Raw genomic sequence first — 288358 nt, 5'->3', positions numbered from 1 at the left:
GCAAAATTGCCGTGCCAAGTTGGCCTCTTTTCCCTAGCCATGACCGCATCCATATTCTCCTCTTTTTCTTCATCCTCTTTTTTTATCGCACAGTAAAACCACAATTGCCAAAATGCGATTCATCTTGCTCTATTTGTTTGCCACTAGCGCATGCTGATGACTTTACATTCGTCGTAGCCTACGATTCAATAGGTGTCATCATTGTACAGTCTGCATGCATGTCGTACTCAAGTTTATTCGATCCATGTCGTACAGTGTGATTTGTAATGATCTTATAGGATTGCCGAAATCACAAAGTCTGTAGCAGGCATAAGGCTCTGACAGTCAAACAGACTAGCAGTGTTTCTCAACACAACAAACTACTGCCAGATAGTCATCTGACATCATGTGTGAGCATTTTTTATGAATCCGTGTGGCTGTAATATCTTTAACTTGGTTGTTTATCTCAATGGACTGTGCAGGAGCTGTTGTGCTGTTTCCAGCATGGAGAAACAGGAAGCTGAACTGTGTTTTGGAGGGAATTTGGTTTCTCCACAATCCTGAGCTTTTCGACAAGGGATTTGACTCTAGATAAAATGGGGAAAGGAAAGTTTGTGGCATACGATTATAGGACTGTATTAATGAGCAAAACAGAGAGGTTTTAGATTGTTGATGGCAGGGTTTGCGTGATCATTCCCATGTTGTTGTTGTTATAATGATTCGTTAAAAGTTGTTAGTGGTTGTTACTTGAAGTTGTTAGTGGTGTTTGCTAAGACAAATATCACTGTTTCTATTTCTCATACAAACACAATTATTAGACTTTGAAGTGTGAACAGTTTGTGCTACAGACATGAACATTAAAGGGTTAGTTCACCCCAAAATGAAAATGCTGTCAGTAATTACTCTCCCTCATGTTGTTTAACTCCGTAAGACTTTCGTTCATCTTCGGGACACAAATTAAGATATTTTTGATTAAATCTGAGAGCTGGATCACTCCTCCATAGGCTTCTAAGGGATCGAAACTGGCCGGCCCAAAAGTTATGAAAGACATCGTTAAAATAGTCCGAGTGACTACAGTGGCTCAACCTTAAAGAGCATATTGCAGGTTAAAAAAAAATCTAAATTAATATATAACCTTGTATGAAAATACCATATGAAAAGGTAATGCAGGATTTAAAATGTTTTAAAACGACATAAGGGCACAAATTTAGTAGATAAAGTGAGCGTTTCTTTGACTGCTCGTAAAAAACGTTTTTTTTCAGCATCGCGTCATTTTACGTCACCAGAGGGAGGGAGCCTCAGCAGCCAGATAGGTTTGTATTCAGTACAAGCGGGTAAATTTGCTTTTTTATACTCAGAATGACAATTTGGAATGTAAAGAACAACATATTATACAGTTATTTGTTTTATTAGGAAAATACCATATACATAAAAAGAATTGGGCTTTTTTTCACGTTTTATAAATGACTTCACATTATATGTACATCTTTTGGTTTCAAAACTTTTTTTGTATTTTTTATTTCCTGGCAGCTAATGTTAATGTGATATTGTGAATATGTACATGTTCTTGTGGCATCGAATTTAAAAAAAAAGTCAGTAAGAGCGGTCGTGAATCAGTGTTTTCGGTAGTTTTTGTATTTTAAAGGTGCTCTAAGCGATGTCATGTGTTTTTTAGGCCAAAACATTTTTTGTCACATACAGCAAACATCTCCTCACTATCCGCTGGCTGCCTGTCCCCTGAACACACTGTAAAGAAACGCGATCTCTGTAGACAGCCCATGCTTCACAAACAGCACCAAAAACAAACTGCAGCGACCCGCTCCCCAAAACATAACAAACTGTTCCAGCCAATGACCGACAAGAAGGGTTTGGGGGTGTGGTTTGGGGGGTTAGTGTGCGGATGAGGAGGAGGGAGGGTCTAGCTAGCCTCCGTTTTGTTTGACAATAGTTCGAACGTCAACAAGAAGTGACGTCACCCAGGATCGCTTAGAGAACCTTTAATTTATCATCGTCATCATGGTAAATTATTGTGTTTGTGGAGGTTGCAAAAACTCCGGCCTGTCAGGACATCGAGTCAGGTTTCCTAACAAGAAAAGGGACGGTGCTGTCTATCGTGCCTGTGTGCGGTGTGTGCAGCTGTAGAGACAGGATTTCTCTTCCGCATCGGCTTCGAAAAACGCAATCGTGTGTAGCGTACACCAGATCTGAGGAACAAAAACGTGTATATCAGGAATAAAAATATCTATCTGTCTCTCGATGAGAAACCGCTAAGTTATATCACGTAACGTGAGTCTGGACGGATATTAATGAGCATGACATACGCGCCTGATCAATATGGTTTATTCTGTTATTGGTAAATTCCAATACTCCTAGATGACCAATAATAGCTTTGCTATTAACTGATATACGATGGTAATAATCGATATACACCTCACATTTTACCAAACAGAATGAACGATGCACTATTAACTATTACACTATTAATTAAAACTCACAGTGAACAGCATAATATAAAAACACATGCCTTACCTTTTTGTTGGAGTGCAGTTTTTATTGCAGTGGTATAATGTTTTGCCAACAGCACTACAGTCCTCATTTTTTATTGCTGCTTCCATTCTCCTGTCCTGATTGCTATTATTTAATTTCTTCGTTAAAAAAACATCCAGGGAAGATTGAATAGGCCTGTTCTTTTAACGTTTACTCAGTATCTGACAGCTAGGCTAATCAAAAATACGCGCGATTAAGTGATGCAATAAACTGCGGCTGCGCACACTCACTCCACACAAGTTTTTTTATAATATACTTTTGCAATAATGTGTGTCTCCTCTGACCGTTGTTCTGTCTAACATTAATCCTGGCCTGTCCCTGCTCTCTCGGCAGCATAGCAGGCTCATAATTGTAAGGCTGTCGTCCGTGGTCTGTCATACGAGTAAGTCCGAAATGTCATTGCGATCCATTGTTTTCCTGTTGTTTGAATGGTTTGAATCGACCGCTCTCCCGCCCGTTACGTCACGCCCCTCACGCCCATTTTCAGATGCGGAAGTAAAATTCTCTCACAAAAATGACTCCAGAAGCCAATGTAACGTATTTATAAGTATATTTTAACGAAAATCTAATTACTACATTGTTTTTCTATACATTGACTCGTTGGGTCCTCTAACCTGCAATATGCCCTTTAAGTTTATCAAGCGACGAGAATACTTTTTGTGTGGAAAAACAACAAACAAAAATAACGACTTTATTCAACTATTCATTTCCTTCTCTGTGGGCCGTGAGATTTCACGTAGTGTAACAGCGCAGCGCTTCTGTGTTGTACGTCACACGCAGGCTCACTATTGGCCGACGCTGGTCATGTGTGTGATGCTTGTGAAATGAATAGTTGAATAAAGTCGTTTTTTTTGTGTGTTTTTTCGCACAGAAAGTATTCTCGTCGCTTGATAAACTTAAGGTTGAGCCACTGTAGTCACTCGGACTATTTTAACGATGTCTTTCATAACTTTTCTGGGCCGGCCAGTTTCGATCCCTTTGAAGCCTATGGAGTAGTGATCCAGCTCTCAGATTTAATCAAAAATATCTTCATTTGTGTTCCAAAGATGAACGAAAGTCTTACGGGGTTGAATAACATGAGGGAGAGTAATTACTGACAGCATTTTCATTATGGGGTGAACTAACCCTTTAATGCGATGTCAAGATCACCGTAAAAAAAAAATCAGTTATGTCAGGATCATGAGAAAAATTGAGCCAAAATCAGGAGAATATTAAGAAAATTATTAATGCATGGACTCTTAGGGTTTCTGTAACAATCCTAATCTTACATAAAACTTTAACACTATCCGTCCTTGCAAGAACTTCCTTCGGGCATTCTCTTTGTCTGTTCTCTCTCTCTCTCTCTCTCTCTCTCTCTCTCTCTCTCTCTCTCTCTCTCTCTCTCTCTCTCTCTCTCTCTCTCTCTCTCTCTCTCTCTCTCTCTCTCTCTCTCTCTCTCTCTCAGAGTCTCTCTGCTCTCTGGCTGGCTTCACAGCCTTGAGCACTTCTGTTGTTCCAGAGATCAGAGATGTTTGAATGAAGATGCTCAGCTTTCTAAAACCAACAACCCCCGGTGGACATATTAGATCCACAGCCGTGGCCTGCTGGTTTTGTCTCAGAAGTTAATTTGGCATTGGAATAAAGAGAAGAATCTTTGTCTGTGTATCCTGTTTGTTTCTTGGTGCAATTACCATGATGATGACGATGCAAATTTAGACCTGATGTGTGTGCGACATATACACGCCTTAGTCATGGTAGACACCATATTTAAGTAAATGCAAATGAAAAAGAGGCTGTAAGGGATGTAGAGTCTGGTCAATGGGTTGTACTTGTACCTGTGATTCATGTCAAATTAAATAAGCTGTCTACACTGTCTAACTACTCCTTGTCTCTCTTCCCCCTTCTTTTTCTTTTATTGTCTGCAGGCCTGCGCTCACCGCTGGAAGAATGTATACTATGAATCGGAGTATATTCTTCCCCACGGATACTGCTCCATCATCCCAGCCACTCTGCAGGGCAAATCACAGCCTCTCATACCGTGTTATGAAGGTATCGACTCGCTCTACTTTAACTCCCTCAATAGTCATTCTTGATGTGTTATTTTTAATATTTGTATATACTACTATAGTATTTAATGTTTTGAATTAGATTTTTTTATATTTTCAGTTTTCATTTAAATTTTCGTTTTAAAGTTCAAGTAATTTTATGTGCTTTTGCTAGTTTTATTTAGCCTGGGAAAACCCAGACAACTTCCGGCAAATTTAGATTTGCACTGAAAGTTAGTCTGGCAAAGAGCTCATTCAAGTCCATTTCCAATCCGCCGAAATCGAGGCACCAATCATACCCCTTTTCCACCAACGCATTTTAAGAGCCGGTTCGGAGCCGGTGCCTGCGCGCGAACCGGTTCTTTGTGTTTCGACAGCCAAAGAACCGGTTCTCGGCCAGGAAAACTGGTTCCAAAGCGGCACCAACTCTTTGCTGGACTAGAACCGTTCTTTTACCACGTCATGCTTACGTCGGGGGCTGGGGGCGGGTTTAGATAACATATTTTCTGACATAATATAGGATCGCAAAGCCAGGAGAAACATTTGCAGAAACACGATGTAGTCCGCCATTGTAATTGTTATGCTTGAAGTTGGCGCAAGCGTTTCTAGTTTTTTTTTATCAATTTTTTTTATTGAAAACGTTATGTAAACAAAGGAGAAAACAGTCACAATATAGAACAAATAAATGGAAAGAAAAAAAAAATACACAAGACAGGAGTACATAACTAATCAGAAAAGATTACATATCAAAGGAAAAGATTAAAAGACTTACATATTTCAATTGTTTTTAAAGCCTTCTTGGTTCACGAGTTAGAGATAATCCCAAAGTAATGTTGTACTTGCAAGCGTTTCTAGCTAAGATGTATGGCAACGTACACAGTGACGTAACGACGTCGTTTGCTGGGCGCTCTAGTCAGTGGAAAAACAAACAGGTTCTGAGAAGGTTCGCAAGTTGAACCAACTCCGAACCAACTTTGAACCAGCACCAGTTCCGAACCAGTTCGTTTTTGGTGGAAAAGGGGTATCAGAAACGTTGGGGCGGGCTTTACACGATGACGACAGCGCTGGGATTTTGAAGCAGATTTTGTAGCCTACATTACAAAGATGGATGCCGCCGTCGAACATCACTCGTTCCAATCAGCTATCGCGTCTGTTTTAAGCCATTTGAACATTTCCTTTTTGTTAAAAACCGAGCAAAGAACAACACTCGGAGATGTTTCTCCGCCGCTCTGCATACGTCATCTCCTTCATCGCTCTGATTGGGTTTAGGTCTATCCGCGACGTCCGTTGGTGACGCCCCTCTGGAAATGATTTGTCTATGACGCTTTGCCAGACCATAACTCAGTTACAACTGAGAATGGTCTGGTTTTAACCAGGCTAAGTTTTATTAGTTGTTGTTGTTGTTGTTTTTAATATTTCTATTTAGCCTTAATTTATTTTTATTTCGCATTTAGTTTTAGTAATTTTGTTATGTGCTTTTGTCAGTTTTATTTTTTAATGTATCTATTTAACTTTTTATATAATATTTTTCTTTATTTCATTTTTAGTAATTTTAGTACTTAAACTTGTCTAAAATCTAATATTTAATTTAATTTATTTATTATATTTAGCTTTATTTTATTTAACCAAAATAATTATTTTTGTTTTAGTTAACAGTAGCTCTGGTCTTTAAAATGTACAAGCGATTTGAAAGTTTAATTGAGTGTATCAGTTGTAACGAGATCATTGATTGTTATTGTCCTGTAATTCAGCAATGAGAGTATGTGTTAGTGGTAATTGCTAAAGCAAACGTTGCTATTACGAATAATACTTAAGCCAACCTCTAACCCCAAGTATTACCATAATTGCACCACAGTTCAATTAATGTAGAAGCAGGTCGTCTGAATGAGCGTGAACTTTGAAACCGCTGTTTCTCAGTGTGGTCAGAGCCGCTTCTAGAGGCGCCATAACGGACTAAAGTGAAGTGAACCACGCGAGAGAAACTGATCTAGCTTATACATATCAGCTGAAATTGTTCAGTTGTGGTATGGTGATGCATTGCAATGTGTATGAATCTTGGATATGTATGACAATGTATATTGTATCGTGAGGTAGTTGGTGCTAACCAGCCCTATTGTAGGAGAAGTTCTTCATCAAATCCAGCAAACACAAAACTGAAAGCAGGCTAAAGCAATGATGGCCAAGTCTGAGCCTTGAACTCTCAGAACAAGTTGGAAAGATGACACTGTTTATTGTGGCACACGTTCTCAACGGGCTTCACAATGAGTTATGGCGCCCTGAACTTCCTCCAAAACCTCAGAGTGATGTTGTATGGCATCAGACATCCAGAATCAAAAAGAAGCAGCAGAAGAGCACAGCACCTGGGAATCTGGAGGACACATTCAGGGTTATGCAGATTAAATATTTGACTTTTTACTAGTGCTGTCAAATTGATTCATCGCGATTAATCGCATCTAACAAAAGTTTTTGTTTACATATATATATTATATATATGTCTGTGTGAGTGTGTGTGTGCATATACTGTATACACACACACACACATATATACACACACATTTATTATGAAAACAAAAACTTTTATGTTAGATGTGATTAATCGATTTGTCAGCACTAATTTCTACACATCAAGCTGAGTTATGGTTTAGACTTTATTCAGCAAACATTATGGCCAGGATGCATGTACAAAAAACCATGATGTCACCATGTTACCAAATCCAAAAAATATAATACCATGATACTATTTTTGATACTTTTTTATGTGTACCCATGAGAGATCACAATATGTGCTTGTTAAAGAAATGTTTAGGTTTCATCACTTTATCAGATTTACCTGAATTTGGGGCATTATATTAACTACTACAAAAAATAGATTTAACTTTCTCATTTTATTTTTTTATTTTAATACTTTTCTTTTTACATATTTTTAACAAAAACAAAATTCAAAGTTACTTTCATTAAAACACTTTTGCTTCATGTCAGTATTCCTTCTGCATTTCACCCAAAAGTGTTTAGTCTTTTTTATTTTCTTTCTTTCTACATACTGAGAAACGAGTCAACATTTTTTTCTGTGTTAATCGGCAGCATGCCACAGATGCACAGAAATGCACTTGTATTAAACCAAGAACGTTTCTTTAAGGGTGCCAATCAACAGCTGTCAATATCAAAATCCACTTGCACTCACTGTTTATCACTCGCCCCATCGCATATTATACATTTGACAGATGTTATTGTAGTATATTAAATTCAGCGCCTCCCGTCAGCATTGAATTTCATCATCCCAGTAGGATTCATCGTATTTTACAAGATGTTTTGATTTGCTGCGGAAAGAGCGAGGGAGGGTGCAGGAATTCTTGATCTGAATTTGTTTCCGTGTTCGGCTCCTGACTTATTTATTTCCTTCCATATCTTATCCCGACTCCAATGAGTTAGTATTGGGGGCCTTTTATGTGTGTGCAGTGCATTATGGGGAGATCCAAGCCCAATATTTTCTGTAACCGGAGAGCACAGCAATCCCCCCCGTTCTCGAAGCCCTCCAGAGTGTGAGCTGTTGTTGAACGCGGTGCTGTTAGGTCGTTCTCAGTCTGTCTCTCGGCCCCCAGATTCCTCTTGGATGGAGTTGGGACTTTGACTAACTCCATATGGAATGTCGGAAGAACTCCAGTAAATGCTGGCTCAGACTTACAGCGAAATCATTTGTGGTCTGATGTTTTTTTTCTTCCTCTGTCTCTCTCCCCCTACTCACTCTCACAGACCATAAGAAGACCTATGGGGAAGAACATGGCTCGTGCCAAGCCGGGATCGCAGGCGTTTTCACTGAGGTCAGTAGAAGTACGAGCTTATTATGTGTTTTCACGTGTGTGGCGCTCAGATTACATGATTACATGTATGAACACAGACATATAACAGAGTGTGATTGGTATATTCATTCTCCATGGTTCACCCAAAGATGTCTCATTATTTACTCACCTTCATGTCGTTCCAAACCTGTGATGTTTTTTTCTTCCTTGGAACACAAATGAAGATGTTAAGCAGAATCCCCAATCTGTTTTTGTCATATGTGGCTATCAAGACCAATAAAAGTAGTCTGTACACTTTGATGTGCATCTGAATATTTGTAATTGAATTAGGGCTGTCAGTTAAACGCGTTATTAACGGCGTAAACGCAAACCCATTTTAACGGTGTTAATTTTTTTTATCGCGCGATTAACGGTCTTTTTGGCCTAGCACACTTTGTAGTTTTTTCACATGCTTTTGCAACAGGACGCGGCATGTGCGGCGCTGCGCTATGAAACCCATTTATTTCAATGGCTTGCGCCACGTGAGGACGTTTTGTTGCCTCGTCGACCAAAGCGCAAGCGGATCTAGCTAGACCGGAAACAAAACAACAGGCACGCCGCACACACTTGTTGCGAGTCGGCCAAATAGTTGGTTAACGTTACGTTTTGAGTGGATGACGAGCGCGAGACGCCGAAATGGATGCCAATAAGATTCTGAATGGAAAGATAACTTTTAAAAAGTTGCCAAATGGTTCCATTGACAAGACCAAATTGATCTGTGTTTTGTCGTTGTGAACTGAGCTATCATCATCACAGCACGTTCAGTCTGAAATACCACTTGATGGCCAAGCACACACACACACACACACAGCTGATGCGAATTCTCCGCCCCCTCGTCAATATCAGGACCTCGTCAGTATTTCTTTCACCCTTTTATAGATGGACAGTGTTACATTGTGTGAGAGATTATTTGCTCCAAGTGAGAATGTTAGTGTGAAATAAAAATGCGAACACAGTATATGCCAATGTTGTTTTCAATATAAAAACATTTGCACAAAGCAAGCCGATCCACTTTCCCATGTTGATAAGAGCATTAAAATGAGAAAAAATAATGGGACAAAAAGAAATCAAGAGACATTTAGAATAGATAAAAATGTGCGATTAATCGCGAGTTAACTATGACATTAATGTGATTAATCGCGATTAAATATTTTAATCGTTTGACAGCACTAATTTGAATATGTGCATATGTGAATGATAGTCTTGTAGGATGGGAATCAGGGTTAACTATAGCCATTACATGACTTCAGAAGTCGTAAAATTGAATGCACAAGTCATATGCACAGTCTACTTTATTTTGCAGTTATGGTCCGATTTTGTCCTTTTTGGAGCTTGTGAGCTTCTAGTCACAATATGCTTTTATTGAATGGGGGGAAAGAGCAGTGAGAAGATCCCTGCAAGCATCTGAACAGAATTCAAACTTTTTGTGTGCGATACACACGTTTGCATGAAGGCTGCGAGTTGTTTGTCCACTTGCTCTTCATTTTTGCACATTGACCGTTTCAGTGTTTTGTATGAAGTGCAGCCAACCTGTTAACGTGCAGTCCAGGCTATGGAAACAATGTTTGGATCAGATACGAGAACACAGGCTGACAGATGTGATGCCCAACGGTTCATCAATATCATCACTCACTCTCTGACCCTTTTCACTTTGTTTTTCTTAAAAGAGAACGAAATATGACTGGATTCAACTAAACTCCCTAGTGGTTCTGATTACTGAGGTGTTATTCATTTATCAGACTGTGTGTTTTAAGAGATGGCTGAGAAATGGTAGATTTTGGAACAGAGCTTGTTGACTATATACTTTAAAAGCTGACCAGATCAGTGTTGGACATTCACAGAGAGGAATCCAAAAGGCTTGACCAATAGGAGAATGGCATCTGCATCGGCTGCTTTGTAGTTTGGGTGGTAATGGCTCTTTATCATTTGGAAGAATGTGACCATCTAGACCTTAAGTGGCTAAAACAGATGTCTAAAAACTCCTTGATTGAATGCTGTCGGCTCAGCTGGAGGTGGTGTTTTTACATGTTTGGCAGGAATGACCCAGTCAAACAGCATTTGTGTGTTTTTTAGCAGTCATGCGTTGTGAAATGGAAAAAGCAGTGGAGAGCATCCATTTGTGGCTTGATGAAACTCAAAACAACTGCGTAAAAGAGCTTAATTCTTCTGTCATTCGAAGCATATTCCATGTGCCCAAGCTTTTATATTTGTATCCTCAGAGATAATGGGTGTCGGAAAAAGGATTCAGAGCTAAACATTAATGCTAAATTGTGCGTTTTTTGAAATGTATATGTCGATTAGAGCACAACCGGTACCACCAACCTTTTCAGTGGCTTTGGTTCCACGTTCCAAGTATTTTTCCATTTCATTTTCTTCATAGAGTTATTTCAAGGGTTCTAAGCATTGCCAATTAAACAGTGTAAATCTAAATATTCTATAAATCTATATTGTATTATATTAATATATTGCAATAAATAAATACAAATATTGAGATTAAAAACAAAAAAACTTCTGTATTTTATTAATGTCAGGAATTTTACCTAGTATATGTCATTGCTTAACAACCTTACATTGATCTTTCACAAAAAAATACATTTATGGAGAAACCGAATGAGATGTTTGCTTCTTACCCTACAGTCATGTACAGTAAATAAAGCAATGTCTTATTTGGAGTGTGACAATGTGGAGCAATTAAAACAGTTCAGAGGCTTGAGTTCTCCTCCAGTTTAAAGTCCATTGAGTGATCAAAGCGAAGAACAGCAGCTGCCATTTCAGCTCACGGCTGGGTTACCAGCAGATAATACAACATGGTTTGTGGCTTTCGGTTGACCAAAGCCACACCAACAGCTCTGTGTTTTTCTCCTATAATTTGAAATGTAACTTTTTTTCAGCTGTAAGGAAATGTGCTGAAGCCTTAAAAATGTTCTGTTTTTTTTAATGGATCTCCATTGCTTTTGATATTGTTTTCTAGGAACTGGTTATCATGGGTGCACCTGGTTCTTACTACTGGACCGGAACAGTCAAAGTGTTTAACATGACCTCAAATACTCACTACAACCTTAATCAAGACGACCTGAACCCTCATAGATACAGCTACCTTGGTAATTCCTGCTTATTTGGATGTTAATAACTACTTCAATATTGCATGCTGTAGTCAGTCTTCACAGATTTGTGTTTTTTAGGGTATGCTGTGACTGCTGGTCACTTTTCCTCTCCAAATACCATAGATGTGGCAGCTGGTGCACCTCAAGACAGTGGTGGTGGAAAAGTGGGTGGTTTTCACTTAGTTTCTTGCAGTGTTCAGAAATTGCATCAATGCTTCCAGGTTCTGTTTACATTACACCAACTTTGACATTATAAAACCACATTGTCATCCATATTTTAGGTTTACGTCTTCAGAATTGAGGGAACATCTCTTGTGAAGATCTTTCAAGCTTCAGGGAAAATGGTGGGTATAATGTTCAGGTTTGCTAATTTATTCCAAATGTAAGATGTTTATTTAATCACTCATAGCTATTTAAAGGAATAGTTCTCTTTTCTGTGCAACACAGAAATACATGTTTTGAAGAATTTGTACGTGTTGATCAGGGGCTGTGGAGATCCTAAAAGGACAAAAAGCATAATTAAAAGCGTCATAAAAATCCAATTAACCCTTTAAATGCCTAGTGTATCATATTTGATATGCAGATTTCTTATGCCTCTAAATTGTCAATATGATCAAAGTTTTGGTTAAAATCAAATCTACTACATGCCTTCAGCCCTCTGATTGATAGTTTATACTTTTTAGCAAGTAAAAGGCCTTTTAGTATCTAACTGATTTGTATAAAGTAAACATAACTTTTATATTGTTTGTAATATTTTAAGATGGACACTTATTGGACCGAAGCAACTTAGGTTTACTTAATTATCCTCACATTATTTGTTTTTTAGAAAAATCTTGTTAAAATGTGAATATTATATGAAACATAATGCATCATTGTATTGCATTTCATTATGTTTTTCCCCCCACAATAAAAACTACAGAGATTTGATCATAAAACTAAGCATTTAAATATCATCTTACTGAGACATTATTGGGAGATATAGAGTGGCCACTGATATTTATATGCAATTTATGTAAGTAGTTGCTATACCGTTATAAAGATCTCATTTATTTACTTTACAAGCTATCATAATAAATTGTTGTTGGCCATATATACAGTATATATATATATATATATATATATATATATATATATATTATCAACTGCATCAAATTGCATAGTTTTGATGCACAGCCTGTAAATGAAATTGAGTTGTTTTTTCCTCCTTGAGTAAGAGATTATAAGTTGTTAGTTGAAAAACAGCTCTCAGATCTCATGTGTATTCATGTACAGTATGTTCAAATATAGGTCAGCGTAGCTTGACTTTCTTCCAAAAGGGAACAGTATGAGGTAATGCATCTTATGGAGGTGTATGTGCCCTGTGCATGGCGTTGTAACCTGACCCGTTTGCTCTTGGCTCGGCTTGGTTTCAGATGGGCTCTTACTTTGGCTCCTCATTGTGTGCAGTTGACCTAAACACGGACGGACTGTCGGACTTGCTGGTGGGAGCACCCATGCACAGCACAATCCGGGATGAAGGACAAGTTTCTGTTTACCTCAGCAGTGGTAATGTGAGTTCACCATGCCTTACACACAGTATGTGTTACTTATTAATGATAGCAATATTTGTCATAAACTACACTTAAATGCCTTTAAAGTTGGTGAACTAATGCCTTAAAGCTGAATTGTGACCAGGCTTTAATTTTAAGGTAAATATCTTCATGCAACTTTACAAATGTTTTGAACATAAGCAACATTTTTTGTTCCTGTTTGTTCAGGGAGTAATGGAGGAGGTTGCGATATTGAACGGTGACAATGCATACAACGCTCATTTTGGAGAGTGTATCACGTCTCTTGGGGACATTGATGACGATGGCTACCAAGGTCAGTGTCCAAAGTCAGCTTGAGCTCAAAGTGATCACACATCAGAGCAGTGCATGAGCAACTAATACTGAAGTCCTTCAACATAAAGGAATATTCTGAAAGTTTGGAGTCTTTCAGATTATTTCTCTGAAATAAATGAATACTTTTATTCAGCAAGGATGCATTAAATTGATAAAAAATTGACAGTAAAGACATTTATAATGTTACAAAAAAATGTCTATTTCAAATAAATAGTGCTAATTTGAACTTTTAAAATGTAAAGAATCCTAAAAAAAAGTGTATCATAGTTTTTTAACATTGATGATAATAAAAAAATGTTTCTTGAGCACTAAATCCTCATATTTGAATGATTTCTGAAGGATCATGTGACACTGAAGACTGGAGTAATGATGCTGAAAATTCAGCTTTGATCACAGGAATAAATTACATTTTACAATATTTCACAATATTAATGTTTTTGCTGTATTTTTGATCAAATAAATGCAGCCTTGGTGAGCATATGAGACTTCTTTTAAAAACATAAATAAAATGGTAGTGAACGGTAGTTTATGTTTTAAATATGCAGTTATCACACAAGGAATTGTAAGTGTGTTACTGTACACATATGTTTAACCTGGTATAAATTCAAAATGATCACATAAGCAAATTTAGCAAAACTCATATTTCCACTGTATTGGAGACAGACAGACATTGTTTGTCAAGTAACTGGAAAAGATATGTTGATGTGAAGCAGATTCAAACCTCAGATATCTCCTCTGTGACTAGTGTTCTCACTCTTGATTTTCCTGGCACCCCACAATCCAGTCGGAGGCTTTTCTTGGCATCTGGTTTCGCTCTTTACCTGATGCATTGTTTGATTGTAGCTCTATTTTCTACATGTCGCCTTTTTAGTTTGTAGTTTTAGTATGGACTTTCCTCATAAGTGTTACTGAAAGTGTTTAGGGAGACTGACCATCACATAATAAAAGACCAAACACAAATCCATTCATGTGGTAAGAAATTAGAGCTATGAAGCTAATTCAAATGGCCTGAGGAATATCTGAGAAGTGGAGACAGATGTGTCAGATTAAACAGGAAGTGAATCTTTCCGTTGTGGGACAGCGAGGGGGTTGGCAGCACTTTAAAACAAGAATCTGATTTAAACAATCAAGCATCTTAGTAAAAATGTACGTGTGTATCAAGAAGCATCTGTGATTAACTCTTTGAGGGGTCAGTGTTGTAGTAAATTGTCTTTTAGGAGGCTGTAACCATAAAGAGATTACATGAGGTTAACCTGTTTCTATTTGACCTGCCTCTTATTGGGTATAAATTTACATCAGCATGTGAAAAACAGGGGGGTCTGTTCCCTAATAAAGATTTCTATTGCAAATAAATCCTGCTCTTTTGAACTTTTTTATTCGTCAAAGAATCCTGAAAAAATCCTTCAAGGTTTCCACAAAAACATTAAGAATCACAACTACTAATAAGAATAAACAGGAATGTTTCCTGAGCATCAAATCATCATATTAGACTGATTTCTGAAGGATCATGTGACACTGAAGACTGGAGTTATGATGCTGAAAATTCAGCTTTGCATCACATGAATACATTACATTTTAAAATATAGTTTTCGCATAGAAAACTTAAATTTGAATAATATTTTACTGTATTTTTGTGTTCTAATAAATGCAGCCTTAGGGAATATAAGAGAAACATTAAATAATCTTACCAACCCTGAACGCTAATTATTTAAAGGTTTTGAATGTAAATAAGCCAGTAAATTGTCTCAGTCTCAAGTGGCAAAAATATCTCACCCTATAAATATAGATATTAATGGTTGGTGCTTCATATTTAGTGTTTGCAGGAATTTCTATAATTATTTGCATTATACAAATGTTTTTTATTGTTTCAGAATTTCGTCATATACGAAACCGATCCGGAATCACAAATCCGATGAACTATATGCAAACAGATGCCATGAAAACTGTCAACCTTAAAGCAAAGCACTTATATAAATGTTAAAGTTTTCAAAGCTCAGCACATTTCGAATATGTGTTAGTGAAATGTGTACGGCTGCTGTTCATGCACAAGGCTTTTTTATGACACCGTTTCAACCCCCCTGAAGTTTCACAGACCTTTACAGGCTCTCAAAAACACGTAAGTGTCCATTAAGTGACTTAGCAGAGCGTCTTTCTATCAGAGATGAGCTTAAAGCAAACAGTCATTTATTGGGGTCTCGACACACACAAATCCACTTCTAGCGTTTCTATTCCAGTCGTAGGTCTCTGGCAGTCTCCCTGAAGCCGGCTGCAAACTATGCAGTTTTTTCTAACATTTACGATTGTTGCTCGTCAGACTGTCCGTAATGACCCCAGGAAGATCTTGAGTAAAAGCCAAGGCAGACTCGAGATATTAAGTCAGACTGTCTATCTCAGCTAAGACTTTGGTCACGATTTGCCGATCAAATCATGTGCCATGTTCTTCCATCCATTAATGAGACGAAAGAAATGTTTTAAAAATTTAGATGATAATCGTGGTAAATATCATACAGTGTGCGTCCGGCTTTACTCTCTGTTTCTCCCTTGTTTCCATCTTTCTCCTTGACTTGTTTGCTGGTCTGTTGTGCTGTAGATGTTGCGATTGGAGCTCCTGAAGAGGATGACTACGGAGGAGCTGTTTACATCTACCATGGTGATGCCACAGGAATAGTTAACAAGTACTCAATGGTAATCAACCATTATTTTGCTGAAGTGATTTGCTCAACTGTTTTTATTACTCATTGAAAATTAGTATCAAATTTGTTTTTTGTAATATATTACTTTATATGTATTTTATTAAAAAATTTATTTTGTCAGCTTTCAACAGTATACGGTAGAGTCAACCATTAGTTTAGTTTTTTTCTGTTTATTTATGATGCTATTGAGTTTGATTGGTGACTGTTTTAAAATGAGTTTGATGGATTGATTTAGTTGGCAATGGGTCACTTGTTTTATTGAGAAACCTAATAGCTCATGCAGTTTAACAGTTTGATTGATGGGTAAGCAGTAGGGTCAGATTATATCTATCGGCTGATTTTGTGGGAAAATGCCTTAAATGGAGCTGAGAGTGCTAGACGGATATTGGTAGCTAAAAGAATAATCAAATTAGCTCAAATATTTAATAAATGAACACGCAAGGGAAAGGAAATGTGTAGAACTGCGTGGCATTTTGAAATCTCTAGATGTTTTATTACTGTTTTTTTTTCTTTTCTGTGTGCTCGTGTTAATTCAGATGTTATGAAACGTCTCTGATTGGTTGATGTGATTTTCTCTCTCACCTTGATCGTATGCAGAGATTGTCTGGGCGAAGCATCAACCCCACCCTCCAAATGTTCGGCCAGTCAATTTCCGGCAATGTGGACATGGATGGAAACGGATATCCAGGTTTGGCTTTACTTTAGAAACTTGGCTATAGTTCTGCTCGAATGAACATTGAGAATGTTCCGAATTAACTAGATCAAAACCAACCGCATTCAGTGAGAAACCATGACTGGTGCCAGACCACTTACATTGGCCTTTTGCGATCTCTGCGTAAAGATGGGAAACATGTAAAAATTTTAACGACCTTCAGTTCGTTTATTCCATTCTGGAAACCTCTAGGTATTAAACTTCACTGTGTAACTCATGACATGGATGATTCGTCAAATTATGTGATTTGTCCAAAGCGATTGGGCTTATGATGTGAAAGCTGCTGTAAAAATGGCCAAAAGATGCTACTCATCTTTTTTTTTTTTTGCATCCACAGAAGAAACTGGTCCAAGACAGGATTAATTATATGATGGAGAATGTTCCATGCTTGACTAATCCGAGGAATGTAGATTAAGTGGTGTTTGCTTAATTTTCTCAGCCGCTTTTTGACACGTTGTGTCTGCTCATGCCGAGCTCGTAGTGCTGTGGCCAGCAAGCATTTTGTTTACAGCATTCCACAGCGGACACTGATTAAACAGAGACGAAAGAGAATATCAACAGAGAAGACTTCATCTTCTAAGTGATTTAAACAATTAAAAAAAAAAAAGTGTTAAAAAATCACTTATTGTATATACTGGATAGCAGTTAGCATGTACAATAATTGTGCTGTTTTGCATTAGAGTTTACTAATTAGTGGTGACCAATCATAACCTCGTAATAAAAATGATTTTATTACTGTATATTTATAGTATTTATTCATATTTTGCTTTTTTTATATATATATATATATATATATATATATTTTTTTTTTTATCTTAGCTTAAGTTTTAAGAATGTTCTCATGTGCTTTTGTCATTTTTATTAGTTTTTATGTTTTTTTATTTCTATATTACTCCTCTTTTTTTATATATTTTTTGTTTTAGTATTTCAATTAGTACTGCAACTTTTCTATTTTTAAGTTTTTCATCTAATATTTATATTTCATTTTATCTCAGCAATTACGTCAATTAATTATTAGTTTTAAGCTCTGAATGTTATCTTATGATAACATCTTATCATTCCTGACCTTCCAGATAAACGTTTTTGTTTGTTTGTTTTCATCCATATCAGATGTGACGATAGGGGCGTTCATGGCTGACAGTGTGGTTTTGTTAAGGTAAGTTGTGCACTTCTGATCCAAGAAAAGCTTAATTACATCAATTCCTAGTTAGTGTTCTCTTATAATCATCCCATCCATTCTGGTGTAGCTTTGACCTTTCTTTGCTGTTGCATGTGACAGGTCCAGGCCGGTGATCTCTGTGGACGTCTCCATCTTTTTGCCTGTCTCAATAAACATCACAGTACCGCAGTGTCACGAGGGCCCACAGCATCTCAACTGCTTCAATGTCACCATATGCATGAGCTTTCGAGGAAAACATGTACCTGGCCACATAGGTGACTCACTATAGATTCGGTTTTGGGAGGGTTTTTGGTTCAGTGTTTTGGGGTTTTTACTTTATTTTATTGCATTGCATTTTATTGCATTGCAATGCATTTTAGATCATTTTAATTTATTGCATTGCATTGCATTTTTTATTATTTTATATTTATTTTATTATTTTATTGTTATTATTTTATTTTATTTTACTCACTAAACCCATAACTACATACTCTTGTTAAACAGTAATTCACTATGAATCACTTTTGGCTCCCGCATAATGTTACCGATATTATATATAGTTTTAAAATTGCTCAGGAAAAAAGGCTTTTTTCCCCCATTAAAACTAGTTGTTTTGTTTCTGATATTTAGTTTTTGTTACTTGACTCAATTAGCCTGACTGCATGAGAATGACCTCTTGCTAAACCGCTGGGTGTGGCCACTGCTTGCTGAGTGGGTGTGGCCTAATGGGAGATGGAGTATATAAAGGGAGTGTTACATAATGGGACATTTCAGGGCAGTACAGAGCACTAGTGTTAGCTCCACATGGCACTCGCATTGGGAAGTGCACCTTGTGTCTGGGGAACGCCCTGGTTCTGTAGGCCGGAGTCAGTGAGCTCATAGTGCGCTCACAGCTGGATGTGTTCAATGAACAATCCCCTACATTGGTCCAGGAGCCCCTTCCTGCTCATAGACGTTCATTAGAGTAACACCCTGTGAGACTAGCAGAGAAATAATAGCTCTTACTCACCGTCAGGATTGGAACAAGGGTCCTGCAATTAAACATTTGACCTCATCACAAAAACTGTCAAGATATTCATCAAGTTCCTACAGTCACACTCATGGCAGTGGAAAAGAAAGCAGCTATTTCTGGGGTCCTGTCCAATAGTTCTGTGTTTTTGATCAATTTCTGGGTTTTGGAAAAGCCTGTAGGTGTAGATGGATGAATCTCACCAAGAGATGTCTGGATCATATTTCATCCGAAAACAAAAAGAAAAATGTAATATTATTTTTCATAAAGAACCTGAAACATACTTTAAGAGCAAGCCCAAACTTAATTTTTTTGACGTTGTATTGATGAGAATTCTGGACATTTCCTCTTTAATGGAAAACATCTCATTATTGTAATGTGAATTTTTGTTATATTGTTTGAATTGTATAGTATAATTTTAAGTACACATCATAATGTATCTGTTAAATGTGTTAAAAAATCACAATATAACAGTAATGATAATGATATTTTATTTGCATTATATTGATGAAAGTTTTGGGGGCAATGTACTTGTTTTTCATTAAATATTTATTTATTCATTCATTTAAGTTTGTATTTAATTTAATTTTTGATTGATTCATCAGTACAGTTTGAACCATATTTTTTCTTCATGTCCTTGCTGTTTTCTCAGACTTCCACATATGAAACATTTAACTCTTGGACGTGGCCCAAGAAATGTTCTTGTACTGTTCTCTCTCATTTCCACAACTTTGACAGTGGGAACTTGACGTCTTACTTGACTTTGTTTTTAAATCTAGAATCGCCCTGGAATGCTTCTGATAGTGAGTGTTTAGACACAGAGCATGTTTGAGAGATGTTTACACATTGTTGTCTTACAGAAATATGGGTGTCTATTTTTCTCCTCAGAGTTGCTGTACAATCTAACAGCGGATGCAGATAAGAGACACAAAGCTCTGCCGGCCCGGGTGTATTTTGGAAACGGTGTTGAGCAGACCGGTGCTGTAAGTCAGCGTTTCAGCCTGGAAATCAACCGACAGCAGTGCCATCAGTACACGTCCTTTGTAAGGGTGAGTTTACTCAAAGATATCCCAGCGTACCTCATGTTCCACAGGTTCACACTCCAGGGATTTGTCAATATGAAATCAAAAATTACCCATTTTACTTCCGTAATGGACATTCCTGGTCTTATTGTGCATTCATCCATGTTATCCCAACAAATAAAATTTGTCATTGTAATCTTTCGTCAAAGCATTTAAATACCACCTTACTAAAACTAATACTGAATAATATCAATTATGATATGTAACGCTCACTCATGAAGTCTCAGCCTACTTTCTTTCTCATAAAATGTGCCGTTTCATCAGGAAATGCATGACATTACGAGAGTAAAATGGGTTGTGAGTGCCATCTCATTTTGACTACATGTGTCTTGTTGCCTTGGCTTTTGGCTTGCTTAGTTGGGGACATTTTATATTTAACTATATTATTAATCTGCCTTACTTAAGGTGGACGATGACGCAATTTTCTTCTAGAAACAAACAAGCTTTGATACAATCTGTATTGTAAAAAGCGCACTATAGAGAAAGGTGACTTGTAGTCCGGATGTATCATTACCGCAGATTTCATGCTGGTCCATGTGATGTTGTTTGCACTTGTCCTCGACTGACCCGGTGTCTTTTCTCTCCCATGACCTGTGCTGTAAACAGCCCTGTGCTGGAGGTCAAACCATGTTGTGCTGAACTTTATTTCACTCTATCAACATGCACCAAATATGTCCAAATGCAGTTTTCTGTAACTGCTTTGAAAAAGTAGCTTTTATTGGTTTTTATTTGTTGCTGGTTGGCGAATAAAACAAGCTATGAATTTGAAAACGGTGTGATTTCACACCTGCACATTAAATAAATAGTTAGTATGGCAATTTTGACTGTCAAGCTCGTTAAAAACTCAAAAGTGCACACAAGCTAAATTACTTGTGTGCTGTATTCTGAAGCTATATGATAGATTTGTCTGAGGAAATTACCAAATTGTGTTGCCATTTACTGCAATCTTGCCTTCAAAGGACTATCCATGTGTTTGGTGCCGAGCTCTGATTAAATCATGTAGGAGCTTGTGTGGTTTGAGTCAAAGTAGAATTTCACTAAGTGACCTATAATAAAGTCTCACTATCAAATGAGATGCCCACCATCAGGTGACAAACAACTACCTTTGAAATGCAGCGTACTTAATGAGAGACCTTGTTTTGTGAGTCGGCCGAGAGACAGTGGTCATTGTGAGCACACAGTTAGCCTCTTGTTGTCTAACAGGCTGCTATCACAGCGTCAGTATCCTCAGGGCGTCCCGGCTCTGACGAGAAGGCCCACACAGAGCCTGTAAACTTCACTGGCTCTGCTTTATGAGTCACTGCAGGCCACTTCTCCATAGGGGATCTTCTTACAGGAAGGGTTTGCCCCATACCATGCTCCTGTTTTTGCTTTACACGAAACAGCGCATGATACAAATATGCTTTAACCAACAACATTAAGCCTGTGACAATAGAGTTTGCTGACCTAGTCTTAAGCACATTCACACATGGTTTTCCTTTTGCAGCTGTAAGACTGGTAAGGGTCATTCTACAAAATGTGGCTTTTGTGTTCTTTCATAATGACTTTTAACAACTTAACTCAACAAATGTGGTATGTATGAAGAAAGATTTTTAAAAAAGTTAAATATATTTAGTTAGTTTTGTGAGTAGGGGACCATTTTAAAGGGATAGTTCACCCAAAAATTTAAATTATCCCATAATTTACTCACCCTCAAACCACCCTAGGTGTAAATGACTTTCTTCTTTCAGCCGAACATAATCAGAGTTATATAAAAAAAATGTCCTGGCTATCCCAAGCTTTATAGTGGAAGTGGATAGTAAATTTTTTTAAGCCCCCCAAAAAAGCGCCTCCATCCATCCATCATAAAAGTAAAAGCAAGGTACCATTCACTCCCAATATAAAGCTTGGAATAGACAGGATATTTGTAATATAACTCTGATTGTGTTTGGCTGAAAAAAGAAAGTCATATACACCTTGGCTTGAGGCGGGTGAGTTAATCATGGGATAATTTACATTTTTGGGTAAACTAACTCTTTAAATTGTGAACCTTGTTCCCATGATTTTGCAGAGCAAGCTATTGAGTATTGGAAACTGTATTTATGGCATTAAATACAGCATTAAATTCCCTAAGAAGCATGGAGTATCATACCTTGAGCAAAGGCTTTACATATCACAATTTTGAAATCGAATGGCTCCTTTTTTATACAATGACCCTTAAATGTCTGCTAACTAATACACATGAATACAGCTTTACTGTAGCGAAGGGGAGACGTAAGGCATCTTAATATTTCATCTTGTTTGTAGACACTGCAGATTTGTTGCTGCATCTGTCATTGTGTTTGTACTTTCAATCAAACATTGTACAATCTCTTCTCAAGGCCTAAAACAACCATAGAGAGCTGCTGTATATTGCACATTTTTCACTGATGCTCTAATGAGTCAGCGTGGTTTATTTTATGTTTTAAATGTTTTGGAGAAACTCTTTTGGACTAGGGAAACACAGATAGAGGAATATGTGTTTTAACGGCTGGTTAATGAGTGAGAGTTGTAATGTAATGCCTTCTAAAGTTGTCCTTGTGTTCTGGGTGGGCAGATCATCATGCCATCTCACTGGGTGATCCTTAATGGATCAAGCAGCTTAAACACACTTCATCTACAGTAAAGAGACTCATTTGTCTTGAAGGCCACACTTGTCTCGGTAGATTTGACGTGGATCCTGTCTGTCAGTGGAGAAACTTCTGTATCTCACTTAATTTACAGTCTGAATGTCCAACAAAGAAGGCTTTTCGGGTGTTTCCATCCATGTACATGATATTTAGTCGTTCCATGTGGAGAAAACTGTTATCTCCTCCGTTATCTTTTGGTATTTGCTGGTGCTTTCTAAGGCCTTACTACTTCTCCTCATGTTAGACTTTGGTGTGTATCTCATCCCACAGCACTTTGACATCATGACGGCGAGTTTTGCATGGGCAAACACCACTCACGTTTTCTTCAGAACGTGTAAACCTAATCTAATTTAGAATTTTCTCTATAATTACAGTATGAATTTGTATTATATTCCAAAGTACATAGTATACATATCAAGAGTATAATCATAGCAAACACTTTCAACTTGGTCTGAAGTAAATTGACCTTGTTAGCACAGCTTTGAATTAACCTGTCAGCCTTATGTAAGTGAGACATACTTTTATTGCACTGTATTCTTTGTGCATTTGTGAGAAGTGTTTGCATTAGCAGAGCTGTTTGTGTAAGAAAAGTATCTGTGCCTATGACGTGTTTTAGGATTGTTTAAACTGGTCATGCCAGGCACGGCTTTAGCGGAGTTGTATTATGGATCATGTCAGGCAGTTTTTATGTGCACTGGGTGGTATAGTAGAGCAAAGGAGTTACGCAGTTCAAAAGTTAGAGGTCTGTAAGATTGTTTTGAGTTTATACTCACCAGAGCAGAATTTGTTAGATGTAAATACAGTCATTTTTTTAAATATATATATTATTACAATTTAAAATAACTGTTTTCTACATGAATATATTTTAAAATGTAATTTATTCCTGTGATCAAAGCTGAATTTTCAGCGTCATAACTCCAGTCTTCAGTGATCCTTCAGAAATCATTTGAATATGCTGATTTGCTGCTCAAGACATTTCGTATTATTATCAAAGTTAAAAACAGTTTGTGCGGCTTCATATTTTTGTGGAAACTGTGATGCATTTTTTTCAGGATTCTGATGAATAGAAAGTTCAAAAGAACAGCATTTATTTGAAATAGAAATCCTGTAGCATTATAAATGTCTTTACTGTCACTTTTTTTCCCTTGATCAATTTAATGCATCCTGGCTGGATAGTGAAAAATATTAATTTCTTTAAAATATTACTTTACTATAAATAGTCAATCCAACATGATGCAGATAAAAATGCACTGATTCACTCTCTAATGGATTCTCACAATTATAAGCCTCGTATCGGTTTGTCAAACAACACTCAAATATGTTCCAAAACATGAGTGTGTTTATTCAGTCGGCGAGTTTAAAGCAGCACAAATCCCCCGTCATCAAGCGTGATTTGGCTGCTGTCCCGAGGGCCAGGTCTGCACGGCTCTCCTCTCATTTATCCGGGTGTTAGTGTCTCCCCGCAAGAAGCCAGGACCCCCACTCTCTAGCTGAGGTATGCTAATGGAAACCAGCTGGCTCTCCGCCGGGATCTCTGGAGGGAACCTTCACTAACTCTCACACGGTGAAAGCACTGTGAGTAACGTCACAGCGGTCCGGGGAGATGTTGTTTTGTCAACTGGAGCTCTTGTTCTGCCCCCCCGGTGACATTGAGCTGGTTTCAGTCTGTGAATGCATTCAGACTCACTATATATTGCAGGAGAACATTTGGACGAACCTTCATCTTGATTTTAAGGGATATCTGCATATTGTTTTTCTTTGTTAACCTTGGTTTCTGAGCAAAGTAAATACCTGCTGATTTAGGTTAGTTGAGGCCAATGAATGTGATATTTGCATTGGCTGATCTTACTTTGTTTTTTGCTTTTTTGTTCTCGCAAGTTTTTTGAAATCGACCTTGAAATTGGATTTCGCGTTTTATTGACTTTTAAATCTTTATTGAATTCTTATTCGTTGCCACATGACCGGGCCATTAGGATTCGGTTGCGAGAATACCTCTGACAGAGATATAAAGTGTCCAATCACAGTCTGCTTTGTTTTTATGTGCTGTTTAGAGGAGTGTTCATTTAAAAAACTTGAATATTTTCTTTAAATATTATTTTAATCTTTTCTTAATTTAGCATAACTATGAATATTAATGTTTGCCAGTGAACAGTGTCTGTTAAAAGCATTTAAATGCACATGATGTAACTGCATGCATGCATATTCATATACTTTATGTATGTTAATATACAGTATATATGATCTTTAGCATAACTGATATACTGTGAATATTGTGAATATGTTTTGCAGTAGTATAAAAACTGGTATAAATAATTATCCTAATATATTTTATTATATATTATAATGTTTACATTATGTTCAAGACTAGCTTCATTGTGGCCAAGTAGATACATATGTTGAACTCTAGTAATATAATTTTGTTTATCTTTATTCTATTAGTTCCCCAAACAGGAACAGGCTACACCATTTCCTGTTTAGTAATGTGCATCGCAGTGCAATCCAGAATTAGTTGTGATTTAATTAGATGAAATTTGACCTGCAGGACGTACGTTTAATTGAACATATTGTGCTTTTCCAAAGGTTGCTGTGGTTGGTTTGACACAAGCATTCCTGTGCACACTGAGGTTAGACAAACTTTGTAAAACCCCTGCATGTAGCCAAAAGAAACAAGCATCTACACGGGCTTCTCAAAATTCTAGTAAATAGTCTAGTTATAATTTCCCTCCGCTATAATAGGAGGCATTACGTAACGGATTCATGTTGATCATTTTAAACATGTTTTTATTGGCACAGTTTATGGAATATCATACCAGACTGCCAGATGTTCTTTGCTTGGTTATTTTTAGCCAGATAAACTGCATATGTGGTGCACTAGCACCTAAGAGCAAGCGAGCAAACATTTTTTTTTTATGTTTTTTGATCATGGTGGATGAACTTTTAGAGTTGAGTGGAAGATTCGGCTGGTTGCTCGTCTTACCATTGCCACCCTCATGCTTACCGTTCACTTCATCATCTCATGTCATTTTCACAATCCAATGTTTTTTTTCTTGGCACTCCATGCACAATGGGTCGAAAAACTGCTTGGGTGGATTTTCCATATTGCATATAGGGATCAGGGCAGGTTTAAATGTCCATGCTGAAGGATGAGGCATTAGAGGAATCAACACTCAAATGAGCAGAACCAGATGCGGGGGACAAACCTATTTCCTGTGTTATTATGGCAGCCACACACACTGTTTTCTCTAGTAGAAAGGAAATGACAATAGTATTTTCTGGACTGTTAGACTAGATGTGGTTCACCCTGGATCCCATTAAAATAAATAGGCCTGAATTACTCAATATATATTGTCAGATGATTGTCAGGGGTACCTCATATTGATTCAGTTTATTCCTCAGCAAATCTATATAAATAGCTTACCATAATTTATCACATATGCATTTACATTCCATCATAGATATCACTCGTTCAGCGATAGGTCCCACATGAGATAGGCTTGGGATTTGTAGCACACGCTCTATGGAGAAGCTAAAGGCTGTCAGATTCCTTTAGCTGTCTGGTTGTTGTATTGTATGTCACTCATAGTTCTCTTTACCATGTTTACATAAATGCCTCAAATCCTGCACAGGCTTTACTGATGTATGTGGCCTCTGTGGCAATGTAAGGAGCGCACTGAAGGAGCAAGTGAGGACAGCTCATTTTAAAGTGTTACTCTCATGCTCAATATACAACTGACACAGTTAAGCTCACAACACTCATCAGTTTATACTGTACTGGCATGGTGATCCAACTTAAAGTAAGTTACATATACAGGTACTGCTTGTAAAGTTGTGGCATAAGCTCCTTTCAAAAACCTAGCTGTCTACTGTCTAATAAGCATGTTGCTATGATAAATATGTGAAATAAACAGCACACACTCACACGTTTTAATTAAAATGATCTGTTTTATCTTTCAGTGTCGAATGCAATATTCACTACCATTCAAATGTTTGGGGTCATTATGATTTTTTTATGTTTTTGAAAAAGAAGTCTCTTAATCTTAGCAAGGCTAAGATCAAAAATACAGTAAAAACAGCAGTCTTGTAAAATATTATTTACAATTTAAAAAAAAAACATATTTTAATATGTAATTTATTCCTGCGATCCAAAGCTGAATTTCCGGCATCATTACTCTTCAGTCTTCAGTGTCACATGATCCTTCAGAAATCATTCTAATATCAATGATGAAAACAGTTGTGCTGTGTAATTTTGTGGAAACCATTCTAAAAAAAATCAAGATTCTTTAAAAGTTGAAAAGAAAATATTTTATAACATTAAACGTCACTTTTGATCAATTTACTGCATGCTTGCTGATTAAAATTTTTTGGAATGCTTTTTGTTCTTTTATTTATTTATAACATTTCTCTAGACTATTTCAGTTATTTTGGGTTTTTTTCCCCCTAATCTAATTTGTCTAGTAATGCTGAGTAAATTGGGCCTAAATTAGTTATCTTTGAAGGCAGCAGTTTTCGAACCCTGTCCAAAAGCATGTCTGAAATGCCCTAAAGTGCTGTCTAGCTATAGGCTGCTCACTAGGTTTTGGCACAGAGCTAAGTGTCACACAACACTGATACTATTTCTCATACTGTGTCAGATCCTGCTGTGCTGATTTGATGGTATTCATAGTACTGACCCAGTGAGAGGACTAGGCCGTTTGCCACACTACTGGCTTTGTGTTGCCACATATAACAGTCCCGCATAACGCTGCAATTCCTCCAATGCCATTCCACGGGCTTCATTTACGCCCAGCCAAGAAAGCTGATACAATGAATCCACACGGCAGGAAGGTAATCATATCCAGCTGTCTCCCAATAAACACGCTCACGACTCCAGCATCTATTTATAAAACATGGTGACGGAAAAATATTAAAATGCAAGAAACCCACAATACCGACAATAAATGTAGTGGAAAGAACTCTGAAACATGTCGAAATGGGAGAAAACTTCATATGAAGTAAGCGTCTATTTAGTTGCTTGCTGAATTCAGGGAAAGTAGACAGCATGATGCTGGAGAGTTGTGTTGTGCAGCTGAATGAATGTTTAAACACCAGTGATCTTCCTTTACTCTATGGACCTACTGCACATTTTGATGTGAAATTTGAATTTCAGATTTCACAAGTGATTTTCATTGGTAAAATTCAACATCAGGTCCCCTGACAATCATCATATATATTGTATAATATGACATAATTAGATCTAATAACTATATATGCCTTAATTCTTCATAGCATAGATTCAACAAGTTGCTGGAAACAATCCTCAGAGATTTTGGTCTATATTGACATGAAAGCATCACACAGTTGCTGCAGATTCATCGACTGCACATCCATGATGTGAATCTCCCGAATCCCAAATCTGCTCTACTGGACTGAGATCTGGTGACTGTGGAGCCGTTTGAGTTTAGTGACTCACTGTCATGATCAAGAAACCAGTCTGAGATGATTTGAGCTTTGAGACGGCATGTTATCCTGCTGGAAGGATCCATCAGAAGATGATACACTGTGGTCATAAAGAGATGGACATGGTCAGCAACAATACTCATGTATACTGTGGCATTTAAATAATGCTCAATTGGTACTAATAGCCCCAAAGTGTGCCAAGAAACTATATAACACACCATTACACCACCAGCAGCCTGAACTGTTGATATAAGGCAGGATGGATCCATGCTTTTCACTCTTTACACCAAATTCTGACCCGACCATCTGAATGTTGCAGCAGAAATCGAGACTCATCAAACCCGGCAACGTTTCTCCAATCTTCTATTGTCCAGCTTTGGTGAGTTCGTGTGAATTGTAGCCTCAGTTTGCTGTTGTTATCTGACAGAGTGACACCGGTGTGTGTCTTCTGCTGCTGTAGATCTTCTGCTTCAATGTTTGGCATGTTGAGTGTTCAGAGAAGCTCTTCTGCAGACCTCGGTTGTATCGAGTGCTTATTTGAGTTACTGTTGCCTTTCTATCAGCCGAACCAGTCTGGTCATTCTCCTCTGACCTCCGGCATCAACAAGGCATTTTCACTCACTGGATATTTCTATTTTTCAGACCATTCTCTGTAAACCCTAGAGATGGTTGTGTGTAAAAAATCCCAGTAGATCAGGGGTTTCTGACCATGTCTAGAGTTGCTGCCATGTGATTGGCTGATTAGATATTTGCCCTAACAGCAAGTAGTTGAACAGTTTTACCTGTAAGTGGTGAGTATATATGTGTATATGCTGAGTGTATATGTGCACCAAGAAAACATGTTTCAAGCAACATTTCCATTGTGAGATTTGGCTTGTATAAATGTGCATTTTGTCAACCACACATTGTTCTGTTAAATTTGTTTTTCTGTTCCCTAAACCAGGACTTTAGAGGGTTTTATTTATATGGTCTGATGACATGCTGTTATGTGTGGTGTTTAACACCTGACTTCTCTCTAGTGAATGTTAAACAACAGCCACACTAGTGACTCGGTCAACCTCATCCACACCCTGGTTGTTGTTGGAATCGTATCTGTTTTCCTATTGGAGCGCGGTGGTGGACTTCCTTCGGTGTGTGGGGCTCAAACATATCAAGTATAGCAGTTTATTTTACAAGGGCTGAAGCGTCTCTCGGCCCACGCGCAGTAGATTTAAAGATTGTATCCAGGCTGCACCGATTAGAACAATAGACCCAGAATAACTGCACGGTAAAAGTGGACCAGTTTTATGAGCCCTGATCTCATCAGACAGAGGAAGCATCTGTCGCTGCCGTTCTGACCGTTCAGGATGAACTGACGTTCACAGAGTTGCTTCAGCAGGATCATACAGAGAGATAAAACTAATACAATCTCTGGTGTTGAACAGAAAACAGGCAGTTTAATCATGAACATTCACTGGACATCTGAAATTATGCATTGATATTTCAGCCAAATAGGAGAGTCAGCCGTTCATTTTTCTCACAATGTTGTATAGAAATGCAAAATAATTTCCTAGATGATCACTACTTGCTTTTTCATTTTTGTAGTTGCATAATGTGTAGTTCTGCATGTTATTTTTTAAAGATAGGATATAGGGTTTAATTATAAATTGAATATAAATGACAGCTGGAAGTCCATCCCTCACCAAAAGGAAGTCCTGTAACCTTTTTTGTTGTAGTTATTCCTGTGATTTTCTTAATAAAACAGAGAGCAAACATCGATTCTCCGGCAAAAGACGAAGCATACATTATTTTTAGGCTCCTGTCAGTTTTGATAAATGCATTGTTTATAACTTCTGCCATTAAGTCATATAGATATGATCTAATGCCTCTCAATGACCGAATGCTAGAAAAACAGGAGGTCATAACGCAAAAAAAAGATTTTTTGTTGTTGCATTTTTGTCTTGTTTTCCAGTACAAATATCTAAACCTCCTTAAATCAAGATACACTTACCAGAGAAGCAAAATGACATAAGATAACAAGTGTTTTTTTTCTTCTAAAAAATTTATCAAAGCTAGTGACTTTACGTAGCCTGGATTCCAGCCGAATTTAGCCCAGCCCACAACATTTGAGGATGGGTAGTTCGGTCTGGACTTGATCCGTTGAGAAGCAAGTATGCCCGAACCAAAGCTGTTCGGACCAATCAAATTGTCAGGGCGGGCTTTATACGATGATGGACAGATGATCAACCGTAACGTAATCATCCACGTCACCAAAGAGCGCTTGGGTTGAATTCGTTTACAACAAAGATGCTGCGCTGGAGAATTTAGATGTGTATATCCATCCATCGTGTCAGTTATAGAAGATGTAGACAGCGCATCCATTTTAAAAGAGGAACAGAGAACCGCGATCAAGGCATTTGTCGATCGGAAAGATGTTTCTGCCGTCCTTCCTACAGGATTCGGTCGATCCAATTGAGTGCAGAGGCATTTTTTTTCCTGGTTCGGTTGAAACACGGCCCATAATCACAGCCCAATGGAGCCGCATCAGACTCACATGCTGACTAGAGTCTGAGTATGACGACATCAGGCTAGACTTTACGCTTAAAACAATAAAAAATATCTGACAATGGGTCAGAAAAATAAACTTTTCGCTTTAAATTAAGTTTATTTTTCTGACCCCGCTTGCAGATATGCTTTCTTTTTTTACGCATAAACTCATAAACTAAGCATTATTTTGATCATTCTTTCAGTAAACAAGAGTAGTTTTTTGCTTCTCGAGTAATTTAAGTGATTTAAGAAGTTGTCCTGGAAAACAAGACAAAATGCTGAGTAAGACAATAATTTTTGCAGTGCAGCTTCTTAAAATACTTGATTTTTATACTTTGTCTCATTTTGTACAAGATCTGTGTTCTTGAACTGGTATTTAGGGAATAACTTTGTGATGGAAGCCATATTTCCCAGCCAGCATCCCTAACTCACATTACAACTCCATAAAAGGAACTAATCCCAATCCTCTCTTCATGACTTGTGCTTCCCGGGTGCGTATAGCGCTGGGGGGACCTTCACAGGAGTGCTCAGTTTTCAGCCAGATAAGGGGGACTGTGAGCCGGAGCAGAGAGCGGGCCGGATGATTGAAGGAGGAATGGCTTGGAATTCTGGGAATGAGTATCAGGAGTAAAGGATTTTGTTGGCTCTCCCTACACTTACCCTTGACATGACCCACCTGCTCACTAAGTGAGTTAAACTTAAGGGCATATCAGTTATTCCAGGCATTTATGTTGACGGATAACAGCAGAGAGCACGTATAAAGCTATGGAAATATTACTGTACATGTCAAGGCCAAAGGGATTGAGTTGTTGCTCTTCCAAATGAAAAGACACTGCTGGATGTCCTTCTAAATACCAGTGTATTTTTGCACAGTGGAAAGATTTCCAGGCAGTTTAATTTTTGGTGAAGTGTTAAGAGAGTGTGTGTATCTTGGCCTGATGTCTCCGTAAGCATTTGATGAATGCTTTGTTCTCACTCTAATAACAAGTCTTTTTTTTTGTTCTTTGCACAAAACCTGTCAAGAGTATGTCACTTCAACACAAAATCAAGATAAAAAATGGAAATATATTTTGCAAAAAGAAAATGAAGCATATTTTTCAGATGTGTTTTTTTATATTGTGAAATTTTACTCATCAAATTTTCAAAGTATTGTTTTTTTGAGTTTAATCTTTTATAATTCCTATTTTATTTCAATTGCCGTAGAAATATAGGCTGTGCAACTCTATTTATTTATTTATTCAATTGACATTTAATCACATATGTTAATATGTATTGAGAAAATCCCCCAAAAGAAGATAATTCAAAGACATTACTTTTATTGTGGTAGATGAAGACACTGAATAGACCAAACATGTCTTTAGATGTCACTAAATTGTTTTTGTTTTTTTATATAATTAAGTCAGTAGCTGACCAATCATGCTAAATCATGTTGACATCCATAAAAATCTGGTCCAAAAACAGGCTTTATTTATGCATTTGGCAGATGATTTATCCAAAGCGACTTACATTGCATTCAAGGTAAACATTTGATCAGTCCTTGCTCTTTCTAGGTATCGACCCCATGACCTTGACGTTGCTAGCGCTGTGCGCAACTGTTATATGCAAAATGTCCCGTCCCCCCGTTTTAAATTGAGGTCAAATGTTCCTGACAGGTTTCGTGAGATTCACCCCTTAATTTGTTGGTAGATGTTCCTTAGTGCTGGATGAACAATGATTTTTTTCATTGTTCAGAGAGAAAATGTTTTCCATGTGCCCATTTACGCCACGGGAGCATGGCACCTCCATTCCAGCTTTATAAATCCCAGCTGTGTTTTCAACTGAGGGTCACATGCTAAATACCTTTAACATTATGTACACCAGCCCAGGGCCGGACTGGGACCAAAATTCGGCCCTGGCATTTGTGGTTTTCACCGGCCCAACTAATTGATGACGTTAAAAAACGTCCCCAGAATCTGAACATTTTTCCCACTGAGACACACCATTCAAGGCAGCAATTTAGGCGCGTTTCCATTACAGATTTGCGCAAAACTTTTGCGATTTTTTCTAAATGTCGATAAAAAACTATTGCGAAATGACGGCGTTTCCATTAACTGATGTTATGCGATACAACGTCCTTTTTTTTCTCTCGCGATAAGTCATTTAAACATCATGGCAACGGGTCTATCAGCCACCACCACACTAGACATTATTATTATTATTAATGGAATGAGACGTGGTGTGTTATCCAAGCATTAATGGCAGGGAAAGACGCATACTGCTAAGGAGTTTCTGGGTGTTTCTCTCTCATTTCTGCCCCGAGGTCTTGATTGTGGCATTTCTTTGAGGTTTAGAATCCAGTATTCCTGAAGCCTAATAATTGTTTATTTTATGAATTTAATAAAGAACTTTGTCCAAACGGTCAGTGTACATTTGTGTCCATTCGTTTTTCCTTTTTAAACCCGTATTGCAAAACGAAAAATGAACGGTGATTTTTTTTATTTAAAATGCAAAGTTAACCAGCAATTTTTTTTTAAATTTGAACTGTACACAAATGCTGTGCAAAAATAATAATATATCGACTAAATTTCAGATGTTTCTTTGACTTTTTGCCCCTTTATTAAACATTTAAAATATTCACAACTTAATACGAAAAAAATGTAGATTTTAATGGTTTTCTAAGGGCAAATTAGAACCTGGAAATTATATTTTTCCCGCAGTGCTGAATGAGAAGAGCCATATTTATGTCTCTGGAACCACAAGGTGATTTAGGTGAGTTATAGGCTAATGATAATAAATCTGTCTGAAAAATAACGAGGCATTTTAATTGTTTATTAATAAACTATTGTTTTCTAAATCAGTGTCGGCTAAAAACATATCTCCATCTCCGCTGAGGCGCGCCGCGCGAATGCACCTTTAGAGAGAAATACACCTTTCATAAGGATTACATCATCAGAATGTATTAGCTTTCGATTCGAATTTGTTCGTTTTAAAGTGGACACTTCAAGCTTTAGCCTAGGCTATACTTTGTTTCAGTTCTCGCGCTCCAGTTCACGGAGATCATGAAAGCACGCATGATTGTTTTATTTTATTTTACAAAAGCACAACGTTTTCTTGTTATTGTGAGTTTACACAAATAAAATCATAGTGGCGAATAATGTATTATTATTTTCTGTATGACCAGAAATTATAGAGTAGGCCTATTTTAAGTTGTTTCTACTGTTGATAGGAAAAAGCAAGTGTTCGCGGCCGCGCCTCCGTGCCATGCGCGCTCAGCAAACACTTGGATATGCGTCAAAATCTTGTGTTTATTTGTGATAATCTTAGCCCTGTATTATTATTGTCTAACCATTATGAATGACATTTGACTTTGTTCCTTTTTTTGGATAAAAGCGTCTTCTAAATATGGAGCCTAATAACTGTTATAATAATGATGATATTTATTAGCCTATTATTTGCGTATATCACGGACCCCAAACACACCGCGTCTTCAGGTGACTGTAAATGCGCAAAAACTGTTTCCATTGCAGTTTTGCGAAATATTCCTTTTTCGAATTGCCTGAAAAACCACCTCATACGAGCGTAAAAACTTTTTTGCGATAAAGGTGCAGCAACGTGGTCAGCTCGGCCCAAAACAATAGAAAATCACACCGGCCCTTCTGGCATGTGCCAGAATTGCCAGATGGCCAATCCGGGCCTGCACCAGCCCATAAAAGTTCACTGTAATTGATTTTTACAAGGACATTGTTCCAGTATTTCATTCTCTTATGTGTCATTGAGTATTATATAATTTCTTTCATACTGTACATTTGCTTCATTTTTCTGCAGTATTTATATACTGAGAATTTTTGTATGCACGGAATATGCAAGGTCATGTGACAACTATGTAGCATACAACTTTTTGAAGCATGTATTGGTGCATATGTAGCACAGTGTGCAGTTTATACAGTGTATATTCCACTACATAGCTAGTGTGTTATCAATTATCTAGAAGTGGGTGTTGTGTGTGCTGTATAGCATACAGTAAGGGGAAAGCAGTTAGTGTGGAGGGGTTCTGCATACTAACCACAGATGGAATAAGTTACCAGCCAGCTGAAGTGATGGGCGTCCCATATGCTCTCACTCCAGTGTGTGTTAACCATCGTCATTCTCATGGGAAAATTTCAGCAGTTCTCAGGGGGGTTAATAGGGAGGCTTGGAAACTATTTGTCCCTGTGATAACTCCTGCAGTTTGGGCAAACAAGCCGAATCTGTATCTGCCTTGACATCGCAACATTTCAAGAGGAAAGCTTTGTTTTGAAACCTAGTGAGCTGCCTAACTAGACACCACATGAAGGCATCAACATCACTCTCCCAACTTTGTTCCAAGTTTGCTCCAAAAGGTATGGAGTGTAATTATGGTGTTTTCTTAGGGCCCTACCTTGTTTGGTCCGGACTTTCGGATTTTTCAGTTTGGTCCGAATCAAAATTACAGGTGTGAAACCTCCCCCGCACCACGGTCCGGACCAAACAGATGAAATTTGGTCCGACGAAAAGAGGTAGTCTCGGTCCGGATCAAACTGAACAAAGTTTCTAGTGTGAAAGCATTTCTGTATGGTTCAGACTTTCAGACCTTTTACAGTAAGTTCTGGTGGTTCCCGCATAGCCGAAAAAAACAGAAGGTGGCAGGAAAAATGAGCCGTGGCACATGGGGAGAGGAGGAGACGAGGTTTTTAATTGAAGTATGGTCTGATGACATAATAAGAAGTCAACTTGCAGTCTTCTCCTCCTTTCCTGCCGGCGACGATAAAATGTTCGCACGACGAGGACGTTCATTTGGCGAATTTGAACTAGCCTTGTGTACAGTTGGTGCTGCAGGTAATTATGCCATAAAAATAACAATATAGTTGCAACGATATGCGTCTGTTCATTCATGTTGTCAAAGTTACCCGCCGAATTGACAACACGCTGACGTCAGACGCGCGTACATTTACAAACCAATCAATGTCAAGATGCAGCCCACACAGATGATGACGACAGGAAGCAAGTGTGTCACGTAAAGTTCTTTAGTGCGCTCGCAGAATTGCAGTGTGAAACCAAACCAAAACTTTCTGAAAGTATAAAATGTATCAAAGCGTGAACTTTGGTTCGGACCTTGGTGCGGACTTTCAGGTGTGAAAACGCCCTAAGACTTCTAATCCCAGAATGCGTTGCAACAACAAACCAAAATTGTGTTATGCATTTTATGTGTATGCTTATTATATATTTAGTTAGGATGCTAGTTAGCAAAAGCTGCTTACACTAGGTTTGGAACACAGCAAAACAATTTCAGCAATCAGACACATATTGCGAAACGGGGCGACCTTTCTCTTTTAAGAGACCGGAAACTCTTGTTCACTACCATTTGGTATAAAGAGTCGTTTATGGGTAAAGGTTGAAGTGGAAGATATAGGTCATTTTTAGATGCAACTTAATAAATGCTCAGAAGAGATGCTACATTGCTGGTGTGAAATTTTGATAATAACCATATTAATCAATAACACTGCGACCATCTATGCTTATTTATATATCTAGAAGCATTGTTCTCACTATCAGAACAGACCTGTGACCCATTTATGGGTTGTTGTGACACACCAGTTGTGAACCAGTGAACTGAACCTCATCATGTCTCTCCCCACTCAGTATAATTATGATCTGTTTGACATCAGAAGGCCTTCTTTTCTTTGGCTCATTTTGCAGCTGTTGGAGAGCTGCTAGTTTGATTTGTTTATGAAATAAGGCATTTCTGTACATGGACTAACACTTCAGGAATGAGTGTCTGTGATTTATCATCAGTCTTAGTTGAGCTCGTGGACTTTGGAGAGAGATCTGAGAAATATCTTTGCTCGGTTCATGTCCGTCTCATCAAATGCAGATTCACCTGCTCAGCTCCAGAAAACTTGTTCTGGCGATATTTAATTAATCTTTCATGTTAATTTGTAGTTTTCCACAGACTTAGTGATCTATCCTGAACTATGCAACCGAAGGTGGAACACAATTGGCGTTGTAAACATCTAAATCTGTTTGATCTGACGCTCTAATAAGTTAATCTCATTAGCTAACACATGCAGCACATAAACATGGTTATTTCAGTTGTGTACTTCGTCACAGTTATTCATTTTCATGCCTTGATGCCTTGGTTTTTAATTGGTTCCATATGGGATGTTGTTGTCTTGAACAATGTCCGTCAGGGACTTTATTACTATGTGATTTGACGTTGTTGTACTATAGCTCACCTTGTTGAAGTATCCAAAGGGAGGATCATGTTCAGATGGGTCCTGTGAGCATGAATGAAATACTATATGAGGGCTTTTATACAGGAAGTACCTCAGGTTTCACTCATTCATCACTTGCAAGAAATAAAATGGCTGTGGAAAATTTAGGTTACATGATGACCTTGGGTTTTAGCATAAATGGCAGAATTGGTAAATAAAAATAATGCTAACTTTTTTTTAGTTTACATTCTATTGTGCCTCTGTTATATTTTCAATGATGATCTAATCAGTCTATTTTTCTCTTGTGTAGGTGTTTCCTCTCCAATGTGTAAATAATGATTGCAAGAAAATAAATAAATAATTGATCACAAATTTTATTTTATTTTTTAATATTAGTTGTGTGCATGCGCAAAACTATCATGTTACTATGGTGTTGTTACAGAGTTACTATGTTCTCAGTGGTTTTTAATGCATTATTGTGTGATTGCTTTGTCTGTTGACCAAATAATGTGGGATAGATTGCATGCTGAAGTTTAATAGTTTTTCAAATATGAGCAATAGAAATAGTGATGTTTTTTTATACATCTTCAGAATTGAAGTGCATGTATTGCTGAAGTTTATATTTTTAGCATACATGTCATGCACGCATCTGGCCATAAAAGGGAATCCTAGAGCAGAGCGTAAATTAATAGCAGGAACTGTGAGTTTAGCTTCGAGGGTCTTGATCTCGATAAAGCCCCGGTTTGTGCACTGTGTGCATGTATTTAATAACTCTTGGAGCGATCTGGGGGAAGCCACGTGAGCGCGGGCAGCTCAGATCCCATCAGCCAATCACGATCGCCGCTGCTCAGATGACATCATCCCTTCTGTCTTCCCTGAAGAACAGAAAGAAGTTGAGTTCAGCCGCCCTGCTTATCTTGAAGATAAACTGACAAGTTTTATGTATCAAAGCCTCTGGTTCTGCAAATCTTCTCATGTTGGCACATAACTGAAGAACTTAAGCCATTAAATACAAATTTCATTCTTAAGAGCATTGCATGATATCAGCCTCCCGGTTTCTGCCCACAGATTTGAAGTGTGTCAAAGCTTGTCAGGAAAAAAAGGATTTTACAGAAAACCTGAAAAAATGGAAAACAATCTTTAAAGGGGTGGTATAATGCCCCTTTTTACAATATGTAAAATAAGTCTCTGTTGTCCCCAGAGTGTGTGTGTGACGTTTTAGCTCAAAATACCCCACAGATCATTTTTTACAGCATGTTAAAGTTGTCCCTTTTTGGGGGTCAGAAAAAAGGCGTCGTTTCGTGTGTGTCCCTTTAAATGCAAATGAGCTGCTGCTCCCGGCACAGAGGGAGCTGTTGTAAGATGCCTACCGAGTGCATGATATTGCATTTGTGTTGCGTACTGTATTGCATGTGAAAAGACGGATGCGACAGCTTGAGCTTGGACTCACAAATGTGCTCTTCTACAACAACTCAACATGGACTGCGTGTTCCCGGGGGCGGGGTTTATGTAAATTTTAGGGTTGGTGATGTCACTAACCTGGGAGGAATGTCGTGTAGTCCCTACCAGCCGTTTATAAAATGATTCCTTTAAAAGCAAATATCTTCCTTTGCTTTGAACTTTGAGCGTTGTAACTTTGCAGATGTTGTTTATGCCCAAACAGCAACATTACACACTAACTAAAGTTAGAAAAGTGAAATCATAATCAACCACCCCTTTAAAACAAGAACTTTACTTTAGAAGTAAAACTGCTTAATCAACAGTGAAAGTGAAGGCATTTATAATCTTATTTTGTATGCATTTTATTTAGAACAAGACTAAGATTGACCACTTATAATGACATTCAACCCTTTTTTGCTGATGATCATCAAGATGTCTGTGTGAAACTCTAAACAAGCTCTTCACAAGCTCTGATCATTCAATCAGCTCTATTTTTCACCACTGTCTCCATGTTTAAAAGCGTGAGGTCAGACTCAATGATCCTCAGATGAGAGATTATATCTCTGGTGAGTTTGGGAATGGACGGCATCCAACCCTGCATACAGTAAATTAGACACTGTATTTCCTGCACCCGCGACTATAGAGGTTTTTAATCATACTTTCCTACAAGGGTGCTGAATGACAGCGTCAGATTACGTTCAATAACACACAACCTACAAACACAGTCTCTTCGAGTCCACCATGCTTGTTTGGTGAGACCTTGGCACTTTACCATGTTTTAGACACTGTTATGACGATCATTATGTGCTATGGTATGTATCAAATGGTTGAATATAACCAATGTATATCACAACACCACTAATTACTAGCAGCTCCCCCAAATAATTACCCATTATGCACATGATGTTTATTACATTGGTGCTTGGTTTGGCAAGATGACAGCACGTACAGATGCAGCAGCCAATTATTCATCATTCATACTAGTTTTCAGTTGTGTTGAATGATTACTAATATAAATGCACAGTAACATGAACACTTTAGCCTAAAATGTGACCATTGCTTCTGAAAGTTTCGTTTTATTACTGTCGTTAAAAAAGGCTATTATGACTGTGGGAAGCCATTCTGTAGTGCCGTCTCTTTCCGTGAAAGCCTTTACTGTGCCAAATGGAAACAATGTAAGGAAACAGATGACACTTCAGCCGTTCGTCTTGTACAATGAAGCCCTGTGGCGACTGACTGACCTGCTTGGCTCAAGTCTGTCAGTGTGTGTGAGCGGCATGTAAGGAACAGTTGTTTGGGTTCCTTCAGATACCACCCACCCAATTAAAAGCATGAGGTCGGTCCTGAGGCCTGCTTTCTTCTGCTCTATAAATACATACAGTTTATGATGGAGTTTGGGGGGCTGGGAAAGGAGGAAGCAGAAGGCAAAAGGGAACATTAATAATGATGATAAAAGCCTAGGCCAAGGTTCAGATTTGACCTCTAATACTTCCTAATGTGCAGGAGGTGCTTGTTCCTGTTGTGTCTCCTGTGTGTGGAACATTTTTCAAAACAGCCCTTAAGCAGCCTACAAGTGTGAAAATTTTCATTTGAGTTAGATGCACATGAATTGCAATAACGACAGAGATGCAAATATATATTATATATTCGTTGCATATATATGTAAATTTTATTTATTAGGATAAACCCCTTGAGATGCATCATCTCGTTTTCAAGGGGGTCCTAAAATACATCACAGCCATCACAAGAGAACAATAATACAATAAACAAAAGTACAATTATACATATTTGACAAACAAATACATATAGAACCACAGACACAAATCCACACAAATAAAAATAAAAAAATAAAAAATAATAATAATAATAATATTAACCGAAATATACAGAACTTTACAACCACTAGATCAATTTTTGGTAGAAATACATTTAGAGTTGAATGTATATAGTATATATAGGGATAGGTAATTGGATCACAATTAATTTAAATATGAAAGAAAAAATAAATAAAATAAAAATTCACATTGTGTCAGCATCATATATTACAAAAGCAGTCAATCACAAAGTAAGAAGACAAAGTATACTTAAACATCCCAAATGAAGTGATGGATCTAATATCGGAAGGTACGTTATTCCAATCTAAAGTGGCTTTAAACATAAAAGCTCTTTTGCCAACTGTCTTCTTGGCTCGGGGGACAGAGAAATAAAGCTGAACAGAGTGCCTCAAATGATAATATATAATATTATAGTTATATATTAACTAAATGTTTGTCTACTTGGACAAATGGACCAACCTGAAACAAGCCATTTATTCATTTATTGTTACACTCTATTTCAATGGTCCACTTTAGACATTCTTCTAACTATAAGTAACTTTGCAACTACATGGCAGTCATTCGAGTATTAGTAGACTGTAGTCAACTGTTAGTAGACTGTTATGTTAGGGTTAGTAGAATAAGTTGACGTAGTTGCTTATAGTTAGTGTTAGCAGATATTAAGCAGACAGTCTACGAATACTCCGATGACTGGGCTTCTGGGAGCTGAACTATTGCCCACAAGCATCACTAAAATCAGGGATCAATCCAAGTGAGGTTATCAGTCCAAATAAGTTGGACAGTTTGAAAATAAAGTACTCCACTTACACTAGACATCGCTATTGGACTGGTGATTATATTTTACTCTGGCATGTTTATTGTCGTAAATTAAGTTGGTACACACGTTTGTATTGGAGAACAAGAGGTCATTCATACTCTCAATTCACATGTGTCCCAATGAAAGCGGCACATAGCCTGTTCCTGAAGCCTGAACGCCTGATCTTTACTGCTCCCCTGAGTGGGGGTCATTGGTCGGACAGGTCATAAGGACCATTTGAGACATACTGCTTTAATCCCATCTGGGACCTGAGGAGAGTACACAACACTGAGCTTTATGTTGTCCCTTTTACGACTTGAGCGTATTACTGTAACAAAACCCTCTCTCTCTGGACGCCAAAGGGCACATGAGAAGCCCTCGGCTGATGAGTGCGGAGGCTTTCACCAGGAGCGGTGATTAATGCTTAATCTAGGGTTTATCACACAAGCTTTGATTCTACAGATAATTTGGTTAATACACCTAAAGCACAAAGCAGGTTTTTTTTTTTTTTTTTTTTTTTTTTTTTGTGAGTAACAGCATCTCTTACTTTAGTTTTTGATATATACTTATTCTATTAGCTTTTATTTTTGTATTTTTAATTTTAATAACACCTTTAGTAAGGTCCGTAGCATGAGATTTATGATGATTATTATTGCTTATATCAAAGAAAGGTAAAAAAGCCAAAATGTTCTTAAAGGACCAGTTCACCCAAAAATTATATTTCTGTTATCAATTACTCCTTATGTCATTCCAAACTTGTATGACTTTTTTTTCTTTTGTGGAAAACCAATGAAGATATTATACATGGAAACACTGTAAAAAAAAAGAACGAATTAATAAATTAAAACTAATATATTAATTTTTGTAAGTTTAAAATAAAACAAATTTTTCAAGAAAATATTATTTCAGTCTTTCTACTTCAAAAGTTCATGTTTAATTAAATGTTTCTTGCTATTTCTTGATAATTAATTTGTGAAATTTACTAGTTTTTTCTGAGTCAAAATGGTTTCTACACCAAATATTTTTTTAGTTTTAGTGTATTTGTTTTTTGATTTTTTTAAAAACTTTTTATCTGTCACTGTTTTTATCTCCTTTTTTCTCTTGGATGGAACAGCCTGAAAAACTTGACTTGCATTCATTCATTAATATATTTATTTCCAATTTTAAGCTACAAAATAATATATGACACATTTTTGGTGTGTGTTTTATTGGTAAATTCTTAAATGTTATTGAAATGAAAGCTTGGCAAACATACAGAATGTCATGCAGGCTTGAAATGGGTGAGTGAATGATCACAGAGTTTCATATTTGTGTGAACTATTCCTTTAATTCAAACATTGTCTTAATTCTGTCATCTATTATGAACACATACGCCCCATTTGATGGTGTAAATAAGTCTAGTGGAGGCTAAAACCTGTCCGGTCAGCCGACACTCCTCTCTTTCCTGCAGTAACTCTATCAGCATGTGAAGGTGCGGGTCGGCTGGACACCAGGACAGGATGTGCATTATCTATTTTATCATGATGTGTTAAAACATCGGCCTGATTCAGCGCCGCTGAGGAAGAGGATGGGTGGGTGGACAAACAGAAAGCATGTGATAAAACTCTCGGGACGAAAGAAAGAGAAGGGGTGCTCACTAGGCACAGTTTGCTCTTCTATCGTGTTGGTACAGATGAAAGCCAATGCGGTGCCAATGATGTTTAATAGTCAGGGGATGGGAGAGAAGAGGGCACAGGAGAGGTCTACTTTTCCCATGTCCCTCCCTCTTTAGTGTCCTCTAACAGGGATGTCGAGGTTTGATCCTGTTCAGTCTTTCGTTCGACTGTTTCCAAGTCGTGTGCCAAAGGAAACACTCCCACTCCTGCGGCTCATATTGCCAAAATAAGGGAAGATGAAGTGTGTCGAGGCAGGGCAGTGCCAGCTTTTTCCAAATGTTCATCCGATAGCTTTTGGTGGCTCTTTAAAGGCACTCGGTTCACTTGATCGAGCCAACAAGAGCTTTGCAAAGAGCTTCGGCTATAAAGCTTTTCACCACAAATACGTTTTTAGCCCATGCAAAGCCAGTTACACGGCCACCGATTGGGTGAGCTACTTGTCATATGGGCCATTCATCTAAACTTGTATTAGTCTGTGCTTTTATTTTGAAACATTAGTGGATGTGATAAACTGTCGGGAAAGGAAAAGTGTGATTTTTGTTTCAGTTTTAGGAATTGCAAAAATTACTCTTTTCTTTTTTCTTAAACAGGTGTTTTTAAAGCAGCACAGACTCACAGTGTTTGTGGCACATTTCAGGGTTAACTAAAGCTAAAACCATAAAATCATTTTGATAACTTATTTTACTTCAGCTACTTAACAAGGATACAGGGTTTTATTTTAAGTACAAAAATAAAAAATATATAGACATTTTAAAAAGCAATAAAACTAATAAAAAAGAAATAGAATGAAATATGAATAACTGAATTTATTTGCTCACATTTGAGCTTTTAAAGATTTAAAGTTTTTCTTATTATTGTTTATATGTAATATTTTCCCATTTTTGTGCTTTTCAACAGAGAGAAGTGAAGGATGTGTTCGCCGCCATCGTGTTTGAGGCAGCATACAGTTTAGGAAAGCACGTCGTGGATGGATATCAGGACCGTGACCTTCCCTCTCTGACTCCTATTCTACGCTGGAAAAAAGGAGAGAAGATCGCCGCTAAGAACGAGGTTTGTATTCGTCAGCTTTCAAACAATTTTAAACAGGATAGCATTGGAAAAGAAGATAAACTTTAGTAATTAATGTCGGCGCGGATAGCCTCGCGGATAGCCAACTGCACCTTCGGCGACCCGAGTTTGATTGAAAAACTGCCGTATAGATATGTTTTATATTATCTCATAATTTGGTCTATTATGATCTGCTGTCACTTTAAGATTTGACACACGGATCCATTATACGGCTCAAGGTCCTTTGCCGATCCTCTTTCCCTCTCTCCGCCTCATGCTTTCCAGTCTGATCTGTAATGTCCTATCTACGGAAGTGTAGAATTACGAGATAATTTTTCATGAAAAAAAAGTTTTTGCTCTGTTTTTCTGAATTAACGAGTTAATTATCTCAGAATTATGAGATCATTTTTTCTTGAAAAACATTTTTTTCACTCTGTTTTTATGAATTAATTAGTTACTCATAATTTTGAGATAATTAAGTCATTAATTCAGAAAAACAGAGCAAAAACTTTTTTTCATAAAAAATTATCTCGTAATTCTGAGATAATTAACTCGTTAATTCAGAAAAAACAGAGTAGATTTTTTTTCCTCAAGTGAATGCAATACGCTTCCGTACCTATCCAATAAATTTCAATTACATTTTTTTTTTAAATAAAGGCATGAAAATCCAAAAATAACTTGCCTAACTTAACCTAACTAACTAAAAAAGAAAAAACTTTAGGAATGAATCATGAGACCATAATGCACAAATATATATTTAATGCATTATTATTCTTTTTTTAAAATTAAATTTAGTATTATTATTTTAACTCTTTCCCCGCCATTAATGCTATTATGCATCTTCTGAAAGAGTACTGGATCTCCTGATCAAAACACAGACGAAGAAGAAGCAGAAACATGCGATTGAAGCATTGCTTACGCACATGTAAAATAACTCAATCGTCAAACATTTAAACAGAATATAAATCAAAACTGCCTAACGTTACTGATTGAAATGTCGGCCCAGGACGAGGTACAGGACTGTGAAGCTTTAGGGAATTTGATGGACTCGATCTACTCCATCTGTGTTTTGATCATCGTTCTGAATCTGATCCGGGCATGCATGGTCTTTGACAAAAACACATTTTTCTCAGCTTTTTGCTCAAAATGTTGCTTTTTTTATGAAACTCACGCACAGTCAAGTGTTGATAAAGAAAGAATACACCAAGCTAGAATAAACTGTTATATATTGCATGTCCAGATATTCAAACAACAAAATATTCTGGGGGCCATGTCAGTTTTGTGAAAATTATCAAAAATGCTGGCGGTGGCTGGCAACTTTTAAAAAAAACGCTGGTGGGTAAAAAGATTAATAGTTTAGTGCAGTACAGTACAGTAGTAAAAACTACTAAAGTTTTTAATACAAGTAAAGAAAATGAATAATCTAAGAAACTTTAAGCATGTTAATTTTCCATTTTAATCAGATTTTCTGTCCTAATTAGCCAAGACAATTTCTGGTTGCTTTTTTGAACATGATCTTCCACAAGCACTGATAAATCACGCACAAAAAGACTACACGTGTGTTAAGAAAGTAAAATATCACATCAAATCAAATATGTTCTGATTTCCTGTGATTCTGAATGTTTATACAAAATAAATTACTTGATACTGGAAACATATCACATCTGGTTAGAACACTTATAAAACCTTATATATTGCTCGTTTTAACATTTTAACATCTTTACAATGGTTTTATACAGTAGATTTTTCTAATTTACTCTGAGACTCTGTTCCTCATCTCGTACTCATTTGCCGTTGGCTTCACCCAGCAGCTCAGAATGCCAGAAATTACAATGTATATGAATGTGGTTTTAGTTAGGCCTCAATAATGGCTGTTGACTCTTTGTGAATGGAATGTGGAAGATTGATGAATTTATTTGCCAACAGTCCACTTCATAACCAACCCTCCTGTTAGTCGACATGCTTTTCCCTCTGAGCTTGAGGAAACACGGCGCTGGCATCGTTCAGCGCGGCAGGAATCCATTATGATGGAATCTGAGGCCATTAGTAACTGTGTCCACCAGTTTGTCTGTAGCGCTAAAGCAAAGGTGTTGATGTCAAAATCTGTCCAACACGAACACACGGCACTTTCTTCTTCATTACGCTTGAAACCGCTACTCATGCTAAAGCTTTTCAGGCCATCGTGAAGTCTTGCACAACAGCACCCTCTAGTATTTGCTTCCCATCTCAGGTTATAATAACAGTTAAGTTGTGTAAACATCCTGTGCTCTGTTTGACTCTTCACAGACGTGGTTTGAGAAGAACTGTCTGTCAGACGACTGTGCCGCTGACCTGAGGCTTCATGGGAAACTGCTGCTTTCTGGGTAAAGCCCCTGGTTTTCTCCTCTCCAGGTTCTGCGCAGCGGCTCGTTTCAGTTTATTTACGTCATTAGGGTTGAGTCGCTGTGGGTGTGGACACACGCTTGGCTCTCCCCGGCCCATGGCGTCATTCATTAGACCGTCTTAAGGAAGTCCTAGTCTGGTTCTGAATGATCTGGACCTGGTTTCTCTGTAGTTTCCTTAAACGCTGAACCCTCACTGTTTAAAGAGCAGATGGTGATTCACTACTTACTGTATATACTAGAGCTAGTAATTGAAAACATATTTTACTGTAATGACTACAAAGCAGGCATTCATGTTCTATGCTCTATGTATCAGATATATATTTGTATAAGGAAAATTAAGTCTATTTTAGGACCTATTTTAATTTTTTTTTTACATTTCAATATTTTCATTATTCAAAGACTTTCAAATATTTTACATTTTTTATTGTTTGTGCACTATAAAAACAGATTTTGTTGGTTTAACTTTTAAAAAAGTAAGTTTTTAAGTAAATTTTTTTGTTATTTAAACCATCAAAATATAGAAATACAGTGATATATATGACCCAGAAATATTTTAACAGGTTTCCTGAGATTTTCCTTGTCCCACTTGTTTTCTCTTTTGTTTCTCTCATTTCTCAGGCGTTACATCAGTTCTCATCTGGCTCTCGGTGGAGTGAAAAATGTGTCATTAAATTTAACCATCTCTAATGCTGGAGATGACGCCTATGACACCAACATCTACTTGAACTTCTCCAGAGAGGTTCACTACATCAACTTCTTACAACGAGTAAGTCTGATATATTACAATTAGTTTCTCTAAACCAGACTTTTGACTGATGACTTGCAGTCTTGTCCAGTTTGCTGCTTATTCTTACCAAGAACTGACTGACATGTGAAGTGACACACTATTGTTAACATGACATACAGGCAGGGCTTGGCATTAACAGCAGTGGAGTGTAACGCAGTCACACCTATTAGTCACTTCGGCAGGTTTAAATTTATACATAATATAGCCTATACATTTTTCAATTGTAGTCTTTTAAAAAGGCATCTGAAATAATAAACTAAGTGCGGTGTAGTGTTGTCAAAAATATAGATTTTTTGATACTGAAATATCTGAAAAGCTTCCAATAGTCATTTTCCACAGAATAGATACATGATACCAGCAGCTCTTACTCTCTCTCTCATTTCTCCGACAGTGATTGGCACAAACCCGCCTCTCCTCACTCATTCGATTTTGCTCCGGATGAATATTGTTGGTTTTACAGGGCTTGAATTTTGCTGTGGGATTGTGCATAATTTTACTCATTAGCAAGTTTTGTACTCACACCCAAAGTGCAGCACATAAAGCCGCCTCTCAGAACTAAATTTAGTTATTTTTCGCTGCTTATTGCGCTTAAACAGTCAAATACACACATATTAATGTCAAAATGCCGATCTTGGCGAGTATTCATGTAAACACAGTCAGTTATGTCTTAAGTGAACATAAACAGTTGAGAAAGAAAACACATGTGTAACAGTATAATGGATCCGTGCGTCTGGTCTTAAAGTGACAGCAGCCTAATAAACCTGCTGCCAAATTATGAGATCATATTAAAAATATCAAATGGCAGTTGAGTGGCTAGTAACTTTGGAAAACCACTAGCCAGAGTGGCTGGTTAGCAAAAAAGTTACTGTCAAGCCCTGCTTCAAACTAAATTCCCCAATGTTTTTCAAAGATTGATTGCTAAGAACTTTGCAAACTTGCAAATCCAGTAAGTAGTTCTTCAGGACCAGTACCTTCAGATGCGTTCATTATAGCAGCCTGATAAACACCAATTTGTTTCCCAGTGGAGTTATAAAAACCTACTGAACATTGTGTAAAGCCAGCCAGTTAGACTGAAGTTTGAAGTTTGCAGAGCTCTTGCCACTCTTGTTTGTAATACGCACCAGGCGGCTCATGGGTGTGCCATAAACTAGGTGCCAAATACTGACAAATAGGTTCAATGGAAAATGTGACAAGTTTGAATCTTCTTTATAAGGAAATGTGGTCATCATATCCATGATTTAAAGGGACATAATGGAAAAAATAGTGTAGATTATGTCGAGATATGCGTTCAGTCAGCAGAGGAAGTTGTGGAAACAGGAGGAAGTGCACAGTTACTGATGAGAGCACTTGCAGCTGGTCAGTGTATCGTTATCTCAGGCTTCTAGAACACGTCTCACACTGAAATCCCTGTTACAGCTCCCTCAAGGTCTGTTTCCTCTGCTGAAAAGCTTTCTGTGGTTATCAGTGGCATAAGCGAGAACATTTCCTCCTTTAGTTTGACAATAATGGAGCAACTCTTTAAGATTGCTAAACGGACCTCTGTGATCAACTCAACCTTCTCAAGAGGGAAACGAAGCAGCAGAATTGCGCACTTTAATGGTTGTTCTCAAATTTTAAGGGATAATATCAGAGACTATTTATTTATTTTCTAAAAGGACTTTGATAATATCTATATTTGGACATGTGTTTCCTAATTGTGACCTTTTCTAGATTTACTGATTTTTTTAACAACTTTACTGATTTTAGAAAAAAAAAGCAGATGCAGCAAGAATGGACTATCAATAACTGCGATAGAAATACTACTTCTTAAAAGGATAGTTCACCCCAAAATAATTTTTTGCCATTATTTACTCGTTCCAAACCAGTATGATTTTCTTAAAAATAAAAATGTAAATAAATAAATTTAGTTACACTATATTTTAAGGTGACGCAGTGTACTTACTATAGGGTTTGGTTTAGGATTAGTTACTTGTAATTATGCATAATTTACAGTTATTACTATAGTAAGTACATGTAGTAACGTGTAACTACATCACCTTAAAATTAATTTCCATAAATCTACATAAAAAATAATGCTGCTCTTTTCCAAAAACAATAGCATATAACATATTCCCTGTTTATTTGCCATTTTTTAAGTTTGATGTTATCCGTCTTCTTTCACTTTCAATGCATGGAAAAGGGCAGCATGAACAAAACATCTAATTTTATGTTCCACAGAAGATAAAAAGTCATACTGGTTTGGAAAGGTGAATAAATTATGACATCATTTTTATTTGCAGGTGAAGAATTCCAAATAATTTATGTTTGGTCTAGACTTAATGGATTTAGTAATTTGACCATCATTTGTTTGCTTCTCCTTCTGCGTTCCAAAATCCTTCTAAATTAATTTGTTTGTTTTTGAAGTGCTCAGATTTCACTCTATATATCCTCGTGTTTTGACACAGATGGAGCGCTTAGGCTTAACATTGTTTTACAGTCTTAAATTTCATTTTGATCATTTTTTGCGGTGCTACCTCCCTCTTCTGAGAGTAATTGGTCATGACTGTTGAATAGGATGCATGCAGGGGTCGAGGTGGAAGTGTTTGTGAGAAGACAGTGGCTGTACTTTGCTTGCTGTTCTAGTACTGTACGCTCAGCAGGACCTGTCTAATTACCAACGCCGCGTGTAGTCGTCTGTGTTGATGTGACCCGTCTTCACTCGGTGGAGTTCAGGCCAGAACGTCTCCCTCAGGCCAGTTCAGCTTTCCATCATGCCGAGTGTGAACTTGCGCTCGCCTCTTGTTTTATAGTAGGTCCTGTTGGCCCTGTGTTTGTCTTGCAACCTAAACCATCTGCAGCAGTGAATTGGTTTCAGAAGCTCCATCGCCTCATTCAGGTGGCCCCGGGGCCCCTCTTGTGAAGAAACACACTTACTGTAATTAGATAAAGCGTGGATTGTCCTTTTATTAGATTGAGGCAGGTGAAGCGAAGACCTTCAAATTGGTGTCTCGGAAACAATACGATTTATTTTAGAGTTACTGAAGCGAGAGATAGAGAAACAGTCTGGCTGGATATGAAGTTTATTTTAGAGAGACTCAGCCAATACATACATCATTTGAGATTTGTTAATGTTTCAGTTTAATAACACAGACCAGAGAGTAGTGACTTAATAAAAACACCTCTTTCCTTCCTGTACGCCATTGGTGGAATACAATTACTGAAACAGTAGTGACAAAACACTGGACAGATTTAGAGAAGTGGCATTAAAGTGGCATTTCTTTGAAAAAAAAAAAGGATATAGTACAAGCACACAAAAAAATAAAATATAATTTCAATCCAAAAAATGTATCAAAATGATAAAACAATAGATACAATTTTGAAAATGAGACTGTGCCACTTTGTGCTTGTAAAACACTTGTGGAGCATGTTCATGTACACTATTGTTAAAAAGTTGGGGTTAGTAAGATTTTATTAAGAAATGAATACTTTTATTCAGCGAGGATACATTCAATTAATCAAAATTGAGAGTAAAGACATTAATAATGTTACAGAGATTTCTATTTCAAATAATTGCTGTTATTTTGAACTTTCTATCCATCAAAGAATCCTGAAAAAAAAGTATCACGGTTTCCATAAAAGTATTAAGCAGCAGCACAAATGTTTTCAATATTGATACTAATGATAAATATTTCTTGAGCAGCAAATCATCATATTAGAATGATTTCTGAAGGATCATGTGACACTGAAGACTGGAGTAATGATGCTGAAAATTCAGCTTTGATCACAGGAATATATTAGCATACATTTTAATATATATAAAATGAAGCGTAGCGTCAGTTCTGGAAGGTCACGTTAGTCAAGCTCGTATCAGTGACCCTCAGCTGATCCACGTCTACCTATAGGAATACGACGCCTATCACTGTACATTAGGGGTGGAACGGTACACGGTTCATACCTCGGTTCAGACATCACGGTTCGGTACGATTTCGGTACAATGGAGGGAAAAGCAAAACAAAAATGCAGAAGGCATTGCATTTTTTAAATAAGTTTTATTATATAAAGGCATAGAACCAGTTTATTTGTAGTGCACTGACAATAGTTTTATATAATTAGTTTATTAAATTAAATTAATGAAAAGACAAAAAGACCTTGCGATATGTTTGGTAATTGTACCTGAATTAATTTAAAATTAATTTGCTATATTTCAGATCAATATATTTGTTTTCCTTAATTTTAATTAACATTATTAATTAACAATGTAACATTATTCTCATCTGAATTTTAAATAATTGATTTCTGTTAAAATAATACTACCATTAAAAACACATTCGATTTTCTTTTTTCATCAATGTAGAATGTGTAAGATTAGTGCTCCGAGGACAAGAAATGAAAACCAATGCAATATGACGAATGTCCAAAAGATGGGACCCACAGACTGTTTTGAAATGGAGTCGGATAAATATGTTTTTCTTTTAAAACAGTGTGTGTGTGTGTGTGTGTGTGTGTGTGTGTGTGTGTGTGTGTGTGAGAGTGATTTTGGTTGAGTGACAGTTGTAGGTTACAGTTTGACAAGAGTTTACAGTGTGCACAATGTTGTGTTTTATTGCGAGTGTACACAAATATAAGTAAACACTTTGCAGGTTTAATGATCTGTATGAACAAAATTACGGAGTATGTTTTTTATGTTTCCACTGTTCGGTCGCGCGCCTCTCTCTCTCTCTCTCTCTCTCTCTCTCTCTCTCTCTCTCTCTCTCTCTCTCTCTCTGTCTCACACACACACACACACACAGTTCGATCTCGCCTCTCTCTCTCGCGCGCGCACACACACACACACACACACACACACACACACACACAGACACAGTCCAGCATTGCAATCTTGACATCGCAGCCTTCATTATGCGATCACACCAAACGCGAATAAAGCGTCAAATTCGCGTCTAGTTCGACGCTAGTCCAAAGCGAATATGACGCGCGTATAAAGCCAACGTTTGAAGTGAACGCGCGTTCAGAGCTAAGCCGATGGTACAGATTATGTGTCCCTAAAGAACCCGCGTAATCTAACGGTAGTTCCGCATTACATTAATTAATTTGCACGCGAGTTTTATTTATTTGTATACCGTGTATTCTCCGTGTAAATTCGTGCACCGAACCGTGACACCCGTACCGTTTCGGTTCAATACGAATACATGTACCGTTCCACCCCTACTGTACATATACTGTATATGCTCCTTCAGTATTATCAGCAGCTCTCGGGTTTCTCAGGAGCTCATTACCCTCCTCCATCCCCAGCTCCTCCTCTTCTCCAGTCAGGATTTGACATCCATAACTATGTTTTCAGTGGTGTATAAAGAACTTACTTAATAAACCGTAATGTTTTTATTACCTTAGAATGAGACATTTATATCTACATAACCGCGGGCAACCCCTTCTATGAAGGTCGACATATTGTGACGTCATGTTTCTACCGTTGCCGACAGCGAACACACAGTGACGCGTTTCCTCACTACTTTGAAAGAGAATCCGCAGAAAGCTAGAAGCTAGCCATAAACACCGTGAGTAGTAACTTTCCCCTTGTCAGTGGTGTAAAATATGTAGTTGGATTGTTTCATGTAACTTAGTTCTTCTCCCTCGCTGTGTTATGGCTTTGCTATGTGGGGATAAATGTGCTGGTTACGTTCGTGAGACAGCTGATTAGTACTCTTGACCGTAAAACAGTATGTTACAGGAATCACCAACCCGTCGATCGCGGTCGACAAGTCGATCTTGGAAGCATTTGAAGTCGATCGCGAAGAGTTTTCAAAATCAGAGAAAAAAAGCCTATTGTGTGTAGTAAATGGTGTCTAGGGGATGCGGAGGCGCGTGCGCATTACAATCATGTCATTTCTGCCGCTCGCACCTTTGGGCTCATGCGGACGCGTCGAGTTTGAAAAAGGCTTTACGCTTTAACCAGCTCAGCCACAGTAACAGCTCATATTAGCCAGCTAAACTTTTACTACCCTGTTAGAAAAAATATATAGTTGCATAGTTTCATGTGGTTCTTCTCCCTCGCTGTATTATGGGTTTGCTATGTGGGGAGAAATGTGCTGGTTACGTTTGTGAGACAATCAGCTGATTACTATTATTATATTATATGTTAAGACCCTTGATCCTCACTTGACTATGGCTTTGTAAACTTTATCCATGATGTGGTTTATAATGGACTGTGATACAGAAACAGTGACAATATTACACACTCTTGGCTTACTCTGGCTATTCTCTGCTGTCTCCAGACGACGATATGTTTGTCCCGTTTGAGCCACCGTAGCTTCTTCGAAAGGGAGGGGTGAGCAGTGGGCGGAGCCATTAGTGCAACTCGCAACCGAACCGCTAGATGTCGCTAAAAAATACACACTGCACCTTTAATGATATCTGCAATACATTCATGTTGGTTCTGTTGTGTTTACCCTAAGGCGGGTTATTGCTGCTCTCCTGCTCTTATCCATGCTAGGCTGACTGGATGCACAGGGAGTTCTCGCCCAGAACGGAAACATACCGCCAATCCAAACTGTATGCTAATTGTCAATCGTATTTGACGATAGTGGTCCTGACAGAACTGTTATTTTTACATTATATTTCTGTTTTTGCTGTATTTTTGATCAAATAAATATCAGTGAGCATAAATCTTACAGACCTCGACAATCACTGCATGAGAATCTACTGAAATAAAGCCAGAGATAAACTTGCAAAATAAAGTAATAGGATAAAACGACAAACATTTTCTGTCACATGATCCGCAGGGCCCTGCTCACTCCTACTCACAGATGGCTGATGGGTAAACATGTGCACTTATCTGCTGCCCGCTCTTCTCCGTTGGAGAACTAACTGTTTGTTTGGCGACGCTTCACAGTTTAGGAAATAGAGGTTCTTTTTGAACTCGAGTTGTCCTGGGGTTTTCCTGTTAGTGCTTTAGAGGACGTTGTGTCAGAGAGTTGCTTATTTAAGTCCACTTGATGAAGACAAAGGGTACGTCTCCTCATTGACCAGACTGCCGAAAAAGTGCTGAGCAAGAGGTAGACGACTGTATAAATAATGTTGAACTATTCTTGCCACATATCGTACGTGAGGGATCTTATACCACTTATGTTCAAGGGACATATTATGTAAATAAAAACGGGGACATAACATTATCCATCTATATATAACATTGTAGCATTTTGAGTCTGATATATTAAAGGGTTAGTTCACCCCAAAATGAAAACTTTGTCAGTAATTACTCTCCCTCATGTTGTTCCAACCCCGTAAGACTTTCGTTCATCTTCGGAACACAAATTAAGATATTTTTGATTAAATCTGAGAGCTGGATCACTCCTCCATAGGCTTCTTAAGGGATCGAAACTGGCCGGCCCAAAAGTTATGAAAGACATCGTTAAAATAGTCCGAGTGACTACAGTGGCTCAACCTTAAGTTTATCAAGAGACGAGAATACTTTTTGTGCGCAAAAAACAAACAAAAATAACGACTTTATTCAATTATTCATTTCCTTCTCTGTGGGCCTCGAGATTTCACGTAGTGTAACAGCGCAGCGCTTCTGTGGCCAACGCTGGTCATGTGTGTGATGCGTGTGACGTACAACCAGAAGCGCTACGCTGTTACACTACGTGAAATCTCGAGGCCAACAGAGAAGGAAATGAGAGAGTGATCCAGCTCTCAGATTTAATCAAAAAAATCTTAATTTGTGTTCTGAAGATGAACGAAAGTCTTACGGGGTTGGAACAACATGAGGGAGAGTAATTACTGACAGAGTTTTCATTTTGGGGTGAACTATCCCTTTAATGTAATCAGGTGTTTGTTAAGGTCACCTTTAAATCTGGCTTAGATGTCTAACAATTCCAATAGGTTTTGATAAACTGTAAACATGATCATTTTGGGGCACAAATGGAGACTGTGTACATAATATTTGTATGGAAATATGGAAAATTCAGTTGTTTTCTTCAAATCTACCGTTCAAAATGTTGGGGTCCGTAAAACTTAGTAATATTTTTGAAAGAAGTCTCTTCTGCTCACCAAGGCTGCATTTATTCAATCAAAAATACTGTAAAAACAGTAATATTGTGAAATATTATTGCAATTTAAAAAAGCTTTTTTTTATTTGAATATATTTGAAAGTGTAATTTATTCCGGTGATCAAAGCTGAATTTTCAGCTTCATTACTCCAGTCTTCAGTGTCACAAGATCCTTCAGAAATCATTCAAGAAACATTTCTCATTATTATCAATGTTGAAAACAGTTGTGCCGCTTAATATTTTTGTGGAATCTGTTATTCACTTTTTTCAAGATTCTTTAATTAAATGAAAGTTCAAAAGAATAAAAATTTATTTGAAATATAAATATTTTGTACATTATAAATGTCTTTTCTGTCATTTTTGATCAATTTAATGCATTCTTGCTGAATAAAAGTATTAATTTATTTTTTTCATTTTTTTATTGTATGATTCCCAAATTTTGAACGGTACTGTACATCAGAATGCATCAGACACATTTGAATATCTGTGCCTAATAATATTTTTGGAAACTAGAGTAGCCGAACTACAGGCAAAAAATGTAAAAATCTGGTGCGGATATGGACCACAGACCGCAAATTGAGCACAACTGAATGCTCTTGAACTCAGAAATGATTAACAGGCCACATTTAGTCCGCAGGCCGCCAGTTGAGGTGCCCTGCTGTACATTAGCAATACTCAAATCTGCATGTGGAAACCTGGGTGTTCGTGTAAACGCTCCAAACCAGTGCAAAACGTGAGGCCAAAGCCTCAAGCTCTTCCCCAGAGAGCTGCCAAGTGCATAAAAAATGAGTTTTGCAAACAGTCCTAGGCTCTCCTGCACCCCCCTCATCTACTTTTGACTATTTATTGATGTATTTTCTCCGGCAGCAGTTCTTGTTATTGCTGCAACCTCGCTAAGAATAGCTCCAGTATAAACTCAAGAATGGGGAACACGTGCAAGACCTCGCGTGGAACTGAAGATCCCCGAGTTAAGCGCTCGTCCTCTGCAGCGTGAGGCCGTCTGGTTGATCAGTGGCCCTGATGGATTCCTGTGTTTTACCTTCTCATCTCTGTGAAATGACAGCTTTGTGAACTCTCGCTGTGGGAACGCTCACCCCTCACAGAGTCCAATCTCAGCTGTTTACACAAACCAGCCGGCGCTGCTCTGCTGTGTTTAGAAGAAGCTCTCAACTCTCACTGGCGATTGTCCCTGTTACTGTTCTCCTAGTGTACAACGCATGAGAGTACAGTTATTTATGGGTTAGTCAAGTCAAGTTAAAAAAATGTTTTATATAGCCCTGCCTTTAAACAATACAGATTGTAAATCTTCACGTTAGTAATCAGGAAAACGACAGTATTAAATGAAAAATTCATCAGTCGTGAAACCAAATCAAATTCAGCCATAAAGCAGCTCCACAGAAGACAACTGTCATTATTATTAAGTTCAATTCAGTGATGATTTAATTCAGTTCAACCACAGTGTTAATGTTGCAAAGTTCATCAGTTATGAAATGAACACATTTTTTATCTGTGGACCAGCTCTGCAGAACACAATAGTGTCATTATTCAGCTCAAGTCAGTTCAGTGTCAATTCATTTCAGTTCAATAAGTCGATGTTGCAAAGTTAGTATTATTATTGAGCTCAGTTCAGTTCACATTTTGTTCTCTTCCGATAGTCACTGCAGTTAAATCACTGATATTACTGAAGAATAATTCTTTTAAACCCCAAAAAGTTAGTGCATAACATTTTTTCCTAGTGTTTTATATTCTCTTTTTTGTATCTTAAGTTAACCATGTATATGTTATACCAAGACTGACTTCAAACTTTTGCCGAATGCCTTGTGCACAATATTTTCATTTTCATTTCATTTCATTTATTCGGTTTGGTCATTTACAGATCATTCAATCAATCAAATCATTCGAAACATAAACACTATAGATGACCAGGTGCAGGCAGAAGCTAAAGCTTATTGTGCCTGCCCTTAACTTTAGAATCATAAATGCAACTCATTAATGACATCATCTGTTTCATAAAATTAACATTAACACATTAGTGGACCATTGTCCACACCAGAAGCAAGCCTATTTAATTAATTTTCATTCTATTGAATATTATTGAATATCCTTGTGTTGTTGTAAAATGTTCCTTTCACAACACTCTTCCAGTGTTCACATTTGCAAGACACATTTCGACTGGTTGTAGATCCTGCAACAAATGTTAAACTTGTTAAATCTAGCCGACCAGTCGAGATGTGTGTGCATTAGGGCTGTTTTCGACTAAGGATTTTCATAGTCGAATCTGATTCGTTAGATTTTGCCGTAGTCGACTGATAGTCGAACCTTTTTTTTTTTTTTTTTTTTTTTTTTAGCAGCTAGATGTTCGGTTGAATAACTGTTCGTTTGTTATAGGACAACTCGCTCTACGTTTATTTAAAATGAAAAGCAAGACAACTAGAAGTGAATGTGCTTTCCATTAAATGAATCCTTAACAAAAAAAAATCAGACCTCTCCGAATCGAATCGTCGAATCCTCGACTATTAGAAGTCAGCCCTAGTGTGCATGCTCGAAATTGCAAGAGCTAAACATAAAAAATAAAAAATTTGGTTACACTTTATTTTAAGGTGTCATTGTTACAATGTAATTATACATTTAAGTACTGAGTAATAATAATTAACAACATGTACTTATAGGGTTAGGGTAGGATTAGGTTTGGTTGAGGGTTAGTTGCATGTAATTATGCATAGTTTACTGTTATTACTATGGTAAGTACATGTAACATATGTAACAAGGACACTGTAAAATAAAGTGTTACCAAAAATTTTCCTCCAACTGTCTTTGTGCAGAACTAAATTCTAGATCTAAACATAATTGTAATGCATATTGAATCCAGCTTGCAAGAGTTTATTTTGATCAATGGTAAACCATTTGTATGCCTTCTGAACGTTTGCCTGGGAATCAGTGATTTCTTGGGGTTTTTTTTATGTTTTTTAAGGCATGCTTTGTAGGAAGGCACTGCGGTTGCTGAAACCTTCTGCTGGGGTCCGTACCAATTAGTACAGCTTTTGAAGAGTTTGACTGGTTATTCTCACTGTCGTTTGCTGTTTTCTCTGTCTGTTTCGGCTCCAGGAAGAGAAGGGCATTTCCTGTATGCTGGTAGAGCTGGACTTCCTCAAGTGCAGCGTTGGATTTCCTTTCATGAGGGCACAAACCAAGGTAGTATGACAGGAGCGTCAGCTTAACAGCTTAATGGTTTACTTAGTGATCTTGTTAATTATAGTGCAATTCCATTTAACCTTTTAGTTTTAAACTTTTTTTTTTCCAGTACCATCTATCTGTGCTTTTTGACACGAGTCATCTATCTGGTGAAAATGAGACGCTGCTGTTTTTAGTACACACTAGAAGGTGAGCTTTGAACAGATTTAATGAACTTCCCCTCTTTAAATCTGTATGCTTTATTTCTATGATTAAAATACACATGGTTCACATCATCAGTCCACATTAGTAAATGTCATGATGCAACTAGATAGACATTAGACATTTGGACTTTTCACTATTTGGCTCATTTGTGAGAAATTAAGTGGTTTTGCTTGATATTGAAGTCGTGTGATATGAATCTAATGCTGGCCAGATGTGTTTTCTTTGCTCAGAGATGTGCATTACACACCAGGGGCTCTATCTTGCACCCGGCACAAATGACTTTGTACACTGACGCATGTATCATTCCTATTTTGCACCCGCGCAAAGCGGGCTTTTCCCTCCACAGACGCACGTCAGTAAACTAGGAAATGAACTTGCGCTCCCTGGGCGGGTCGGCGCAAAAAGGAGGCGTGTTTCGGCGCAAACATTCCCTAGTGCTATTTTGCAGTTCCAGAAAACAATTCCGCCACTGACCAGAAAAAACCTAGTCTAAAGTCAGTGGCGCGTTGTTCATAATGCTATTTTAAGCGCGCATGCTTGGCCATATTGTAGCGGGTGCACAACGCGCATACACTTTGATTCTCTCATCAACACAGATGCAGCAGTTTTTATTTTTGCAAATCATACATTATAACAAGGAAAAATATTAACACATGAGGGAAATCATTGTGGTGTCCATGAAGATGGAAAAAATGAAGGCCTAAATCTAGCTTACACATTTACCCAAATTTTTCAGGCTAATTGTAGACCTGTTTGCCCAATAGTGGAAAGACACATATGTATGAGGACATCTGACAAATTAGTTTGTCCGTCAAGAACCAGGAAAAAAAAAATCTCCCATCCCCATACAACGTCACTTCTCCTCGGCTGTGAACCGCTCCTGGCGCGCGCCTGGTAAATCTGCCGTTATTATAGCAATCCGCCATGCAACATGCGCACCTGCTCTTAAAGGGTATGTTGGATGACGCTCTGATTGGTTTATTTCCCATTACGCCCAAACCACACCTATGAATAATGAAGCTGTTTCAGCCCAACCCCTTTTAAACTTGCGTCGGGCGCAAGAGTCATTTATCCCGCCGGTAAAATAGCAACAGCGCCCAAGACCCGCCCACAAAGTTACTTGCGCTTCGTGCTTGATACTTGCGTTTCAGATCATTAAAATAGGGCCCTAAGTGGAAAAGACTAGCACTCTGTGAGGCAAATAAAACTCTCATAATGCATATTTTGCGATCTCACAGTGGAAACGATCAATTACACTGTATATATAACCATGCTGAAAACTTACAGCATGTCAGTACCAATACTACAGTTTAACGTTTGGAATCTGTAAGATTTTTTTATGTTTTTGACAGAAGCAAAATACAGTAAAATAATAAATTTCTTAATATTTTAAAAGTATTTTTGAATATATGTTCAAATCTATTTTATTCCTGTGATCAAAGCTGAATTTTCAGCATCATTACTCCAGTCTTCATTGTCACATGATTCTTCAGAAATCACTCTAATATGATCCTCAAGAAACATTTCTTATTATGATCAATATTGAAAATAGTTGTGTTGCGTCATATTTTCTTTTGGAAACATTTTTCCAGGATTCGTAGATGAATAGAAAGTTGAAAAGAACAGCATTTATTTGAAAAATAAACCTTTTGTAACATTATAAATGTCTTTACTGTCACTTGTGATCAATTTAATGCATCCTTGTTGAATAAAAGAAAAACATCTTACCCCAAACTAAATTACTGTATATATGAGCAATATCACACTATATATATCAGCACGGCTGTGATTCGTTCAATGAAGTAATTCAGCATTCCTTCATTTCTCGTTCTAAAGTGACACATTTGTATTAGTAACAGAGGCTTGGGCTTTTAATCTGTGTATTTTAATAATTCAAATGTAACGGTCTTTGTTCAATATTATTGTTCTTTCTTTCTTAGTGCCAATCCAGAACATAATAGCACACTTCATGATAACACACTGGAGTTGTCCATACCGCTGGTACATGAGGTGGACACAGCAATCACTGGGTAAGATTTACACTTCAAGAGCTTAAAGGAAAAGTTAACTTGCTTATTTATTCACCCTTGTGTTGTTCAAAACCTGTATGACTCTCTTTCCTCTGTGGATTGTCAAACAAAACCTAAAATACCTCAAATTTAGTCTATAAGACTAAATATTGTACACCATATTCTGAAGCTAAATGATAACTCTGAAGAACTGCCCAAAATATACGCACTTTCATTGAATGCATAAGACCAGATTGAGATTTCTTCACAACATCCCCTTTGGTGTTTTGTGGGGAAAAAATCAATTCATACAGGCTTTTAATTTGAGAGTAAGTACATGATATAAGAGTTTTCTTTTCATTGTTTTTGGTAGTCTATTCTTGTAACAGCTTTGTAGTCCATCACACTGCCAGACATCTGAGAACACCAGAGACATATGTGGTCCGCTCAGTGTTTAGTTCTTATGTGCACATTTCTTTTTTGGCTCCTGTTTCTTTGCACTGCTGGAGTATTTCAAAGTTAAAGGCTCACAGACACTTGTTTCACAGAGATGAATGATGCTTAAATACACAACATGTTCCTCGGCAAGATGTACAGCCTGATAATGTGAACGTCCTCCCTGTAATGTTTTAGATGAGCGCGCCAGAGACTACACTTTAATATATAAACACGAACTCCAGAAGTTCGACGTAAAGCCAGATCAAAGTCTGTTTTATGTCATTTAGCAGGTTAACTTCATATGTATTAGAAGGTTTCTGTAATCAGTTTATGAATATAAAGATTGTATTTAGTACATATAGACAAACCTATGCAATACTCTTTTGGCATGGAGTATTTTCCAGGTGTTTGAACTATAAAAGCTGCAATGTTTTACTAAAATGAAGTCATTGTGACAGCAGCACACTTACATTATATTATAGATCAAAGCTACAATCCAATGAATCACATTAAAGGGCTCCTATTATGCTTTTTTGCATGTTCATCTTTCTTTAGTGTGTAATGTTGCTGTTTGAGCATGAAAAAGGTTTCCTCCAACGGGAGTTCTTCTCTATATCAGTGTCAGTGTTTCTGAACTCCCTGAAACGCCTCCATTGTAGTCTTGAGTTTCTTCCGGGAACGAATTCCTCATTTAAATAATTAATACGCCGAATAAAGGGGCGGGGCCTGGTTGAGTTAGTTAGTAGTGTGTTGAAACTGGCGGTTATGGTAAGGGTCGGGACATTTCCCAAACATGCTCAACAAGTGCTTGACCAATCACAACACACTGCTCCAGCTAACCAATCAGAGCACAGTGTGCTTTTCAGAAGGAGGAGCTTCATAGAGACAGGAATTAAACAGAGCGTTACTGACAGACTGGGAAGAGAGGAGCCGCAACAATGTACAATATGTGAAAAATAATGTGTTTTGAACATTCATGCATGAAAACCTATTCTAGTAGAGCCCAAAAACAAAATCAAGACTTTGTGCATAATATTATAGCACAATGAAGTTTTGCCATATAACTTTTGTGTCTGTTTCTGCAGTGTGGTCAACCCTACGTCTTTTGTGTATGGAAACTCAGTCGACCGATCACGCTTCCTTCGGCTGGAAGACATGGAGTGCAGCTTTCAGCCTCTCAACTTCACCTTTCAGGTATCCCATGTGTTCATAAGCTGTTCAGATGTGAAGTTTTTCTGTACATTTAATTGTAGACTCTGACTTTAATGAACAGTAAACCCTGATCAGGACCCTGAACCAGCAGGCTGTCGTGTACTCTGAAGGGGTTTATTTTATGATAATGACTGGTTAACTGTATGCTATCACACTTAGATGATTACTTCCCAAATAAATAAAGATATGAAATATTGTTTTGTGTTTAAATCAAAGCACTAGAGTTATCAGGGGATCGATTGCCTTATAAAATGGTTAATTATACCCCCTCTCCTCCCCTTTTTTCCCTTTTTTTAATCTCAGTCTGTTTAGTTATTGATAATATCTGTTGCTCCCCTTCCCTGTTTGTTTGTTTGTTTGTTTGAATGGATGTTATATTGTTATATCCTAAAGACAATAAAAAACCCTTTCACGGATTGTGATGATGCTTTTCCACAGTTTTTAACATTGCAAATCTAGAAAAGATTTTTATATTTTCATTTATTAAAAAACAATTTCATTTTCAGCTGTGCAGCAGCTCTATAGAAGTCAATAGTGTCATTATTCAGCTTAATTTACTTCAATGTGATTCAGTTTTATAGTTATATTGAGGGTAACATTAAACATACATGATACTGAGTTTTGTGGCAAAACTTACCTGTCCAGTAAACATCAATTAAAACTCAAATGAAAAGCAGAAAAAAGCACAACAAAACAAATTTCTTTGGTCTTTTTCGGTGCTAAATGAGTGTTTCTAATACAGCTGCTGAGAGAGTGATGGCAATTTTGACGTCTTTCTCTCTTCTGACCAACATAATCAATCTCTCAATATGTTTTCCTCTTTTGGAAAGTCATAGCAGCGCTATCATGATTTTTTTCTTTTGCCATTGGGTCAAATGTAGCTTCTGTTCAAGTTTACCCAACTATAACAACTTCCGCTTCTGAAAACCCTGGAAATGTGAAAAGGGTCCAATTAGTATATTCAAAATAATGTGACTTTAAAAATGTCCAGAACCAAGCTGCATTATAATGTGCTTTAAATGAATATGAAGTTTACTGTTTGCTGTGATTAATTGGCAGTTAGTTGTTGTGCTAAGCATAGATCCCAGTTTAAATCTGTTTCCCATGTGCTGTTTGTGTAGGTGATAAACAATGGGCCCAGCAGACTTCCAGGCTCCACGATGGACATCAGGATACCCAACCGCCTGGCTGGGAACGGACCAGATATGTTCCATATCATTGACACACAAGTGAGTTCCTGCCACTGATGCTGTTGTTTATTTAGCCAGACTTCATTCTCAGTACCTTCTCATCTAAATGTCATTTGTTAGTGCTGTAAGCTGTTCCTAGGTATTTTGTGTCACACCACGGCATTGTTGATTTTTGATTGGCTGACAAAGTCTCATAGGGTTTGAATAATTTCTATGTCGCTTCACTCATTCATTCATTATTTCTTTATTTCTTTCATGTGGAGCAGCTTTTATTTCAAACAAAAATTAACGCAAATTGCATCATATCTGCATTGCCACCTTTGATTTACAATAATTTCATGACCCCATCATCAATTATTCCTTACATAATAAATTTGCCACGTTATTTCTGAATCGGTTACAGACACTTTTGAAATGATTTCGCAGTCTTGATGAGGGTTAATTGGCAGCGTAAGAACGGACTTTTAGATAGCGTTTAAGGGACAAAACAAAAATGTCTTGATATAAACGTACGTGGCAATCATGGTACAACTCATCCTGGATTGTTGCATTATGCCTATATTACATGCATTACATTTTCAATAATACAACAGTCCATTGTCAATTTTGCCTTACTTATATTACGTGTAAAACATTGTTTCTACATAAGGTTAAGTATGAGATTACATGTACTTTATTTACCTTATAAAGTACTTCATAAATGCCACAATTGTTGCATGTTTAGATTTTTCAGCTAAATATACAGAGCTAGGCTTTTTCTATATTGTATCTTTAGAAATTAGGGCGGCGTGTTGATTATGTTCTTTTCGCATACAGCGCGGAGTTTAGAGAGGTCAACATACTCAGGCTTATAGTTAATTCAGAGGTGATAGACAAGGTTTACTGAGCTGCCATGGATAGTGCCTAAGTTAGACTCACAACAAGCTTCATATCGAGGGTAGAAATTCAAGACCAGCACCACATTCAAATGTTGATTTAACCCTTACAGCGGCCATATTACTAGATCAGGCAGGGGATCAACCTGTTGACTGTGAATGGGAGGACAGGGGAGGTTTGTATCCCACCCTGTACGCCCCATATGGAATCACTTACGAGGGATTAGACGGCTTGCACGAAAGGGTGGAATGGGACACTTGGGGAAAAGCTTCTGTTCACCCTGACTAACCTGTAGCACAGTGGCAAAGCCGGGTAACCCGACTCACAGAGGAGTGGATGTTCCCAGGCGCCCACATGGACCGCACAAACACTCGGCCTAATTAAAAATGCACACGTGGAGGAATTCCACTGCTCACATGGCTGGAAACATATGGGGCGTTTTTACATAAACATTTTGGGCTGGTCCCTCGATGCTGAGGAGATGTTTTAAATTAGTGAGGGTTACGTGACATTGCTTTTTTCCAAAACCTAGAGCTGATAGTCGTCTTCTACCTTCCAAAGCCACAAACATACTTCAACCCTGCTTTTGTGTTCGGGTCAATTTAACCCGCATTTAAACTGCTTCAAACACTGGGTCATTATTTATTGATGACTTTTTCATATTCAGGGTCATGAATGTGCAAGTTGCGACACACAGACTGTAAAAAATATTTTTGAAAGTTATAAATAAAACAGATTGTTGGAGTTTGTTTTATAAGAAAACATTTCAGTCATTCTACTTCAAAATGTAATGTTTAATCTAATTTGTTACTTGCCATTTCTTTGTAAAAAAAAAAAAAAAATCAGTGTAGATAGATACAGTGTAGTTTTGTGTAGTGTAGTATGCACAAAATGCATACAGTTTGTGCCTGCGGTGGTGTTAGGGGTCAAATTGACCCCCACTGGTTTACATGCAATTCACCAGAAATCAACACTTTGAAAAACAGCTAAGTGTAAGAAAAGAAAAAGAAAAGCTTTATTATAGCTTAGACTAAAAATATGAAAGATATATTATATAATTTGGGTTTAATGTGACCTCTAACATCAACAGAGGACCTATTTTATTAACACAAGCAAGTACTTGAATGCAAAAGTGGATTATTGGCAAGTACACAGTTTATCTTGTGTAGCTAGAAATGTTTGCATTCACATAATTGTATAGTGTATATTTTTGGCCTGATTTTACTGCCTATTATTTGGAATGACATTCGTGTTGAGAGCGCACATACAGTATATAGGCTCATTGGAAAAATGTGCCTCTACCTACATTTTTGCAAATTGTATACACACAATTGACTGCAGTAAAACACCAACAATTTTCAATCCTTTTCACACAAATTATGATTAAAATGGCAGAATGTCTATTAATAAAGGATTATTTCCGCACAGGTTCTTGCATAATACTGTTATGACCTCACAACTCTTTTACCATAGTACATGATTTGTAAACTAATACATTTTAAAGTTTGCATCACATAATCGGCTCCATATGTATGACTTTTCTTATGAAGTCATTGTTTGATAGCTCACTTGGTACAGCATTGCACTTGCAATACGCAGTCCTGTGAAACACTAATCACAAAAAAAGAGCTCAAAGATTTGTAGAAGCAAGCTAAAATGACATGGTTCCTTCAGCAAATGCATTTTTATCTCACGTTTGCTTTTGTCAACACTGTCGTGTTGGGTTTATTGTAGGTGGTACATTATTTTCAAACGCGATAGAGCATTAATCTTTTACCATTTCATTTCCGAACTGTCTCGATGCATAATAACATAATAAAATGTTGCCAGATTCATGTTCATCTGGTTCGGATAAAAACTAAATGCACATTTAGCGGCACTCACTGGACATTTCACAATTCAAACGTGCAAGAAGCAATATTTTGCAGTAAAGTCGCCAATTTCCAATAAGCTTGGGTTGTATATTTCTTAAAGCACTGTCAAGGGAGGAAAGTCACTAGGTTTTGAAACAATACTGTAGTGAAAATCAGCCCGGGAGAGTAAATGACACACTGTAAAGTAGCCTCGTTAAGTCATACATGAAACAGCCTGAGATCCGATTCCTGTCCTTTGACTTGAGAGAAGACAATGTGAGGTCTTTAGATGCTTTACTCTATGGAGGTCAGACTGGAAAAGATGCGAATTAAAGAAAGAGGTGAAGTGTTCCCCGGGGCCAGAGGGGTGGAAGGGGCAGCGGGACATTAAATCACTCCAGATGGGACGCGCTGTCAGAGAAAGGCTTCTGAACTCCCACTGGGAAAGAACTTCCTTTCGTTATCTGAATTACTTAGCAGGTCTAAGCTCACTGAATGAATTACAATATCAGCACATCACCTTTCAATAATCCGACCCAACCATAGGCAGTTTGCAAATGAAAAGAATTTGATTTAATATATAAATGGACATATTCTATTGATGATGGCAGCAGTAATTCAACAGTTAACAAGTACGGTAGAGTAAACAAGTGTGTTTAAGCCTCTAACGGAACTGTAAGCAGGTTTATTATAGTTAACTAAGTATTATATGAATGATGCTAAAGTAACACTGAGTGTGAGATTCTCCCACAATGAATTTGATCTTGTTTTGTGTTTGTCTGCAGGTATCAGAAGGTCGAGGGAACTGCACGTGGCACAAGAACCCCAAACCCTGCACAATCCCACAGGACAAGGAGAGCATCTTCCACACCATTTTTGCCTTCTTCACCAAATCCGGAAGAAAAGTTCTGGTACGACAAAGGACTTATTGGGAATAGTTTTAAAAGAAAAACCTCACTGTGTGAAAATGGCATCCAAATGCATTTAGCGTTTGGAAATAAGCCATATTTGCATATTTAATGTTGTTTGACAGCATTTTTTGTCGACGCATTTGAATTAGTGCAGTGGATCACAGCATTTAATGCCCCCCAAAAACACTCTCCTCATTTCACATCAGTTTTTGTGCTGAACGGGTGAATCTTTGATGGTATACTGTGTCAACAGGACTGCGACCGGCCTGGCAGAGCGTGTCTAACTATTTCCTGCAGTCTGGGCTCTCAGGCTAAAGAAGAGGCCACAAGTATAGATGTGCAAATACTACTGAACACTGAAATACTACAGAGGGTGAGTAACTGGCCTAATAATGCCCTAATAATGTAAAAAACGTTATTGTAATGTCAATGCAAGTCATGAGAGTGTGGTTAAGGAGAATCTGTGATTTTAATTTACTGATCTGATTAAAATTTTAAATGTTGCAGAATTTAACACTAAATTAATCATCATTTAAAGTAGTTAAACTACAGTCAGGCTACCATAAGAAATGTTTTTTTTAAAGCAAATCAGCATTTTTGAAAGATTTCTTAATGATCATGTGACACTGAAGACTGGATTAATGATGCTGAAAATTCAGTTTTGCGTATATTAATATATATATATACACTCACCTAAAGGATTATTAGGAACACCTGTTCAATTTCTCATTAATGCAATTATCTAATCAACCAATCACATGGCAGTTGCTTCAATGCATTTAGGGGTGTGGTCCTGGTCAAGACAATCTCCTGAACTCCAAACTGAATGTCAGAATGGGAAAGAAAGGTGATTTAAGCAATTTTGAGCGTGGGATGGTTGTTGGTGCCAGACGGGCTGGTCTGAGTATTTCACAATCTGCTCAGTTACTGGGATTTTCACGCACAACCATTTCTAGGGTTTAGAAAGAATGGTGTGAAAAGGGAAGAACATCCAGTATGCGGCAGTCCTGTGGGCGAAAATGCCTTGTTGATGCTAGAGGTCAGAGGAGAATGGGCCGACTGATTCAAGCTGATAGAAGAGCAACTTTGACTGAAATAACCACTCGTTACAACCGAGGTATGCAGCAAAGCATTTGTGAAGCCAGAACACACACAACCTTGAGGCGGATGGGCTACAACAGCAGAAGACCCCACCGGGTACTACTCATCTCCACTACAAATAGGAAAAAGAGGCTAGAATTTCCAAGAGCTCAACAAAATTGGACAGTTGAAGACTGGAAAAATGTTGCCTGGTCTGATGAGTCTCGATTTCTGTTGAGACATTTAGATGGTAGAGTCAGAATTTGGCGTAAACAGATTGAGAACATGGATCCATCATGCCTTGTTACCACTGTGCAGGCTGGTGGTGGTGGTGTAATGGTGTGGGGGATGTTTTCCTGGCACACTTTAGGCCCCTTAGTGCCAATTGGGCATCGTTTAAATGCCACGGCCTACCTGAGCATTGTTTCTGACCATGTCCATCCCTTTATGGCCACCATGTGCCCATCCTCTGATGGCTACTTCCACCATGTCACAAAGCTCGAATCATTTCAAATTGGTTTCTTGAACATGACAATGAGTTCACTGTACTAAAATGGCCCCCACAGTCACCAGATCTCAACCCAATAGAGCATCTTTGGGATGTGGTGGAACGGGAGCTTCGTGCCCTGGATGTGCATCCCACAAATCTCCATCAACTGCAAGATGCTATCCTATCAATATGGGCCAACATTTCTAAAGAATGCTTTCAGCACCTTGTTGAATCAATGCCATGTAGAATTAAGGCAGTTCTGAAGGCGAAAGGGGGTCAAACACAGTATTAGTATGGTGTTCCTAATAATCCATTAGGTGAGTGTATATATATATATATATAATATAGCAGAAACCGTAATCAAAAACAGTGCTAAACAACAGTTTTAACACAATATTTTGCTACACAAAAGACATGGTAACTGGAACAATTGAGCAGTGCCTTAACATTTATAAATTAGGCTGATTGCAATGTGTCTGTCTGTAAATGTTTATCTTTATGTGTGGTTTGCAGGACAGCTCCTCTGTGATCCAGTTTGTGACACGAGGTCACGTCCAGCTGGACAACAGGGCCGTGGAGGTCTCCACCGGACTTCCAGAGGAGATTTCTGTAAGTGATCAAATGGATGAATTATCCAATCTAACAGTCAGACATTTCTTGCCAAGCATATTTGTACCATTACTGTAAACTACACTCAAGACTCAAGCCGAAATGCTAGTGGTTTTCATTGTGCGATTGAAACCGGTATGATTATTGTCTTTGAAACTGATCAGGACCCCTAATGCACGCAAGAGAATTAAATTGTCCGTTTGCATGACTCGGAGCTCATCAACTCGTAGTAGATGTGGGTCGAGTTTGCTGTTCATATGGGAGTAGGAGGCTTTTTTTACTCTACAGCTGTGCTCGGGAACAGTCGCCTCTAATACTGCAGACCTCGGCGTGCCGATTGATTGGAGGAATATGGGACGTGTTTCAGTGGAGCTGATGGTGTCTGGTGCCATGGCATCTCACTCAGGCCTGCATTCAGCTGATTGGGTTTCTGACCCGGTTTCAACCAGTGTAGTGGCCAATTCCTAATAGGGATGTTTAATGGGCCTGTGCCCCTTCTGCCCTCGGCACTTAGGAAATGCATCAGTCCCAGAGCAATCTTTTATTAAGTTGCACAAGACAGTCCCTCGGGCAAATGGTGGACATACAACTGTCATTTAGAAATTGCATTAATACCACACAGTGTTCTAGCGTGCTTCAAATGTATCATTTCCATCATGTTCACAGCCACCTAGACAAATTGGAAATGACAGACCGATTGTGATCGCTAAACCTTTAAATGCTACTATATCTTTACTTTAGTGTTCGACTGAGTCAGCTGAACTCAACAAATGCTGTAGATATATTTAGTGCGATACCTTTTAGTTTCCATTGTTTGTCAAGAATAGAAGTGATATAGTACTGTTTATCTCATAGACAGCGCACAGTGGAAGATATTATTGCTCTTTCATAGCTCAGGATCGACTTCACCTCAGAAGCTCCTAAAAGTAAGTAAATAATGCTGGGGGGAAAAAAATTGGCAAATCTGAGCTGAGTTTATAGTTTCAGAAGAGATCATAACAACTAACTCATAACGAGGCGAGGATTTACATGTGAGATACTGGGGTCTCAGGAGAAACATCAGAGAAGCAGGAGACTTCTTCAAAGGTCTTCATTTGTATCTCATTACTGCTTAGAAGATATTAAAGAGATGTCATTTGTGATTTTACATGACTGCAGGCCGTGAACTGTGGTCTTTTATTTCGGCCCTCATATTCAAGGAGTAAAATTGTGGCCAGAAGGTGAAGCGAGATTTATCTGGGCTGGCATCTCTCTCCAGACTGGGATTTTCTGCTTGCTTTTCATGCAACATTTACATCCAGATCCATTGAGGGAACTGTTGCTCTCGCTGTGTGTTTTTGTGGAAGTACGTTATGGTGTTCAGAGGTGAAATTCTTCCACATTTTACGGTCAGCAAGCACGTATGCCATATAACACATATTGTGCATAAAACTGTGTATGTATGCATTTCGAGTGTTATTTAGAAGGATAGCTCATCCTTAGATAATGATAAATGAAGTCCAGGGGCCGGTTTCACAAAGCTATTTTAGACCGGTCTATAGTGTTAGACAAGTCTAAAATTTGCTCATAGACTAGTCTAATGCAAGTTAGACTGTTTCACAAAAATAAAGACTCACTTAATTTAGACCAAAAAAATTAGACACCTTACCTTACCCCCAGGCTAACCCTTAGGTCTAAGACTGTTATCTTGGCAACCAGCAGTAACAATCAGTTACATTACAAACAGCCAAAAGAAAAGGGAAAATGGCCCTTACCATATATATTCATCACCATTTCAGTGATGTCTTTGTTTCTCTTGGGGTCCTCCTCCCGTTTTTGGATATTTCCTCTTAAATATTTATTTCTTGGCATCTTGTACTATGTTTTTGTATCTTTTCTGTACGTCTTTAACGCTCCGCTCAACGGTCGCATTAACGCTGTTAACTGTCGTAGCAATCTTTTTCCAAATTAAACATTACTTCTTGTTACTACATTCTCTGCTAAATTTCCCAAGTAAAATGTCCTTGTAACTGTTATACTCCTCCAACAAACACATATTTTCCGCTGGGGTAAACTGGTTGAATGCGCTTACTCGAATCCGCCATGTTTTTTGTTTTGAAAAGTGTCTTATTTTACCCAGAATGCATTGCAGTGTAGTCCTACTTAAGATAGTCAGAGTCTTAAGTGCTTTGTGCAACGGTCTGATTTAGATGTCTATCTGAAGTCTGACTATCTACTATATCTAAGCCGTAGTCAAAGTCTATCTTTGTGAAACCGGCCCCAGTTGTAAATAAATGATCTCTTACTGACATTCTACAATGATCTGGATGAAATGAAAACCTTCACGGATGTGTGTTTGATTGATTTGTTGACTTGAAATCTCATTTCCCTTTGATTGAGTCGATGCCTAATATACTGTAGACTCACAGACATTATAACATTCAGGAAATGACACACTGATTCATACAGTCTATAAAATCAGATCTTTGGTCCCACTGAGAATGACGTTCTCTAATATGTTTATTTAACTCTGAGGTTATGACGGGCTCTGCTGAATCTTGTGTGTGTGTTCACTCTCTTGCAGCTGGTGTTTGAGGCTCTTCACAGTCAGGAGCCCAGGGGTTACGTGGTGGGATGGATCATTGCCATCAGTCTGCTGGTTGGGATCCTCATCTTTCTGCTTCTCGCTGTGCTGCTCTGGAAGGTACCGCTTTACACAACACATGTTCCTGGATCAACATCCGTGTTGGTTCTGGAGAAAATATTCGAGGTTGCTGTTGGATATAGGGGCTTGAATAACATTCTTATCAGCCTAGCATTTCTCTCTGATTTTAGGAGTAGGTTAGGATTAGATTTAGGTTTGGCAGGAGTGCACCAAACTTTTAACATGTTAAGATATTTCACCACCCACTCTTTTTGGGAAATAATCATATTTTATGAGTTCCGGTCACTGTGCAAAGGAAGAAATAGGAGCCGTCCACATACTGTAAAACAGCGACTGTAAGACCAAGCAGAAGCATCTACTGTAGCAACCACTAGAACTGGGCAATGAATCCATATCACTATTTTTCTTTTCATTTGTAATAATATTTACTGTATTTTTGATTAAATAAATGCAGAATTGGTAGGCAGAAGAGACTTCTTTCAAAAATATTGAAACATTAAAAAAAACTAATTTTTGACAGGTAATGTAAGTTTTATGAATTTGTATTAAATCATAAAACACAGAATCCAGAAAAAATAAAACAAAATATGCAGAATTGGTGGGGGGGGATTAAACTCATTTCATTGGGCCCTAAATTAAAAGGTAGCTTACACAGAGGAGTTTACTTGTAAACAAACAAGTTATATTTACAGTCGACACAGAACTGAATCAGGTGAACAGTAATCGACTACTGTTACTGCACACTTATCTGCTATACGCCAAATCATTAATATTCATGAGCCACTCTGAAAAGCTTTATGATTCATGTACACCACACTTTTCAGATCGTTCCCAAGGCCTTGAGGATTGAGTTCAACAGCTTGAACAACATTATCAACCTGTCATTTCTCTTGATTTTAGGGTTATGCTGGGATTTAAGAGTGGTTTGTGATATAAACATTATTCCAGAAGATTGTGAACCATACACATGCTCATACTAGGTTTCTTCCCTCATTGGTCCAACACACAGAGACGTCCAGTCCAAGTGAGCTTGTTTGCTTGTCATGTTCACTTTGTCTTTTCACATGAGACCCAGTACAAATCAAAAGCCTGAAATGGTTGCTATTAGACAGCAGTTCGGTTCTTGCAAAGTAAATGTCAGCAGAGAATGTGACCCAACAGGTCACGGTGTGTTGAAAGAGTACAACCACCTGCTCATGTGCAGCGTCCCATTACAGTTAAATTAGCTCTGGGTTGCTTTTAATATCCTCTGACAAAAAAAGGCACAGTAAAACGGATGTGGATGATCTGTTTTTTGTTTGAAGTACAGTAACAAATCTTAGATAATGAAACCTCAGTGAAATGATGCAGTGCATGCATGACGACTTGGATTATAATTAGTGCATTGATGGTCTTGGTACTTTAGATTCAGTTTCAGTTTCAACTATATTGCCATTGTACAAAGTAAAAGTACAGAGCCACTTTAGTTTGGAAATATACTTCCCTCAGCTAGACTTTGCGGGAGTCATGTAGAGGGTCACATGTCCCTTAAACCCTCATTCACACACTACTGTTGTTTTTCTTGGCCCGAGGGGTCAATAGAGAGCTTTAGACCGACCGTAAAGTGAACAAAACACAGCGCTGACAATAATTTACACGTACACATAAAAGTGAATCGAACGGATTTCAAGGCATCTCGAACAAGACCTTCTTTTCTTTTCCACTCCATTACTTTCCAGCGGGAATACTAAAGCAAATCCTGGAATGTTGGTGTAGGGATACTTTCCCCCCCAAATCCCAAAACTGCCAGAGTAAACCTCCTCAACATGAGCTGCACATGTCCAGCTACTCCAGCTTCAGGAAATGCCTGGAGAGAGCCGAGGTCTGAATCAATAAACCGCATTCAAACAAAGACAAACCTGTTGAGTCACAGGAAGAGGAACAGCACATTTCCTTAACAGTAGCGCTATCTGTGTCGCCCATCCCACTATTTATCTGACTCCCAGCCGCTTCGTTGGCTCGAACTACGCAAAGAGATAGTTCACTCAAAATGACATCATTTACTCTCTTGTTGCTCAGAATCTGTGATTTTTTTTCTTTCTTCTGAGAAACCCAAAGGAGTTTGCCATACAATAAATTGCACCATATTCCTCTGTGTATATATATACACACACAGTTACAATCGAAATTATTTTTTAAATCAGGTTTATTGGCAAAAATAACAGACTTTCAGCTGTTTACAATGAACAAATCAAACAAAAGTAAATTGAAATAGCTAAATGTTTCAAGTGGTTTCCCCAAATTTAACTGAAAATTCAACTTTTAATGACTTCTGCTGTTTCAAAATTATTCAACCCCCTGAATAAAATCCTTCACAACAGCACAAATCTGCAAAAAAGGTGTTGTCTCAAGCACACCTGATGCAACTAATGAAGGGCTTCATTAGTTGTACCAGGTGTGCTTGAGCTAGAACACACTAAATGGAAGTCAAAAGAATGGTCCAAAACTTTAAGAGAAGATTTCATCGCTCTTCACAAACAAGGAACAGGATAAGATAGCGAAGGCACTAAATGTTCCTAGAGACACCGTTGGAAGCATAGTTTGCAAGTTCTAAGTTAAGGGAACAGTGGTTACACTACCTGGACGGGGTAGAAAAGGGCAGCCATCAACGGCAAGACTTGGTGGCCACACTCACTGAGGTTTCAGCTGCACAGTAAGGCGTGTAGTAAACGCATGTCAGAACTCCAAGACGTACACCACTACTGACCCAAAAGCACATAAAACGTCGGCTCCAATTTGCTCAAAATCATATTAATAAGCCACAGAAGTTTTGCGATTCTGTTCTGTGGAGAGATGAAACAAAACTGGAACTTTTCGTCCCTATGGATCAGCGGTATGTCTGGAGGAAGAAGAATGACGCATATTTTGAAATGGACACTGTCTACAGTTAAGCATGGTGGGACTCAGTGATGCTCTGCGGCTGATTTACATCCTCTGGCACTGGAAACCTGCAGCTTGTGGAAGGCAAGATGGATTTATTGAAGTATCAGGAAATCCTAGAAGAAAACTTCATGCCGTCAGTGAGGAAGCTGAAGCTTGAGCGTCATTGGAGCTTCCAACAGGACACTGATCCCAAGCATAACTCAAATTCCACCAAGGCTTGGTTTCAGAAGAAGTCCTGGAAGATTATAGTGGCCATGGCCATCACAGTCACCTGACTTCAAATCCCACCAGAGACTTTCTATGGGGTTTAAGGCGGGTGTTGCAGCACACAACCCCAAGAATATGACTGAACTGGAGGCCATTGCTCATGAGGAATGGGCTAAGATTCCCCAGAAACGCTGCCAGAAGCTGGTGTCTGGTTAAACATCTTGTTTGCAGCAGGTCATAACAGCCTAAAGGTGTTCTACTAAGTACTGAAGAGGCTTGCCATGAAGGGGTTGAAATTTTTTGAAACTGGAGAAGTCATTAAAAGTTGCATTTTCAGTTGAATTTGGGGGAACCACATTTGTTGTGTTGAGATATTTAAATTACTTTTGTTTGATTTGTTCACTGCAAGCAGCTGAAAGTCTGTAAATCTTGCCAAAAAACCTGATTTGCAATGGGGGTTGAATAATTTCAATTGCAACTGTATATATATACATATCCATTTAAAAACTTCCCCTCTGCTGTTGCTCAAATTTCATTAGCAATTCAAAATATTCATGTGTACACATTCAATCCAGGCATTGATGACACCTAATACCATTACTAATATACATTTATAGGATGTATAAATATTTTTGGATACCTATATGATAAAGCATTCCTCTTACAGTTTGAATATCATCAGTCATTAGGGATTTCATAATGAAACCTTATGTTAGATCAAGGCCTTCAAAATGTGTGGTATTTTCATAGACTATATTTAATTTGATTAAATACATATTTCCATCCCCTTTCCTCTGACAGCAGGATTGCATTAGGTTGAGTGTATCTGACCTGCCAGTTAAAATAAGTAGTTATCCTTACTTTTTCTACTATCGATCAAAAGTTTGGGGTCGGTAATATTTGTAATGTTTTTGTAAGAAGTCTCTTCTGCTCGCCAAGGCTGCGTTTATTTGAACAAATACACAGTAAAATTGTGAAATATTATTACAATTTAAAATTGTGCTTTCTATTTAAATATGTTAAAGTGTAATTTATTCCTGTGATCAAAGCTGTATTTTCAGCATCATTACTCCAGTCTTCAGAGTCACATGATCCTTCAGAAATCACTCTAATATGATGATTTGATGCTCGTGAAACATTTCTGATTATTATCAATGTTGAAAACTGTTGTGCTGCTTCATATTTTTATGGAAACTGACATTTTTCAGAATTCTTTAATGAATAGAACAGCATTTAATTAAAATAGAAATCTTCTGTAACATTATAAATGTTTTTACTGATTCGTTTAATGCATCCTTGCTGAATAAAAGTATGAATGTTTTTACACTATTGAAAGGTAGTGTATTAGCATGATTTTTCTTGGGAAACGGGGTGTAATGTTGTCTGTACATCTGTCCACTGTCACTCCCTGAATCTTGCTGACACCATTATTTTTGTTTTGCAGATGGGATTCTTCAGGAGGCATTACAGAGAAATCATAGAGGCGGAAAAGAACAGGAAGGACAGCGATGAAAGCTGGGATTGGGTCCAGAAGAGCCAATGAGAGCTTGGATTGGGTTCAGAAAATCCAATAAGCTGCTACCTTCATCACGGCTCTCTCCTTAAACCCTCCAGCCTTCCATATGTGGAAGAAAAGAGTATTCTCCAGATTTTTCGGAGGTTTGACACTTTTTTTCATTGGTGATGGTGATCTAGCTGACGTTTAAGGTGACCGTGTGGCCTGCCAGAAAACACTCGCAGTGGAATACCATTGATCCCAATGGGACAGGCCTCTTGAAGAGACGGAAAGAGAGACTTCCTGAAAAGGAATGTGGATATTGTGTCAATACTAGCAGACAATTACAACCCTCAGGGCGCTGTTGAAAAGCAGAAAATCTATTTTTTATAAAATGTATTCCATACTATATAGAAGAGATCTTCAAGAGTTGTTTTTAAAGCACTGATGACTGACACATGCCAAAGAGATGATGTTATTCCTACACAGTGTTTGGGGAGACCTTGAAGATGGATTGTATCTCTTTATCCCCTCAAGTTTTCATTTACAGAGAATACATAGCAAACGTTTGTGTCCTTCATTCGGACAACTCTCGAGCTACTAAATGTCATGAACAAACGAGAATGAACCGTTATCCCAAACATTTATCAAACAAACTGCATTGCAACTGCTCGAGTTGTTCATTTCAGTCCAGCTGTGCTAAAAAACTGACAGAGAAAAGCATCTATGTTCTCAGCTCAAACACGTTTTGTTCATGATATGTGAAATTCACAGCTTAGAGCATTGCTTGTTCTGCACTGGATATTGACCCCACTGAAAGATGCATGATATTCCAAAGGAGAAGTCTTCATAATCTTTCACCAAAATATATTGTCTTATTTTCCAACATAAAAACTTTTCATTATCTAATCAATTCTTAATGGGTGCAATGAATCAAATCCCGCCCTACAAATTCTCCTCATTGAATCCTTTTTCACTCACAATGTCGCAATTCTTTGATTTAAGATCTCAAGATAAAAACAAGTCATGAATTACAATTCTACTGCAAGTATAAAAATATTCTTTTTGGACTTGCAGCATGTTCTGTGTTGTTCTTCTACAGTCAATCTAACACCATAGAGTATGTGTCTCCTGCTTTTTAACAAATCCCACGACAAGTTTTTTGACGTTCAGACTACACGTGTTTTAACCATGTAGGACCTGCAGTGTGTAATGGCCTAAAAATAGGTGGGAATGTGCAGTACTTCATCACTGGGCACAAACTCGTACTTTGGAGCTTATGAGAACAGCTTGTTTGGACTTCACTTTACATGAGCTGTTCGCTGTCAGACTTCACATCCATTCTGCCTTTAACCGCTCAAACAAAGCTTGTTACCAATGCAGAAACGGCACGGAGCCCAAATAAGTTTGATAGCTTTTTAATATAGAGATTTTAAAATATCTCATCTGAAAGACAAAAATGGAGCTGATGTTGTTTTTAGACGTTCATTGAATTTGATTGCTTGTTTAGTCACATTTTCCATTACCCTTTCATTTCAGAGGGTTACTTTGAAAGTAAATGTTTACCAAATGATCAATAGCTTTGCAATTGGATGTCAAATGATCTCTGGAAAATTTTCAAATATATATATATCACCATGGCATGGCACAAACACGTCTGCATTTCATGTCCGGCCCAACACCAGCTTCTTGCATCGGTGTGTTTCAGAGAGACACATACTTGACATTGTAAGTGTGTAACATAACTGTGAGTGTTGTTGCCATTATCACCTATTTTGAGCATTTTAGAATAAACTACTGTCACTGAATTTCAGTTTTATAGATGTATTGAGAAATATGTTTGTTGTACAAGCTCAAGCTGTATATTTATCTACTGAAACTGCCATTTTAAAATTAAAAATCACAAACAGATGTTTCGTCTCTGTTTTGTTTCGGTGCCACCCAAAATATTTGGTGTAGCTTGTAGCGCTGAGGCCCTCTAGTGTAAAACTAGCGTACTGTTTACACTTCACTGCAGTGTTCAATGTCTGCTATATTTGACTAACTTATGAACAAATTCATTATACAATGATATGCTTTATAAAAAATAAAAGTAATATGCTTGAGTAGTAGGAATTTAGCAAATGGCGTCTGGTTATCATCTTACAAATGTTTAAAAACGTCTCTTTTGAATTTTAGGCGAATTTTGTTTTAAATGACTTAGTTTTAGCAATGCAATCAAATGATGAGTCGGGATGTTGAAAATCACAGTTTATATAGAATGGTTAATTCATACTGGAATACAGTATCACAGTTTGTTTTTATTATATATTTTGTATTCGAAGGATTGCTATATAGAGTGATGGATGGAATTACAAGTTTGCATCAAGTACTCAAATTGTTCTCGGCATCTGTTTAGACATTTAAACAAATGCAACTGCACAGAAATTAAAGTATTGATTGTTTTAGTTGTACTTGTTGTTATATAATTACACTAGCTCTTTATCTCACTTTTGGGATAAATGACTGTTACCATGGGACATCCGAGAGCCAAACACACAGTGCTGCAACACTGCATTATTCATTAGCTCGTTCATTGTGTGACAGGCAGAGCACTTGCATGGAGCTACTACACCACCAGGTATGCTTATTTTAATATATCCATAAGCATAGAAGAGACAATGTCAGTATCTGAAATTGTTTGACCTGATATCCCAGTCTCAGAGTAGCACATGTAATGTTTTGTTCCTCCTCAAGTAATGCATTTATATAGACAAGTGTGATAAAGTGCTTATTTCTTGTGCTAGAGGAATGACATCTGTACTGGAGGATGGCTTGATAAAAACGAGCTCAATAGAGCGGGTTGCGGCTCCTCTGTCCTCTCACCTGTGTCACCTCATCCTGCTGTGCGGGAGCGAGACTGAACTCCTCGAGTTCGTCCCACTGGAAGCTGCCGCTAAAGCCGTGGCCAAAGCGTCCAAAAACATGGCAGCTGTAGCAACGAGGTCAGTTGCATGCATTTTTTTTTTCTAACGGGGTAGATGTTGAAGCATATAAATATTTACATTATCAAATTTCCCTCAGGCAATCTTCTACCTGAATGTTCCATATAATGTGATAATATAATTTAAATCTATAAAAAAAAAACTTAATCTGTTTCTTCTGCACATTCATTCCATTTTTCATTTGCACATTCTACACTTCCATTTTGCACATACATCTATATGTTATTCTATCTATATATATATATCAATATTTTTTTATTATTGTATGAATTGTATTTAAATGTAATCTAAATTACATTTAATTTAGTTTAAATGTACTGCTTTTTTTATTATAATATTATATTTCTTTTTTTCTGCCCTGAAAGCTCGTCACAGTGTGTGTTTTCCTTGTGTGTGTGTGTGTGTGTGTGTGTGTGTGTGTGTGTGTGTGTGTGTGTGTGTGTGTGTGTGTGTGTGTGTGTGTGTGTGTGTGTGTGTGTGTGTGTGTGTGTGTGGACATACATGGCATTCATTTTCTGATTCTGAAATGTTGCCTTATGAAAACAAAAGTGGGGTAATTACTATGGTACATGAAAAAAAAAAAAAAAAAAATCACTATATATATATACAAAAAAAAAACATTAGCTTGGTACCATGTGTGGGGAAAAAACAAGAAAATACCATGCTACTTTTTTGTTCTATGGTATACCGGGACCACAGAGGATTGATATTCACGTTATTACCTCATATCCTTGCATTCAGGCTAGTGGCAGACACTGAAGACGAGATCCTGAAGATGGAGATGGATCCACTTGTGGAATCCCTGACTGTTTCAGGTCAACATGTGCTCCTGGCCACCCAAAAGCTCAGCATACAACCAGAGGTCATGGAGCACAGAGAAGAACTCATCGAAGCCACTCAAAACGTGCTGTTAGGTGTGGTCAAGGTAACATCTTTTGTGCTGTAAAGAAAAATAACTGATTTTCATAACTGAGTTATGGGTCGTGTACTGTGCTGTAGGCTCTAGACCTCAGTGTTTACTTTCTTTAGTCCTTGATCAAACTCACCTGTCTGCAGTGTTGGGTAAGTTACTCTAAAAAAGTAATTAATTACTAGTTACTAATTACCTCTTCAACAGTGTAATTAGATTACTGTACTAATTATTCTTTCGAAAAAGTATTGAATTACTTTTAATTACAAATTACTTTCTAAATCCCATATCAACCTTAACCAGCTGAATAATACAAGAATAGACATGAAACTGTTTTAATTCTTTCAAATAAATACTATTAAATTGTTTGGTCAGTTTAAGGATAATTCATGCAATTTTAAAGGAGAAGGTTACATAATAAACATACTTTTTAACATCAGACAATACATTTTGATGTTTAAACCCACTATTGTTTTATATAGAATTGTTCTAGTTAATACCAGTCTGATCTCATGACATTTCATACTTATTTTACAAGGTGGCTAATTCGTACGAATTTGTACGAGTGAGGTCGTACGATTTACCCACCTCATAAAATGCATACGAATTGCTGTGAGATCGGATTGGTCTATACACAGTATTTAGCTCAATTACATCAGAAGTAACTGTAATTAAATTACAGAAAAATTAAGAGTAATCCCTTACTTTACTTTTTGCGAGGGAAATTTATTCAATTACAGTAATTAATTACTTAGTAATTAGTTACACCCAACACTGCCTGCCTGTAACTTTCTATTAATCCTGAAGACTTTTGCTGTGCCTGAAATCGCCCCCTATACCCTTAAATAGGGACAAACCTTTGTAGTGGTGACCATAGTGGAAGATGGCCCTGTCACAAATGAGACCTAAAATGACTAAATGGGACGGTCTCATGGACTTAACGGATACGCGCACTCGGCAGCCGTTGTAAGTCCACAAGACCGAAAGTGCATATGAGGTGTGCCATTTGGGACAGGGCCATTATCGAGTGCACTCATTTAATCCCACAATGCACCGCAATAACGAGTGTTCAACTGAAGTACGCTCAACAACTAGAGAATACCCATAATGCACCGTGAGAGTCGTGTGCTAAATTAATTACCACGTCTGACCAGAAGATGGCACCGCAGTTGAATCATCCATCCATTTTCCAAACCGCTGGTCCAATGTGGCTACAGTGTAATATCATACAGGTATAAAGTCCTTTTTAACTGATTATTTTATTGTTAAATTAAGGTTTATTCATAGTTTCCATGACAGAGTTCAAGATAAATCTTTCCATCTTACTACTGGAGCTGCCAGTTTGTTGTTTCAAGTGATTATTAAACAGCAAGCAGAATCTATGCAAAAGTGGAACTCAGTGTCCGAATTTACTCACTCGTTTTCATTCACTCCCTCAAGTCAACTATATTAGTGAAGTAATGTAGGGAATAGTAAATGAGGGAATAGGGGGCGATTTTGCACACAGCCATTGTTTAGCTTATTCATGTGTGTTTGATTAGGGTTGGAGGAAGGAAAGTGAACCTTGAGGGCCAGAGTTAGGAGCCCTAGCCTACATGTTTGGGTCCAGACAGTAATTCTTATTCTGTGAAACGACCTGCAAAATTCACATGGGGAATTCATAGTTTATTTAGAGTTGTGCTGCAACCCTAGCCGTAAATCTATCCCTAACCCTTAAACATGAACTTTCAATCAAAATCTTTCGAGTTTTGCAGAAAAAGGTTTACCATCTAAACACAATCGGCTTTTACATGATTGAAATGCCCCCTATTTCAATTGTTTTTGACTTATAGATCCTCCTAGTTGAAGATGATGCAACTATAAGGAAGATCACAGCAGCTGCTGACTGGCTTCTGCTGTGTCTTTCTCAAGTTGGAGCTGCGGCGAACATCTCGTCCTTATTAAAAGCATTTCAAGTATACTCGAAGGCAATGCTGTTTCTTCACAAATTAGTGGTGGAAAGAATTCAGGAACTGCGTGACGGCAAACAGCAAGAGTATTTGAGGGCTTCTCTGGAAACCCTGAAAAAATGTGTTTCCATGCTGCACACTGCCATGTACACGACCATCAAACATCCAAACAGCGAAGAGGCTCAGGGTGCAAAGCAGTACATCTTAAACCAGGTGGATTCAACTGTAACTCACATCATAACCACACTCAAGAGCAACTGTGAACCAGCTTTGACGGGTTCATGTGGATACTACACTGGAGTACAGAACAAGATACTAAGACTGCTGTCTGACCCTGCTTCTGTTAAAGATGGTGGGTTTGATGTTATGCTTCATGACCTAGTGTTTCACAGCATGGCGGTAGCAAACACGTCTCGGAGGGATATTCAGTTTGAGGTTGCTGCACACTCCAAGCAAGTCCTTCAGCTCTGGTCAGAGATGTCACAACACATGAAATGCTGTGATGATCAACAGCTTGCAAAATCATGTGCTTCCCTATTGCAGCAAATCCACAAACTTGAAGATGCTGTGGTAAAAGCCACCCAGTTGCAAGTAATGAACATATTTGTCACAAGTTCAACTCCCTTGGAACAGTTGGTGCACACCGTAGGCTATACTTTCCAGGATGAGCAAGATGATGATGATGGGTTGGATGTGGAAACACTTTGTGTGCAATTGGAATCCTTCACGGCTCATGCTGACAAAATATCAGAGGTGGCTGGCTTCATCTCAGCTTTAGCGTGTGATGAAAAGAGTCTTGAGGGTGTAGAGAACTCAAGGGGATGCATTATGAGACTGAAACATGCAATTGCAGCACTTGTGCAAAATTTTGAGGAGGACAAGGTGCGTTCAGGTGAAGCTCTGGAAAAACTAAAAGAGATGCATCAGAGATGGTCAGAGGAGATGGAGCAGCTCTTGCATGCTTGTAGTAGCATTATAAACGTGAAGGACTTTGTCTGTGTTGCTTTGCAGGAGATGGAGAGCAACTTCAAGGGGTGCATTGAGGCACATAAAGATGAGGATGCACAGTTTCTCACAAAACAGGCAAGCATGCTCATTGGCCATATGAGCTTGGTTATCCAGCTCGTGAGAAGACATGTCAGTAGGAGTGACAATCCAATCTACCGTAATGGACTCCTGGTTCTGATAAAGCAAGCAGAAGGATCTGCAGCTGAAGTTGCAAGCTGTGTCACTGATATATATTCTCAAACCAGTCTTAGCAACGAGGCTTTCTCATTGCTTTCTACTAGTGTCTCAACAGCTTTAAAACACTTTGACATTCTACGTGAAGGACTTGATGGTTTGCAGCATCCACATCTTCTCAGCCCACTTCGGGAGGGGGCCCGCCAGTCTGCTGGGGCTGTACCATGTACTACGCCCGTTTCAGAACACGAAAGCTTAACTGCAGACTCTGATAAAACTGAATCTTTAGTGCAAAGTTCCACTAGTGAAGAAATTCCATGTCAGCTTGAAGTTGGTTTGGAGAATCAGGCTGTTCAAATAATAGACCATGTTGTGTCAATCGCAGAAGAAGCATCGATTGCACCTGTCGTGGAATCTAAAGCTGTTGTACAGCTCCATAATATTGAGATGTTGCCTCTTTTGTGTGAAGTTGTCTGCATGACCAAAGGTAAAGATGTAGAGGCTCTCAACATGGCTTGCACTGGAGTTCTAGGACTCTCAAATAGCTATGCCCAAGCTACAAGAGAAGCCATCAGTGTCATAGACGCAGCTGATAATGATGAGGTGGAAAGTCTGCGGTCCAAACTCGTGTCATTGACACCCTTGCTAGTTCAGACAGCGCAGGAAACAGCCATGAGCTCAGCCATGGGTACAGATAGCATTTATAAGCACAGTACGCAATTCTCTGACCTCATAAAAAATGTGCGGAAGATATTGCTGCCAGTGGCTGGGATGTGGTACCATGCTGTATCCTCCATGTTCCAAAACTATGTACCAAATATGTTGGAGTCCATCACGCAGGAACTCACTGAGGTCATGTGTTTATGTGCAGATGCTGTGCAACTTGTGACATCAGCAGATATAAAGTTGATAGGTGGTGGGTGTCATGAGAGTATAGGGTCTTTGCAGAGCAAGCTCCAAAAAGCTCAAACCAACACCAAGAATCTCACAGACATAGTGGGTTCAAGACCAACTCGAACTGATGAGCTTGATGGTCACTGCATGCTTTGGGCCTTGTCTGTCCAAGTACTGTTGAACTCATTGGATAAGATGTTGGGAACTACTACTACTGATGGTAAGGGGCACCTAATTACACATCAAATGACACCCAAGAAATGGTTGGCAGTTTTGTCCGAGAACTCACTTCGTATACAAGAAGCCGCAAGATTGTCTTCTCTGAACTGTCGAGACACCTATAAAGTAAAGCTGCTAGGAGAGCTACAAGAAGACGTGAAGACGCTGATGGACTCCTACCTACAGGCTGCGGAAGGGGTTAGTACGGTGTCCCTCTCAAGTGTCCTGATGCTGGCAAAGTCAGAGTTGCTTCAGAGACAGCTTCAGATTAAAATGAAAGCACTGTCTTGTCTTTTGAGCAAAGTTAACCAAGATTATGTGATGGCGATTCAAAATACTATTGCTTTGGCATGGTCGGTCCAAACAAAAGACAGTAACATGGAAACTGAAGATAAACTTGCACAATTTGAAAGTGCTGCAGAATTGCTTTTGCAGAATGTTGAAAGCGCCGTAGAGTCCATCCAGGACTGTTTCAACTTCATTAGAGACCCAAAGGAAAGGTCCAATCTGAGATTCATTAATGACCACTTGACATTTCAGATGTCAGACATTGTGAGTAGAGCCAGATTAATAGCAGAGTCGCAAACTCTTGGAGACACACTCACTCTTGATGTTCAGTCACAGTGCTGGTCAGCAAAGGCACATTACCTTGTTGAAGAACTCAGTAAAGTAGATGGAATTCTTGTGGTCACAAAGGAACAGATCAAGTGTGGCTTGCAGGGCAAAGAGTCTAGTGGATTTGTCATGTCCCAGACACAAAAGGCAACACTACATCCTATTTCCACAAATACTCAAGTTCCTATTAAAAGCAAACCAAGTACCAGTGTCCCAGATGTGTCCAATCAGGAACCAAAGAAGGTAACACAATTGTTTATGAATCATGTTATTGTACAAGAATTTAGACTAAGCCATGTAAAATATAATTTATCTACCCTAGGAAGAGACATCCCAGAGGAGCCCAAGAGGTCCTGTGTTCACCTTAGTGGGTACAACTCTCTCTTACACGTCTCTCTTTCTGAAATGGGAGACTGAGAAGTGGGACGACAAGGGTAACCAGATTGTCAAGGTGACAAAAGAAATGGCAGATAAACTCTATCACATGGCCCAGTACCTAAAGAAGAAAGGGCCAATCCAGGTCAGAAACTTTTAAAGTTTTGTTTTGAACAAAGGTTATGTTCCCATATTGACAAAAGTTTGTTTCACCTGTAGACTAAAGATGCTTTTGTAACATCTGCTAAAGATCTCGTCTCAAGTGGCCAGTCGATCACCCAGTTTGTGCGTGTCATAGCGGACCACTGTTTGGACAAGCATTGCACAGATGAGCTCTGTGTCATTGCAGAGCAGATTCTTACCATTTCCAACCAACTTACCATCATATCTAGGTGAGAGATAATCAATAGCATATTAATCTCCCTGAATCCCAACAAATCTGGTTGAAGGTCTTTCTTCTCTACATCACTGACAAATTCAATCTTGTTTAAACGACAATATTACCAATAAATTAAACGTGCAAAAATCTCATGTGACCCAAGGGGTGCATGGTGTCTCTCCAGTGTTAATGCAGTTACTCCTGGGTGCAAATCATCAGATGAGATCCTGGTGAAGAACGCACAGAATCTACTCCAGACAGTTATCCAAGGAGTACGAGCTGCAGAAACTGCTTGCATCAGGGTAAGAGAAGTTGAAAAAGCTTTACTCCAAAATAAGATTTAGGGAGCAAACGGTTCACTGTGGTGAACATACAAGGCAAAAAGGAAACCAAAGTCTGGTCCATAACACCAGGGAATGAGTCAAAAGTAGTGGTGTCTATCTTCTCTTGTATGTCATCTGGCATGATCAACTTTGATGTTTTCAATTTTAAATGGCTCTATCTGCTTTTACAGGGTTTGAAACAACCTGAGCCAAACTCTGAAGCAGCAAAAGCAGCAGCTTTCTGTTTCCAGTGGAAAAAGAGTCTCCTTATCCATCGAGCTCAAGAACAGCTCAACCCTGAAACCGATGATTTGGGGCTACGTAGGACCTCCCAGCATTCAGCGGCTCCCAGCCTCGCTCCACCCATCAATGTGTTAGAGAATTACAAACGAGTAAACATGAAATAAACTGTTTTTTTATTTTTGCCTGTAACTTTTGGTTTTATTCTGTTGTTACTGTATAGTGAGAAACCATAAAAGAGCCTGCACACAATCTGCTGTGTGATTTTCAAAAAGAAATGTATTCAGAGGCCATAAAAATAACATAACAAAATGTGCATAATGCAAAGTCTAAATAGAAATTGCATGCCTGATCACATTTATAAATCATTTACCACAATACTTATAAAAAAACAACTTATATGTTCAGACATTTATATATCATAAAATTAATGTGTAGAAAAAAAAACATAAATACAAAAAATATTAACTTATATTCCTGAAATCTAAAGGAAGAAAAATATGTTGAAGAGGTATACATATTTACGCATTCAATAATTGCGAAGAATGTAATCTTACATTAGGAATGTTCTTTTTTAACACAGTCTAATTGTTTTATAATATATGTTTAAATTACAAACATTTTTGACGATAGATTTCAGCATACATACATTTCAGATATAAGATCAGATGTACAATTTGTACTTAGAAACAAATGATGATGTGACATTGAAACTATTTTTTTTTTGCACAGAGCACTTTATGGCCTCTGAATAAACATTTACTGTAGAACGTATAAAATGCATTAGGCAGAAGGCTACAACAATGACTGAAGTCAACATCAGAATCACATAATTCATTTAATTTATTTTAGACAATGAATTTAAAAAAGGAAGAAAGTGACTGCTGTATTTAAATTCCCTTACTAGCATTGCAGTCAATGGTAAAAGAACACAAAAGTAATTCAGCATTTTCTGTGGAAAAATATACAAACAAATACAATAAAAATATCTACACAAAAAAACAATGACAATAAAAAAGATGAAAAATGCCTCGTGTTAAAAAGAAAACCATTTACAACAGAGACTCTGAAAGGAATCTCATATGTTAATCTTTTTCCTCACCAAAATCACAACTGTACCTTTGATGAAAATGCACGTTTTAGATAAACGAGACATAGAAGTTCTGCTATATTACAGTGTTTATATATGCTTTGTATGTAGTTATGTGATAAATACTGTGGGAATTTAGCAAAAATGTATATTTTTAATAGATTTATGTATTACACATTACTACAAATATGAATACTAGAAGCCACACATCCCTTTTAACCTTCTAAAGCAACAATGTGTCACTGATATCACAAATACGCACCTGATCAGCAGACTCTGCTTTCCAAAGTGTCCATTTACCAGATACAAATGTACTTAAAATGCTTCTTGAGCAAATAAAGTCCTTTGCTGTGACACAATTGACTATCTAATGAGAATCTATAAACACACAAGAGCCAAAAGAAAAATATCTCTGCTTAGACAACGATGCAGCAGTGGAGAATATGTGTACAAACAAATATAAATAAATAGAAAAGCTTCATATACATGCAGGGTGAATACAAAGAACAGAATACAGTAAATGCATGAGCTATATTCAGTATAAGTGTGTTTACTGACAGAATGGTGAGGCTGTCGGGTCAAAGGTTTTAAAGACATCCCTCAGGGGCCTGTCTTTCTTCTTACTGTCTTTGTCGTCCTCATCCTCTTGCGGAGTCCCACCGGCAGATCCCACAGGTTTGTTCTGGCGTGGGTCCGTGTAAGCAGGCCGTATCAGTCCTGCTAGTGCCTGGATGGGCAAGTTGTGCACAGCGGGAGCTGGTGCTCGAACTGGGGAACACGGAGACGCTGGCATTACTGTAGCCACAGGAGGAGGAGGAGGAGGATTTGACGTACAGCCACTTGTGTTGCTCTCAGAGTCATCAACTGGACTTTTCTCATCCTTTTCCATCCCTGTTCCCTGTGACGGCGAGGCATGTGGTGGAGAGCTTTGGAGCTTCGCAGAAGGCTTCAGGATACTCGGCTTTTTAGGGTGCTCCTCGCTTTCACGTTTCGGCGAGAGTAAGCTGTGATTGCGCGGATCGTATAAACTGATCCCACCTAAGAGCGTGGTTGGACTATCAAGACCTGCACCGATGGAAGATGCCAGACGGGGAGCATATGGAGGCAACTTCTCTGAATCGGACTTAACAGAAGCGGCGACAGGTTGGTTTGAGGATCCACGCTGTAGCCGTGGATCTCCTCCTCCTGATGGACTCTCTCTCACACCTGGAGGCTTGGAGTCCAGGCTGCCAGATCGGCTGATTCTGGGATCAAGAGTCTTGTGAGTACGTGGGTCCAAGGGCTTATCCGGATGATGGTGGCGAGAATCTACCGTTCTACCGGGAGGGCTCCCGAGTCGACTAACACCCTCCTTAAAGCGGGCGGCTGCGAGACGTTGATCAGGAGGAGACGGAGTCGCTGATGGAGGGTGATCCGGAGGGGAGGAAAGGGTGCGGTTAAGTTGAGCATCTGCTATTAAAGGTGGGAGCGGCAGGTTTATGGAGTGCTCCTGTTTGGGAATCAACAAAGGAATGAGGTCTTCTGGAGCCCAAACCACGGTTTGAGCAAAGGCCGGACGCTGGAGGAGAATATCCACCCGGATGTGACTAAACGGCTTAATCTGACAGCGCGGGTCTCGCAGCGTGGCTCCAGGACTGGGATCCAATGGGATCAAGGCTGCTCTTTCCCTTAGCTCTCTTTCAAACTCCTCATCATCCTCTCCAGTGGGCGGTTTGTGGGACCTGGAGGGGTTTGGGTGGCGATGAGCATCAGGTTTGGAGGCATCCATAGGTTTCATCTTGCGTGGGTCTCTGGCAAGCCTGGGATCCCCGACACCATCTCCAGCGTCTTTCCTGGGGTCTGGAGGTCGCTGACGTGGGTCAGTTTTTATTCGAGGATCGCTGGGCAATGATCGCTCCTTTTGGAGTCTCGGGTCGGCTGGTGGGATGCTTGGCTGGTTTTTCAGCATATCATTCTGCTTCTTTAGAGAATTAAGGATGGCTGTTACGCTACTGCCCTCTTCCTCGTCACTGGAGTACCAATTAGGGGTTTCATCTAATAAACAGAAATGATATTAGAATATGAACTTTCAAACCAGAACCAATAAGTATCCATCTTTGCTAGTTTATGACTATCCAATAATAACACTGGTGGTTTGACAATATAAAAATCAGTTCAGTTCAGTTCTACTAGAGTGCTGCAGGAATTATGTAATTTTGTAGGCCAACGCTTGATTATTACAAGTTTTGTCTTGAAAATAATCTTCACAAATTAACCCAGTTTTAATGAATTTCAAAGTCTAAATACAATTGCCAGAATTAGAAAGTTAAAGTTAGGGTATAAACCTTTGTCAGCAAGTTTGCAACAACTTTTTCAATGAGTATGTTTACATGCACACTCGTAATGCAATTATAATGCGATTTTGGCCATATTTCCATTAAAGGAGTAGTTCACTTTTAAAAAAACTTGTGCTGATAATTTACTCACCCCCATGTCATCCAAGATGTCCATGTCTTTATTTCTTCAGTCGAAAAGAAATTAAAGTTTTTGATGAAAACATTCCAGGATTTTTCTCCATATAATGCACTTTGCTGGGCAGCAAACGGTTCAAGGTCCAAAAGACAGTTTCAGTGCAAACTGCAAACTGTTCAAAGGGCTTTAAACGACACCAGACGATGAATAATGGTCTTATCAAGCGAAACGATCGCTCATTTAAAAAAGAAATAACAAAGTTTAAGTTTTATAAGCTCAAATGCTCGCTTTGCTCTGTTCTGTGTGACTCTCCTGTTCGAACTCGTTCATCAAAATGAACGAAATGCACTGAAACTGTCTTTTGGACCTTGAACCGTTTGCTGCCCAGCAAAGTGCATTATATGGAGAAAAATCCTGGAATGTTTTCATCAAAAACCTTAATTTCTTTTCGACTGAAGAAAGAAAGACATGGGCATTTTGGATGACATGGGGGTGAGTAAATTATCAGCAAAAGTTTTTTTAAAAGTGAACTAATCCTTTAAACTTTACCTCATCAAGTAAACAATAGTTTGATCCAACTAATGCAATTAAAATCTTAATTGCGCCATTGCTATGTTCATCACGGCACCGAATAATATCCAATATGTCCGTTGAAATGTGTTTTGCATTTGATGCAAGTAGTTTAAAACAGTGGCCACTAACATGCGAGTATGTGAGTTCATAATTTGTGCTGTGGGGTAGGGCTGTGCGGTAGGGCTGTGCAATTAATTAAATTTCGATTTCTGCTCCCAACGATCACCAAAATAATACAATCGAGTAAAAACGATTATTTTGCCATGTTCTGTTTTGCAAGAACACTCTTATTTTGTCTTGTGTTCTGAATGACAGGCGCACATCCCCCCCACCCGAAGCCATAAACTCCCTCAGCCTATACAGTCAGGGAGGCGAGTCGTGTGCATATAATCCGCTGGAATTTAAAAACTCAGCGCGAGTCAAGTTGGCAGAAGGAGGGGAGCCACAGCAGTGTTGGGTGAGCAAAAAAGGCAAAACCAACTCCGTTGTCTGGGAACAGTTTGGCTTCGAGGACTCCGATGACGAGCAGAAACACGCTACGTGCAAGATATGCTACATTGTAGTGGCTGCAACGCAAGGGAACACTGCAAATTCGTTTAACCACTTGAAAAATTAATAACAATCTAATAAAGAAACTTGTTTTCAAGAGATTGTGGAAGATTTATTTGTGGTTATAATTTTTACTTGAATACTTTTATACTTTGATTTGAATATCTGTTATGTTATTTATTTTAATAGTTCAAAAAGTACAATAAATGTTCAAATTTCGATTTTTTAAGAATTGTTGAAAGGTGTCTTTTTAATAAATGCAACACGTTCCCAAAGTCATGTGAAATAATCGTGTTACATAATCATGATTTCAATACTGACCAAAATAATCGTGATTATGATTTCCTCCATAATCGAGCAGCCCTACTGTGGGGTATGCAAATAATGGCGGTAGAAATAACCACACTTCTGAGCGAATAATCAGAATAACGAAAATTGCATGTAAATAGGACTGCAGAGGTTTGCTCGTGTCATTACTCAGGTTTTACTCTGATTATTGGAAAAGATTGCATTATTGGTGCACATATAGAATAGTTTGTAAGAATGTGAATATAAAGACAACTAGGCTGTAAAAGTAGATATTGAGTAAATGAGTTTTCCTGTTCATCATGATGATGTTAAATGTCCCCGGCAACCTCTGTAGTCCCATTTAGCCACTTATTAGCAACTGCCTTTTTCAAGACATGTAAAAACTTTTTTAAAAATCACAGGTGGTGTATTACTGATGCATTTTGACATATAATAAAATATCTTGAGCTTGTGTTAACCACAGACCTTATTTCAAACATTTAACCAAAAACGCATTGACTTTAGGACGATGGAACCAGAAGTAAAAAAACTTTTTTCCCATTTTCCGAACTCATTCCTGCAGCACGCCATTGTTCAAAGTTAAAGCAATATTGTTTCACGATGTTTATTTTTCAACATCCCTCTCTAACCTTTCTCTCTGTTGGGAGGTGCAGACCCTTGTCCACATCCCTCGTCCCTATGAGAGTCAGAGTCTTGCTTGTTCTGGTTTAGATGTAAAAGCAAAACCTTCTGTACAGCTGGCAGGAAGTCCTGCATCCCACTGGAATTAGTGTTCCCATGTGGCTGGGAGTCCTGGATGGGTCCCTCATCTGTAGGTACAACAGAAATAGGGTATTTCATAAATATCAAGCTTTAGAAGCATCTATTAATGGAAACAAACTTTTTAAAGCTTAATGAAGACCTACCCCCTTGGGCCAGAGACTGACTGCTAAACAAATTCTTGAAGAACTCGGAGGGCATCTGGCCCATGTTTGGGAAAGGCATTTTCATTTGCATGTCAGGCACAGGTTGAAATGGAGCCCCCTGGTGATTCAATGGAGGATGGTTCATGTGCTGCATGTTGACGTGGAAAGGAGGAGGCGGGCCTGGAGGTGGCATTGGAGAGCACTGACCAAAGCCTTGGGGTGGAGGTTGGCCTGGAGGACTTTGGGGCATTCCTGGACCTGTGAATGGTAGGGGAGGGCTCCTTATGGAGCCCGGAGGAGGGGGATGGGAAGGATTGGGTGGAGAAGACATCATATTCCCAGCCTGCATATCCTCAGGGCTACTTCCAAACTGTGGACCACCTTGAAACTGTCCAGCAGGGGGAGATGCACTGTTGTAGAAATTAGGCCTGCAATAAAAAACACAACAAAAAAAATAGCAAGATATAAAATCATAACTAGAGTGATGACCGTATTTCAGTGACGCTCATTTGGACTATTGGGAGGAAAACGTTTGTGAACTTTACTTTTCTACAATTTTGAATAAGTAATTCATCCATGCCAACAACGGTTCTCAATTTTAAAGTAGTTTGACTTGCAAAACGTAGATGGGAATCCACTATTCATTATGACTTTATGAAACAAGAATAGGAGTATGAAAAAGGATAAATGGCGATGCTAAAGCTGGTTATATCAGATGTAAACAGACCAATCTTGACCAAATATTCTGGATGTAAACACAGTTAAAAGGGGATTCAGTCAATAAATGCTAATAGTACCTTAGAGCAATCTTCTGTGCCAAGTCCACAGTAGGCTGAACTTTGATCTCAAACAGAGAGGGGATCTTCTTTCCTCCATCCGGGGGACTTCCAGGCCCAGGGGTGGGTAACAATCCCACTCCGGGAGGGGGTTTAGGCAGTGGGGCAATTCCTTGTTTTCTCAGATCTGCTAACTCCATCTCATCTTCATTGACAGTTTCCTCATCTGTATTTAGGATCTAAAATATGCAACATCAATCAGGTTTCCATTGCATGCTTTATTTGTTGAATTTGACTAAATATTTCTAAGAGTTGCAAATATTTAAAACTTAAAATTAGCTAGAAATGAGATTGATATTTCCATACCTGTGGCTGGTGGCATAAATTGCTTGGACTACTCTTACAAGTAAGTCATCTAATTGTTCTCTGTTAGTTACATAAAAAAGTAAATTGGTCTAATTTGAATCTGAAAAGTAAGACTTATTACCCCCTTGTTGGTCAGACTAGTTCCTAAGACACAGTGTTAACATATTGGCTGTTTATAAAGTGGTCCACTGGACTGCATATAAAGTGCTAAAAAAACATAATTTTGAGTCTGGAACTGGACAGTTGCTGAGAACACCATTGAATAGCTGAGCAAGGCACATTATCCCAGGTTACTTAAAATGATCAGGAATCAGTGCATTTTAAATATGCATAAAGTGCATGTATTTGTAGGGAAACTGAATGTTAAGTGACAAGTTAGCCCATACCTTGTCCAAAAGTTCCTTGGTAACATCGGTTAAAGGCTCATGGGAAAACTTGCAGTTATCTCCTTGATAACACTTTGCTCCGGTGTGAAAGAACTTGCAAGGATACTCACATACACTTTAGGGTCAAGGTCCAAAACAAGGAAAAAATAAAGCTGCAAGCATAAATTAAAGGGCCAAGCACAAAGAAGTCACGATAAGTCATGCCAGCATCAGAGCAACTGTAACAATGATTAAGACATATTAAGATGATTTTAGGCAAAATGGCTGAAAAAAAAAGTCACTAGTATATGATGTAAAGGTGGGACTTTGACCAAATTGATGTGGTGTGGTCAGAGTAAGGTCATAATGACACATGCAAAGTTTGGTGTCAATATGCCAAAGCATTGCAGAGACACAGACTCAGAGTCGTTTTGGCATCATGCCATCAAATTTGTCTCTGCGGTATACAAAAATGTTTTCGTCTATCGACACGAAATCCATATTTTTTTTGCCAACAGGGTCTGAAGATGATTTGAGTCGAATTTTGTGAAAATCGGACAGATGGTCTAGGAGGAGTTCGAAAAAGTAGGTTTTTAAAGAAAATCAAAATGCCGGACAGGAAGTTCATCCGACTATGGCAACATTTGTATCTTTGTTCTCAGCATGACCCAAGAAATTTCATCACAATAGGGCTAATTTAATCGAAAACTATTAACATTTTTGGAAATTTCATTATAATTTTTCATCGAAACTTTTTGAGTACCTTCAGGGCATGGTGCCGATGACACTTACCGAGTTTCGCAACGATACAGCAATGTGTACGTAAAATATAGCATTTCACAACAAAATAAAAAATGGCCGACACCCTAAATGTAATATTTGGCCAAACCGTTCATAAGTTATAAGCAAAAATGGAAATTTTTCATATCTCCCGACCACTAGGTGGCTCTGTGTCGAAACTGTGCAGGTACATTTAGGTCATGGTTGTCATTACACACACCAAGTTTGGTCAGAATACGCTAAAGCGTTGCGGAGATATATGATGCGTTCAAGTCATCTCGTATAGATCGTATTTACGAGTTGAACGCACTTGAACGCCACCACAATGTCGTAAATACCAGTGGGGAGCTCGGGATTTTCTCTAAGCCCCGATCTTTCCGAGTTGTGGGCGTGTCACTGAGAAACATGGCGGAATACCACAATACTTAAATATTAGGCAGTGATATTGTCAAGGTTTTCTATTTACAGCGCAGTTAAGCTAATTGCTTGCACAGAATATGATGGCATTATAATATAACAATGCAACATGTAACGATAAAGTTGGCAGTGTCTTCATAAATTAATTAAAAACATTAAAAAACAGAGTACATCTGATGCCAATGTATTTGTTCTTCATTTTCTAGAACAAGAGTTTAAGAACCTTACTGTATTTTTGTGTAATTAATTAAGAGAAAGTACTCCACCATCTTACTCCGACAAAAGTGACTTGAACGCGCGTGCCTGCTGTCGTAAACACGACTTCCCACCTCGTACGTACGAACTTCCCAACTTAAATTCCATAACTTTTTGTCACCATGGTCTGAAGATGATCTGGTGTAATTTTGTTTCTAGCCCTCACGGTTCAAAAGTTATTAGTATAAACGTAAGTGAAACTTTGGACAGTTAGTGGCGCTAAAGGGATTGAGTTAAGAAACTACAAAATTGTTGTGGTTAATGTTCAGACTGTCCTCTATCTGTGTGCCAAATTTCATAACTTTCCCACAAGCGGGTCTATGGGCGTGAAAGAAGAAGCAGCAGAAGAAAAAGAAGAACACTAACGATTAAAATAACACGAGAAAACAGTCATCTGAAGATTATCTCTTTTACAGTTAATCTGTAAAAAAAACTCATCCAATAAATGTTTTGAAAGGATATTGTGCATGTATATACAGATATCTCCTTTGGTACAGTATCCCTGGACATAAAATTTGCACAGTTCCTTTTTCTTCTCTGGAACAACATTATCATGTTCAAACTTGCACTGGTCCCCCTGTAAGCAATATGAATAAAGGATCTTAAAGCATGTACAAATTTTTAACAAATATGAATTAAACGAAATGTTTATCCATGTGATGTATTTGTATTATAGTTTTGTAATAGCTTACTTTGATGCATCGACCCTCAAGAAAATATTTACAAATGTGCCTCCCATTGTGTTCAACCGTATGTTGATTAATGAATTCCTGGCTCATGATTGGACGCTTCTTCTGGAAACTGGGCGGACCTTTAGATTCCTGCTACAAGATACATGACAACATATAAAAAGAGTGCTCTGAGATCCTAATGGTGACGATCCGATCAAAAAAGAGAAATTCTCACCATGTCTCCTCCACCCTGCTCTCCTCCTCGACCACGGCCTCGGCCCCAGTTCTTGCCCTTTTGTTTCTTATTTTTGTTGGGCATTCCTCGCCCCCTGCCAAGGGCACCACGACCTCTACCACGTTGCCCACCAACTATATAACAAGTAAAAGAAAAAGACAAGAGATAACCAGACAGAAGATTGTGGGTCTTCAAATGAATTTCCATGCAGACCTCTATAATACTTTGAAGTAAACAAACATACACTGCTGTTGTTGTCCCTTCATAATTGGTCTCTTGGCCTGGTCCCTAGGTGGCCCTCCTCTGCCACGACCAGATGACTCCTTAGCATGTTTGTATTTAGACAACTCCTCAGAGAAATCATCCTCGTCATCATAGTCATACTTTTCTTCACTGTAGTCACTGTATTTGTCCAGATCGCTGTTCTTGTGCTGCATTGATCTCGGTGGTTTTACAGGTTCATTTTCCCGCTAGCATCATAGGTAGAAAGAGAAATTAATTGAGCGGGATGATAATGAAATTTGAAATTCAGTACCGAAAAATCTGAACTCACCTGAGCCAACTCGCAGTCATGGTCACGATATGTCCCTTTGCTCTTCTTGCTCTTAGGTCTTTCTTGACGCTCATGCTCAGAGTCATAGCTGTCCGAGCTGGAGCCACTGGATGGAGAGTGATGCTGAAATTGGAAAACATTGGGGAAAAAAGCGTAAAAACAAACGAGTTACACAAAAAAAAAAAAAAAAAGCAATGATAGATTACCTTTTGTCGGTCTCGTCTCCTCCTCTTCGACCGTCGCTTTTCTTTAATTTTCCTGTGTCGCTTTCGTGAATGCCGGTGTGACTTCTCGTCTTTTACCTTCTCTTTGTCTTTCTCGGCCCCTTCAGACTCTTCCTTAGTTTCCTTTACTTCTTCTATGCTTATGCCTTCATCATCTATTTCTCCATCCTCCAATTCACCATCCTCCCTGTAAGAAAATGTTTAAGCATTTCATTAACAAAAACGATCAAGCCAGGAAAAGACTATAAAATCAGTTAAATAAATACATATTCTAGGCAAAACAGTGAGTAGAATCCATTGTTTCCATAAAAACACAACTATTAATGTGCATACTCAGTTAGGAGTTTGTTATAAAGTATTAAAGAATAATGCCAAAAACTATCCACCCACAATGCTCTAGCAACCTCAAGAACATCCTAGAAACTGCATAGCAATGCACTGGCAAACACCCACAAGTATAGTGTCGTTCAGTTTTGCTTGGGCAAACAACACTCGTTTTCTTCAGTACATATAAAATTCTTGTAAATCTAAAAGTAAAAATAATTTAAAAGAATATAACACACAAAATAAGCTTCTATTCTAAAGATCATAGGCTGGATACGAACAATACAGTTTCCTTTGGTTTTCATTATAATTGTATTTTTTATAAAGTTGTCTTTTTTTTGGATATGTTTAAGATTAAATAAATCTTTTGTGTAATTCCAGAGTCACATAATCCTGGGACATACATTTTCTACTTAAATGGGCAATGCAACATCAATGGAAAACTCTTTTTGGATTAAAACCAAAATGAGTGAATGTTTGTTTAGCCAGTTGTCAAATTCCCAACAGTTTCTCAGAGTTAAAGTCTGGAGCGAGAACAAGGACACGATAACACTGAGGCTCTGAAGGTCTCTCAGTTTTAGACAAAGTAGGCCATGACACTGTCGAAAGAAACCAAGATCTATTGGATTTTTACACGTCTGGGTATTACAGCTAAATAAATGGCCTTTACATACAGTGACTTAGCATTGAACATGCAAAAAATGGCCCTTAGTGTGTTTAAAAACCCAACGAGAAAATGTTTCTACACGTTTGCAAACAGGAGGATGTGGTCACTATGTACGTGAGATTAGTGGTTTGATGAAAAACTTGGGTGTCTTCTGTGCTGAACTTGGAGGGCAAAAACAAGGGGAAATGGAAGCAAAACTCAATGATTACAATATTTAAAACACATTACACTTCTTCAATATTAAACATATGACCTAAATGGCTAAATTTAGATGCATGTAATGCACACGCAGAGGTGCTACACTGCTGTAAAAAGCTATCTGAAAAACAGCTGGCATGGTTTTGGAATTGAAATGTTTTTGCGTGTGGATTCTGTCAAGGCCAAGCCGGCAATCTCTTTATTCAATAATGCATGCTATATCACTGTTGGGTTGGCCATATTTGCAACTGAAGTGCAATTATATTAATGGGATATAAATGCATCTGAATCAGTGTCAGAAATTATTCAGGAATCAGGACAAAAAAGCTTCCAAAATGCCGTAGATAAGTAGGGAGGGGGGGGAATGTTCTGTTACATGACTTAATATTTATTTTATTCTAGGCCCATCTAGGTATGAGTTCAAAAACATGACCATTTCAATAAATTGATTAACATCAATTATGGCAATGAAATTTGACAAAAATGGGCAACACAGTGTTATAAAAATTGTGATGAATCATGCACAATAACTCCAGGAATGCATGAAAGAAAATAAACTTTGGATAATTCCAGAGTTGCATAAACTATCCTCTTAAATGCTCATTGCAACATTAATGGAGAAGCAAACTCTTGTTGTATTAAAACCAATAGGGATGTGAATGTTTGTTTCAATGAACTGATTCAACAATTTCTAACAATGACATTTGACAAATATGGACAACACGCAGTGTGATGTTATAAACAGTGTGATGATGAATGGTGCTCAATAAAACCATGAATGCATTAAAGAAAATAAATTGGGCCAGTTTTCATGTCAAGTTAACAATGGGCAGATAAACTTATGTCAGACTCTGTCAACCTGACCTGGTTGACAATTACAACAGCTCAACGCATGGCTTACACAGCCACAACAGTCCTGCCACGAATCCCTACCAGACATGTTTTCCTTTCCCAGGTGGGCGGGGCGATGGTACGTGAGTGGGCGGGGCACAATAGCCATTTACATATTCAACAGCTTTGAAACGACTTATTAACATTACTGTAATAATAACCAGCTACAGCCTTCTACAAAACCCCAAATGTCCTTCAAAATCAGCTAGATAAGAGCGCAAACCAAGTGGGGGAAAACAATGAAAAATGACAAAGATGAGAAGTGTCACTTGCTTTCCTCTGTAACAGAAATTAAAATGAAAGTGCATGCAGGAAAATATGACCACTAAGTGAACTGGGGGAAAGGCCTGTCCAAAAACGAAAACGAAGACTTGACGTTGAAAAAAAAACAAGATAGGTGCCAAAAGATTCACATTCACACACATGAACCTGCACAGTGAAGCATTTGCAGATAAGAACATGTTTACTCGACCTTTCTTCCCCTGTCAGCTCACAGTCTGTCATGTTTTTGTCAAGTACGGGGCTTGGGGGACTGGAGAAGAGGCTCACAAAAGCCATGATGGTTGGAAACGCAACTGGCCCTTCTCCGCAACCAGAGTTAGGAGCATCAGTCACTCGTTGGCTGAAGGTTTTGATATACTGACAGTCTGGAGAAAAACTCACGGTTTACACGTCTCAACAACACATGAGACGCTTAACAGACATTATATCCGGTCTCATGTTTAACGCTGTCTCAACACAGCTTTGATACCCTCAGCTTTGTTTATGTCCCCGGCGGTTTCACAGATGACCTGGTGCGAGACTGCAGACGCAGAATATAGTGTTTATAATCGAAGGTTTTTTCGGGATCTTCCACAGTCATGGCGGCCGCAACACTTTCGTGAAAATGGCTGCAAGGATCTTGCAGCAGCTGGTGGTCCCGCCCAGTTTGTGTTCGGAGCCAATCACTGGCCTTTCCGCCGTTGAGAATCTGCATTGTCTGGCTCTACTATTGGTTGGAGCACTGGCGCCTAAGTGCGAGAGCAATTTTCTGTTGATCTATTGGTTGTGGGAGATGCCAATCATTTTGCTCACAAGTTAGTATGACGCACTATTTATATTCTGATGTTTATGACTTTGTTAACGGTTCTGTTTTTATCATTTTATTTAATTAACAATTAATTTTCTAAAGCATTTCAATATACTTAGCCCCTGTACATGTTTTGGAATTTAATAAACAAGAAAACAAATAAATACACACATACATAGCCTACATTTAAAGACTATTTAATACGACTGCGACTGTATGAGGTGCAAATCATAAGATCTGAGTTAAAAAGGCTTAGCAAAAACATGACAAAGGCTAAAAAGATTTAAGGAATAACTCGCATTCCTATAGCAATACCAAAGTACTATATGCAGCATTTGCCATAACCTGTCTGTTGTGTGCAAATGAATGACTGCAAATGAGGCTAATTCCAATATTGTGAAGTAGCATGTTAGACGATGCAAAATAAACTAGTTATAGCAACAATAAAGTTCCACAACATTTATAAACATTTTAAAAAAGGGATCAAAAATCTCAAGCATCACAACTTAGTAGCAAATCTCTTGCATAAACTTTTATTGCCTATAGATACAGAAATTATGCGTATACTATGCTTGTGATTCAATTGTATAGAATTATTATGCATGTATGAAAATAAGGCATCTCTTCTGTCGCCAAAATAATAATAAATAGGTCTATTTGGTTTGGAGTCACACTCGCTTTATATATTTTATGTTTCCTGAGACATATTCATTAAATTCAAAGATAAAGATGCTTCTGATCTGTCACTTGTGTCCTCAGGTGGATTTGTCGTGTGTCGCCTTTTCCATATCAGTAAAGTTGGGAACACCGGCAATGAAAATCCGAGAAAAAAAGCAGCCATTGCCCAAAGTACATGTTCTGTGATTTGTGATTTCTCCTCTGAAACAAAGAGACAGAGCAAGTCATTTGAGTTTTCACATAATTTATCACAATGCTCATATGAATTATTTATGCCCTTCTGAATCACTTACCATAGGTTTTTCTCAATATCCCATCCAGGCTGAAGTGTTCAGTCTCACAGGTAACACCGTGAGCACTCATTTTAATAAGGCTAAGATAGGAGGTCATCTGAAATGTGCCATCTCTGTGCGGGAGTATTCCAGTACTTGATACACCAAAATAGACCGGCCTTCCTTTTTGGGTCCAACGCACTCGGATGACATTCGGATAGAAGCCACGCACAACACATTTAAGATATTTCTGATCCTGTTCTCCTCCAGCAGATAAAAGCACTGCTGGTTTTGCTACATTGTAGGGGGGAAAAAAAACAAGTAACACTTTACACAAAATTATTAAATTGTCAAGATATATATATATGTATAGTCTCATCAGATGCCTGTGAAAAACCTTAAAAAACACTATAGCACTGTGTTGTTAAACAAATAACTTTAAAATAACTTTATTAGAAATCTGGCAATGAGGGTTGCTTTGTTTAAATTTACCTGCCCTGGATAGAGAATTGTTGGACTTTAAGAAGACAGTTTTCACAGCAGAGCACACCATCTTTAGTCTTTCTTCTTTCTTCTTAATGTATTCCATATGTTTTCTCTCTTCTTCTAACATTTTACCAGGTTCACTGGTAGCAACCACAGCTTTCTTCACAAAATCCACATGCATGATGTCTTTACCATCATACCCATAGCTCCATGTATGGTCTACTTGTCCTTGACTGTCGAATGCACACTCAATGAACTGCTGGTATGCATGTTCTTCTAAAGGAAAACAATAACATCAAACTCTTTTTTTATTGTCAATTATTTCAAATGAAAATATACACAGAACATTGATACTGTTCATTCTCAGGAAGCGGTATAATGGTTCTAATATAAGGGTTTAATCTTTCTGACATCATATTTGGAGGAATTACATTTTTGGACCAAGATTATGCTGCTAAAACCTACTGGCAGATATAAGCATCGTCAGATTGACATACGTGTATTTAGTCTTGTTTAATGCATTGCACATGAATCCAAATTCAACATCCAAATAAAGTTTCCTCCAGTATTTTATTTTCCCACAGTGCAAACGACCCATTGACAGATGCTACAAGAGCAAGTAAATTGTGCTTTATTTACATACACATCAAAAATATATTGGCAAAGGATATAGCTATAACTCTAAGGAAAGTCCTACCTGCACCAAGGATGATTTCATGAAAAGCCACAATGAGGAGAAAAGCCAGCATTTTGCTCTGACACAGTCCACGTCTACATGTACAATGTGAAAGCGAAACACCAAATTCTGTAAAATGATATTATAGCCTACAGGGAGTAGCCTACAAAAGTGAAAGTCACCTTGAAAACAGAACAACAGCAACGAATTCTTGATGTTTAGATCTTTAAAGACGAGTCTTTAAATCAGACATGGAAATATTAACTGTCCGAGCATCTGTGTTAACTCTTCTGCTGTATCCACAGATCATCACAATGTGGACAGGTAACGTTAAATGATTCAAAACAGTTTATATTACTTTTTACACTCAGACTATGCGATCTTTGTATTCATATTAGTTTAATACGTTTAAAAAAGATATTTGTGTAGGTCCGGTTACAGTTGCTCAGAAGTGAATTCTTCCTTCATCGGAATTATCGTAAATACGAGTTCTTAGTTATAAACTGGACATGAACACCCTCTCAAGTCGCATCACTGGGAACTACAGGGATCATTTTGATACCCGCGGGTTCCTGAGATGGGAGGGACACAAACTTTACACACAACGATAGTTGCTGTGACTGCTATTCTTTATTGTTTTGTTTTTTTTCAGAACCGCTACAACGCCTTGTCTTTCTTGTTCTGAGAGAGAGAGAGAGAGAGAGAGAGAGAGAGAGAGAGAGAGAGAGAGATACAAACTCCAGTCACACTCCTTGACGTAACAGTAGTGCATTTATATGTGAATAATCATTTGAAGCGTATTGTGTAGCCTATATTATACTCAGCGAAAATAGCCTGTATTTGACCGAAATTCCACAATTGTCAGAAAGCTGACTGTAACAAGGCAGTCCTTCTCGACCCGCTCTGAGAGGGATTCGAACCGGAGTCTCCAGCACTGGAGGCGGGCGAGTTAACAAGGCTCTAAAGACCGCAGACACACGATACAAAATGTAACCGGCCTGGGGTGCGTTTCCCAAAAGCATCGTTGGCCAACTATGATCGCAATTTCCATTGAACTCTATTAGTAACGACGGAACTTGCGACCATAGTTGGCTTTAGGAAACGCACCCCTGAACGGGATTCTAACCATGGTCTCAGGTGGGCGCACTAAAAAGAGTGCTAAAGCCCACAGCTCAGGGGCGTAGCAACCGGGGGGGACGGGGGGGACACGTCCCCCCCACTTTTATAATGGCTGCTACGCCCCTGCCACAGCTCCTAACATGCCTCTTGAGCCCAGGGGAGAGAGGTTTACTCATAGACTGTAAAAAATAGGGTTTACTACGTCCGGCGTTATGACTATTTGAGAGTGAGGAGTCACGTGCCGATTTGGGCGGGGTCTGAGCCCATAGACATAATAAATATTTATTATGTCTATGTCTGAGCCGGTCGGCCATGATGGTAGGAGACGCTATCGGTTGCTAGGGGCAACGCCTTCAGAACTTCACAGAGGCGCGACTAAACATTCCAGAAATAGCGAAAGAGAGACAGCGCAGCTTAGTATTTGTTTACATTTTACCGATACGCCGCAGTTTCTTTGGAAGATATGGAGAAGGAAGAGAAATGAAAGGGGTTTTATCGGGAGAGACTAAATAACAATGCTAGCCAGCTTAGAGAAACTGCAACAGCGAGCAAAGCCTGCTTTCAAAAGCAACACATTTCAGCACAGTTCGCCTTTTATTTAACACAAACGAACGAAATGAATACTCTGTTATTCAACTAGAGTTGTTTCATTTGTTATAGATATACAGGGTTCTCAAGTCTCACGCATTGGCCGTGAGACACACGCAATTCAACCAGTTCACACGCTCACACGCCACACCGTGTATATCTCACGCTGAAAAGGCAATGCCAACCAAGTTGTCCTGCAAGCTTTATAACGTTGTATACGAGGCGCATGCACACAAAGATAAGTTTCCTGCCGCCAGCGCGTCCGCATCTCGGCCAGATTGCGTTCGTTACTAGGCAACTTATAGACGCGCGAAGTCCGCGAACCAACTTTGGAGAAAGTAAGTTGGAAGAAAGCTCGCCTAACATTTTTAGACTAGAACGTTTAATATATAGCCCATCGTATACATTATTGATGCAGTCAAAAACTCTACAACTGCTTTGCAACCAGGCCAAAAGCTTTGGCTCAGTTTGGCTAAGGAAATGTTATTGGGTATGGGAAGGAATGAAGATGTATTTCTTCAGTTTATTTTAAATTCTATATTATACTGTATTAATAGTATTTCTAGTTACATTAAGGCTAAAGCAGAGTGCTTTTGGTAATATTGTATATCCTGTCAAAACATACATTAGCCTAATCATTGCCATTGCATTTGTATTTTTCAAAGATGTCAGGGAAAAATGCAAAAATATTTGTTTTTCCAAACATTTTGGAGCAATTTGTTATATATTTGTAGCCTAATTTTGAAATATAACATTAAAGAGTAGGCCTATATTTGATGTGATGAATTGCTCTGTCATTTATCAGATTTACCAATTGTTATAATTTCAATTTTTGCTGGTTAATTATGAACAATGGGTAAAATTGGGGGCGGGGCTCCATTTAGGCCCCTCCCCTAACCGCATGTGATCTCACTCCAAGCTTTTGATAAAACTTGAGAACCCTTAGACGGTGGGCCGAGGGGGGATTTCGTGTTTTCAGACGATCTCTGGGGATGGATAACCCAGTTTTTTATATATAACCACTACACTTTTCAACAAAGCAAATAAAAATTGTTGCCACTCACATACTTTGCACATTACTATAATATCGGTAACTTTGTCCAGGTTATTTTCCCGGCGAATAGAGCAGGCGGCTACGTGTTGGGTCCGACATGCGTGACGTATTTGTTGCCTTCATCCAATAGCGTGCGTGGGAAAGTGTCGGTGTTGGTGACGCGTTTGTCAACACACGGGCGCGCTGATATGAAGTTGCTGTCTGACCTACAGTCTATGCTCTGTGCACATCTTTTCGAGAAGTGATTTTAGCCCAGGAAAGATTGAACTTGTTAACTAATTTTGCCCACTTATGCTACGTATTCAGTTTGACACAAAATGTGAATGTAGAGGTAACGTTATGCATTGTCACTGTTTTTATTTTATGTAACCATCTTTTGTCATACGATGTCCTGTCATTTCGTTGTAATCTTTAATAAATATACCGTTCTGATTTCACACATTTAATCCATGGTATTGCTTGGAAACACAACATCATGAAAACCATAGACATCTACAGCAGGATACAACGTTAAAATAGCCTAAATATAAAGTTATGAAACTTTACTTTGCCCTCAGCCAAAACGATTTGCCAAGGAACAAATTATAGATTAATGAGACCAAAGATTACCTGTTAGATATACACAAGTCGAATTATATATCATGTTTAACCACTAGACATCAGAGCCAGCGGCAAACGTCAGAAGCACTATAGCCGAGGTAAGGCTGTTCCAGGTGGGGTACATGAGCGCCCGGATCTCTCACTCCAAAAACGTCAGATAAAATTTTTAAATAGGCTCTATCTTTACGAATAAACCATAGATTTGAGCTTTAGACAACTACATTGTCGACTGAAAAACTATTAAAACTACATTTCGTGACACAATAACAGTAGTATTTTGAAATTTCTAATTATATAATGGCCAAATACAACCAGAAACAAATTTTCAGTCTTGCTTGTGAAAAGTAATTGCTCGAGACCTGTTTTCAATTGTGTGGCGATTTGTACAGCCCCAAGCAGCACACGAAACACATTTTTCTCAATTCCCGGTATGAAATCTATGGGAAAGTTGCCCTCCGCAATATGGCCGCACCGTTGACGTACGCTCCAGCGGGCAATTGGGCGTCTATGTATTGATTATGTCTATGATAAAAACGCACATTTCTCTTTTTCCCGCACATTTTTACTATGGATGAAATCGCAAAAACATGAAGTGCTGCATGCATATATGTGAGGGAAATAGACCCACCATTCCCTTCACAGACATAAGTTGGGAGAAATTTATTAAATCTGTGTTTCTGTGGAAAGACCTTGAATGCAGAGAAAGTATTATAGCAGAAGAGGCAGTACAGGCATACAAATTACAAAGCCAGGAACCTACAAACCAGTTAGTCAAACCAGCTAACATTGGCTACCACAGGGAGTGCTACAGCCATTTCACAAATATCACGAAGATAGAACGAGCACAAAGGAGAAGAGAGAAGGCAGTATTAGTTGAAGAAACTGCAAATGAAGGTTGGTATTATATTGTACAGACAGGAGGTGCAGTAAAAGACATACAGTGCAGTATTATATTGTATAGACAGGTGGCGCAGTATATTACAGTGCAGTATTATATTGTATAGATAGGTGGCGCAGTATAAGACATTCGGTACAGTAGTATACATTTAAGAAAGTAGTATGTTTTACAGTAATATTAATTAAATATAAATGTGCAATGTATTAGCAGTAGCCTTATAAGAGTGTAATAGATATGGATTTCCAGTACGATCAAACACATACAGTTATGTGCAGTGTAATAGCAGTAACAGTATAATAGTACAAATAATATAAATATATTACTGTTAATACACTGTATATAATAAAAACATCCTGCAAAAATGTACCCTTCCAATTATGGCATTATTAACATCAACAAGGCCAGACACCTGAACGCTGTGAAACTGGTTTATTAACCATGTTAAGGGAACAGGTGAAACCAATATATGAAGGATGAGTTTTCCCCTGCCTAAAGTTTCAAACCATTTCTTAATTCAGTGATGTGGGGAAGGGTGGTAGGGGATTTCTACGGAGTGGACTGGATGACACTTCCGCCAGCTCCAGAGGCCATTCTGGAACTTGTGCACTGCTCATGTAAAAAAACAAATTGTGTTAAGGGTAGATGCACATGTAAACTGCATGAGCTGCCATGTACAAACCTCTGTCAGTGTGTAAACTGTGACAATAAGTCACTTGAAGATGACTAGGGCACATGTGGTTATGTAAATGCACATGTGGGGAGGGGTGTGTGTGTGTGTGTTGGCTACTCCAGCAGAAGTAAATCTGTACGATGTTTATGTACATTATAACTCTGCTCTGTTTGATAGCATATGTTCTTTGATAGTCTAATCTTATTTCTATTACATGCCGTTCTTCTTGAGCTCTTAGCTCTCTGGTTATAATATTGGCTGCTTGCTGACCCTTTAATGTTATGTCAGATATAACTGATAATTAAATATGTTTTATATATCAAGAGGTTCATGTTTACCTTGAGTTTTTGGCGAACGTTTGCAAAACAGTCTGAGGTAATTATCCGGGGACATACAGTGGAGCTGTAGCCTATGTGAGTTGGACGAAGTGTTACCGTTAGAATTAAGTACTTAAAACTTTACACCAAATCAAATATGTAATCGCATGATGCTAGCTACTGCTAGTTAGCCAGCTGAAACTACCCTACTTAAAAAGACACTAACGAGACGCTTACATCCATTTTAATTCCAAAATCTAAACCAAGCTAATCTCATGCATACGATCGCAAGAGATCGTATGCAGGAGATTAGCTTGGTTTAGATTTTGGAATTAAAATGAAGGATGCATTAATCTACTAGTAATGTTGTAGTTTTGGTTCAGAGCTGTGACCTAACGTTAGACATGCTAGCTACTATGTCAGTTAGCCAGCTGAAACTACCCTACTTAAAACGACACTAACGAGACGCTTACATACGTTTGAACAACACAGTGTACAAAACAAACATTTGTCATAGATATCATATTCTAATTAAATGAATACTTACAATCACAAAAACAATGTCCTTGGCGATTGTCACTGTGCTGCCGCCGCAGATGCTGTTCGTGTCTGACAGCTGAATCATCCGCGTAACAACTGTTCTAAATAAGCTACATCTGATTGGTTAATAATAATCCTATGTCAGTATCTTGCCACGCTATTGGCTCGACTGATATAGTAGGCAACCGCGTTTGCCTGCATATTTACGGTCGTGCATTATGATTTCGGGGGAAAATGTGCAACAAATGGGAGTGGCAACACTTTTCATATCGTTGAGGATAAAACAACCGTCCCAACTTTACAAATTCAGGTTCTCCCTCCATGGGGATCATTCATTTCGAAAAGTAAAGCAGATACGGGGCCTCGGCCCACCGTCTACCTGTAGATATATCTGTACCGCGAAATGTTTTAAAAAGACACTTTTTTAAATGACGTACGATTCGCATTGACAGGGTAATGTCCGATCTGTTCGCTTAACGTTGCACGGCAGGTGCAAATGCACGTATCTGATTCATATCAGATTTATTTCCACATATGAATGAGGCCTGAAACATCAAGTGTGATTGAACTCTCGCAGTTTAACGTTACAGGTTTGGGGGTTTCTAAGTCTCGCACCCAGCCGCAACAGACTTGTTCAGCTTCTAATGACTTAAAGCTTCTGAACTCTTGCATTGTGTAGGCAGTAACGTAGTACTCTCGTAGTACGTTACACTCTCGTAGTAAAGTCACTGATACCATAAACAAACCAGGTAATTAACTATGTCCGCGTATGTGAAAGGTGGTAGTGCTTTAGGTCTTTCGTCCATTCTGTAGCAGGTCGTACAGGGTCCATGTTGATGTCAAGTAGTTTCTCTAAATAACGCTGCTTGGTGTTGTTATTTAGTCTCTATTTCTCTCGGTCTCACGGTCGAAGTAACCATGACAACGGATAGCGCATCCTACCAAGATGGCGAATCCTTCCCACAATGCAACGCAGAATGATACGCGTGACGTCACCTTCTCATTCGCGTGGTGACAGTGAATGTATGGATATGGTTGTCAATGAATGTAATGCTAAATATCATTTTGGCTTTAATACGATTTTCCCAATAATAGGCATGGTGTCAGTGGTGTCCTGTTCTTTCAGACACTTGAATGCGATGAACTCGTAATCACGACTTCAGAAGTGGGATGTAGGAAATTTCCGATGGCATGTGACGGAAGAATATTTACCCTCCTCCATCCCCAGCTCCTCCTCTCTCTCGTCCAGTCAGGACTTGGCCTTCCTCTTCGAATCAGACTGTCTTTTATCTTGATTTATGATGTTGCTACATTAAATTATTGTCATTAAGAACATGAATGATATCTGCAATACATTTAGGCTTGTTTTGTTTGTTTAACCTATATTGCTGCGCTCCCTGCTCTTCTTGCCCAGAACAGAACCATACCGCCAATCCAAACTGTATGCAACTTGTCAATCATCTTTGACGATAGTGGTCCTAACAGAAATGCATATTTATAAAAAAAAAAAAAAGCACGGACCAATTCCATATCATTCCTCTCTTTTTTTTAAGACTACCATACAGTAAATGTCCTGGCCTACACTCGCATGATGGGAAACGGGTCCATGGATCAGGCAGTTGTTGTTTTGGTGAATGACAGCGTATTTGCATACTTTGACCAAGAAAATAAAACGTTTGCCCTGCGTCCCAGTGCCAGCGCCGGATTTTCTGTTTTAGAGAAGCGGGACAGCATTTTTTGCCTTGGCGAAGTGACAAAGGGATTCTATCGACAAGCTGAATACCTGGAAAAACTCAAAGAGGAAACAAACTCATCAAAGCCACTTTTGGGTAAATTTAATGATCACCACTTAATAATTTGCTTCTGTTTTGCAATACGAGTTCATCTCTGTCACTATGTTGTTTGTCCACAGTACGCCCTTCAGTCAATGTGTATACTGAGTTTCCTGAAGAAGAAGGAAAAACAAATGTCCTTTACTGCTATGCCACGGGGTTTTACCCTGGTGACATTGAAATAAACTTTTTTCAAAATGGCCATAAGTCAATTGTGAAGGTAGAGACCTCTGACTTAATGTATGGCAAAGACTGGACCTTCAGAGTGTACAAGTACATGACTATCACCCCGCGGACTGGAGACGAGTACGCATGTGAAGTGAGACACAGTAGTATGACTGAACCCACAATGAAAGCGTGGAGTGAGTTCATTCACATGTGGTGAAATACAAATTGCATTAAAAAAAGTAATACATTGCCTTCAGTAATACACACCTTCTTCTCTTTCCTCAAGGGCCTGAGTTTTCAGCTGCACACACATCACATCTCTACTGGGCTTGTTCACTACCTCTCGGGACCCTGTTGGGCATCATGACATCTGTCCTGATTTTAAGAAGAACAAGGCCTTCTCAATTACAATGATGTTTTTGAAAAACTGTATGTTAATCTTATTACAGTAGATGAGCTCGGTAGAACTCATTGATTTAGGTAATCTATTCAAGGATCTTTAAATTATTTTTAGGCCTATTTCATGTTTAATTTGAATCTTTATTCTGTAAATCAGTGTTTGCATGTATTAGTGTCCTTTGGTCATTATAAAAAATAAAAAATAAAAATCTCTATTTGCTGTGCAAGACCCACTCTGAACATCCGGTGGCAGCAAAACCCCAAAAATCTGACATGTCTTTCAATAAATTCAACTTCTCTACCTTTAAAAATGTAGAAGATTTAAGAGACAAATGGCATCAGATACATATGTTTTATGTCTGTATCTGCACAGTATTACTGTTATAGTTAACATAGTGACATTTTGATGCATGGATGAATCCTGCGCTCACAGTGGAATCCACGTTTAGCGCATCGGTTCAAACGAATCATTTAAAAGAATCGATCCAAAAGAACAAATCGCGAATCAGACACCACGACTCCTCAGGCGCTCAGTGGAGTCTTCATGAGGAGAACAGGAGCATCTTTACTAACTTCTGCAACCGTTTATCAAACATTTCCTCTCAGGCTTGTTTCAATGACTATCAGACTGAGACTGCACAGTTTTGAACCGTAAAGACACTTGAGGATTAAAAACAACCGACACAAGAAGACAATTCTGCGGTTTTACATAGACTCGGATACAGGAGGATGAATTTATCATACACAGTTTTTCTCCTGCTAAACGTCTTATCGCTGTGCAACTGTAATGATGCAACGCAAGTAAGTATACTCGTATATTAAATTAATATTTAGATTCATATTTCTATTACACAATTAATTAATATTCTTTATGAATATAGCCTAATATAATGTAGCAAAAATGTTGGTAATGAAAGCAATCTCAATTAAAAACATTTGACAAGGCATATACAGTAGGCTACTTTATGTATGGGGTCCTGGTAAAAAGTGTCCCATTCAACCTGAATTCACCCCTACATTTATCTGAATGCACATTGCATGCTATTTTAGTGATCAAAAATAACAATGTTAATTTACATTTGGTCACTTAAATCACACTTAAAAATAAAAACAAAATATTAAGTAGGCTATCATCAGTGCTCGAATTCTGCAACAGTACCTTTACTTTCCTTTATCATTTTTTGCTCAATGTCTCTTGAAATTTTATTTTTAGTGGATCTATGAAGTCTATCTTCTCAAGTGAACCACAGGTGTAGTTCACATAATTTAATATAAAAATATAACAAACAATATAGCAAAATAATCTAGTGCAATGACATTCAGACATTTTAAGTGTGCCCAAAAAAGTTTTTGAAACCACCAGTACAGGAGACAAAGTTGTATCATTAAATATGTCAGATGCATTTTTGTGTTTGATCCAGATTAGCACGGTCTTTGTTTACCATGGCAAATGCTTAGTGAAATTTAAAGCCAATACATTTCCTCTCTCCTCTAACGAGTCTGTATTTAACTGCCATGAATAACAGTCAGGAGACCAGCCTTTTGGACAGAGGTCGCAGAGACATCTGCCTAACAGCTTTTTGTACAACTGCCATCAAGCCGCTGAAGAGAAAAAGAGAGTATTAGACGCTTACATGTGGTTCCTGGAGAGGACCTTAGAGGTTGCCCACTGACCGAACACACGGTCTAAATGCATCTGGGACAACATCGCTTCGATAAATCGTTGCTGGAGTAATATTTGTGTTTCTAAGGGGACTTGGTTGTGTGTTGGTGGCACACCGATGAGCTGCTGAACACTGGCCTGAGCTTTCATGTCATGCCCCACAGGAGTCCCCATGACATCACCCACAACATCTGGCCTTGATAATTCATGTGTGCCATTTTTCATTTCCATACAAAGCTAACGTTTAGTGGGAATGTTCCTTGCGATCGTTTTAGATGTCCAATATCTCCTCCATATGAGCTTGTGTTCTGTAATTTCGGGATAACTGCTTGCCATCAAATTGTAACCAGGTGCTCGGATGGTTTCTTAACTCGTGCACTTTTGTGCCTCAGGGTTGCATGGATAAGCACCGAGTGATGGGCATCCTGCGTCAAATGGAGAAGTTTCTTAAAGGACAGGAGATCCGATTCACCGAAGGGCTTCGGATTATGAAATCCAAGCTCACCAACCTTCAAAACTCAGTGTCCAAGTTCCCACAAGCAGACCAGTCCTCATGTAAGTAAACACATGGCATATCCACATATCTCATCATCTCTGTGGAATAATTCTTTTTACATGTAGGGTACAAAGGGGCTTAAAGGCACACCTTAAGAAAAAAGTGCTTTTCACTTCTCCCATATATGATCACAGAAAAAATATGCTTTTATTGAACACTGATGGAGCAATAGGTTTTGTATGAAAATAAATCATTAATGTAGTTTGTTTAAAAAATCGTATGAGGTCTTTTCCCCATAGACACGCTGGGTAAAACCAGCCTGGGGCAAAAGGAACAGAGTATTGATACAAATACTCTAAGTTCATACTTGTTCAAAACAATCACTTTAGCAAAGTTTGTACTATTTTCGGTTTATTTTGATAAATAAAAGAATTCATTTTTGTTCAAAAATTATTTAAAACTTGCTTTAATTACCTTGAACAAAACTGAAAATCATTAACAAGACCTTTGTCTTAAAATAGCCCTGTTGAACCCTATATATTCTGATTCCACGAGGAGCAGGTGTGTGTATGTGTGTGTGTGTGTGTGTGTGTATGATGTCATTTAGGCATCTGGAGTTGCTGGTCATAGTCCTCGACTTGAGGGCACCGTAAAACATACATCAAAGTTGTGTATGAAAGATGTAAACCTGCAGGCTGCTTCAGGATTTGAGCCCAGTGTTGTTACTGTTTTACAACTAAAACTAAAACTAAAAAATAAATAAAAAATACAACGTTCTCACGCGTCAAGCAGGTTCGGTTGAGCTTCTGTTTAATGTGAATTAAAGCCTAATTTAAATCTGTTCATCATATGAAGCGATCGTGTCCCTTCAGAAAATTTGGACTAAACGGCTAAATTCTTTATGGATTCGTTTTATGATCTCTTCATGAACTTTTTGATGCGTCAAAGTGGTAGTTGCGTAGCTTTCAATGGAGAGATAGAAATCTCTCAGATTTCATCAAAAACATCTTCTTTTGTGTTCCTAAGATTAATGAAAGTGTTACGGGTTTGGAACGACACGAGGGCGAGTAATTAATGACAGAACTTTCCTTTTTGGGTCAACTAACCCTTTAAATATGTTTTCTGGCTAAATCCTCGTGTTTAAACCAGTTCTTCTAATCAGGAAAATGAATGAGTTACACAGAAGGGTCTTTAGTCAAACATTTCCCCATGCAAATGTGTGTTTTGAACGAAAGAGCGTGTGTTAGTTGGCGATAAAAGTATCCAGTCAATAAAAAAATTTGTTTTTGGACAGTAATTCTGGCAAAGAGGATTTATTAATCCTAATAAACGAGTTGAAAGGCCGCAGAATTCCAACCAATCCAAGATCTCTCGAAATCTATGAGTATTTTATAAGCATGAAATGACTTCCTTCCTTCAAATGAGTGGTCTGGCTGGTTCTTCAGGTCTGGATTACTCTACGGATAATGTGAATGGGTCGGATGTGAGACTGTGTCATTTGGCTGACGCTGATGCACATTTCATGAACCGGGGTTGGCGACAGGCATGATCAAGAATTACTTTGGCGTTTGTAGCAGCCGGTGCTTGACAGGACAGAATGATGTAGATTCTGTGACAAACTACTGATCATCTTTTACATTTATGCGCTGATGTGACAGGATTGTGCATTTTTCAGACTTCTTAAAAAACAATCCCTTTTAAAAACAAGCTTACTGTTGCTTGGAATTTTTTTTTTATATCCCAGTGTCCTGTATTTATTCAACATTTAATTTTTTTTTAATAATAATCCAACATGCTTTAGTTGTTTCGTCTCACATATTACACGAGTTACTGAATTTACAGAAAATGCACAATGGTATTAACGTGGATTTTTTAAAAGTTTAAAACCAACAATATATTTTATTTCCATGTTGTGGCATATTTTGGAATGAAACAAAGTATTAAATTAAATATATTGTAGAGCAGGTTTGAGATCAGTGTTATTTTAGTTTCATTGATATAATATTAGTTTACTATTAGTTAATTATCATTGGCTTTGATGATTTAAAGTTGCAAGTTCAGAAGCAAAATATATCATTTTGATGTACAAAAGCAAACTCTTGTTCTTTTTTTGTGCATGAATTGTTCACAATAAAGGCCGACTTTTTTAAGTCAACTTTGATTTCATGTTCACTTCCAGAAGGCTTAAACAACAGACAAGCACCAGCTCTTGTTTTTCTGCATGGCCCATGTGGTATTGTTCACGTATTCGTAAGCTGTCTGTATGAAATGAGGCATTTCCCATGAATCTTTTCCCATGACGGTTCCCACATTCAGTAAGATGTGCCTGCCTTCAGGCAAAATATCTCAACATTTCAGCATGCGTGACTTCCGTCCCTCGTGTAACCCTTCTCTACTCTGACATTCCTCCTCTCTTTATGTCTCTTTCTCCTGTCTTTTCATCTCTAGCCCAGTTCTCATGCCCAGCTCTGGTGGCTCCGGCCCACGGCAGAAAGCTGGGCTCGAAGCACCTGGTGGGTCATGAGGTTCATTTCACGTGTTCTCAGGGTTATCGCTTGATGGGACCGGGGACACGCGTGTGCCAGGAGAACGGTACCTGGAGCGGAGCCGGTGTCGTCTGTAAAGGTGCGTCAAAAACATAATAACACTGTTAATCCTGGACCCTCAACACAAGTGAACATCTACTGGACTGTTTCAGCTCAATACAGACTGTCCTGTGCTTTTTATCTAATCAGAAATGTTTAGAGGAGGTCAATCTATCAATAGGGTAACAAATCAACAATTCCTAATTTTTTTTACTTTAAGCAATCAGGCATGTAAATGTACCGATCTCAAACCGTGACCCAAAACTAAGGTATGTACTGAACCGTGACTTCTGTGTACCGTTACACACTATATATATAAAGATAAAAAATTACGTATACGAATTTTATATGGTAATATATAAAATATTAATCTATTTTAGTCATATTAAACTACCCAGAGACATTGACCTGAAAAAGGTTGAAGACCCCTGCAACAAAAAATGTTTAAATGATTAGTCTATGTTTTAAAGTAGATTAGAAACTCAAAAATCAGATAAAGCAGCACGCATCATCATCACACATACCTCACACATTCTCTGCTATGTAACTATATCTGTGTTATTGAGCAGAATTCCTGGACTAAGACACACATTATATTGTGAGCTGGGTAATCTGAAATCCCGTTGAGAGTGACACTACTGAGATAGTGCCTGAATACCTGTGCTTGTGAAAGAAACTGACTGTGAACACCACAGCTAAAGCGAACACTACACACACAGGCACCGAGATAAGGAGTGTGTGAAGACAGAGAGGCATTCTTCGCCCCTGAGCTGCACTGAATGAAGCGCTCGTTAAAGAAGCATTAAGTGTCCCGAAACGCAGAAAAACACCTGTACTTGCATTCCTGCCCATGGTGCGTCTCAACGCCTTCATGCTTCGGCTTTAACTCAGCTGGCAGGGCTACTGTAAAAAGAGCCAGATTCATAGGTCAAGTTTCAGCTGCAAATAAACAACCACACAAAAGTCTGGACACACTTTACTGAACTTGTGTTTCCCGTAATCTTAAAAAACATTTGTGTAACAATCCCTGGTCGAAGAAGGCAGAATAAGTCTTTCCCAATAACAGCTAGATTTATTCAACACAGGAAAACAGCATGAAACAGTGTGCTACGCATAAACAATCCCAGACAATGAGGGATACAAACAGAGGAACTTAAATAGACAGATAATTAACTAAATGATCAGAAGCTGTGACAATTAATCCGTGTCCATAGAAACTAATGATTGGCGGGAAACTAAGACAAAGGAGAACGTGACTGAAAAAACAAACTAACAGAACCGTGACAGTTTGGTCTAAAGGATTCAGCTTGAACTTAATTTTGTATACAAACATTATAGTAACACTTCACAATAAAGTTATCTACATTAGTTAACGTGAATGAAACAGTTGTTTTTGTATTAAACAACGTTAACAAAGATGAATAAATACTGTGTGTGAATAAATTAGTGAATGCATTAACTAACATTAATGGGAGCTTATTGTAAAGTGTTACCAACATAATTTGTCTCTACATATTTCTTATAAACTTTTTGTGAGACAATTTAATTATTTTAATAACATTTTTAATGAATGCAGGAGGTGGTATGGGAACCCATTTCCACCTGAAAGTAAAAAAAACTTAAAGCTGCAGTCCGTAACTTTTTTGGGTTAAAAATTATCCACAATACATTTTTGAGCAAATACATAACCAGCCAGTGTTCAGAACTCTCTGCTTGCCGTAGCTCGATTCAAAGCGGTAAGCTTGTAATAATGTTTTTAATTCCAGTGGTACTGGTGGATTTCTGCGGGAGATTCAAGCATGTCTTTGCGTCATTACGTCACACACACATCTGTACACACACATCTGCACACACACATCTGCACACACACATCTGTACACACACACACATCTGTACACATAAAGAAGAGTCTCGGCTAGTAGGCTATGAGTGTGAGGATGCTGGAGGTGGAGATTTATAGCCTTTTCTCACAGCACTTGATATAATTAAACTTATTAATTTGATGGCGGATCCAGAAAGGTTCAAACGACAATCACCAGTGACAACTAGAGACTCACCCGCTGTAAAATGCAGAAGACTTCGGAGTGACTACAGAAGAAGAGACTGCAACCGGCCCATGCGAAAACAAGGATAATATCTGAAGGGCATTACATGTAGTCACGCAATGCTGATGCAGTGTTTCCTCTAGGATTTTTTCCAGCCGTGGTGGCAGGTCCATTTCGCCAGGGGGAGGGGGCGTGGCTCATGAGTGATATTCCCATTGGCCACGCCCCCTTATCCCAGGTGTTTAAACCTCCCCTAAGCATTATAACATGAAAGGCGCCAATAAGAGCGGCAGAGCGATTATGCGCATCCCATGCGCAGAGTTATCCACTTGAAGCAACGCGAAGTCACAGCGTGCAGCGCTTCGCATTGAAAAGTTCAAAGCACAAAGCGAAGAGATTATATCTATCTATGCTTAATGTATTATATCTATGCAACAGTTTAAAATTTCAGTAAACTTACAGTGCGCATGAAGAACAATTCACAGCGCTCTCTACTCTAGTGCTGTAGTAACAGACACCCGGGAGAAAGGAATATGATTTAGAAAGCGCTATAAACTCCAGCAAGATAAAGTAATTTTATGCAAACTATAGACCTTTATCTACAAATAAAGAATAATAATGTGAACATTGATCTTGAAGAGAGTGTCGTCGTGTTACTGTCGTAACCGAACGTGACGTGCTGTTTGAATGCTGAATGGAGAATGACTGAGGAGAGATGAGTTTCCATTAACTTTAACTTAACGACTTAAATATACATTTTTGTTATGTGGATAGCAGATGAATCCAATAGCAGACAACAGATAACTTAAACAAGGGGTTTATTAAAGACAAAACAGAAAACAAAACCCACGATGGGGCAAAACAAGACAGGATAGACTAAAACTCTGACAATAACAAACAACTAAGACAGGAACAAACACTTCTCTTAACAAGACTTCCAACAAGTAACTCACGGTCTGAACACACACAAAGTATGTCTCAACATCAAACAATGTACCGACACAGGACAGCATACACAAGGGGATTATAAAGGGAACACTAATGACAAGGACAGGTGAAACTGACTAGACAATAATGACGAGAGGAGGATAACAAGGGGGCGGGGTAACGTAACGAGACAACACAAGCACATGGCCAAACAATTGGCCATGCGCTTGTACACAAAACATGATTCTGTCATGATCCTGCCTCAAGACTAGGAAAATCAAGGATACTAAGGCAGAATCATGACACATTTTTACCTCACATTATGCTATTGAATGACTTTAGAAGTCTTGGAATATAGTGCGAAAACTTTATGGTGCTTTGCAATGTTTTGTATGCCTTTAGTGGGGCTTAACAATAACACATACAATATCGGACCGAGAAGCTGCAGCCGTGGCGGGATGATTTTAGGTGTGGTGGCCCGTATGACAGAATGAATGTAGTCGGAAACACTGCTGATGTTGTTAACATGACCAGTTTGAGAACAAAGTATAATTTGCACGGTTTGACGGGATATGATAAGCGATCATTAATCAGCACGATTTACTCCAATACTTTTTTTGTTCAGATGACATTTTCCGGTGAAAATCCTTATGTTGGTCATACTTCCAATTAAAAGTATAATCTGTGATTGTGAATGCCAGTATCCGCACCGGCGGTGACTGACAGCCGCACACTCTCCTCAAAACATTGTGTTCATCCGCGCTGTGCCGTGCCGAGGCACAACCCACGTAACGTTGATAATTCCGCGAATATGCAGATTTCGAACAGAGATGGCGACAAAGAGGAAAAACTACGGACTGCAGCTTTAAATAAAGTAAAAATAAATACTCTAAATAAAAAAAAAGTTTTCACATACACAAAATTTAAAGGTCCAAATGCCTAATAAGAATTTAATTATCATAAAGAATATTAAACAATTTAATAAATTAAACAATTTTAAACTTCTTTATGATATTATTTTTATAACAATGAAGCATATCACCTCATTCTCATTATTGTACTCTGAATATTGAATATATACTGTATATTGATTATTCAAATTTGTGTTGTTAACTACAACTATTAAACATGCTCTTGAAAAGTTTGGAAATTAGAAATGTTTCATTGAAATAAAACAAGTTTAAGTTAAGTAAAAGTTAAGTATAAAATGAAATGAAATTAAAACAAATACTGTAAATAAAAGTTACATGATTATTTCTTACAGTTGCAACTATGTTTCTTATTGTTGCATATCTCATATTTTTCCTTTATCTCACCTGTTTGATTTTTGACTCTGAAGTGGAAACAGGATAGCATAAAGATCACACATGTTCCTCCTTCAATAGTGTTTACACACATCCCAGGATGCACCTCATGAGCAGAACTGCAATCTAAACATAGAAGCATAAGAATATAGAATAAGAGTTTTCATGTTTTGCTCACTCACTAAATCATTCCCATACTTCCACTTCTCTAAAATGAGAAAATGTTAATATGATTCAGACTGGTATTCTGTGTGTTTAGTGTGTATGGTCTCAGTGGGCAGAGGTTAAGCTCATGCACACATCTCATTAAGCGGCCCATGCTCCGATAGCACGCAACTATGCTAAGCATGCTATTGATGACTTCCTTTAATATCGCTGCTGGCAGCATTCGGGACATTCCTCGTGGTACAGTGGGACGGGGCGTGCGTGCCGCAGTGTGTTTGAAAGGGGTGTGTGTTTGAGGAGAGAGTTTGGGTTTGAAAGCCAGCACAGACACTGTAATGTCTATATTTCTGCAGGTGGGAGTAAGTGAGTCTATTTTGAGAGTTTTGCTTCCGAAAGCACCTCTCAGAGTGGATGAAAAAACATAAATATGTTCATAAGGAGTTTTGAAATAGTTCGGGGAATGAAGTGAACCTTTTACATCTGCAAATTCTCATACTTAAGCCTCCTGGGAAAGAAAATAGACAGGAGAGGGATCGTGAGCACTGTTGTCGAAGAAAAATTCCTTTGGCCGGAGAGTCAAAACTTTAGATTTTCAAACCTCCTTTTTCTCATTCACTTCTTTTTTACTTAAATGTCCTTGTGTCTGATGTCTAACTGGACATTTCTTTAACTGGACAACTGTATTTATTTATTTTTTACCCAGTAGAAATATTTCTCTGCTGCAATACAAGTTAAACTCGTATCGAAAGCATTTTTTTGGCATAATGTTGAGATTACCACAGAAAATCATTTCGAGTCGTCCCTCATGTTTGAGCCGCTAAACCCACTCTTAAGGACACTAAATAAAGACTTTTTTACATAGAAAAATAATAAAAAATGACAAACACACAAACACAAAAGGAAAGTGTCCCGATGGTAATGAGAATTTGTGTTTAATTTTCATGAAAAAGTGTTACAAAGCAAAACATCTTAACCGTATTAAAAAAGGGATATATATATATGGGAATAATGTTGGCTTTAACAAAAATGCATTCTTCACATTAGTGTTATTGTTAACAAAACATCTTAATGCTCCTAAAATAAGCTCCATTTTTATCAATTTAAACAATAATTACATTTCAAAAATGTAAACTTTACATTGTGACATTATTTTCATAACAATTCAGCAAAACACCCTCATTTTCATTACTCTACTGTGAAATATATATATATATATATATATATATATATGAAGAGTTCAGATGCAAAAGCCTCTAAATGCCATCTGAAATTTTCTTCTAAAATGATCATTTTTATCAAGCTCGTATATTTAAGTTAAATAATTTCACTTAAATGGCAAGAACAAATACCCATTTATTGTCATTTAAGTGAAATTACTGAATTTAAATATACGAGCTTGATAAAAATGATCATTTTAGAAGAAAATTTCAGATGGCATTTAGAGGCTTTTGCATCTGAACTATTCATATATATATATATATATATATATGGGAATTATATTGCTTCACATTAGTGTTATTTATTAAACTATTAAAAATATTTTTTGTTAATTAAAATAAAGCCAAAATAAAATATAAATATTAGATGAAAAACTTAGAAATGTTGCCTTGGAACAGTTAAAGTTGAAGTCCTAAAATTATTAAAACTTAAATAAAAATAGATTAAAGCTATAATTTGTAACAAAATGAATTTAAAATATTATAATAGTGTATAAATACTACTAAAATAACACTACTTCACATATCTGCTTTTATGGTGCAAGTCTGTGTTTATTTCCACTGTAAGAAAAGAAATCACGCCACAAACTCTTGTATCAAACCCGAAACCTTCATCATCATAATGCATTGATCTGTAATTGAGCATTTAAAGTAACACCAGGGAACTTTTGCTCTCGGGGTGGGGTCCCCCTACAGTTGGGAAACAGTATTGTCCTCTAGACCTCTACTACTGTCGTAAACTCTGTCATCCTACATGCACGTGCAATTGTTGACAACCATGATAGCCCTGAACACTGTAGGAGGAGGTCACATGCAGGTGTTCTGCTTGCGTCGCGTGTGAAATGTCTTCATCCCAGGTACAGTGGCATATATTTCAGCATGTCATATATAATTTCATGGGTTTTATTTTTTTTCTAACGACAAATGATCGCGATGATCACGTTTACAAGCCAGCGTCATTATAGTAGCCTAGTCTATTGGTTACCGTTTTACTGGATCTATATGATACTTCAATGCAATGTTTGAGTGGTTATAATAACCATATATCGTCAATATTATAATATCAAGCTACCATAAATGAATCTGCAAATTTTACAAATCGATTTGCATTATAGCTTGAGGCAAGACAAATAAACAAATATCACAGACATGTTAGGTATCCTAAAATATGATTTTGTACATCTTATATATTTACTTGCAAGAATGTAGCGCCTACCAAACTTGTGCACGCCGTTTAGACACAGGCTTTCATTTGATTTGATTTTTTTGCCAAGTCCGCATCGGTCGGGCACCCCTCCTCCTCCTTCAGCTCACGCCAGCGAGAAAATGCTGGCCCAATGTTGATCCTCGTTCTGCCTTTAACGCGATCACTTTCTCTTTTTCTCTTTTTGCTTTGCTCCGATAAAACCTTTGCTTTCTTGTTTTTCTGTGCTGCTTCGGCCATGACTATAACAGTTGGCTCGCACGTCCGATTTTAAGGAAGTGGCGGTGGTGGTGGAAGTGACGTATATGCCGTAAAGCAGTCGAATTTTGAAGTTCTCTTTGTTCGCCGGTTACTACCCGAAACCCGAAGTTTAAAAGTACGATTAAAAACGCTACAGACCCCGTCAGGCTATGGCAGACGTGTCATTCAACCTATTGTAAGTCGATGTACCTTCACAAGAGACTTGGAAATATATTATGAAGGTTGAAAAGTAACCTAGAGTAACCTTTGCGCCCTTTTTAGAGAAGACCTCAATGGAGCCTTAAAACATAACTACGGGGGTTGGGTGTCGCTGGCGGCGGTGAGGGGGAATCGGATTATTGAATAGAGGAGAGGTGTCGGTGTTTGTGTGGGTAGGGGGGTGGGGATGTCTGTTGGTTGTGCTCACTGGCAGCTGTGGATCAGCCCCCTGACCTAGAGTTTAGAGCAGGTACGGTGACATTTTTTTGACTGACCTAAATGTATTGTTATTAGTACTATTGTTACTATTATTATAGATTTCTAGAGCTAATGCTCCTATTATTGTCATGAATTATCATTATAAATATTATCATTGATACTATCACCACTAATATTAATATATTGCTGTTGTTGTTGTGATTGTTGGGATAATTAATACTTCACTAAAACTGTACTGATACTACCGGACTGTCCCTATCCATACTTGCATCACAGAAAGGATCTCATGTCCCTACATACACCACTTTATCGATGACTGTACTGGGCTGTTTTGTATTTCGTTGTTTTTGTTTTGTTTTTTGTGCTTTTTCTCTCTTATGTATTGTATATGTGTCTCACTACCTTGTATGTATTACTCCTTTGTTAATTTGCAATAATAATAAAAAAAAAAAGAAAAAAAAAAAAAAAAAGAAAAGTAACCTAGTGCTGCTTTAAAACATTGATTACAGAGCTTTTCTTTTTATATGTTGTTTTTGACTATTGCACAATGATGCAAACATGTCCTTTGGCATATTTTTGGAATCATCTAAACCAGATACTAGACCACAGCAGTTACACTCTTTTATTATAGAAATAACCACAAATCAAGTCAAAAGAAAGTGGTTTCAAGGATCATTTCATCCGCTCTTCAGGGATCTCTGCCCTAACATGTGTAGCAAGCTAACAGAGCTCTATCTCCTCATCTGTGAGGAACATGTGTTAACGCTTGTGTACAAGCATGCTCTCACTGCCCATCAATGATATTTACAGCATCGGCAGTAAATCCCCATCGAGAGCACATGAAGTTTGCAGCCCGCAGCTGCTGTTGTGTGGCACAGAAGCTGTTGTAAACCTAACCGACCTCTCAAACGTTAACGATTAGGGACGCAAACCCAACACTGTGAATGTGACGGCGGGCATGTGAGAGAACCACAGGTTAGATCAGTGTTTCTCAACCCTGCTCCCCAACACTGCACATTTTCTTTGTCTCCCTAATCAAACACTCCTGATTCAACTCATCAGCTCATTAGAAGAAACTCCAGGACCTGAAATGGGTGTCAGAAAGAGGAGACTTTCAAGATGTGCAGTGTTGGGGCCGGGTCCTCCAGGACAGGGTTGAGAAACACCGGACTCAACTCTCCTCCGTTGTTAACATTCCAGGAGATCGGTTTCATTTTACTGTGCCATTCTGTACAGGAAATAGGGAAGAATGTGGGCTCGTTTAATTCCTTCAACAATTCAGGTGTTTTCCATGGACACATAATCCTCAGCTCTGTATAGACAAGGAGATAAGAATCTGGGATATTTCAAGTATTTCTTTCATTCTGCCTTAATTAGGAGTGCAAATCCATGATAAAAGACGGTATTCCAGATTTAGTGGCTTTACAAAACACGACCATTCAGGATTAATCTCATTTTTGGGATATAATTTACCCTAAAATCAAACGAAACTTTTTTGCATTGTGATATTATTTTCATGAGAGCATATTTACCCATTCTCAGTACTTTAAACAATATCTAAAATATTATTTAAATTGTATGTATGTCATGGTAATCATTATTGGTACGGAAGCGTATTGCATTCACTTGAAGAAAAAAATCTACTCTGTTTTTCTGAATTAATTATCTCAGAATTACGAGATAATTTTTCATGGAAAAAAAGTTTTTGTGATAATCAATCCATTAATTCAAAAAAAATTCCATGAAAAATGATCTTGTAATTCTGAGATAATTAACTCGTTAATTCAGAAAAACAGAGCAAAAAAATTTTTCCATGAAAAATTATCTCGTAATTCTGAGATAATTAACTCATTAATTCAGAAAAACAGAGTAGATTTTTTTCTTCAAGTGAATGCAATACGCTTCCGTATTATTGTACTGCCTTTAATTTATGTTGAATTAAATCACTGATTTAAGTTGGTCTAAAAAAACCCATTGTATTATATTTTTTACTACTCCATATTTATTTTCTATTTCATAAAAAAATACTATAGAAAGAATTATTACGAATAATAAAAAAATTGGCAAAAAGAAAACAGGTCCAGATTCATTACGGTAATATATTTTTAATTTAACCCTCAGGTACTGTGTGTCTATTTGTTTTTTTGTTTTTCAATGAAATGAATGTACTATATTTAAGTTTGATAATGTTTTTTATTTAATATTTTGTATTCATGGGATTTATGGTTCTAAATTATATTTACGCTGTTTTAATACTCCATTGAATCACTTTTTGAGCATAGATCTGAAAATCACATTTCCAACTTAAACTGTGGTAAATCTTGAATGCTTTAGAGCACAGACTTAAGTTTCATCTCTTTTCAAAGATATCACTTGGCCTAAGTCTTTGAAAAGAGATCAAACTTTGCAGATTATTGCTGAAGTGAAAAAAGTTTTAAAAAGTGAACTTAAAAAAGTTTTTAAAAAAATACGTTTATTGTTATGAAAAATGCACAAAAATACTATTTTTAATTTTTATATGAAATATCTATTTTCAAAAACACATTTTACTTTAAAACTGCAAAAAAAAAATCAAAGCCATAAATCTAGACAAGTTGTGTTCCAAATTTGAGGTTGATATCTCAAAAACTGAGCTTTCAGTCAGATGTTGTTTGGCCGCAGTACCGAACGCTTCCACTAGATCACTTCGTCTCCCATTCATTTCCAATGCGGTTATTTTTGACCACAAGGAGTGACTTTTTTTCAGTTTGCATTATTAATTCTGTTACTCTCCTGTTTATTACTGTGAATCGGCTTTAAAAACAATTTCTATTGTATGCTATAAAAATAAAGGCAATATGACTTGACTTGATTTGCATGAGACATGTTAATTGTGACCTTTACTGTCAGTCCTCTCAGCATAAGGCTGTTGTCTTTCACACAGATGTGAGTGTGTGTGCCAGTAACCCGTGTCAGAACGGTGGCACCTGTGCGGAGGCTCTGAACCAGTACAAGTGCACCTGTCCACACAACTGGAGTGGGAGTCAATGTCAATACCAGACGCAGACAGGTCTGTGTTTCTCTAATCTCTTCTACATGTGCCAATGGCTGAGGCTCGCGCTGAGCTTTTGCAAGTGATTAATGCATTCAAAAACATAGCCTATGTAACACACACCTTCATTAGGTGTCAAATCATGCGGCTTATAGAGGACACATGCTAATTCATGTTAGAAACATGCTAACAACAAGAATTAGAATATAGAAGAGCACTAGAATATTATAAGACTTAGAATATTTCTTGACCCCTAGAGCGATGTATGTCATACACAAGTGCTCTTAACATTACAGGTCATATTACCTACGTACAACTCTTATTATTGAAGTCAAAACTAATGTGTTCTGTTACTTTTTATCTGTTACCGTGCACGGATGGAGAAGAGAATTTTAATTTAGTAGTTTAAAAAAATGTTTAAGCTAATTCATTAAATTGAATTTATAAAAAAAAAACTCAAATATTAATGTGTACATTCATAAAGTAATGCACTACTTTACTCGTTACATCAAAAAAAGTAATCTGATTACATAATGCACGTTACTTGTAATGTGTTACCCCAACAGTGCCCACTAGGTGGTGACTTTTGCAAAAAAAAAAAAAATTTCAGATAATGTAAAAAATACTTTTGCAATTCCAAATGTGCCTGCTAGTGTAGGAGAAATTACACACTTCACCTTTAACCTGTGATCCGGTCCATAAATGAAAGCATGCATGTGAATGTTTGTCTTCATTGCTGTATATGCGGGTCTGAGTGTTTGTGGGAGGTTAAACCTCTTCTTTTCCATTTCCTGCTCTCTCTCTCTCTCTCTCTTTACATCTCCCTCTCTCTCTCTCTCCCCCTCTCTCTCTCTCTCTCAGCCCCTCCGGAGTGGAGTGTTATGAACGACCCGGCCTTCAGCCGCAAGCCTCGCTGTGCGAGAGTGGACCGAGCTCAACACTGCAGCTGTGACGCTGGCTTCCACATGAGCGGCACCTCCGACAACAGCATCTGTCAGGGTAGCTCCAGCATTCATAGCTTCAAACAACCATATACAAGGATTTACATTACATTTAATCATTTGGCAGATGCTTTTATCCAAAGGAACTTACAAATGAGGGACCTCGGCATGCATTAAAGCAGTAAACTTTACTGTAACATGATACAATCTCTGCAAAATATGCTGAATGTATTATTAATAATAATTATAAGATGACACTTTAAAATGTCAGAAGTCAGGGATTCCCAAACTTTTTTGTCAGCTGAACCCCTTTGACCACATATTATTTATATTATTTGAATATTATCACCCTGAGATTTCAAGTTAATATTTCAACACATTCACAGTTCTCTAATGTCAATGAATGGTCACATGACATGCAGGCAAACAAATACTAAGTGTAATACTACACTTAATATTAATGATAATACAATAATACAAATACTACATTTACTAAGTGTTTCTTTTTTATTTAAAAATTTTATGATTTAATTAATTATTATCTTTTTTTAATATTTGGTTTTGTTCTCCTATAATCCACCAGACGGCACAAAACTCATCGCACTTTTCTGAATATCCACGTTTCAGGATGCACATGGAAATCGTGGACAGCAATTCCAAGTCCAAGTTGATTCTGTGCTAATTTTATCAAATATTTAATGTTTTTCTTTTTTTTTTTACAGTGTTATAGATTTATGTAGCAAACGATAATCGCTAAAATAACTGAATATATTTTTAGAAAAGGTCGTGTTAACGATTTTCAGTTTTGTTTAAGGTAATTAAATCAACAGTTTTTCAATAACTGAAGAAAATGTAAAAGTATTTGTGGTAAAAGTGTCCCTGCTGATATTGGGCTGAAATATTGGGCTGATTCAGATGGTCATATAATTTATTAATTTTGGTGTCCACCTTATAGATAATTACCACATTTAATGAAACTAGCATATTTAACAAATATAATATTACAGTTTTTTTCAAATTGCTTACAATTTCTGAAACTATGGCTCAATTTCTTGAAACTCTACACACGAAACCACAAAACACGCACACAACATGCAAAACATCAGACATCTCTAGCAAAAGCAAACACATCAATCCAAACTATTTTAACTCTTCCAAAAATGGTGTTTTTTGCATAGTAACTCTACACACAAACATCAAATGATTAGCCACATACACACCAAACTACACACAAATGTGAAAAATGTAAAACACTACTCTCTTGTGTCTTTTGCTTGTTCAGTGGAGTCTACAGGAGTTTGTCACACATGTATGTGCAAACATAAATTCATGGGGGTAAAAATAATTTCTTTCTTTCTCAAAACTGAGTTTTGATTTCTTTGTGATCAATTTATGATTTATGATCAATAAGTGTTTTCACACATGCCATTGGGTGTAGGCCATCAGTAAATGAGTGTGGCATGTAGAGAACTGTGTTTAGAGGTTTGCAAAAAGTTTGTTTTTCAATTTCAAACTGAGTGTAAAGCGTATAATGTGCTTGCAGTTTTGCAGACTAGGTCTGAAGATTCGGTAGATGAGTGAATGTTTTCACTGAGTGAGCCTCAAGTTCCACTTTTAGTGTGTAAGCAATTTGAAAAAACTCTAATCGTATCATATAATAGTTTATTTTATCACATGGTAACTGTAAATCCAAATTACATTATTATGCCAATATTATTATAGCTTTCAGAATACTTTTTCAGTATTTTTAAAATATACAGTATATTTATTGAACAAAAACAAATTATCAAAATAAACAGAAAATAGTACAAACTTTGCTGAAGTTATTGTTTTGAACAAGTATCAACTTAGATGTTATTACTTTAGCTAACTGTAATTGTATCAGTACTGCGGGGCAAAAGGCCCCCTCGCCACCTCATACATTTATATTATTATTAAACCAAACGCTTTTATGATTTATTTTCCCTCAATATTTGCATCAATGTTCAATATAAACATATTTTTCTGCAATCCTGGAAGTAGTGAAAAGCACATTTTCCATAAGGCATTTTATGTATTTTTTGTCTCGTTTCCTTTCTGTCACTCTCTCCTGTCATTTAATCATATGTTGAGTTATTATGTGTGCATGTGTCCAGATGTGAATGAATGTGAGGTGTATAAGGCTGACCGTGGAGGGCCTCTGTGTGGCCATGCCTGTGTAAACGTCCCGGGATCGTACCACTGTTCCTGTCCCACCGGATACAAGCTGCTCGCTGATGGAAGAAGCTGTGAGGGTGAGTGAGAAACATACACTTACAAACAACGCTTCAGATTAGAAGTGTTTTACAGCCATTGGAAAAAGTTCAACTAAAAATAAACACTGACGTTATTTACTCATCCACATGTCGTTCCAAACCTGAATGAGTTCTTTGCTGAAAGACCCTCTATTCTTAATTGTTTGAATCTGAATCTGAAAATGCAACCGGCAGGACATACTCTGTAGAAGTCATTTGGACACCTTACAAAGACCTCCAGGGGTAAATAAAGCTGGTAGATGAAGACAAATAGTGCGGATGTGGAGGGAAATCGTTTCACTCAGTTTTTGGCTGGTGAGTTGGAGGAACGTTTGGAGAGCAAAGGTGAGGGAGTTCTTCTGGCTGGTGTTTGATATGAATCAATCCTGCAAACGATTTCAGCTCTTGGGTCTGTGTTGTCAGCAGGGCTTGTATGGAGCTAGAATTGTGTCTTTATTACATGCGAGAAAATAAATGATCTTTTGATTTAGATAGTTTCACTCCTTATTTAGTGAGTAGTGAGCTAGTTTCTACCTTTGCACTTGCTAGCCTCAAAGCACCTGAAGAGTAACTGCTTGTTCGTCATATACAACCTCGTGTACAACTTTCAACTAACGTTAGTATGCATGGAAGGTGGCAACCCTATAGCTAGCTAACGTTAGACAGTGATTGATATACCGTTTGAAAGTGTCCCACCTAGTTTTGTTTAAAATAGTCTTATATCAATTGTTTTCACACTGATAGCAAAAAATATATATTTGAGATTTTTTTTTCAAAGTATTTTGAGAGAGATTTTTTTTCTCAGAAATAATTAAAAAAAATTCAAATTTAGTCTCAAATATTATTATTTTTTGCTATTGGTATGAAAACTTTTTCTCTCAAATATTCTTTTTTCTCTCAGATCATTTATTTTCTCGCATGTAATAAAGACACAATTCTAGCTCCATAGGCTTGACATTAACATCCGCCTAATGCGTGTGTATTTCAGCAGTGGCGTGTAACGCAGTCACTCCTACTAGACACTTTGGCAGGTTGAATTTTATATATAATATATATATATATAAATTTTTTCAAATGTATTCTTTTAAAAAGGCTTCTGAAATAATAAAGTAGGTGCTATGTAGTGTTGTCAAAAATATAATTTTTTTCAATACATATCGATACTCAAATCTGAAACGCTTCCAATACTCATTTTCCGCAGAATAGATACACGATACTGCGCTTTCTTAGCCTCGTGAGACCATCCTGATCTCGCGAGCTTTCAAGGTTTCACTCGCAGATCAGTCTGGATACTTTCCGTTAAAGAAAATTTGGGAGCAGTTCACCAAACGAACGTCCAATCAGCGTTGGCTTTGAGGCGGGTTGAGGTGTGACGCAACGAGAAGCGCGTCAGTTCAGTCTAAAGAACATGTCGGCTTCAGCGGATGAAACTAGCATCAGCGTGGCTATTGAGCAAGTTTTATCGGAATTACAGAGTATTTCTTCACTTAAAAAGAAGAGCAAAACACTGCTCTGGAGGCTTTTCTCAGAGGAAAAGATACGCTCTGTTAGTACGTCATATGCTTCGTTGATCTGATTGGTTGATTTGGCCCGTCTATCACCAACATAGGCCAATCAGCTAACCAGTATTTTCGCCCCTTACCAAAACTACTTCAACGGAAGGTTTCCAGATGGATATGCGGAGCAAATCCATCTGGCGGAGTCAGGTTAGCGCTTTCTCTCTCTCTCATGAATCTCTGTCCGACAGCGAGTTACACACAAACCCAACTCTCCTCACTCACTCGTTTAATGTGCTCCGGATGAATATTGTTGGTGTTACAGGGCTTGAATTTCGGCGTGAGATTGCGCATAATTTTACTAATTCCCATAGATTTTGTGCTCACACACAATGTGTGTGCACATAAAGCCGCCTCTCAGTACTAAATTGAGTCTTTTTTGCTGCTTATTGCGCTTAAACAGTAAAATACACACAAAATAATATAAAAAGGTGAGTATTCATGTAAACACAATCAGTTAAATGTTTTAAGTGAACAAAAACAGTTGAGAAATAAAACACGTGTAACAGAATAATGGATCAGTGCGTCTGGTCTTAAAGTGACAGCAGCCTAATAAACCTGCTGCTAAATTATGAGATCATATTAAAAATATCTATATGGCAGTTTTTCCCCATGGTATCGATGCCAAAATTGTGGCCAGTGAAAATGCTGAGTGGCGTGTAACTTTGGAAAACCACTAGTGAGTAAAAAAGGTAATGTCAAGCCCTGGTTGTCAGTGACGCTCAGTGTCGGGGAGAAAATAAATAAATAAAAATAAAATAAATACATCTCAGTTGTAGCATCACTGTTAAAAAATATCTACAAATAAAGTAGTTGACCTCACTAATCAACTAGCAATATTTTGGATTTTATGTTGTGTAAATTTATGTTTTATAAATGATGGTGTCTTCTTGTTCTTGTATTATTGGTATTGTTATATACAAATAGAAAATTCAAAGGAACAGCATTTATTTGAAATAGAAATCTTATGTAACATTATAAATGTCTTTACTGTCACTTTTTATCAATTTAATTCATCCTTGCTATGTACAATGTACTGTACAATGATGCAGAACATTTAAATATGAGATATATAGAAAAATGATAATATAATTATATAGTAAGTATACATAGACTTGAGATATTACACAAGTAATTGAAAGGATCTTGTATGTCAAATGGGTTGTAGCTTTAGTATTTTAACACAGGTGATGGTGTTTCAAAGATGATCTCACTCAGAAATCCAGCCAGGAACACGTCTACGATCACAGACCTGTACGCAAATCAAATTTACAGTCAAAACAAGCAGTCCCGCATGTATCCAACTCACTATTTCCCTCTATTATTCTTCTCTTTCACTGTATTATTCCTCTGATGTCTCCTCTCCCTCCGGCGCTCCAGATGTGGATGAATGTCTTACCCAACAGCACAACTGCAGCCGTGGCACCACCTGTATCAACACCGGAGGAGGTTTCCAGTGTGTGAACCCCGAGTGTCCGCGCTCGCACGGCAACGTCAGCTACGTCAAGACGTCACCGTTGTGAGTGAGCACACACACACACTAAAGCTCAGTGAGCTGCCGGACTGTCCACTGCCTACTTTGCAGCATTTCTGAAGGAGAACCTGCTTTACACACCAGATTATACCGTTGGCGAGCCGAGCGGTGACTTCTTTAAGATGAGTAAATAAACGGTACGGTGCATCGGCTTAGGACACTCATAGACACAGATCTAAATCAGAGATGACGAATAAGAAACACCATGGCAGGTGTCCATTTAAATATATGCCAGATGTCACTTTGTAAAAGAAACACTATGTGCCTGTGGACTGAACACGTGATACGCATGAGCATGATGTCACCGTTTTCACAAACTGTGTCAAGTTAAGTTTTTGTTGTTTGCATGGAGATGATAACGGTATCATTTTCAAAAACGTACACTTTGATCCACTAGGTAATGATTAGATTAGATCGTTATTTGATTAGATATTTGTGTTAACGAGCAGGTGTACCTAATAAAGTGGCCGATGAGTGTGTGTGTGTGTATGTATATATATATATACTGTTACAGTTCATAGTGAACCAGGGGCTAAGTCTGAAGTCATACGAAAACTTTGTGTGAGGAACCAGCCGAAATGTATGACATCAAACCTGCCTGTAATGACTATGAACTGTTGTTTTATACAAAATATCTATGTGATTTAAAAACTTTTAGTTTTACCACCATACGGGTTCAGAATGACACGAGGGTGAGTAAATAACCATAGAATTATTTTTTATTTTTTCTCACAGAATAGCATGTGACGATTTCGACTAGAAAACGGGAGAAAATGACAGAGTAATGCATGTTGTTGAGCTTGTGTTTGCATATCAAACACACACACACACACACGTGTCTCCTGGAGTCCCTCACAGCACTGGGGGCCACTCATGCCTCCTCTAAATCACTTGCCACTTGCTTGCGGTGTAATTTAAGTGGGTTACAATCATTTCTTTTTCTTGTTTGACACTTTTATGCTTGTTTTATTATGTAAGGTGTTTTTAAGATGTGAATGGGCCCTTTGTGTCCTGCTAAATGTGAGGCTGTGATCTGTGAGTCACTAAACCTTGAAGTTTTAGGCACACATGCTATATTCTCAGTAACAGCACCAGAAATATTTACAATCATAACTGGCATAGTCAATGTTAAGATGTAGTGCAAAAAGAGTTGGTTAGCATGGTCCAGTTCGTCCCTGCTGGTAGATACTTTTATTGACTACATCATCTGAAAGCAATTTTTTTTTTTTTTTTTTTTTTTTGCCACATAATAAAAAAAAAATGTTTTGGTAAATTAGAATTATGAGATTAAAAAGTTGAAATGTTCACTATAAGTCATAATTATGAGAAAAAGTTACAATTATGAGATACAAAAATACAAGAACGTCACTTCTCCTCGGCTGTGAACCGCTCCTGGCGCGCGCCTGGTAAATCCGCCGTTATAATAGCAATCCGCCATGCAACATGCGCACCTGCTCTTAAAGGGTATGTTGGATGACACTCTGATTGGTTAATTTCCCGTTACGCCCAAACCACACCTATGAATAATGAAGCTATTTCAGACCAACCCCTTTTAAACTTGCGTCGGGCGCAAGAGTCATTTATCCCGCCGGTAAAATAGCAACAGCGCCCAAGACCCGCCCACAAAGTTACTTGCGCTTCGCGCTTGATACTTGCGTTTCAGATCGTTAAAATAGGGCCCAATATGTCAACATTTTATGGCATGATTTTTTTTCTCATGTGGTGGAAATGGGATTGCTAGTAAAGTTCTTGGGACTGTGTACGTGTGCACTTACTAAACTAGGATTTTGGAACAGATGTGCGGTATTTCAAACACAGTTAATGAGGTAACGTTGATGTTCTGTCCTCCACCACAGCCAGTGTGAAAGAAACCCCTGTCCCATGGAGAGCCGGTCCTGTCCATTCGCCGCCAAGACCATTTCTCACCACTACCTGTCCCTGCCGTCCAACCTGCGCACCCCAGCCACCCTGTTCCGCATGGCCACCGCGACGGCTCCGGGTCGGCCCGGCCCCGACAGCCTCCGCTTCGGCATCGCAGGAGGAGGAGACTCCAGGAACACCTTCGTGATGCAGCGCTCGGACCGTCAGACCGGAGAGCTGATCCTCGTCCGGCCCATGCCAGGCCCACAGGAGCTCAGCGTGGAGGTGGAGATGTCCGAGTACGCCGAGCGCACCTTCCAAGCCAAACATCTGGCACGGGTCCACCTCCTGATCTCACCCTACGAGTTCTGAAGAGAGGCGGCTTGCTGTCCAAATCTAGAGTTGATGTTTAGACTCCAAGAGGAAAGAATGTTTTCCTTATTGCTAAAGCTGAATGATAGAGTTGTTCTCAGAGGCGGCTCGGATTTTGACGTTGGGACGGTGCAAAAATGAAAATATGGGAAGTACAGTGGAAAGTCATGCTCAAATGGAAGTCAAATTAATATTTTAAGGTAATAAGTAAAGAAAAATGCTTTTGCTTTATCCTGCTGGTACATTTGCGGTTAAAGGTGAAGCGTGTAATTATTTTCTCTGTTAAAATACTTACATTTATTCGTTTTTAAAATCAAATTTAAGACCTGCACAAATAAAATGAATGCTGTATGTCCTATGCAATCACAAAATAAAACATGCATCTCAGATTATTTTTTACTTACTGTAATTAAAGCGCTTTATCATGTAATTTTAAAGATTAATAATCACATTAGGTCATATCACGATTCCTGTTTTTCCATCCTCAAATTGAAGACCTCTTAAATGATAATTAAGACTTTTGTTTTACCATTTAAGATATTTAACCTAACGTTTGGTGTTGCTTACGTCACAAAAACGACACAATTGTACATCTCATTCAAGAACTACAGTAATGGTCAAACATAAAACATGCAGGGTTTAAGCAATAAAGGTTAATGCAAGTGGAAAAATAGTACAGGAAAGTGTATTATGCACATGTTGAAGAAAGAGAAAAAAGTGGGGGGAAAGGTGCAATTCCTGGGAATTAACAACAAGGAGAGCTTTATGATTGGTTAGATCATTCAGTGAGGAAAAGACCATGTGACCAGTGCTAGAGAATGAAAGTCTAAAGACACAAAATGAGCTAAACCTGTTGAACAGAGCTGCGAGTCATTCCTTGTTTTTATTACCTTCTTCAGCTTCAGTAAAGTTAACTTCAGCTTGTAAATATGCGCTGCTGTCGGTCAGTGAGGTTTCGACAGACTGATATGAACAACAGCACTTCTTAGCATCTGCCTACAGTACATGAGAAATGGCCTGTTTTTAATTATTGTTCCATTATGTTTGTTGGGTGTTTTATAATAAGATCAACAAAGTCTGATTACTCAAAAGTATGCATTTGAGTATGATATATTGCTCTTCATGTCTGCTGCTCATGCTAGTGTATATCAGGATTGGTATCTAATATTGAAATCAATGGCTATTTCACACATTATTGTGTTTTATTTCTCTGTCTTGCACACACGTGTTGAACGTTTCTTAATTAAAGTCAGAGTTTTGATGTCTTTCTCTGGTTTCTTTGATCCTCCACAGCAAATTAACAATCGATTAATTTGGGGTCAGTAAGTTTTAAAAAAAGAAATTAATCCTTTTGTTCAGGAAGCATGCATTAAATTGATCAAAAATGACAGTAAAGATATTTATAATGTTAGAAAAGTTTTCTATTTCAAATAAATGTTGTTCTTTTAATGCTGTTCTTTCTATTCTCAATCTCATATTTTGGTTTAGCTAAATGAGCATTGAAAATCTTTGGAATCTCTCCAGAATCAAATATGAAGCTCCTTCACGTGACGAGTAGCATAACCTTACAAATTAGAGGAATGCCGGGGACAATAACAATCAGGAAATTAAAGAGTAGCCTATTCCTCAATGTGTTTTTCAATTACGTGTTTGCTAGAAAGAGAAAAGGAAAGTAATGTTGACCACATGTGGTTGCCCACCCCCTTCTCCCTCTCCCTCTCCCTCTCTCTGTGCTTTAACTTGCAATAAGATGATCAAAAGAACCACAAGCTTCCAGAAGCACATGTTCAGGACGGCCGGGTCCCGTTTTAAATGACAATGCACTTCAACCGTAAAATCTCTGCATAATTATTGTGAAACATCCCCAACGGGCCACTCTGAAGCTTTCTAAAGGTTTTAAGTACAGTATGATTTGCCAGAGAAAACTTAAGGCCCAAAGTCATCATTTAACTTTCACTACAAGAAATAAACATGGACAATTTGAGGGAAGAAGAGATAAGCAAACATTTAAACGAAAGGAATCATTTACTCACCCTCATGTCGTTCCAAAACCTGAATTTCTGTCTTCCTTCTGTGGAAAACAGATGGTTTTCAGGAATGTTCACGCTGCTCTTTTCCATTCACTGAAAGCATATAGAGAAAAAAGCATTTACGTTCTCATAAAACAATCTTTTCAATCCATACGATACAGTAGCTTTGTGTGAGGACTCACTTAAATGTAATTCAGCAATAGTATGCAGTAAACACCTGGTGTTAAAGTGTTTGAGAGATTGAGTTGTGCAGGTGTGTTTTTGTAAATTAGTCATTATTTTGGACTGGGATATAAAATAAGAGGAAAAACAATAGGAGGAAAATGTCATGCATCAGTAAAACCACATGTGTTTGCCATTGGAAAAGTAGATTGTTATCTTGCCTGTGTTTAGTTCTGGTCATGGTACAGTTGTGTTTTTGTTTGTCATGTTCCTTGGTTTAAGACTCAAAGTTCACGGATTAGCTGAAAGACACTTACGGACTTGTGCTTGTTTTGAGAGGAGAAAAAGCTATGTACACTTTCCCCTTCATTTTATCAACAACAACAACCACAAAATATGATGCTGAATTAACAGAATCTTATTTGAGATAAGCGAATGGATTAAAATGAAAAGACAATTCTATTTAAAAACACTTTTACGGGCAAATTGCTTTAGATTCCTCAAATTATAAATTATGAGGTTAAGTAGATACATAGAACATTTATAAATCATACAGAAATTAACAGTATTACATCCATTGTTTTGATCAAGTATATGAAGAAGTGCTGTACTTACCTGGTACTTATATTTGGTTAGGGATCGGATGCCCCCTTGTGGCTTCACTGAAAATAGATGAAAATAATAAATATAAAATTTAAAGGCCTAGTTTCACAGACAGGGCTAAGGGCTTAGATAAAGTAGCTTTTATAAACCTGCCGTAGAATTTATCTTTTACTGGTGTGCATCTTGAGACAAAACAATGATGGTAAGTCTGTCCCTCACAGCCTTTTTATACGCGGTAAATTCAAAATGGCGTCTAACCTGACTGGTTGACGAGGAACGAAAATCTCAGTCTAGAGAGCGTTTAATTAGTAAACAAACAAACAAACAAACAAAAACACTCGGTGTAGTGGAGAGTCATGGTGATGAATGTGTTCATTCACGAAACTCTTCTCAGAGAAATATTAGTAATACTTGGTAAAGTATTTACTAATCTAAAAGAACGACCTTCATTTACAAGCTTATCTTTCATAGACTAAATGAAATGACAATGTCATGGTCAATCATATTATCAGATTTGTTCTCACCTTCAGGACACTGTGAACCCTATTAAACAACATGATAATAAAACCCATAACAACTCGACGCCTCCGAACTCACGATTTGACTAATAAAGAGTCTTTATTGCAACCTACATTGTTTAACGTGAATGAAAGTTGGATAAACATTAATGTGTAGACATAAAACAGACTGGACCTGAGCTTTATGGGACACCAAGTGTGCTTTGCTCTTTGAATAATCATGTGAGCTCACATTCGAGGAGACTACCTGATTGTTAGCAAACAGAAAAGGCAATGAAAAACACTGTAAAGTAAAGCGTTTTTATGAAGCAAACAAAACAGTAACACATGAAGGACAAGGTCAGCATCATACAGATAAATTGAGCACATCACCGCATCCCATGACCAAAAGAAACCACAATAACTTAAAGTGCGCTTGAAATATACACAATTCATAAGTTATTTCACATGTGGACACATAAAGGAAATAAATAGACATCTTTCGGAAGTTTAACAGTCATCCTGCAAGGTAAAGCACACATCGTTCTGTTAAGCGGACATGTCACAGAATGTCCAACCGAGACCAGGGCCGATTTTACTGTGCTACTGCAGAACAAAACTCAAGAACAGAAGTGTGTTAAGGCTTCAGTATGCATCTACACACAGATCCAAGAGTCATACGCTTTTCCTCAAAAAGAAAAACAAACATGTAAAGGAATATTTCACCAAAAAATGACTTTGTTGAAATGTTGTTTCAAACCCATATAACTAGATTTCTTCCATGAAATGCAAAAGCTGCGAGCCTTTATGCTACTTCGTTGCCTACAACCAAAGTTCAAGCTCAAAAAAGGCATCTCATGCGCTATATTCCAACTCAATAGTTTTGTGAGGAACAGACCAAAATATAAGTTATTCACTGCTCTTAAATCTCATTCACAAAAGTTTTTAGATTGCATGGTGTAAGAGAATGCTGCAAAGACGAAGGTTTTTGGCCAATAATTGCTTAAATTTAGCTCTGTTCCTCACACAAAGCTATCATACGATTTCAGAAGACTTGCACAAGTCGTATGCACTACTAAATTTTCTTTCAGAACTTTCACGGAACAAATATGAGGCCAAATAAATAATAACAATTTCGATTGTTGAGCTGGGCTCTGTGCAAAACAAAAAACAACTTCATACAATTATTCAGAATATTTATGAAAAATTAAGAATCATTCTGCGTATTTAAATTACTCCCTGCACAAATACAAATTCGACACACCGACAGACATTCTACTATTCACATCATGTGCTGAAATTATAGACAAAATGTTTGAAATAACACTTTATAAACAGCCAAAGAAATGAAGACGACGCTTTGGTCAACTTGAGGTTCCTTATCAATGTTTTTCAATATCAAATGACACTCACACAAAACAAACCCATTTAAATAATACATTATCTCTGCATATGATCAGTTGCTCATAATTTTGACAGGTATGTCATCACGAAAGTTTAGAAACATAGACCGTCGTCACTTTATACAGATCAATGTTGACTTTAAAGTCTTCTGGACGTTTGAACAGTTCAGGAAAAAAAGAGGTATCACCTCACATAAAGTTCAGGTAGTACGGCGTCTAGATCATCTAGAATGCGTCCACCTCTTCAGCACGATTCTTTCAATGTTCCCAAAATCCACCAACCAAACGGACCAGAGGAAGAGTCTGTGGCTCTCTGGTGAGGGTCAGATGCCAGTGATAGGAACAGCGGTTTGGTTGATCTCTGGAGCTTTGCTTTCGCATCCTCACTCCATTTTAGACATCTCATACTTGGTGGTCATGATCTCCTGTTGAAAATCATGTATTAATTAATCAAATTATATATGTAAATGTGACAGAAATACATAAACAATGCATGCTGCTATGTCTAATGCACACATCTGACATTTCTTTTCAATTTACAATCCAATTTTTGTCAGCTTTTTATTTTTATTTAATTTCCAACATTAATACACTGCTGTTCTGTACCATAATGCATACAATAATGCAACGTAATAATTAAAAAATGGCATCATGTGATGACTCATTATTTTGTCTACCCTACGTATCCAATTTCACCAGCAGAAAACAAAACAGTAAGAAAAAAACTAAAAGATAAAGCAAAGCAAAGCTACGGTAGAAATGAAATGAGTATACATACCTCATCTGAGTCGAGAAGAACAGGAAGAGCTCTGAGAATAAGAAACATGAATAATTAGAAATTGGCATGGGAAGTTTTGTCTTGTAGAGAGTAGAGGCTGTATGTAAGTATGTATGTGTGTAAAATGACCTACACATCAGAAAGAGAGGTAGGAATATTGTCCTCCACCCACTTCAAGTCTTCATCCTGCAACGATCAAATATTTCTTGTTGTTGCATGAATAATTATTACATTTATTGATATTTATTATATTTTTATTATGGACAGGATATATATATATATATGAGCTGCACGATTAATTGTTTAAAGATCACAATCTTGATTCAAACACACATGTGATCTTATTCTTATATGACGATTTAGCTGTGTCTATTAAACCTTTGACAAGTACGATCACAACTGAACATTCAAATCTGCATTCACACCGACACTAACCCAGAGAGAGCAGTTGTCATGTATAGGTATAAAACAACTTCACAAACAGTCTTACAAATAATTCATATTATCACAGAAGTACTGGGATAAAAATGTATAACTCGGATGTAAACACTGATGTCTACGGAAGTGGTCAAAGTAGAGCAAATCACCTTTTGAAAGTAGCTTGACGCCTGAAATAAAGATTGTATCAATTGCATTATTACACCAGTAGCTGGCAACAAGTGACTGTTAAAAAATGTATTTTCAGCACCAGAAAGATTTCTTATTATTATTATCAATGTTGAAAACAGTTGTGCTGCTTCATATTTTTACGGAAAACCATGATACATTTTTTCAGAAAGTTCAAAAGAACAGCATTTAAATAAATAAATAAACAATCTTTTGTAACATTATAAATGTCTTTACTGTCACTTTTGATCAATTAAATGCACTCTTGCTGAATAAAAGATTGCTTACATTTTTTTTTTACGTTTTAAAAAGTTGTATTACTATATGGTAGAGTTACACTGACCGGATTAGCAGCTGCAGGCTTCACTGTTCCATTGGTTTCTGTCTTCGCTGCTCTCAACTTTATTCCATCAGCTGAAGATGAAAGAATGCATATTAATTAACCCACAATTTTCATTTAACACCATTTCCACACAGTGCAATAATATACAGTGAATACTTCAAGACATAATGACAAAAAAAAGTGTTACTGACCAATATTTGCAGACACCAGGAACTCTTCAATCTCCTCATCATCCGAGTCATCAATGAGCGGCGTGAACGCATACCTACACACACAGCACATGGATGCTGCTTTAGAAGAAAGACAGGATTTTGGACCATAAAGATATGTTCAGTACGCTTGCCTTTGGTTGTTGGCAGACGGCCTCCACAGAAACATGATGACCAGCAGAATGATGGAGAAGAGGAACCTCCAGAAAGCATCGTCCACCCACAGCTCCATCCAGTCCTGCTCATAAACACACAACAACCAGTTTCAGGTGTTCTGGATCTGCTCCAATCTGAGAAGAGCTGTAACCTCAGAGAGTTCAGGTACTCACCGCCTGGCAGTCGGATAACCGGAACTTCTTTGTTGTCCAAACCATGAAAATGATGGAGGCTGAAACACGACACATATAAATCAACTTTGACTGCCTTTCATCTTTTAACTCTATTCAGTTCATGCCTTATACTCACCGAGAACAGCAAAGATGAGCGTGTTGGTGAAGTGTCTGTACAAAGACAACTTCACTGGGTTTCTCCTGAGCTTTAGAGTCTTAATGGTTTGTGCCAGACTGACAAATATGTGAGATATAATCAAGGAAATATTGACTAGGAATATTCTGGGTTGTTATTGACCTCATTTTTGTGCATAACGTGTGGCATGCCGTCAATTATCACAGAGGGGGGAAAAATAATAACACACTAGAATAGAATAATGTTGGAAATATGTAACTATCACACTGTTTCAAAAGTATAACCATGCACATATATGAATGTAAGCACTTCTAGCTACACAAGTGTTATATTGGATTTGTTTTTTATAATATGCATATTTATAATATATTTAATAATAATAAAATACTATGTTTTGGTGTGCAATCAGGTTGAGTTGACTATTCAAGATCAAGATACACTACCATTCAAATGTTTGGGGTCAGTCATCATCAGTAAGATTTTTTAACCCTTTTGAAAGAAGTCTCTAAAAGAACTTGAAAGAAAGTTTTCTATTTGAATATATAATAAAATGTATTAATAAAATGCATTTCTTATTATTATCAATGTTGAAAACAGTTGTGATGCTTTTTGAAATTTCCTTGCTGAATAAAAGTATTAATTTCTTTTTTTTTTTTAAATCTAACTGACCCCAAACTTTTGAACTGTAGTGTAGTGCTAAAATACACCAGCTTGCATTATGTGGATCTTTACAGTAAACATGTCGTATTGATTTACACAGTGAAGGACAAGGACATTTTAAGCATTGTGCTTAGCAAGAAAGGTATACGACATCATGCAGGAATAAATATGGCCGCTACAGCCCAATAGACACATTGTGCAGGGACAAAGACACAAACACGGCTCCCTAGAAGGATATCCACCAACACAGAGAGGAGTCAAGCAGAGCCAGGGGAATGTTGGCTAGCAGGGCCAGGTCAGAGTCTTTAGCCTGAGAGAGAGAGATGCACAGGGGCGGGAAAATAAGGCATAGCAAACAGTAGGAACCAGTTCTTCTCCAATGAACATACATCTTGTAAAACCCTTCTCAACTACATATGCAAGAAATATGCAATGACAGAATAAGTCATTTTAAACACGGTTATGTTATTGGTGACACTACAATAAGATCTCATTTGTTAACATTAGTTAATGCATTGGCTAAAATGAGTAACAATGAGCAAAACATCTTTAAAGCATTTATTCATCTTTGTTAATGTTAGTTAGATTTTTTTTTTTCACGGTGCATTAACTAATGTTAACAAATACAACTTTTAATGTTGTAAATGTTAAATTTGACATCAACTAAGATTAATAAATGCATTTAATGTAGAGACCTAATGACACCTCATTGTAAACTGATAGCCTGATAATCTAACAGGTTTGATAAGCCCATCGGAAGGATATGAACCAGATGGCCGAAGAATCAAACATAGCTAGTATAACATAAGTGATGAGGGCTGGTCCATTATTTCGACCCTTAAAGATCAACATACACCAATCACATTCATTATTCACAAGCCCTAATGACGTCTCATTGACATTTATTAGAAGAAAATTGGCAGTTTAAATTATGCAGTTGCATAAGAAAAAATGGGGAAGTGTGAATGGTTTGAAATGCTCCAGGATGTCATCTTTACCCCAGTGATCCTCAGAACGCCCTCAATTGCAGCACATGAGAAGTAAAGCACACCCAGACCCACCACTCTGTGCATGACGGTGCCTAAACGTGGTCTGAGGACACAAAAACATCATCATCTCACGCTCTATATAATCATCCTGAAACCTGCAAATCAATGCTTTCATCACTCACTTGACAATGCCGTACCCAAGACTGACGATGATGACGAGCAAACGGGCCAGAGTCCTCTTCAGAGCGGAGACGAGCTCGGCAAAGATCAGAAGACCCTGAGCTGGAGAGAAGACAAACTATTAACTATAAAGAGAGTCAACTATTAAACATAGAATTATCCTATAGGTCTATTTGAAGTTTGTTTTTTAGTAAAAAAAATATCGATCCAAGTGTCATTCATTTTAAAGAAAGATGGCACAAGGACACTTTCAAATCAAACATTTTACAAAAAGGTTTGTTCAATTTTACTTGATAAAACAATTCTTCTAGTGTTGAAAATTAAGACAAAAGGACACTATACACTGCTGTTCAAACATTTTGGGGTCAAATAGTAAAAAAAAAAAAAAAAAATAATTAATACTTTTATTCAGCATGGATGCATTCAATTGTTCAAAAGTGACAGTAAAGACATTTATAATGCTAGTATGCTACAAAATATTTCTACTTTAAATTAATGCTGTTCTTTTGAAATTTCTATTCATCAAAGAATATCATGGTTTCTACAAAAATCTGAAGCAGCCCAACTGTTTTCAACACTGATAATAATAATAAATGTTTCTTGAGCAGAAAATCATTAGGATGATTTCTGAATGATCACGTGACACTGAAGACTGGAGGAGTAATGATACAGAAAATTCAGCTTTGATCACAGGAATAAATTACATTTTAATATGTATTACAATATAAAACAGTTATTTTAAATTGTAATAATATTTCACAATATTATTGTTGTTTTACTGTTTTTGCTCAAATAAATCGACTTTATGAGCAAAAGAGACTTTTTTAAACAACATTAAGAAATTTTACCGACCCCAAACCTTTGCATGGTAGCGTACATCTAATAAAAATGAGAAATATCCTACATGACACCATTTTATCTCACGCAACAGTTGCTCAGACAGTTTTACGTGTGACTTAAGTGTCCACATTTGTTTGGCCATGGTAAGAGAAGTTATGAAATTGAGAAAGAAAGTGTGTTAGAGTGTATTCTGACTAACATGCAGATCCCACGTTGTTAGTGTTCTGATATTCAGCACAGAAGACGGCCTTCTCTATCATCCCCAAAAATATGACTCCTGCAATCCAGAACTGGATCCTCAGCAGGTCTTTCCAGTAGCAGGACGACCAGACGAACCAGAGCAGAGCGTACAAAATGTACACCATACACATCACCATGTAGAACTGAAGAAAAGAGACAGAAAATGTGTTATTCCGTTTGTACAACACCGTTTCAACCAAAACCAGAAAACTTTTTGTCTTTTGGCTGTTCATTTACATTACAACAGTAATGTAATGGGACAGTAATGGTACCTGAAAAAGCAAACTTTGGAAAAAAGGTTTTAAAGTGCAAGTTTTTAAAACAATACCGTCATCGTCTCCTTGTAAATTACAAAGAAATTATGTCATTTGCATGCGTATCACATGTTCAATCAATAGGCCCGTAGTGTTTCTTCGCAAAATGACATGGCCAACTACTGGCCTGGCAGAATACAGTGTTTTTAGTCGTTTTCACAGGAATCGTTTTGACAACATTGTCAAACTTTTCTGTCTTTAGTACATTGTTGTCATGTAAACGTAACCTACGATTTTTTTTACGATTAAGATTTTAGCATTCACCAGATTAAAACCGTCCACTTAGAAAAGTAAAAGCATATCTCTCCTCAACCAGACACAGGATTTAAGCTTTCACTCATGTTCACAGCACAAATATGGCAGGATAAACTTAATAGGGCTTTCTAGGGTTTTAATTATGGCTTTTGATAATAAAAATTACATTACTGTTCAAAATATTTTGCAAGATTTTTTTTTAAAGAAATTAATATTGAATGAAGGCATTCATATTTTTATTAAATAAATGCAGCCTTGGTGAGCATAAGAGACTTCTTTCAAAAATATTTAAAAAATCTCACCGACCCCAAACTTTTGAACTAGTGTATATTTAATTATAATAATGCATATTATATATATATGTTATTATAACACAGATCATATTGCACCAATAAACAAATGACACAAAACCGATGTGCAACTACTTACGATCATGAGAGGCCATTCAGTGACAGAGAGAAAGCCGTGGGTTCCCTTCATCATAACACTGACTGAAACGCACAATTTAGATAAGATGCAATGCAAAAAGATGACATAACTGCACAGAAACACCTTATTAAGCAGCTAAATATTCATGCATCTATGACAAGATCAGATAAGGTAATTATGCCTACAAGTTAAATTCCAGTTGACATCTTGTTTGTTTGGATTGATTGACACCACCAGCAGGAAGGGCCCATCCCTCCAGGTCGTAGCAATCACATTTTCCTTCCAACAAAGAAATGATGTGCCATTACATAACAAATCTTTTACTCTCTCAATCTTTTACTGCAGGCAAATTGGCAAATACTCCATATATTATGTCCCAGAATGTCTCACCTTTGCTTCGGCCTCGGCAACAGGAGAACTTGTGAAACTGCCTTCCTAATGTTAAAAATATATATATATATATGTTTCTCTTAGATATTTGGAGAACAATCAGGCTTTTGAAGCAGGTCAAAAGTTAACGGCACCTACCTGGAACTCGCCATCCGCTGCAACTGTTTTCAGTGTTTTCGGTTCTGCTTTTGATTTCTGTAGAGAAATATGGAATAGACAACATTAAAAAAAGCAAGTAACAATTAATCTCCAAACATTCAATTATGAAATAAAGATTAACATCAGCTGATTGTCAGGACGTTGAAAGAGGTTGTAAACAAGACACTCATTTGACATTATTGTGAGCTATTTTTGTAAGTATACATCATCACGCTAGTATTTGTTGAACTGCCTTTAAATTATGCTGATTTTAATGTTTAAAGACATATCATTGTGTCACACAGAGAATGTGAGAATGATACTTCTTTCACATTGTAATGTTGTGTGTGTGTGTGTGTGTGTGTGTGTGTATAAAATGCTAAATAAATGTGTTTTTTCGGATAGTAAAATGTGTCTCAGACCAGTATTTTTGATTTTGTTAATGGAAATAAATATAAAATAAACATAAAAATTAGATAAAAAACGTAAAAACACAAACAAAAACACAAAATGAGAAATATTTCCTTCCTTCAACTAACTCAAATAATATCCATTTAAGGTGAAGTACTAAAATTACTAAACCTGAAATAAAAATGGTAACAGTTAATAACATTAGATAATAAAAATGTTCATGTTAGTTCACAGTGTATTACCTGATGATCTTAAAAATGTATTAGTAAATGTTGAAATTAACATTAAGATTAATAAATGCTGTAGAAGTATTGTTCATTGTTAGTACGTTAACTAGTGTCATTAACTAATGAAGTTAACAAATGAAAACTTATTGTAAAGCGTTACAATAAAAATGAATGAAAGCTAAATAGAAATACTTAAAATAATAAATAAAAGTGATAAAAAACACTACATAATTACTAAAAGTTAAACTAAAATGAAAACTGAAAATATAAAAAGAAAAATAAGATTTTTCTAAATAGTATAAACTAAATAATACTTAAACAACACTGACCTGGACCAACACTTATTGACTCACAATAAAAAATGTGACTAAATAAGTCAAGCTGATTAAAAATGAGATCAAGTGTTGCAAACGTACATTGAACATAGGGAAGATGTGCATGTCACTGCGGCAGGAAAATGCCCTGTATTTGTGCTGAATATACTCTCCGGGTCCGAGAGGGTTCGGGTCCATACTCCGGCCTCGACTCAGTGGCGTCTTTTCATACATTTCCTAAGCGAGCAAACAAACAAAAGTTCAACAAAGAAAGAGCATCACACACAGCTGGATTTCAGAAGCATATTACAGGTGCCACTCACTTCAATATTGTTGTACTCATTGTGACATGGGTAATGCTTCAAAAACCACTGAATGTTGAACGTCACTTCGTCTGGGCAACCAAATGATGTCACTGCAAGGAAAATAAAGACCGGGCGTACGTCACTAATACTATCCAGTTAATAACAATCATAATAAATAAATGTTTTTATTCAGCTTCATCTTTGATCTATGCAAAATACACAAATAAAAAAACAGATACCTTTTAGTTCAATGTCAGTGCCCTTATACATGGATTTTCTTAACAATAAAGGTCTTGATGTCTAGAAAAGAGAATATTGAGACAGTACATATACAGAAAACATACAATGTGCAAAATCTTTCTACAGTTTCTTTCAGAGAAAGAGCTAGCTGGTAGCTTAAACTGCTTCGATATGGCATTGTCTTACAATGGCAGCCACTGGAAACCTCAGTGGAAAAATTAGACAGCTCTTTAAATATTTGATAAGACCTTGTCACAAACTTGTAACACAGATCATATGGACAATCAAAGGTGACAGCGTCACAGTCAAAAGTAATAAAGTAAAATCCTCAGTTTGCAAGAAAAGGCTCCATTTATTGCTATCAGATACAGCAAATAGTGACAAATGTTCTTTTTTTTCCAATCAACACCTTGGTTCTTTGCATTGTGTCCTGCGTGTATAATGATTAAACTGGGTAACTTAAATTGTAAATGCTATTTATGGCACATCAGCCTGCTACATGACCCAGAACTAACAAATTACAACCATCTGATCATGACAGCATTATTCAATATCATCTCTCACATGGGGTTCATTACCGCAGCCCTTCATGCCAGTTAAATTAGTTAAAAAAAAGACACAATATTATGTTTTGGAGAGCTGTATTATAAATCACTGAGCTACTATCACTGATTCCCCCATGTAAACACAGCAGCGTTATACTTCAACAATTTAGCAGTATTTCATCATCTGAATGACTCCGACAGCCGTCTCATAACGTTTTATTCTAAATTCTAGGGGTTGTCTTACTAACAGTAACGTAAAAAAAACTCTGCGTAATCTATGAAATAAAGATGCCCTGGTATATACTAGCTGTTAGCATTTGGCTTCTTCGCTCATTGTCATCCATTTATAATCATAAATATCATCCACTCTCACATTAAGCACTGTAATAGTCCACATTCCCATCTCTGGAGCGGCGTTAACTCCATTTAATGATGAAATGATGAATAGAAATGGGATAAAACAGAGCAAACGGCTGCTGTCCCATATCCACCGACAACTTCGGACGGCCATGTTTACTGACCAGAGACGCTCGCTCGTGACCTCGTGACCCTCGCACTGGCGGACACGCACGCACGCGCGCACACACGCGCACACACACCTATGCGTGCGCGTGACACGACATGTCATGCCTTTCGATCTCATAAAACACAATATCCTTTGGACAAAATTAATCTTCTCATTAACCTTTTGAAATTAAGCGATAACAACAACAAAATGACACACTTTTATTGACACGCCTGAAATTACAATTTTGTGATCTGATTTTTTCATGTTCGCCTACACTTATTAAATAATTATTTTTAACACATTAATAATATAACCCTTACAAAGATGAAAAACTAAAACTAAAAAAAAAAAAAAAAAAACTATGAAAAACTATTTTTTTAAAAACTAAATTAAACATGGTTTTACTATATAGGTTAACCATGGTATTTATAGTAGAACTGAAATGTTGTGATACTTACGTACTGATTGATGAACTCAGTAAACATCAGATTTTAAGTGAAATTCACACTTAAAATCAAAAGGGAACGTTTATGAGTACAGCTTCTCATATTAATGGTAAATATATATATATCAAAACCCTCAGGTACTGTTGTCAAAAATGACAGAATTTATTTTTATTTCAATGAAATGATTGGACTATATTCTAGTTCAATAATGTTTTTTATTTAATATTTTGTATTTTTATGGCACTAAATTATATTTATGCAGTAATCCATCCATTTATTCTCTTTTTGAGCATGGACCTGAAAATAAAATGTCCAACTTAAACAGTCATAAATATCGAACACTTGGTTTGAAATAAAGATGACACTTGGCAAATTATGTAGTGAAAAAAGTTAAAAAAAGTTAACTTGTAAAACAGTTATAAAACTTTACATTTATTGTTATGAAAAATGCTCAAAAAATACAATTTTCCATTTTAATATGAAATAAATATTTTCCAAAACATGTTTTACTTTAATAATGTGAGAAAATCAAAGCTATAAATCTAAACAGGTTGTGTTCCAAATTTGAGGTTGATATCTTAAAAAATGAGTTTTCAGTAAGATTTTGTTTGGCAGCAGTACCAAACGCTTCCACTAGACGAAATTCGTCTACCAATTATTTCCAATGCGCTCATTTTTGACTGTTAACAACACAAGTGTGACTATTTTTTTCAGGACCATTTAACCTTTTTAAATCATGTCTATGATTCTTTTTGTGTGTCTGTTCACACTGCAAGTGCCAAAACCTTTACCAAGTTTCGTACCATTCCGGTAAAGTAAAAAATTCAACAACAAATTTTTTTATTTTTTTTTCCGGCAAAAATGACCGAACAACACCAGAGAATTAAAGTAAAAACATGGACAAAAACAATTACACAGCACCTAAAAGCAAATGTCATTTTGTTAGAACTATTTAATAAGATATTGTTCATAATGGCAGTAATAAATTGCACTTTTATATCAATCTCAAATTAATATTATAGATATTGCTATTGTACCTCAATCAAAAGGTACAGTAATACAAATTACTTAAGACAACATTTGAACATTTCTCCCATAGATTTTCTTCATGTCAGTTTAACTTCTAACTTAAAGCTGCAGTCCGTAATTTTTCCTCTTTGTCGCCATCTCTGTTCGAAACCTGCAATTGCAGTCATTCGCGGAATTATCAACTTTACGTGGGTTGTGCCTCGGCACGGCACAGCGCGGATGAACACAATATTTTGAGGAGAACATGCGGCTGTCAGTCGCCGCCGGTGTGGATACTGGCATTCACAATCACAGATTATACGTTTTGGAAGTATGACCAACATAATAATTTTCACCGGAAAGTAACATCCACTTTTGTTCTGACCAACTAAGGAAAAAAAAGCATTGCAGTAAATCGCGCTGATTAACGATTGCTTATCATATCACGTCAAAAGGTGCAAATTATACTTTGTTCTCAAACTGGTCATGTTAAAAACATCAGCATTGCGTGACTACATGTAATGCCCTTCCGATATTATCCTTGTTTTCGCATGGGCCGGTTGCAGTCTCTTTTTTTCTGTAGCCACTCCGAAGTCTGAAGTCTTCTGCATTTTACAGCGGGTGAGTCTCTAGTTGTCACTGGTGATTGTCGTTTGAACCTTTCTGGATCCGCCACCAAATTAATAAGTTTAATTATATCAAGTGCTGTGAGAAAAGGCTATAAATCTCCACCTCCAGCATCCTCACACTCATAGCCTACTAGCCGAGACTCTTCTTTATGTGTACAGATGTGTGTGTGTGTACAGATGTGTGTGTGCAGATGTGACGTAATGACGCAAAGACATGCTCAAATCTCCCGCGGAAATCCACCAGTACCACTGGAATTAAAAACATTATTACAAGCTTACCGCTTTGAATCGAGCTACGGCAAGCAGAGAGTTTTGAACACTGGCTGGTTATGCATTTGCTCAAATTTATTTTGGATAATTTTTAACCCAAAAAAGTTACGGACCGCAGCTTTAAAATGTAAAAAACACTATATACAGAAAAAGAGCATGTCCTTTATATTTACAAAAATGCATTTCTAATATACAAATCAGATTCTATGCAAAAACAAAGTTTAGAAAAAGCTTAAAATCACAATGTAGCTTAATTTTATAACACTTTCGAAGACAATTACATTACAAAAGGAAACAGTCTCCTCTGAAAAATACAAGACTTGTTTCATAACATTTGTAGCATCACAGTTTTGCGGTCTGTGCGTTAACATGCATTAAGGCAAAGACATCACCATGGTAAAGCTTTCTGACAAGTTCAACCAGGTGCGTTTAGGGTCTGTCGTGTTTCTGTGAACTGTGAAAGACTGAGGTCAAACCTGCACAAGGCTTTCTTCACACTGCGCTCAATTTGTTATTTTGCAAGAGATGCAATTGGAAATTGGTTGCAATATACTGACATACTGTACACTACTGTTCAAATGTCTTGGGTCGGTAAGAAAAAAAGTCTCTTATACTCATCAAGGCTGCACTTATTTGATCAAAAACACTGAAATATTGTGAAATATTACACTTTAAAGGCTGATCACAGTGTCACATGATCCTTCAGAAATCATTGCTGATACAGTTTAAGAAACATTTCTAAATATTTTCAATGTTAAAAACAGCTAATTCTTTCAAGAATAGTAAGCTCATTTATTTGAAATAGAAATCTTTTATAACATTATAAATGTCTTTCCTGTCAGCTTTAATCAATTTAATGTGTCCTTGCTGAATAAAAGTACTAATTTCTTTTTAAAAAAGAAGAAAAAAATCATACTGACCCCTATTATTTGAAAGGCAGTGTAGTAATGAATGCCATCATGATGTTCCTTTAGACTTTCCTCTATTTAACAAGTCAGACAAGTCAGCGCATTTCTAATAATCTTATATAAATCATAGATGTGTTTTAGAGATGGCTTGTAAACAGAAAATACCAATTTATTGCATACTTTGCAGTGATGCAACTTTTTGATGTCAAAACATTTCCTTGTAACTCAGCTTAATATACAGACTATATTTAAAGCATTCATGATTCCTCTGTAAAGTGTAACAGCGTCTCTATGGTGCTTTCAAAACATTGATCTGTATTTTTGAGCATCCCATCAAGCCCATCACAAGTTCATTTGGCAGTTTGTTTGACCACAAGTGTTCAAAAAATCGGAATAAAGTCATTATTTATTCAGTGTGTTGGCGCTAGTGACACCGAAATTACACACTTTAGTTGGACACCACAAAAAAAAGTCAATTTTCGGATGCATTTCAAATTCCCATCATGCAACTCTCCATCAGAGCAAACGTGTCGTGTCACTCGATGTTTTCTGCGCCCCCGTCTCGTCCCTGACCGTTTCATCGCTGTCCTGTTCCAAGATTCTGTGATTCAGTAGTGGCGTATCAACAGCAGTTCTCGCCGCGTGTTCCCCGGAGGATTTGATGACAACCACGTAACGGTCGTCCTCTGCGTCTGTGCTCTCGTGCACGTCTGCTGTGGTTTGGCGACTGCAGGACGGTGAGGAGGTCATCACAGGCCCTTCCGCCGCCACGCCGGGTACATCGTCGTCCTCCTCGGGGAAGCTGGTGTTGATGTAGATGATGTCCCTCCGGTTGGACACGGCGGGGAGTTTCCCTGCCAGATTCTCCAGTCTCTTCCTAACCTGTGTGAAGTCGGGTCGGTCCACCGGATCAGCGCTCCAGCAGCTGAACATGATATCATACCTGAAACACCACACAAGACATGTTATGATAGTCAAATCAGATTTACTTAAAAAAATAAAATTAAAAAAATCATCACATCAGTTAATCAGCAGTTTTGTCTTGTTTTCCAGTATTTGCTCAATTATGTGATTTTAAAGCAACACCAAGTAACTTTTCCTTTGCGGTCGCCCTACAGGTTGGAAGTGGAATTGTCCATTAACGCTGTCGTAAATAATTTATCCTAGCGCATCCTACTGTCGCACACACGCTCGTTGTTTATCCGGCACCGGCTTTGGAATCAACAATGGCCACAGACAAGGTAGAGTATGTTGTATGATTTCATGAAAGTATGATGTATTGCGACATCAGAAACGAAGAAAAACAAAATAATGACTATTGTAACGCTTGATGTAAAGCAAGTCAAATTTGTAGTTTTCTTTTGTCTCATTAGAACTACAGTAACGCGACCCGATCTGGCAATCTTACATAGCGTGGTTATAGCTGATATCCAGAAGTCCAGAAGTGCCTTTCACCCTGTTACGACTTAATGAACCAATGAAACGATTTTGGAAACATTATTTTAAGGTAAAGAATCTTACTTAGTGTTGCTTTAAAGGTTCCTAATTTTGGTTTTGAGTCTCCTACAATAGGTTTACATGCATGCAATGTCAAAAAAATATTTATTTTACAAGTAAAATACATTGCAGCATTAACTCTTTTCTCACAGTGTCTGAAACTGTTCTATAAAGGATTCGGTCTCTTCAAACCCCTCCTTTCTGAGAGCTTCCTCTGCTCTGATTGGTCAGACGGCCCAGTCTGTTGTGATTGGTCGGCCGCTTACAACGCGTGTTCGGAAACGAAACGCCTACGTATTACCATATCTGAATTTCAGCTCTTCCTCAGGACTTTATACACAGTGATACGAAGAGTAACAACAGTGTTTTTTTTTTAAAGCACGAATCCTCATCCTTTGGAAGTTCATGCAAAGTGGATTTGCTTTCGCAGCGCAGAAAAAAGCATCTTCTCGACATGAACAACACAAACTAAACTCTTCCAGTCTCAGCTACAACTACAGTGTTTGAGGGCGGGGCGAAGTAGACGTCGTTCGTGGGCAGCCAATGAAGACCACAGGCTGGCATTATGGAAATTTGTTACAAACCTACATAGGTTTTAGCAAGAAGTAAGATTACAATTGACCATACGCTAAGCCCCACCCTCCCTAGTTACTGTTGCTACGCCTGTCAAGCTTTCGTGCCTGGCACGTCTATTACAGTGTGTATGGACCGGTGTCAGACATTCCCAATGAGATAATTAGTCATTTTTGGCGAACATGTGAAATATCTGAGAGAGCAAGACAAAAGGGACTGCAGTATGCATTCCAGGGATATATCCACGACATAATATGCAACCGATTAGAGAATAATTTCATAAAAATTGAAGCTAAAGCATTTCTCCCCTCGGCTTTTAGATTTTCGGGAAGGAAAAAAATTCCACTCCCCCGTCCAAACTTTTAGGATACCGGGTATCAGATTTCCACAATCCATACGCACAACGCTTCGGCATGTTTCCCTCGCTCGAAAGCTTGCCAGACCTCCCGCGCCTAGTTACGGTTGCTAAGACACGATTGGCCAGTGGCGGTTTTCGGGCGTGGCTTAGCGAAGGGTCAATTACTGGCGACTCATTTCAGGCAGTTTAGAATCGCTTCTTTCTTTTGGGAGACAATAACTCCATTTATCCTGCACTTTGATCTTTAAAACCTTACAGACCTTTTACATTCACAAGCAGCTCTATTACACACTACATGAAAGGTAGGTCAATTAACAGATCAATTAACCCGAGAAGGAAAATGCATAAGATATAAGCAAAGTTGTTTCTGGTGCATAAAGTTTTATATTTTGATAAAACACAACGTTTTATCATCTTTTAGAATAATATACTGACGAATTATGCACAATATGACGTGCGGTAAATAATGCATGTTAAAAAAAGTAAATGTGGTCAATTAGGATTTCATGTTAACTAATAGTTTTGGACTGGATACAAGTTTTGTCCAGGAAAAAGGTAGGCATGCTATGACCACAAGCAGGATATCCACAGAGATTTTAAAACTCACAGTTCATCAAGACAGTCGTTGGGTTGTTTCAGTCGGTTTCCATCAAGGAGATAGTCGTAAATCTCATGGTTTTGTACTCCAGGGTATGGGGTCATGCCTCGAGTGGCTATTTCCCACATGGTCACTCCAAATGCCCACTAAACAGGACATTAAGGGAAAATAAACATTAACAAACATTCAAAAACCCTGACTATGGTCTAAAGCTTATCAATGAGAAGTCATATGTCGTATGAACAGCCGTTTCCTGTACCAAAGTAACACACACACTACAGTTCAAAAGTTTGAAGTCAGTACGATTTTTATACTTTTATTTAACAAGGAGGCAGTAAATTGATCAAAAATGACATTTATAATGTTACAAAAGATTTCTACTTCAAATAAATGCTGTTCTTTTGAACTTTCTATTCATCAAATAATGCTGAAAAAATGTATCACGTTTCCACAAAAATATGAAGCAGCATGAACTGTTTCCAACATTGATAATAAATCATCATATCAGAGTGATTTCTGAAGGATCATGTGACACTGAAGACTGGAGTAATGATGCTGAAAATTCAACTTTGATCACAGGAATAAATTACTTTTTATAATATATTAAAATATATTATAGAAACTGTTACTTTAAATAGTAATAATATCACAGACTATTTTTACTGTATTTTTGATCAAATAAATGCAGCCTTGCTGAGCAGAAGAGACTTCTATTAAAGCCTTTTTTTTTTTAAAAACGTAGTTTGTGTAAAATAAAAGGAACTATAAAGTTATGAGCAGCTGTAGAGACTAAAAACATCACTCATCCTCTCATGAATTTGAATAAAACAGAGCTATGAAGAGGCTGTAATGACAGTTCTTACCACATCACTTTTCACTGTGAAGACTCGGTCAGCGAGGCTTTCCACTGCGATCCATTTGACAGGCATCTTGGCAATCCGGCCCTGTCTGTAATAGTCACCACTGTAGATTTTCTTTGACAGGCCAAAATCAGCAACACACACGCTCAAGTCATCTCGCAACCTGGATGAAAAAAAAAAAAAAATGGTAATTGCTTGAAACAAACATTGAGACTTATAAAGTTCAAATAAACAGTAATAAAATCCCTAGCATTACACTAACATTCAGATTTTTGAGGTCTTCTGCTCACCAAGGCATATCAAAAATACAGTAAAAACAGTAATTTATGAAATATTTTTACAATTTAAAATAAGTGTTTTCTATGTGAATATATTGTAAACTGTAATTTATTCCTGTGATTTTCAGCATCATTACAGTCTTCAGTGTCACATGATCCTTCAGAAATCAGTCTAATATGATGATCAGTGTCACATGATCCTTTAGAAATCATTCTAATATGATGATCAGTGTCACATGATCCTTTAGAAATCATTCTAATATGATGATGAAATGCTCAAGAAACATTTATGATTATGATCAATGTTCAAAAACAGTTGTGCTGCTTCATTTTTATTTGGGGGGAAACTGTGTTTTTGTCTTTCTTTCAGTTAATAGGCGACGATAAGTTGAGGACACATACATGCAGTTGCGAGCGGCCAGGTCCCGATGTAGGAAGTTTCTGTTGCTGAGATACTCCATTCCCAGAGCGATGTCAATCATGAACTTCAGGAGCATCTGCGTAGGGAGAAACTGGAAACACAACACAGCATCTGTTAGACCCATGATAACTTCACAGTTTGGCTCATGCATGTAGACCAATAGTAATGCTGCTTATTTGGCATCTTACCACAGGATCTTCCTCGAGACGTGAGCGCAGGAGGAAACTATGCAAGTCTCCGTACTTCATGAAGGGGAGCACGACCATTGGTTTAGGAAAGTGTCCTGAGCCCACTTCTAAACAAACACCTACGTGAACAAATTAACATTATAGCAGTAGATAAAGACTTTGATATCATTGACCCGAACATATTATGGATTTAAACACTTTGCGTATTGATATATCAGAATGTTTCCACTCTATAATGAGTATTTCTAGTGTGTTCAATAATGCAGGTGCCAGGCATGTTTCTCACCCAAGAGTCTGATGACATTATGATGATGAAAATCCTTCATGCAAGCAGCTTCATTCAGAAACTCTTCAATCTCTCTCTGCGAGAAGTTATCCACTGAAAGAGGCAGAAATGAAGAGTCTTTATTTCATATATTTGATCATATTCTCTTCTAGGCCTATCTAGTTATAAAGATCTCACATAAAATATAAGTTTAGTGTCTTTGCAGACCATTGTAAAGACCTACAGCTGTAAGATTAGTTGAAAATGTAAAACAAACAAACAAAAAATGTCTAGGTGCAAATATGGTAATAAGAATACATGCGATAAATAAAGAAATACTATAATAATAAATGTAAAAAATTAATTACCTTGAAATATTTTTTAAATAGTAATAATTAATAAATAAAATATAAATGTCAAATATTAAATATGACAAAAAAACTAATATTAATAAGAATGAAAAATATAATACTCTTTACTATATATATGTGCTGGGCAACGATTAAAAAATTTAATCGCGATTAATCGCATGACTTCTTGCGATTAATCGCATTGTTACGCGCAAAATTGAATAATGAATTCTAAAGTAGTGTATTGCGCACTTTTGATTTAAATGTACTGCTACAAAAGTGTAATAACATGTGGTTTGCAAAAACTTTAAACAAATAAGGTGCTTTTATACCAGCAGTATTCCCTTTACACATTATCAATAAAATATTTCTTGTAAATCTCAACTTAAACATTAATGTAATCAAATCAAATATTTAAACAAAGCTATTTGCCACTGCTAGGGCATTACCTTTTATCTAGCTTGTTAAAACGAGTCCTGTTTTCTTGTGCGTTTTTTTCTGAACAGGTATCTTGTATCAGGGAGCAGCAGAAACAGTCTATGTAGTCAAAGGGTCATGATCACTACTACAGAAATAAGTCGACCAACGTTACTTCTCTGATAGCAGCTTAGGTTTGGTCATGGCATGTCATAGTTTCCCACGTAAGATTACATTAAACAGAGGTAAAGCCCAATTTATACTTCTGCGTCGAACTCACGCCGTAGCTGTGTAGCGCGCGTACCCTGACGTGCATCTCTCCAAAAATGTAACGTCAATTCTACGCGTACCGCAAGCGCTGTGATTGCTAGAACCGCTCCCCGGGTTTCACACTCTCCCTCATGTGTAATTGCGCGTCAACGCGGACAACGACGCAGATATATAAATGAAAACCAACGCGTAGTCTATAGCGTAGAGGCTCCGGCTTAGGTCCGACGCAGAAGTATAAATCAGCATGGAGTGAGGTGAAGTGGTCGAGCACAGGTGCAGCGACAAGCGGGTGCGTTCCTGTGAAACTGTTGCAGTCATGCTCGCCTCACGCACGCGCCCGCGCGTTGCCGAAGTTGAATTGTCTAACTTTTTTGTACATGACGCGCAGCACAAATCATTGGAAGAGAGACTGATCCTCGGCTCGCTGTTTGTGAGTTTCCAGAATCTAAATAGTTATCAGGACATCAACAGGAGGGAATTCACATGGCAGAGCATCCCCGCTAAACTAAACGCAGGCCTATCAGGTAAAGTTATGTATAATTTTAATTTAAGTTAAAAAGGCTACAGTTGCATAGCGCACAGAAGCCGTTGCCATGGTTACTATCCATAGAGCGCCTGTCATTCACTCGCGGAGCGCTGTCTCCCTTTCTGTTCACCTGAGAGAACCTGCCAAAGCCTCTCCACTGCTTGTTTGGGTGGGTTATTTGCTGGCTGACCAACATCCCACCCCTCCTGTGATCCATGGTTTGACTGTAGGCCTATGTGTATTCAGAGCCAGTGAGCAACAGACTTTCAAAAAAACAAACAAAAAAAAACTCTGCGTTAACGCGCGATAAAAAAATTGTCGGCATTAATTAATAAATGCGTTAACGCGATAATAACGCGTTAACTTGCCCAGCACTAATATAATATATATATATATATATTTCTAATAATAATAAAAAAGTAATAATTTTTACAATTTAATAAAAACAAAATATAATAATAATACAATTATTTTGAAAAAGTATTGCATTTATTCTTAATTAATTAATTATAATAAATGTAATACTTTTTAAAATATAATAAAATATTTTTTTTTTACAGTTCAATAAAAGTAACTATAATAATAATAGTAATAATAAATAAATAAAATTTTAATTGTAATATTATAAAATGTAATAATTTTTCAAAATAATTTAAAATAAAATATGTAAAACTTGAATATTTGAATTAGGGATGTCCCGATCCGATCACGCGATCGGAAATCGGGCCCGATCACGTGGTTTCAGACTCGATCGGAATCGGAGGTTAGTTACCTTCCGATCAGGACTCGGATATATGTAAATTAGGGGTGTAACGGTACATGTATTCGTTATTATTGAACCGTTTCGGTACGAGGCTTCCGGTTCGGTACGCATACAAACCGAACGATTCCTTGGACCATTTTTCCTGCAGACAAAATCCACGCTGGCGCGATCACCACAACGTTGCGCAACATCAAATGGCAAACGTAAAGAAAGCGGAACGAAACTGCGCTTCTCATTATATTGTGCTTAACGGACCATTATCAGTTCGGACCAGCAATATCTGTTCAGCGCGAGATCAAGCGACACAGCGCCAAGAGATCCAGTGAAGAAAACATTTGAATTCGCCACTGAAGTAATAACATCACTGCGAGATCTAGTGAGAAGCATTCACATTTCTCCGTTATTAACCTTGGATCTCTATAAGATCAAACAGCGCTGACGTGGGAACCAGGAGAAACATTGTGCCGTGAATGAACATGGACTTAATGTTGCACTTCAAAACTCAAATATTATATAAATATATATTTAAATGTTATTTTTAATGTGATTACCAAAACATTATTTGTTAATCCTTCAAAGATTACCCCCATTTATAAACCTGAAAGTTTCAAAATGTAGGAAAACTCTAACTTATTTAAAAATAGTTTTTCTTTTAACAAATAGGAAATTTCTCTGGCATTTCTTTCTTTTGCTGTATCGTATCGAACCGAACCACAAATTTAGTGAACTGTTACACCCCTAATGTATATATATATTCTCATTATTTTTTTATACACTTTTAAAACATTTTTATTTTTTGTTTACATGCCTGCTGGGTATTTTAAGTTGAGGTGCTCTTTGTTTTTATATTAGACTTTTTCTATATTTACTGTTGCACTAAAGTCCAAAAGTGAAGATTTTATGTTATTTATTACTTGATTGTTCAAGCTACCTCACAGAAGTGCTCTGTTTGTTAACAGTTGTTGAATGTTAAAATAAAGTGAATTAAATAAAAAATAAGGAACATCCTGGATCTGTTTTTTCTCTCTTCTTTATTATTTTTTTATGTATTATATACGTATCGGATCGGGACTCGGTATCGGTAGATAGTCAAAATCAAATGACTCGGACTCGGACTCGAGGGCAAAAAAACCTGATCGGGACATCCCTAATTTGAATAATAATAAGTAAATGTAATTTTTTAAATATAAAATAACTAATTTTTAAATTAAATACTTAAATACTTCAAAGTAAAAAGTATCCACCTTCATAATCTTAATCTAAAATATCCAAACTAAAATGATTTGCACTTTTGAAATCAAAAACTTACATTTCATGGTTTTCACAGCAACTTTTTCAGAGGTTCCATTAGGCTGTCTGAGATGTCCCTCCATCACAGATCCAAACTCACCTAAAGAAGAGACATTAGGTCAATAAATGCATCTGACATGAGCGGTCACACAACACAACACTACACAACACTACACAACACTACACAACACTACACAACACTACACAACACTCCACAACACTCCACAACACTCCACAACACTCCACAACACTCCACAACACTACACAACACTCCACAACACTCCACAACACTCCACTACACAACACAACACCCTCACCTTCTCCGAGGACTTTACCGATGGACAGCAGATTCCTTAAGATCATCACGTCCTGCAGTTTGGCCTGAAGCTCACTGCTAATGCCCAGACTGGCAACTAAAACAAAGAAGAAATACTTTATAATCTAGAATAGTTTAAATCTTCAAGTTTTGGGAAAAATGCTAGCAATGCTTGACGTACGTGTGGTTTCGATGGCTGAACGGTTGTAGGATCTCTGAGGTCGGTACTCAACGCCAGGAGTGAGTTTGTCATCAGCACCAAACAAACACCTGTAGAGGGCGCCAGTGACACATTTACACACACACACACATGACAGCCACACAGTACACAAACACAAATCATTCATTTAGAGTCACCATTTTCACATTTCCCCATGACATATTACTAACTACTAACTTAGCAATCTTGAGATTTAGGATTTCATGAAGTTTCAGCCAGAAAAGCTGACATTGAGTTGCAGTAAATCTGTTGAAACAGCACAAAACAAGCAGGAACTCCTCGGTCAACCTGCTAATAGTGCTAGTCGACTCATGTAAACCAGCAGCTATAGCAGTACAAAACCAGTACTACTAACCAGCAAAAACTATAAAACTTCATGCAGGTCTAAGCCGTTCGGAGGAGCTACCGACTAAAAACATTTAAATAAATAAATAAAAAGACACAGGATCCTGAAATGCAATGGAAACTAAATGCACTTTAGTGTTGAACTGAAGCATTTCTTCCTAGTTTCTTTTAGAAAAGCAGGCACTACCTTAAACTGGGATGAACTGACTATAACATGTGATTTATTTTAAAATTCATTATGAATTACAACAAAACTCTCTTTAATTAGACATCGAGTGCGTTTACATGCACCCTCATAATGAGATTATAATGGGATTTTGACATTATTGACATCCAATAATGTGATTATTTCCAATAAACAGAGTACGGTCTTAATCGCAGTAAGATGTTTACATGACACAAGCAAACCTATTCACTCCCGTTTACATGCAATTTCCATTTATCTGGTTATTCTCTAAGAACTGTGGTTATTTTTACCACCATTATTCACATACTGCAATACACAGCTCAAATGATGAACTCTCGGCAAACAGCTAGACTTCTCATTAACCCTTTTTGTCCAAATACATGCTGGTTAACAATGCAGATTAGACTTCAAATTTTATTTTTGCCACATTTGCAGTCATTTTAGATGCAGTCTGGAGTCCTGCAAAAGGACCTTGAACAGTTAACAGTTATTTGTTAAGTAACTTAGTGGATATTTAACCGCAAAGCGACCACAACCCCCACTGCACATTATCGGTAGAGTCAGCCAGAGACTGTTCACGTATTCCAGAGAGAATGATGAAAACGGGATGTTGTTGTTAGTCTCACTAGAAAACAACCAAAGGCAATCTGAAGCTCTTTGCTTAGCACTACTCTGGCCAACTCTGTCCTCCATAATTTAGTTTTACTAAGAAGCCATGCTGTTTTTACAGACCACTGCAACCTTCCCCCTACTTTTCTTTCCTGAAGCCTTCAATTTCTTGTCCAAAGTTAATATGAACAAACTCTGGTTCCTAAAATAGCCCTTGTTTTTCAGATTTGGTCTTAGCATGAAAATACGTCTGAAAATCACAGAGCAGTGAGATTTAACAATTACATCAATGAAGTGAAACATTATACATTTTACCAGCTCTGTAAAACACAATAACAAGAAAACAAAATGCATACGGACAGTGAAAAGTAAAGTAAATTAAATAACATATGCAAACCGAATAAATAGAAAAAAAATAAGATGGGGCTTCTCACAATTCTGAGGAAAAAACCTTTTCAATATTTTTAAATATTTTTCTCAGAATATTGAAAGATTAACTTACAATTACAAGATTGCAAAATTTAAATTGTAAGACAAACAAACAATCGCGAGGGAAAGAAGTCAGAATTGTGAGGTATAAAGTCAGTTACCTTTTATATTTCTTATTTTGTGACTTTAAACAAGCCTCCATTTTAAACAGCTATTTTATTATGATGCTAACATTATGACGTCAGGTTAAAAGTTATTTTAAAGGGTTTTTCTTTGGAATAACATATACTAATAAATCACTCACAGTAAGAACAGGAAACTGTGTTCAAGTAAACCGGGTCGATTTTGATTTCATGTTGAATATAAAAATAAAAATAAAAGAGAAATGACAAAGAAACTTACGGCAAAAAGGAGTGACTGCGCAACCACAACACGCCAAACATCACTATCAACAACAGACAGAAACCGCAAACCACTCCAAGCACGATGTACACGGAGTCGGAACGATTGGGAACTGGCGTCGAGGACGGAGACTCAGGAGATCCTGAAAGCAAAACACACATGCATGCACTTCACCATTTAATAAACAAGAGCATAAACAACAATAAGGCTGGCATCTGTACTTCTAACAAAGGTCAGCAGAATACTAAACATCTACGTTGTAATGGACAATATTGGAATTGGATGAAACAATAAATAGAGAGGTAAGAAATGTAGATATTTGGTTTCGGTGTAATAAATGATCTCTTAACATTGACAAAACAAACTACATTGTATTTCATTCCAACAAAAAACAAATGGAACACAGGCATGTTAAGTCTAAAAATAAATGAACAAATTATTGAAAGAGTAAACACCACTAAATTTCTCGGAGTCTTTATCGATGAAAGTTTAAAATTCAAATGCCATATTGATCAATTAATAAAAAAATTATCCAAATACGTTGGACTATTATTTAAAGTAAGACATCTTTTCCCACTGTCAGCACTTCTCACCTTATATAAAACCTAGTTTGAGCCCCACTTAAACTATTGTAATGTCATATGGTGAAATACTTTTGCCAGCTACCTGAAAAAAAAAATACAGACTCTACAGAAAAAAGTTATACGGGTAATAACGTGGTCTGAGCACAATACCCCCACTCGTCCTCTGTTTCGTCGCTTTGGTCCATTAAGGCTTCTTGAATATAATGTCTTTCATAATGCCTGTACGATATTTCAAGGTCATTCATAGGTTGAATCACCGATTGTGTGAGCTTGTTCCAATCAGTCGTCCCCAGCATATGACACAAGGGAAAAACATTTAATTACTGGCAAAAAACGACGACTAAAATGTACGAGCCTGTAATTTTAAAAATTTTAAATTGTTGCATTCTTTCTCCATTTTCAAGAAAAATCTCAAGGAAAAATTGCTTATAACATATGATTGTTGAACATTTCGTAATTGTTATACTCGTCTGTTTGTTGTAGTGTTTATTTTCTGTTGTTTTTTGTCTATTTTGTGTCTATGGTACACTGAGTTTTGGTTTGTATATTATATACGTTTATGTTATCGGGCCCCCTACTAAAAGCTTTTAAGTAGCTTCTTTGGGGTTCCCTTTCACACGACCTATATATGACCATTGTTTCTTCTGAAAATGTGTGTAAATGTTATAATGATGACGTGTGAAATAAAGTAAAGTAAGGTAAAGTCACAAGTGCAATATTAATATTATCCTCTATGCTTTGAATCTCACTAACGGCATTTTAGCCCAGAGTTTAGTTCAACAGCTTGAAACAGGTGATGATGTGTCCTTTGTTCATGACTCTCTTTGCTTGTCCAAAATGTTGAGATCACACAAGAGTGATTTAACTTCGTAAGCATTTGGTTCTTTCCGAACAAATATCCCTCCTAGCTGCTGAAAGACTATTTTGATTTAATCAACAACATTTTTAAAGAGGTTTTTGATTTTAAAATCAACTGTAAATGTTTCTTATGGGAAACTACGGATGTATTCACTGCAATTAATTTACAATTCAAGATAATCGTTCAGTGGGATGCCTTCCAGAAAGAAGCTGTTTGCACTAACTCAGGGTTGCTGCAGTGCTTTTAAATATCAAAAATATATTTATGCTGGTAATTATTTACAGGACATACATTTAAAAAAAAAAAACACACACACACACACACACACACTATATATATATATATATATATATATATATATATATATATATACACACACACATACACACACACACACATATACACACACACATATATATATATGTATAATTTAAAAAGTTAAAATAAATAAGATTATATAAAAAAAATTGATTTATTTAAATTAAAATAATATAGAAATATATATAATGAATTAATATATCTTAGAGCTGCACGATTCTGGATAAATTGAGAATCAAGACTTTTTGTTTAAAAAAGAGGTCATGATTCTGAATAGACAAACAAAATAACATGTAATTTAATTTCTAGAGGTTCTGACAAAATGTTAATTGCTGCAGTCTATTTAAAAAATGTTTTAACATATAATTTGAATGAATGATTCAATGACTCACTCATAAAGCCTTCACTTGTTTCAGTACTGGATGATTCGTTGTTGAACGAATCTATTGAATGAATGATTCAATGACAAATACATTTTTAACAGACTTTACATCAAGGACCACAATAGAAACAAGTTTTTTTTAAACTTTAATTGTGTTATCCTTGACAAATGAGTGTATTTTTCACTATTATTTTGTCTAATAAATCAGACACTTATTGCCAACAACTGGTGTAACCAATGTAATTGATACAATCTTTAATTGAAACGTCAACTTACTTTTAAGTAGACATCAGTGTTTATATCCAGACTATTAACTTTTATTCCAGTGTTTGGCAAGCTCTTTCATACCTAAATATGACAACTGCTCTCTCTGGGTCAGTGAATCGAGATCGTGATCTTTCAATGATCAATCGTTAAAAGATCTATGTTACGTGGGACAATAGTTAATTATACAGTTTAGTGGTCATTATACAAACATGTTTGTCTGCTGATTTCCACCAGAAAGCAGTAAAACAAACAAAACAAAAAGCACAGCAAAAACAAAACCAAATACTTCAAATACAGATAAACAGCACTAACTTTTCTTTTTGCAGTGTCACTACGTTGCAATATTTCATTACATCTACTAATGGTGAAACCCAGAGGAATGTTCATGCATCTGCTCACCAGTGTTTGGAATAAAGAGAAAGAAGCGTGACCTTTTGGTCCCACAGCCGCTCTGAGTGCAGGCCACGACCTCCACACTGTATGTGGTGTTGAACACCTGCAGTGTCACTGCGGCCTCGGTGGTGATACTGTGAATCTGGAACACACACACACACACACACACACACACATTTTTTGTTTTATCATTGCATTGTCAAATGTCTAGCATAGACCAGTCTGAATCTCCATGCTTGTCCAAGCTGGTTTAGTATGAGTCTTAAAGGGCTCCTATGCTTTTCTTAAGTGTGTAATGTTGCTGTTTGAGCATGATAAAGGTCTGTAAAGTCCCTCCAGCGGGAGTTCTTCTCTATATCAGTGTCAGTGTTTCTGAACTCCCTGAAATGCCTCCATTGTAGTCTTGAGTTTCTTCCGGGAACGAACACGTCACAATATTCCTCATTTGAATAATTGATACGCAGAATAAAGGAGCGGGGCCTGGTTGAGTTAGTTAGTAGTGTGTTAAACTGGGGGTTATGGTAAGGGGCGGGACATTTCCCAAACACACTCGAAGCACTTGACCAATCACAACACACTGCTCCAGCCGACCAATTAGAGCACAGTGTGCTTTTCAGAAGGAGGGGCTTCATAGAGACAGGAACTAAACAGAGTTTTACTGACAGACTGAGAAGAGAGGAGCCGCAACAATGTACAATATGTGAAAAATAATGTGTTTTTTGAAATTTCAAGCATTAAAACCTATTCTAGTAGATCCCAAAACTTTGAAAAAGGACATAATTGGTCCTCTTAAAAAAAAATTGTTTTATGAAAATATTGTTTAGCATTGCAGGAACGAAAAACATTTTATATGAAATCAAGGGTAAAAACAAACCAAAGGCTGGATGAAAAAGAGAAGCTGTTTTTTGAGGACATCGGGAGGTTAACACATGACGCATGTGACACATCGATGTGCTGGTTGCGTAAAGTTGCCACTTCTGTTTCCAACATATAAGACATTCTGACACTTACACTAAAACTGAGTCAGTAAAAAAAATGTGGAAAAACTGCATCTGCAGATCTCGAAACGAGAAGTGATTCGTTCTAGGGGCTTTGACAAGTACACATGGCCAGTTTAGGGTATTTAGGGTGCATGCAATTCGTTTCTGCATGTAAATGGTTTATGTTTTTTTAATATTGAAATACTTGCATGTTTATCTACTAAACTGGATTTGCATTTCCTATTAAGTGCACATTTCTGTTGACCATGCATAAGAATCAACACAATACATACAATAAGGGTTAAATAGATGCTAGAAAGAAAAATAAACCCAAAAGAAAAAAGAAATCCTGCCCAGCTTCTGCGATAAGCCACTTCTGGTCGTCTAGTTCACATAATAGCTTCCTGTTTTTTACTGGTCCTGAAGGTTTTCAATCCTTGTTTGCTGAAGGAACCCTTGGATTATGGTCAGAAAAGCAAACTCAGCAGTTATATTCAACCCAAGCTTGAAACAACATGTTTTTCAAACACACCTACTCTAATTCTTACACACTTACCAGAGACGGACTTACTAAAACACACTCATTTACTGGATAACCTCCTGTTAAGCATTACTGTCTCGTTGGCAACACTATTTTAGGCAAATTTTAAGGCTTTTTCTTGTCTAGGCCTGATGTCACGATGAAGGAATTAAGGGACCTTCTTAAAATTTAAATAAATAATTAAAAAAATATGTATAATAATAATAAAGAAATTAAAAAAAGAAAATAAAGCCAGTAAGAAAAATATATTTTTTTTATTTCTTTTTTATTTTGGTGTGAAACATTTTTGTTAACTGATATAAAGCTGAAATAAAATTAAATAAAATTAAAATAAAAATAGATGAAAAACTTATAATAAACAAAAATTAGAAATGTTGCCTTGCGAACTTCCCCAAAATTCCAAAATTTTCTAATTGGAAACAAATTAAAAAACAAACTGAAAAATAAATTAAACCTAGTTATATATAAAAAAACAAACGCATAAAATAAAATAAAATAACAAAACTTACAAGTATAAATATATATATATTTAATATAAAATTATAGTACAAGCTCTTGTCTTTACAGGTTTTATAAGATTAAAACTAGTCTTCAAACACTTATTTGTGCTGTGATAAAGTGTGTGCCCAAAACCCAAACAAATGTAATCAAAATAATTCACTTTTCCATGAGCAGTTGTTACTCGATGAACTACAAGGTCATTTCGTTAAGGGAGAGCAACAGCTGTCGGTCCAAGACCAGCTGTGCGTGTAAATGCATGACACTCATTTCCAGTTACTGTTGTTTTCACACAGATCACAGTATGAGATCACACAGGTCAGTCACGGCTATAGAATACAACAGATTGTTAAATCGCAGCCATTGATTGGTCGTCATGAACTCCAGGTCACTCAGTGGTGAGTCACGGCAGACATACAATAACAAATGACTTCTCCACACGCTGTCGTTTTCCTGTGACTAGCACAGAAAAAGGAAGTACACCATTGTGCCAGGAGAGAAATAAATGCCATGCTGTTACAAAACCACTCCCATATGATCGGTCACTGGACATCGACAAAGATCACACTCACACAGGGCATTCAGAGGTGATAGACTATGGGAACATCCTCAGTTTATTTTTAACAGTGATAATGCTCAAGACTTCCTAATGACTTTGTAACTAAACAAGTGCAACTAATAGAGGAGTGAATCTTCACTTGCCTCACGACTCATTATGATTCAGAGGGCACCGATTCGATTATAAAGCATTTCTCGATGCATATTTTCCTCCAATTCTATTTAACAGAAGCATTCAAGCAAGAAATAATACAAAAAAATAAATAAATTGATTCTAATAAAAGCTATAAAAATGTTATTCAGTCAAGAGCAGTGAGTGATTCCCTCTTTTCTTTTGTTGTTTGGTCAACATTAATAGCAGCAGGTTTATTATATTAGGACCAAATGCAGAGATTTAATAAAATGTTACACATTAGATTTTTCCCCGCAAATGTCTACGTTCACTTAAGTCACAACTGACTATGCCTACGTGAATACTCTTCCTGTGTGTATCTGACCGTTCAAGTGTAATGCGGTGCTAAAGATAACTAAATTTGCAGTCACATGATGTCTGAGAGAGGTGGCTTTCTGTGTGCGTTTGTGTGTACATACAATTTGAGTGTGTAATGCCGAGTTCAGACTGCACGATTTTAGCCCCGATTTTGGCTCGCCGACAGGTTTTGAGAAATCGCCGACAAATGCCCGAAATCACAAGCAAATCGGTGCTCGTTCACGCGAGTGACAATCACACAGTGTGAATGAGCAAAGACGCGATCCGAGAGAATCGCCGACGAGTCGCCGACGCCCGTGAGATATTTGGCATGCTAAATATCTGGACCTGTCGGCGATTCACAATCCTGCTGTGTGAATGTGTTCTGACTGAAAACTACATCGGCGATGACCGACAGCCAATGAGAGAGCAAGATACAGGGAGGAGGAGGAGTTATACACCAGAATATCAGTATTTTAATAGACAGGCCTATATTTACAATTATATCAAACAGAAACAAAGCACAAACATTTGCATGACCAGCAGCAACAGCAGGACATTTGAAAAATTATTTATTTACCCCCAACTCTTTGCAAAACACAGTCCTTGCTCCCCTCGTCTTCCCAACCATTTCCTGCATAAACTGTTCATTATTTTTTTTCATTTTCGCTACAAATCAGTCTACAGTGTAGGCTATCATTTTTAATAACAAAATCAGTGTCGCGCGAGAACTCCGGTCTCACGCACGCGTGATCTTCCGTTATTTTATTAAACGTAGTTTGCGGACCAGGCAGAAGTTGTCAGCGATTCTTTCTTTTGTAAAGTCATGCAGTGTGAAACCTCCTGTCGCCGATCCATCGTGCAGTGTGAACACAGCAGCAACTGAATGTTACCCCAGATAGTCATGCAGTGTGAAAACAACAGTGACCCGATTATTTTGAAAATCGTGCAGTCTGAACTCGGCATAAGTCAGCGCGAGTAACACATTGAGATCTTTTTCGTGGCTTATTGCGTTTAATAAACACAAGGTTCTATCATGAAACTCTAGATTGCGCAGGCTGACCGGTCCTTAACTCAATCACATCATCTCTATAGGGCACAGCTGATTGGTTCCTGCTGTATTAGTAGCCAATGAACTCGCTGCTCAACCTTCAAATACTGGTCAAGAGTTGTCAAGGCAAAACTGTTTAACATCAAGCACATCCCGCACTTTATTTCCCTGATTCATGCATCTTTTTGTGAAAACTAAAGCATAAGTTACGAAATACACGACTTTTTGAGTTCTTTATTTACAATAAAATAGTACAATAATATGCATGATAGGCCTATCTAAATAAATTTTAAAAATCAATTCTTTTGTTTTTATGCATCGATGCAGAATCGTCATAAAATCATAATAACGATTATATTCCACAGCGCTAGCAGCTATGATACTCCATTAGACTTTTTCCCCATGTTGTTACACACTTGGCCTCGAGAACTATTTATTCTAGTGGGACTTACAACTCAATCTGTGCTTAAAGTGTTTTATTAATAATCATTTCCAGTTGCACTTGTGGTGGAAAAAAAATGAAACCATGAAACCAAAATTGGCTTGTTTTATTTTTTGTATGGAATATTGCATTATTTATTATAAATGATTTATCCGTGCACATGATTTTGTTTAAATTCAAGTGCCTCATTCTCTGTAATCAAAATAACTTGCAGCATCTTTTCTCTTCTCTGATGACATGTTTACTGGCGTGTGGGCGGGGCAACCTGTCAGTCACTCACTCGATCAGATCGACCAATAGCCAACCACAACCATCCAACCAATTCCTGATGGACTAAATCAGGTCCCGCCCTACATTTTCTCTTGTTCAAGAAGCCGTTTCACTCAGATATAGGTCAAAATAGGAAAGAAAAGACTAGCGCAACGTTTGTTTCATGTCGAATTTAAAACTGGCAAATATCACACATTGCAAACTGATGTGCAATGATAAATGCATAACATCACAATGAAGACATTTGCTTAAGGGGCATTTAATAATACAGCTGAACTCAAGCAGGCTGGCATGCCGAAGGAAACTGAACATTAATGATCTCAGACTGTCGCTTTCATCCTAGAAACAAGAACAGCTGCTTTATTTTAATGGCTCTAGCCAATTTCCTCACAGCTGGTGAAAATCTCATGTCTGAAGAGCAACACTGACCAAAATGCTGCTCTGGGCAACTTAGAAGTAGATGAACTGAGTAATAAAAACAAATTGGTTACGTACAGGATATGTAGATACTATAAAGTGAACTCAGGGGGTTTTGCTCTTATTTTGTGTGGCACAGAACAGACAGAACAGATGTGTGGATGTTTACTTCAGTTGTAATTAGTGTTATTTTAGTATCAGTGATTATAGTTTTTGTTAATTATTAACAAAATAATTGTTAATTATTAACTATGATAGTTTTTGTTAATATTTGGAATTAATATTTTTATATTTTCTCTTTTTATTTTCATTTAAGTTAAAGTTTTATTATTTATTTTTTGTAAATATATCTATTGTTTTTATTCAGTTTTAAGTTTGAATTTATTTAGTTTTAGTTACTTTAGTACTTAGTTTTAGTTACATTAGAACTTAAACTAAATGAAAATTAGAAATGTTGCTTTGGCAACTAGCTTAAAATAAAGTAATTTTTTTTTATATATATATATATATTTTACTTTATTTCAGTTAATGTTTATTTGAAGTAATTTATGTTTTTAGTTGTGCTTAATGATGATAACCCTGGTTGCAGCACAGTAAACACAGAGTAAAGTAGAAATTATGTGAATATTTTCACCAGCTAAAAGTGAAAATCTTCAGTAAAACAGCAATAATTATTGTATAATAATAAATTAAGCATACAGTTTTATATTAAGTAGAATATTTGTACTAATAAAAATGCTTTTGCACCACAGACTATATAAGTGAACTGCACATCAAGTGAAATAAAAATATTGAAAATGTCAAAGATACAGTGAAATCATACAAAATACATACAAAAAAAAAGTGTTTACCTTTATAAAGTCATTGTCTAAACCTAAAAACCTTGACACTCAATAGTAAACATATTCTTTGAGAGAATCTTTAAATAATAATTTAACAAATTCAGCAAAGTTTCTTAAAGAACGTTCCTATACACTGTGACAACTTTGGGATTATAGATATGATTTCTAAATAAAAAGGCATAGCAAGCAAGCATTAAAGAGGCACTGCAAATGTCCAGAGTGTTGTGAGAGAAAAGACAGAATTTAGTTTCTCAGTCATTGACATTTACTAAACTCAGTTTTGTTAGTACACAAAACACAATTGGCAAACCCAATTACTAACCTTGTTCGTACGTGTCCCGTGTTTAATAGTGACATCATATCCTTGCAAGACTCCATTCAACTTGTCAGGGGGCGGAGCTTCCCATCGGATCATCAACATGGAATTGTTCACAATAACAGTCAAGTTTTGGGGGGCCTCCAATGGGACTGACAATAATAAAAGTAAAATGACACTTTCACTTCAGATAAATCATCTCTTGAGCAACATGTAAAATACTGACCAAAGACAAACCAAAGGACTAAGAAACCAACAAAAAAGCAGTAACCCAATTCCAGATTGAATCACATTAGAAGTAAAGTATAACAAACCAAAATGCTTATCAGGGACTAAAAATATCCTTCGCAGTTCTTTTAGGAATACAGAGGAAATCCATTACGGACACACCCATAAGAAAAGCATTTCTAACTGCCAGGTCACTCCCATTCCCATTTGGCATTTGGAAAATTCTTGGATATGAAAGACATAATTACATACTTCAGGAATTCTCTTCTATTCTTTCTCTTATTAGCAAAATGGTACTCTCATATTGCACTCAACTACATCTTTCATTTCCAGTGTGCAGAATTATTTGGAAATTATGTGATTAATACCCTTTTTACTTGTTATTCGATAATAAAAATTTAAAGCTTTTCTTTCTAAGAAAACCGAATGTACTCACAAGTGACATCATGTGACAAAGCAGCATATCAATGTTTATTGTTGTAAATGCATATAGTTTTCCTTATTTTTAAGAATGAGTATGCATTACAGTATACACTATGTAGTAAGCTAGTGTTTCAGTCTGAACATACACTTGCATTCAAGAAGTACTGGGATAAAAGTTTATAGTTCAGATATAAACACTGATTTCTACCGTAGTGATAGAGTAAAATAGAGTAAGTCCCCGACTGAAACTCAACGCTTCATATAAAGATTGTATCAATTACATCGTTACACCAGTAGGTGTAACAAGTGACTGTTAAAAAATGTATGTGTCATTGAATCATTCATTCAAGAGATTCTTTGTTCAAAAATGCTAATTCATCTAGTAATGAAACAAGTGAAGTCTTTATGAGTGAGTCATTGAATCATTCATTCAATCAGATTTAAAAATATATATTTTTTTGAATAGACTGTTTTGTATAGTTGTCTAATTCAGAATCATGATCTCTATTTTTAACAAATATATCGTGATTCTCCACTTATCCAGAATCATGCAGCTCTACATTAAATTGATCAAAAGTGACATTTTTAATATAATATAAGATTTCGATTTTAAGTAAATGCGGTTTATCTGTCTACTCATCAAAGAATCCTGAAAACATGCATTACGGTTTCTGCAAAAATATGAACTGTTTTCAACATTGATAATAATCAGAAATGTTTCTTGAGCATTTCATCATCATATTAGAATGATTTCTAAAGGATCATGTGACACTGAAGACTGGAGTAATGATGCTGAAAATTCAGCGTTGCATGTCAGGAACTGTATTTTTGATCAATTAAATGCACATAAGAGACGCCTGTCGAAAATGTAAATCTTTTGAATGGTTATGTAGCCTGTGACTCAGAATGTTTGTTTAAAGGGATAGTTCACTTTGAAATAAAATTTTGATATGTTTTAGCTTACCTCAAGGGCATCCAAGATGTAGGTGTCTTTGTTTCCGCAGTAGTTTCAATTTTGATATTTTAAAGTCAAACCGTTCTTGTCTGTCAGTCATATAATGCAGGTCTATGGTCACCACCTCAAAGAGCATGCACAGAGAAGTCCAAATTAAACATGATTTAATGACTCGTAAATGTAAGTACACATTGATGGCCTAAGACACGAAACGAGCGGTTTGTGTGAGAAAACGAACAGTATTTATATAGTTTTTACCTCTTGTAACCACAGACCGAAGCGCCGGCGCCCTCAGATCACTTGGACGTGGCTGTGTTTACAAGAGGTAAAAACGATATAAATACGGTTCGTTTTCTCACACAAACCGCTCGTTTCGTGTCTTAGGCCATCAATGTGTACTTACATTTACGAGTCATTAAATCATGTTTAATCTGGACTTCTCTGTGCATGCTCTTTGAGGTGGTGACCATAGGCCTGCATTATGTGACTGACAGACAAGAACGGTTTGACCTAAAAATATCAAAATTGAAACTACTGCGGAAACAAAGACACCTACATCTTGGATGCCCTTGAGGTAAGCTAAAACATACCAAAAATTAATTTCAAAGTGAACTATCCCTTTAATTCACTGAAAGTCCAGGAAGTTGCTCCGTCTGACTCACCGCCCTCAGTGGTGTTGCTCTGGACCCAAGCGCTGGGCGGTGACGACCCGATCTCATTGATGCAGGACACACTCATGTTGTACCAGGTCATGGCTTTGAGGTTGCTGATTTCATACTGGAACGGAGGCACTTGTGTGCTTTGTGCGGCTGTAGGACTCCCCGGCTCTCGGCCGAGCTCTCGCACCTATAACAGATGATTTATGACCCGTTACAAAAATGATGATGATCATCTGAATCAAAGCTTTCAGTGGTGTTACTTTAACAAATGAACAGAATTACAATGTCAACTTGGCGCAAGTTAAAATGGATGGAAAATAACAGAGGAAAAAGAAATCACCCTGAACTGAACTGAACATTTTGTTCCCCAGAGGATTTATTACAAATAGAGTTGATTAATTTTGTCCCTCTTACTGTGATGTGGCACGTGTTGAGAGGAGAGAAGCCATCGTTTCCTGGAGTCCAGCTCAAGAGGAGTTTGTTGGACTCCCGTTTTACTACTGTGACGTTTGACACTTTGTCAGGAAGCTCTGGAAAAACATTAATCAAGCATGTGTGTTAGAGCCACAAATTGCATCAGATTTTCCGTTTTTTGATAAATGTATACTTTGTGTTATTTGTATTGTAACACGTGACTTTGGCTAGTTTTATACATGTTATGTATGAGTTACAATTTGAAGAAGAATAAGGAACGGTTTTATGCTAGACAGTCTTTTGACTGTGGAAAACCCTAAAATTCATGCCTTTGGAACTTGATTAAAACTAGTTTTTGAGTTTGATTTCTCTTATGATGTAACTTGACAAAGAAAAATTCAACTTTACATGACAAGTTATGGATTCACGCGTCAAATTCTTTGTGTAACACCCTTGTGGGAAATGGCGAAGAACCGAAAATTCTAAATTAATTCTAAAAATAACAAAAAAAAAATGTATTCTCTGACAGTTCTTTAGTGTTAATTAAAACTAGTAAAATTCACTTTCGTAAATATAAATATTAGATCAAGAAAATATACAAATATAAATTAAAGCTAAATAGAAACATAAAGAAAACTAAAGCACATAACAAAACTACTAAAACTTAAACTAAAATGAACACTGAAAATATAAAAAATAATATATAGTATATAATAATAATAATAATAATAATACATTTTATTTATATTGCGCTTTTCTTGTACCCAAAGCGCTACAAGTACAGTACAAAAATAAATACATAAAAAAATAAATAATAATAAGATACATTAACATACACCAATTAAGAAACAAACACCTTCTTAAAAAAGATGGGTTTTTAACAGTTTCTTAAAACTCGTTAATGTAGTAGCATTCCTAACCGTTAAAGGAAGTGCATTCCACAACCTGGGGGCTGCCACAGAAAAAGCTCTTTCATATATATAATACTAAATACATCACTGTTCTCGGGTTCAGCACCTTTGATATTGACGTGAGCTTCTCTGGACACTGTGAGGCCCTTCTCGTTGTGAGCTTCACAGCTGTACTGGGTGGGAGCATCAACACCTGCAGACAAGAACAAATAAAACATTTTCTATCTCACTCTAACATGCAGATATTAAAACTATGGAAGATCGGAGCCTGTTTGGGAACAATAAATGGTGCTTGCTAACTATTATTATTACTCATGGTTTTAAGAATTATACAATATTGTTGAAAAGTTTGAGGTAAGTATGATTTTACGGTGACCAGGAGGGGACATGTTCGGTTCACTTAATTTTGTCGTGGCCACAACATATAAACTCGTGGGAACGTGATATTAAGTCTTGGGTACGTCATAAGTGAAAGACACCTGAAGCGCATTCTTAAATTGGATGGGCTTTTTTGCCCCAGTCTTGCACTGGCATGAAGTTGGTTTGACGTTGGACGTTCGATATTCGCATTTTAGGGACCGTCTCAAAATTACATGCGACATTGGCATAAACGTTTCCAACCTCAATAGCATTTGAAGACAATGACTTAGTCATAAAACCAACTGTACATTGTTCACCCAGGTCTCATGTATGATGCACACCTTTTAGATTTTTGATATTTATGACAATAAACTGCTAAATCATATGCAAATAATGTTAAGTATTTCACTACTGTCACATACCTGACACCTAGATGAACAATGTACAGTTGGTTTTATGACTGTAAGTCATTGTCTTCAAATGCTATTGAGCTTTAAATATTGTCATATTTGGTATATGATTCCATACAGTAGTGCAATACATAGCAATATTTGCATATGATTTAGCAGTTTATTGTCATAAATATCAAAAATCTAAAAGGTGTGCATCATACATGAGACCTGGGTGAACAATGTACAGGTCGTTTTATGACTAATTAATTGTCTTCAAATGCTATTGAAGTTGGAAACGTTTATGCCAATGTCGCATGTAATTTTGAGACGGTCCCTAGGCTAAAATGCGAATATCGAACGTCCAACGTCAAACAACTTCATGTCAAGAAATTAATACTTTTATTCAACAAGGATGCATTAAATTGATCAAAAGTGACAGTAAATATATTTATTATGTTACAAAAGATTTCTATTTCAAATAAATTCCGTTCTTTGAACTTTCTATATCCCGAAAATAATGTATTAGTTTCCACAAAAATGTGTTCAACAACTGTTTTCAACACTGATGATCATAAAAAAAATGTTTCTTGAGCATCAAATCATCATATTAGAGTGATTTCTGAAGGATCATGTGACACTGAAGTTGTTGAGTAATGATGCTGAAAATTCAGCTTTGATCACAGGAATAAATGTCATTTTATAATATATTAAAATAGAAAGTTATTTTAAATTGTAATAATATTTCACTGTATTTTTGATCAAATAAATGCAGCCTTGGTGAGCAGAAGTGACTTCAAAACATAACACACATACATACATAGCAACACATTAAAAGCACTAAACTGATCTGGAAACCATCCACAGCAGCGTACAATCTTGGCTGTGAGTTTTGCACAATTATGCATCACTTACATTTTTTTCAAAAACTGTAAAGAGATATTATTATTTGGTGCCACTAATGGTCCTTAAAATCAAAATAATAGTGATCCAGGTGACTCAAGGTTTGCATCAATCGTGGAGGTCGAGCACATGCAGGACTGCGTAAAGGTGATGATACACAGGGCAACTTTTTGGGCAATGTTGCCGTCAACGTGCAACCAGAAGAGACACAGGGCCCACGACTGATCTAAATTATCCAGATAGAAATGTATTGCCCATTTTCAATGGCAAAGTGCCCAAGCAACAATCGCTCGGCAAGATTGCCCAGCAACATTGCTCAAAAAGTTGCCCTGTGTATCATCACCGTAAGTTTCACCGCCAGCGTGTCTCACAGCACGAGTCTTTCAGTGCCACTCCACGCCAACACTCCAGTCCCACTCTGACACAAGCACAACCATAATATCCCTTTTGTGCAAGTGCATTTCTGCCCATGCCCAGAGACTCGGTCACAAAGGACACATTGCTTCCCCCATTGGAGCTGACAGGAAGCTACTTGTTTGGTTGTTGACATGTTTCTGAGTATCAAACGTGTCTATCTCTGACTGTCAGCTCGCGCCACAGTGACTGAACTATGCTATTGAAATGCCGTCTGGAAAAAGATGCAAATTTAAATAATAGATGGCAGTATTTAATTCACTGTAGGAATGATTATGGGTACAGTCTGGACTTGGAAAAGCAAGGTTTCTTGAATACAAAAGCTCCAGTATTCCTAAATTATAACTAATTTACTGAAACCAACTCACAGGGATTTTTGAATTATTTTTGAGGTAGACCTTCATCAAGAAGACAAATGTTCAGACGTTTAACCTTTTTCTTGCCCTTACCCACAGAAGAGGTACAATATACAACATTCAAAAATATTTTAAATAAACCATCCCTTTGAAACTAATTAATTGCAAAGAGTTCCTATATACGAGTATGGTTTTGAAAAGCAAATGGACTTTAAAAAAAACATTGTCAGCCAAATCAAATGCAAGATACGCAGAGGAACATTTTGTAAAGTTAAGATCATATTTTTAGCTTCAGTTCAGCAGAAAAATGACAGAAGAAGTATACAAATGGAGTCTCTCTCCAAACACCTTTTCAGAAATCTGACTAAATTTAGGCCATTTGCAAAGAAAGAAAAAAAAGAAGAAGAAAAAAAAACTATGAAAAGAAACCGACTTGCATGCGAGTAGGCTGGACAGATTGCACGTTGTACGGGTGCCAGGAAGAGTCCATTTTCTGACGACCTGTAATTATTGGGTTTGGAGAACAGCCATGCTAGCAGACTCTGCATACGGATCCAGCAGAATCTGAAATCACTCTGGTACAGGGTCTACTAACAAAACACTAACAAAAGAGTACCAGAATGAAGTTTTCTGGGTGTATTCACACCTGCCTTGTTTGGTTCGATTGAATCGAACTCTAGTTCGTTTCCCCCCTTGGTGCGGACCTTTTGGGCAGGTGTGAATACAGCAATCGAACTCGGGTGCGGACCAAACAACCGAACCCAGACCCAGCTGAAGAGGTGGTCTCGGTACGCTTCCAAACGAACTCTGGTACGGTTCGTTTACGGTGTGAACATGAACCGACCCAATTGCAAGAAAGCACTGCGCCTTTGAGTTAACAGGCTTCCGTAGTCGGAGTTGCGTTATGGGAAAGTCATCTGTTGTAGCCTACTACATTACATCTGTTGCGCGTCTTTCTGCGCGTCGTGTGTGCATCATTGGAATGGAATGAATGAGTGAGTGTGTGCATCAGGACATTCACATACAGAGCGTTCTCTTTAGTCTAATCGCGCATAGATGCAAAAAAAACATTTGCAGTTCATATAATGTAACGATAGTTACAATACAAGGATGATGCTGCGTTAATTTACGTTATGCCTTTTTTGCACTTCCTGATTTCCCTACTTGAGAATCCTTGTCCAATGAATGGACGACCTTAGCACACGTGTGGTTTTGTTTCCAAATTTTGGTGCACTTGCAAAAAGAGCAGTGTGAAAGCAAACCGTACCAAAAAAATAAAAAAATTTTTTTTTGATTTGGTCCGGACCAAAGCAAGTGAACTATCGGACTTTCCTGGTGTGAATACACCCTAAGTATGCACCATGGTAATTCTTACCTGTTCTATGTACCTTGAAACAAATAGCATGGTATTATCTATCTAATCTGTCAAACAACATCCATGCAGCTAGGGCTGCTAAATTAACTGAAATAAAACCGTAATCGGATCATGGCTTATCGGATTATCAAATTGCAGAGGCTGCAGTTTAGTTAAATCAATAATATATGCGGGGTGTTTCAATGTGTTCTTCTACTCACACGCAGCTCATGATCCAGTGTTTGTAGTGTCTCTGAGCTTCACATGAACTCATCTCTGCATCTGCTCTGAGTGGCTTATAACATGCATTTGGAAACTCAACATGCGCCAACCGTCTTCCCGTACTTGTAAAGAGAAGCACTAATGAACAGTCACAAATGACGTTACATTGGTTAAAATTGTGAATTTCTCTGGATTAAAAATTTGTTGAAAATATTTGAGATAATGCAAGTACACAAGTGAACTGTGCAAGTAGTTTTTGGATATTTTAATGCAAAAATCTAACATATTGTGCCTTTAAATGTGAAATTTTGAAGCATTTTCAGTATTTTCTTGCAAAACTTATTCCAATCATCTTCGTTTTAACAACTTCTAAAATTCATTCATCCACCCAAAATAAAATAGCAACACCCTTGCGACCATCCAACCACATTTTATTTATTTCAGTTTCAGACCAGTTTGGAATATTAAATCTGTTGTCTAGTTGATTTGTTACTGGGAGGAAGTGACGCATCTTTTACATATTAAATTTAAAGTTTTGAGTCCGTATTGAACATATAATTGCATCCAAACACAAGTGTAGCTGTGTTTAACAAGTTCTGAAATGATTAAGCACATTTGCAGTGGCTGAAGTTTCATAATGGCTTTACCGAACTCAGCATTTGTGTGGACATTTTGTAACTTGAGCAGTAATTACTGGCTAGTCTTCACGGGGGAAACTGTCATATCCAGCTCTAACTAGTTCCCTCTTAATGGAAACACACATCACAGCATCCAGAGGGAGAAAGAAAGTGTTTGTGTGAGCGTTACGTAATGCATCCATTGTGTGGAGAAGGACAGTGAGCCCAAGTTCAACATGGAAAATCAGAGGCTTTCTGTGTGAGCATTGTTTAATCAATTCCAGTAAGAACGACACTTTGAAGGAGAATTGGGTCGCGTTGTGGTTTTACCGCAACTTTTGAGTCTTTTTGTCTCATACATGAGAGATGAAACATGCACGTATTAAACAAAGAAATGAGCATATCTGATCTTGATCTTCAAACAAGATCTCAAAACTGAGTTGATGTTTTTAAACAAGCTGTCAGATTCAGAGCCAGATAAAAAGCCATTTTAAACTTTGATATATAACCTAGATATAGAGAAGTCCTTCTAAAGGTCCAATATTCCTTCGAGATTTTCCAATGGTGTTTTTTAATTTATGAGTAAAATAAGGTCTGTGCTAAACATAATACTTGAACGGTTTGCTCTCCAACGTAAACTGCACACAATCACACCCCAAACGTTCTTGTCTCGTTACTTATTAGAAACATACGTTTTTAAAATTAAAAACAGCTTTAAAATTTGTGTTTTCGATATGGGTGTTAACGTTGAGAGCAAAACGTTTAAGTATTGTAAAGTTATGTTGTTTACCACAGGATTTATTTTACACATAAATCAAAAAAACCCATAGGAAAATCTCGAGGGAACCAGCGGCGAATTAGTCACGCTTGCAGCACTCTATTGCACAAATCTTATATTTATTTAAAATAAATTTACCAACTATAAAACTGTATTATACATTATTGTTCTTTTTTACAGATTTCCTTGAATGCGAATAACAAGAAGCACAGGTCATTGTGTCAATCACAACATGAAGACACACTGATTTAATTTCTCATAATTACATTTTCAAAGCGAAATATTTCACATGTGCATCGCCACAGAGTTCTTGCTAAAGCCAATTGTGAGCACTGATTCTAGAGGTAAAAAATGGTCAAGAAAAACACAAAAGTTAACTAAATTTACTAACAAGAAAAGGAAATTACCATAATAATCATTCAGAACCATATCAAAACACCATGGTACATCTGATATCATCCTTGTACCATGGTAGTATCACCACAGTACTTTTTTGTAAGGGAAGTATAGGTTTCCATTTAAACGTCTTGAAAAATATATTTCTAAATAATTAAATTTAAGTAGTTAAATATGAAATATGTATAAATATTTATATTTGTCTATTCTTCTAAGTAATATAAATAGGTTCTGATGCAGGGATGGAAATTAACTTTTTTGTCCACCGGCCACTGTGGCTGGTGGATTTCAAAATCTACCAGCCACTCAATGTTTTTACCAGCCACTTTCTTGCTTTTTAACCGACAATGTGTAACTGCATGTGAAAATTAATACTACAAGAATACTTAAGCAGTTTATTTAATCTCAAGTCTCAATGAAATACTGACATTTTCTCTTTCTCTCACCCTCGGCCTCATCCACCTAATCTGTCATTTATTTTTGTTTTGATAATAAATTGAGCCAGCCTCCAAAAGTAATTAACCTGTCCTGTGATTTTTTTTTTCCTCTCACACAACACTCTCCAGACACGGATTTATGAGCTATAGTATGTTGGTTGCCTTTACATTAGAATAATATTTAATATAATCTAGATATGAAATGGAATAAATAGCATTCAATACAAAATGAATATGTCTCATATATTGAAATCAAGTTTTATGTGATAAAATATTTGCTTTGTTGTGCATTAGAACCACATCAGGCATTTAGTACAAAATAATTTATTGAAGCATCCAGATACTTCACCACGTGACAGCAGCTAGGCTCCTGATTGGTTAACGCGGCGCGAATTGACGCCAAAGTTCAGATTTTTCAACTCGGGCGGCAGACGTGAATTCGCGTCAAACGCGTGAATGCACAAAAGCACTCAATAAAATCATGCGCGCGGAACGCGTCAGACGCTCGAACTTGCCGCGCGAATGAGGCGTATTCGCATCTACCACGGCGCGCTCTACACCTCATTCGCGCCGTAGGAATTTTTTACGCGCGTAACGCGTCTTTGCATTGACTAACAATGAAATCACTCGCGCCAGACGCTCTATTCTCGTCTGGTGTGAACGCACCATGATGTTTTCTCTGCAGACCTCTACGCCTGCGATGTAACGCCACATTTTTGTTTGAAGGTGTGCCTCCTCTAAAAGTGTCTGCCGTCCGGGTGAAACAGTATGCTATTTTTATTTACCCGCCACGGTGGCCGGTAGGTGAAGCGAGTTTACCCGCCACAACACAAAATCACCCGCATTTGGCTGGTGGCGGGTGCTAATTTCCATCCCTGTTCTGATGCTTTGAAGAATTTAAAGTGCTTCACTTTTAGTTTCTTTGAAGGATTACAGATAATATAGTTAGACCAGTTGGCTGATCTGAAGAACCTGTAATGCAACATCAAGAACTTTTTTAATATTCAAAAGACCATAAACAACAGTAGTTGTACATACAACTAAAATAGTGTGGTTGAACATATAATGTGCAGCAAAGAAGGATTAAAGTCTTTATTATAAAGAGAGCAAGGGTCGGCTTTACCCACCGACCCTAAAGTTTGATCTGTGTGTTCTTTTCAAGGCTCTCTGCAATGGACCTGAATGAGGCTTTTGTGTGTGTGTAATATCAGCACTCTCTCCCTATAGCACCGGCTGAATAAACTTTAACCATAAAACTCCTGCTTTCACAATAACTCAGGTTTATGCTTGTTGCCAAGAAACCGATTACCATACCTAGGAGATTAACCACAAAAAACATTTAAGCATTTTCGGAGTTTTTTCCCCTGCAAAACTCAATGCTACCATACCAAACTTTTAAGGCCAATTCACACTGCACAGACAAACGGCAACAAACACCAGCAAACAAGTTGGCTGTTGAACCAACATTAAAATCATGAACTCAAATGTAACTCAAATGTCATTGTGAAAAAAAAAGAAAAAAAAATTGACTGTTGTAACAGTGTGTAAATCAGACCTTTTAAGGCTGTAGCCTAACACTAATAAGCCAAAATTAAAAAATTGTGTAGATGATTTGCTTTGTGTAACTTTTTTTTACACACATATGGCGTTATTCCCGTCAAATGTCGAGAGCCCATTATTGTAGCGCGAAAGTACATTAATATAATGTGCGAGCGTGAATCTCTCTGCTCGCGTGCAGGAACTGGGCGCGCACTCTCAGATACACGCTGCTCTTGTAAGAATTTTCTCGGGCCTCGCTCAGAGAATATGCCTGCACTTAAAACGTGTTCAGTGCAATCGCGAATCTCTCCTCTTCGCTTAAAGTAAGCGTGTATGTGCTTAGACTGTCTCCCGTGCGTTCGCGCATGCCTAATTACTCTTCTCTTCGATTTCTTTCTCTTTGCTCTTGGCATAAACGCTGTCAAAACGGCAACAACCAATCAGAAATTGCTATTCCATATGTTATGTATTTTTTTTTTTTTTCCTTTTTTTCTGCTGTTCTGTAAAGCACTTTGGCCAGCCAGTGGCTGTTGTAAAAATGAGCTATATAAATTAAATGAACTTTAACTTGTGAATGTCATTGGTTGTTTTTGGTCATAATCCTTGTGTTCCCATTGTCTCTTGTCTAGCTTTGTTCCCTGTACCATTGTTGGTGATTCTATGTTTAGTCCAAGTTTATGTTCATGTTCATTTCATATTGTCACTTCAACCCAAATCGGTTTATTGGAATAAACTATACTTGGGTTCAATTCAACTCGACTTCAGTGGACTACATTACACATATTATAGACATGATTCATGGGTCTTTTTATTTTATTTTTGTCTTAATTTTAAAATCTGAAAGTTCTTGTTTTAGGTTCTTCATATAGGCCTATTATATAGGCTACCTTGTTATATAAAAAACATTAAGAAAGGTTTTAATAATTAAGAAAGGTTTTAATAATTATTAAAACCTTTCTTAATGTTTTTTTTTATTGAATGAAACGTTTTTCATTATCTTAGAAAAACATTAAGAGAACGTTTATATAATGGGAGAATTGACCGTTTGAATAACGTTCTTATAACCAAGCAATAACGTTAATACAACGTTTATATAAAGGGAGAATTGAACGTTCTAACGTTATTATAACCAGGAAATAACGTTAATACAACCAACGTTTATATAACGGGAGAATTGAACGTTCTTATAACCAAGAAATAACGTTAATACAACGTCTAAAAAACTGGACGTTTTGAAATTCCCTAGAACATTCAGAAATAACGTTTTTATAACTTAATGGGAACGTTATGAAAACGTTCTTATAACCTAAAATTGTTAGCTGGGGAAAAGGAGAGATTCGCGATTGCACTGAACACGTTTTAAGTGCAGGCATATTCTCTGAGCGAGCCCAGAGAGAGAATTCTTACAAGAGCAGCGTGTATCTGAGAGCGTGCGCCCAGTTCCCGCGCGCGAGCAGAGAGATTCGCCCTTGGCACATTATATTCCGCGCGTGCGCAGAGAGATTCACGCTCGGCACATCATATTCCGCGCGCGAGCAGAGAGATTCACGCTCGGCACATCATATTCCGCGCGCGAGCAGAGAGATTCGCCCTTGGCACATTATATTCCGCGCGTGCGCAGAGAGATTCACGCTCGGCACATCATATTCCGCGCGCGAGCAGAGAGATTCACGCTCGCACATTATATTAATGTACTTTCGCGCTACAATTATGCGCTCTCGACATTTGACAGGGGAATAACGCCATACACACAGTGCCGCGACCAATCAATCACCCCTTACGACTGGCTGACTGCACACACACACAACCTCCATGGACAGTTTTTGATGTTTTATCAGACAATAACTACTCAAGATTTTGCTTTAGTATAATTTTCGGGACAATTAGGGCCGGATTCGGGACAACAGCTCACAGTAGATTTCGGGACTATCCCGAATATTTCGGGACGTCTGGTCACCCTAATTTAGAGACACACGCACGGATGAATCATTCACTATAAGATCAATAGTACACATTTATAAAATAGTTTCCATTTCATCAATCAAGTGACTCAATCAAAACTGAAAGAGATTCAATTATACCACTTGATATGATCAAAAAAGAAAATTACCCACAGTTCACAGTCATGTGGTTCTCATTGTAATCAGTGTAATCTGACTGCTCAATTACCAGTGTTAAACTGTGTCATCAGTAGATGTTATCCCACTGTCCAAACAGTAAAAACACACAGAAGTGATTTAGCATGTTTCTCCCTCTCAAAGTTCACGTGTAAATATCACTTTTATCACGACTGATTAATCCGAGTTGGTTTGCTTTCGCTTTACGTTTCCAAATCCACAGAATTGTGAGCAGATACAAAACTAACAAGCCAGCTTCAGCAGCTTGCTGCAAACTCAGTTATGTTTCACAATATCTGTTATGTGCACATTTTCCATAACTGCAGAAAGCAAAATGTGCCAGATGATCTCAGCCCGGGAGCTTCGAGGAGATACATGACCCTGCTCGGAATGAGGAACAGATTACTTTAGAGGAAAACTGGAAATTACAATCAGAAGGCTAGGCAATAAATATGGATTTAAGAGGTTTTATGACATCAACTGTTTGAAAAGTAAATGGAGAAGAAAGCTGTAGAGTTCAGGTTCTCTGTGCTGTGCATTTCTACTGAAATAAGTGCAGTGATGTTATTGTTAACTAAAACAGAAACTATTAAAAAGAGTTTTCATTCATTGAAATATAAAATACTAAAATATACATATTAGATGAAAACCTTAAGTTATGTACTAAGTATAAGTTTAATTTAATATTCAACAATATTATTGATCTGCCTGCATTGACACCATTATACGAGAACTGAACTGAGCTGGACGATGACATCACACTTTTCTACAGAGCAGCTATATATATAAATATATAAAAATTAACTAAATTAATAACTTTTTTACAACAAAAATTAAACATTACTGAACTTACTTAAGCTGGACTGTGACACTATTTTCTTCTGGAAACAAACTTTGTTGCATTATTTTCCTGTTATCTCTGTAAAGCTGCTTTGAAACAATCTAAATTATATGTATAGATAAATGTGGCTTGACTAAAATAAATGAAAGCTAAATAGAAATATTAAAAAATAATAATAATAAAAATGACAAAATTCCATACAAATTATTAAATCAACTAAAAATAAAACTGAAAAAAGAAAAAGAAATACTATAATAGTAAATACAAATTAAATATCCAGAATTTTTTTGTGCACTTAAAAATGCTTAAAATCTCACTGATTTTTTTACTGGCCCTTAGAATGACTTTTTATTTTTTGGCCCCAACACGCTTTAATCTTCCCTCAGCACTGGAAATTTAAGTTTGGTATCTATTGTTTCCTGTTGTTCAAAGTTTGGCCGACTACTGTTTTCCTGTAATAAGGATGTCCTGATTGACCAGAGGAACAGTTTGTCATGTTTCCTGTCAGCTGTAACACAGCGTACTGAAGAGTCATTCAATGTCAACAGGCGCTTAGGAATGTACAACCTTGCGGTAGACCTTATACCACAAATATAATAATGCGGACAGCAAATCTGTTACCGTAACCTAAACAAAATCTTCCATTCTTTCTGATTTCAGAGATTTTTTTTCTGCTAGGTTTCACTTCAAAGGCCTTTAGATTCCCTGAAACTGTATATTGACAACAAGTAAGAATTCAGAAACCTAAAGTGAACTGCAGTCAGCAACTTATCGCTTGTGAACACGTTACGTACAAGAGGCTGAACGTGATTCAAGGCCCCACTGTTCACACATTGGCAATTAAAAACCTATTAATACATGAAAATTCTTACATATAGCCTCTTTAAGAAACTAAAGCATTTTAAATCTACAGCTAAATTAAAGAAACAGGGCAGCGCTGAGGACCATACAAGAAGCCAACGTTCTCACCTTTCACAGTGATGGTGCTGGAGGACTCGTTGCGTTCTACAAATCTCGTGCCATTTTGAAGCCACTTAATGATTACAGGGTTCGGGGGACCGACCGCCTCACAGCTCAGCCTGAAGGAAGTGTTTCTCGTGATGTTCACGTCACTCGGCTGTGTAGTGAAGGTCGGCAGGCCTGGATGCGAGTAAAAGTGGAAAACATCAACTGTCTAAAATGCATAAGCAAATGTTTGTGTGCTGGGTTGAAGGTTTACTTACCTTCTACTTCTAAAATGATGGGATTTGACTCAATGATCTTGTTACTGACACTAAGCCTGCAGTGATATTCTCCAGCATCTGCTCTCTGGACACTTTTAATGCTGAAAGATGATGCCAAAGGAAATAAATAAACAAGTAAAGATTTGATTTTACAGCTTTAGAGTCACAAAACAGTGTAGTATGAAATTTTACCCTTAGTAGTTTTTCAAAGAGAAAGTTGGCTGATGAAAGATACAGTGCAGATATTTTATGCATAGGCGGATGCAACTTAACACAGTAGCAATTGCAACATGCATAATATTGCTGAAATTAAACAAGCATTTAGACTTCTTTTACATTTATTAATTTAGCAGACGAGAATAACCAATGCAACTTTCTAATAATATTACAGTAGAAGAGTAGAAAAAATATGAAAATTTAGATTTATTTAATTTTGAGATTTATTTGTGTTACTTGCATTCAATTTTATTTTAAAAAATGTAATTAAATTTTTTTTTTATAAAAAAATATAAACAAAATTAATTAAGTATTCATGGAAAAGGTGTCTTGAATGGATTTCCTTAACATTCACAAAAAACAAACTACACTGACAAAAAAAAAAATCTATTATACAATTACAAGGATATTGGTAGACTCTGAAACTAACTCTCATCTGTTAATCTGAATGGGCAAACTTGTCATCTGCCAATACCAATATTCTCCAAACATAGACAGATACAGCATTGGCCGTCTGGTCATAATTCATAGTTTTTAGTCACGTGACTGTCGCGGAGCCCTGGAGGGCAAAACAGCAGCACAAGCCTGTCAATTTTCGAAAAGTATGTGAACAAGATGAAGTTTTGGGCATTTGTGTTCTATATACAGCACCTACTGCAGTCTTTCAATCACTAAAAACAGAGAGGAAGCGTGAAAAACACTTAGGGATGTGTTGCACCAATAAGGATTAAATTAAGAAAATTTTAACGCTAATCAAGGATTTGTTGATCTGGGTTTTATTTTAAATCGAGTTGTGTTGCACCACTTAAAGGTGCTATATGTATTTTTTAGCGGCCTCTATCGGTGATGTTTCAGATTGCAACCAATTTTTACAAGAGTGCTCATGCTCTTGCGCGTGCTCGAACACAAGAGCGAGCACTCATGGTACCGGCAACACTGAGACTTTCAACACACGGAGAAAGCATCACACAACATGCTGGAAACTCATGTAAACTCCCACTGCAACGTTACAATAATAGGCTACTTTTATCAGCTTGACGTTGAACTAATGCTCCATGCTCGTACCATGATAACGTTACATTGACTGCATTTAGCCGACATGTGGTGTTATCTAGCATAAGGCATTTCACTAACTATATGTGTATCTTTCACTATTAGCAATGTCAACATAGGTGAATGTATAATATGATAACGAAAACGGTTAGTGAACTAGACTGAACAATTTCAGTGTAACAGTAAGATCGTAGGAAGTAACATTACTGTACTGAACGTGTCTGGAAATGTGTATTATAAACAATATGATAGTAGTGGGATAAGTGACGTTAGACAGTAGATCTAGTACCTAAAATAAAAGTTACATCCTAAAGCACCTACTTTTGTTATCCTGGAACAGTCTTTTGTATTCATTTCATGTATCATATATTTTGTAGTTTACCTTGCTATTTCATTACAGTTTAACATTATTTTAGCATATCTGAAAACTTGTAATTTATCACAATAAAAATAACGGAGGTCTCTCCATAATTCAAACGCTCTGCCGATGTTGATCCGTGTTTTCGTATGAGAATATGAACGCAACGTGTTTTCTATAATGGTTTTTTAAGGAAAAATACTAAACGAGAAACCTCGTTTTGCATTAATATTCTGTGTTCATTTGCTTGCCTGTGCAAAGTTTGCATAATCAGTAAGGTGTATATTGAATTTGGTCTTTTAATATCACTGTCTTACTACAAACCTGGTAAAAATGACTGTCGGGCAATGGAGGAAAGGCTTGTTTTGCCCTCCAGATGGGCGTTCCAAGACCATTTCAACGGCAATTCGTCGGTTTACGGTTAGTTGTCAAACGCATTCAAAACAATGGCAGGATGCGCTTGATGTACAGTGGTATTGAATCCTGCTATTTAAAAATATCAAAATAAAAATTAGGTCCTTGTTGCTCGATAGTTAGGTGCTCTCTCACCCGAAACTAACCTTCTTTTGGAAATTAAAGTGTTTGGATTTCCGAAAACGCACCTGGATTGCAGCAGTGAAGCGAGAAGCCTGGATACTAAGCAACTAGCAATATAAAGTTAGTTTACGCATCAAAGTCTTGTTTGAAAGGGTCCGGTTATACCAATCATCGTTTATTTTCTCAACTGTTGCCTTTTCGATAAACTTCGAAGTTACTTACAAGCTTGTTTGGACAGATCTGAGATTTAAAAATGGTACCACCAATACTTCAGAACCAGACATGCGCAGTAGCATTCCAACACATTTTTTATAGTTTACGTCCTTGAAATGGCCTATAATGGAGTGACGTCACATGAAAACTATGAATTGGTCACAATTGAATGGCTGTTTTACGTCCTCTCACCTTATAGTGGACTGTAAGATGTAAGTCCGTTGTATGTAGATCTGCGTCTGCATGCCATCAGGGATTTCCTTCCCGTTCCTAAACCACAGAATATTCAGGTCCTGGGCCTGGCTCACATCATTGACGTCTATGGAGCAGTTAAACGTGACCTCTGTCCCCTCCGACCGCTGGATTTTGCCCACGGTGGGTTTGAAGCGCAGCTTCTGGATCTCCTCCTGTGAGAGATGTACACTGGAGGCTCGTCCCGGGACAATCAGCGGCTCCGTTGCCTGCGTTGGACGGAAAGAACGGCCCTGTCTCACCCAATGCGGTGATGAACCTCCATGATGGACGACAGTGAGGGGATGCTTCCAACTGGCAACTGTTTGAGGACATCAGAGTTTTCGTCAATATAAGCATACCATGCAAGTGAAGATGTTTTACTACATTTACATGTACAAATAAGGGCCTGGTGTGCTGCATCTAAAGTCTGCAATTAATCTAGTATCTAATAGAATCTAAAAGTGGCCACTATTGGACGGCAACGAAACTTGAACTGAATTGAGCTGAATGATGACACCACAGATTTCTGTAGAGCTGCTTTATAGATGATTCGACTTTGTTTCATAATTGATGAATTTTGCAAAATCGACACTGTTATTGAACTGAATTGAATCAACATTGAACTGACTCAAAATCCCCTTTCATTCACACAGAGTGTTGATCCCAGAAAATTGCCATAGGATTGCTACTAGAGTGCCATCTGTGTGAACGCAAACACGTCCTGGGATCGATCCCGGGATGGGGACCTAGTAACATTGCTGGGATTAGTCCCAGAATGCACCCTGTGTGAACACAATGTAGGACCAATGCTGTAAGAGGATGGTCGTAGTGACAGAAAGCATCATTATTTTCATGTTTATCACAGTAGAGCTGCTTTGAAACAATCTGTATTGTATAAAGCGCTGTATGAATAAAGGCGACTTGACCATGGTACTACCATCATTTTTGAATTATAATGCAAACACATTTGAGTTCCTCGCTATATGGTACACATGGTTCAGCTGCACTGCTTTTCAGTAAGGGAAATCCTTGTTATTTAGGTATGTGACTCAGCTCTGGCATTGCTTCAGAAAAGCAGTGGGAAACCAGTATCCTGTTCTCTAGGAGCAAAAGGAAATTCTTTCTCTAAAGGAATCTGTTATCAAAGGAAGCATACGCAGCTCTTATTGCGAGGGCCTTTTATATATACTACAAACGGATTCATTAAACTAGATAAAAAAACAACACATTCAACTCGTATTGCACAATTCATATGCACAGTTAAATTATCAGTTGTTGTAGTGTAGAGCAATGATTTAGTGATAGAAATCTATTTTCTTTGTCGATAAACTCTGCCAAGTTAACAAGAGCTAGAATGCAATGAACACATGTTCACACTAAGCACTTCCACTTGTTTATTAAAAGATATTATAAACAGATCCAGGTTTTATAGAAAATTCCAAGTCTTATATAGAGGTTTTCACAATCCCAGTGAGCACTGAGGAGATTTCAGATACATAATCCAGCAAGAAATATAAATTTCCGCATAATATAAAAATCAAACATTTTGCTTCAGTGCATCAAAGTTAGTCTGGGATATAATGTTCTGTCACCAATTTTGTATATGAATCATAATATTTTTTGTCAGTTTATCAAACTTATTCATATAATAAACTTTTGCTTTTGTCATTTAGATTTTATTCTTGATATTTAACGTGATACTGTACTGTAAAACAAATTACACCTGGATCAGTAAAATCTTATCTTTTTGACCACATGAACTAACTTAACGCAGTAATATTTAGTTTCTAAACCTATTTAGTTTCTAAACTCTAGTTATGAAACTAGAGCAGATTATTTTAGCAGTGTTAGTAATCCTCTAAAAGTTACCGTGAATTGGCTGAAATAACCCAGTATTTTGCAAAGCACATAATAAGTAACAACTAAAACAAACAACTAACGTTAAAGTTTTTCTTTTTTATGTATAAAAGCAGTTTTTGTGTTAACAACATGATTCCACTTAAAGCTCCTGCGCATACATCGCTTCCATTTGACACAAACAAAGCAAAATGCCATTTTAAACAGCACAAGACAAATCTCAGCACATGCACAAGTTTTATTAAGACTTTCTGAACAATAAACTTTTTAAGGTTTTTGCTTCAGCTGCTTTTAAAGCATGCACAAAGAGAAAACAGTAACTTAAAGGAAAACACACATCTTACCAGTTGTCACTGACTGTGAAAACAATCCGACGAGCAGTGGAGTTAAAAAACGCAACATCGCTGAGAAACTTTTGCCTAAAATAAACACCATAACGGTTCCTTTCCTCGTTCGTCTCGTATAAATGTGTCACACGAATATCCACTCGAGGCAGAGTACTATGTGCAGAGCAAATAACATCTTCTTTTCTGTTTTCTCGGGGTCATTTAACACACGAAGGAATGTGTGTGTGTTTCGCCGTGACGAATGCAGCAGACTCCACGCGCGCTCTCGCTGGAGGAGCGCGGTCCCTAGCGTGACGTCACCAGCAGGTTGGGATGCGCGCTCCTGACAAACTCACTACCCGTGTGTGTTTTGTTTTATGACATATTGATGACATGCATATTTTTGTGTCCAAGTGCGTTATTTCCTTATAATAATATTTCCTTATATTTCCAAATTATTTGATAAATCTATGACATATCACTTTATTCTATAAAACATATTTAGTTCGAATTCATTTTTAGTACATTAAATAATACATATTATTTTATGGTTTTTTATGTTTTTTTTTTATGTTTTGTTATCTTAGCTCCCCTAAATGTCAGCTGATGCAACTGTCCAAACAAATTAACAAACTAATAAAACTATTTAAAATGGTGTCTTAATTAAAAATTAAAAACTAAATAGCCTACTATGGCATCATAATCATTTTAGGTTTGAAACCTTTCATATAAACAAATTTGATAAATATCAGGAGATTTAAAGCTGTTGAGATAATTGAAAAACTTTTGTTACACTTTCCATGTCAGGTGGTACAACAACAGTATACTGTATTTGGTTGTACGGTCTGACATAAAAACAGTAAAAAAAAAATGAATTTAAACACTTAGAAATTTAATTTAACAACTGAAACTTGTTTAAACACATTGTTCATGACTCAAAAACATGCATTACATTTGAAAAGTGTTTTTTTAAACCTTTTTTGAAGCTTTATTTGTCAATGACCCTTCTATTATGTTTTGTTATATATTTTTATTATCTAACATTTTTATTTAATTTAATCTCTCATCTTGCATTTGTTTTATTTCACATATTTTTTAATTAGCCGCACACTACTTATTTGTACTGTTTATTAATATTTTACAATTAATATTTTCATGCTTATTTTTGATGGCTAATTGTTGAAAAATACATTTCATTGTCCACATGTACTGCACTTGCTGTGTTGTTGTACACTGTTGTTGACTTTTACCCTCCATTTCCTCATTCAGACTAGGGCTGTCACGATGTTAGATTTTTCACACCACGGTTATTGTGGCCAAAATAATTCACGTCACGATATCGATATATCGCGATATCTATAGAAACCTTGGGGGGGAAATGTCAATTTTTACTTTATTTAATTGATCTTTTTTTTGCCTTTTTACTTCTTGCGTTCTTATATTTGAATGCACATTTTTGTGAAGTAAGACAAGCATGTGAAGTATATCTGGTTTCAAACTGGAGCGAAACACTGTCTGAATGTAGAACTGAAAAGCTCTTAAACCTATTGTTGCGCCGGTGTTCTGACGATTCATGCTACCCATCGAGATTTGCTACTTACTGGTTATGCGCATGTGCAGACTCAGTTTTTTTTTTAACAAAAGGTAAATTTTCATGTGTTATAAAGTAATTTCCCTTTAAAAAATGATAACTACCATATGAATATTTGTACGGTCAGCCAGCTGAACAAGAATAATTGAAAGTTTCAGTTACTAAGGAAAGGTGTGCTTTGACAAGTCAATATTTGATGATAATTTCTACTTTTCACACCGTTTAAAAAATAAAAACAGTAGTCTACAGTATACAGTAGCTACTCATAACTTAGAATTGTATTATAATTGTATTTCATATAATATTAATCGACATTCTGTGATCGATTCGCACTACGGTAGCATTTTTCGACAAGGCAGCACAAATCGTCAGAACACCTGTACAAGTCATGCAGATTTGAACAAAACAAATCAAGTGCAAATACAAAAATACAAAAATAAGACGAGTAAAGAAAACGGGGTACTTAATAATCACCCTTTATTTAAACATATGAAAAAAAAAAACCTCTGTTAACAGGTTAATGTCACATTTCCCATTCCATGACTATTAAAGTAATCGCAATTTACTCTCTGTAAAATAGCGTAATCCGCAGGGTGATGGACACGGAGATGGGTTGGGCGAGGGGGTCGCACACCGGACGAGAAGCGCGGCTCCGCGCCGTGCCGCGTGTAGCACACCTGACGCGCACTTTCTCAGTTCATGGCCAGCAATAATGTTATGTTTAAGGACATTATGAAATTAAGAACATGTCTGTACTATGTTATGATTGTACTGTACAATTAAATACAATCGTTGCTAAGTCTGCAGTCTGAACACTTTACCTCAGTCAGAGCGCATCCGTTAATTGAATGATTTGAGAATCTCACCTGAAAATCCGAGCCATTGCTGGGCGTCGCGGACAGACGCCGAATGGTGCCGGTGGTGTGTGTAAACTCCTAGAACATAATGTGTTCGAATTTTAAAGAATTCTCTGCGCTTCTCGACCCCCTTTAAAGTGCTGTTTTCTTTGAAGCCGAAGAACTCCCATACCAGAATGGCTGCGCGGGCGCGCGCTGCGTCTTCTTCTCATTTGATAGATGTCAGCGGGTACTGTCTATGGGTGCAATACTGCCACCTCAACTGGCGCTGGAGTATACGTGTCATGTTATCATAAAAGTCCTACTCATTATAAACATCGTGGTTATCGCCAATACCGGTATATTGCCACACTCTAAATTAACACGATGTCGATATTTCAAGCATTGAATATCACGATTATCGTCAATACCGGTATATTGCGACACCCCTAATTCAGACATTGTGAAACTATTTTGAAACAATATGTAAAAAAAAAAGAAAGAAAAAAAAGTGCTTTATAAATATAAATCTGAAAAACTCTAGGCTATCCAAATATAAAATACCTGACTCAAATATATTCCCTGAGTCAAATATACTATATGAGTTTGAGGAATTAAAGTACATAGTGAAAGACTGCAATTACATTTTGCTTTCATTTTATTTGATTTCAAATACTACATGGTAATAATAATAATAAAAACGACCTTCATTTGAAATGTTTTTAGAACAATAATTGGATTTGTCCACAAAGTGGCGCTCTTCCATGGTGTAAAACAACAGCTCTGGAACGTGTTCTTTAAACATCCGTGATTGCAACTAGATAAGTTATATAACTTAAATAAGAAAACTCTTTTTCACATTAAAAAGCCTTACATTGACTACGGTAATTAAACTATTTTACAGCAATCATGCAATAATCAGGTTTAATTCTGACACCAAAAGGCTGAAAATGCATGCAAAGAGTTACTGAAAATGACTTAAACACAGACTGGTGACATAATGCTGCTTTTTGCTGCATTTACCCACTAACAACAGCCTCTTTGGGTGCTACATTCTCTCTCAAAAGACCCGTGTAAGTCATTGAGTGAAAATGAGCTGCGAAATGAGTCCTCATGAAAATGGTACCATCTTCCTTCCCCGAGTCTCTTAGATAAGATTCAGCTAAGTTCAAGGGCAGAACACCAAGAAACAAGATCATGTCTAAATTAGCCGAGTCTGAATGTGTCCGTTTAGACCTTTTGCACCTGCGGTCGAGGTGTTAGATGAGGGAAGCTGGACATCCACATGACGGCGCGAGGGGCTTTGGAGTTGGCATTGGAGCCGGAGCTGCTTTTGCTTCGGTTGATGTTCTCCGAGCAATACGTCTTCATTCGATACAAGTTAGCCTTGCTCTCACAGCAGCCCATGGAGCTCAGCAGGACACATGCATCTTTCCTGAAGGCCCTGGTGAAGATGGCATAGAGGAACGGGTTTGCACACGAGTTGATGGGGTAGAAGAGCACCAGGAGGATCTTAGAGTTGGTCACCGTGATGAGCGGGACTTTGAAGGCCGCGGAAATGGCGAAAAACGAGATGGGCGCCATGCAGAGGAAATCGGTGAAGATTAGCACTGCCATGCGCTTAGCGATCTTGGCGTCCGCGGCGCGTCCCGGGAACTCTGGGTTACGGACGGCCGTGTAAATGCACACGTAGCAGCCGCAAATCACCAGGAAAGCGCTGACGTTGAAAAGCAGCAGGAGCATAACGTAGGCTTGGGATAAAGGAGTCTCGATGTCCATCGGCAAACACATGCTGACCTTGTTGTAGCTGCTGACGCCTATCAAGGGAAGCAGAGCCAATGCTAGACAGAGCAACCATCCGCCGGTCATAATCGCAGAAGCGTGGCTCAATCCCAGACGGCGTTCCAGTCGGAGAGCGTGCGTGATCGTGTGCCAGCGCTCCACGGTAATGCTAGACAACGTGTAGACGGACAACTCGCCGCCGAAAACTGACAGAAACCCGGCGATGCCGCATCCCACTCCTGTTTGCCACTCAATAGCGTGTTCACTGTAGTGTCCACGTGTCCTGAGGTCCACGGTCGCGATCATAAGGAGATACAGGCCGATGCAGAGGTCGGCGAAGGCCAGGTGGCACATGAGGAACCTCGGGACGGTCAGCTTGCAGCGGCTGGTGAAGATCACGAGCAACACCGTGAGGTTGCCGGCGATGGCAAGGACGTTGATGAACCAGATGGCCACTCGCAGGAAGCCGAAGCCGGCGATGTCCTCGCAGGGGTTGAACGCGTCCGCCTCGGGGATGCACTGCAGGGCCGGTCGACGCTGACACAGGTCCAGCTCTGGGTAATAGAACTCTATTCCATTTCCAAAAGTGTCTTCAGCTGATGTGGATCCAGCAATGTCGGATGCAAGAGGATCGTCCAGCATTAGAGAAGCATCGATCTCAGATGGACTGAGGAGAGGACACAGGGTGAAAATGGTCAATGTCACAGTATTGGGAAAATATTACACAATACAATACTTTGCCTAAGTAGAGTTATATATACAGTACCGGTCAAAAGTTTGGAAACGTTACTATTTTTAATGTATTTTAAAGCAACACCAAGTAACTTTTCCTCTGCGGTCGCCCTACAGGCTGGAAGTGGAATTGTCCATTACCGCTGTCGTAAATACTTTAGCCTAGCGCATCCTACTGTCGCACGCGCGCTCGCTGTTTATCCGGCACCGGCTTTGGAATGAACGATGTCCACAGACAAGGTAGAGTATGTTGCATGATTTCATGAAAGTATGATGTATTGCGACATCAGAAACGAAGAAAAACAAAATAATGACTATTGTAACGCTTGCCGTAAAGCAAGTCAAATTTGTAGTTTTCTTATGTCTCATTAGAACTACAGAAACGCGACCCGATCTGGCAATCTTACATAGCGTGGTTATAGCAGATATAGGAAGTCCAGAAGTGCCTTTCACCCTGTTACGACTTAATGAACCACTGAAACGATTTTGGAAACATTATTTTAAGGTAAAAAATCTTACTTAGTGTTGCTTTAAAGAAGTCTCTTCTGCTCAGCAAGGCTGCATTTATTGGATCAAAAATACAGAAAAAATAGTAATATTGTGAAATATTATTACAATTTGAAACAAATGTTTTTTTATTTTAATATACTTTAAATTGTAATTTATTCCTGTGATCAAAGCTGAATTTTCAGCATCATTACTCCAGTCTTCAGTGTCACATGATCCTTTGATTTGATACTCAGTTATTATCAATGTTGGAAACAATATTTTTTTGGAACCTGTGATAGTTTTTTTAGGATTCATTGATGAATAAAAAGTTAAAAAGAACAGCATTTATTCAAAATATAAATCTTTTCTAACAACATACAACGTTTTTTGCTGAATAAAAGTTTTAATTTCTTTCTTTTTTTACAGAAGAAAAAAAACTACTGACCTCAAACATTTGAACGGTAGGCTAGTGTATATTGTTACAAAATATTTCTATTTTCAATAAATGCTGATCTTTTTGATGTTCCTTTTGTAACTTTTTACTCATCAAAGAATCCTGAAAATGTATCACATTTTATAAAATATGTCAAGCAGCACAACGGCTTCCAACATTGATAATAAAATGATTTCTGAAGGATCATGTGACACTGAAGACTGGAGTAATGATGCTGAAAATACAGCTTTGATCACAGAATTAAATTATATTTTAAAGTATATTCAAATAGAAAACCGTTATTTTAAATTGTAATAATACTTAACAATAATACTGTTTGTTCTGTATTTTTGATTAAATAAATGTAGGGTTGATGAGCAGAAGAGACTTCTTTCAAAAACATTAAAAATAGTTATCGGTACCATTTTAATTTAGTTTAACTTACTAAATAGTCTAAATAATTAACTAAATAATTAAACTGACTAAAATAAACTAAAATAAAAAATAATTAAAACTATATAGACATATAAAAAACAAATAAAATGACAAAACCTTAAAATAAAAATCGAAATATCAATATAAAATATAATAGTATATCAATGATACTAAAATTAGAGAGGTTAAGCTTGTATGCTATGGAGTTATTGTGCCATTTTTAGAATCTTCTAAAAACATTCAGAAAAATTGTGACAGACATTTCATCTAAAATGATTTGTTATAAAAATAGTAATAATCAGTTTATTTTTGATATACAGTACTGTGTAAAAGTCTTAGGCATGTTAATATTTTCACCCCCCAAAAATGTTTTTAAGCCAGTTATTTGTATCTTGTTGTAGTGTGTCAGTTTACATTTCCAAACATTCATTTTGCCATTAATTGTAATAATCCAGTGAGATTTTTGTATGCACAAGGAGTCGTAGTAGCAAGTATGCACAACAGCAGCCAGTATGATCTGATCTCAACATCATCGAGTTTGTAATTACATGAAGAAACAGAAAAAAACTGAGACAGACTAAAACCAGAAGAACTGCGGCAACATCTCCAAGACTCCTGAAGAAACCTTCCTGACTTTTGCACAGTACTGTACGTCAAGAGTAAAGAGCTGTAAAATTCATATGGATTGCATAGCTCAGTTAATTTGGTCTGAATACCAAGTTCAAAGATTCAGAGATTGAGATCTCAGATGTGATTCCAGACTTTGGTATCCTGGCAAATACAGTTGGAGACATTGTTGACAACTCGAGAGGATACAAATCTCTTTTTTTTCTCATGAAAAACTATGAGAAGCAGAATACTTAAAGTCTCCATTTGCTCTTATTCGTTACCAGCTGATATATTTAAAATATTTCATTTAGAAAATTAATTTTCTTATGAGCCTGCTGAATCTATAAAGAAGATTATAATTAATAGGTAAACAATAGAACAAAACATGTCAATACTACATCAGACTAACCAAACGTACTTAGCCAGTTCGCTGTTGTCATCACAGTTTGATGATCCATTTCTCAATGCAGCAATAACAGAACCCTCCCTATATGAAAAGCAGAAAATGAAGGAATTGAATTACACTGACAATCCTCTGCTTCAAATCTGAACAGTGAATCATAATATCAAAGATAAATGTCAAGTTCTCTTATTGGAGCTTAATTTTATGACGTTCTCTGAGGAAGAAGTGCCAGTGATGCTCTTATTCAAAATGACAGAGGAATATTTGACTCCACTATGACACCTAAACTGATTTGATATGTTGACCTGTGCGAGTCCCAGCTGAGCAGAGCGCAGCAGTGGCTGGGATACGTGAGCTGTGCATCTCTCAGGCTCTTCAGTCCCTTCAGTGGAGGCAGTCTCTTCAGTGCGAACGCCGAACGAGCCACCAGCATCAACACAGACTCCAGACCATGAGAGGGCAGTGTCTCCAACGCTGTAGACGAAACATCCCTGGTGAACAACAGAGAGTGAAATGCTGCATTGAAGTTGGCATGAAACTGAAGTTTTCTTCCCTATTGAGACGTATTTCTGAGTGAAACTAGCCTGGCTAACGTCAGACCACGTCTCATTGACATTGAGATGTGGTCTGGGAACCACATGTTCATTTTCTCGTATTTGAGGCGTGGTTTACGAATGCCCAGAGCCGTTTATCGGGTGCTACGAATGTCTATCAAATGCGCCTGTACGTAGCTCATAGCCAATCGTTTCAATTATACCAGATGACGTATGTAGAGCGAAAGAAATTAGACGAGGAGGAAGACGATGGGTCAGAGATTTATTTGCGTTGTAAACTACTTAGAACAATATCTAAGGCTGCATCGAAAGGTAACTTCGGGTCTGCTGCCATGTTTGATCCATAGGTATAAACAAACTGCTTCGGTGTGTCGCATAGACGTCGTCATCGTCTTGCTGCTCCCTCCCCGTTCTGTGATTGGTCCCCTCGCTGAGGCGAAAATTTGGTCCATGGTATCCAAGGGGGTAATCCACCAGCCGGAAACTGAAGTCTCCCTGGGCGCCGCCATTGGCTAGCAACATAGATATAAACACTAGATGTCGCCTTGGCTACGGCAGTTCATTGGAACGAATGCGTCAATAGAGCCGCCATCTTGAAACAGGGGAACCCCTCATCAGCGTCAATGTAGGAAAAGGTCTAACGGAAATAAAATCACCATAAATCGTCATGAATGCGATTTTCTAGTTGTTTTGGTTCGTTCCAACGGTCAGACATGTATTTAATATAGAGTCCAGAGAAATTTAAAAAAGTTTACAAAATTTCACAATCTTGTTAAATGTAATCCCTTGCTGTCTGGTTTTTAGATTTCGTTCGTGTAAACATCCATACGCAGCACAAAAGTCCGGCATCATCCATGAATTCAGCGTTACCTAGCTACTTCCTATGACAAGACCCCTGTTCCAAGATGGCGGCGGTTTTGACGCATGTTTAGAACCCCAAGGCGACATCTAGTGTTTATATCTATGGGCTAGCAAGCCTTCACCTGCTGTTAGCATTCCATTGACTCCCATTCATTTTTGCATCACTTTGACAGCGAATAACTTTACATCTGAGGCGTTTAAAGACTCCATTTGTCCATTTTTTATTTCTAAAGAAACACGACAATGTATAAAATGCTCCATTACCTTGTATCTTACGTTGTGGCCCCGTAGAAGCAGTTTTAGTAAAAATAGGCTAACGATTGCGTCATAACACGCGACTCTCTGTCGCATAGAAGAGAAATTACCGTAAAGACAGATGTAGAAGCTCACGCGCAATCGGGGGACGTGGAGGCATAAAGTCAAGGGAGAAGCCCATGGAGAGTCATAAAGTTGCTCCTGCTGCGAGCTCATGAACAGCTAATACTCACGCTCTCCGGCTCTGCCAGATTCAGAAGGGAATGATTCAGATTCCTCTTGGCACCGCTACTAGAAGACGTACAACTGTCAGTCAGGTTGCTCACGTCACAACTACGTCTTCAAGCTCAGTTTGAGCATGCGCAGTGCGCTTGGCAATCAGGAAGTGAGTGCTTCTATTTGACTTCACTTTTCTCAGTTGAAGTCTATGGGGTTGCTGTGTCCATTTCTTTTACTGTCAATGATGGTATCCAGACTGCCTAGCAGCGTGAATAAAATCGCGCTGCGCAAAGGCAGTATGGGGAAACCCAGGCTAGAGTGAAACGGCTTCTCGAACAAGAATTTTTTTTAGGAAATTGTCCATGAGGAATTGATTAGATGGTTGTGATTTGCTATTGACCTTTTTACATATAACACCCTTATATGTAAAACCATCAAGGCAAATTTGATTTCTCATGTCATGACCTGCTCCTCAAGTCTTCATACGGCAATCAATCCCACCTAAACCAGCCAATCAAGATCTTCAGGTTTTCTTAAAAGCTAAGGCAGGTGTGGTAAAGCTCTAGTCTAGACTAGAGTAAGGTAATGCACCCCAGATTTAGTCATTCAAATTGACATCTGATAAGACCTGACACAAAGCGTTCACTCCAGAGAAGATGAACGGTGAAACAGTGAAGTAAAGAGCCAGAATTTGCAAGAGAAAGGCAGCAGTATTTCACTGTTGTATCACTTACAGCGTAGTGGGGCCAAATGCTTTTTTAAAAGCGTCTTCATGGATTAAACGCAGATCTTTGTTGTTCTTTAATACTCTGCAAAACAAACAGATTACACCGTGATTATACAGCACACATACCGTAGTATACTGAATAGGTATTAGTGTATTTATAATTTGTCAATATTTACAGTTTATCTATTATAGTTCCATTAAATGCATGGCTTTCTATTTCTTGAAATCCATTGTTAAAGAGATTCCTGAAAAGAGAGAGAGAAAGAGAAACATTTATTAGCAGATTATGACTTAAATATCATCCAAATACTATGGTATTTACCACAGTTGTATTGAATATTATTTCAAGTACAACATTTTTGGTTTAAAATGTGTATACTGTATGTAAAAGTGTGTGTGCTTCAGGAAGGGTTTGTGATTAAAGGCTGTGCTATCTTGTTTGCGTACAGATACAGAAATTGAAGGTTGCGTCTCTTGTACACTTACGTAGACTAAGCATGATTTGATTAATAACACTATGAAAGAAAACTGACCGTCATTGAACTATATTAGGCCTTTAGCCCCATAAAATTGATTTAGATCTGTCTTGCTTTTGTACACCAATAAAATATTCCTTGTTTTGTTGAACTTGTTTATTATAGGGGTCATATCATTGGGAGTCCGTCCAAAAAGAGCATTTATTGAAACTAAAAATGCAAATCTTAACAAGATAATTTAAATCAAGAACATAACCCTGATCGTTTCATTCGGATCTTAATGGTTTGAGAAACAATGGTTTTATGGATCCGTCACAATGGAGATGCAAAGAGGCTGATATTAAAGGATGACAGGGTGTACTTTATCCAAAAGCAAATTCACAGCTCGCAAATAAGGGTTGCACAGCGACAGTGCCTTTAAATCATCTGCAAAGAGTCCCTTTATTGCTTAGGGTCAGAATAAGGGTGGAAAACAGTGAAAAAATGTTGTTGACAAAACGAAATTATTCGTCCACAACATTTTTCCACTGACAAAAATGAGACAATAACTACATAAAAGACAGTTTTTGATGACAAATCTCTTTGCGTGATAGGGAGGTTAGATGTGCACATTTTAATGGTAATGCACTGATCGATCCGGCGGGTTAATAGCATACACTCTCATGTCTTATCTTGATATCAAGGAGAACAAGGCCATTTGTAAACTGTGTCGAGCAACGTAACAATCTCTGGCAAAACACAAAGAAATGTACAATACAATACAGGGCTCGACAATGAGACAGTTGAAGAAATTTACCGAAAGTTTATCATGCATTTCCAAGGACAATTAGACACACACAAAAATATCGAACTGCCCGTTTTGGCGAGTTTCCATTTAAACACAGTCCATTATGCCTAAACCAGCTTCTGTCTGAGTCCTTAATGTTATTTCAAACAACAAAAGACAAAGATAAAATCACTCACTGCTCTTGACTGAGTAACTTTAGTAGCTGTAATAAGGGTTTATCCAAGAAAGACTGCACTGTTATTTTACCTGTGATTACTTTATTCAATTTCTCTAGTATTTCTTACCTGAATACCCGACAACCTAAAACACTGTTTATTTCATTTGTATCTTTAATCGATTGTATTGTATCTTATTTTTGTTCTTTTTTACTGACTGTTAGATTTTAGTTGACTAAATCTATTGTCAGTGTCACATGATCCATCAGAAATCCTTCTAATTTGCTGATTTGCCCCTCAAGAAACATTTCTTATTATTATTATCAGTTAAACAGTTATATTTTTTTTGTTAACCATTTTTTTCAGGATTTATATATTGGATGTATAGAGAAATTTAAAAAGAACAGCATTTATTAGAAATATAATTTTTTGTAACATTATAAATGTCCTTACTGTCACTTTTGATTTTAATGCATCCTTGCTAAATAAAAGTATTAATTTCTTTAAAAGAAAATCTTACTGACCCCAAACCTTTAAACAGTAGTGTACCTGTATGTCATGTGACCATTTACCAACATCAGAAAACGTCTCAGCTTACGACTGTTACTTAACCCGATGATGCTTTGGGAACGGCCCCGCGAAATTGCGTCTGAAGCATATGTGTCAACGGCTGACATCAGGGCCAGGAAAGAATAATAGCACATCCGGTCTGACCGGCTCTAGCTTCGAAAAGGCCAAAGCAAGTCGATCACAGGGATGTAGGAATTATGGCAAAGTGAAGCAGCGTCTCGTTCCCTACTCAGGGAACTAGGGTTACAGTCGTAACCTGAGAGGTTCCCTTTCGAGGGAACTCGCGCAGCGTCGATGACGCTTTGGGAACGAGAATGCCCGAATGCCATACGGCCAAGAACCTGTCGTGTTAAAACTGTAACGACATGAGAACTCTAGACCCAGGGATATCCATGTTTGAATCGTAGAATCTGACAAACATGAGCGGCGAAGACCAGTCCGATGCATCACAAACTTCTTGAAGGGAAACCACAGAAATCAGGGCCTTGGAGGCCGCCATTCCCCTAGTAGAATGGGCTCTAGTGGCCAAAGATGAAGACTGGCCAACAACCTCATACTCAAGTGAAATAGCCTCGACTATCCATTTGCTGACAGTCTGCTTGGATGCAGGCAGTCCTTTTTTAGGGGGCCCAAAGCAAACCAGCAACTGATTAGACTTCCTCCAATAGGCAACTCTGTGGACGTAAGTGTCCAGTGCTCTAACTCAAAGGGAGCGACAGATAAACCTTCTAGAACGAGAGCCGGATCCCAAGCTGGAAGTCTGGTACGGACTGCAGGCCTCAGCCTCAGGGTGCCACGAAGGAAACTTATAATCAGAGGATCTCTTCCAACAGGTATGCAGGTAGGCAGCAACATAAACCTTCAGTGTGGAAGGAGATAACCCTGAAGCAAAACGATCTTGCAGGAACTCAAGTATTGAACTAACAGTGCAATTAACTGGATCCCATTGTCTTAGATTACACTAAGAGGTAAACACTCTCCATTTCAGGGCGTATAGCTTCCTAGTGAACGGAGCTCTGTGGCCAGTTGCATAAACTTCTTAGACTAGTCTTAAAAGTTAGCCATCTAATTTTTTCTTCAAGACTGGTTCTAACATTTTAAAGTCATTTACATGAAAAGGCAGAACAGTCTCATCTTCTTCTTTAAATCGAAATGTAAGACTGATCACCTCTTGTCTTACTGTTCAAACTAGTTCTTAAGACACCGTCTTAACAAAGTGGCTAAGTTTATGCAACTGGCCCCAGGAGTTAATTATGGTCTCTACAACCTCCAGAGAGACCAGAGTCTATGAGTTGGGCCCCCTCAGAGCCCAAACAGTTGAATGTTTCCGGGCGGGGATGGAGGATTGCTCCCCCCGCCTATGATAGAAGGTCCCTCCTGACCGCCAGCTCCAGGGGAGAGGTCTGATATAGGATATACAGGATATTAGGTCTGAAAACCACACTCGGCTTGACCCGAACAGACCGACCAACAGGACACTGTTGTATCCCCACCCATCATATAACGAGGGCAAGGAGAAGCACACAACTTATATGATTGTTTGGACACAGATATTATATATATCTGTATGATTTCGTTACAGACAACAATAAATATGACAGACAGTTTGTAACACAGAGCACTTGCTGAGGCACAGAAGCTAGCGCCAGTCAGACCGGATGTGCTTTTATCCTTTCCTGGGGTCTCATTTATAAAGTGTGCGTACGCACAACACGGGGCTGGAAACGTACGTACGCCAGTTTCCACGCAAAGGTTGTGATCTATAAAAAACAAACTTGACGGGAGAATGTGCGCACCTTTAAGCAAACTTTGAGCCGTGCGTACGCACGTTTTGGAGACGGAGCAGTTTGGCGACACCGATGGTGAGCTGGAGCTAAATGTCTTTTTGGTCACTTTTAGTGACCGACATTCTAAAGAAAATTATACATGCAGTATACAGAAAGATAATACAAATATAATTTCACTCACCAAGCCTATCACATGAAGCAAACATCCATCCCTTTTTAAACATCCATCCCTTTGTTCTTTAGTGAAACTGACGCAGCCTATCTAAAACCGTAAATCTTCATTATAATCATAAATACAGTGTTCTGTGAAATATGTTCACAATAACAGTTTAAATAAATAAAACTATGTTTTACTTCTGATATAAACATTTAGATTAAATATGCCATTCTGATGAATGGAGTTAGACACTTAAATTACATGAAATCATTACTGAGAAGTTACAAAAATTGTTTATATTCAATGAATAGAAATATTTGTTGTGGATGCAATGCTTTCAAACACTTTCCCTCTGTCATGCTGTGTTTTAATGTGTTAACTACAGAGATAATGCTTATCATCATAATAGCAGATTGTCTGAGAAAATAGTTTCGTGCAAATAATGCACTACAAGGTCTATCTGTTTCCATTAAAACTATAAATCAATTAAAAATACTCTTTGGCCAGTGGAAAAGATTGAGAAAAACTTTCTCTGAAATGTATTTTACACTATTTGATTTATTTATTGAAAAACAAGGCAAGGCTACTAAATTATTTTTTATTAATGTAACTAATGTGACGGCACATCCGTATTTCATATTTTCCAAATGTCTTGTACCGTTAAACATATGTTATCACGTGGATGAATAATCATATGCAAATTATATGCAGATGAGGATATGCATAGTAAAACTAGGCGTTGTAAGCTCCATATATGGTTGTTTCGGGGAGGAGACGCAAGTGCGCACAATCTTCCGCTGACTGGGATTTATAAAGTGAATTCTGCGCAGGTTCTGGCATCAGAATATTTGTTTGCGTACGCCATTTTTGGCTTTCGGACGCACGTACACTTTTAGTAAGGATTCTACGCACAGTTTTATAAATGAGACCCCAGGTCATGACGTCACCCGCCCGTGACTCTCATTCTTGCCATTGGACTACTTGTGGACTACTGTGCCCCCTCGAAAGGGAACCCTAAACATGTGACTGAGCTGTTAAAATTATTGAAATATTAACTTAAGATTTCAGGTGGCACTTTAAGCAAATATTTTAGATCAAAGAGGTTCGGCTGACAAAAAAAGTTTGTGGGGATAACAGCCCTGAATCATAACAAGATGCCAGAGTGTGAGATACTAACATTGCGGTGAATTCACTCGTCATTCCGCTGAAAGCATTTGGTGGGACTGAACGCAGGTTGAGGTTATCACAAATATCCCTAAAAAAGAACAAGAAACAATAAGACACTTTGCTGCAAAAACAAAACTCATGGACTCATGGACAAAAACATTATTAGTCTTAATCCAATACATCTGTGCTTTTCTTATCCAGTGTTCTGACTCATGGGTCTCTGAAAGAGTCTGCACTATATATCTGTCCATTTCATAACACCCCATTTTCTGTCAGCTTGAGAAGGATAGCAGACAGTCAAATTATAGCTTCACTATTACTTTCCATCATTTGTTCTCAATCACACCATCTCTCAAACATATGAATCCACAGGGTAAACTCACAGTATGAAATAGGGCTCCATGGAGAAGATGGAGGTCAGGTCAGGGAATACACTTATGCCAGTGTTGGAAATGCTCCTATAGAAATACAAAGCAAAAGGGAATTGGGTCTTGACCTGTGCAAGAAACCAAAAAAACACAGGTGTGTCTCAATCATCTCCCGAGTTCGTGAATCAGTACTACATGAATCCGGGATCTGGTAAGTACCCGGATGACCTACTACTTTTTGACAAAATTTCAGCAACACAAAGTATTTAAAGTGTTGTCCCCGTGTAGTCGATAGTTTTATCCTTTAAAACTCATCTTTGATCACCAAAATTACATATTTAAGCGGATTTTCCTTCGGCCATGCCTTAAAATAGCTTGAATGTAACTCTACACCCTTGCCTCATTTAGTATGCGAAGTTCAATGAATATGCAAATGAGCCCCGCCTCCACTCACTCACACCAGCTCAGAGATCCACTGGTTGACAATCACACGTTGATCTGATTGGTTACAAGGTAGTTTGTGACATCAGAAACACCAGCGATTTCAAACCATGTTTTTGAGACTGTCTTTGGTTCACTGCAGTTTTAAGGAGAAAATACTCAGCAATGCTGTCGACTTATGGATTTACACATGGTTTGTCTTAAAGCATATTAATAACACCACATAGACATATAAACAACATTAAAAGCTTGATTTCACCACAGGGGGACATTAAGTGGATTTATAGTTTAATTTAAAATTATTATGTGGAATCAACTGGAATAATTTTTTTTACTTAAATGGTTTAATCCAACCGGTTTTCCCAACTGGTCTGAGTTATGTTAACTCCTTGGGTTTTAAGAATATTCATTTCTGATTTTTGTCAATTAAAATGTGATTGCTGTAGGAAAACTGAGATTATGTGCTGCTTACAGGTATCTCAGCTTGGGAAGCTGGTAGAAAGCCCGCTGGTGGATGTGAATGAGACTCCGCGTGTTCTGGATTGAGCTGTGACACAAATTCTTGCATGAGAAATTGCAAACAAATGACACTTTACTATGACTCTGTCAGAGAAGATTCTGTTCCAGTAGGTTTTACGGACAGTAATTAAATACAGTCATTAAGAAATGCACGCAAATCGAGTCAATTATCCATGAATCACTTTCATTGTTCCTTGAGTGGTTTCTTACATTTCTGAGACATTCAGAAGGCTGTTGAATGCTTCTGTCTCTATGGTTTCCAATGATATGCTCTGGGAAATTTCTCTGGGGGAAAAAAACAACAAGTGAATGAAAATGAGTGGCAAAATGTGTCCCAAAATACACAATTTTATGCATTTATTCGTGATTATAAAACTGAATAAATGAATCGTGCACCATCAGAAACTTGGATTGATGAAGCCTAGAGCATGTACATCTTTGAATATAATTTGAAATGTATAATATCAACATTTCTTATTAACAATTCTTATTATTAATATTGAAATAGAAATATTGTGTAACAATTAAAATCTTTACTGTCACATTTGAATCATTTAATGCATGCTTTTGCCGAATAAAGTATTAATTTCTTTTTTTTAATCATACCAACCACAAACTTTTTGAACGGTACAATCATAATAACAATATATGATATACAATAATAATAAATATATGAATTCCAATGAGAAGGAATAACACAAACCTCCTGCTAATTGTCTGGAACTCTTGTCTATTCTGATATACACTACCGTTCAAAAGTTTGGGGTCGGTACGATTTTAAATACTTTTAAAAGAATTCTCTTCTGCTAACCATGGCTGCACTTATTTGATTAAAAATACAACAAAAATCAGTTATAGTATTAAATATTATTCCAGTGTAAATCAGCTGTTTTCTGTGTGAATATATAGTAAAGTGTAATTTATTCCTGTGATCAAAGCTGAATTTTCAGCATCACCAGTGTCAGTGTCTTCAGTGTCAAATGATCCTTCACAAATCAGTATAATATGAGGATTTGATGCTCAAGAAACATTTATTATTATTATCAATGTTGAAACAGTTGTTGGTCTGTCAGTTGTACAGTTTTTTTTTTTTTTTTGGATTCTTTGATGAATAGGAAGTTCAAAAGAACAGCATTTGTTTGAAATAGAATCTTTTGTAACATTATAAATATCTTTACTGTCACTTTCGATCAAATTAAGTATTGATTTCTTTCCTCCAAAAAAGAAAAAGAAAATTCTCACTGACCCCAAACTTTTGAACGGTAGTGTATATCATGTTCATAAAATATTCATATAAATAAATTACAAAAAGCAACATAAATAACATCTACTTTCTAATAAAAATAAAAGTTTAATCTCCTTTATGCTAATTTATATAACCATGTCTAATTGCATTGCATTTGTTTACATTCTAATTCAAGTTGTGGTTTCATTATAAAGTTTTGCATTTTAGACTTAAAAAGATTCATAAAGGTTAGTATGAATTTTTCATTGTAAACCCCATTTAATCCAAACATCTTTTTTAGGCCATTCCTAGGGAAAGAGATGCTTCTTTTTGGCACAAAAATTCAATCCCAAGAGAGAAAGATTCTTTGATATTGTGTGATATAACTTGCATTGACAAAATACTGCTCCTTTTCATGCATGCTATTCAGTCAAAGAATAATCTATTCTGTGCAAGCGTTCAAACTGTTCCTGCATGTCCTGAGCTTTTTCAAAGAGCCGCAGGGAAAAATTTGGCATTGAAAGCTCCTTCGACTCTGTGCGTTCTGAAAAAGGGAGTGAACATCAAAAATCCTCTTCACAGATCACATGATGTGGAGATGAGCCTGTTGGCTCGGAGGGCAGTGATGATGGATGGCATTTCCCTTCGGTGGACATGCTAAACATCTGGTTATCTGTCGAGATTTTTTAAAAACAATGACTACTCACATTGATTTTACTCCTTTCAGGTGGTCGAAACTGCGACTGCTGATGGTTCTCAGAGAGATGTATTTCAAAACTCTGAAATTGAGATGCACAGGATGAATGAATAATAATTTCACATCAATTAGTCACAATGTGAATAAATTTGAATAAACCCCTGATCCTGAACAGCAACCACATCGCATTAACTATTCCGAAAACCTTAGCAAATCACATTTTCTTGTAAAAACCTTAAATGTGTTCAAACATATTCATGCATCCTGGAAAAAATTTATATTCTGTGGGAAATTAGGTTAAAATAAATGGAGCTTGAACAGATGTGTGTCTTGTAATGGTTAAAATGTTTGATAAGAAGTTTTTTTTACGTCAGCAAAGCACTTCCACTCTGAGACAGAGCAGATAAAAGCTCATTCAGCAAGGACCAAAATCTCAAAAGAAGACAATTGACCTTCATTTAACCCTGTAAAATCATAATATTCAGAATAGTTCACTATTGTGCCACTCTTTCTCTCAGGGACGCAGCAATGGTCTGGCAAAGCGTCATAGACAAATCATTTCCAGAGGGGCGTCACCAACGGACGTCGCGGATAGACCTAAACCCAATCAGAGCGATGAAGGAGATGACGTATGCAGAGCGGCGGAGAAACATCTCCGAGTGTTGTTCTTTGCTCGGTTACAAACAAAAAGGAAACGTTCAAATCGCGTAAAACAGACGCGATAGCTGATTGGAACGAGTGATGTTCGACGGCGGCATCCATCTTTGTAATGTAGGCTACAAAATCTGCTTCAAAATCCCAGCGCTGTCGTCATCGTGTAAAGCCCGCCCCAACGTTTCTGATTGGTGCCGCGATTTCGGCGGATTGGAAATGGGCTTGAATGAGCTCTTTGCCAGACTAACTTTCAGTGCAAATCTAAATTTGCCAGAAGTTGTCTGGGTTTTCCCAGGCTAATTTTGTGTCCCTTTTTGTACTATTTTCAGCAACATTAATTTCCCCCTTAATTATCAAAACAACAATCAAGTTTTCCAATGCACTGCTAAAAATGACCATGCAAATTGCAAGTAATTACATCACATTATGTCTTGCATGTCTGGGCCGTGCTTCATTTAAGAGTTTGGAACCTTTGCACTCGGATAATTATCACTTGGTGTTGTTTTTGAGAGAAGGTCACAGTGCTCTCAGAGTTTGTAATTGTGAAGTGCTGCTTGATTCATCTCTTACACTGCAGGTCTAATGATGTGAGTGTGGAGTCACCGCCCGACTCTTGTTAGCGCTCGAAGACTCTCGGTTCGGTTGGAGTGGAGGCTGTCAGATTTCCTAGCCTTCCCTTTCCTGAGCTCACATCATGGATCATACTAGAAATTAGTCTTCTGGACATGCTTACAGAAGCCTCAAAGCATGTTTAAGTGCTAAAAAAGTATGAATTTTGATTTATTCATTTATCCTGAAAAGAATGCTAATCATTAAATGCCATTTGTTTTGATATTTAATAGTATTTTCGAAGGAAGGATCTGAACAAACTTCTTAAAAATAGAAAAAGTTCTTAAAGTCCTCCTGTAGTCAATCATTTTATCCCTTAAAACTCATCTTTGATCACCAAAATGGCATATTTAAAAGTTTTTTCCTTGAAAATAAATTCTTCATGCCTTACAATAGCTTGACTGTAACTCGACACCCTTGCCTCATTTAGTATACGCGTTTCTGTGAATATGCAAATGAGCCCCGCCTCCACTCACTCACTCAGCTCAGAGATCCACTGGTTGACGATCACACGTTGATCTGATTGGTTACAAGGTCGTTTGTGATGTCAGAAACACCAGCGATTTCAAGCCGTGTTTTTGAGACTGTCTTTGGGTCACTGCAGTTTTATGGAGAAAATACTCAGCAATGCTGTCGACTTATGGATTTACACATGGTTTGTCTTAAAGCATATTAAAAACACCACATAGACATATAAACAACATTAAAAGCTTGATTTTCACCACAGGGGGACATTAAAGGTTCTTTATTGGCACAAAAAGTTCTTTATAGTGGAAAAAGGTTCTTTAGATTATTAAAATGTTATTATTTTAACAACTGTTCACTGAAAGGTTCTTTGGGGATCCAACAATGGTTTTTCTTGTCACGTTATCCAAGCATGGTGTAGATAGAAAGGAATGACGAAGAAGATTGATTCAAATAGACTTTGATAACAGAAAGTAAACCTTAACCCTAAATGTGTCCATGGAAACTGATGATGTGGGAAAACTAGAACGAACGGAACAGAAAGACCAACAATGAAAACGAAACCAGAACTAAACATAACGGTTACATTTATACGGCTGCGAAAAACCTATGGAAGCTTGTTTCTGCCACGCAATAATTTTTTTTTTAAAAGATAATTGTGACTTTATATCACAATTCTGACTTTTTTCTCATAATTGCGTGTTATAAAGTCACAATTGCGAGTTATAATGTCAGAATTGCAAAATGTAAACTCGCAATTGTGAGATTAAAGGCACAATATGTAAGATTTTTTCACCACAAGAGGGTGCAGTTTCCAACAATAACACAGGCGTAGGTTGATGACGCAGTGATGAGCTGAATGATGGGACTTGCTGTCGAGCTGATGGATCTAATAATGTTTATGGATGAGTGCAAACATTCATGCTTTTTAACATTACAGTGGTATGATGCAGGCCACGATTGCTAAAGAGACAGATATCACACGCGAGTCCCGCGGATATAAAGGAATAAGGACATTTAATTCTACCGAACTACCCGCAAGTGCTGGATTACTCACACATGTCAGTTTATTAGACGAATTAAACTTGTGAGGTAACGCAGCGCTGCTTCACTTGGTCTAACGTTACACTATCACACTAAACGGCATTTAAATGTGTGTTGAAAGTTATAATGTTACACTACGTGTTAGTTTGTTTGCTATACGAAACTAGCAGTAAGCTAGATCAACATTAGAATAACATACTGACCATATTCTAACATTTCATCATGTTGAGCTAACGTTATATGACATTGATTTGTTTTATGTACATTAGCTCACCTGTCTAATAAAGCTGTCAAGTCGTGACTCGTGAAGCTCTGTCAAGTCCAAGTTAGTCGCGGACGCTAGCTCTCGGCATCTCAAAAACGCCACGCTGATATTGATCCTCATTTTAGTTCTCCTAGTTTGTCCCAAAGTCTGCTTGCAATGGTCTATGTTTGAAAGAAACAAGAACTGCGTGCCGATAAACGTTGCGCACTACACAGTTGTCCACGTCTGTCTCCATGGTTACATCATGGCTATGGCAGTATGAGCGGAAACCGAGGATAGCGCGGATATTGCGTCATTGACAGGCGACATTTTTTTCTGGGAGGGCCACTTATTTAAAATTGGAATTTCTCTGAAATAAAAAATCTTTGGAGACTTTTGGGATATTGTAAGTACCCAACTGCAGGAAATATATCACACTGTGCAAGTGAGTTTTGGATATTTTATTACAAAATTCTTACATATTGTAATTGTACCTTTAAAGGTCAGTATTGTGAGATAAAAAGTCGCAATTATCTTTCAAAAAAACGAACTGATGTGAAGTCATTTCGAATAAAATTAGGCTGAAACTAAGTTTGTTTCGGGAGTTTGAAACAGCTTGCCAAAACTTTATTTCTGGAAAAGTTCACTACGGCTGGTGAACACCTTTGTACTACCATACATGGTCCGTAGCAATTAAGTTATAGGTAGGCGACACTGTTTTAAATGCTTAAAGGGATACTCCACTTTTTTTGGAAATAGGCTCATTTTACAACTCCCCCAGAGTTAAACTGTTGAGTTTTACCGTTTTTGAATCCATTCAGCCGATCTCCGGTTCTGGCGGTACCACTTTTAGCATAGCTTAGCATACATCATTGAAGTGGACAAGACCATTAGCATTTCTCATAAAAAAATGACCAAAGTGTTTTGATATTTTTCCTATTTAAACCTTGACTCTTCTGTAGTTACATCGTGCACTAAGACCGACGGAAAATGTAAAGTTGCGATTAATTGAAGTGGAATTAAAAACATAAACAATTGACAAAATTTGAAGGGGGTGTGTGATCACAGTTCTTTTTCTTATTTTAAAGGACATTATTCATTTATCTCATGTCCTTGATTGCATGCAACTCTTATCAGGGCTCAAGGTTTCAGTAGAGGAAGAAGATGATTTCAAGGCCTGAAGGACACTAAGCAGACTCTCTTAACACGCTCAGCTCAGCGGGTGTGTGATGATGGCAAGCCAAGACCCGTCAGTCAGACAAAACCACTTGACCTGTCTACTTCGGATATTACTTTTCTCAAGCTTGACACAAGTCAACAACTCCCCCATTGCTTTTTTCAGAAAGGGTAGACGTGTCATGCGTAAGCAGGACTATAATGAGAAGCGAGTATTGCATCACAATTGCTCTGTTAATGTATTCAGAGCAAAAAGAAACTATAAAAGGTAGAAAACTAAATGGGAGAAATTGCAGGAAGGAGTCTGTCACCGTTTTGATGGAGGCCTTTTTTATAATGTGCATTAGCTGCAACAGCCTGAAAATACAGTTTTTTAGTGTTATTTGTGAAAGAAGAATGACAGTACTGGCCAAAAGTGATGTCAGAAGGGGATATTTGTTTTTAAATGACCATGCATATTTTATACTTTTTAAATATTATAAATATGAGGGAAGAACAAAACACTAAACTTGGTTAAGGTATTCATCTGACAAAAGTATTTGAAAAAAAAAAAAGGCAAATTACAGCTGCAGGTTTTATTTTACTATTCAAATAATAATAATAAATATGCATAAAGCATACATTGACAACAACATCATTTATTCATATTTTGTTGGTTCTCTCTTGTTTTTGCATGTGTTCATAATTTCTTTGTATGACAGCCTGAGCAAAAATGATTTAGCATGTTTAATTGCGTTATTATCACAAATAAAACAATTGTCTCCAAGCATAACATAATATGATTACAAAAATTTTTTTAATAATATTTGAATAAAGGGTGAAGAATAAAGATGTAAATTTTCCAAGGCCGGACATCACTTTTGGCCACTACTGTGTCACAACAGAATTTATTACTGATTTGACACATTTTTAAAATGAAATTATAGCAATTATAGTTCTAGAGATTTCAGTCTTTCCTCATTCAAGGAGATGGAGATGTAGTTGCATGCTATTTCTATTTTTTCTTAATAGCCGAGGGAACTGACTTGCCAATGAGACTAACACTTACTTAACACAATGTTTATTCAAAATGCACTAAATAGAATTAAAATGCATTTAGCTTCTTATCAATTGACAAGTAGAGAGAACAATGATACATCAAAGAGTTATATGATCTTGCTTTTTATTCAACTGAAACTAATATTCTTTTGTGAATAAATATGGTTTTGAGAGCAAAATGTAGCTAACCCTCACATTAGTCATGATAAAGGTTTGCTAAAAATAACTAAAAACAAGCTAACAAGTTGAGAGTTTAAATCAAGATCTCTGCATCACAGCACAGAACAAACCTTAATTCAAATATACTTCAGCAAATACAATAAATTGAAACAATTTTTATTTGAGACTTATGTGTGCAAACACTTTTTGAGCCACTGTTCATATAATGCATACAGTATTCATATTTGTCTAAACACCACATATCATTCTTGTTATTTGTACATTTTGTAGATAATAAATGGGTATCTATAGATAACTAATTATTTACTATTCAGATAACTAAATGGGTCATATGTGTTTAGACTATATTTGGAATGGTTATTTATGAAACAGAAGCATAATATAAGCACATCCACTGTATCATATGGGCTGTTGTGTGGGTTGTTAGACGTCCACACAACGAGAAGACAATAAATTGAACGCAGCACAAACACAAACACACTCCCGTCGTCCTATGAGAAGAGGTAATGTCACTCTAAATCACACATTAAAATAAAATGTTGTAGTTGTCCCCTTTTCATATTTAACATTCTGTACTAACATGCGAACATTGTAATGAATCAATTGAGATGCTTTGGCAACTTAAGATATTTGGGTGTGTGAGATGTGGTGTGTGGTTTGTGTTGTCATGTACATAATATTTAAGAGGTTTATTATCACAGTGAATCACTGCCGACAGTCTATTCAGGGTTATTACACACAGTCCCTATTAGTAGTATTAATAAGAAATTAATTATTTTAATGACCACTAATGAACATCCTGTACTGTACTTGATGTGCAACTTCTTTGAATTGCTTTTAGTATAATATTTTATAATTATAGATTTTTACATCAGAGAATGTGTCAATCAATTTCTAAGGCGGACACAAACCTTAAAGTCTTGACTATATATATATATATACACACACACCCACACATCACCATCATTATCTAAATACAGCACATTATGGAGTAAGTTGTCATAATGAGAATCTGCTGGGTTTTTTTATTCTGATTTGAGTCATGTTCTTACTTAACATATCCATATCTAGAATGCTTTACAGCAAAAACATACATACTGTACATAAATATTAATCCATTGTTTTGGCTGATGAATTACAACATATTAAAAATATAAAAATTAGCCTACAATGAAGCACATGTGACAACTTGCCCCAATATAAACGTGACAGCCTGCCCCAAACAGACTTATATGGAAATAAATACAGATAGGGGTGACATTTTTTGCCAGTTATCTCAATGGAAAAAATTGTCCAAATCAACCTGAATTCACCCTATACCATAACAGGTTAGCTATGTGACAACTTATCCCGGTCTCCAATAGCTATACTTACACTGAGATGTTAAGTGTAATGAGTTAATGAAAGTGCCACTTTAAGTGTCACTTTAACGTCTATAGTTATAAGTGACATAAACGATGAAGAGATGTGTGCTTACAGTCTGTGAGTTCTGCTCTTCGTGTTTTCCGTCGCGCTGTTACAGGTGATGCTCTTCTGAGAACATCTGCAGATCTCAGGACACTCGAAACACACGCCACCGCAGAGAGACATCAGCAGAGGACAGATGAGAAGCAGGAGAGATCTCCACATTGTTTTGTAGTGTTTTCACCTTGTTTGGTAAAATCCACTTTCCCTCTCGCCGGGAGATCTTCTGACTGGAAATCGAGCGCGCGCTTGAGACTGGACAGGGAAATAAACGCTTCGCGGATTCAGACTAGTGCTGATCCCACAGTTGGTAAAGCCGCTAAAGCTATTGATTTCTAGGTCCTAGTGCAGTATATGCGTGTTCACAGTCTTTTCACAGGATCTGGTCTGGGAGAGGAGCTCATAGATGAACTGTTTGCCTGCGCATCTTGAGTCATATCAGAAATAACAATGAGCGAGCTGCGCTTGGCACATCAATAGACACACACACACACATAACACACACACATACACAGAAATACATACACATAGATAACTCGTAAACATTTATGCATTTCAAAATATATATTTAATATTCAACATGACATCATTATCATCATAATTAGTCATTATAAAAAGTAATTTTAGAGGTCAGTTTGTTTGGTCGCCTGATATACATCATGGAGACGTCTATTTGATGTACGCATTTGCATCTGAAATATGTATTTTTTAGAGTGTTTGCTCATCTGCTATATTTTTCTAAGACATTTCCTGTCTGATGTTACTGTAAATAGACATTTAGATTAAGATCTCTTATTTAGAATGTATGTAAAACTGATAAATATATAGATAGATAGACAGACAGACAGACAGACAGACAGAGAGAGACAGACAGACAGACAGAGACAGACAGACAGACAGACAGACAGGGACAAACAGATAGATAGATAGACAGACAGACAGATATATAGATAGATAGACAGACAGACAGACAGATATATAGATAGATAGACAGACAGATATATAGATAGACAGACAGACAGATAGACAGACAGACAGAGACAAACAGATAGATAGATATATAGACAGACAGACAGAGACAAACATATATATATAGATAGATAGATAGACAGACAGACAGACAGACAGAGACAAACAGATAGATAGACATACATACATACAGACAGACAGACAGACACAGACAGACAGGCAGACAGAGACAGATAGATAGATAGACAGACAGACACAGACAGACAGACAGACAGATAGATAGACATATAGATAGATAGACAGACACAGACAGGCAGACAGAGACAGATAGATAGATAGATAGATAGAAAGACAGACAGACAGACAGACAGACACACATACAAACAGACAGACAGACAGATAGATAGATAGATAGATAGATAGATAGATAGATAGATAGATAGATAGATAGATAGATAGATAGATAGATAGATAGATAGATAGATAGATAGACAGATAGAGAGACAGACAGATAGATAGATAGATAGATAGATAGATAGATAGATAGATAGATAGATAGATAGATAGATAGATAGACAGACAGATAGACAGAGACAAACATATATATAGATATATAGACAGACAGACAGAGACAAACATATCTATATATAGATAGACAGACAGACAGACATACACAGACAGATAGATAGACAGACACAGACAGACAGACACATACAGATAGATAGATAGACAGACAGACAGATAGGTAGATAGACAGATAGATAGACAGATAGATAGATAGATAGATAGATAGATAGATAGATAGATAGATAGATAGATAGATAGATAGATAGATAGATAGATAGATAGATAGATAGATAGATAGATAGATAGATAGATAGATAGATAGATAGATATACCATTGATATCAGAGATTATGATCGGTCAGAAGCTCATCACCTCTGAAGAAACCGTATGCAGTAAGTAAGTGGTTATGTTTTTTTCATAAGGCCACGATGACCTCTGTTAAGCAGCCAATAGTTTATTTGTGTCTATTTGCTCCGGCGCCGGGCTGTTCCATTGATAAGAATGGGAGGAGCAATAACCTTGAGAGGACATTATGAATCCGGTAGAGCTGTACTGTATAAATAATTATAAATTTTCAGTCATGATAATCACGTAAACCTTTTACATTAACCAGGAAAACCCTTTAGAATTCAGCATAACACAACATTTTAGCAATTATAATGATAGGCTAATTTATAATTTTATAACATTGAAACTCATTTTAAATTAATCTACTTCACTGTAATGAAATCTATATAAAAAGCAAACTTAAGCAACGGTCCACTAGTTTAGTATACTTAATAAAATGCAGAGTTATGCATTTAATATTTTAATATGTTTGGCAATAAAAAAGGGTATTGGCTGTGTTGCCGCGGAACGCGATGACATCATCCAAACGCGGAAGTGGGATGTTACAGTTACAGTTACAGTTAAAGTAAAAACAACACGAAATCAAGTCATCTTGTTATCATCCATGGATCAAAAACAACAAAGCACCCTTGCCAGATATCTGGATGGAGAATTCTGGGAGATTAAAGATGCTTTTCGGGACGCGATTTCAAAGTGTGATCTGTTTCAGTCCAGCAGGTAGGTTTGCTTAAAGACTCATTCCGAGGAGTAAGCTTGAGTAAATGAAATGAAATATACAGTCACCTCTTCTCCCAGACACCTGATGGAGGCTGTGCACATTTTGTTAACGGTTTCAATAGATTTAAATCCATTTTGCGCGACATTTGAATGTGAATTCTTGTGCAGTTATGAACTGACTCTGGATCAGAGCAGAGACCTGACCGCAGAGAGACTCTATCACATCTTAAGACTGCCTTTCATGAGAGAACACCTTCAAAACCAGGTATAGTCTTCATTACGCATTCAATTACGCATTACTACTGTGTTGTTACCATGGTAAAGATAGGATGTCATTTGGTAAAAACAATAGTATTTTGATATCACAGTACTGAAATTCAGTTTGCCTGGTACTCAAAGGCTCAGCCTCATTAGTTACCATGGTAGATGTCCTAAAACAGGGATTTACCATGGTGCATACAGTATAAAAGAATGTGGTTTTTACCATGATATGTCCAAAAGCATGTAGGCAGTACGCTGGTATGTTTTGTTAGTGTAATGCACATCTTATTTGCCTTTGTTTAGCTAAAAGAGAAGCAAAGTGGCTTCATTAACAAGAGCTGGGGCATCACCGAGGTCATCTGCTCCGCTGACATGGCCACGGGAGTCAAGGTTTGTCAGCTTTCTGCTATATTCTTATATTCCAGTTGCTTCTTAATAAAGGTAATTATTAAGCCGAAATCAGCTGCAACAGGATTTCTGGTATCTTTGCTTGCTGTTTAGATTATTACTGAGTTTTGAGCTGTTCTGAGGCACATTTGCATGTCATGTTGGCACGCATGATGCTCCACATTTGCATTTATTCCACACTACGGTGGTGCATTTGAATAGTGACAGCGTACTCCTTGCTGTAACCCTCAGCTCGGTGTTGTGTGTGGACTGTATGGAGGTGCTGTCAATAATCTAGGCAGTCCAGAGCAGAAGAAGAAGTGGTACCTGCCTGTATCAGTAAGTCATGAATAAATTCTGTGCGCTCCAGATTCCAACACGCTCAGTAGATGTGCACATACATGTTTGCAAGCCAAAGTCCTGCTCATTTTTGGCTCAGTTTGCACATGTGCTGTTTGTTTATTGCAAGAATGGCTGCAATTATTGATGTAATGTCAATGCAACATCTATATGATTCTGCGTTTGTTTGCAGGAGCTACAGTTTACAGGGATGTTTGCAATGACCGAGAGGGGCCACGGTAGCAACGTTCGAGGCATTATCACTGAGGCCCGATACGATCAATACACACGGGTAATACCCAGGTCTACTCTATGCTTTTGTCTACTGGACGATCTAGGCTCAATACTGATTGCAATGCAAATTTTAAACGAATAGTTCACCCCAAAATTTGAATTCCGGCATCATCTACTTATGTCATAAAATATTGCTGGTGATTGATACCGTCAAACTCCAAAGTAAAAAGCATACAATAATTACAATACAATATTTATTTATAAAGCACATTTGAAAACAACCAGGTTGGCCAAAGTGCTGTACAAAAAAAAAAAAAAAAATCTATATATATATATATATATAATTATATATTAGGGCTGTCAAAAGATTAATCGCGATTAATCGCATCCAAAATAAAAGTTTGTGTTTACATAATATATGTGTGTGTGTACTGTGTATAATTATTTTGTATATAAATGCACACACGTATATATTTCAGAAAAATATGTTATTTATATATAAAATGTTTATATTTATATAAAATATACATTATATATAGGCTACATTCAGTCTATATACAGTATATACATGCAAATATTTCTTATATTTCTAAATACACATGCATGTGTGGGTATTTATGTATTAAAAATAATTATACACAGTACACACACATATATTAGGTAAACACAAACTTTTATTTTGGATGCGATTAATCGTGATTAATTGTTTGACAGCCCTAATATATATATATATATATATATAATACTGTATATATATATTCAGATTTTTCCAAACCCAAATAATAGCTTTGTGGGAAACAGACTGAAATTGAATTTGTTATTTTGAAATGAAGGAACTATTTTCTGGATATAAGTACAGAAGATGTTCACAAACTTCTCAAATCCACACTTACTTGGATCATTGTGAAATAGACAAAGATTTGAGCTTAAAGGTGCAATATGTAGAATTGAGAAACCATTGTTATTAGCGACACCGGTGGCCGTTAAGTGAACTGCAGTCAGCAACTTATTGCTCGTGCACACGTAATGTACAAGAGACTGAACGTGATTCAAGTCCCTGATATACTCACGGCAAAGATGGAAATACCTTCGCAGAGATATACTGTTAACGAACATCCCGACGCCATTCACGCTGCTGAGAGCGACGTTTAGATGAATATGTAAATAAGTGCTGCGCTTTTCCTCTCAATAACAAAATAAACACACAAAAATGACTGCGGTGAGAAAACAGCAGTTAAAGGTGCTCTATGTAACTTTTCTACTAAAATGAATCCTTTTTTTATTGCCTGTGTGTGAAGGGGTTGTAATCACACATTAAAATGATCCACTTGTCGAGTTTTGCTATTACCTCTGAAGGCCAGTATTCCTATTTCTATGTGAAGTCTCCGGGTCGGATTTACTGCGAAATCCAACGGATGTGACGTGCATGCGCGCTCCCGAGCCTCTCTCCTTATATACAGTCTATTGTAGACGGTCAGGGAGTTACGTCCGGTTAAAGGCGCACGTTTTTCAGCTTATATCTCAGTCAATCTTTGATCAATATTCCCAAGACTCTAATCGTTCGTAGTGCTGGACGGGGCCTTTCGAACGAGCCCACCCCCGAGGTCCAACTCGCCCGGCTCCCCGAGTTATAGCCATTCGAAATCGGGGGTCCCAGCGAACGGCGATCCGGTAGGGGGCATCCCCGAGGCCCGCCACTCTAGCTTCGGGCAAGGGTTCCCCTGGGACCTCCTCCCCCGAATTTGAGCTCTCTGGGTCTTTGCGTTCCAGAGATACGAGCGATTTTCTTCTGAGATCGTGACGTCACCGGCGTCCGCAATTTTGCAGCTCGCCCGATGGTTTTCTGCTAATATCTCCGCGAAAACACCACCAAAAACTATGGAACTTATATGGTTCTTTTCAGCTCGACTAGATGATCCCAACGAGCTCGGTGCTCGCCGAATCGTCTAGTATTCGCCGAGATATTTGCGTAATAGACGGTATTGTCTATGAGTTCGAGCACGAGCGCTCTTGTAAAATTTGGTTGCAATCTGAAACATCACCACTAGAGGCCGCTAAAAGTTACATAGAGCACCTTTAAGAAAGCATCTGATCATAGCGATGTGGATATGTCTGCAATTCACCGGCATTATGTCGACGTATAAGGTCATAATATTTGATTATAAAGTATATTTGAGACTATAGACTACTGTATATAGATCTGAATATGTGAGACTATAGTTTGAATAAATCCCTTTTCTTTGCATGACATATTGACATTACAATACAGAATGGCTCTTTCTGCATTATCCTGAACATTAAACATCACATCCTTTTGATTTTCCCGGTAAAAACATCCCAAGTTCTTCACATAAAAAAACAGTGTACAGGCTGGCATAGACAACCTAGGAAGTCAGGGAAGGTCTCATGTCTTAAGTTTCATTACAAGCTGTTCACACATTGGCAATAAAAAGTGATTTAAAAAAAAACATGAAAATTCTTACATACAGCCCATATTGTTTTGCAGGAGTTTATTATTCACACACCTTCCGAGGATGCTCAGAAAATGTACATCGGGAACGCAATGAAAGGAAACTATGCTGCTGTATTTGCTCAGCTCATTATAAATGGAGAATCTCAGGGTAAGACAGATGCAACGACTGTTCATACTCACATTAACTATAACCTGTTTTGTTCATCATGTCTGGCATGTTCTTAACACTTGTGCTCAATAGTCTATATTTAGACATGCATTCACACTGATTTAAACGATATCTGTAATCATTTGTGGCAAAGTTTGGTGCTCATCAGTTTGCTATCGAAAAATGCTTGGAAAACATAAAAATGCTTAGCATTATGTATTATGCTCCAATTGATGTGTTAAAAATTAATCAGCATGAATCTCAGTGTTGATAAGGAGAGTGAACTGTGAGTATGAGAACAAAATGTTTGTATTATTAGTTCTGTTTGCTTATGCAAGCATCACTGCACATACTTGGAGTTAATGATTTCAACAAACTCTTTTCGCCAAGTATGGCGCATAATCTGTTTTATGGATATGAATGACACCTCAAATCATGCGTCTTATTGAGAATATGTCTGTCTCAGGTCCCCACTGTTTCATTGTGCCGATCCGTGATCAGAATGGAGTCGTGTGGCCGGGAGTGACGACCATTGACATGAAGCACAAGGAGGGTAATAATAATAATAATACGATGACACTATTTTACAATACAGCCCTACTGAATAATGTTTTCCAGATTTGATTGTTCTACTTTATATTTGTTTTTACCCAGGTCTGAATGGGGTTGACAATGGCATTTTGATATTTAATAACGTACGGATACCACGGGAAAATCTGCTGGGAAAGTGAGTTACCGGTCTAGGCTTCGTGAACCAAGTGCAAGTGAACCAAGTCATGAAAAACCTAAAATTGGGATTTCCAAACCTGAAATGAATAAAATCTTGAAATATCATGGAATCTTCTAAAGGGAATCAAATTTTTAGTTTTTCCAGTTAATCATTCATTGTCCAGAAATGTTACGAGTATAATCGCTATAGCGTTATTTTAAAATCCTTATCCATTAATTATGAATGACCAGAAAAATTATGTAAATGCTTTGATTCCAATATAAATGGAATATTGCAAATAGTGATTAATATTAAATATAATTGTAATAATTGTTATTCAAATAATACTGTATATGTATATATATACAGTATATATGAAGAGTTCAGATGCAAAAGCCTCTAAATGCCATCTGAAATTTTCTTCTAAAATGATCATTTTTATCAAGCTCGTATATTTAAATTCAGTAATTTCACTTAAATGACAATTAATGGGTAATTTTTCTTGCCATTTAAGTGAAATTATTGAACTTAAATATACGAGCTTGATAAAAATGATCATTTTAGAAGAAAATTTCAGATGGCATTTAGAGGCTTTTGCATCTGAACTCTTCATATATAAACTCACTGGCCACTTTGCTAGTACCGGTTAGAACCCCTTTTGCCTTCACAACTGCCTTAATTCTTCATGGCAGAGATTCAACAAAGTGCTGGAAACATTCCTCAGAGATTTTGGTTCATAATGACAGAGTTTGCGACCATGTGATGTCGGACGATCTCTCGTTCCTCCAAATCTGGTGACTGTGGAGGCCATTTGAGTTTAGTGATTCAAGAAACCAGTTTGAGATGATTTGAGATGTTATCCTGCTGGAAGGATCCATCAGAAGATGATACACTGTGGTCATAAAGAGATGGACATGGTCAGCAACAATACTGTGGTGTTTAAATGATTGTATTTGTGTGTTGCAGGTTTGGTTCTGTGTCAGCTGAGGGTTTGTACTCGTCTCCTGTCGTCAGTAAAAGCAGGCGCTTCAATGCAATGCTCGCTGCCCTGACACCCACCCGTCTGGGTCTCACCGTACAGGCCATGGCAGCCATGAAGGTTTCCTCACATCCAACACAACTGCACTTAAAACAAATCCATGTCTATCATCAGGAAATATAAGTATCATGCACCATCACACACCTAACCTCTCTGTGTGAAAGTCAGTAATGCATCAGCTTCACCACAAGAGGGAGGCATGTAATTATTTCTCAATCATACGCCAGTGTATTATTTATATACTATTATAGAATTTATTCATATTTTGAATTCACTTTAATTTCGATATTTTCAGTTTTCATTTAAGTTTTCATACTTATTTATTTTAGTTAGTTGCAAGGCAATATTTCTAATTCCAGTTTTTTAAGTTTAAGTTTTTCAGCTTTAGTTTCAGTTCACTATAACAACACTGGTGTACTAGCATTCTCATAGATTATCTCATTATGTCATTAAATGTAGGCTGAAATTAAAGGATAGCTCAGTTAAACAGTGACAATTCTGTCTATTATTCTCCCTCATTTTGTTCTGAACCTGTATGACTTTTCTATCTTGCATAGGACACAAAAGTGCAGCTTTTTTCCATACTGTGAAAGTGGATGGAGAACATATTCACCTTCCTTGTATGAAAAAGAGCTGCTTGGGCATTAACAACATGAGGATGAGTAAATGATCATCTTTGGGTGAACTGTGGCTTTAAAAATTACCAATGACAACATTTTCTTTACTTTAGAGCAGCGGTTCTCAACCTTTCTGCCTCTGAGGCCTCCCGCTGTCAGAGACAATATTTAAAGCCCCTCCCCCAGATATTTGTGGTACTTCTGCTGTAAAACAAAAAAAAGCTGCTACTTTTTAAGCTTTTTTATTTACAGAAACTAGGAATGGCAGTATAAACTAGTTAAATATTTATAGAAATATTCTTAATTATATTTAGAACAATAGCATTTACTTAAATGAATTAAATAAAATAGTTATGAATAATTAAAATAAAATAATTACAGAATCAGTTTCAATAACTGAATGTTTTTCAGCGTTTACATATTATTAATGAATTCACGATTACATGTTTTTTTGTTTGTTTTTTACTCACAAATAGCTATTTCTACCCGATAAAATATTTTAGAGCTTGACAATAACTATTTGTTATAAAAATGTCCATGACTTTTTAAGATTTTATTCATTCCCATGGCTTTACAGGTCTAGAAATCCTGGTTCTTAAATAAAATGGCAGGTGTTGAGGGAATTAATTAAAATAAAAAATATGGCTACATTTTGAGTTTTAAATGTTTTATCTTATTTTAAAGTATTTTAAATCATTTTAAACTGTCTTGAGAGCCCCGATCCCCTTGTTGAGTATTTAAATCATGTCTTAATGACTTGTTTTCACCTTTACACAGTGTGCTAAATCTGTGTTTTCTGTGCAGTTGGGGCTTGTCATCGCAGTACGCTACAGCCACAGGTAGGATGCTACAAAAATCTGTGTGTGTGTGTATGTGTGTGTGTGAATGTTTTGCAAGTTCATGCAATGCAGATCAAAAGAATTCCCTGTAATTATTTATCGGTATTTTAAAGCAGCGCTCCTTCAAACGCAAAAACTGACATCAAAACTCCATCGATGAGTTTCAAAAGCTATTTATGTGGTCTCGGGGGAGAGACAAATAAACAACAAACTCTAGAAATGAGTAAAAAAACAACATGAGAGCGACGTGACGCGTGGAGTTTCTCCTCACCGCAGGCGCAGTGAACATCCAGTTCAGAGGGATACTCTGGTCCGCTGCAGATCTGTCTTCCTCACATGTGGCTTTCTGCATGTGTGTGTGTGTGTGTGTGTGCGTGCGTGTGTGTGTGTGTGCGTCTGCGTGGGCGGCTGCAGGGTGTCTCTGAAGATGGCATCCCCAGAGTGAAAAAAATACAGAAAGAGAGGAAATGTTTGCTTTCTATAGTTGCAGGTTTTCCATTTGCAAAACAGCTCTAGCGCACCCACACGCACACATATCAGAGGAGGAACAAAGAGCCACGGCTTTGGTACCAAAACACGTATGAGCGCTCGGGCCCCGCCAGGTGTGATAGAGAAACCGCACTCACAGTTATCAGGCTTCAAGCTCTCAGCCCACCACACCTCTTCTTGGTTTGAGTTTGTTTAATGCGCCACAAAACCATTGCACTTCAGACTTTCTGAAGATTAAAAACAACAATCAAACAGCTGGTGGTCAAGTTGACCTTGTGTTGTCCGGTCGTCCATTGGTTATTATTTTTAATGTTCACTACAATGATAAGAGCTTTACAGAGATTGATACTTTCTTCAAAAGCTATATGCAATCACGTAAAGTCGACATGCCTTTGGTTGGTATTATTGGGAAAAAATTGTCAGAAAATAATGTTTGTCTTTGCAGTTTTGCTCTGTCTGTAAAATGACTTTTCTCCATGCAGCTGTTTGTTCACATTTAATAAAGCACTAATTAGCAGTGTTATTATTTATATACTATTATAGTATTTATTAATATTTTCAAATTTTTATATTTTTTTAGTTTTCATTTTGAGTTTAGTTTCAGTTTTGGTCATTTAGTTATAGTTTTTGTTTATTTTTAAAAAATATTTCTGTTTATTTTTATTAAATATAAAATGTATACAAAAATATCTAAATATATTTTTATGTAGCTTTAATTACATTTTATTTAAGTTTTTTAAGTTTGAGTTTCATCTAATATTTATATTTCATTTTGTTTATTTCAATTAACAAACACTGCCTAATAGCCAAATAACTTTTAGGTGATGCAACAGAATCTTTAAATAATCAATAATTATATTAAGATAACATAATTATATTAAGATTCTGCTGAATGGCAAATAACATCATATTTGAATAATATTATACAGGATGTCCAGTAGGAAGTATGTGGGTTGTAATTTGCCACATTTGCTGACTTTCACGTTTCGAATTAAATCACAACAGACAGCGCTGTCATCTCTTTAGTGTTATGAAGGACAATTGTTCAGATGGTAGACGGCACTTTTTGCATTTCATCAAGTCTTCAGGAAATTGTAAGTGTGTGCTTACTTCATGTGGTTCCACTGTGCCTTCCGTTATCTTCTATATGTCCTACTAGAGAATAGTGTAGTTCAAAATAGTTCATAGATGCTGCGGTAAAGGTCTGTGTTCTGCCGAAAAACAGGTTTAGTTCTAAAGAAATTAATTGTAAACGATTTTTTTTTTAAAGCCAAGAGATAAAGCAATCCTCCTTCACGAAGGCTGCTGTGTCGAGATCACATGACCAGCTGTTGATCTCAACAACAACCTACTTTTGGTCATTTTTGGTTGTTGAGTACATAATCATAGCATAGGTGACCATCTTTGCAACATCATACTGACGTGATCTGAATAACTCCTCTGTAGTGCTGCTTATAACCTCGTTTCATAATTTGATGAACTTTACACTGTTATCGAACTAAATGAACTGACGTGCGATGAATAATGACACTATTGTCTTTACACTGAAGTTGTATTCATTTGAACATTAATACTGACTGTATTGTATAAAGCCCTATCTATGTAATAAATGTCTTTAGTGTTTCTACAATGGCATCAGCAACCGAATTTGCCTTTACATAGCATGTGACTATACATAAAGGCATCTGTTTAATTTGAAGCGGCCTGTATAAGAGAATGCTCTCAACTTTAGATGATGTGAGTTACAATAGGATTTCTGTGTGGGCTTCTCACCTTTAAAACCACACATACGCGCGCACACTCTCACACACTCCCATCGCGTCTGCTCTGTGGGGAAGCCACCTGCATATGTTAGATGTAGAGATACAGTTTGTGGTACTTCAAGGGTAACAGGTGTACAAAGCTCAACTTTAGTAAAGCAGAAAGACACAAACACGTACAGACACAAGACCAAGACGTCCACCACAGTATGCCTTCATCAACACACTCTCACACACACCCACAAATTCATGCACTCAGTATTAGCATGCGGTTAGAGAAGTGTGGTTACGTGTCAGGTTATCGGTTCACGTCTCCGGCGTTTCGTCACACATCCAGGTGTGTTGTGGGATGTCTGACCCTTTGCTGCGACCCCCTTCTGTGTCTGGTTTGGTTTGTATGTGATTGTGTTTCACAGAGATAGAGGTTTCTGACTGTGTGTGAGTGTGCAGAATGAAACTCTTCTTCACCATCACATGTGCGTAATGTCTCTTTCACAGTCGCAGACAGTTCGGTCCGAAAGACCGGGAAGAGGTAAAGATCATCGAGCACCAGACGCAGTCTCTGAGACTGATGCCACATCTCGCTGCCGCCCTCGCTCTCACCTTCACCACAAGGTTAACCTACCTCCCACTCTATATATGATCTTTTATATCATTTATAAGTATTTATTTAGCAGATGATTTTGTTCAAACGGTGAGGAAAGACACTATTTTACTTTAAAGAGGACATATTTTGTTTTTGGGCTCTACTAGAATAGGTTTTAATGTTTGAATGTTCAAAACACATTATTTTTCACATATTGTACATTGTTGCGGCTCCTCTCTTCCCAGTCTGTCAGTAACGCTCTGTTTAGTTCCTGTCTCTATGAAGCCCCTCCTTCTGAAAAGCACACTGTGCTCTGATTGGTCGGCTGGATCAGTGTGTTGTGATTGCTGGATCAGTGTGTTGTGATTGGCCCCGCCCCTTACCATAACTGCGTGTTTCAACACACTACTTACTAACTCAACCAGGCCCCGTCCCTTTATTTTGCATATAAATTATTTAAATGAGGAATATTGTGACGTGTTCGTTCCCGGAAGAAACTCAAGACTACAATGGAGGCGTTTCAGGGAGTTCAGAAACACTGACACTGATATAGAGAAGAACTCCCGCTGGAGGAAACCTTTTTCATGCTCAAACAGCAACATCACACACTAAAGAAAGTTGAACATGCAAAAAAGCATAATAGGAGCCCTTTAAAGAAGCTTTTCTGTAGCTTAAACAATAGAGCAACACCAAGGTCATGGGTTCAATACCCAGGGAAAGCAAGAACTGATCAAATGTAAGTGTGTACCTTAAATGCAATGTAACTCGCTTTGGATAAAAGCCAAATGCGTACATGTAAAGAAGCCAATAATATTACCAATGAAGTTGTGTTAAAGGTTCTTACAAATAAAAACTGCTGTGAGAAATATAAACAGCATTTTATCTTTATAGTTGTAACGTTGAGTCAAGAAAGAAGTAGAGGTGATCAATGATTGAAAAACAAAACTTTTTGGAGTATAGGACAAACATCATTACAAAGACAACAACCAACAAAGAACTAAAGAAAATGAGGACTATATTCAGTATTCAGAGTTGAGCAACTCAACTGGACATGGATAACCATAAATCAGTCACTATGACAAACAAGAAAAGCAGGAATCAAACACAGAACGAGAAGACAGATACAACAGAATCAGATTTAACCAAATTAAAACTGCTGTTGAATAACAAAACAAAATGTGTATTTGGTAGATGCTTTTACCCAATGTGACTTACATTGCACTGGAGGTACATCAGTTCATATTTGTTATGAACAAAGGTAAAGTGGCAGCAGAAAGAGCAGTTTCACTGGCCTCCACTGGAGGTCTCTTGTGTAATTCAGGTCAGTTGCACATTCTGAGAAATACCACAGGAGAAGAATTAAAGGAAAAGAAGAACTCAGATGCCGCCTTCTGAGAAACCACTGTAGATTTCATTACTATTTATCTGATGCATCTGCACTATTGGAAAATAAAAGAGAACTAAACGAGATGGTCAAAAAAATCTGTTCAGTGAAAGTCTGAGAGAGATATTTAAAAAATGTCTGACCTATTTATTCCCTTTTTTACAGTGTTTTGATGATTAAAAAATAATAAAAATAAGTATCTTCTGCTCACCAAGGCTTCAATTATTTAATACAATACAGTAAAAACAGCAGTATTGCAATTACTTAATTGTTTTCTATTGTAAGATATTGTAAAATGTAATTTATTCCTGTGATCAAAGCTGAATTTTCAGCATCATTACTCCAGTCTTCAGTGTCACATGATCCTTTAGAAATCATTCTAATATGATGATTTGCCGCTCAAGAAACATTTCTGATTATTATCAATGTTGAAAACAGTTGTCAGGATTCGGTGACGAGTTGAAAGAACACCATTTATTTGAAATAGAAGAGTTTTAGAACATTATAAGTGTCTTTACTGTCACTTTTGATCAATTTAATGCATCCTTGATGAGTCAAAACTTCTTTAAAAAATATGTACATTGTATTTGTAATGTATGTGCATTGTACGTGTGCTCTCAGATACGCAGCAGGCTTGATGGATGATGCGTTGTGTCAGGGTCAGGACCTTCAAAGCAATCGCGCTCTGCAAGCTCTCGTCGCAGGACTCAAAGCCTACAGCACGTGGGAGAACCTCGTGTGTCTGCAAGACTGCCGTGAGTGTACTGGCGGCATGGTGAGTGAGTGAGTGTGTGTGTGTGTCTCTTTACACCTAAACACACACATATATACACAGATACTAATGTCCTGTGGTGTGAAATACAAACATCCTGAGCTGTCAAAGAATAACTTGCATTGACGTTTTGTGGAGAGTGTTAGCATATGTGAGCAGTGGACATTGACATGTTTCATATGCTATACTCTAATCAAATTTTAAAATGCATTTTGCTTTTATAATTGTTACTATACATGCAGTTTGTATCATATTATTTAAAAGTCTACGTATCTAGGACCTGTACAGGACAATTTAAAATTATCAGGTAAAGACAAAAAATGGCCCAAAACTTTATTTTTAACTCTCTTTTTTAATATGTAGATTTTATAAAGTATTGTTTTATGATTCATTAATTTAAATATCGGTGCCTTAATCAACACAGTTAGATCTCATTGATAGCCTGCGCTGTTTGTTGGCTCTTGGTGCTGGTGGCGTGAACATTTTATATATATATATATATATATATATATATATATATACATATATATGTTTAAAATGTGTGAAACCACAGGGCTGATGTATTCCATTATAAGTAAACCGAGATCACAGTGTATCTTTTTGTTTTCACACATCTAGCATTAAAAATTATTGATCTCACGCAACGCAAATCTCACAGTAAGAAAGAAAACAGCAATCGTGTAAACCTTGAGATGTTTTTTTTAAACAAAAGTGTCTAATGTATTGTCAAACAAACATGCAGTATAAACTGGAAACAAATGGTTCCATCAGTATTAGTTGTGTTTCCTAAGGTAAGCATCATTATTATTATATCTCAAGCCTTGCAGGGGGTTATTGACCATTTGGACCAGTAAGTGACCACTTAGAAACGCTCAAGAAGTCACCAAAAAACCCTAGAACCGCATATTAGTGTGTTAAAAAACACTCTGAACATTAAGCAACCATATATCAACGTTCTGGCAATCATTTACAACAATCTAGGATCCTTGAATCACATTTTTCTTCTGCATCCACTTTGTTAGTGGGAGCCTAGGGCAAAAATATCACTAAAATTAATAAAAATGCCAGCAAAAATTCTATATATGGGTGAAAAAATGCCCCTCTATTAGCACTTGTTTAAAGGGGACCTATTATGCAAAATTCACTTTTACATGGTGTTTGAACATAAATGAAGTGTTTGTATACAACTCCCCTTTAATGGTTCAAATCCACCCACTCCCTTTTTTAATCCCCATAAATCATAAGCAGTTTCTATGTAATGTGTAGCCCACGACTGCTGATGGGCTCTGACCTATTAGCATAGACTCCTCCCCTCAGTGAGCTGTACACAGTCCGCCATGTTTATCTCCTCGCCAGACCATTTACAGTTTTTTTCAATTGTTTACATGCAATTTTGAAAACCGGGTTCTTTTTTTCAAAATATAATCACAATTATCCAAACACCACACTCAATTTGCATAATTCCTAGATTGTTTGCAAATTGACACACTTCTGTCAAAACATACACACTTCAGTCAAAAGATATACACATATTTGTGAAAATGCTATTAGTTTTCATTTGTAAAAAAAACAATTTTTAGGAAATAGCATGTGCTAGATTTTTGGCCAGACATTGTTATGTAAGGGATAATTTAGATGAAAAAAAAAAATAGTGACAAACCCACAACATTCTTCATGATTAGTTTGAGATATAGGGAGAATGTACACAAATAGGCCTACTATAAACTTGTCAAGCACTGCACAACACTGATTTCTACAGACTCATATTTCAAGTATTTATTTACAGTATTTCTTACCATAATCAGTTACAGTAATCAACCAACAAAGAAATCAATGAAAAAAATAAAATCTGTAGACAAATAAAAATTACTGCATGAAGTACATACAGTTTGACTCTGAAGAAAAACTACTGTAAAAGCAACAAGAATACTGTAACTATTCAGTTACAGTATCAACCAGAGATTTGGTTGATCTCTTTGTCCAGCTTCCATCAGTGTCAGTCCATGGTTGATAACATGGTCAATAAGTGTTGCACGGATTTCTTGAGTCAAATTTGGTCCTCGTCTTCTTTGTTCAGGTTCTATCAACTCTTCAAGTCCTTCTCTACCTCTTCTCCTCTACCTAGGCCTCTTCCTCTATCTCCTTCTTCTCCTCTTCCTCTACCTGGGCCTCCTCCTCTACCTCCTTCTCCTCCTCCTCTACCTCCTTCACCTCTTCCTCTACCTCCTTCTCCTCTTCCTCTACCTCCTTCTCCTCTTCCTCTACCTTCTTCTCCTCTTCCTCTACCTCCTTCATCTCCTCTTTGAGCTCCCCCTCTTATTCTCACTCTTTTTCTTCTTCTTCTTCTAGCTCCTTCCATTTTTGTTGAAGACATGTGAACTGAAACCTGCTGCCTTTTATAGCACACCTGAGTGCTGCGTTTTCAAATTAGCACATGTGTGCTTCCACACCTTGTGGATGTGCATATCCAATTCATTCATTAGTGTGGTCAATGGCAAACCGGGGCTTTGTAATGACAAGGAAGTAACCTCACAATCCTTAACTGTGTCTAAGGTGTGAAAATGTGTGTAGAGTTTTACAAATTACTGTGTGTAATGTTTTGCAAAAAGGGTGAAGCTGACAATGTGCTTACAATTGTGCAAATCTAGGCTGGTGTTTTGCTCCTTGAGTGTAAGGTTTTGCTAATAGTGGGAAAGTTTTAATTTTAGTGTGTAAGCAATTGAAAAAAACTGTAACAGCAGCATTCAAGTAAGAAATGTATTCTTATTAAAGCTACTAAAGTTATTCAGTGAAGAGCAGTGAGTGATTTTCTGTTGTTCTTTTGTTGTTTGGTTCATATTAACAGCAGCAGTAGGTCCTGTATATTACGCTGCTTTCACTTTAACACACAGTTCTAATATACACATGCGATTTTTTTCCGTGCTGTTTACATTCACAGACATAACCAACTGTGTTTATGTGAACTTTGTGTGTTTTAGACAACCTTGTGTGTATTTGACAGTTTAAGTGCAATAAGAAGTGAAAGAAAACTCAGTTTAATACTCACGGGACGCATCGTCTGATAGCCAGAAGTTTAGACTAATATCTGTCAAATGAGCGTGACTGTGATAGAGATGATAATCAAAACCAAACAGATGTTTTAGTTTTTGGCAGAGTATCCGAGGGACAAGCCGTAAAGGCTTAAAGAGACAAGCACGAAAACAGCATGTTTTACCTTCCACTCAAAAATGGGCATTTACAACATGGTCTAATAAAATATCTGTGGGGTATTTTGAGCTGAAACTTCACAGACACATTCTGGGGACACCTGAGACTTATATTACCTCTTGTAAATAGGTCCCCTTTAACATATGATATACAGTAGTTAAGCAAAGCAATATCATGCAAGCAGGAGTACTGTTTTTCCTGAATGTCAGCACGATATTGCAAATGTGATATTGATTTTATACAACAATAGGTATTAATATTAAATTACCTACATTTTAGACATAATCTTGTCTGTTGTCCCTTTGTTTCACCATCGAAAACCAAACCCTCAAAATGGGAAATTTAATTAGTCTCAGTCATTTAAAAAAAGTGACTGCAAAAAAAGTCATTTCTATTCACTTTTATGGTAATTATATGAGTTTGAGTAAACACATTGAAAGTGGTCAAATAAAGTGCAGCGTTTAGCACTCTAAACTTTGTTTCAAAGATTATATAAAACTTAAAGTGGATGATATTTTATTTAAACAATGTCCATAAGTGTATGTCATAACATCTGCGCATATTTTGATTGGCTTTATTTCCTGTAGCCACATTTAAACATGAACTGTGGTTGATTTTCCCCCAGGGCTTTATGATGGAAAACCGTATTCCGTCTCTGAAGTGTGATTCCGACGTCTTTGTCACATTTGAGGGTGACAACATGGTCATGCTTCAGGTATTCAAAAACACTACCCAACTAGATGACACCACACAACAAATGCACTCATAAAACTGTGGACAAAACACTTGGTCACAAGGGTCATGTTTATCACCATCCTTTTCCTTAAGGTTGTTATTTGTTTTCCTACTTATTTTGGAGATATTCCCTTAATATAGTGCAATATCACATTTAAATACCCATGTTCAGACAAACAAGACAGTGTAAACAGAAAACACAGAGATATCTACACGATGACCGCTTGGAGGGGAAACTAGACAAGCGGCAATTCTTTTAAAAATATAAACTGTGTCTCACAAACTAAATTGAATTAAGTGGATTATGTAGGCATTAGAATAAAGGGGGTCATTTTAATGCGATTGCACACGATTGAATATGCAATAATAATGTGTCTCTAGTATGGGGGCTGGTTATAAGATAACTGCTGGGGTCAGCTTTGTGATTCATTTTATGCTGGTTTCTTATTAGCACCACATCGATTATAGACACATAAGATGACACACATAACATGCATAGAGACTCGCACACAACGTCTGCATTCACAGCTTGCCGAGGCCTAAAGACATGTATTTTCTGCTGAAATTAGATTATCCCCTTCAGTACCAAAATAAAGTCATGCAAGTGAAACCTTGGAAACAGGCTGATGGTGTTGTCATTTCAACACCAGATAGTCAAAACCACAGTGACAACATTCACTATAATGTTTTATTACCATTTCTTAAACATGTACATTTGTCCCCCTAATTTAATACCTGATAACATCCTTGGTATTTTGAATATTATGAAATGTTACAGTTACAAAATATGAGCTTTTTGTCTAAATTCTGTATTGTTACATTTAATAGCAGGATCAGAATTGGAACTTTTCAAGAAATGCTAATTTTAGCATAAACTTCTTCTAAAACTTGCGTTAGTTGGTACGTTTTTTTTTTTTTAAATGTTCTTGAAAGATGTTTAAAAATGCACCAAGGCTGCATTTATTGGATCAAATATACAGTAAAAACAGTAATATTGTGAAAAATTATTACAATTACGAATAACTGTTTTCTATTTGAATATGTTGTAAAATTTAATTTATTCCTGTGATGCAGAGCTGAATTTTCAGCATCATTCCTCCAGTCTTCAGTGTCACATGATCCTTCAGAAATCATTCTAATATGGAGGGGGCATGAAACAAAAAATGGTGATTTGCTGCTTAAGAAACATTTCTGATTATTATTATCAGTGTTGAAAACAGTTGTGCTGCTTCATAATTTTGTGGAAACTGTGATTTTCAGGATTAGGAAGTTCAAAAGAATGTCTCGGTTACGTATGTAACCCTCGTTCCCTGAAGGAGGGAACGGAGACGTAGTCGACGTGTCAAGTCAAGTCATCTTTATTTATATAGCGCTTTTAACAATGGAGATTGTTTCAAAGCAGCTTTACAGAGATAAACATACAATTTACGGTAACAGAGATTGTTTTGGCTTTATAGCGATTTTTGAGTAATGTTATTTCCAGCTAAAGTTAGTTGTGATTGATTCACTTCCAGCAAAATTATAATTTGTTATTTCATTAGGGGCCACTAAGACGACAGCGTTCTCTCTAAACAGACTTTAAACCGAACCTGTGGCCTGATGGTGTTCACATGCGCATTAAAAATTGATTCTATAGTTAAATTCGTTTGAATATATGTGCGCAGGTTTGTAATTTCCCTACAAAACCATGGCTAAACAAACTACTTGTCTTGCCTATACATTTGATAAAGAATTTAGTTTTATTTTATCACTTCGGGGTATGCGAACCGGATTTTCAACAACGCTTTATCTGTTGAGTGGGAAAGGGATCCTCCATAGGGAGAGGATAGTAGCCGAACCCTGTCGACTGATTGGGATCACGCTTAGGGAGCCTGTCATCTTCGAGTATTGATAAAAAGAGCCAATGCACATTGGCGTGCGAGCTTTACATCTCACGCTCCGCCCCGAAGCGGGAATAAATACGGAAGTGGATGCACGCTAGAGATGCGCGGTTGGCGCATCTCTAATGCACGCACCATTTGTTTTTCGCTGAGGAGCCGAGCGGAGCCCGGAGCTGGTCCAGGGGTGGTGATGGCGCAGTGGATAAGACACACCTTTGGTGTGAGAGACCCGGGTTCGAATCCACTGTGAGACACCAATGTGTCCCTGAGCAAGACACTTAACCCCTAGTTGCTCCAGAGGCGTGCGACCTCTGACATATATAGCTTTGGATAAAAGCGTCAGCTAAATGAATAAATGTAAATAGTGGCGACGGGACTACGTCTCCGTTCCCTCCTTCAGGGAACGAGGATTACATACGTAACCGGGGCGTTCCCTTTCAGTCGCTCACTTTCGACGTTGCCGTAGGGATCACAACATATGGACCCAGCCTAGCAGAGGTTCCACCAGTCCATACGAGTGTTAGGCCTGGCATCAGACGCTCCGCCACGTCCGTTGCCGAGGGGTGTGGAGGAACTCAACAGGGTTCGGCTAAAGAGGAACTCTACTGGAGCAAGAATGGCGCATGTATCCGGTCCATAGGAGGGGAATGGCGCAGCAAGCCGACACTTCGAGCAGGGCTTACGGTGTTAACTGGCTTCTATGTGGAGAGAGCACATGGGAAGCAACCGGCTCGACGCGTAGGCTATAGAATCTAGCAAATGTGTTTGGTGTCGCCCAGCCCGCAAACATCTGTCAGCTACAAACATCTGTCAGCGAGTCACCCTGTGCCAACGCCCAGGAAGAAGCTACACCCGCAATCCAGGGGCCATGGTGCATCTTGGGATTGATACTCGCAGAAGTGATGGTGTCTACGACTGATTGTGGTAGATCACCTAGAACCTCTGCGTCCCGTCCGGAGACCAGACATGTAATTTCCAGAGGTATGGACGTGGGTGCCATATACGTTGGATCTCCATGTCTGCATGGGAGTCGACTGATCCTGCTCATCACCACACTGGATCTCTTCTCATCAATTTCCCTAATAGCAGATTCAATTATTAGACCTATCAACCTTAATATTTTATTGTTCTTACTTGGATCAAACTAAAAGTATTAACTGGCATGTACTCACCATTCAATGAGAGAAGTGACAGCGAGAGGCTGAAGCAATTCCTCTGATGTTAGGGCTATATTCTGTTGTAGCAATTCTGAGACACTGATCAAGATGCACACTGGACAGTCTGTTTCTATCGTGGTTCTTGATGATGTTCATTATAGAAAACGATGACTCACAGATGTAAGTGGATTGGAACATTGAAAGAAGGAACATTGCAATAATTCGGCTGTTCTTGAATTTAGCTTGAGAAACCACTTTTGTCCAAAAGTCGCTCACACTAGCCTCCTTGTGTTGCTCTCTGATCAAATCAGACTTTGACATTTCCAAAATCTCCAGCTGCAAAGATGCTTCATCTAAGGATGAAACCAGGCGTTTGGCCTCAGCAGTCCATTGTTGATCTGCTGGGACTGAAAATGGCTGTCTTAGGAAGAAAAGGAGTTCACTTGACAGGTTAAAGCTCTGAAATCGCTCTTTGAAATTCTCTGCCAGTCTCATCACGAAGTCGCGCATTAACGGGTCCTCTGGCACCTGGTGTTTCTCGCAATGCTGTTGTAAATACGGAAAGTGCAGCTTTCTCCCTTGAAGATCCTGCTCAAAAAGGGTCAGCTTTAAACGAAAAGCTTCAACCGCTTCGTACATGTCAGCAATAGTGTGGTTCTTGCCTTGCAATTGCAAATTAAGCTGATTTAGGTGAGACATGATATCGCACAAAAAATGCACGAATGCCATCTCTGTGTTGTCGGTCAAAAACCTCAGAAATGTCTCTGCCTTTTGGCTTTGAAGGCTGCTTAAAAATGAACAAAGTTATTTTGAAGTGGCGTTTGATATTATCAGACTTACAGACAGCCACGGTCTGCGTGCATAACAAACACGTTGGCTTTGCATTGTGGTGGTCAGGCAAAATAAAACAAAATTGTTCAGTCCATTCAGATTTGAATCGTCTATTTTCTGGGTCCACTTTTCTTTTCTTAACACTTGGCATATTTTCGTTGTGCACGAATGCTTTCAGATACTGCGTTTGAATTTTTGCTTACGCTGATGTTACCATGACAACCTTAAAATAAGCCCGGGCCAAACATTTTCCTCTCACGGGCCGGATGTGGCCTGCGGGCCGCCTATTGAGGAACACTGGGGTCGCACACCGCCAGTCTGACCCTCTTGGGACCCAGTAACGGAGGAATTAGCTCTTTTGACAATTCAGGTACACAGGGAGCCAGTGGCGGAACTGTAACCATCTGAAGAGCTCGTCCCCCCATCCCTGGATGGCCTGTCTCAGGGACGCCCTGTCTCTGGGTGGCCTGCCTGCGGCTGGCTCCATGCTGAGGCCTGAATGGAGGCTGCTGCAGAGGCCCAGCAGAAGCTGAAGCGGCGGCAGGGGGACGCCCTTGGCGACGAGCAGGCGAAGGAGCTGCCACTGGTGGTGGGGGTAGGATGTGCCGGATGGCCTCCGTCTGCACTTGGGCGGCAGAGAACTGTTGGACGCAGTTCTCCACCGCACTGGGAAATTGGGGAGTCCAGGAACCGAACTTTGTCTGCATCAGTCATATCAATCAGGTTGAGCCAGCGATGGCGCTCCTGGACCACTAAAGTGGACATCGCCATCGGTTGTACCCTCGTGCATGTCCGTGAGTGCATTGGCCTGGTAGACTTGTTGCAACGCCATGGCATGCAAAGAGGAAGCGGCTTGCCCACAGTCTTTGTAAGCTCTGTCCGTCAGAACGGACGAGAACTCACAGGCCTTAGAGGGGAAACGAGGATCCCCCGTCCAAGCGGCAGTGGCCGCTTGACACAGGTGTGTCACGACAGACCGCTCCACTGGAGGGATAGCCTCGTAACCCTTCACCGCTCCTCCGTCAAGGGTAGTGAGGGGGGAGGAGCTACTCAGGCAGTTTCTGGCAGAGAGAGGTGCCGTCCACGACCTGGTAAGCTCTCCATGCACTTCGGGAAAGAAAAGCACTCAGGCGGAGGGCTGAGAACCAGCATGGCCTGCTCCGAGAAACTAATCATCCAACCGAGACTGTTCGGGACACAGTGGAGGATTCCACTCAAGCCCGACAGCCTTGGCGGCCCGTTTCAGCATAGCTGACATCTCTGGATCTGGCTCGGGCAACGTTACACTCCCAGAGGGAGATAACGCAGCTGAGTCATCATCTCCAGAGGTCAGCTCACCCTCCGATGCTGCAATCGGCATCCTGTCCTCTGGAGAGGCCCCGAATGAAACGGCTGGTCGGTCCATTACAGAGGGACTAGCGCGCTCAACGGGAGCTCCACTGACTGCGGTGTGATAGAGGAGTGAGGGGCCCACAGGGATTGGTTACCGGGCGGGGAAGCCATCACTATAATCCTCCGATCACCCATCCCACACGGCACCCTGGGGTGGGGCGTGGTAATGGGGACTCCACCTGAGCGAAAGAAGGCGAGTCTTGATCTCAACACCGCGATAGTCATGTTCCCGCAATGGGAACATGAACTATCCACAAAAGCTGCTTCAGCGTGCTGTAAGCCCAAACACGTGATACAACCATTGTGACCGTCAGAGGGGGACAGGGTACGACCGCATCCAGAAACGCACTGGTGACATCTTGAAAAAGGCGCAAACGCACCCGTGTTACTCTTTCAGGAAGTTTGGGACTCTCACCAGTGCCGAAGCACACAGGGGAATGATCGCAACAACACTGACAGGAATGGTGCAGCCTGTACCAGTGAACCTCAACCGACCGTCAGACAAACAAACACAAAAAGGAATGCTGTTAAACCAGCAGTTGAGAGCTCAGAAGGCTCACGAGCCCCGCTGCACTCGCGCTGTAGAAACACCAGAGACTTCCAGAAGAAGCACCGACACACTCGCTTGTTGAAAATATTTAACACTCTTCAGAGACATCGACGTGAAGACCGATCGTCTCCGAAGCGAAAGACAAATAGTGCGTGCATCCACTTCCGTATTTATACCCGCGCCGCGGGGCGGAGCGTGAGATGCAAAGTTTGCACGCCAATGTGCATTGGCTCATTTTATCAATACTCGAAGATGACAGTCTCTCTAAGTGTGATCCCAATCAGTCGACACGTCGACTCCGTCTATTTGCAATAGAAATCTTTTGTACCATTATAAATGTCTATAATTATTTTTTAAATTTTCATTTACTCAACCTCATGTGCTACAAAGGAGTACTATAAACTAGTCCATATGACTAGGTTTGATGTCAGTGACGTCAAACGTTATTGTTTCACACGAGTCTTGTGACATTCTGCTGGAAATCCCTATTTTATAATCCACGGCTGAGAGAAAATGGAACGACATGAGAGTAAATGATGACTGTTGTTTTTGTTGTTTGAACCACTCTTTTCTAACATTGAGATCATTTAAAAAAGTTTTTTTTTTAAAGAAAAAAGGATGCAAGTGTGATGCAAAGCCAGAATAGTATCTATTTATAGTTTACTTTCACTAGATGCTTTTTTTGGACTGCATGTTTTGAGGTCTTTAAGTCACAGCATTCATTCGTAGTACATCAAAGTCTTTTTATGTCGCAAATGAAATAAATGTCTCATGATATGACCACTTTGAATCCTGGAAAACATGGACCTGCTTCCTTTGACCATTACTTTAATATCGTACTGCTGCAGTTTTGCTGTTTTAAAGAAAAATTCTTTAAAAAAGGTTTTTGGCTAAATTTGTAAGGACTCATTTGATTAATTTGATTTGATTAAGCCAACAACAAATGATTAACCAATGCCGAAGGTCATATTGGGGCATGTGAAAATAGAGGGTGCTGGGAGTGATTTAACTAAAGTCACAAGAACTGTGAAAGGTTCTGCCAGCCACTTAAACCAAGACCCTCTCTTTATTTCTCCATCCCGCTCTCAGATTGGTTGTGGGGACTTTTCCGTAGGACATCAGTCTAATGAAGTTATTAAGAAATTTTAGTGTCACCTGTCAAAAGGGAAATTAGCATTTAGCTCCAAATTTCAAACACATGACCAGCACACTAGTACATTTTGGCTGCACCCTGAAAGAGTGTGTCCAATTCGGTTACTTTGAGAAGATTATTTTACAGTATGCAGTTGTACTTACTGCAGATGTGAAAAAAGTAGATGAGGTTATTTTAAGTTTTTGCGTATGTAGGGCAGAAACATACACAATGATTATGAGACAATGAGTCATTGACTCTCTGGAGTCGTGTGTTTAGTTTGTGCTGTTTAGAGAGCGATGTTGTGTGATTGTGGGATCCCTCGAGGAACGCTAATGAGTAAAGGAAAGTTCTGACCATTAGGAGACTCCTTTATGCTAAAGACAGGGTGGAGTAGCGTAGTGTATGAAGGATACTGGCTGCTGCTAAAACAGACCGGAGAATTACTAGGACTCAAAGTACAAAGACTTCTACAGTCAATAGTCTTTACTGTAAACCATTTCTCTAAATGGTGTGAAAGTGTAAAACAGACATTTACATAGGTCTTTAGTATTTTATGAATTACTAATGAGTCATTTCCCTTGTGAAATAGAAGGTTCTGTCAGACATTTCATATATACACTGAACAAAATTATAAACGCAACACTTTTGTTTTTGCCCCCATTTATCATGAGCTGAACTCAAAGATCTAAGACTTTTTCTATGTACACAAAAGGCCTATTTCTCTCAAATATTGTTTACAAATCTGTCTAAATCGGTGTTAGTGAGCACTTCTCCTTTGCCGAGATAATCCATCCACCTCACAGGTGTGGCATATCAAGATGCTGAAAACCAGTCAGTATCTGCTGTGACCACCATTTGCCTCATGCAGTGCAACTCATCTCCTTCGCATAGAGTTGATCAGGTTGTTGATTGTGGCCTGTGGGATGGAGTGGCCTGTCCACTCCTCTTCAATGGCTCTGTGAAGTTGCTGGATATTGGCAGGACCTGGAACACGCTGTCGTATGCGCCGATCCAGAGCACCCCAAACATGCTCAATGGGTGACATGTCCGGTGAGTATGCTGGCCCTGCAAGAACTGGGATGTTTTCAGCTTCCAGGAATTGTGTACAGAACCTTGCAACATGGGGCTGTGCATTATCATGCTGCAACATGAGGTGATGGTCATGGATGAATGGCACAATAATGGGCCTCAGGATCTCGCCACGGTATCTCTGTGCATTCAAAATGCCATCAATAAAATGCACCTGTGTTCGTTGTCCATAACATACGCCTGCCCATACCATAACCCCACCATGGGACACTCGATCCACAATGTTGACATCAGCAAACCGCTCACCCACACGTCGCCATACACGCTGTCTGCCATCTGCCATCTGCTCTGTACAGTGAAAACCGGGATTCATCCGTGAAGAGAACACCTCTCCATAGCGCCAGACGCCATCGAATGTGAGGATTTGCCCACTCAAGTCGGTTACGATGACGAACTGCAGTCAGGTTTGAGACCCCGATGAGGACGACAAGCATGCAGATGAGCTTCCCTGAGACGGTTTCTGACATTTTGTGCAGAAATTCTTTGGTTATGTAAAACGATTGTTGCAGCATCTGTCCGGGTAGCTGGTCTCAGATGATCTTGGAGGTGAAGATGCTGGATGTGGAGGTCCTGGCCTGGTGTGGCAACACGTGGTCTGCGGTTGTGAGGCCGGTTGGATGTACTGCCAAATTCTCTGAAACGCCTTTGGAGACGGCTTATGGTAGAGAAATGAACATTCAATTCACAGGCAACAGCTCTGGTGGATATTCCTGCAGTCAGCATGCCAATTGCACGCTCCCTCAAAACTTGCGACATCTGTGGCATTGTGTTGTGTGATAAAACTGCACATTTTAGAATGGCCTTTTATTGTGGCCAGCCTAAGGCACACCTGTGCAATAATCATGCTGTCTAATCAGCATCTTGATATGCCACATCTGTGAGGTGGATGGATTATCTCGGCAAAGGAGAAGTGCTCACTAACACCGATTTAGACAGATTTGTGAACAATATTTGAGAGAAATAGGCCTTTTGTGTACATAGAAAAAGTCTTAGATCTTTGAGTTCAGCTCATGAAAAATGGGGCCAAAAACAAAAGTGTTGCGTTTATAATTTTGTTTAGTGTAGAACCTTTTATGGGTTTCCATCATGAGGTACTTTTATGCATTTAGTTTTAATTAAATAACTTTGTTTTAATTCCCTTTTCATTTTAATTACGTTTCATGAATTTGGCAGCTCGGAAAATCACTAGAAATTTTGAAATAACCCATTAAACATGAAAGTTTTATGCAATCATTTAAGACTGTTCTTTACAATTGAGTCAAGAACCCTAGAGGTCTCTACTAGAACCCCACTGAACTTTAGCATACTTTTAAAAAGAGTATATATTATGGAAACAGTACACTTTAAAATAATATACTTAACACCATGTGTTTGTACACTTAATTGCATTTTAATTGCAATTAAATTAAAATGTATTATAGTTAAAATTTATATTAAATGCAATTAGTTGAACTTACATTTTTCACAATTGCAAAGAAATGACATTAATGCATCTGTTAAAAGCCCAATTAAATGCACTTCTCAAGGACACATGGGTGATATTTTTTACTTTACAGTAATATGTGCCTAAGCAGTTCTTTTACCCTTAACCCTTCAGCTTGTCTTTAAGCAGTCTTCTGTTGTTGTGCATGTGTAGGTGGTGGTACGAGAGCTGCTAACCCAGCACACCAAACAGATGGGGAACAACCTGGTGATGGGACTGATTAGAAACTGGACCAGCTCAGTGTCAGACAGCCTTAGAACCAGGTAAGAGGTGAGACTGTCAGACAGATAGATAGACACACAGACAGACAGATAGATAGACACACAGACAGACAGATAGATGGATAGACAGACAGACAGACAGACAGACAGTAGTCTCAGCCTCACACATCATGCCCACAGACCGGTGGTTGAACGTCTGATGCATAAGGCACACAAAATAGGAAAGGACTTTCAAATTTTTCATCTAATTAGATGAATTCTCCAGGATTTCCAGAAGACGTGTGTGTGTGTGTTGCATTCTTTAACAGTCCGTCCGGAAATAAAGCCGTCGTGACGCCAAACCTCCTCATGGAAGAAGAAAGCCGTCGTGTTTACGACTGTGACAATGAACGCTTATCAGGATCAACTAAATGCTGGATTTTCAAAAGTATGTGAAGTTTGCAGCACCATTGTTGCAGTAAACTTGCACAACCTACTTGAATGAATAACTTATCAGATGCTTGCTGGTTTGTTATCGTTGGCACATCGACTTTACATTTTCACGCCCTTAAACATGACGTGGAACAAAACGAACTGCTATGGAGTCTAGATAGACGAATGGCCGGACGGACAGATAGATTGATAGATAGATAGATAGATGTATAGATAGATAGATAGACAGACAGACAGATAGACAGATAGATAGATAGATAGATAGATAGATAGATAGATAGATAGATAGATAGATAGATAGATAGATAGATAGATAGATAGATAGATAGATAGATAGATAGATATTAGATAGATATTAGATAGATAGATATTAGATAGATAGATAGATATTAGATAGATATTAGATAGATAGATATTAGATAGATAGATAGATATTAGATAGATAGATAGATAGATAGATAGACAGACAGACAGACAGACAGACAGACAGAAGGAACCTGTCTACCCTCGGTATGTTTACACTCACAGTTAGGTCAGCAATTTAGCAATTTAGCCTAAGAGGAAAATTTGATAGGTGTTAAATTGTTTTCTGGCCTGCTATTCATAACATATTAACCCAAGTCGAGATTTTCAGTCGTCCGTCATAGGCTGAATAAAATCAGCTTTTTTGTTTTGTCTAGAGGCTATTCTGATAGTGGTTCGGTGATTTTATACAGTATCTCTTTGTTTGACTGAGTTAATCTGTATTTCTTTTGGCTATTTCCTTGTTTATCTAGCTTTCTTGGCTTCGGTGTGGACAAAGTAGGAGACCTAATGTTCCTGCTGAAAGCGGTGAGCTACAGGGAAAGGGTGTTACAGCGCACTCTAGCAAGTCGACTTTACACAAAGGTCAGTCGCTCTGTTTCCTCTGAGTTTTAACACTGCTGATTTTAAGGCAGAGCGGGTGACAAGATCTATAGCAAGTGTAAAATGTATTGGCTATAAAGTATTAATATTTTAAGGGCCAATAGAAAGATACATTTAATTTCTTTTCAGTTTAATTTTATTTATTTTGAATTAATCAATATTTGTTTAGATTTTTTAGACAAACTAAAAGCTGCTGCTCTCGTATGTTTTTCAGTCATCTCCGCTCGCGTTCATATGTAAATTGCGTGAGCTTATTTGGTTTATTTGAACTGTGGCGTGATTCGTGTAAATGTGATTAGTTCAACAAAACACATATAGGGGATGACAGTGGTGATGATTCACCTTGGATACGAGTGAGCGTAAGCGTGCAGTTTCCCTTTTTTTAGGTGGCCAATACACCGTTGATATGTCACAGCAATGATTAGCTACATGTAGACTAGAAAGTATTTAATTGAACAAAAAAGCAACATGAGTCATCTAAATATTTGCTCTGTTTTCCTGAAAATGTCAATTGTAACAAATTGTATTCAATGCTATGTATTCCCCTGAACAGATAGAGAAAAACAAAGATGAGTTTTTTATGGCCTGGAACGCTTGTTTACATCACGTGATCACTTTGGCAATGGCACACATACACAAAGGTGAGCGAAAGGGGAAGTTTATTTGTATTTATAGTTCATCTGTTACCCTTGTTTGCTTGAATATATTTCTGCAAATGTACTTTTTCTCATGCATATTCTCATAGAAAACTTTGAAGGATGCCCGGATGTCATATGTACATGATCCCAATAAGTATTTGGACGCTGAAGCCAAATGCCTGAATGTCATCTAATGTTATCTAAACATTAGGGTGTGTGTTACTACACTTGTAGTTCGGTTCGCTTGGTTTGTTTGGTCCGCACCAAAAAAAAAACATTTAGTCCTGTTCCGATTAGCGTTCACATTGGCATTTTAACACTGAGCCTAAAGATACCGAACCTAAAAGCATAGGATATGTTCACAACTTGATTGGTCGGCTTTTATGACGTATATTTCGTAGCCCTCCTGTAGCTCAAACAGTAGAGCATTGGCGCTTGCAACGCCAAGGTCATGGGCTCGATTCCCAGGAAAACCAAGAACTGATAAGAATGTAAATGTGGACCTTGAAATGCAATGCAAGTCGCTTTGGATAAAAGCGTCTGCCAAATGCTTAAATGTAATGTAAATGTGCCAAATGCGTAAATGTAATTTCACGATTGAACATCCAAAACAATGCTGTGTTCTGGGCTAAATGCGCTCGTTGTATGTGCGTAGCCTACATGATGGTATTTTGACCAGCTGAGAACTCGTGAAGAGCTTATAAAATGCGTAAAGGAGTGAAAACAGTGTCAGTCACACACACAAAGATCTGCTGCGAGGAGACGTGGTTCTGATGCCAGTACTGAACTGTGATGGGCAACAACGCGACTATGATGAGAAAAAACAGGCTTGAGCATTCTGTCCTTTTTAGGGTTGCATCTTGTGACATCATCAAACATGTCTTTGGTCCGTGTTGTGTTCATATTTCAGTTGAACGGCACCAGAGTTTGTTTGGAAGCGGATCTAAACTCATCTTTTCAGCGTCTCGCTCCGCTTGTTTGGTGCACACTAGGGTTCGGCTAGCAGCGTTCACACTTATTCAAATGAACCGCACTAGCAGAGCAATCGCACCAGAGTTTGTTTTCATCTTGAAAATTTTGTGAAAAGTCATTACAGAAATGGCTTAGAAATGGAAAGTTAGTTCTGAGAAAATTGGTTTGCAGATGACACTTGTTTTGATATTTAGACATTTTTAAGTGTGACTCAAGTCTCCAAATACCTTTTTTGTACTTTTTGGCCACTGTGAATTTGTTGGACAAATTCACTAGACAAATTCAGTCACAGAAAAACTTGGCCAGGAGAACTACCAGATGGTTTTACCTTCAACTTAAATGACATTTCTACATTAAACTACCCCTGTGGTGAAAATCAAGCTTTTAATGTTGTTTATATGTCTATGTGGTGTTTTTAATATGCTTTAAGACAAACCATTTGCAAATTCATAAGTCGACAGCATTGCTGAGTATTTTCTCCGTAAAACTGCAGTGAACCAAAGACAGTCTCAAAAACACGGTTTGAAATCACTGGTGTTTCTGATGTCACAAACGACCTTGTAACCAATCAGATCAACGTGCGATCGTCAACCAGTGGATCTCTGAGCTGAGTGAGTGAGTGGAGGCGGGGCTCATTTGCATATTCTATAGAACCGCGTATACTAAATGAGGCAAGGGTGTAGAGTTACATTCAAGCTATTTTAAGGCATGAAGAATATTTTTTTTTTCAAGGAAAAAACATTTCAATATGTAATTTTGGTGATTTTAAGGGATAAAATGATTGACTACAAGGGGACTTTAATACATTAATATACTTAGGATGCCAAGCATATTCTTAATGAGTATTTTTGTCTTATATTATCCAGTGAAAATGTCTAAAAATCCTTAAGATTAGAAAAATTTTAGTTGCCGATTTGAGTTACCATTTATCTATTTTAACAAAATTCATTTATAAAATAATGAAAACAATATTTAATAATACTTTAAAAAAAAATATAATTCAATAATAACACATCAACAAAATTGTAGTAATCCTTAATATCTCAAGAAGTGTTGAAGTAAATTTTATTATTTTGATATATTTGTCCTGGAAAATACAATAAAATTATTTCAGTATTTTACACTTAAATGTGTCCCAAACACAAGCACAGTGCATGTGCATTTTAAAAGATTGTAAGGTTTAGAGTAGGTGATTCATGTGCCTGTGCAGATTATAAACTCACCACACGTCTTTGATCATTACAGACACTGTTACACTTCCCTTTGACTTTCTGATTCACTCGTACAACTCAGTAAGCAACAGAGAAGTCTTGTGCATTCTGAGCCTCTGATGTTCTAGAGTATTTCCACATGCTGTGTGTGTGTGTGTGTGTGTGTGTGTGTGTGTGTGTGTACCGTACATGGGTTTGTGTGTCAAGATATATTTTCCTCCCCTGATAGCAAATTTCCATTCTCTCACCCTCCTCCCACACACTTACACACACAGAGAGATCATGCGCTAATTTTCTCTGAGATGGGGCTGATAACATTGAGATGAGGGGTTTTTATTCACACCTTATACCAGTGTTCCAGTCTGTTCTTTCATTTATGATATTAATACTGACTTGTATATGATTGTAACACATAGTAATAGCCACAGATCACAGAATATTCATTGCTATACTTACATTGGTCAATGCCTGACCCCCCCCAATCTGAAATATAGACTCTATCTGAAATATAGTCACATAGTGCATGTAAGGAAACTCTGAATTTAAATTCAAGCATAGTTGTCGGTTCAAACTATGGGATCAAATCTGCACAAACGCAACAATATCTATACATTGGAAAATATTAATGCAAATAAGTTGTTAAACATTCAAAGCTGCTTTAAAGGGCTCATATCATGAGCAATCAAATTTTACTTCATCTTTAGAGATAAAAGAGCTTGATGCACTATGACAATGTTACTGTTACTTTCAAAACTCAAGACTTCCTCCCCAGTGCAAAAAAGCACAGTTATTGAGTTGATCAAAGAGACGAATAATCATTTATTCTCAATAATGTGGCTGTAGGTTTGAAAGTCCCACCTTTCAGTTAAAAGAGTTTCAACACCTTTTTTGGTACAGTTTTTTTCTTCCTAGAATGCAAATTCACATTAGCTGAATTTAAAATATTATGATTTGAATTATGTTTTGTTTTATATTGTTTTGGTCTTTCCTCTTTCAAGTAGATAAAAAAACAAAGTTTGCCTGGTGGTGCATCAGACTTTGGTGTATCAAAGCGCTGCTTCTCATTTCACATGTGAAAGGAGTGTTTCTTAAAGGGACAGGCACATTTCATTTTAAGGCTCAGGGAGAAGCTGAAAAATTGTCCGAAAAACGAATTAAGATGCGTTTTTGGTCAATCGGATCACAAGTGGACGACGCTAAATACAGGTGTAAATGGAGTCTAAAAGGTTTTGAGCTTGTCCACTTTTAACCACTTCCAGAGGTGAAAACTCATTCGACCGGATTGATTTCGCAGTGTAAATGCTCATGTGGTCGAATGTGTTCGAACAGCCACACAAGACCGTCTTCTCTGACCGCCTACTGACCTAAAGCGTAAACATTCTGGAAGCACACTAGCCAGACGGGATTTAAACTTTAAGACCCAAGTTTGGTTTGAAGACGAAAAACGTACCAAACACAATGTTCTCTCACCATTCCTGATTTCTAACACACACTCACAGCGTTCGGCTGGACTTGTGGCTGTCAGAGCAGAAACTAAAGCTGATGCTCTCCGTCTGTTTTTCTGTCGTCTCCGGGCACGTTCATATGTAAATTGCTTGAGCTTATTTTGTCCAGTAGATCAAAAGATCTGAAAAACCTGTAGATTTACCCAAAAATCAGAAATCAGGACAAAAGTGGTTAAAGTGGACAAAAGAGACGGATTAAAAACCAGGTGTAAACGGGAATGTGTCTCCCTCGTCTACTTGTGATCCGATAAACCAAAACCCATCTTAATATGTAAACAGGACCTTTTATGCAAATAACTTAAACCTCAGGGGGGTTTAAACCATCTTATTAATAATATTGTATTTTTGAAAATTTTGTTTCTGCAGTGACCTTGGAGCAGTTTGCTCTCGCCATTCAAGAGTGCCATATCAAAGAGGACCATGCCTTGCTTACCAAGGTACGTGTGAAGCTCTGCTCTGCTCTGTCTGCCGCGCCACATGACACTCTTTTTGTCTTTTGACTCATCAGCCGGTTCCAATGGAAAGTTCTCAGAAACAACAACAACCTCGTGCCCACTCAAAAAACAATAAGCTGCGCTTTTCATCGTCGCAGGGAGATTTCAGAGGATTCCACTCTTGACCACGTGTTTGGAAAATGCAGACTGCAGAAAAAAACTGCATCCCTTACATCAGTGTCATGGTTCTGAGGCTTCTTAGAAGGGGGCTAAATTAGTGAAAAAGACCAGAATAAAAACACACTTTTACATTTTACAAGAAAATGTGTGGTGCTTCCCATGCAAAACTCTTCACCACAGTCCTTTGGTGTTCTGGGTGGTTGCTTGCAGTCAAAACAGCCCACCCGTAAACCCTCAGGCATGTGAGTGGCATCTTTTGACTTGAGCCAGTGAGCAACCATCTTGAACACCTTAGGAACCACATGGTAACGCCCTAGTAATTACCTAGAACATGCATCCTCAAATAGCGGTCCGCAGTCCGGTTCCGGACCCCGACTTGGTTTCAAACGGACCACATGACAAAATGCAGCAACTGTAGCACCATTTGACTATTTCTGCAGTTTAAAGAGAGCAGCGCGTCAAAACAACAGCGTTACACCATTAGCACTCAGGGCTGTTTTATGGTAATGATAATTCAGTGCTATATCCTCTAATATTTTTTATCTAGAGCCAAACGCCTCATTCAAGCCCTTTCCGCTCCGTGCACATTGCTTCTCTCTCCCACACAGACGTAAAGCGCTAGAAGAGCTGCAGATGACGCAGTTATTTTAACAGTAGCAGAAACACGTGAGCAGCAAAAAATATATCCTTTTGCTAAAACGCTTCAGAAAATGAGAATGCAGTAAATATAACCTAGTTATTTTTATCGGTCATACATACAGTATATGACTCTGAGCGTTCAAAGCAGGTTTCGTGACAAGACTTTTTTTTTTATCTACATTTATCATTAGGCCTAATCAGCATGTTAAGGACATTTGGTGATAAACTATGTTATAATTGGGAGGATTATTTGTAAATGGCAGGAAAAGACAACTAAAAGTTTGAAATGACTAGTTGACTTTGTTTTCTGCTCAGAATGAGAGCATTTTGAATATTATGTATGTTGTTTGTTTGGTCTTTGTACATACTTATTTTAAGCAAAATATAAAATGGTTCAGACTTCAAAAGGAAAATCCTGAACCCCAATACAGTATCTTTTATTGGTCACATGGCCTTTTGCCATACATATGCATAGATAATAATAGCCTGATAAAACTTCGGATCTTACCTTTTAATATTTATATCCCAATTGGACTCATCTGATGAAATATTGAATTTTATTTTTAATTCTCAGATGCCATAGATTTGGCTCTCCGGACCTAATATTCTCATCAAAATATATAAAGTGTGTGTATATATATATACCTCTGCTTGGATGGAAATATATGAGAAAAAAATGCAAGCAAACTGTTTGATGCAAGTGAAAAACAAAGCAAAAGGGTTCTTTGATGCACTTGCAAAAAAAAAAAAAGAGAGAAAGATTTGCTAGCAATATGTTTTCAAAAACACAGACAAAAAAAAGACATTTGGTGGTTTTGCTTGTGAAACGTTTTTTTTCTTTTCTTCAGGTGCACAATGAAAGGGAAAAAACTGCACAGCTCTTTTCTTATTGAATATCCTGAAAATGTCACATTATGTAAGTGAAATGTGTTACAAATAAGTCTCATGCTGACATTAATTTAACCAAAAATGAAAATAATGTCATCATTTTACCATAAGTAATTGGAAACTTGTATGAGTTACAGTTAATAATGCCTTAAATTAGATGTGTTCCTCACAAAAACCTATAATGTGGCTTCAGAAAAAGGAATACTTTAAAAATATATACTTTTAAGGTGTTTTTTGTCCTTTAAGGACCCCGAATCTCTCTCTCTTTCTTTATACAAAAAGAGCAGAGTAAACATTCAGCCTCAGATCTCCGTATGTCATAGTCATACAGGTTTTCAATGATATGAGGGTGAATAAATGATGACAGAAATGTCATTTTTGGTTGAACTATTAATCTCAGGTTTTTGTGGCACAGCATTGTACTAAAAGGTTGCATCACTCATTCAGCATGACCACGAGTCACACTTACACTTTAGCTTTAATTGGCACTGATATGACACAGCTAAAACACGTATCAGGATGTGTGCTGCAGTCATATGAGTCTCAGATTAGCTTTCTGAGCGCTGGAGCAGAACCGACCGCACTGATCTGAGACCTGCTGACAGCAGCTGTCAGGCCCTCTGGAGAGCAGCTAACATGAACAAATCTCAGATAACGACCTCGTTCCTGGCAGGTCATGAGGTGTGCTGTCACACTAGTCCTGTGATCGAGAGACAAAGCGCACCAGTGAGGAACAGGAAAACCTCACTTCCACCTGTTTCTTCAAACTTCTGTTGCTTACGATTCGCACAGTCATGGGACCTGTGATCCTACCTCAGTCTGACATTTCACATCCATGTTTCTAGACTGCATTTGTCCTAACTCTGCTTCTGTCTAAAGCATGCTGATAATTACTCATATAAGAACTAATTTGAATGTTTTTGGAGTTTTCTGAATGGAATACTAACTTCCTACCTACAGAATATTGTATGATATACAATAATTATTTTTAGTTTTAAATGTTTATAGAGTGCAGAGTAGAATTTTCTCCATAGGGAAATTTATACTTCTAACTGTTAAAGACAGACCTGCTGTGAGGTTGTTTATTCTGCTCTGTTCTTTTGTTTAAGCCATCAGTGCATTATTTCAACTTATACTACGGGGCTGCTGAATGCTTGAATCTGATTGGTTGACAAACGTTCTAAGGTGTTACATTTTTTTCAGGGAAACACTCTGCTAAAGTAGTTCCAGGCAGGTCTTGACCGCATTATTGTTTCATATCACTACGCCAAATGATCTCAGTTATTTCAAAGGTTTTTGCAGACTACAACAGCAGAAGAACCAAAACCCGCAACGAAACTGACCAAGCAAATAAATATAGTCAACAATAGGATAAAAACAACAAATTATTTCCATGTTTTTGCCACAAAATTACATTTTGTTATGTATGGAAAGCACATACTCTCTTTCTCCCACTCAAACACACACACATACAGTACAGACACACACTTGCACAGAAACCTGTTGCCAGCACTGCTCTGATTATTTTACCAGTAAAATAGTTTAGCAATTTTTCTAAACTATTTTTAGAAAAGTTACAAGACATTTCTCACTAGCGATGTAATAACGGCGTTATTCTTGAAGCAGATAAACTTACAGTTTCGCTATTAGTGGAGACGCTGCTGCCGAACACTGTTGAAAGACACACAGACTGAGGTCATTCACACACGCTTAATCTCTCTCTCTCTCTCTCTAATAACGGCATTCGTCTGCTATCAATGTCTTCAGCCTCAGTTAAATTTATGTTTTGGAATTGGCAATAGAGTCGTGGGATGAGATGCTAAAGAAATTAGTCCTACACACAAGAGTGTTTTAAGGACAAAAACCTGACAAATGTCTTGAAAAACAACTTCTGAACAATGTTTTGTGGTGTGGTAAAGTAGTATAAGTCAGGAATAATTCACTCCGGTCCATTAAATTATTAGAAAATATTAATGCACACCACCTTTGCGTCGTGGCCGCATTACCACCTCGGGTGTGAACTTTCTAATAACTCAACTGCCTGTCATCAATTATTCCTTACTTATATTTTAAATAATATTTAACAACCGAATTACTCAGAAAAACCTCATTATCCATGATTCTGCAAAGAAATTTCCACTAATCAGAGAATCGGGACAAACCAATCTTGCCCACTCAAATATGCTGTTTCTACATGACCAACAACATTTCTCTATCGGTTTTAATACAATTATGTAATTTGCGATGCTTCATGGAATTGTAGTTATTAAAGTTGTTAAGTACACAACTTTTCGTCCAATTTTCAAATACATTTTTGCTTCAAAAGTTTGCAATGTTATGATTCACCTCATAGCTGGTTGGTTATATATACACTCACCTAAAGGATTATTAGGAACACCTGTTCAATTTCTCATTAATGCAATTATCTAATCAACCAATTACATGGCAGTTGCTTCAATGCATTTAGGGGTGTGGTCCTGGTCAAGACAATCTCCTGAACTCCAAACTGAATGTCAGAATGGGAAAGAAAGGTGATTTAAGCAATTTTGAGCGTGGCATGGTTGTTGGTGCCAGACGGGCCGGTCTGAGTATTTCACAATCTGCTCAGTTACTGGGATTTTCACCTCCAACCATTTCTAGGGTTTACAAAAAATGGTGTGAAAAGGGAAAAACATCCAGTATGCGGCAGTCCTGTGGGCGAAAATGCCTTGTTGATGCTAGAGGTCAGAGGAGAATGGGCCGACTGATTCAAGCTGATAGAAGAGCAACTTTGACTGAAATAACCACTTGTTACAACCGAGGTATGCAGCAAAGCATTTGTGAAGCCACAACACACACAACCTTGAGGCGGATGGGCTACAACAGCAGAAGACCCCACCGGGTACCACTCATCTCCACTACAAATAGGAAAAAGAGGCTACAATTCGCAAGCGCTCACCAAAATTGAACAGTTGAAGACTGGAAAAATGTTGCCTGGTCTGATGAGTCTCGATTTCTGTTGAGACATTCAGATGGTAGAGTCAGAATTTGGCGTAAACAGAATGAGAACATGGACCCATCATGCCTTGTTACCACTGTGCAGGCTGGTGGTGGTGGTGTAATGGTGTGGGGGCACACTTTAGGCCCCTTAGTGCCAATTGGGCATCGTTTAAATGCCACGGCCTACCTGAGCATTGTTTCTGACCATGTCCATCCCTTTATGGCCACCATGTACCCATCCTCTGATGGCTACTTCCAGCAGGATAATGCACCATGTCACAAAGCTCCAATCATTACTAAAATGGCCCCCACAGTCACCAGATCTCAACCCAATAGAGCATCTTTGGGATGTGGTGGAACGGGAGCTTCGTGCCCTGGATGTGCATCCCACAAATCTCCATCAACTGTAAGATGCTATCCTATCAATATGGGCCAACATTTCTAAAGAATGCTTTCAGCACCTTGTTGAATCAATGCCACATAGAATTAAGGCAGTTCTGAAGGCGAAAGGGGGTCAAACACAGTATTAGTATGGTGTTCCTAATAATCCTTTAGGTGAGTGTATATATATAATATACACTAATAAAAAAAGTACTATTCTTTTAGTTTAGTTTAACTGTTTCTGACTACTAAGAAGCAAATCATAGTTCATGGCTATGACGTAACTAAAGCGTCATGGCTATTAATTGTTCCCAACTTCCTTCATTTCAAAACAGGAAAGGAAACTACGCTTGTCAACTTCAAGTAATTTCTTGGGGTCTTTATGCTTTTAAGAATTACTATTCAGTCGTTCTCATGATTGTGCGTGATGCGCATGGTTTCAGTTCCCAAAGCTGACACGCTAACAAGGTGACTTCCATCTCAGTCCAACACTTGTTCAGCATGGACTGATAAGAAACTTAATAGCTCTGCGATAAGCCATCGATTCTCTGGTTTGCATATGAGGAAGAGAGCAGAACACAAAGAACGAGAGCGAGAGATATTGTACACCGCTACGGTTGCTATACAGAGTGTTTATGTTGCTTTGATTCAGCGTTAATTAAAAAACAAGATGCTACCGTGCATAAAAAAGCTCTAGTGAACACGCTGACCGCTGTTTGCTATGAGGTCAAAGGTTATAGTATTCCTCTTAGTGTCCATGCTTTACAACTGGTGCTTTGCATGCTGTGTTTTTTCCTGTCCAGCTCTTTGATGTAGCTGGGTGGTTTGGTTGCTACCTCACCTCTGTGGAGAAGAGATATTAGCTCATACCGCTACTGTTTTTCCATCCCCTTCATCTTCTGTATGACATCCTGTACTCACTCAAGCTGCTCGCATGTGAAGAGGCCTACAGCTCGAATAGGGTCCTTTAGTTATGGAAAATAACATACAGGGGTCAGCAAGTATCTTTCCACTCACATTTTTCGACCTTGCATTGTGCTAATTCTGAATGCTCTCAGATGGCGGCACGCCTACAGAGCATTCATGGACTGTCTGATGCATTTTGCATACAATAATGATAAGAGCGTAAGATTGGCTAGTTTACACATGCTGAATTCGGAACCACATACCAGCATACTACTCTTACTATTTTTACCATATCTCTCAGGAATAGTAGGAGTAGTATGCTAGAATGTGTCCCTAACTATCCCTTTAAGTACATCTAGAGATATTAAAATGTTTACATTACATTTATGCATTTGCCAGATGCTTTTATCCAAAGCCACTTACATGCAATGTACACATTTGATCAGTTCTTGCTTTCCCTGGGAATCATACCAAGCGTCACGCTCTACTGTTTGAGCAAATAAATCAGACAGTAGTCGGTCACTTTTCATGTCTTTCAGTTGTGCTCTTCCTGTCATTTTTGGTGTTTCTTGGCCAGAATAATTGCAATATGGTCCAGATGTGCTTTTAGTTGAAAGTCCAGTTGGGCCGTCCACACCAAAGACAATGACTATAACAAGTCAATTCCATTCAAGTTCATTTGTATATCGCTCTTCGCAGTACATTTTGTTTCAAAGCAGCTTCAAAGAAAATTAATACAATCAGGAAGTAACAATTGCAATAACTATAAAGTTTTAATAATTGTTCTTATTCTGTGAGAATTAGTGAAGTCCGTAGTGGACCACAGATATAGTGAATTCTCTTTGGAGTGGATTCCCAGCCATAGTCTGACCCTAACCCTAACCCATGCAACAAAATAGACAACAAAAGTGTACTTGCAATGCTTTTTAGAATTTGTTTGAAATATTCAATGTGATTTGCAGTGTGAATACTGCAATATGCAGTATATAATGCTTCAAATAAAGTGTTACTCATATTATATAAAAGCATTTTTAATGCATTAATTATTCCTCGTAATGCACATCAAGCGTAGCACCAGTTCTGGAAGGTCACGTTAGTCAAGCTCGCATCAGTGACCCTCAGCTGATCCACGTCTACCTATAGGAATACAACGCCTATCACTGTATACATATATAAGCTCCTTCAGTATTATCAGCAGCTCTCGTGTTTCTCAGGAGCTCATTACCCTCCTCCATCCCCAGCTCCTCCTCTTCTCCAGTCAGGATTTGGCATTCTGATTCCCCTTGAATCAGAATAAATTTCTGGATTTATGTTGTACATTAAAGTATTGACATGAATGATATCTGCAATACATTCATGTTGGTTCTGTTGTGTTTACCCTAAGGCGGGTTATTGCTGCTCTCCTGCTCTTATCCATGCTAGGCTGACAGGGAGTTCTCGCCCAGAACGGAAACATACCGCCAATCCAAACTGTACAGTTTTCTAATTTGCCTTTGGCTAAGCCCCGCCCCCCTTAGTTACTGTTGCTACGTCCGTCAAACACACTTCATCTGGGCTCTGGTATCAACATGGCTTATGCTGTGACAGCTCTTCCTGCTGAAATTTTATCAAACTTTTATAAAGCAGGCGCAGCAAATAAAGTGTCCGATAGAAGTAGGCAAAAGGGGCAGCAATATACGTTCGAAGGCTATATTCACGACATGCAGGTGAAACGCAAGGAAAAACAAGGCATCCAAATAGAGGCAAAAGCAAACCGGTCACAGTCAAAAAAATGAACCACCGCATATCCTACTAATCGAGACGGAGGCTGGGACTAACAATATCTGTTCATGCAAAGCTGGGTAGGTCTCTATTCACTTCTATAATCGTTATTACAAAGCAAACGGACTACACGAGTATAACGTTGTATTTATTAGCAGCGTGTGCTAGACGACACTTGTCAGGATTTGACTTCGGTTTGGGAAGGGAAAAAAACGGACACCCCCCTCCAACCTCTCTGGGAAACGCGTATCTTTGTTACAAATGCCCCAGGCACAACGTTTAACCATATTTTTGATAAAACTACGACGGTATAATAGCCTGCCGAGACCAAAAATATGAGACGCCTGTGTTAAAGTCAATGGAGCGCTGTGAAAAAGTGTCGGACCTCTGTGGGAGCTCGTTCTTGGCTGCGCTGTGATTGGTCAATCTACATTCTAGGGTGTGGCTTAGCCAAAGGCGAATTGTCAATTGTCTTTGACGATAGTGCTCCTGACAGAAATAATGCATTGTAAGAACTCATGAAGAATTGTAACCACAGATTTAATACGTATCTATTCATTGTTACACTTTTATAAAGTACATTATAACGCATTTAACACATGACAAACAAGCAGTTTCAGATGTAACAAGGAATCTGCAAACATTGTAATGCATTTTAACTTTATTTATAAACAATATAATGCATTATAACATGCATTATGAATACTTTTATAATGCATTATACACAAGAGCTTCAAGTAAAGAGTTAGTATGCATCACTTATACAGATTCAAGATGTGCAAATCAGCCCTATGGGTTAAGTTATGTCTTTTTTTTACGTATTTTCCTGTTTCTCTTCTAGTTCTGCCTTCTTCACGGCACTAGTCTGGTGTACCAGGAGAGAGCGTGGTATCTTGAGCACAACTACCTGACCGCAGGCACCAGCCGGCAGATCCGCAGCCAGGTACCAACCCATTTAACCATCAGTCACATCAGGAGCGTATCAGCATGCACTTTTCAGTCTTCAGTGTCACATGATACTCCAGACATCATTCTAATATGTTGATTTGCTGCTCAAGAAACATTTGTGTTGAAAACAGCCCATCAGGAGAGTCTCAGCGCGCTGTCAATCAGACTTTAGGCAGTTCAAGAGGCGCAAAGCCTTTCTGCTGCCCATCTGAGGCTGTTTGGGATTAGATCTCCTCATTAAACCTTTGCTCATCAGCCTGTGTTTACGGAGAATGGCAGAATGTGAACATTAGCAAAGGGGGTATTGATCGAGCGCCCGCCTCCAACACACACACAAAAAGTGGCCAGTTGTTCACAATTAGCTGTGATTAAACATCCAGGCGCCCTCATCGGGGTTGTCCCACACCGGAGCCGAGAGGGTTGACACCGGTCTGTCAGTATGCGGTCAGCAGGTGCTTTACTGCATGTTTACCACTCCAACAAACCCAACACAGCCGCTCTCTCTGCGCAAACAACCCCCTCTGTTCTCCCAGAGCGCCACACGTGACTGAAGGCATGTGCTTACGCTTCCTTTCAGCGTGCTCATATTATCAACTATTGTTACATGTTTTCAATGGCTTATTGAAGATCATTTATCATGTGACAGGCTGCATAACGTGACGAAAATAACCCGATTGCTTGTTTATAATTAGCTGCTGTTTGCTGGTTTTCTTAAGGACGCACGTAGGAATCACGAATGAATAAGTTCCTCCTAGACAGCATTGAGATTAAATGGAGAGCCAATTTAGACTTTGCATAAGTCTTTTTTTTTTTACATCTGGCCCCAGTAATCTTCCGTTGTGCTCAAAAAATATGGTAACGCTTTTCAATAGGGTTTCATTACATTAGTTACTAACAATGAACAATACTTCTACAGCATTTATTAATCTTAATGTTAATTTCTACATTTACTAATACATTTTTAAAATCAAATGTTGTGTCAATGAACAATTGTATTTTTATAAACTAACGTCCACTGACAAAGGTTAGTACATGCTGTAAAAATATATTGCACGCATGTAGTACTAATGCATTAACTAATTTTCACAAATGAGACCTTGGTGTAAAGTGTTACCAAAAGTTTCAATATGCCAAATAAACTGCTATCATAGCTTTATACTCCTGCTGTATGTTAACCTCTGGCTTATTTGTGTCTATTATTATAGACTCGTAATGGAGAACTGCGTTATGTCCTCTGAGCTGCAAGAGCATTAACATATTCCTTTGTGACTTTCATGTTTATGTTGGGAGTCACTAGATTTGTATTGCTTTTAGTTGAGTTGCTGAAGAAAGGATCTATCCTCAGACAAGTTGAAAACATGTTTTGGACAGATAAGATTGAGCATCTTTGCCTATCTCTTTCCATGCTGTGGAATAAGCCATGCAAATAATGGCATGCAGGCTCAGCGAGCTTTGATTGACATTACGTTTTGTTATTGATCTGAGAGTCAATGGCTGCTGAAGTTAAACCAGAACATCTCTGAGTGGTAGAAACAGTACTGAGTGTCAAATCCCTTTCGTTGCGTTCTTTTCAAAATGTTTGTTTCGACGCAGTTCATTTCAATACATTTGAAGAATATGTTGTTTCAAGGGGATTTCCTTGTTCATTACATTATCCTTCTATAAAAGAAAGTAGTATACATGAGGTTGTACTTGAATCAAAAGATAATTTATCTTTAATTTACTTGAAATGAATAGTTTAATCATTATAGACTACCATTAGATTTAAAAAAAAAATAAAAAAGGATAGAATGATAGAAAACAAATCTCTCCTGCTCATTGAGGCTGCATTTATTTAATACAAAATGCAGTAAAAAGAGCAATATTGTGAAATATTATTGCAATTTAAAATAAGTGTTTTCTATGATACGTTTCTATGAAACGTATCATCTTTACTGTCACTTTTGATCAATTGAATGCCTCTAGCTGAATAATTGATTTCTTTTTAAAAATCTTTGACCCCAAACTTTGGAACAGTGGTGTAAATCAGTGAGACTTTCCCGCTAAAATACTGAACAACTTTTGGCAAGTTTTTTCCTCATGAAATTTGGGTCCCACTTTAGATTAGAGTCCAATTCTCAATACTGAATCTCAGAGTCAAAATAAGATACACCGGTGTTTTGCCAGATGAGAAGTTCATTCTATGCATCATCTTTTTACTATTTTAATTAATTTTACTCTAATTAATTTTATAACTGTATCATTTATCTCCTTTAATTCCTTTTATTACTGCTTTAATTCCCCCTGCTTTTATTTAGTGTCTATTTTCTATGTAAAGCTATTGAATAACTGTTTGAATTTTCCTTGCTTTTATTTTGTGATTATTTCCTCTCTACGTAAAGCACTTTGAATTGCCATAGTGTATGAAATGTGCTATAAATAAACTTGCCTTGCCTATTAACCCTGATATTAATTTGCCTCAATAAACTACTAATTACTGCTTATTAATAGTTAGTAAAGTAGTTGTTAAGTTTAGGTATTGGGTTGGATCAAGAGTTGTAGAATATGATCATGCAGAATAAGTGCTTTATAAGTACTAATAAACAGCCAATATCCTAGTAATGTCATGCTAATAAGCAACTAGTTAATAGTGAGATTTGGACCCTAAACTAGTGTTACTGAAATTCGTCTTCGTTTCATAAAAGAGAGTGCGTGAAAGACTGTCGACATTTATCTGTCACGATATTCAGAGAAAATATTGTTTTTTGCAGACATGAAGACTCTTCACTTTGGAGTCCCAGTCAATTGCTTATGACCAAAGTTGAATCTATTTTTAGCAACTTAAGTCCAATTTACAGTCCATCTCTGTGAGAGCTGATGATCTGAGGTGTGATAAATGTCCAGAAAATGGAGCTGAAGTTTCATACTCAGGTTATGGGTTCGTTCAGGTCACTAACCTAAGAATGAGCAGCAGTAATAGTGCTTGACTTGACACTAATTAGTGAGTGAGTGTGTGTGGTGATGAGTGAGTCAGAAGAAATGTCCGTGAGCATGTTGTTGAGTAAGTCTGTGTGTGTGAGGTCTGAGTGTGTGAGGACAGTATCAGTGCATGAGATCCTCACATGTACGTGTGATTTCTCTGTGTGTGGCTCCAGCTCTTTAGAATGACTCCTATTGTACACACTCTCCTATCATTACACGTGTCAACATTAGAGCCAGACTCGCATGCTTCACTGAACACACACACACACACACACTCATTCACCCCAACACAGAGGGTTAGTGTTGAAGATTGTGTTTTATTTTTAATTGTGAGCTTTATGTAATGCGTTATGAGTGATGAGTAACTGTTTGGAGGGGATTTTTGTGGACATGCAAAGAGTAAGTGAAGACCATACTATTCGGTTAGTAAGTGTCATTGCTTAGAAGCTGCTCTTTCATAAAGCTATGAATTATGTTTTATTTAAGTATCAACTTGTCTTAGATTAAGCAGCAAATCATCATATTAGAATGATTTTTGAAGGATCATGTGACACTGAGGACTGGAGTAATGATGCTGAGCTTTTAAATTGTAATCATATTTCACAATATTAATGTTTTTACTGTATTTAAATCAATTAAACGCAGCCTTGGTGAGCAGAAGAAGTTTGAGGAGAAATGTTTGAGTTCATATTGAGATCTCTGACTTTTACAGACTTTGGCATCTTGTCTAAATTTGCTTTCAAAGCTCCAGACGAGACACATGTGAGATTACTGCGGTCTGGTTCTCTGGAGAAAAGCAGAAACCTTAATTTGCTCTTCATTTAATCCCATCGCTGTCTAGGAGAAACAGAAAAAGATTTCATTTGTGATTTTGCATCTTCCGCACACACTATAATTTAAATGAACACATGAGATTTCCCAGCTCTGCACTGATTCAGTCACCTTGATCTCGACACAAGCTCTTCATCAATAACAGTGACGTTGCTTTTGTTGCGTTAACACAGTTTTCCCCCCAGGATATGTCTGAGTTTATTGTCCTCTGTCCATATACCTTCATGCCCCTCATTGTCTTTGAAAAGTGGCCAAACATCTTCATTTTCTGTCAGCAGCCGCTCTAGTGGCGATACAACCGTTTCATTCCAGCGCTGAAGCTTCATCTCTTGTTGGAGATCAAAGGTTTAATCAGGTTTTACGCTCATAAAAACATTTGTTGGTGTCTTTTACGCTTCATATGTGTGTCGAACTGTGTTTGCCAAGGTGACTTGGGTTTAAAGATTTGAATGAGCTCCTCATTTTTTTCTCCTGATAGATGATGAAATAATACGTTTTGTTTAACACACACACTACCTTTCAAAAGTTTGGGGTCAGTGATATTTTTTTTATATATATATAGAAATTAATCATTTTAGTCTGCAAGGAAGCATTAAATTGATCAAAAGTGACAGTAAAGACATTTATAATGTTTCAAAAGATTTATGTCAAATAAATGCTGTTCTTTGTTGAACTTTCTAGAATCCTGGAAAAAATATTTCCCACAATTTTTTTTAATTTTTTTCAACTGATAATAATCAAAAATGTTTCTGGAGCAGCAAATCATCATATTAGAGTGATTTCTGAAGGATCATGTGACACTGAAGACTGGAGTAATGATACTGAACATTCAGCAATAAATTACACTTTAAAAAAAGAAAAGTTAATATTGTGACCTTGGTGAGACTTCTTACAAAAGCATTTGAAAACCTTACTGACCCCAAATGTTTGAACGGTAATCTCACTCCAAAAATCCATTTTATTGAGGTTTTTAAAGTATAAAGTTCATTACTTAAAGCTGTCCTACTGTAAAAAAACATGTTCATCCTACTGTGCTGAGAAGCCAACTTCTCTACATTTTACAAAGTGTATGAATAACCAATTCATTTAGTCTCCCTTTCTCTTCTTTCATGCCATCTCTCTCTCTCTCCGTTTACACACTTTCCTTATCTGTCCGTTTCGGTCGGGCATGTAACCTCTACATAGAGCTACTTTTCTTTCATCTGAGCTGGAAAGAGAGGCAGAAAGAGAAAGTGAGAGGTCAGACATGTTTCAGACTCCTCATTGGACAGACGGCTATTGAGCAAGACGTGTCCAAACATATTTCAACCGTTAATGTGGCACAGATAAGCGAGTGTTTCTCGAACAGAACAATGAGGGGGTTTCATAGTACAGGGTTATAAAAGTCAAAATCCACAAGCAGAGCTTTGACAGGCTGTGATCATTTGTCTTTCATCTGAGCTCTGGAGCACTTGAGCAGGAGCCAAAGTGTCAGGACGATAAATTAACTCTTTGTCAGGCGATGTGGGAGAAAACAGCAGGATTGTGACTCACGCAGGATGTCTGAGGAATCAGCGCAACACCTCACCTCATCAAGGACGCACTGATAGCAATTAAATCCTTGTTGACCCTGTTTAAATCCAAGTTTCTTATCATTGAATCACTTTGAATGTTTTTAGTCTTATTTCTTAGCAAGTACTTTCCTATTATAGGAAATACATTACATTTTTTATTGTTTATCATACATCAAAATTCTTGGTTGAAATGTGCATATGTTTGTTTATCTTTAAGGGAAGTTTTTTGTATCGTTTCTTTATTAAGCACACTATTTAAAACTTGCTGCAAGGATCATGTGACACTGAAGACTGGAGTAATGATGCTGAAAATTCAGCTTTGATCACAGGAATAAATTAAATTATAAAATATATTCACATAGAAAACAGTTCATTTAAAGTGTAATAATATTTCACAATTTTACTGTATTTTTGATCAAATAAATGCAGCCTTGTTGAGCATAAAAGACTTCTTTCAAAACATTTACCAATCCCAAACTTTTAATCGGTATATTGTAGATCTATCTAATTTCCCCCTGATTTTCAAACTCTTTTGAAAACCACTAGCACACCTCTCCTCAATATGCATATGATCTGAAGAATTATTCCATAGTATAAGTCTATTATATGGGACCACAAGACATACAGCACAAAACTAAGGCTCAATATTACAGTAAATACAGCAATAGGTTTTGTACTGTCAGTATGTCATCTGATCCAGCATGCTGTGGTTCTGCAGTTTCATCACATTGGGGTGATCTTTAATGGTCTCAGCTGAGGCGGGATCATATCATTCCTGTTCTCTTGACCCTGACATGACAGTCTGAATGTGTTCTTCTCACACATGAATGACTTTACACCACACACAAAGCTCTTGTGATGTAGCTGTGCATAAATGGAAGTTAAAAAAAGTGTTTTTCAACGCTGCTTTATTAATATCCACCAGAGGGCGCTGGAATGTTCCGTGATAAACTGCAGTGTCTTACAGTTTTAGAAAATGTTCTGCTGGTACCTTCAGAACTGTCTCTATTTGTTTACACTAGTGTCAAGTGTCATTAGCTGTGTCTCCTATTGATCATACTTCGGGATAAAGGGGTTTGTTCAAATCCAAAATGCAACATGTCACTCACCAATTGTGTTACGGACATGAATGAAAAATTGTGCAATTTATTGTTAATTATGTCTGCGGTCTCTCATTGGGAAAGCACCACTGGCATTGCTTAGAGCATATATTTATTATGATATTGTTGTGTAATGGCTGCATTAACCCTCATGTGATTGTGGTCTGCTTGTTTTGAAGCTTTTGGAGCTGTGCAGATCAGTGAAGGATGATGCGCTGAAGGTGGTCGATGACTTCAACATCCCGTCCTGCTGCATCCAGGCTCCTATCGCTGGGGTCCCAAACCCCAGGGCCGAATGGGCCTTCTACTCGCAGCCACAGTATCTGTCTAAGCTCTGAGCACGCGTGACCCTGGCTTTATGAGGATATGGAAGACGATTGAGTGATTTCAGATAGCTGGCCTGATCAGTTTGGAACAGTTTTGCATGTTTGGGTGAGAGAGGAAACGACTAATTGGAGTTGGTCAATGCACAGGAAGTTTTGTGATTAAGCATCATGTTTTCGCCAAAAAAGAATGGAATAACTTTCTTCTAATGGCCAAGGCCTCGACGACACTACCTTTTCTCGTCCTTTTAATAATGTGTGCACATGGAAAAGGGAATTTCAGTTATACGAGTTGCACATTGTCTTACAGTTTTTTAACACTTCAGTGATTTTAGCCTAATCGATTTCAAATAGGAAGTAGGGATAAACACCAAAACGATCCAAATCAAATGCCGAACATCTTGCACTTTTAGAGGAGCTCCGATAGCCTTGATCTGAGCTCTAACAGCATAATAAACTGTGTGTTGGTTTAGTTTTACAGGTGAGCAGTGCCAAGAGGCAGTTTACACACTTTCTTAAGAAGAGCCTGAATGTAATTAGTCATCACGTGGCACAGTTATTGAATATTTATTGAATATTTGTACACATATTATTGAGTTACAGTATACCACACTACAATGTTGTACACATACAATGTTTGTTAATTAGAAAGACAATGATGTATTACAGCTGCTATGTTTTTTAATGCCACTATCAACTGCCACAGTTGTACCTTTATTGACCATTTGAGTCATAAAAAGGTTCTAGTTTAGCATAAGCTGCTCAGTCAGGGTCTTTAAAGGGATGTCCATTTATGCTACAGTTGTACATTTAGTTTAGACCAAACTACAAATTATCTTATTCAAGTTTTAGTTCTCCGTTAATGCACAAAAAACATCCGTTTGTTTACAGCTACATGGAGATTCCCTAATGTTTTGCAAATAAATTGTTGCATTCCCTGATTTGTCCAGGTTTTCGGTGACTGTTGGAACCTTGTCAATGTAATCTGATGGAACACGTGCTATTTTCCTATTTGTTTTATGTAAATGATGCAAGTTGTAATATTGTCACAAACAGTGAACCATCGTTTAATTAATAACAGAATGAAATGCATATACCAAAGGCTTAGCATAGCAATTGTAAGCCTAGCTTGTATTCCATGCAACATTACATTGTTAGAAAATTACCCTTAGCATTGTGACTTCAGAGACTTGTGATCAAACATTATTCAACCAGACTGTAGCCTACATGAAATGCACCACAGAGGAGTCTAGCCCATGCAAAAGAAGAACTAGTGCTTTTGCATGACACTTGTGATCAAACATTATTCAATCAGATTGAACATGAAATATACCACAGGGGAGACTATAGCCCATGCAAAAGAAGAACTATAGTGCTTTTGTTCTAGTTTAATCTAAAGTGTTTGTGTACATTTGGAGCTTGATGGTGTGGATTGTAAAGAATCTGTGGGCTTGACCATCAGAAGCCCATCCCCAGTGGGCGTGGCTTTACTCGGCTTCTAGCCTACTGTGAGTTCGCTTCAGTAAAATAGAGTTCAGAACTACTTGCAGCGCGCAGCAGACGCACGAGACTGAGCCTTGGCGAGGAAGTGCACTTAAAACCGACCGAGACAAAAGACACACTCCAAAACAATCCTCTGGACATTTCACAAACAGGATCCTATATGACAACTACTCCAAAGGAAGCAAAATCATCGAGAGTTTTAGAGGCATCGATTGTCTGAGATTGGAATTGTACTACTTTTTTTCTTTAATAACTTTTTTTTTTTTTTTTTTTTTTAAATCTCTGGATATTTGTAAATTGACCCTTCGTTTTGTTGTCGTCTTCATCGTTAACACAATGCGCTAACGCGTTTATGCCTACGCGGATATGTCTGACACGTCCAGGTGAGTTCATACTGGGGTATCGTTCTGAAAGCCGGCTTTAAGGCAACTTTATTGCGCTTTTTCTGCATAATTCAACAGTAAGATCGTCTTTCAAAAGGACGCTTTTAATATAGGCTACGCGTCTTAACATTTGATCGCCGTGATTTAAAACCTCCCAAAATGGGTGAAATCGGGGCATTGCTTTGTTTATTTGTCAAGTTCGCATTGCTTTATTATCCGCGATGACGTTTTATTCTGGCGAAGCATAACGCACAAAACACTTAGGTTGCGCGCGGCGGCAAAGGAAAAAAAGCGAAACTTCAGATGCGCGCTGTCTGGTCGCTAGTGTCCAGCTAAACAATGTCCCAAAGACAACAGAAGTTGAGATGTAGTAGACGAGTCCACTCCCCTCAGTGGCCATTCCGTGTTGACATTTAACCAGACTGAATAATTCAACTGTGTTTTGCAATGGATAACGATAGGCACCTGTTTGCTTTGTTTTCTTTGCCGTTATCCACTCAAAATAAACGCGTAAATACGATAAAAACCCGCGGTTGTTGTTAAAGCTCTATAGTTATACCCTACCTACTAAAGTAAAAGCTATATTTATTCGCGTTTTACTTTCGAAATAAGACTCGAAGTGTTCCTGGCAGGAAAATATGGTAATTAGGAATGTGCTCTGCGATGCGTGTTTTTATTTACGATCGTGTTTCTTTTACGATCGTCTCAGTCTGTCGGTCTGTTTAGATTTGATACTCGCCTAAGTTTGCGCTATTGTCTGCTTGCCTGAACACTTGGAGGCGTCGACGCGCTCCTATTAATAGGAAACTTTTGTTTTGGTGCGCACGATATTGTTTCCCCGCCGCTCTATTTCGGTGAAAATAAATCGCGAAAAAACTCCACGCTCGCTGACAGTAAAATACTGAACATTACAGATCGCTGACAAGTGAAACTAAATAAAGAATAAAGGCATCGCAAACTAGTTGCGTCAAACTCCCTCGTACAGTACATTCATTACTGTCAGTAAAATGCTGACTTTGCAGTTCGCTGACAAATGACATCAAAGCAATAAATAAAGAAAACCGAAGAAAAAAAAATCGCAATGTAGACATGCGCGTTTAGATAGAACTCGCGCGTCTATGAGCAGACAGTAAAGTATGCTTCGTGTCGGTATCAAGTAGTGACTGACAATCCCAAGAGCAACAAATATAGCGGTAAGTGACACAACAACAGCATGACATGGAGTTTGTTCTCTTTGTTTTGTATTTAGCCTACATTTCTCGCTTTTTTGTCGTTGTTGCTGCTTCGATGTTTGTCCAAGCCGGCGTGACTGACAATGTTTACTTGGTTTACAGAGAGAACTCTACAGGGATGTGTTTTCATTTTAAAAAGCCAGACATAATAAACCTCTCTAGACTAGTTGGAAACAAAGAAAGATGAATGCGTGTACATTCCGCTACAGCGCGAGCTCGAAGTAGAATTCTGTAGGCTGTTTCACACGATCGCTTCGCGCGTTATAGAGTTTTATCCCAGACATGTAGACTGTTTTGCTGTAAGGAAGAAATAGGAAGTTGAAGTGGAGCTCGTTTGTGACGCACTTCACCGGGTTACTAGCTACTTTATAGAGTTCGCTGCAAGCTAGGTTTCCAAACGCATGTTAATCCCCACGAAATAGACGTGAAATTCTAAGCCCCTTGACAACAACCCACACAATTCCTCTTCGAAACGCTTGCAAAAGACAGTAACGAGTGTTTTGTTTGTTCTGCAGAGAGCAAACGCTGGCCAATGACCCGGCCTCGCGGGGAATCGGAGAGAGCACCGGTGGCGAGCACTTTGACTTCCCTCAGCCGAGCGATGGGGACCCGTTAAGGGGAGGGATTTCCATGTCGAATAGTCACCAATCGAGGTCACCGATGTACAGAACCTTCTCCAGGTCCTCTAGTGGCTATTTTTCCGTCGACAGCGATTCTGTGCCAGGTTCTCCTCTAATGCCTAATATTTCCGAAGCGCAAGATGACCAAAATGATGGTAAGAGCCCCCTGGCGAAAAAAAGGGCACAATTTTGTGGTGTGTAAACACAACACTGACGCCTGACGCGACGGATAGCGGTTTTCTTTCAGTTGATTAGTCCGTTAAGTATTTGATTATTGCAAATCTAAATATCAAAGCCGACGAGTGCAGGTTTCCCGCCCTGGTGTGACTGAGCATTCTACACGCGCGTTCTAATATTGTGACAAAATTAACTATTTATGATTATTGATCATTTATGCGGCTTCAAGTAAAAAAAAAGCCCATTATCATATATTTTTATTATTATCTATTACCATTTCTGACTTTATTACCAAAGACAAGGGACAGTTTGGTTTTGGCCTGGTCATGGGGGTCCGTGGACAGGTACATAAAACAGATTTTCTTTAAAAAATATTTCTAAATTAGTTAAAATGTCCCTGGGTCTGTAAAGGTTAAACGGTTAGTTCACCCAAAAATGAAAATTCTGTCATCATTTACTCACCCTTATGTTGTTCCAAACCTGTATGGGTTTCTTTCATCTGTTGAACTAAAAAGAAGATATTTCGAAGAATGTTGGTAACCAGACAGTTGACGGTAGCCATTGACTTCCATAGTAGGAAAAAAAAAATACTATGGAAGTCAATGGCTACCTTTAACTGTTTGATTACCAACATTCTTTAAAATATCTTCTTTTGTGTCCAGCAGAAGAAAGAAATTCATACAGGTTTGGAACAACATACGGGTGAGTAAATGATGACAGAACTTTTATTTTTGAGTGAACTATCCCTTTAAGAAAAACCCTCACAATAAACAGTGAAAGATAGTACAAGTAAAAGTGCATAGAAATATTAATATTGTCACAACTCGCTGGTTATGAATGTAATCCATTTAAGTGCTTTGGATGTTTAACTTGGCCCTCAGTTTTCTACATTAGCACAGTGATAAGCATAGTGTTTTGTTGCTTGGCAGTGCACTTGTCTTGAGAATTTCTTCCAGAAAGCATGTTCTTCTCATTTTGAAGCAGGACATATCTGCCTACAGCCAAATCTGCTCATTTATCTTTGTGACAGCTTCTCTAAAAGGAATAATCTGAATTTCCTTTCTGTTAAGATCAAACTTTTCACTGCGTTGTGCAAATAAGTGCACATGGATTCTGAAGTCTATACACTCCTGGGGGAAAAAAAAAAAGAGAAAAGGGCTAAACCAAAATGACAAAATATTTATGTTCTTAACCATTAATTTCAAATCACTGATTAGGAAATCAGCAAGAATTGCAAAAATACTGTAGATAAGGAGTCAGTATCGTTCCACTCAATGTTAATGGCTTCAAACAGTTCATGAAAAATGTCTCCCAGCTCATTTGAGTTTAATATGAAACCAAATATTTGCTATGGGTTCAAATCTGGACTCTGACTGGGCCAAACCGTGAGCCTGATGGACTTGTTTTAAATTACTTTTCACAGTGAATCTAAAAGCTAAAAAGGCTCCACACACACAATGGCACATCTTCCTCTATGCTTCACTGTGGTAGAGATGCATTTATTATTATATTTCTCAGCAGATTTTCAAAAACACTGCTCTGGAGAATCACCCTGTTACTCATTATTCAGTGTGATTCATCACTCCACACACAACTTTTCATATTCTGCCAAAAACTTCAATCTGGCTTTTTGATGTTTTTCTGAGACAGCAATGGCTTTTTAAGTAATGCATTTGCTCAAATTCTGCAAATTTCCTGACCAATAATTTGTAGTTAAGACCATTAAAAGCTTAGTGTTTAGCAATTTTTTTTGTGTGTGTGTGTGTGTGTGTTTGTGAAAGGCCTGCTTGGTCCATTCACAACATCTTGCAAACCCAATACACCTGAGACACATCTTCTCATAATGCCTCTGATGGAGTAAGCTGATTTGCCTGTTGTCTTCTTGTTTACCTTCACTGTCAGCGAGGCCTCAATAAGGCAGTCAGAGAATCAGCCTTAGTGCACGCAGTCAAAATAGACTAGCCGGTCTTTTGTGAAGGCTAGACATGAGATCCAACCATCTCTGTTTTCCCTATTGAGAGCCAGGAGATATGAGATGGCGATAATTGTCTTCCTGTAGCCACTCTTAATGGCGAAGAGAAACAACAATAACTTATCAAGACTCTCATCTGTTGCTCGCTCGACAGGAGAGTTCCTCTACCAGTGGCTTGTTTATACCTTTAGCTGCTGCATTGTTTTGGCACAAGGTCTTGAATTTACACGTCTGAACTAAAACCAGATTAGAGCATGCATTCAATTCGACTACTCCGATACTGATTTAGATCAAAATTTGTCCTTGTTTGAGATGTTGTTGCTGGCTCTGGGTAGTAATTTAAAGGCACAGGAGAATGAGGTGAAAGGGTTGACTAAAACTTAAAGTGATATTTAGACATTGTCTGGTTCAACTCGAACAGGTCTAGCCGAGTTGTGAAAGGAAATGAGTATCCAATGGTCCTAATATGATTGAGCATGAGAAATAACAGTCAAACAGCTTCTCGCTTGAGTCATAGCTGGAGATCAATTTGAGTTCAGACAGAATTTTTGGGTGATATTAGTGTTTAGCCTCATAATAACCTCAGTCGTTCAGTCTTACCACGACAGAAGGTGTCATTTTAACACCGTTGGCAAATACTAAATCATGCTACTGGCCGTGGAAAAACTAAACCAGAGGTTGCAGAGTTGTTTGCTTCAGAGGATGCCATGCAATATACGAGAGAAGATGTTTGTTAGAAAAAAGTGGAATTGAGTATTTGTTTTCACGAAATTAAGCTTGTTTGCTCCTGGCCTTCTGTGTAGTTTTTTTGCTTTTGTAATATTTAAAACAAATTAAATTTTTCAAAAATCATTCCTGTTGTATTGCAAATAACTTTAAATAAAAAATAAAACATTCATCTGTGTTAGACATAGCTTTATTTTGGACATCGTTTTAATTAAGACAAAAGGAAACTTTCATTAAGTTTTGAAAAAATGAAGAAGAAAAAAAGTATTTCATGTTATGTATATCAATGCATATAAAAATTGAGAATATTGTGATGTACATTTTTGTTCGTATATACACACACACATATATATACATATGCCCATCCCTTTCATTTGGGGTTTGAATGAGCTCTGGTAGTGTTCACGTTCACGCCAAGGACGATAACTAAAAAGATAACAAAAAGTTATAGTTCTAAAAATTACGGAATAACAGAGTTCACAACATAGCTATAACGATAACGGCACAGAGGAACAATATCACTTTCAGAACGATTTTATCCAGCTGATGAACGATAAAAACATTGACAGCCAATCAGAATCCATCCTGCTGCAACGAGCTCAAGCATTTAAAGTGACAGAGAAGTGCGCGCTTAGAATAAACAGAACGATATTGTGTACTGGTGTGGATGCTAATATTAGTTATGGTTCTTGGTGTGTAGAGGCCTTTAGAGTGTCTTAAACTTGGCTTTCGTTGTGTTTCTCAGAGGTATGGTTCCCCGAACATAGCCCCCAGCGCGCGCAGATGGCAGCACCTGTTGGAGCCATGCGGCCAGAGATGACGGTCGCTCAGGAGCTGCGGCGCATTGGAGACGAGTTCAACCGCCTGTACTGTCAAGGGGTGAGTAATATTAAGGTCCTAGTGTGACACCGTAGGATCAAGCGCAGGAGATCGACGATGATGTCAAGTCAAGACACCTTTATTTATACTGCCCTTTATACAATACCGATCGTTTCAAAGCAGCTTTACAGTGAAAGCTGAAGTCAGTTCAGTGTTGATTCAAATCATCAATTATTAAACTAGTTTATTTCATCTATAAAGCAGTTGTGCAAAAAAATGATGTCATCGTCCAGTTCAGTTCTCATACAGCAGCGACAGTACAGTCAGATCAATAATATTGTGGAATATTAAGTGTCCCCAACTAAGCAAGCCAGAGGAACCCAAACTCCATCAGGTGACAGAATGGAGAAGAAAAAAAAAACACTTGGGAGGAACCAGGCTCAGCCAGTTCTCCTCTGGCCAACGAACGAACACGGTGCGATTATGACTCAGACCGCATCACAAGTCAGAATTCAGATCAGGATCGGTCGCATTCAGATATTCATCCAGTTCCTTTTGCTTGAAGATCAGATTCATCACGCCGGTATGGAGCCGAAGCTGGCCATAGGGTCTGTGCGGAGGACCTGTCTGGTTCTTGTGGTCTCTGCTGAGGATCTGTGACGAGGCCTTCACAGGGGATTGTCTAGTTGACAGGATCTCTGCTGACATTCAGGGCTACGTTGAGGTGTCTAGGTGCAGGTCCACATCTGATCTGAATATGGACCGGATCCGGCTGACTACGGTAACCTCAGGATAAGGATGAGACGGACAGACTAATATTAGTGTAGATGCCATTCTTCTTACGATGTAACAAGTACATCGGGTGTTTTAGGAAGTGTTCCAAGTTTCGGTTGACCTAATTTATGCAGCCTAGCAATCATTTAACTGATTTAAAATAATAGAAATTGATAGTGTGTTGTGTGTATGACAGGTTAAAGAGATGTGTTTTTTAGTCTAGATTTATAAATGAAATATTTTCACTCTACTAGAGAATAGTAGCCTGCGAAAACCCAGACAACTTCCGGCAAATTTAGATTTGCTCTGAAAGTTAGTCTGGCAAAGAGTTCATTAAAGCTCATTTCCAATCCGCCGAAATCGCGGCACCAATCAGAAACGTTGGGGCGGGCTTTACACGATGACGACAGCGCTGGGATTTTGAAGCAGATTTTGTAGCCTAAATTACAAAGATGGACGCCGCCGTCGAACATCACTCGTTCGAATCAGCATCGCGTCTGTTTTAAGCCATTTGAACATTTCCTTTTTGTTAAAAACCGAGCAAAGAACAACACTCGGAGATGTTTCTCCGCCGCTCTGCATACGCCATCTCCTTCATCGCTCTGATTGGGTTTAGGTCTATCCGCGACGTCCGTTGGTGACGCCCCTCTGGAAATGATTTGTCTATGACGCTTTGCCAGACCATAACTCAGTTACAACTGAGAATGGTCTGGTTTTAACCAGGCTAAGAGTATAGATTAGTCTATACTAGAGTATAGATTTCACTCGCTTTGTCTGTCCAGGGGAGCCAGTTTGAGTTTGTGTTTTGGAAGCCGCCCCCTCTCATATCAGAGTTTCAATCAGGTGTTGCTGAGGGGAGCGCACATATGAAAGCAGTATCACAAGTCTCTGCAGATCAGGGCCTTAATGAGGGAAATATTTGCTCCACCGCTGTAAAGTGAGCTTTATTTTCATAACTTGTATTTCTTAATGTTGCATCACTCGAGCACCCGTCAAGAAATCAAGGTTCTTTCTAGAGGATCAAGGCTCATATGGTGTTCACACTTTGTTTTTTGAACCCTTTGTCTTTCTTGATGCCATTGCCCATTACTAGACTAAACAGGGTTTCTGTGGGTCTTAATTTGCCCTAACTCAAATTAAGGCCTTAAAAAGTCATAGTCATGGCATTCCTTCCTCAGTATTTGTGTCCTTTTTTTCAATACAAATATCTATACTTCTTTGATACATTTACTTAGATGCTAATTTAAAAATAAGTCTTGAAAAATGTAACAAACTGAATTGTTTATGCTTAAAACAAAAACGAGTTATGAGAACTTGCTTTTGAATTATTAAGCTGACTTTTCTGAGCCCATTGGCAAATATTTGTTCTTGTTTTAATCAAACTCGCTTCATTTTTGATCAATTTCACAGTCAATGTCATTTTGCATCTCCAGTAAATGCATCTATAGACAGTTGCACTGGAAAACTAGAAAATACTTAGAAAGAACAGCACTTTTTTTTGCACTGTGATCAGAAGGTACCGTAAAAGATATTTACATATTCTAGTGGTTGAGAGCAAAGGTTTTCAAGGTTTTGTAAGTAATAGATTGTAGTTGTATTTTCAAACTCTTAAGGGTTTCTAATACAAATCATTGTGTTTATCCCTAGACATTTACATTTAGAAAACATATTGCGTATTGTATTCCATTCAGTTTATTCCTTAGAATTTCTTTACTCGGTCTCAAAAAGGTCTTACATTTACCTTCATAAAACCTGCAGAAACCCTGCCATACAAACAGTAGTAACTGTTATTAATTAAGGGATTTATGGTCCTTCTATGGAGTCCCACTTTTTCTTTTGGATATTTTATTAAAATATATTTTATTAAACTTTTTTTTTTTTTGTGAGGAGAAGGATGCCCATAAAAGGGATATGAAATTAGCAATACTTCAGTACACGCATTGATGAGCAATTAATACATTTTCTGATGTAATATAGATATGGCCGTGTTAGATAAGAAATTCATATTTATACAGTTGAAGTGCTGACTCATGTTACGATGTTATAAGTTGTGTTATGTATTCCTTATGCAAATATCGCCGTGCTAGTACAGAATGTCCACCTTTGATTATCTATATGAACATGCAAACACATTTTTTCTGTGACGTTACTGGTTCTGATAAGATTCTGTTTTTGTAGGGGTTAAATCTGAGATAATTGATACCTCCGTTGAAGAGTTATAGCCTTTCACCTCTTTGACTCCAATACAGTCTCATGCTTCCTGTTTGGGCAGCCGTCCAGTTGGACAAGGTTTTGTCTGGCAGTATTTGTGTTTGTTATGTTGTGTCAGACCTTAACTTATGATCGCTACTTGGCTAGTTGTAGATTTACAAACCTCTTTGAGGATATTAAGTTGGTACGACTCTGGAAGAATAGTTTCTAGTAGTCGCTTTCTGTAGGAGTTTTGATTGAGGCCGTCTCTGTGAGCTCAGTATGCAAATAGAAACATATCTACCCTGGCTATCATTGTTTGATTATTGCTGCGTAAAATTACCTTAGTCATTGTTTAAGTGAGCAAGATCTGCAAACCTCTTGGAAGATTTATCTGTAGGCAAGAGTCCAGACGTGCTCATAAACCGCTCAACGCCACATTTATTACTGGTGTTTGTTAAGGCAACAGTCACTATTTATTGCTCATACTTTGGATTATTTTTGAAATAAAGTCTAACAATAAGTTTTAGATGTTTAGAGGTATGCAACAACATCTACTTCATGTTACCGTTTTTTTCTTAAATGATTTTCTTAAATGCACCACCATTCAAAAGTTTGGGGTCGGTATGATTCTTTTGAAAAGTCTGTTATGCATTTATTTGATCAAAAATACAGTAAAAAGTCATATTTGTGACATTTTATTACATTTTAACTGTTTTCTATTGTAATATATTTTGAAATATAATATTTTCCTGTGATGACAAAGCTGAATTTTCAGCATCCTTGCTAAATGAAAATTTAAATTTCTTTCCAAACCTTTAAATGCTAGTGTATGAATATGATTTGTTATTCATTTGATCCAATGCTTCATTCTGCCGGTGGCAATTTTTTGTTGTTGTTATTTTTTCACTTAAGTAATATCCTTCCAGAGCAATCGCATGACGTCAGAGAGATATATTCTTATAGAATGCTGAGTGACACATTTACTGTAAACAAGTGCCCTTGATTCATCAGTGCGGGAGTGATTCATTGTTGCTGGATTTGTCATGTTTGCCTGGTTCCCCAGACACACCCTGTAGCCGTATCAGAGGAGATGCCTAGGTTGTCGGACCCTAGAAGGCCCTTTAGCAAAAAAAGGTGGTTCTAGGCTGGAAAAAATAATAATTTTGCATCATGCAAAGTTTTCAAAACAATTAAGTTTGGCTAAAAAAGTTCTTATTATAATGACTGTATGAATTAAAGTTCTTGCGAGAAGAAAAAGTTTAAATGTTTTGATTTTTAGTTGTTTTTACCACATTAAGGGACAGATTTACTTACAGCTTGCGCCAGCACAAACACTCTTTTGGTGTTAAAAAAAACTACTGTTGGGATTTACTAAAGACACGCAGTGAAGAATTAGCGCTGAAACAGGGTTATTTTTGCACCTGACCGTATTGCATACGCATTTGTAAGATTCCCTATCAGACGCAAAATTTATGGGAGGAGAGTATTTACATGAAACATGAGCAAGGTGATTTACTAAGGTTTGTCAATTTTGTCAGTCAATTTACTGGTATTTGCGCTATTATTTACTGACACAAAAAAGCATGTCTTAAACCAGACGCTAATTTGCTCTGCTCTTGGTAGATTGTGTTGGTCAGTATGGAAATGATCTGGCTACATCTGTGTTCTTTCATTTGAACGTTTTACTCCCATCTGCGTTTTTGTGGAATAGCACTGTTTAGTAAATCTGGCCATTAATGTCTGTTTGTCTTATTTTAAAACCTTTTAAGTCATCTTGAGGCCCCTTTAGAAGTACAGCAGGTGTATGATTTTGGCTATTTTGGATGTCAAAAGAACGCAAAGCTTAAACGTAATCTTCAAAGAGAAAAATATATAGAGTCTGCGAGGTTCATTCGAAAGTGAGATGCATTTAATGAATCACAACAAGCAGTCCTTACATTACATAACAGGACTGTGTGCGTGACAACAGTGTTTCGGGAGGATCTCGGGAGGAGCAGAATTCATCCCAACCCCCCTAAACCGCCCACTTGTGTTTAAGACTCAGACTAATAGCCCTGGTGGAGTTTCTAATGGGCCGAGGGGTCATCTGAAAAGAGAGAAGAAAAAAGAGGGACAGAGGGAGGGTTGCATGGCAGAGAGCTGTATGTGTCTGGGACAGCTCAGCTTCATTATGTTTACCCTGCGGTTAAGCTCTGGGCTCTAATTATGCAGCGGGTCAGTCTCTTCAGCGCCACTCGGGCCTAGCGAGAGTCGCTCGCAGTCAGGGTCAGAGGAACCGGCTTGCCAGCATCTAAATAGACTTTTGTTTATTTCTCTTCTCATGTGTCTGTGATGTCACTTCAGGAGTTTGTTTTGACGCTCCTGTGTGTGTGTTTGTTTATTTATTTAGACCATGCTTGTTTGACATCTATACAGCAAATTTTGGAATGGCTGATTTGAAAAACTGTCAATGAACTGCAGTATTTCCAGATTCAACAAAATTCCATACAATCATGAAACATTTGGCTTGATGATAAACTGAATAAAATATGAATGGTTCCTGTCTGTGTAAAACTCACAGGACTGCTAATTGGCTGATAGAGTGTAACAAGTAAACTGTGATGTAGATCAGTGGTTCTCAAACTTTTTGACTCCAGATTTTTAAGGGTGAGTTCACACTTGGCATGTTTGGTTCGATCAAAACAAACTCTGGTGCGATTGCTCTGTTAGTGCGGTTCATTTGAATAAGTCTGAACGCTGCTATCCGAACCCTAGTGTGCACCAAACAAGCGGACCGAGACGCTGAAAAGATGAGTCTAGATCCGCTTCCAAACAAACTCTGGTGCCGTTCGACTGAAATATGAACACAACACAGATCAGAGACATGTTTGATGATGTCACAAGATGCAACCCTAAAAAGGACAGAATGCTCAAGCCTGTTTTTTCTCATCATAGTCGCGTTGTTGCCCATCACAGTTCAGTACAGGCATCAGAACCACGTCTCATCGCAGCAGATCTTTGTGTGTGTGTGTGACGGAGGGATTCCTGACACTGTTTTCACTCCTTTACGCATTTTATAAGCTCTTCACGAGTTCTCAGCTGGTCAGAATACCATCATATGTAGGCTACGTACATACAACAAGCGCACTTAGCCCAGAACACAGCATTGTTTTGGATGTTCGGTAAGTTCTGTCCCATAATATACGCCATAAAAGCCGTTTTTTTTTTACTTTAAGGTGTAGTGCCAAAAATGACAGTGTGAATGCCAGGCGAACCAGGACTAGATGTATTTTTTTGGTCCGGACCAAATTAACCAAGAGAACTGAACTACAAGTGTGAACACACTATAAAATTAGTTTAAAAATATTTAAGTTGTATTGATTTTATTTGACAGGTCTTGTCTCTTGTCAATCACTTTGAAAAGTAATATCACACCTCTTCTATTTAAAAAGCACGGTTTGAGGTACAATTCAGTCAGTAAGAGTTATGTGTCTAGTAACATCCAATACTTACTGTTAGGGCTTTATTCAAATCTTTAACACTGAGTATGAGGAGTATTAATAATGATGCATGCCACTAATAAAAACTAAATTAAGAAAACATGAGCAATCAAATCTCTTTTGGCAGTCTTGTTTATTAAATGCAGCGGCGCAAGAAACCCGTGTGAGCTTTCAGTTCGAGTTCCTCTCATAAATAGAAAAATAATCAAAAACTTCAGCTTGGATTTGTTGGAGACCCTGTAATAGTCCTCGATGTGCAGTATTATAAAGTCTGTTTCCAGATCGTTCCCTCTCCTCAGCACTTCTCCAGCGTTGGCTCTCGGTACACCAGCACCGATTGAGGAGTGCTGGTGTGACATGCTAGCACTCTGTTAGTAAGCACTGCTCTAATGCAGAGCAGATGTCTGGCCACAGAGCACGCTTGTTGTTCCAGCCCCGCTAATGTCTGCATCTCGCCCTGCAAAATCGCACATGACGGACCTTTGTCAGCTCTTTGCATCAATGCTCTTTTGTTGCAAGCCTCTTCCCTGGAGAAATGGAACAGTCTAGTGCATTGTAGCTGATAAAGTTTCTATTGAGTCATGCGGCTACCTCTCAGGAGACGACTGCATGCGTTTATGTCCGAGCATGCTGCTAACTTACTGTCTCCCTGAGGGTTTGTGCTGTTCGAGTGACAACCAGCTAGTCAGAACCTCGACTTTCCCTCCTGAAACGAGTCATTGTAGAAGTAGAAAAAGATGCTTCAATCGACTGCTCACACCAAGTCGGCATGAAACGGAAGTTGCGATAGTCGTTTCTTCTCTACAAGAACAAGAAAAAATGTAGGACGGGACTTGGTTTTGTCCATGGGGAGTTGATTAGATAGTTGTGGTTTGCTATTGGTCGGTCTCATGTGATTGACAGGTTGACCCACCCCTTTTTCTTAGCTGATGAACAATAAAAACACAGCCAATCATAATCCACCTGATTTTAAAGAGCTGGAGCATTTGAAGCAGCAGATGATAAAACTGCAGTGCACATTTATAATAAACAGAATGTTATTGTCTGCTGGTGTGGACGCTAATCTAATTGTCGTTATAGTTATCGTTCTTGGTGTGACCGGGCCTTTAGTCAGGGTAGACGTCATATTTAATTTGATGCGGATGAAAACTGTGCAAGTACAGTGCATTTAATATGTTGTGTGTTGTGTACTTTAGTGGTAAATTAAAACTTAAAACTCTGGAAAACGTTTCAGGATGTGAATTGGATGCAATTTTTAGAAAGTCAGATGATGTAAAACTCCTTCGAGTTATTGTGCCCTGAGGAATCAATCACAATAAGACCAGTATTATTATATGATTTTTAATCTACATTTTGCAATTAGGTCCCATTTGTTAACATTACATTTAGTTGGCAATACATTTGTTGCAGTATTTATTAATCTTTATTAACATTAGTTTATAAAAATGCATCGTTAGTCCAAGACCGTTACATAATATTAACAGACACAACTTTGGATTTTAAGAATGTAATAGTAAATGTTGAAATTAACATGACCTAAGAGCAAATAAATGCTGCTGTTCACGTTGTTGTTAACAAATGGAACCTTATCGTAAAGTTTTGATTTGATTAAATTATGTTGATGTCCCATAATTCACCTTCCTCTGCATCTGCTTGCACTTTTCCCTATTGTTTTTATTGCGTACACTGATTCTCTAAATACATATCCCATCTTACAACTTGACAGTGCAACTGCAGGCTGACATGCAGCTAATTAGGTGTAGTTTCTTTGTTCTCTATGTTTTTCTATTTCGTGAGTTTGTCACATGCTATTCCTCCACGTAAACTGAAAGCACATGCGCTTGTGTTGTATTACATTGGTTTTTACCAGCTCTGGCAATAGCGGAGAAGCCATCTGTGAATGCATTAGCAGCTCGCTACAGTCTGTGAGGATTGTTTTGCTGTGCTCTGGCTTTGTTGAGTTGTGGCAGCTCTGTTTTTCTTGCATGTGGTCACCCGGTTTATTGCCACGCCAGACTCCTTTGTCCATGCGAGATGAGTCAGGGATGCCACTCTTTTACTCTCATACGGTCTCCCTGTTTGCCCCCCCCCCCCCCGTCCCACTACAGATAGCAAACTAGATAAACACCCTCTTTTGTGTCAAGATTGTTTTTAAAGCTAACAGTGACGAATTGATCCCAGATGGAGGCGAGCGCTGATCTGTGTCGACTCAAACCAGGCTGAAATAGTAAATAAGTCTGTGTTTTTCCGCTGCGGCTCATAAGCTAATTGTGCTTGATTAGAGGGATGCTCCCCTGTCATTTTACTCGATCTGCAGTGTCACGCTGGTTTTGAAGACGCGCTTACCACATCACAACCAAGAGCCTTTTCTTGACCCGCTTATGTTATGCATGCAAAACACAACTGCTCTTTTGTAACAACATACGAACGGTTATGTAAACTAGTGATAGACCAATAAATATGATGGCATTTGGCTGTTTTAGGATGTTCATATTGGCTGATATCTGTGCGCAGTTAACCATTTCACACTTAAGTTTATAATATTCTAGCTGAGCCCTTGGCTTGAGTTTTTAGGCATTATTTTAGAATGCATCGCCTTATTATTTTCATGGCGCCCAGCAAGCTTGTCACATGACACACTGCTGTATGATTAATACGTTGGTTTTATTAAATTTTCCCTCTTTATGCAAAGTATTCACTAACTTGTTAACTGTATTGTGAAATTTCTAAAACATTCTGATTTTCAACTATGTGTAAGTAAATGTATTTTGCCATTTAAACATCTTGATCATGTTAGTGGATTTATAATGGGCAATAGGCAATGCAAATTCATCCACTTCTCCTGAAAGATATAAGAGTAAATGGCCGGTGAAATAGGAGAAGAATAGAGTAAACTTTATAGTTACCTACACAGTATCTGATTTAAATAAAACACATTGAAAGGATCATTATTGCCACTTCCATCGACATTAGCGAGTATTTTACAAGTACTTGTGTGAATTATAATGTCTGAAAAATAAACTTTATGTGGTTGAAAACACTGAACAATGTGGACGCATCTGACTCTGGCTCGGCAGTTGATCACATGACGCACTGAACACTCTAATCACACTGGTGTGATTGTATGTGTCAAAGGGTTAATAGAAGCATTAAATCTCCCTCCAAATTTTAAAATGGATTCTGAATTCGAAATGGTTGATTCAAAAATATATCCCATTTAGATGTCAAGTGCGTGCTTTGAATTTGGATTGAAATTGTGCCAGTGGTTTTTGAAAATCCGGACTAAGGCTACGTCTACTACACTAATCCAGATATTTTTCTCCACATTTTGACCTTCCGTCCAGTGTTTACGTCCTGTGAACATTTAGCTTTTCCCCCCTCAACCAAGTAGATAAATTTGAAGCCGACATTTTTGTGTTGTTGTGTGAACTGTGAAACGGGAGGTATTAGAAAAAAAACGAACAGTAAGCGGTAAGATATCTTGCTTATAAAATGATTGTGCCAGATAAACAGTGTAAGAATTGTATTTCTGGTCTCTTAAGTATCATCTCAGTGAGTTTTTATTATGATTTATGCATGCGCGGTTAGATGATTTAAGCATTTTCCAATGCATCAGTGTGGGCGAAAAACTTGAAAGCACTTGAAGCGCTAATGTGGACAGAGAGCTTTTGAAATGAAAACGCCAATGTATCCAGATTAATGTAGACAGCCTAACAGACCTATAATGTAATAGTAGCTCAGAGCTTCTTTTAGCAAGTGTGCAATGCATGTTAATCGCACTACAGTTGGCCTATGCATTGTGCGCTTGAAATGCACAACTTATATCGTGCAATGACAGTCCTACTCTCTTGTTATTACTAATGGCCATTCAAAAACCCATTACAGTCAGCCTAGTATTGCAGATTAAATTTCCTTCAGGTTTAAAATGTGGTATAGCTTCCTCTCTGAAATGCCCTTTGAATTTGGTTGAACTAAACTCAATGACCTCAGGAGTTGTTTTGTTGTGGAAGTCATTGAATTGCATGGTTTAGCATTGACTCATGTTCAAGTTGAAAGTCATGTGAAAATATTCAGCATTTGAAACAAGTCTTTCTCTTTGAAGTACATTCAGATTGAGCACTGCAGTCACTGTACTGACTCATGATTTTCTCGTATAACCACACACACACACACACACACACACACACTCTCACAGACACGCACACACACACACACAGAGTGAAATCTTCCTCCATTTCAGTTCACTTCCTCCTCACCTGTTTCCTCTGGCTGAATACACAATCCCTCCTTGGGCACGTTGTGATTTTTGGCAGGGCTTTTACTGAATTCAAAGTTTTTTCCACTCTCTGCATTTGTTTGTAAAGAAAGTGTTTTATGACAGGAGCTGATTTAGACCACATGCTGCAGGCCCATTGTGTTCATAGACACACACCTGCCTTGATTTAGTGATTTAATTAATGTACGTGTGTGCGATAGCAAAGTGAATCTAAAATGGGCCATATTACCCCAAAACCAGAAGAAATTATTTTATGCATGCATAAATATTAATATTATTAGCGTAATAGTTAAGCACATTTCATTTCCATACTGACCAACACAATCTACCAAGAGCAGTGCAAATTAGTGTCTGGTTTAAGACTTGTTTTTTTTTGTGGGTCGGTAAATAATGGCGCAAATACCAGTTAATTGACAAGCGCAAACCTTAGTAAATCACCTTGAATGATTCATTTAAATGCTCTCCTCCCATAAATTTTGCATCTAAAACATTGACATATTGAAATATTTTTCTTTGGATTGTGGGGTGAAATATACGAAAGACATGTTTTTTATGAGATTCTCCCAGAATTGATGATTGTTGGGTCTGGAGATTCTTATCTTGGAGGTGAAGGGGACGCCCCAGGCCTGGTGTTTTTCATCCTCCTTTCATTCGCTACAGGAAAGGCTTTTTTTCTCGTCACTTTTTCTGGCTTGTGGAGTGCGTTTCCTCACGAGTTCCTGCCAGTCTCCTGGGGGAAATGCCCCCGCTGCTTATCGCAGTTATTCAGCACGCCGGGTGAACGCGAGCGCTGAGATACAGGCCAAAAAGAGGCCACCTGGTTTAGGTCAACCGCTGCCAAATCTAACTCGACTCGGAGCTCACCGGATAACCTGTCAGCTGCTAGTTCCTGTATTGCGTTTGTTGTAGATCTCATCGCCGTAAAGATACTGTAAATCTTTCAAAGCATCAAGGTCTCAACATGGTATTTTATGTGTCAACATGGTGCACAGTGTCTCGATATAAGCTGAAGGACTTACCTGGGCGGCTCTTAACTGTAAAGATTAGCAGATATGAGTCAGAACGATTTCAGCGTGCGTACGTGCACTAATATGCATGTGACTATCTACATTAGGCACGGGTCAGTTAGTCAGGGAAACTTGGAGCATTTAACATTTCGATCTATAATCAGCCCCTTTGCTAAAAATCATTTTAGCATTTACCAAATGTGTTGAATGAATTTACAGGATAGATGCAACATCAAGAGTTAGTGTACTATACTTCCAGCATGCCAATTTAGCAACATCACAGCTATTAAAACAGCACTTTTATAAAAATACCAACAAATGCCAAGCAATAGAGCGCTGCAGTGTCCAACCTGATTCGCCTCACCCTGATTCCCTCGACAAAAACCCAATAGGATTTTTCCATTGGCTTTTGGATTATTGCAGAAATTAAGCTCAACGTTTTTGATTCTTACACGTTTTGTTCATCATGATTGTCTTCACAAATGATACAATCACCAGAAGTGAAAAGCTAAACGTGGGCTATAAACGAACTACACAAACCTGAAAGTGTGAGTTAGAATAGTTTGCAAGAGCACAATTATAAACACAACGAGGCTGTGAAATCGAACTAGCGAGTAGATGAGTTTACCTGCCTTTTTCAAGACACGTAAAAGCTTTAAAAAATCTCAAGGGGGTATTACTGATGTATTCATAAAACATGAAAATATCTTGATCTTGTGTTCACCACAGGCTTTATTTTAGACATTTAACCAAAAACCCCCCAAAAAAACACTGACTTCTGGACGATGGAACCGGAAGTGCTAAAATGCTCGTTTCCAACGTTTGCCTCTATTGTGATTTGCAATTTGTCTATTTGAAGATATGTACTATTCCTCTGATTCTCCTTTAAATACCTTGTTTCTCTTTCATCCTAACAGGCTGGTCCAGGCGGGAACAACGTGGCCCAGCTGCACGCTCCCAACGAACATGTCATCGTCATGTGGATGAACGACCTGATCGGACGTCTAGTACAGTTTTTCCTGCGAAGAAGATGATTGACACATTGAATGCCCAGCAGACATATAGCAAACATGTAGCATCATACAACCCCCCCCCTCTCCTGACTGTATATATGTACATAATAAGGGATAACAGCAGTGCTGCTCTTCCGCAACCTCTCCGGGTTTGGGCGTACAGTTTTGGACCTGTCGGGATGTGTGCAGATCTGGACGGATATATTAATTGGGAACCCTCGGCCATCCATATACTGACTCACAGCAGAGTTTCCTGCGTTCACATGGAAAGCTGAGCCATTACATGCTGTGTTGACAAGACTTAAACCTCATACAGAGTGTGGAAACCGTGCCTTCATTGTCTGTTTGCCCTTTACATGTCTCTCCTTTTTTGTCTTTACCTTGTCTTTTTCCTTCATGGCTTTTATATTTATTTTTTACTGTATTTAATTTGTACATCTTGTTTATAACTTCATGAACGTGGATGTTAGTCGGTCAAGCGTGGACATTATTGGTTCCTTCACGTGTTCATTGGCTCCAAGTTTGCACTTGCGTTTGGTCTGCGTAGTCTATACAAATCAGATTAAATATTATATAATAATCCCATAACAGAAAATGAAATTTGAGATTTGAGAAAGCATGACCGAAAACATCAACAATATATAGAGATTTGACCTATTTTGTCAAAAAACGTTTGCACGATGAATTTGTGGATTTGACATTGGCTTCCGAGCCAAATAATGAAAGGCCTTTTCACATGACTCGTGTCAACATTTCCCAAAAAACTGAACTCTATGAAGCACCAAGTTACCGCATTATCTCTTGGCGCTGCTTTCCATGCAGATTAAGCATTGTAACCTTTGGTACAAGGGGGAGGGACACATTATTGGCTCATGAATATTAATTATGTGATATGACAATCACTCAGTAGTCCATACCATAGATATCCATAATAAAGGCTAGATGTCTCGTCCGCGCTGCTGGCCAATGGAGGTCGACGTCCGCACCTGGCGGCCATCTTGTCACAGGCAGCTCACTCACTCGTAACATTGTGTTTTAATGGTGCATGTACTTTTTAAATAACCGTAACTTGCTCAATTTTCTACCGATTTTCAAACGGTTTGGTTTGTTATAAA

The 288358-nt window shown here is 37.8% G+C and overlaps 11 protein-coding genes across 15 annotated transcripts in view; 6 read left to right on the top strand and 5 right to left on the bottom strand.

The window, feature by feature from the left end:
* itga9 (integrin, alpha 9) overlaps window positions 1–76720 on the top strand; it is a 91789-nt gene extending 15069 nt beyond the window's left edge. Inside the window, exons 4-28 of the mRNA XM_056250663.1 lie at window positions 4431–4554; window positions 8301–8368; window positions 11358–11487; window positions 11569–11654; window positions 11772–11834; window positions 12903–13040; window positions 13248–13353; window positions 15964–16058; window positions 16664–16754; window positions 17889–17934; window positions 18058–18212; window positions 19835–19995; window positions 43471–43623; window positions 45907–45983; window positions 46623–46770; window positions 57921–58007; window positions 58117–58196; window positions 60152–60241; window positions 61744–61852; window positions 62992–63099; window positions 66575–66700; window positions 66954–67073; window positions 68784–68879; window positions 71443–71562; window positions 76097–76720. Coding sequence (XP_056106638.1) covers window positions 4431–4554; window positions 8301–8368; window positions 11358–11487; window positions 11569–11654; window positions 11772–11834; window positions 12903–13040; window positions 13248–13353; window positions 15964–16058; window positions 16664–16754; window positions 17889–17934; window positions 18058–18212; window positions 19835–19995; window positions 43471–43623; window positions 45907–45983; window positions 46623–46770; window positions 57921–58007; window positions 58117–58196; window positions 60152–60241; window positions 61744–61852; window positions 62992–63099; window positions 66575–66700; window positions 66954–67073; window positions 68784–68879; window positions 71443–71562; window positions 76097–76195 — 2676 coding nt within the window. The 3' untranslated portion in view covers window positions 76196–76720. The remainder of the gene's footprint in view (window positions 1–4430; window positions 4555–8300; window positions 8369–11357; window positions 11488–11568; window positions 11655–11771; window positions 11835–12902; window positions 13041–13247; window positions 13354–15963; window positions 16059–16663; window positions 16755–17888; window positions 17935–18057; window positions 18213–19834; window positions 19996–43470; window positions 43624–45906; window positions 45984–46622; window positions 46771–57920; window positions 58008–58116; window positions 58197–60151; window positions 60242–61743; window positions 61853–62991; window positions 63100–66574; window positions 66701–66953; window positions 67074–68783; window positions 68880–71442; window positions 71563–76096) is intronic.
* Window positions 76721–80959: 4239 nt separating this feature from the next.
* On the top strand, window positions 80960–86393 carry LOC130085042 (uncharacterized). The gene is made up of 6 exons (XM_056250594.1): window positions 80960–81007; window positions 81874–85143; window positions 85223–85420; window positions 85495–85667; window positions 85818–85956; window positions 86169–86393. Exons 1-6 carry the CDS (start codon window positions 80960–80962, stop codon window positions 86382–86384), a joined length of 4044 nt encoding a protein of 1347 aa, XP_056106569.1. The 3' UTR covers window positions 86385–86393.
* A 620-nt stretch (window positions 86394–87013) lies between these two features.
* Window positions 87014–99740, bottom strand: LOC130085083 (zinc finger CCCH domain-containing protein 6). 2 transcript variants are annotated; one of them, XM_056250662.1, is made up of 12 exons: window positions 99289–99740; window positions 96719–96923; window positions 96513–96635; window positions 96204–96429; window positions 95960–96093; window positions 95746–95874; window positions 95516–95630; window positions 93623–93732; window positions 92892–93109; window positions 92095–92522; window positions 91819–91998; window positions 87014–89341 (listed from the first exon to the last, which is right to left on the bottom strand). In XM_056250662.1, the coding sequence occupies exons 1-12, from the start codon at window positions 99372–99374 to the stop codon at window positions 87858–87860; spliced, it is 3438 nt and encodes a 1145-aa protein (XP_056106637.1). In that variant the 5' UTR covers window positions 99375–99740; the 3' UTR covers window positions 87014–87857. The 2 variants fall into 2 exon arrangements, with proteins under 2 accessions (XP_056106637.1, XP_056106636.1); XM_056250661.1 differs by having other exon boundaries at window positions 95746–95877; window positions 99289–99739.
* A 655-nt stretch (window positions 99741–100395) lies between these two features.
* Window positions 100396–102111, bottom strand: zmp:0000001006 (uncharacterized protein LOC100002840 homolog). Its single transcript, XM_056250674.1, has 4 exons — window positions 102019–102111; window positions 101328–101597; window positions 100857–101129; window positions 100396–100764 (listed from the first exon to the last, which is right to left on the bottom strand). Exons 1-4 carry the CDS (start codon window positions 102068–102070, stop codon window positions 100574–100576), a joined length of 786 nt encoding a protein of 261 aa, XP_056106649.1. The 5' UTR covers window positions 102071–102111; the 3' UTR covers window positions 100396–100573.
* Window positions 102112–102169: 58 nt separating this feature from the next.
* zmp:0000001138 (uncharacterized protein LOC100002901 homolog) lies at window positions 102170–110402 on the top strand. The gene is made up of 4 exons (XM_056250675.1): window positions 102170–102321; window positions 109337–109612; window positions 109696–109977; window positions 110070–110402. Exons 1-4 carry the CDS (start codon window positions 102249–102251, stop codon window positions 110195–110197), a joined length of 759 nt encoding a protein of 252 aa, XP_056106650.1. The 5' UTR covers window positions 102170–102248; the 3' UTR covers window positions 110198–110402.
* A 265-nt stretch (window positions 110403–110667) lies between these two features.
* Window positions 110668–134516, top strand: LOC130085088 (fibulin-7). The gene is made up of 8 exons (XM_056250671.1): window positions 110668–110983; window positions 112238–112400; window positions 114790–114966; window positions 125390–125515; window positions 126359–126496; window positions 128574–128711; window positions 131648–131786; window positions 133658–134516. Exons 1-8 carry the CDS (start codon window positions 110912–110914, stop codon window positions 134031–134033), a joined length of 1329 nt encoding a protein of 442 aa, XP_056106646.1. The 5' UTR covers window positions 110668–110911; the 3' UTR covers window positions 134034–134516.
* A 3317-nt stretch (window positions 134517–137833) lies between these two features.
* On the bottom strand, window positions 137834–148145 carry tmem87b (transmembrane protein 87B). Of its 4 annotated transcripts, none has more exons than XM_056250667.1 (20): window positions 147980–148145; window positions 147061–147121; window positions 146840–146931; window positions 146619–146753; window positions 145565–145621; window positions 145427–145471; window positions 145222–145315; window positions 145037–145098; window positions 143998–144181; window positions 142961–143060; window positions 142788–142881; window positions 142556–142626; window positions 141130–141239; window positions 140994–141052; window positions 140799–140902; window positions 140647–140720; window positions 140456–140526; window positions 139640–139692; window positions 139507–139537; window positions 137834–139153 (listed from the first exon to the last, which is right to left on the bottom strand). In XM_056250667.1, exons 1-20 carry the CDS (start codon window positions 148115–148117, stop codon window positions 139112–139114), a joined length of 1677 nt encoding a protein of 558 aa, XP_056106642.1. In that variant the 5' UTR covers window positions 148118–148145; the 3' UTR covers window positions 137834–139111. The 4 variants fall into 4 exon arrangements, with proteins under 4 accessions (XP_056106642.1, XP_056106641.1, XP_056106644.1 ...); XM_056250666.1 differs by lacking the exon at window positions 142556–142626 and adding an exon at window positions 142028–142099 and having other exon boundaries at window positions 141130–141238; XM_056250669.1 differs by having other exon boundaries at window positions 142976–143060.
* Window positions 148146–151805: 3660 nt separating this feature from the next.
* Window positions 151806–192326, bottom strand: mertka (c-mer proto-oncogene tyrosine kinase a). Its single transcript, XM_056250679.1, has 19 exons — window positions 192073–192326; window positions 189830–190190; window positions 187261–187361; window positions 187007–187177; window positions 175421–175507; window positions 174404–174519; window positions 173993–174176; window positions 171731–171876; window positions 165347–165482; window positions 162538–162679; window positions 160527–160615; window positions 160347–160442; window positions 160049–160129; window positions 156435–156527; window positions 156149–156267; window positions 155942–156051; window positions 155265–155424; window positions 154411–154547; window positions 151806–152318 (listed from the first exon to the last, which is right to left on the bottom strand). Exons 1-19 carry the CDS (start codon window positions 192161–192163, stop codon window positions 151892–151894), a joined length of 2847 nt encoding a protein of 948 aa, XP_056106654.1. The 5' UTR covers window positions 192164–192326; the 3' UTR covers window positions 151806–151891.
* Window positions 192327–195686: 3360 nt separating this feature from the next.
* On the bottom strand, window positions 195687–217453 carry lhcgr (luteinizing hormone/choriogonadotropin receptor). The gene is made up of 11 exons (XM_056250665.1): window positions 217217–217453; window positions 210340–210411; window positions 208618–208692; window positions 208361–208435; window positions 207463–207537; window positions 207090–207167; window positions 202157–202225; window positions 201988–202062; window positions 199670–199855; window positions 199380–199448; window positions 195687–196930 (listed from the first exon to the last, which is right to left on the bottom strand). Exons 1-11 carry the CDS (start codon window positions 217366–217368, stop codon window positions 195712–195714), a joined length of 2145 nt encoding a protein of 714 aa, XP_056106640.1. The 5' UTR covers window positions 217369–217453; the 3' UTR covers window positions 195687–195711.
* Window positions 217454–219088: 1635 nt separating this feature from the next.
* On the top strand, window positions 219089–267436 carry acoxl (acyl-CoA oxidase-like). The gene is made up of 20 exons (XM_056250593.1): window positions 219089–219124; window positions 219572–219804; window positions 219973–220069; window positions 220369–220455; window positions 220705–220791; window positions 220985–221083; window positions 223532–223646; window positions 224113–224199; window positions 224301–224373; window positions 225322–225454; window positions 226816–226850; window positions 229598–229714; window positions 231691–231844; window positions 235674–235763; window positions 245454–245563; window positions 246730–246841; window positions 247413–247500; window positions 251552–251622; window positions 260195–260296; window positions 266926–267436. Exons 1-20 carry the CDS (start codon window positions 219089–219091, stop codon window positions 267082–267084), a joined length of 2085 nt encoding a protein of 694 aa, XP_056106568.1. The 3' UTR covers window positions 267085–267436.
* Window positions 267437–268593: 1157 nt separating this feature from the next.
* Window positions 268594–287544, top strand: bcl2l11 (BCL2 like 11). The gene is made up of 4 exons (XM_056250677.1): window positions 268594–268955; window positions 270703–270962; window positions 274428–274561; window positions 287148–287544. Exons 1-4 carry the CDS (start codon window positions 268939–268941, stop codon window positions 287262–287264), a joined length of 528 nt encoding a protein of 175 aa, XP_056106652.1. The 5' UTR covers window positions 268594–268938; the 3' UTR covers window positions 287265–287544.
* The last annotated feature ends 814 nt before the right edge of the window (window positions 287545–288358 follow it).

The sequence above is a fragment of the Rhinichthys klamathensis genome, unplaced genomic scaffold (assembly GCF_029890125.1).
Source record: "Rhinichthys klamathensis goyatoka isolate OS25496 unplaced genomic scaffold, OSU_Roscu_1.1 h1tg000072l_1, whole genome shotgun sequence".
Taxonomy (NCBI): Eukaryota; Metazoa; Chordata; class Actinopteri; order Cypriniformes; family Leuciscidae; genus Rhinichthys; species Rhinichthys klamathensis.
This window is presented reverse-complemented; position numbering and strand designations above follow the sequence as displayed.

Bases quoted from the DNA above. Each gene is read 5' to 3' on its own strand.
- tmem87b (XM_056250667.1), bottom strand. From the start codon at position 148,117: ATGGCCGTCCGAAGTTGTCGGTGGATATGGGACAGCAGCCGTTTGCTC. The intron at 142,627-142,787 runs GTAAAGATGACA...TTGATCTTTAAG, and splicing joins GCGTTCTGAGGATCACTGGG to GGTCGAAATAATGGACCAGC. The intron at 141,053-141,129 runs GTGAGTATAAGG...GTCGTGTTTCAG, and splicing joins GCTCATCTTTGCTGTTCTCG to CCTCCATCATTTTCATGGTT.
- bcl2l11 (XM_056250677.1), top strand. The intron at 270,963-274,427 runs GTAAGAGCCCCC...TGTGTTTCTCAG, and splicing joins GCAAGATGACCAAAATGATG to AGGTATGGTTCCCCGAACAT. The intron at 274,562-287,147 runs GTGAGTAATATT...TCATCCTAACAG, and splicing joins ACCGCCTGTACTGTCAAGGG to GCTGGTCCAGGCGGGAACAA.
- lhcgr (XM_056250665.1), bottom strand. From the start codon at position 217,368: ATGTGGAGATCTCTCCTGCTTCTCATCTGTCCTCTGCTGATGTCTCTC. The intron at 207,168-207,462 runs GTGAGTTTACCC...GTTCTTTTTTAG, and splicing joins ATGGAGCCCTATTTCATACT to GGATATTTGTGATAACCTCA. The intron at 199,856-201,987 runs GTAAGTGATACA...GTTGTTCACCAG, and splicing joins GCATTTGGCCCCACTACGCT to GGATGTTTCGTCTACAGCGT.
- LOC130085088 (XM_056250671.1), top strand. From the start codon at position 110,912: ATGAATTTATCATACACAGTTTTTCTCCTGCTAAACGTCTTATCGCTG. The intron at 110,984-112,237 runs GTAAGTATACTC...TTTGTGCCTCAG, and splicing joins ACTGTAATGATGCAACGCAA to GGTTGCATGGATAAGCACCG. The intron at 125,516-126,358 runs GTCTGTGTTTCT...TCTCTCTCTCAG, and splicing joins TCAATACCAGACGCAGACAG to CCCCTCCGGAGTGGAGTGTT.
- LOC130085083 (XM_056250661.1), bottom strand. From the start codon at position 99,374: ATGGCTTTTGTGAGCCTCTTCTCCAGTCCCCCAAGCCCCGTACTTGAC. The intron at 95,631-95,745 runs GTAAGCTATTAC...TATTGCTTACAG, and splicing joins TTGAGGGTCGATGCATCAAA to GGGGACCAGTGCAAGTTTGA. The intron at 93,733-95,515 runs ATATCCTTTCAA...CCTAAAGTGTAT, and splicing joins TATCTGTATATACATGCACA to GTGAGTATCCTTGCAAGTTC.
- zmp:0000001006 (XM_056250674.1), bottom strand. From the start codon at position 102,070: ATGCTGGCTTTTCTCCTCATTGTGGCTTTTCATGAAATCATCCTTGGT. The intron at 101,598-102,018 runs GTAGGACTTTCC...GTTTTCCTTTAG, and splicing joins TGAAATCATCCTTGGTGCAG to AAGAACATGCATACCAGCAG. The intron at 100,765-100,856 runs GTAAGTGATTCA...TCTTTGTTTCAG, and splicing joins GATATTGAGAAAAACCTATG to AGGAGAAATCACAAATCACA.
- zmp:0000001138 (XM_056250675.1), top strand. From the start codon at position 102,249: ATGGAAATATTAACTGTCCGAGCATCTGTGTTAACTCTTCTGCTGTAT. The intron at 102,322-109,336 runs GTAACGTTAAAT...CTTTTTTTTAAG, and splicing joins GATCATCACAATGTGGACAG to ACTACCATACAGTAAATGTC. The intron at 109,978-110,069 runs GTGAGTTCATTC...TCTTTCCTCAAG, and splicing joins ACCCACAATGAAAGCGTGGA to GGCCTGAGTTTTCAGCTGCA.
- LOC130085042 (XM_056250594.1), top strand. From the start codon at position 80,960: ATGGGACGGTCTCATGGACTTAACGGATACGCGCACTCGGCAGCCGTT. The intron at 81,008-81,873 runs GTAAGTCCACAA...TTTGACTTATAG, and splicing joins ACGCGCACTCGGCAGCCGTT to ATCCTCCTAGTTGAAGATGA. The intron at 85,421-85,494 runs GTCAGAAACTTT...TTTCACCTGTAG, and splicing joins AGAAGAAAGGGCCAATCCAG to ACTAAAGATGCTTTTGTAAC.
- acoxl (XM_056250593.1), top strand. From the start codon at position 219,089: ATGATCGGTCAGAAGCTCATCACCTCTGAAGAAACC. The intron at 220,456-220,704 runs GTTTGTCAGCTT...TGTAACCCTCAG, and splicing joins ACATGGCCACGGGAGTCAAG to CTCGGTGTTGTGTGTGGACT. The intron at 224,374-225,321 runs GTGAGTTACCGG...TGTGTGTTGCAG, and splicing joins CGGGAAAATCTGCTGGGAAA to GTTTGGTTCTGTGTCAGCTG.
- mertka (XM_056250679.1), bottom strand. From the start codon at position 192,163: ATGGTGTTTATTTTAGGCAAAAGTTTCTCAGCGATGTTGCGTTTTTTA. The intron at 174,520-175,420 runs GTGCTGAACCCG...ATGTTTTTCCAG, and splicing joins AGCTCACGTCAATATCAAAG to AGCTTCCTGACAAAGTGTCA. The intron at 160,443-160,526 runs GTACGTCAAGCA...TCTTTGTTTTAG, and splicing joins TTCAGCCATCGAAACCACAC to TTGCCAGTCTGGGCATTAGC.